Source organism: Leopardus geoffroyi, chromosome C1 (genome assembly GCF_018350155.1).
Source record: "Leopardus geoffroyi isolate Oge1 chromosome C1, O.geoffroyi_Oge1_pat1.0, whole genome shotgun sequence".
NCBI lineage: Eukaryota > Metazoa > Chordata > Mammalia > Carnivora > Felidae > Leopardus > Leopardus geoffroyi.
In genome coordinates, this window is record NC_059328.1 from 19,057,576 (window position 1) to 19,313,987 (window position 256,412).

At 52.2% G+C, this 256,412-nt stretch overlaps 4 protein-coding genes and 4 long non-coding RNA genes across 15 annotated transcripts; 4 read left to right on the plus strand and 4 right to left on the minus strand.

The window, feature by feature from the left end:
* Positions 1–6,512: 6,512 nt before the first annotated feature.
* LOC123597379 lies at positions 6,513–21,711 on the minus strand. The gene is made up of 5 exons (XM_045476121.1): positions 21,623–21,711; positions 18,992–19,068; positions 9,704–9,884; positions 7,455–7,597; positions 6,513–7,088 (listed from the first exon to the last, which is right to left on the minus strand). The coding sequence occupies exons 2-5, from the start codon at positions 19,045–19,047 to the stop codon at positions 6,710–6,712; spliced, it is 759 nt and encodes a 252-aa protein (XP_045332077.1). The 5' UTR covers positions 19,048–19,068; positions 21,623–21,711; the 3' UTR covers positions 6,513–6,709.
* Positions 21,712–21,755: 44 nt separating this feature from the next.
* On the plus strand, positions 21,756–45,957 carry LDLRAP1 (low density lipoprotein receptor adaptor protein 1). 4 transcript variants are annotated; one of them, XM_045476117.1, is made up of 9 exons: positions 21,756–21,955; positions 30,967–31,109; positions 31,952–32,064; positions 34,015–34,129; positions 39,590–39,662; positions 40,046–40,132; positions 40,677–40,807; positions 42,267–42,301; positions 43,895–45,957. In XM_045476117.1, exons 1-9 carry the CDS (start codon positions 21,868–21,870, stop codon positions 44,037–44,039), a joined length of 930 nt encoding a protein of 309 aa, XP_045332073.1. In that variant the 5' UTR covers positions 21,756–21,867; the 3' UTR covers positions 44,040–45,957. The 4 variants fall into 4 exon arrangements, with proteins under 4 accessions (XP_045332073.1, XP_045332074.1, XP_045332076.1 ...); XM_045476118.1 differs by having other exon boundaries at positions 21,766–21,955; positions 42,270–42,301; XM_045476120.1 differs by lacking the exon at positions 21,756–21,955 and adding an exon at positions 27,216–27,545.
* Positions 45,958–52,935: 6,978 nt separating this feature from the next.
* Positions 52,936–56,768, plus strand: LOC123597382. The gene is made up of 2 exons (XR_006712102.1): positions 52,936–54,596; positions 55,610–56,768. It is a non-coding gene; the product is annotated as an uncharacterized LOC123597382 (long non-coding RNA).
* On the minus strand, positions 54,917–56,666 carry LOC123597380. Of its 2 annotated transcripts, none has more exons than XR_006712101.1 (4): positions 56,552–56,666; positions 56,013–56,242; positions 55,472–55,598; positions 54,917–55,213 (listed from the first exon to the last, which is right to left on the minus strand). It is a non-coding gene; the product is annotated as an uncharacterized LOC123597380 (long non-coding RNA). The 2 variants fall into 2 exon arrangements; XR_006712100.1 differs by having other exon boundaries at positions 55,472–55,722.
* A 25,140-nt stretch (positions 56,769–81,908) lies between the features above and the next one.
* Positions 81,909–223,830, plus strand: MAN1C1 (mannosidase alpha class 1C member 1). Of its 2 annotated transcripts, none has more exons than XM_045476123.1 (12): positions 81,909–82,679; positions 137,361–137,457; positions 189,020–189,135; positions 191,035–191,115; positions 196,848–196,942; positions 203,349–203,472; positions 206,460–206,553; positions 212,007–212,122; positions 217,776–217,995; positions 220,569–220,741; positions 222,024–222,139; positions 223,052–223,830. In XM_045476123.1, exons 1-12 carry the CDS (start codon positions 82,140–82,142, stop codon positions 223,176–223,178), a joined length of 1,899 nt encoding a protein of 632 aa, XP_045332079.1. In that variant the 5' UTR covers positions 81,909–82,139; the 3' UTR covers positions 223,179–223,830. The 2 variants fall into 2 exon arrangements, with proteins under 2 accessions (XP_045332079.1, XP_045332078.1); XM_045476122.1 differs by having other exon boundaries at positions 81,911–82,679; positions 203,346–203,472.
* Positions 138,751–145,300, minus strand: LOC123597384. The gene is made up of 3 exons (XR_006712104.1): positions 144,930–145,300; positions 144,241–144,671; positions 138,751–142,677 (listed from the first exon to the last, which is right to left on the minus strand). It is a non-coding gene; the product is annotated as an uncharacterized LOC123597384 (long non-coding RNA).
* Positions 223,831–236,391: 12,561 nt separating the features above from the next.
* Positions 236,392–237,597, minus strand: LOC123597386. Its single transcript, XR_006712105.1, has 2 exons — positions 236,948–237,597; positions 236,392–236,853 (listed from the first exon to the last, which is right to left on the minus strand). It is a non-coding gene; the product is annotated as an uncharacterized LOC123597386 (long non-coding RNA).
* A 478-nt stretch (positions 237,598–238,075) lies between these two features.
* On the plus strand, positions 238,076–255,035 carry SELENON (selenoprotein N). 3 transcript variants are annotated; one of them, XM_045476125.1, is made up of 12 exons: positions 238,076–238,276; positions 239,046–239,163; positions 242,748–242,878; positions 245,835–246,047; positions 246,221–246,432; positions 247,005–247,142; positions 248,763–248,844; positions 249,234–249,422; positions 249,741–249,846; positions 251,101–251,213; positions 251,307–251,408; positions 252,699–255,035. In XM_045476125.1, exons 1-12 carry the CDS (start codon positions 238,091–238,093, stop codon positions 252,867–252,869), a joined length of 1,761 nt encoding a protein of 586 aa, XP_045332081.1. In that variant the 5' UTR covers positions 238,076–238,090; the 3' UTR covers positions 252,870–255,035. The 3 variants fall into 3 exon arrangements, with proteins under 3 accessions (XP_045332081.1, XP_045332082.1, XP_045332080.1); XM_045476126.1 differs by having other exon boundaries at positions 246,308–246,432; XM_045476124.1 differs by having other exon boundaries at positions 246,308–246,432; positions 251,101–251,408.
* The last annotated feature ends 1,377 nt before the right edge of the window (positions 255,036–256,412 follow it).

Below are 256,412 nucleotides of genomic sequence, written 5' to 3' on the forward strand. Positions count from 1 at the left end.
GCAATGTGACCAAATTTTTTAAGTGCTCAACGTGTTCCAGGCAAATTACCTCTCAGTGGAAGAGAAAAGAATGGGGCCTCAATCCCACACTTCAGTGGCCGGGGGAAGAAAAACGCAGGAACTCCCACGGGGCCCAAGCCTTTCTAAGGGAGAGGGCAAGGTGGGCACAGGGCTGTTGCAAGGCCAGAGCAGAGCTGCAGATGACATCCAGGCTTCTGAACGAGGGCCCGGCCAGAGAGCCAGACGCCTTGGGGTTCAGTCCCAGCTCCGGTCCCATCGTGTCTGTAGCCCGCCGCTGGTACCTTGACCTCTCTGGGCCTCCAGTAAACCTTTACCCGGCAGTCTCTCTCAAAGGCCCAATGAGATGAACGAGCCAGTGGGTTGTTGACCTCACTTGTTGGGGCTGGGGGTACAAAGGGGAGGCCCAAGGGGGTTTGCTTATCAGACCTTCAAGGCAGAGAGACTTGGGTTCAAATCCCACCTCTGCCACCTAGCAGCTGTGTGACCTTGGGCCAGTGACTTCACCCTTCTGAGCTCTGGCTTCCTTACCTGTAAGAGGAGGCCGAACAATAGTTCCTCTCCCTCGGCGTGACCGTGATTAAGATAATCCATGAGGGGCGCCTGGGTGGCTCGGTCGGTTGAGCGTCTGACTTCGGCTCAGGTCACGATCTCACGGCCCGTGTGTTCGAGCCCCGAGTCGGGCTCAGAGCCTGCAGCCTGTTTCAGATTCTGTGTCTCCCTCTCTCTCTGCCCCTCCCCCGTTCATGCTCTGTCTCTCTCTGTCTCAAAAATAAATAAACATTGAAAAAAAAAATTAAAAAAAAAAAAAAAAGATAATCCATGAACGGGCGCCTGGGGGGCTCAGTCGGTTAAGCGTCCGACTCTTGATCTTGGCTCAGGTCATGATCTCACGGTTCATGAGATTGGGCCCAACGTCGGGCTCTGCATGGACGACCAGAGCCTGCTTGGGATTCTCTCTCTCTCTCTCTCTCTCTCTCCCCCTCTCTCTCTCTGTCTCTCTGAACAATAGATAAACATTAAAACAAAAAGATAATCCATGTAATGTGCTCAGCACAGCCCCCTGGACACCGTAGGTGCTGATGTCATCATTGTTGCTGCCACTTTAATAAGGGTCCCATATGCCAGGCTCTGAGTTGAGCAAGTTTTACACGGGACCTATCATCAAATCCTCCCCCGTTCCTCTCGCGAGATGGCAGTTGCTACTAACCACAGTTCACAAGCGTGGAAACTAAGGTTAGCGAGGCGAGGAGGGGCTCAGACACACCTGACCCGGGTCTGCCTGCCTCCGGACATTCCGGACATTCTGCGGCCTGAGGATGACACGAGCCATGTGTCGAGTGCCCTCACTGGATAGTGAACCACCTTGTGTGCACCCTTGGGCACGTCCAAGTTTCATGTCACAGCCCCTGTATGGCCCTGGACTCCCATCTTCTGGGGTTTGGGATACTGGGATACTGGTGGACTGAGGCAGTGATGGGGAATTAGAGGCAGGACCCCCCCCCAAAAGGCCCCCCTTCAGGCCACCGCCCCAGGGGGTGTCGGTGGCCATCGGCATTACAATGGCTCTGCCTGTCCCTGGGCCCCTGGCTGCCCTCACACTGTGGGACGCAGATAGCCAGGAGCTGTCTCTGACCTCATCGGGCCCTAGCCACTCTGGCCTTGCATGGCCCTCACCTACCCTTTCCTGCTGGGTCAGCATCCCACCCCCCCACCCCCACCCTTGAAGCTGCCCCCAGGCAAAACTGGCTTTCCCAGGACAGAATGAGGTCAGTCCTGTAGGGTGATGGATGGATTTAATAACAGACCATGCCTACCGCCAGCCCATTTGCCCTTCACAGTCCCGGACCCGTGTAACGGCCAGAGTCAGCCCCATCTGTCAGGGGACAGGAGTCAGAGGGGGTAGAGACCATCCTCCCAGCCAGCTCAGGGCCCTCCAGGATCCCAGAGCAGGTCAAAGCCAAAACCCTGGGATATGGGCACCCTCGTTCTGACCCTTCTCCTTGACGGTGGTACGCCCTTGAGCAAATCACTGCTCTTCTCTGAGCCTCAGTGTCTCCATCTGCAAAATGGAATGGAGAACGCCCCGCTGCTTTGCCTCCTGGGGTTTCCGCAGGGACGGAGCCAGCGGCAGATGTGATCTCCATGCCCTTACAGAGGTGATCCTGGTCACTGCTCATCTTGGTTGGGTTCCCCCAGAAGCCGACCCTGAGATAAGGATGAGAGAAGTTCCTTTGGGCAGTGATCCTATGATAGGGAAAGAGAGGGTAAAACAGGCAGAGAGGGAAAGGTTAGGACGTGAGATCCCTGGGTGGGGAAAAACACATATTTTGAAACAAGGCTGGGAGCGTCTGACCACAGCAGTCTCCCGGGGGGCATAAGGTTCCTCTTAAGAATGTTACAGACACCGCCTGCTCCCCCTCAGGTTCCCCTCAGGAATTTGACCAAAGACCTGACTAAAAATAAGCAGTCGACCATAAAATGTATGACCCACGAGGAACGGTGTGGCCCTAGACCACCCCTCATACGATGGAAACCAGCCAATCAAAAAGGAATGACTAGGCATTTAGAGTTATCACGCCGATAAGGGTAAAACCAGAGAAGAAATGAGTGGGGGCGGAAGGGGGGGGGCGACCAAAACCTTATAAAACAAGGACCCTTGGGGCGCCTGGGTGGCGCAGTCGGTTAAGCGTCCGACTTCAGCCAGGTCACGATCTCGCGGTCCGTGAGTTCGAGCCCCGCGTCGGGCTCTGGGCTGATGGCTCAGAGCCTGGAGCCTGTTTCCGATTCTGTGTCTCCCTCTCTCTCTGCCCCTCCCCCGTTCATGCTCTGTCTCTCTCTGTCCCAAAAATAAATAAACGTTGAAAAAAAAAAAAATTTAAAAAAAAAAAAAAAAACAAGGACCCTTGCCTGTAGTCGCGGGCATTCACTCCCTTCTCTGGAAAGAGAGCTTTCCTACTATTCTTGCTTTCTGATCTTATACTCTAATAAACTTGCCGGCTGCTCATTTTATTCGGTGCCCTCCCCCCTTCATTCTTTGCGGCGAGACAACAAATCCTGGGCATTGAGGTTAAAAAAGCATCCTGCAACAATCCCGGGACGCGCCGGTAGGGAAAGGGGGAAACTGAGGCAGGGAAGGAAGAATCCCAGAGTCAGGATGCGCTGGTGAACGAGCCGCAGCGGGGACAGCCGAGGCTCCGCCCCTCTGGAGACTTTCAGGAGATGGGGTGGAATGGGCCTCACGTCTGTCCCAAGAAAGAGGGGAGAAGGCTGGGCTATTTCCCCACCCCCACCCCCTCTGTTCCCACCCGCCCTTGGCCGAGGTCTGCTCCCACAGACATCAAGGCCCCAGCACTCCCCCAGCCTGCCCGTGTGGGTGAGCAGCCCCTCCGGCCAGCGAAAGCCCTCAGAGGCTGTCCTGTGCACGGGAACGATGATCCTGAGGGGACGCAGGCAGGGCTCCACGTGCACGATCTCATTTCCTGTTGCCCGAGATCAGCCTGGCAGAGGAGGCAGGGTGATGCGCCCCATTCTGCGGATGAGGAACGTGAGACTCAAAGGGCTCAGAGCGGGCATGGTCTTTGGTCCTTGCACGGCCTCTCAGATGGGCAGGGTCCACTTGCTTGTGAGCTGTAAGCAGTAGCATGCTGATAACTGGATAACAATAGGAGGAAAGAGCCCTGGCTTAGAGTGTTTGCCGGTTGCCATGGCGTAAATACTCCCACCATGGCCGATTTCATGCCACCGCAGTGATGGCTGTCACTGAGCACCGAGTTGGGAAACGATGCTAACCATCGGCTGCGCGGAGCCGGGAAGGGCTGGATTCAGCACACCACTGGTTGGAGCCCAGGGCAGCCCTCAGTACCGATCACGCTGACTTTCTCTCCAGGGTGCAAACACATCGTCCTGTTCCGGCTCCCACCCCTTTGCTGCCCCCGTCCCTTCCCTCTGGGACGTCCCTTCCCGCCTGTCCACGTCGCCAAACCTCACTCGCCTTTTCAGAGGCTGCTCTGGTGCCGCTTCCTCCAGGCTGTATTAGGGGAAGCACCGCCAGCTGCTACGACGAACGTGACCCCGTAACCGCAGTCATTCAACAAACACAATGTAAGTTTACCGCTGCCTGTGGTGGTGGAGTGGGGGCGGTTCTGCTCCCCCTGGAACGCACCTTCCTTCCATCGCGGACGCCTCATGTCCAAGTTCACCCCAGGACGGGGAGAGAGAGAGAGAGCGAGCACAGGTTCCCCCGAGTTTTACGCATATCACTTCTACCCGCTTCGATGGCCAGGTCTGCCTCTCCTGACTGCAAGGGGGCCAGGAAGGGTAGTTTCACTGAGAACCGAGGAGAAAATGAAACCGTGAAAACGAACCAAAGCCAGGTTCTGCTTCTATTTCCCCCACACCCCAACTTCCACAGTCCAACCAATTTCCTTCTCTTCTAGATTCTTCCACGACATACCATCCAGAAACTGTTTTTCTTTGGTCTTTGGCTCAGACTGCCCAGCATGGTTACTGGGTTGGTCTTTTTTGCCTCCATAAACTCACAGAGGCTGAGCTATAGAAGGTTCCTAGAGGCTGGGTTCCCAGTGCTTTCTTTGGGTACGAATCATCTGTGAACTCAGGGTTCCCAGACCTGATAATGCGTATCTTGGGAAGGGCCCATCATTCAGTATCTTTAACCAGCTTAAGTAGTTCAGATGTCCAGCTAACACTGGAACTGTTGATTTAGTTAAAATGTCCCACTTAACGGATGCGAACACTGAGGCCCAGGGGTGGGGGGAGGAATTTGTCCTAAGCCATGGAATAAGCTAAAACTGGATCTGAAAGTTGAACCCAGGGCTCCTGACTTTTAACTCTGGGCTCTGTCTATATACTATGGTGTTATCTCCCGTAGAAGATCTGATGGTAAATTCCAGCACAAGACACTGGTAGATGCTGAGTTGGTCATGGGTCATCAAGATGACTTTCGTGGTCAAAAGATAGTGACTTGAATGTGAGCTCTAGAAGAAGGCCGACCTAGGTTCAAACTCTGCTATTTGCACCTACTTGTTTTGAGATCTTGGGCAAGACTTCTTACCTCTCTGAGCCTCAGTTTCCTCATCTGGAAAATGGGGGTGATAATAGTACCTATTAGGAGGTTAAAATATAGGAAAAGTGCTCAGTGCTGTATCTGGTAAATTCTCAGTATGTACTTATTGTTGACTCTGATTATCCGCCAAGGTGAGTGGTTGTTCTCAAGGAGCCTGAGAGGCATCTGGAAACAATCTCAAGGGTGAGCCTTATCCAGGATTGAGAGCCTCATCCGACTAAAGCTTCATCCACTGTGCAGACAGAATTTTCATGAAAATCAGCTCCACAAACATACAGGCCAAGCCTCTGGAAATTCAAGCCGCACTGCTTGACCTCAATTTTTATCCAATTTGGTGTATAACTCATTGTTTCGAAAATATACCCAAGCTATTTGTGTGTGTATAAGCAAGTCTGAGCGAGCATTGCTTCTGTGCACAGAGGCTGCTCGGGTCCCAGCCCATGGAAACGCCAGGTCAGTCGGGGAGGGCTGGGCTCTGCTGCAGAAACAGATGACCCCCACATCTCAGTGGCTATGGACAACAAAGGTTGCTCTCTCGGTCACTTGTCCCTGCCCTTCGTGGCTTGGTCGGAGCTCTGCCCGTGGTAGGCAATCTGGCACATAGGCTGAAGGAGAAACTATCAACTCAATTGTTGCTGTTCCTGTAGCCAAGGAAAAGAAGGCTCTGGAGGAGAGCTCAGGCAATAAAGTGCTATGGCCTGGAAGGGATTCACATCCTCACCAAGTCTCTCTCTTATCTTAACGTTTATTTATTTTTGAGAGAGACAGAAACAGAGCATGAGCAGGGGAGAGGCAGAGAGAGAGGGAGATACAGAATCCGAGGCAGGCTCCAGGCTCTGAGCTGTCAGCACAGAGCCCGACGCGGGGCTTGAACTCACGGACCGTGAGAGCATGACCTGAGCCGAAGTCGGAAGCTTAACCGACTGAGCCACCAAGTCTGAGTGCAGATACCACAGCACGGGGGCACATCCTGGAGCCCATCTCCTTCCTTGTCTGCGTAAAGTGGCGTAGAATAGTACCTACTTCACAGGACTGGTGCGAGGGGCTACCTGGTATAATGCTGAATAACTCTTGAAATAGCACCTGAGAGGGGCGCCTGGATGGCTCAGTCAGTTAAGCGTCCGACTTCGGCTCAGGTCACGATCTCACGGTCCGTGAGTTCGAGCCCCGCGTCCGGCTCTCGGCTGACAGCTCGGAGCCTGGAGCCTGCTTCCGATTCTGTGTCTCCCTCTCTCTCTGCCCCTCCCCTGTGCTCTCTCTCTCTCTCAAAAATAAATAAACATTAAACACATTTTTTTTTAAAAAGGTGAAATTTGTTGTATGAATTATATCTCAATATTACAAAAAAAATAGGATCTCAGTATTATTAAAAAATTAAAAAGATAATAATGCTGATAAATAATAAACAATGGGGAAATCCCCCTCCCCCTGCAGGGTTGTTCACCTTCACCCCAAAACTGCCAGCTCCCATTATAATCCTCCTCTCTGGGCTGTCATTTCTGTGGGCTGATGTGTCGCCCTGGCCGGGGTGCCCTTCAGCGTGTGACCTGTGCTCTCTTTCACTGTCAGCGACAGAACTATGCCCACACCACGTGCGTGTAGGGGTCACATCCTGCCACAGGACAACCTCCCTTCTCCAGTCTCCCCAGGCCCTCCTGCTGCCTGGGATCCTATGGGATGCCTGGGATAGAAAAGCCCTTGGCCATCAGCCATCCAGCCCCTTCCATTCAGTAATGAGGAAATCCAGGTCCGGGGCAGGGAGGGGGTGGGAGGGGGGGGAGGGATTTGCCTGATGTCACACAGTGAGATGGTGGCGGAGCTGGACCCAAAACCCAGGTGCCCCACGGTACACCCGGCGTCCCTCCTATGATGGTGGCGCGTCCGCAGGCAGGAGGCGGGGCTGGGCAACGGCTGGGAGACTCTCGGGGCCTCTCTGAGGTCCTCGTACCAGACAGGTGCATGAGGACAAGGAGGAGACAGCGGGCTGGCGGGATAGAGGAAAGCTGAAGTCAGACGAGGAAGGTCCCAGCCGCTTGCTACTTCCTGTTTTGCTCACGGCTTTAGTCGTGGGAAACAGTTGTCACCACAAAACTGCAACGCCAAACCCACTAGCTTCCCTTCGTGCATGCCCATTCCTCCCACTGGTCTCTGTCTGGGAGCACGTCCCCCCCTCTCTCTCGCCCCAGGCCCACAGAACCGGGGGCCCCTGCCACTCCCACCCCAACTACGAGAGGTAGCTCTGGCTGTCATATGTTCAGGACTCACTGGGAGCAGTGTTTGAGGAGAAGGGGACCCATTCATGAAATGGGGCCAGCGGGCACAGATGCCACATTAAAGGACACAGACTCACAGAGGGTGAAAAGGGTTCCATTTCTGACGTGAAAGTCTCAGTGGATGCTGTCTGTCTTTCCGACCTTTCTGACCTTTGCTAACCTCCCTTCGAACGCGAAGACCGGCCCTCAGATTGAGAACAGCCAGGGCGCTGGGATCCAGCTGGAATTTAAGGACACTACTCGATTACCATTGTACTCACACGATTGCTTCCCTTCTACTTGGGGCAATCACGCAAGTCCTCCGTTTACATAGTTTCCTTTGAAAATAAATTATTTAAGTAAAGACGAGGTGATTTTTCTAGAAACACTGAGTGGCCATCAGCACAGGCAGAAGGGAAAGTGGTTTGGAATGTCTAGGAGTCTGGGAAGCAGTCGGCGGAGGTTTTCCGCGTCTGGGAGGCCGGGCGGACTTAGTCCTGGCTTTCCCCTGCTGGAAGGACCCCCGCCCGGACCTGTCAAAACTGACTCTCGGTGGCCTGAGCCCTTGACTTGCAAAGCATCCAGATTCAGGCTCCCTGCCTGCAGAGCAACACCGGGCTGGGCACTGGAGGCCCTGAAGGCGGGCTCCTGGGTGGAGGCCACCCTCCCTCGGAGGCTGCCTCCTCCTGGGTGTGTGAGCTGCCTTGCCACCTGCGGCCCAGGACCCAGAACCGTCATCCTCCTCTCTTCCCTACCCCCCCTTCCCCACAGCTTTTCCTACAAACCCCTCAAATCACCAATTACTTAGGCCTCGCTCTCACTCCCTACCGTTGTAGGTGAAGTTGAGGTTCCCTGGCACCCTACTTCCTGGACCGTGGTTCACCTTCCCTGTGCTTCTTCTCCCAGGTGCAGTCCCCTCCCTGTCTCCCCACTGCCCAGGGAAGCTGCCCTCGAGTCTGATGTGGTTTTCTGGCACCTTCCTTTGAAACCCTACCACCACCACCACCACCACCACCACCCAGATCTGTGGGACCCCTGTAGAGCCAGGCCAGGACTTGGGTGAGGATAGTGAGGTGCCCAGGGTGCAAAATTTATGCAGACGTCCACTCTCAGTGGCCACCCCGACGGTGTCTCCTTCACTATGTGTCCAAGGTACCTCACTTGCCTCACCCTCGTCCCACACCTGTTGCAGAACACAGGAGAAAGAAAACCTGCTTGTGAAAGGATGTTCCGGGGATTACTGGGGTTCTGAGTAATGTTCATAGCAGTTACCCCTTTGGGATCCTACAACATCTCCCAGGACACAACACCAGGACCCGAGTTTCTTGAGTCTTCACTTCATCTGCCCTTTACATTTTACCGCTCAAGTACAATATGTTAGACGACTGAGTGCTCTGCACAGGCAGAGCTGAGTCTAAAGCAGATGTCCCTTTTATGCCCTTTCTTGCCTGCCCCTCCCCCGCCTTGCCAAGGCCGAGTTAATTCCCTCCACGTCTTTTCAAGCAGCTTGGGCTCGCCTCTAATCCCGTGTCTGTCCTCCCCACTGGACTGCGGATTCCTAGAGGGCAGAGACTGTGTCCCTCGGCCTCAGTCTCAGCACACGGCCTGGTAAATTCTAAGCGCGCTGGGCGTGCATCACCCACATTTCCTGGGACCCCTGGGGACCCAGGCTCGGTGCCACGAGGCCAGAGCACTTAATAAGACACAGACCATTAAGCAAAAGTAATTTAAAAATAATGCCAACTGTGACTTGTGTCCCTCTAATACCCTTACAGTCCTTTTCCCTCCGTGTCCCCGTCCCTTTCTCTCTCTCTTTTCCATTTCAGGCCCTCTCCACCTATTTTCTTGCTTCTGTGATACAAAACCTGGAAACCAGGCTGTCCAAGAGCCGGAGTCACATTCCAGAGGGAGGGCAGGTGTAGCGGATCAGCCGGTTGTCCTCCAACCCTGTCCCCCTCTTCCTCACTGGCACGTGGCTGCTCTGCTAGACGTGATGTTTCCCGGCCTCCCTGGCAGGAGTGGCCACGGGACTAAGTCCCGGCCGTCGGAACGTGAATGCAAGCGAGGGAGGCCACTTTGAGGCCGAGGCCTTAAGTCACCCGGTGCCTTCTTTTTCCTCTCTGCTTGGCTGCAGCCAGCCGTGGCGACAACCCCCAAAGGGGGCGATGAAGCTTATGGGATGGAAGAGTCCCACCGCGGAAGGGTCTCTGAGTGGCCAGGGCCTCCTGTATGAGAGACGGTGTCCTCGCACGGGGCCTGCTGTGCGAGAGGCCAGGACACTTCTATATTCCTTACGCTGTTCTCTGTTGGGGTGTCTTTGCCCCAGCGGAGAGCAGTGTAGGCTTACCCGTAAGTAAGAGAGCCAGGAAGGGGAGAGGCTGGCTGAGCAGTTACAACCAGAATCTTCTCCAGGAGAAAGGGCAAGCGGAGTCCGGGCCTCCCACACGACGGGCTCTGTCCCATCACACGCTTGGTGGAATGACGGAACGGCCAGGGGTGCTCCCAGCAGAAACGAATGATGACGGTTTCTTGTGTAACCAAAGGGGAAGGGGAAAGAATGGGGTCACCTGGCATCCGGGTTCAGCGCTGTCAGACCCTCAAAAGCAACAGAAACAACCTCCGTTCTATCCGCCACTGTTCTACAGGACTCTTACTTACCCTGCCGGCCTTCCCTGAGGGGAGGGCAACAGCAGGCCCCCTGCTTTCACAAGGGCCTCCCCAGAGGAGAGTGGGAGGCTTGCCCAAGGTCACCCCGGCTGTTAGAGGCGGAAGGGCCATGGAAACCCCAAGAAGGGATTCGGAGCCAAAAAGGCTTTGAACCTGGGAGCAGATGGGGAAACCAGCAAGGGAACCCTCCCCAGGTGGAAAGATTAACTCAAGAAGCTGTGGCCAAAGACAATGGATGGAAATGACCTAAGGAATTGCAGGAAGGAGAGAAGCATGCGGTCCAGGCACCTGGCGGGGTTCCTCACAGCCTGCTGAGCGGCCACCATTCAAACTGACGGTGGCGCTAGGGCTGGAGGAAGACGCCAAGGCTGAAACACTGAGGTCTGAAAAGGAAATGCAGGAACCACAAAGTTCTGCGAATTGTCTGAGCCAAAAGAGACAAAATGGCCTTGGGGAGGGCCTGGAGCCCAGACGGCCAGGGGGGGGGAGGAAAACCTGATGGGTCTCCAATCTTCCCAGGTAACGTCCTTTCTTTTCAACATTCCCTGAACGTTTATGGAGCACCTATAGTATACCGTGCACCTCTGTACCCTAGGGATACAGCCATGAACCAAACAGGAAAAACAAAACAAAACAAAACATCTTCCAGGGGCCCCACCTGCTAGTGGGGGAAGCAGACAGTAAAACACAACCACAAGAAATAAGTCAATTCTGTAGTGTCAAGATGCAGTAAGAACAAAAAACAAAAATAAAAACCAAAAACGATGGGACCAGGAGTGACGGAGATGAGACAGACTGCGTAATTTGCAGAGCCCAGCGCAGAACGAAAACATGGGGCCCTTGTTCCAAAGGCAGAGAAAAGAGCTGTTAAAGGTACACAGGAAATTTTCCCTTCTTTCTGCAGTCTCCTCTCTCCCTCTCTCTCTTTCTCTGTCTCTCAACTTGTCACTGTGTTTTTATTTGCTGTTTAATGTCATTCTAAGTAAAGACAAATCTTAAATTATCAGCATGGGTTTTACCACTCATCTTTATATTGTACAATGCCAGCTTTGAAATGAAAACATCAGAGCATTTAACTCGTACGTGGAGTCACAGAAATTACACAATTTGTATTTCATGGCTTGTCCCCAAGGGTGCCCCAAGCCTGCCAGAAGAGGCCAAACAGAAAGAACTGGAGAGAGGAAGAGCTGATCCACCCAGCTAGAGATTAAGTGAGCTCTTCTGGGAACAGAGATACCCTTGGGGTAAAAAGTCCCCTGGGTACCCGCGGGCCCTGCCACACTATGGTGGAGGCACCCACTCTCCAGAGCCTGACCGTTGCCAAGTTCCCCTTACCAAATTGTCCCTCCCCCCAGATGCAGGACTGATGGGTAGCACCCAGGTGAGGGTGGGGCCTACGGAACTCAAGCCTGGCCTCTCCTTCCCACGGGGCCACTCTTCCAACCCTTGGCAAATGGGTAACCCCCAAAGGTCTTTAAGCTTCCATTCCGGGCTGTGCTCAGGACCTGCATCAGGGTCTTGCCCCCACTGAGATGTGGCCTCTCTGGCCAGTCACCTACTGGACGCGCCCTGATGCTGCCAGTGCAGGGTGGGGATAGCCATGCCCTGTCCCAAGATTCTGTGGGGTGTGTGCACCTGACCTCCCCTCCCCTGTCCCGGGTCTGTGATCGGGGTCCTGCCAGCCACCAAAGACAGCCACAGTCTTCGAGCAGGGCCAGAGAGGGGAGGCGGAACGGGGCCGGAGGTGCTAATGGGCAGGGGGCCAGGTGGCACATGTGAGCTGAGGCCAAGTTCCTGGCGCATCTCCCCTTGTCCCATCAGACTTCACTTACAAAACACAAATTCAAAGATAAAATTATTGGGGGCGCCTGGGTGGCGCAGTCGGTTAAGCGTCCGACTTCAGCCAGGTCACGATCTCGCGGTCCGTGAGTTCGAGCCCCGCGTCGGGCTCTGGGCTGATGGCTCAGAGCCTGGAGCCTGTTTCCGATTCTGTGTCTCCCTCTCTCTCTGCCCCTCCCCCGTTCATGCTCTGTCTCTCTCTGTCCCAAAAATAAATAAACGTTGAAAAAAAAAATTAAAAAAAAAAAAAGATAAAATTATTAAGAATTTCGAGACAGTGATAGTGGAGCATAAAATGCAAAGTGTGGGACCCATCTGAGCATAGGGTCCTGAGTCAGGGTGCTGGCTGTGCTCCCAGAAGCCAGCCCTGGAGGGAGGAGAGGTTGTCACTCTGAACAAATGTTCCCGGAAGGCTTTGTTAAAAAGATGATGTCTGAGCAAAGACTTGAAGAATGAGAAGGAATGAACCACTCAGATTTCAGAGGGAAGGGTGTTACAGGCAGAGGGAACAGTATGTACGAAGGCCCTGGTTTGGGCACGTGCCTAATGTATCCAGGGGGCAGCCAAGAGGCCCATGCGGCTGGAGTGGAGGGGTTAGGGGCCAGTTGTGCAAGGCCCTGGGGGACAGTTGAGGGATTGGGGCTTTAGGTCTGAGAGAAAGGGGGAGCCAAGGAAGGGTTTTCTATAGAGGAGTGACATGATCAGATTTAGGTTTCCAAGGGGCTCCTGCTGGGTTAAGCCTAGACTGAAGGAAGCAGGGAAATGAGCCAAGGGCTACGGCAATAACCCGGGAGAGGGATGACGGTGGCTTGGACCACCAGCCTTTAAGGATGGGTGGTCAGAACCTGGGTATTTAGTAACATTCTAACATATTTATTCAGCCCCCGGTACACCACCTACGGCCAAGGCTCAGGGGGTTAATGAAGCAGGAGACACCAGGTTCCAGCTGTTGTGGAGCTTTCCAGTGAGGTAGAAACAGACGATAAACCAAAACAGAAGGGCCTCTCTGACATGTCATTTCAGCTGAAATCTGAGCGACATAAGGAGCCACCGTGAGATCGGGGAAAATCATTCCAAGTAGAGGACACAGCATGTGCTTTAGTCAGCTCAGGCTGCCATAACAGAATATTGCAGACTGGGTGGCTTAAACGGAAATTTATTATTATTTTTCCCCAGGTTTGAAGGATGGGAAGTCCAAGATCAAGGTGCCCGCCAATTCAGTTCCTGGTGAGTGCTCTCTTCCTGACTTGCAGACGGCCAACCTTTTTTGCTATGTCTTTGCATAGCCTTTCCACAGCACCTACAAGTGATCTCTTTCTTTCCTCTTCCTATTTTTAAAAAATGTTTAATTTTTTGAGAGAGAGAGCTAGAGCAGGGGATAGGCAGAGATGGAGGGGGCAGAGAATCCAAAGTGGATTCCACACTGGCAGCAGAGAGCCCGACATGGGGCTTGAACCCACGAACCTGTGAGATCACGACCTGAGCTGAAATCAAGAGTCAGACACTCAACTGACTGAGCCACCCAGATGCCCCTCTTTCCTCTTCTTATAAGGCCACCAATCCTATCAGATTAGTTCCCCACACTCTTGACTTCACTTAACCATCCTTGACCCCTAAAAGCCCTAGGTCCACATACAACCACATTGGGGGGCTTCAATAGGCTCAACTTATGAGTTGAGGTTGGGGAGAGACAGTTCAGTCCAAAGAACCCTGAGTTAGCAAATGAGCTTGGCCAATCCGAGGCAAGGCAAAGAGAAGGCCAGCGGGCACGGGGGGAGAATGTTTCAGACATAGGTGGGCAAGGCGGGCAACAGGCAGCTCACACAGCCTTACAAACTAGGCCGGGAAATCTGGATTCTACTCTAAGGGCTGACCATTTCTGAGTACTCCCTATGTGCCAGGCACATGCTAACGACCCTACGGGCATCATCTCATTTAACTGTCACAGTCCTCCTAAGAGGTAGATGTTCTCTCTGCCAATTTCACAGTAAGGAGACCGAAGCCCGAGCAGCAGTGTTCGCAGAAAGGAGGCGCCCTGTGCTTGCCTGTCGTGGTGCTCAGCCCCGCCAGGGGAGGAGTACAGAGCAGCCCTTAGCTGAGCCCCTGGAATGGGCCCTCCAGACTGGGTGGCCTCAGAAGCCACGTTGGATTCCATCCAACGGAGGCATATTGAGCATCTGATCCTGGTGAGGGGTTCCTCAGTGTGAATCAGCCACAGTCCGGGCGAGTTAGGACAGGGCTTCTCAAAGTGAGGTTCTCAGTCTTCTATATCCAAATGTCCTGGGGCACAGATTCCTGCCCCACCAGCAGCTAGTAGCTAGGAAAGCTCAGAGGGTGTTGCCAGGAGTTTGCATCTTAAACAGATGTCCCCACGGGAACCTCTGCTGCAGGGGGAGGGGCAGGCAGCTGGGCAAGCAGCTGGCGAAGGGGGCACAGGAGACAGGCATCAGCTGCACCTGCAGAGGGGCCTGGAGCCTTCTGCTGGTGAATGACTTCTTGAAGTAATGTTGCAGCCGGGCGTTGAAGGAGGTGGAAAGTGGGGAGGGAGGGAGAGGGCATTCCAAATGGAGGCACCTGCACAGGCAAAGACTTGGGGGCTGGGCACAACCAGAGGAAAAGGGGAGAGGGGGAGGGGGAGAGGAGGTTGTGCACCAGCTTTCTTCGCTCCCCACTGGGACCAAAGGACAAAGTGACCAAGGTTAGCTTCGTCAGCCTGCAACAGCTGTGGGGACAGCTTTATTGCAGAGGCCCCTGCTGGCTGCACAGGCAGAGCCCCCTTTGCCCAGGCCCCTGGAGAGTTCTTCCTGCTGAGGGAGGAGGTGGATGGGCGGATTTCACAGAGAACAAAGGGGCTGGAGGCTTGGGGGAGGGGATGAGCGAGGACCTCCGTGTGGAGCATGGTGACCCATGCCCTTCCCTGGGTGGCCTTCAATGGGTTGGCTGGGCAGAGGGGACAGGAGGCGGCCGGCTACGGGCCCCAGAGCAGTCACACCCAGAGGGGTGCTGGAGCTAGGTGCTGGAGCTGGCGGGCTCACAAGAGCAGACTGTGAAAATATTCAGGAACTTTGTAAGCTGGTTGTTAAATTTTGGTAACTTGAAATTGGCCTTGATGGGTGTTTATACAGCATGGAAATTGGCAAAAAATCAAGGATTTTTTTTTTTTTTTTTAATTCTTCCACGGAGCTGATTAATCAGCACTTCACTGACAAGGGAGCCACAGCCACTAGCATCATGGGGCGGGCGGTAGCCAGAGACCCTTATCCAAAAGGGTCCTGTGCAGGGCACAAGAAACAGCCAGGTACATCAGACACACTCAAGTGTCCCTGCTCTCAAGGAGCAACCGGTCTGTAGGGAGGCAGCAACAACAACAAAAAAACCACAACCTGGGATGTTCTCAACCAGGGAAATAATGCTAACAACAGCTGCTATATCTTGAGTCCCTCCCATGGGTCATGGTGCTGGGAACTTCTCCCCCATCACCTCCGCTCCTCCCAGCCGATCCCACTACACAGATGGGAAAAACGAAGCTCGACAAAGTCACCTGCCCGGGATCACACGGCTGGCAAAGTCACGTCCAAAAGCCACACCGTTCTCCCTCGAGCTTGTGTGAAGTTCCTTAACCGCTGCAGCGCCCTGCCTCCACACACCATGCTGCATGCCTGGGGCAGGTGCAGGGCTGGCAGTGGGAAAGGCTTCCCAAGAGTGGTGACATTCAGTCTGGGCTTTAAAGGATGAATAAGAATTTGCCGGTTTTAGGGCACCAAGAAAGGCATTCCAGATGGGAGGAGAAGCCCAGGAGAAGGCATGGAGGAGTAAGAGGGCATGGGAAGTTTGGGGGAAGAGAGAACATGGTTGGATTACAAGGCTACATCATGGGGAAGCAGGAAGATGGGCAGGTAGGTGGGACTTTAGTGAGAGGGGCCTTGAATGCCAGGCTAAGAGATGTGGTCTTTTATCCTAAAGGCCTGGGGGTCACGGAAGTGGAAGGTCCTGGGACCCATATCCGAGAACTATGTAAGTATTTCGGCGAGATTGCTACTATATCCGTTTTTACAAATTGCCCTGGAGCAAATGCTTCTCAAACCATCTGTGGAGAAGGACCATTTTTTTTAAAAATTTCTAGGGGCGCCTGGGTGGCGCAGTCGGTTAAGCGTCCGACTTCAGCCAGGTCACGATCTCGCGGTCCGTGAGTTCGAGCCCCGCGTCAGGCTCTGGGCTGATGGCTCGGAGCCTGGAGCCTGTTTCCGATTCTGTGTCTCCCTCTCTCTCTGCCCCTCCCCCGTTCATGCTCTGTCTCTCTCTGTCCCAAAAATAAATAAATGTTGAAAAAAAAAAAAAATTAAAAAAAAAAAAAAATTTCTAATCTGTCCCAGACCAATACTTTTGTAAAATACAAGGAAAAAATGAATTACTAGAAAAATAAAATGAAAAAAAAAAATACCAGCCATTTGTTTTTATTATGAGATTCAAGATCTACAATTACTCTATCGGATTGCGCTACAAGTTTTCAACCCTCGGTTTCTGCGTTCACTTTGATAGAAAAGAGCTGGTCCAGGCAGTCTCTGTTATAGGCACACATCTAGGACAAATAAGGGTTCTCCTCGTGAGAGTTAAGCACTGCCAAACAAATGCTATTTTGGAGATGAGGAATCTGTCGTCCAGAGAAGGTAAAGTGGCCTGCCCAAGATCACATAGCTGGTGAGAGGCAGGGCTAGGATTTAAACCCAGGGCTGTCTGCCTTATTGAGGCTGTCTGCCTCAATCCACCTGCCAGGTGCAGCCCAGACCCTGTCAGCAGAGCCCTCCGGCCTGGCCCTGTAGCCTTGTCCCTGCTCTTAACACAAGGTCAAGAGCCCTGCAGTGGGGGGAAATGGCACCATTGTAAGAAGGGAACTTCCTTGCCCAGGGTCCCACGCCCGAGGTTGGCGGAAGCAGCCAGCCTCCAGGTCTCCTGACACAAGTCTGTCCTCAGTGTCGCCACTCCGCCTGCTTCTGTGCCTGTGCGCTGACCTCTAGGCCAGACAGTGCCAAGGAGGGCAAGGGAGGGAGGGGCACGAGGAGGCAGGGGACTCACCAATTGCTGGCAGTTACACAGTGCTTTGTCATTCTTAATTAGCTCAGCGACTCCATAGGCAAAGACCTCCCCGTGGAAGCGGCTGGTGCTACCCAGGGGGGGCAGACTGGGTGGGTAGGGGTCCCCCAGGAGCACTTTCCCCAACGCGTTTAGGTGCTGCTGCTTCTCCAACTGCAGAGGGCCACCCACTTGCTGGGCACATGCTGAGCACCAGAAGAGAGAACTTAAGTCGAGTCCTTAGATGCGTACTGGCCACCGCCTCGGTGCCAGGCACTGGTCAGCTGCTCCAGGGAACCCTGGGGTGAATGATGATTTCCAGCCCCCAGGCTTGAGACATACCCCGCTGTTGGGGGAAGCAAACAGGTTCAGCCATAAAACATGAATGACAACCAGAGTTACCATTTACTAAGCACCTGCCACATGGCAGGCACTAGGCCAAGCGTTTCCCACATATTATCCAATAGAAGCCTTACAAAGCCCTCTAAAGTGGGTATTATTCCTGCTGTACGGATGAGGAAACTGAAGCCCGATAGCTAGGATTGCATATATATATATAGATATAGATATAGATATAGATGGAGAATTTGGTTTTAAAGTTTTTGTGTGTTTGATAGAGAGAGTGAGTGGGGGAGGGCCAGAGAGTAAGAGGGAGCGAGAGAATCTCTAAGCAAGCTTCTCAATCTTATCATGGAGCCTGACGCGGGGCTCAAACTCACGAACCGTGAGATCATGACCTGAGCTGAAACCAAGAGTCGGATGCTCAACTGACTGAGCCACCCAGGCGCCCCGGGAGGATTTGGTTCAGAGCCCAAGTATGTAGAACTCCAAGGTCAAACAGTTGACTAGGGGAGAGAGAGAGAGTGAGAGTGCGGGCGCACGAGAAGAGGAAGCTTGTGAGGGAAGACAAGTGTGTGGGTAGCTACGACTGGGTATTGGGGAGGAAGCCAACTAGACTTTCAGGGCAAAGGTGGGTAGGCTGGGAGAGTTGAGGAGGCAATCTGGCTGGATGTTTCTGGAAGAGGAAGCATCATGAGAAGGGTCTGAGGAGGGAAGGGTTCAGAACAAATTGGTTAGAGTTGCTGGATCAGTGGGACACAGGAGGCAGGTCAGGTGAAAAGTCAGAACCAAGTCTCAGGAAGAATGTCTGGGCTCCTGACTCATCAGTAACCCAAGTTCCCTCCGATTCCCGGGGAGAGTGCTGTTTCAGACTTGGGCCTGAGGTGGAGGGGGAAGTCCTACCTCTCCAGTCGGGAGAGGGGGTGGGGGCTCTGGGATGAGGCTGGACGACCCGCAGCTCGGACTGGGCCAGGTCCCAAACCCAAGAGGGCTCCCTTCCCTGGGGGCCAGTCAAGAACCATGATAAGAACAGTCATTCCACCTTTACTATTCAGCCAGTCAGGAGAGTGACTCCGATTTTATTAAAACACACAATATAGGGGCACCTGGGTGGCGCAGTCGGTTAAGCGTCCGACTTCAGCCAGGTCACGATCTCGCGGTCCGTGAGTTCGAGCCCCGCGTCGGGCCCTGGGCTGATGGCTCAGAGCCTGGAGCCTGTTTCCGATTCTGTGTCTCTCTCTCTCTCTGCCCCTCCCCCGTTCATGCTCTGTCTCTCTCTGTCCCAAAAATAAATAAAAACGTTGAAAAAAAAATAAATAAATAAAATAAATAAATAAAATACACAATATATATAGCACTCATTATAGGCCAGGCATAATTCTAAATACGTTCCAAACTTTAACTCTTTTTTTTTTTTTTTTAATGTTTTATTCATTTTTGAGACAGAGAGAGACAGAGCATGAACGGGGGAGGGGCAGAGAGAGGGAGACACAGAATTGGAAGCAGGCTCCAGGCTCTGAGCCATCAGCCCAGAGCCCGACGCGGGGCTCGAACTCACGGACTGCGAGATCGTGACCTGAGCCGAAGTCGGCCGCCCAACTGACTGAGCCACCCAGGCGCCCCCAAACTTTAACTCTTTTAATCCCTACACTAACCCATGAGGTATAATCCCCACTTTACAGATGAGGAAACTGAAGTCCGTGGAATTTAAGTGACTTACTTAAGGTCACGAAGTAAAGAAGCAGGGGAGACAGGATCCCGGGCTCCAGTATCCATGTGTTTAACTACTGTGCTCTGCTGGTGGGGGAAAGGAAAATACACTCTGCTGTAAAGACTCCCATTTTACAGATGGAAAAACTAAGGCCAAGCCAGGTAAAGGGACTGGCTCAGGCAAGGAGGGAGGACAGATCACTGGAGGAAATCGGAGCTCCTGACGTAGGCTAGGCTTCTGTCTTGGTCCCAGTGCAAGTCCGAGTGATAGCTGGAGAGAAGCTGAGAGCCCTCCCAACCCCTGGCACCCACGATCTCATCTGGGGTCCCAAAAGGGCCCAGGGCGGAGAAAACAGTAAGATTACAATCCTGGCACCCTTTTCCTAAAGACAAAAGCCAGTTATAACCACAGGTAGCTTCTCCCTCCCTTTTATTTATTTTCTTTCTCTCTTTTTTTTAAAGTTTATTTATTTATTTTGAGAGACAGAGAGTGACCAGGGAGGGGCAGAGGGAGATGGAGAGAAAATCCCAAGCAGGCGCTACACTGTCAGTGTGGAGACCTACTCAGGGCTTGAACCCAGGAATCGGGACATTGTGACCTGAGCTGAAATCAAGAGTCAGATGCTTAACCGACTGAGCCACCCAGGAGCTTCTACTTTTCTTTCTGATTGCTAAAGGCTATACGACCACTGCAAAAATTTTTACGAAGTTAGATCAGAGGAGCAAAAAGAAAAGAATAAAAAAAAATCACCTTAAAACCCCTCCTTGAATACCGGTATATTTTCAAGACTTCTCTGCTCCCTCTCGGTTTTTATAAGCATCCAAGCTGTGAAGCAAGAGACTTGGCTTCCGATGCTGGCTTGCTGTGTGTCCTTGGGCAAGTCCCTGCCCTTCCCTAGGCCTCAGGCTCCTTACCTGCGAAATGAGGGTTTGGACACGGTGACCTCAGAGGAGGCCCCTTGCCGCTCTGACCTTCTGTTTCTGCTTCTGTTCCTGGATTGGCAGAAGGGGCACGAGCCGGCTGCCCCTCTGCGGGGGATTCATGGCTGACAGCTCCCAGCAAGCCACCTCCGGGACGATGCGATGGCCCTGGAAACAGCCTTCACTGCAGTCTCAGCGTTCCCAGGCCCGCCTGCTCGCTAGGCCCATATGGTGCCCCCTGCCAGCTGGACACCACCAGCTGCCCTTCACCTGCCAGCCCTGGGTGACTGCTTTTCCTTCAGGCTCCAGGATGCTCTCTCTACTGCCCCGGAACCTAGCTGGCTCAGGGTAAGAGAGCTGGGGGCCTCTGCCCTGAGGACCTATCTACCCATCGCCACAGCCCTTTGGGGAGAAGACAGCCTCATACGGTAAAAAAGATAGAGGGAGGGAGGGAAGAAGACAGGAAGGAACACTGACTGTAATCCAACTCCATTTGGACCCCTTGCTAGGCATTCAGGAATGAATCCGAAAAACGCACTGCCCTTGAAGGATCCAGAGTCTAGTGGAGGCAACAAGAGTAGAAACAGGCAGCAGAAACACTTGCAATGCTGAGAGCTCAGGCCTGTGAGATCCCAAAGGGAGAAGCCTACTAGATAGCAGTCAGGGAAGGCTTTCTAGAGGAGGCAACTTCATAGGTCAGTTCTCAAGAACAGGTGTCTGCCTTTCCAACTCAAGTTTTTAATTCTTACTGGCAGCCCTGTGGAATAGGTGTTGTTGCCCCTTTTACAGATGATGCTCGGAAAGGTGAGTTCACAACCACCAAATGAAGAAAAGCCAGGTTCAAATTCCCATGAGCCTGGGACAGAATGAGACAGAATGGCTGAAAAAGCACTTGGTTTATACTCTGAGAGAGGAATGTCAGTGGGGCCTCACTACCCAGCTGGGGATAGCACAGCCCCATTTCCCCCTCAACACAGGAACAGGACTCCTGTCTTCTGTGCGAGGAGCAGTCCTAGAGGCTGAAGTTCACTTTGCTGAAGCATCCCCATCTAGAAGGAGCAAGGCTGTGGCATGAAGACAAGTGCTCTCTTTTGACTCCCTTCCGCAAAGCGTAACGGGAAGGCATAGGATCCTAGAGAGAATCCTAAATCCTGGCCTTAGAACATCTGTGCTTGAGGAATTCTAGAATCCACACTCCCCTCAAAATGCCTCCTAGTAACCATGGCAGGGTCTGGGTCAAGGTCATGCGGCACCTGGCCCTTCCAGGTTGGAAGGATGGCTAGAAATAGGATCCCATTTCCTTTGACAGATAAAGATGAAGACATAGTGGGGGGGGGGGGGGGGGGGAGAAATTGCCTAAGGTAACACAGCAAGTCAGTGTCAGAGCATAACACCCAGGTCGTATCACTACCTGGGGGGTGGGGTGGGACAGCCCAGATGCCCAGGTGGTGCCAGAGAGCATCCTGGGTGCTGTTGGAGGAGTAAAATCCCCAACTGGTCTTACCAAGGCAAACTTTTATAGTCCTGCGCAGTACTCAGCAAAGTTCTAATACCCCAACTCTCCTAAGCCTCGGACAAGACTCTTCTTTCCCACCCTAAGTCTACCCATCTGTAAAATGGCCCCCAACTACCTTTCAGCTGGGCTGCTTAGAAATCCTAGGAATAAGGGGATTGGAAGAGGGAAGAAAAGAGGGGGCGTCTTGGGCTTTAGGCTCCCTACCTCAATGGCGCCCTTCACCGGGACAGCCTCGGGGAGGAGAGAGCAGGAGCCGGGCCAGGCGTGTCGAGGCAGGGCCGTCGGGGGCGGGCCCAGGGGCGGGGCCTAGCCGACCATCGCCCCGCCCCGTCGGACGCCTGCGCGGCCCTCGCGCCGCGGGGGGAGGAGCGCGAAGCCCGCGCGCCGCGCGGCCCCGGCGGAAAGTTTTCCCTGACGGAGTTTTGGCGGCGGCGGCGGCCGGAGCGGCCATGGACGCGCTCAAGTCCGCGGGGCGGGCGCTGATCCGGAGCCCCAGCCTCGCCAAGCAGAGCTGGGGGGGCGGCGGCCGGCATCGGAGTGAGTGTGTGCGCGTCCGCCGGGCCGGGCGGGGGCCGGGGTGGCGGGGGGGCTCGGGCCGCGCGGACCGGCCTCCCGCGGGTGCCGGGGACAGAGGCGCTGCCTGCCCGGTGCCCTGAGGCCCTGCCGGGTCCTGCGGGGTGGGGGGGTCGCCCGGGGTCAAGTTGTGCTCCCACTCCTGTGCCCGCTCTGTGCGGCTGGGGAGGAGGGGCAGAAGCCGGGGGAGAGCGCGGAGCTCGGGATCCCCAGGTGCAAGCGGCAGTCGGAGGGGCCGCAGGTGAGACGAAGAGACCTGCGCGACCTCAGGCACCTGACCCCCTCGCCGCCCGGGGCAGCTGAGGGGAGACCGGACCTCAGCGTCGGTGCCTGGGGCAGGAGGAGTGGGCACCGGGGCTTAGGGGAGATGCCCGCACCCTGCGCCCCAGCCGCTCGGTGCGCGGCCGGCGGGCGGCCACGTGCCCCCTCCCCGCAGTCCAGCCCTTGAGGTCGTCTTTAGACGCCCAGAAACCGACTCAGGTGTGAGCGGGGGTTCGCAGGTACCTACTTGAGGTTGGGGGCGAGGCTCAGCCTGGGGTCTCAGGACGTAGCACACACCGAGCCTTCCAGACCCTTGCGTCCCCTCCTCTTCCCACGTTCTGGCTGATTTTGAAACCTGTTTTCTCTCACACTTTCCCTCTCGGGCCTCCGAAGTCCCGCGGCGCCCAGGCGAATGGCAGGCTCGCCGCCACCCTCTCTCGGGGGCGTCTGGGAGGCTGGGAGGCCGTCCCCCCTCCTCTCCTCGTCTCGAATTACTCTCAGGGAACCCGTCACCTGGCACCTTCCCCTGAGGCCTGAGAAACCCAGCCCGAGTCCTTCTTTTCTGTCCAGGAGAAAGAGCGTGGATTGTCTGGGGTCACACAGGCCTTCCTGGTAGATGTGGAGCCAAAGCAGGACTTCCGTACCCTCCCACCCTCCTGTCAAACACCTGGGCTTCTCCCTGCACCTAGAAACCACTGACAGTACAGTTGCACCCCACCCCGCTTCCTTTTCTTTCCAGGGCTCCGCCAGGGGAGCCCGAGTTCCCTCGAACCACGAGTGCCAGCGTGTCTGGGCCTAGAGAACCCGCCCTGCCCCCCCCCCCCTCTTGCCCCCACTCTGCTGTTCCAGTTGTGGCCACCCCCTAAACGGAGACTGGCGTTCAGAACTTGGGCTGGTGACTGCTGGTAAGGGTAGGGTCAGAGACCCATTAGGGCTGGTCCGGGCCAGGCCAGGGATGCACCCTCTCCCACCCTTATTGGCCTCCCAAACAGCCCCTTTAAATATTTGTGGGATTTGACTAGGACTTCTGAGAATAATGGTTTGTTTCAGCGGGGGAACCCTACAGTTTTTTTCCTGGGATGGGAGAGGGATGGGGTGCTGGGTAAGGGAAGAACACTTAGAGGCCTCTTTGATTCTGGGGAAAGGGGAGAGGTAGCCACCTTGGATGGTGGAAGAGAGTTTTTCCTGCTGCTCTGATCTTGGACAAGTCATTTTCCTTTCTGACTCTGTTTCCTCGCCTGCAAAATGGGGATGAAAATTCTAACCTGACAGGGGTGTTGAGAAAGTTATTGATAATGCTTCCTCCTGGCACCTAATTGGTGGTTTCCTTCTGTCCCACACTCGCCTTTCTTGTCCTGTGGACCCTCAACAGGACTGTTGCTCTGGTGGAATAAGTTTTGGGGGCTCAGAGCCCATCTACACCTGCAGAGGAAAGGAGAGGAGAACTCCTGTCCCCTGCAGACCCCCAGAGTGCTGTTCTGAGCCTTCTGGACCCAGAATGATCTGGGTGGGATCTTCACCTGTCCCCCGTTATTAAGTGTCAGTTTCCTTATCTGTAAATTGTCCATAACAGTAGTACCCAGCTGGAGTGTGTGTGTGTGTGTGTGTGTGTCTTAAATGAAATAGTGCTTGCCTGGAATGGCAAAAGAATTCAATAAAATAACAACAACTGCTTTTGTCACTTTATGTTTTACACAGTGTTTTTGCTTCTGTTATTTCATTTGCTCATGTCAGGTGATAGAGCAGGGATTCTTATCAGACATCCCCCGTCACCCCTGTCAGAGATTAAAAAAAAAAACCTGAGCCTCAGTCTCCAACACAGCTTCCTAGAAGCAGCCCTCCAAATTTCCCAGCCCAGGGGTCTTATCACTGTGCCTCCTGGGGCAGGTGCCACCCCAGGTTGTGCTGACAGTCTCTGAGAACAGTGGTGGCCACAGGATAGAGAGGGAGGCCGTGGGGTGTGTCTGGGGTGGAGGTGCTGGGGTAGCCTGGCCTGGGGTGGTGTTCCAGACAGGCCCTGGGCCCATCCCTCAAGGCCAGAGCCCTGTGGTTGACTTTTGGGACCAAACTGAAGCCAGTGGAGTTAAGGATAGGCTTGACACCTGCTATCAGCTGTGACTTGCTCCTGCCCCTCAAGATCCTCAGCTGGGATTAGCATGATCATTGTTTTATTTGTGGAGAAACTGAAGCCCAAAGAAGGGAGGCAGTTTGCTTGAGGTCACAGCAAGCTAAAACCCCAGGCTTTTTTTTTTTTTTTCTTCTTTTTTTTTTTTTTTTTGCTGTGAACCTCATGGCCCTCTGTCTCCCAACTAGTCCTGAGTTTGAAGGAGAACTCTCCTTCTCCCACACATGGCCTTTTTCCCATCTCTTCGGGAGCATTGAATATTTGATCTCAGTCCCTGGCCAGGGATTTTCCTTTCTTCCAGCTGCCTGGAAAGGTGGCTTATCCTGGCCACACAGTACCCTTTTTTCCAAGAGAGATCCTCTGACCCTCAGACTTGCTTCTTCATGGGTTGTGCCAGGCTGTCAGAGAACTCCAAACGCGGCACAGTTTCCAGTAAAGCTAGTTTATGGTAGTATGTGGGAGACAGAAGATCTGTTTGTACTTGCTTGTAATATTTACAATAAAAGATATTATAAATAACCCCCCTAGTCATATTACTTATTGGTCACAGACTATGTGTCATGCACTGGTAGGTACTGGGGAGTCTGGTGAATAAGCCAGTCTGTCGGCCCATTGTGCTGCCGTCTGTTGGAGGAGGCAGACAGAATGACCAGGGTGCAAACGAAAGGTATGGTCATAAGTAGTGAAGAAAGATCGAGGAACTGCGCTATGAACTCGGTGCTATGAAGAAAGATCGAGGAACTGCGGAAATGGGGACAGCTTCCGTAGACTGGTATGACCACTCTGCTTCTTCTAGAAAGCAGATGCCGAGAGAAGGATCTGAGTGTGAGCCATCTATCTGGGAAGAGATCTCAAGAAATACCTTTAGGAGAAGTGAGAAGAGAGTCCAAAAAGTGGATAAGTCACCAGCGTGAGTGACTGGAGTGCCATCCTGTGGAGAGCTTTGGGAGGCAGTGGAGAATGTGCTCTTCGGGAACTCCATCTGAGGGGCAGTTCCCGGCAGGGGTGGGCACAGGGTGCTGGGGCTGGAAGCCCTTCATGCCCCAGTCTGGGTGGGCATTGGCACCTCCAGGAGCCAGAGAGAGCCGTAGGCAGAGAGGTGGCACGTCGGGTGACATGTGTGGAAACGGCACCCAGGGAGGGGGTGGGGGGGGCCCTGACGGTGTTAGTGCAGACAGGGGTGGCCTCTCCAAGACGGTGACTTGGAGCACACATGAGAATACAGGAGGGAGGAATCTGGGAATAGCATTCCAGCCAGAGGGAACAGCAGGGGCAGGGGACATTTAACTGGAGGCTGGGGCCCTGCTTCTCACAGGTCTGGTGGCCGAGGGAGGGACGTGTGCCTTGCAGGAGTCAGGTCACCCCCACCCACCAAAGGGCACTCTGTCCAGGCAGCCGTGCAGGACACGATGCCTGCCCCTCTGACCTCTGCGTGGCCCGGGGAGGGGCTTGGTGGGCTGCAGGAGTGGGTGGACAGCACTGTGGGAGGCCAAGACCAGCTCTGTCAATTATGAGTCATGGCCAGACTCCTCTGAGCTGCTTTATCTGTGAAGTGGGAGTCCTGCATATCCTTGCTCTCCTCACAAAATACTGCAGGTGGCTATGTGCACATCCAAGCTCTTTGCACTTGACCCGTGGTGATGACAGTAGCTCACACTTCAGTGGCCCTCAGTGTGTACCAAGCATGATTCTAAGCCCACCTGGCATGTGAACTCATTTCACCCTCACAGCAACCCCACGGGGTGGACATGCTTCTTGTCCCAGTTTTTAAGTGAGGAAACTGAGGACCAGGGAGACGGTGTGACTGAAGCCCATAGCCCATCTCCAGACCGCATGGTTTTAACCTTGACAGCGTGCTTTTCTCTTACAGACTAAGGAGGTGCCTAGGAAGTGAGAGCTTGTGCCATTATCATTTAATAATTTTCTTTGGATAATCTTAACAACTTCTGAAATTTGCCTGGCACTTTTTACATGCTGAACCCGTTTCTGAATGATGCTCTTGAGGGACTGAACCCATTTGTCAGACAAGAAGGCTATGGCCTAGAGAAGCAACCGCATTCCAGGTCATGGCAGAGCTTGAGTCCCCTTCTGAGATGTCTACTCTGTGGCTTCTGAGGCCATCTCCCCACCAGGCTGGAGGAGGCTGGAGGCCAAGGCCCTTCGAGATTTCCCCATGGCCCCTGGGTTTGGCTGTAGCTCTGATGTTCCAGACACCAGCCAGGCTGGGTCTCCTGGGCAGCCCCCTCGCCCAGCTCTGAATCCTGGGCAGGGGACCTTGATGAGGAAAGAGCACACGTTTGCAGCCGCAAGTAAAACTGGGCATATGGTCCATCCCCAGCCAACTCTGACAGCAGGGTCATCTGTAAAATTGCTAAGTTAAAATAGCACAGTCATTACCCACCACAGGGCCAAAAATAACCAGGACCGGAACAGGGCTGTGGACTCAGGCCTGTATTTGCCCAGGGGCCTCTGGGAGTTCTTCCTGAAGTCCCAGGCTCTTCCTAGGGAGGAGCATGTGGCCTCTAGTCTCTGAATGGTGAGCAGGCATGAACTCTGTGTTTGTTTTATCCAGTGCTCTTACGTGTTGGTTTCTTCAGGGAGGGTGTGGGAGACCTTATATTGAAAAGATGAGTCATACCTAGAAGGACAGGAGCCTAGGGGGCGCCTGGGTGGCTCAGTGGGTTGAACGTCAGACTTCAGCTCAGGTCATGATCTCGTGGTTCATGAGTTCAAGCCCCGCATCGGGCTCTGTGCTGACAGCTCAGAGCCTGGAACCTGCTTCTGATTCTTTGTCTCCCTGTCTCACTGCCCCTTCCCCACTTTTGCTCTGTGTGTCTCTCTCTCAAAAATAAACATTCAAAAAAAAAAAAGAAGTACATGAGCCGAAGCAGGGTTCCCTCCTTAGAGGGGAAGGAGGATCTTGCAGGGCCTGGGAGGGCAGCATAACGGGAACGGGGACAAGGACGAAGCAGAGTAAGCAACATTAGCCAGGAGTTCACCGTTTCCAGTTGCTGAGGGAGACAGACATGACTGGAAGTCTTTCAAGAAGGCAGATGGAAGACAGCTGCTGGCTGTGGGTGATGTGGCTGTAGGAGGAGGAGAAGGAAGTCCACGCTCGAGAGAGGCACAGGCAACCCACTGACAGGAGGGATGAGGCCCCATCAGGAGGTATGACCATGGGCAGGCCCTCTGCTAAGCACATTACATTTAATAATTTCATTATTATTTCACCAGAGGGTGGAAACAGCAGCCCTGTGAGCTGGGGACTGTTGTTACCCCCATTGTATGGATGAGAGAACTGAGGCTCAGGGAAGGGAATTGATTCGTTCAAGATCACTCAATGTCAGAACTGGGATTCTAGGATTAAGGAAGGCCTTTGCCCTTAAGGAAGGCTTCCTGGATGAGGGTGGATGCAAGGGGTTTCAATCAAACGAAGGGAAAGGCATTTCTGGTAGAAGGAACTTGAGCAAAGGCGTAGGAGTGGGAAAGTAAATGGTACATCAGGAGGAAGAAGTTCTACATGGTTGGAGCTTCCGTGTGTGTGTTCTGTGTTGGGTGTGCATGTGCCTGTCTGTGCACGCAGGGGTATTGTGGGAGAGGAGACTGTGGGAGAGGAGACTGTCATTTCCCAGTAGTCATTGTGGGGATTGCCTGTAGTAGATTAGGAGCTTGGGGTGGGGGTGGGGGTGCAGGGGGAGAAAGCTCTGACTTGCTGTGTGATCTTGCACAAGTCCCATCCCTCTCTGGGCCTCAGCTTCATCATCTGTCATGTGAGGAGTTCTGGCAAAGGGTCTCCATGGCTGATGAGTGGCAACCAGTCTACTGGGGCCCTCCTCATGCAGGAGGCCATAGAATAGGGGAAGGGTCAGGCCAGGGAAGGAAGAATGCAGACTATGACAAACATTTCAGAGGTCAGGGAGGACTGGGGAATATTTTGACGGCAGAAAGGTCATCTGTGACCTTGGCAAGCTTTGGCCCTTTGGAATGGAAGGAGCGGAAGTGGCTTTGGAGAGGGGCCAGGAAAGGCTGAGCCTGAGGAAATGGGAGAGTAGGGACATAAGAATGGGGGGAGCAAGGATGTTTGCTGTAGAGCAGGGGTGGATAGGCAGATGAACAAGGCCACCCCTGATTGATTAGTGTTGCCTGCCTGGAGCCTTGTATTGAGAAACAGTCCAAAGCCTGTAAATCAGAGGGAATAGAGCTGCAATTGATTGGCAATGTCTGCCAAGGACACTAGTGATAGGCATGGCGACATGTAGTTTGCCGTTCTTGCTTAGATGCATGTTGGGTTGAAAGTGCTATTCTGAGTACCTACAGAGAGGAAGCCTAAGGAATTAGGAATTGTGGGAGGAAATATCTCTGGCTCTAGGAACTTCCTCCTAACCTTTTGCTAAAATGAAGGTAGTTTGCCTCATGGGAAGTTAGTATCGGCTAATGGTCAGGAGCTTGAACTTGAGAGTCAACCATTGTGACAAATTACTGGTCCTTTGAGCCTCCCTTTCCTCTGTGAAACTGGAATGAAAGAATGCCTGCTTGCAAGGCAGCTGTGAATGTTAGAAGTAATGGTAAGAGCTGCTTTGTTATTGTTGTCTGTGTTACTTGATAGTTCTGTTCTGCGCTGATGATGTGGTGGTTTTCTTGGTTTCTTTAAGAACAAGGCTCGGGTCTGAGTTGCTCCGGGGCCCCCGTCACCCAACGCAGGACTGAGACACCTCAGGGACTTTCTGATTCTTTTTTGGACGATCAAATGAAATAGGCCTCATGGTTGATACAGCAGAGGATAAGGTCACTTTGGGGGCTTCTCAGCAGGGACTGGGCCTCGTGTTGGGGTGGTGGCCCAAGTGCACAGGTTGGAGGGCAGTGGGCCAGGGCCCAGAGCTGAGGGTGGCCCTGCAGGCCTGAAAGAAGACTGGGAGTTGTCCAGGTCATTTCTTTGCTCAGCAAATACGGAGTGCCAGCTGCATGCCAGGCTCTGGATGACCAGTCGGCAAGTCCCTGCTCACCTGGGTCTCAAATAGGGGGACTGGGTATACCTGTACCCTCCCTCAACACACATGGATTCTTTTTCATGAGGAAGCAGTCTCGGAAAGGGACAGTGGCCTGCTCAAATCAAACCCAGAGAGATATGGGTATACAAGACTCCTTCTGGCTGGTGGAGAAGGAGGCAGAGCCCCTGGAGGACTAGAACTCCAGGACGGTTGTTGTAAGGAGCAGCATGGGCCCAGACAGGGTAGAGGACCCAGTGTTTCCAGCTGGGCCCAGTATCACAGGAACCCCGGAACCTGCTGTGCTTTGTAGGTGGGGCCCACTGCCCTGGCACCAGCGATGCCCAGTCCTGAGCTTTCTTCCTATGGCTCTTCCTTCAGAGCCACTGAGGGCCCCTGGAAGAGCGGGGAGGGCACAGGGTTGTCCTAGCTCCTCTCCCAAAAAGTAGTCCAGAGAAGCTGGCCCTGGCCATCTCTGTGGTGGACCCTGGAAACTGATTCCTATCTGGATCCTGCCCTGTCCTAGATTGTGTGTGAGCTGAAGCACTCACAGTTTTCTCATTTGTAAAATGGGTAAAATCATAATACCTCCTCCATTGCAGCATCAGAGATGCTGACTGACAGGATCGTGGAGTGTTCGTTTGTCCTGCTGATTGGGCTTGGAAGGATTCCTAGAAACCTCCTTCCTCTTCGGTCCTCATTACTTCCCTGCTGAGTGATCTGGTGCCTCTGGGCTGCTAAGGAAGAACCCTGGGGATGGTTCAAACCACTCATGAAGACCACACTTGCCCTCCTGTTCCTCTGTCTGACCAGGGTCCTCTCTCACATGAGTAGGGCTATGTAGGGGCTTTTCCAGTTCTCTCTCCCAGTCAGTTCCCCTACCCAGTGAGCTGGCCTCACCCCGGCCTTTTCCAACCTTCCTGACCTCAGTTGTGGGTAGAGTTTTCAGAGGACCCCTCCCATGTGCCCTGCTCTGGACTTGAACCCAGGTTTGCTGATTCAGGCAGCCTTCATACAATGTCATTTGAGAAATCACCCCTCCCCACCACAACCGCACCTCTCTTCCTCTCTACGGCTATGCAGAGCAGGCTGGGGCCATGGAACCACCCAGGTTTGAATTCTGTTCTGACTCCAGCCCTTTACTCACTGCACGTGGACTTTGTCTGATGACTTTGCCTCTCTGAGCCTCAGTTTCCTAATCTGTAAGGTGAGGATAGAATCCATCTCACAGGATTGTATGAAAGATTCAGGAAGAAAATAGCATAGTTTGCTCTCAGCAAGTTTGTGTTAAAGAGTTTGAACTTGAAAATACGGGTTCCGATTTTGGCTCTTGTACTTGCTGGCTCAGTGGACTTGGTTGGGTGATTTCACCTCCCTGGGCCTCAGTGTCTTTGTAAGTGGGTATGATAAAAGTGTCCTACCTCATAGGTTGTCCTAATGAGAATATTTTACGTAAGACTTCTTGCCATGGTGCTTGGTGGGTTATTCCTTTATTATAGATAAAAAGTAATGATAGATGGACAACCCCAGTGCGCCTTGCTAGGTCTTCCTAGGAAATGTGGGCCGGGAGGACAGGGTCTGAGGCCTGTCCCCGTCCTGCCCAGAGCTGCCAGAGAACTGGACGGACACTCGGGAGACACTGCTCGAGGGGATGCTCTTCAGCCTCAAGTACCTGGGCATGACGCTGGTGGAGCAGCCCAAGGGCGAGGAGCTGTCGGCTGCTGCCGTCAAGAGGATTGTGGCCACGGTGAGCCCCGATCAGGGTGGGGGAGCCGTGAGCCAAGGGCCAGCTTCTTCCTGGGGTGCCACTCATCCCCTGCTCATTCCCCTGATTGGATGCGTCTGAGCTGTTCTTGCCCTGAGTCCCCTTGCATCCGGCCTAGGGACTCTGGTAGACAGGAGCCACTGGGCTTGTGGGGTCAGGGTCAGTGTCCTCCTCTCCCGTTGTTGTGGCCATGGCCCCTCCTAGTCTCCCCTCCCCCCAACTCGGGTCCCCTGCCTAAGGGTTAGTGACTTAGTGCAAGGAGTAGTGGGGAGGTTGCTGTCACCCAACCACTTGCCCTGTGGCCTGAGGGACAGGGTAGCCCACCAGAGACCAGATCTCCCCACTCCCTTACTCCCCCTCCTGAGTAAACGTGGCCTAGAAATGCTCTTCCCTTGGTGGTCTCAGACCCCTCAGCTCAGACCCTCACAGGTGCAGTGGGTAGAGTGGAGAGTCCCCAGGAGTGATGCTGCTGGGTTGAGATAGCCCACTCAGCACTCAGAGCCTGAAGTCCCTCCTAGCTGTGTGTCCTTGGGCAGGTCCCTTGACCTCTCTGAGTTCATTTATTTCCTCCTCGGGAGGAGCTCTGTTGCCTATAAGATGACTCAAGTTCCAGTGTCTGGCAGACAGTGGGTACTTAATGAACAGCAGTTGTCCCTGTGTTTATTAGAAGAGAGCATTGTTGACTAATGTCTTCCCCGGTTTGTCTGCCATCTCTGAGACCTCACATGGGCCTCAGGTCTGGGACTTAGACCAGCTAGGTGTAGCCCATGAGAGCAGCTCCCAAGTGAGGCAGGCAGGCTTCTCTGACCCATGTCTGCCCCAAGGCAAAGGCCAGCGGGAAGAAGCTGCAGAAAGTGACTCTCAAGGTGTCACCACGGGGGATTATCCTGACCGACAACATCACCAACCAGCTCATTGAGAACGTGTCCATTTACAGGTATGCTCAGCATTGGCCACCCTCGCTCTGTCCCTTGGGGCGGTGGGTGGGGTGCCCTTCCTGAATCCATGCACCAGCACTTCCTGTCTGGGTGAACTTGGAGCCTCAGTTTCCTTGTGTGTATGTGGGGGAGGAGCCAGATCCCTCCTCCCAGTGCTGTTAGGAAGTGCTGAGTACACAGCCCCTGGCTCACAGTGGGTGCTTGGTTAAAAGGCAGCTGCTGCTGTCATTATTGCTAGTTGCAGCAGGCAGCTGAGGCCTAGTCAGGGCTAGGACCCTCCTCCCCACTCCCCTTCCGCAAGCATGCTGCTGAGTCAGGCTTGGAGCAGAGGGCTGCGGAGTCACTGCCTTTTCCTTCCGCTGTGAATATAGCAGCTCAGCTCTGGACATGTGGCCAGACATTCAGGGAGGCCTCAAGGCAGAGTCCCAAGGCCAGAGTGTAAATGGTATGGGGGCAGGGGGGGGTGGCCATTCTCAAGGAGACAGAGCCTAGCCCTTGGAACCTCAAGCTCTTCCCACTCCCTCTGTTGGCTGATCAGTTGTAGGATTTCAGCGCTGGAAGGGACAGTCCATTTTATAGATGGAGAAGCTGAGGCCCAGGGAATTGCCCAGGGCCCCACGGTGAGGTAGTAGCTGAGCTGGGAGCACCGAGGCTGGAGCTCTGTCCGGCAGGCACCCAGCTGCCAGGCATTCCTCCACCCTCTTGCTTTGTCTCCAAGCAGGTGGTTCCATCCGCTGGAGCATAAGCAGTGTTGGGGGCATTGAGGGTGGGGGTGTGTTGGAGGGTGTGGCTTTAGAGTTTCTGGCTGGTGTCTTCCTCTCACCTTTCTGACTCTGCCTGCCTCCTTTAACCAGGGGAGGCCTCAGCCCCTGCCCTCAAGGAGGGAATGGAGGGGAAGAAATAGGAGATTAGAGTGTTTCCCAAGAGGGCAGAGAAGAAGGGGCCTGTCTGAGGAAACCTGGGAAGGCCTCCCAGGGGAGGTGGCAGGAAGCTTGATCCCCTGAGATAAAGAAGAGGGAGCTGCTGGCCTGGGGGTCTTAATGGTGCTGATCCCCGTGTCCATGTCTGATTAAAGCTGGGGCCACACTGGGGAAAGAGTCTGCTGAGCTCCTGTCCCACCTCTGGGCTGCCAGTTCCTCTCAGATTGAGATTCTCAGGATGAGCAGCCAGCAGGGAGGCAGCAGACTGGGGGGGGGGGGGGGGGGGGACGGTGGGAGGGCAGGTTTTCCAAGAGGAGGGAGCTGTTCTGTGTTCCTCCTGGACCCAATGGGGCTCCTGGTCTGGCCGTCTTCACACACCCTCGTGCTACTCCCAGCTCCTCCGCCTCTGCTCACAGCTCTGGGAGAATTTGCCAGCAGTCTCAGTCACCCTGGGAGAGAGGACCTAGAACTCCTCCGACCTCTGGGCAGGAGAGGAGGCCTGGTGCAGGGCATCAGTGGGCGGGGAAGTGTCCAGCTTCCCCTTCCCTGTCTAGTCAGCGCAAGCCCTGAAGGATTCCAGCCTCTGGAATCCTCAGGTGAACGCACATCTCAGCTCTGCCACTAGCTTGGTGATCTGAGACCGTAAGCTTCAGTTTTCTCATCTGGAAAGTGGGAATAATGGAGCCCATCTCGGGCAGCTCTGAGAATTAAATGAAGTGATATCTAGAAAGAAGGGCTTAGCTATTACCATTTTGAGGTGTGGCTCAGTGGGGGGCAGCGGGGGGAGGTGCCCTCAGTCTTTCCTTCCGCTCCTTTGTGCCTAGCCTGGGTACCCGCCCCCCCCCCCCCCCCATGCCATCAATGACCCAGAATGCCAGGCCCAGAGATCAAGGCCACATCTCCTGAGTTTTACCTTCAGGGAGTAGGATAGGAGGCTCTGGGGGACTCAGAGGAGATGCCCTATGGGGCATCCCAGATGTGGTCAGGCCCCATGCCGGGGTTTGGTGACACTTCCCACTTGCCTTTCAGGATCTCCTACTGCACAGCAGACAAGATGCACGACAAAGTGTTTGCGTACATCGCACAGAGCCAGCACAACGAGAATCTCGAGTGCCATGCCTTCCTCTGCACCAAGCGGAAAATGGTCAGTGCGGAGAGGCTGGGCCTAGGCAGGCTTTAGCTCTGCCTTGGCAACCCTGCCCTTGGGGGCTCTGTGTGGTAGGGGAGGCAGGACCCAAAGATGGCATCACTTAACAGGAAGTGTGAAATCCCCGGGGACCCCAAGACGATGCTGAGAGCACTGAGTAAGGCCACAGCCCTGTCAGAGTGGGCTGCCCTAGGCGGTCAGCCTGGCCTGTGGGTGGTGACAGGCCCGTGTCCCCAGTGAGTGCCCTGGCACCTTCCTCTCTGTAACATGAGTGATTGGATTTGAGATTTGGATGGGGGCGGTCTGTAGTATGGTCTGGGGGTGCAGGGTCTTGTAGGAATTAGTCCTTGGGGAATGGTGATCAGAGGGTCCCGGGAATGGCAAAGGGACCTGGCTTGCTGTAGCCAGAGTGGGGAGGGAAATGGCTATTTTTCGCATCTACGATGTGTGTCTTTCAGTGGTAGGCTTTAAGGGCTCTTTTTGTTTAACCCTCTGTGAGGTGGTGGCTGTTACTGTCTTTGTTGTTTTTATCTTTAATGAGGAAGCAGACTCACAGAGGTCAGCTGTTGCTGAAGATGACACAGCCAGCTGGGCAGAGTGAGGGTTCAAACCCATGTTCTTCCCCTCCCGGCACGACCGTGAGGAGCCACAAGCTCCCTGCGCCAGTTTCTAGGCTACTCCCTGGCCGTGTCCGGCTGAGATGGGCCTCAGTGGTCTCTGGGCATTTGTCTTGAACTTTGGGACAAGCAGCCAGGCTGTGTCCACCTTTGGTGTTGGGGCTTTCGTCTTGGAGGCCCCTGAGGTCTGAGCATCTGCTCTGTGAGGAGGTTCCTGACATTTACTCGTTGAGTGTTGGCCTCCGTTGACCTCTGTGTACAGAGTCCAGAGCCCCAGTCCCCATGCCCAGTGGTCCTTGGATCCTCTCCCCTACCCCTCTCATCCAGGACTCGTCAAGGACATCACAGTCTTTAAGTGCCCCTCAGGCTTCCTGCTATGCATCAGGGCCTGCCTGAGATATAGTATTAGTTTCCTATTGCTGTTGTGAGAAATCACAAACTTAGTGGTTTAAAACAACCTGGATTTATTCTGCTACAGTTCTGGAGGTCAGAAGTCTTAAGTGGGTCAGCAGGGGTGTGTTCCTTTTGGAGGCTCTAGGGAAGAACACACTTTCTTGCCTTTTTTAGTCTCTAGAGGCCACCATTCCTTGGTTCCGGGCCCCTTCTCCAACCTGAGGCCAGCGGTGAAGCCCCTTCCAGTCTCCCTCCTGCTTCCATTGTCACATTGCTGTTTCTAGCTCTGACCCTCCTGCCTCCCTCTTACAAGGCCCCTTGCGATTGGGCCCTCTAGGGAATCCAGGATAATCCCCCTCCATCTCAAAATCCTCCACTCAGTCACACCTGTAAAGTCCCTTTTGTGGTGCCAGGTAGCACTCAGAAGTTCCAGGGATTAGACATGGACATCTTTTGGGGCTGTGATTCACAGGTCTCGTGTAGGCAGCACTATGGGACAAGACCAATTAGGGGTCTGATCCTGGCTGATGTGCTGTGTGACTGTGGATAAGACCCTGCCCTTCTGTGGGCTGCCCGCCCATCAGCAGAATGAAGAGGTCACCTCAGTGACCTCCAGGATTGTTCTGAAAGGCCCCTTTCTTTTGTGCACCTTGTTTCTTTCCTGCAGACTCAGTGTCGCCAGACACTCACCCAAGGCCTCGTGATGCCCCAGGTCCCTGAGCTACAGTGGCTTCTCCCATGACAGCCTTGTTGTCACAGTGACTCTTGGCTTTGTCTCTTATGAGGCCACACTGACTTAAAAATACAGGCTCATTACGTCTCCATTGTTTGTCTCTTCCTCTCCACTGACCAGAGCAGGCGCTGGGCTGGGGCAGCTGGCCCACGGCCACTGCTGCAGAATGTGGACCCTGGTGCGGAGGGGCTCTGAGCTGCAGAGGCTTCCTCTGGGAAGGGAAGGTCGGAGGCAAAAGAAAGCGGATGCTGGCCCAGCGGCTCAAGGGAGGCCTGCCCTCGGGCCAGAGGACTTTAGACAGGCCTGAACAAAATCACCCTGCCCCAGGCCAAGAGGTCAGTTATTGAGGAAAACAGCCTATCCGCTGCTTGGTGCTGACAACAGCGCCCTGATCCGGCAGAGGGAACGGCTCCTGCAGGCCGCCTGGGCCCAGGCTCTTCACTTTTCCCGGCACGTTGTCCTCTGTGCCAGGGGCTGACTGGCTCGATCACAGCATACCCAGCCTTCCCCAGCTGGCTTTCCCCCTTCAGGGAGCCTCGGGGAAGCCCCTCAGCCCGCCAGCCCAGGGCAGTGTACGGGCCACCTGATGCAGACGCGGTGTTCTTGTGCCCCTCCTAAGGCCCCAGCCGAGCGCAAGCTGGCAGGAGCCTGGCCACGTTGGAAATGCTGAGATTCTCAGGGCTTAGTGGACACATCTGAGGAGGAGGCAGAGGTGAAACGAGGGCCTCAGGTTCTGCAGCCCACCTGCTGACAAGTGTCACTTGTCACTCCACAGACGTCACTGCTGCCTGGCCCGGGGCTGAGCCCTGTGGTGGGCACTGGAGCCCCAGGGGATCGGCCATGGAGACACCAACAAGATGGTTGCCAGGGAAGAGCCAGGATTCAGTAACTGGGGGGCGTGGCTCTAGGGTGGAGGTTCTTAAGTCTCACTGGAGGTCCGAAAGACTTCCCAGAGCAGGAGACATTTTGAATCGAGCTTTGAGAGCTGAGGAATGAGTGGGAGTTTGCCGGCCAAGACAAAGGGGGTCCGGGTGGTGAAAGGCTGCGTGCACCCCAGCACAGGAAGCAGCATGTGCAAAGACAGGTGCAGAATTAAATGGTAGGATTGGTGGGTGAGGACTCCCATGTCACTGGAGCTGGGGTGTGGCAAAGCAGAGGCAGCCCGCCAGGGGGAACTTGAATTTGGATGCTGACATAGCCCTCATTGCTTTTGGCCGGCGGCCCACAGTCTCCACCTCCCCACTCTTTCTCGCCTGGCTGCCTGCATGAGTGAGAAGCTGTGGCCACCCGGGGTCGGGGGAAGGGGTTCCTTTCTGGGTCACCCACCGGTTCAGCTTAGCTCGGGCATCATGCCACCAGGCCTCCCTCTCCCGGTGACTGCTGTTAGGCACGGCCAGGATGAGTTTCTCTACAAGGAAATGTTTCCATCTGCCCAGCTGGGAGGCCTCGGCCAGCACTGCAGCCTGCCTCTGGGTTCTGAAGTGAAGGTGGGGTTAGGGCTTCAGTGGGGGACCCAGGAATACAGTGCAGGTGGACTGACAGCAAGCAAGGTGACACCCCCTGATTATACCCCAAGCAGGCGGGGGGCAGAGCTGCTCTCCCTCACGTGGGCACTGGTATTCCTCGGGTAATCCTTTTGTGCAGGATTTATGCTTCTGGGGCAGCAAGGCCATAAGGGACACGTGGCCCGACTTGGTGGGAGTACCAAGCTAGGATCTGGGATCCTGGGGGGTCCTGAGCTAGATAGACCTGGCCCCTTGAAGGAGCTAACAGCCTGGTCACTGGGAACGAGACAGGGACATGTAACACTGGGTGTTAGAACCCAGTCCTGGTGAGAAGAACGCCACAGGCCAGAGGCATTCTGAGGAGGGCTGGGCTCGCAGCCTGTGGAGTGAGGGAAGGCAGGCCTCCCAGGGGTTGGGGGGGTGGGCAGGCCCTAGCAGTCCTTTCTTGTAATGCTGCCCCAGAGAGCTGGGCCCACCCCGCTCCCAGTCCCTGCCCAGCCTGGGCTTGCAGCCACCTGCACACATGTGCATCTCGGGTTATATTTGGTTTACTTACAGCTCGGGATTTCGGGGCAAAAGGGCGGGGATGTATGCAAATGAACAAGTTGATTTATGCAAAAACAGTATCAGGTTTGTGCCCGCAGATATCCTGGAGGCAAAAATCCGCGATGTTTCCATCTCCCTGCCACCTTAGGTGACCAGCCCTTTCTTGGGTGTATAGTGATTTGACTCCGGCTGCTAATCAGCCCATATTTTTAGTTCATGGGCAATTCTCAATGGTAACTGTGTCTATTAAACTTGATTCAGACGTGACAGCTTAAATTGTAAACAGCTGTGAAGAGTTTCATACTTAATTACCATATTTAGGTTTTTGCCATAAAGCACCAGTACTTCCATCAAAAATGTAAATGACGGAGACATTCAAATGAGATTTTATACTTCGTGAAGTTTAATTGGCATGGATCAGTCAGCTTGTTTAAGGATTTTAAATTAAAAAAAAAAAAAAAAAAAAGCGTTTTGAAGGCAGTAGCCACAGCTTCATTTCTCAATTAAACCAAGTTGTCTGGTGGATGGTGTGAGAGTGGGTCTGAGACTGGTTAGGCCTGAACTTGTGCACTTGAAAGAATCTGGTGCTTTCTTCCCTAGGCCCAGGCTGTCAGACAGAAACTAGATGCCGCTTCCGGCTACAGCTGAGCTCTGGGACTCCCGCTCCCAGAAGCCGGATTGTGATTAACCCTGAACTGGAAGCAGAGAGAGGAAGGAGCTGAGACGAATGTGGGCTGGGGCAGGTCCTGGCCAAGCGAGGCCTCAGGAGGCCTGCCCCTTGGGCAGAAGGAGTGCAGCCAGCCTATTGCACCTCTGGAGGGCTTTGGCCTGCTCTGGGGATCAGGGGTGTTTAGACTAGATTCTTGCCTTTGGGCAGCGGCCCAGATAGGGTGACACGGGCATGTGAACTGGTGACACCTCCATATGCATGATGCCAGAGAAAGGTAGGTGGAGCTGTGGGGCACCAGTGCTGGTGACCTGAGAGAGCTGGTGACGTCTGAGTCGGGTTTGAAGGGGTGGATGGGAGTTCCTCGGGGGTGAAAGGCCAAGATGTGGCCCCCTCTTACAGGTATATGGCGCTGAATGGTTTTGGTACCCTGACACAGGTACACATTGACATTTTGCTCCTGTCAGGCAATGTACAAGCCTCCTCCTCCCTTTTTTGGGATCCAATTGTAAGTCCCTCCAACCCAGCATAGGGCTAACCAGAGTGTAACCTTTGCTTCTGACTGTGGCTCATTCAGGCAGTGACTGGGCCCTTTCCAGTTCTGGCTTTTCTGTTCTCTAATTTCAAGGACTCAGTTTCTGTGTGAAGTCCTCAGGTAATTAGGGAGGGCTCTTGGAGGAAGTAAGCCTCCTAGTTAATTGAATATAGGGAAGCCCAAAGGGAAGGGGAAAAGGTGGAGGTGAGCAGTCATTGCAAAGGTTGGGAATGGAATAGAGGTGGGAGCCGTGGCTGGGGCCCCCAGCTGCCTGGAGTGGTTCTGGCCTCATTACGCCCCAGGCTGCTTTGGTGGCCTGGGCGGGGCCAGGACTCTGCTTTTGCCTGTCTGGAAGTTCAGAGCCTTGAAGGAGCGGAGCCTCAGCCTCCGGGCCTACATTTCTCACTTGTTGTTACCTGCCTGACCTGTACCCATCCCCCACCCGGCTTCCTGTTTTTCAGGCCCAGGCTGTCACCCTCACAGTAGCCCAGGCCTTCAAAGTTGCCTTTGAGTTTTGGCAGGTGTCCAAGGAAGGTGAGCCTTGTTCAGGGACACTGTGGTGGGTGGGGGTGGAGCTGGGGAAGCTGACAGAGTAGAAAGGAGTTGGCGGGAGGGGGGGGAGGGGGTGGGGTGGGTGGTAGAGTCCCTGGAGTCCAGGCCTGACTCTCCACTTCATCAGCTGCCTGGTTGGTAACTTTGGACAGGTCCCTTCACCTCTGTGAGTCCCTGTTCCCCCTGTGAAGAAATGGGAACAGCTGTCCCCCCCGCCCCCAGGGTGATTGTGAGGATTAAGTCTACAGAGTTTCTCTCCTCTCTGCTGGAGATCTAATGCCTGCCCCCTGAGAGTGGCCGCAGACCTCCCCTGCCCAGCGAGTGCTGGGAGTGGGGCTCCAACGCCCTGTGCCTTGGTCCCACAGAGAAGGAGAAGAGGGAGAAAGCCAGCCAAGAAGGAGGGGACGCCCTGGGTGGGGGCCTCCGTGACAACACCCCATCGTTGAAGAGCTGTGAGTCCTGGGCAGGGGGTGGGGCCAGAATCAGCTGCATGTCTCTGGGTCTGCCCTTCATCCTGAGGGCCCCCCTCCCTCCTGGGCTGGGGCAAACCCTTGGTTTTTTATTTGTGTTTTATTGTTAAATAAATAATACATGTTCATTATAGATAAATTAGAACATGTGGTTAGAAGGGAAGATTGCTCATTTTGGTGCATGTTCTTGCAAATATGTTCCTGTGCAGCTATATAAATGTATGTATACATCTCTCTGTATACATTTAACATCTTATTATGTGATCGCTTAACAAAACTTAACACCTGTTGCGAATGTAAAAGTTTCAACCTAAAATGTTAGTTGGGTAGAGGTTCTCACCGTCCAGCTGCTTCGGGAGGTGCCCAGGTGGGGCTCTGGGTGGTCTGCTTGATAGGCCTGGGAAGGCCATGCCTGAGGAGAGAGTCAAGACCACAACAGCCCAGGAGGCTCCAGGATCGGGCTGGGAGATGGGGCTTGGAAACAGGCGGTTCCTCCCACTGACACACCTGACTGGACCCCTCATAGTGGTTGCCACTGGGAACCTGCTGGACTTGGAAGAGACGGCCAAGGCCCCGCTGTCCACAGTCAGCGCTAATACCACTAACATGGATGAGGCACCGAGGCCTCAAGCCTTGAACAATAGCAGCGTTGTCTGGGTGAGTGGTCATGTGGCCTGGGGACCCCATAGGGATCTCACAGCGAGCCTCAGCCTGATCCTGGTTGAGGCCTAAGGCTGCTCCAGGACCTGGGCCCTGGCACGCATGACTTCAGTCCTCTGGGAGGGCCAGACCCAGCCCAGCAGCGCCCAGGCCCAGGGTGGGGGGCAAACAATGTCCCCTTTGAACTCGGGGCTGCCTCCCCAGCAGGCTTGGCTCCCAGCACAGCTGTCTCCTCACAATGGCCAGCCTCTTGGTCTGAGCGTCCATAGTCGGCCCACCACAGGACCAGCTAAAGGCTCCCTTGTTCTTGGTGTGGGCACAGTTTGCTCCTGACACCCCTCCCCGCCCCACCATCTAAAGGAGGAGTCTGAGGCCTGGCGGTCAGCAGTTGGCCTCTGACTCGCTCTGTGACTCCAGGCAAGCCCCCTGACCTCTCTGTGTCTCAGCTTTTTCATCCCTTCAATAAAGATGATGACCTCTGCCTGCAGAGTCTCCCAGAGGAACCTGGGTTGGTTTTTTTTTTTTTTATCAAAAGTTAAAAATTTTTTTCATCTGAAAATAATTTTAGAACTACAAAAAAGTTGTAAAAACAGTACAAAACATTCCTGTTCACCCTTCATCCAAATTCTCCAAATGTCAGCATCTAACATCACTGCGTTACAGTGATCAAAATCATTAACATCAATCTGATACTGTTATGTAATCTACAGGCCATAGTCACATTTCTCCACGTGTCCCCCCCCCCCCCCGCCTCCCCGTGTCCTTTTCCTCGTCTAGAATCCATTGCAGAATCGTTATTTTGTCATGTCTGTTTAATTTTAAAGAATCTGGAATGTTGGCAGACTTGAAAACTCATATCCTGGTCCCTGTTGGGGGCCACCTGTAGGCACCATGAACCTGTTCTCTGCTGCCTGGGATCCACCCTTGGCACCCACCCATCCACTCAGGGAGGCTGCAGGGAGCCCTTGCCAGTGTTTTCCCACCTAGGCTCGGGATTCCTGCCATCATTTCATCCCTCATGAGCTTGGAATTCTGGCATGGCTCTTGGAAGTGGATGAAAGCAAGAACATTGTCTTCCCTACCCTCTTGCTCTTGGAACTTGAAAGCCATAGACCTCATCCAATCCAACCCACTCATTTTATGGAAGGAAAAGCTGAGTCCCAAAGAGGAGCTGCAACTTGCCCAAGGTGTCACTCGACTAGTGGCAGAGCTGGGAATTGTACCCACCCAATTGTGCTCTTTTTCCTGTTCCGCATCCCAGGTTTGAGTCCCTGGGTTGAGATGCACGTGGCAGTCGCCAGGTGGGGGGTCTGCCTGTGCCTCTTTCCCCAGGTACCCGCCAGACCCCTATGCTTGTGTCCAGAGTCCCTGTGGCTTATCCAGGGCTGGGACACCCTGGCTGTGAGCATGTGCTCCCCCACTGAGGGTTCATGTCTCCTGCTTTGTTTTCCCCAAGGAGCTGGATGACGGCCTGGATGAAGCATTTTCAAGGTAACGGTAGCTGGGCTCCTCGTGCTGGGGAAGGAGGTGTGGGCTGCTCTCCAGGGTCCTTTGCCTGTCTGAGAACATGAACTCTGATCTTCTCCAGAGCAAAAATCTCAACTCGGATACTTCCAGGGATGGGGAACTCACTATCCGGGGTTGCCCGTGTCTGCTAAAAAGCCCCTGCTATTGAATCAAAAGCTATTCCTTGTGGCTTCTCTACCACAGCCTGAGCTGAACTGAACACTCCGCAGCTCAGGCTGATTTCCTCGCCCTGCACCTGGTGTAGCCTTCAGAACCTGGCTTTTTGCAGGCTTTGTTCCCTCCAGAGGTTCTGCAGTTGTGGAAAGGGGCAGGGAGGGGGCAATGCTTAATTAAGCCCGTAGAGCGATACACAGAGGAGGGATGTCAGGCACAGCAAGGAGGTATTTTGGTCTTGCCTGAGGGTGGTGGCATTTCCCCATCTTCCCAGGGGCCCTCCCTGTAGCCATGACTACCTTCAGCTTGGGGACATGGCACTGAGAAGGCTGGGCTGAAGAGAGGCCTGGGCAGCTCAGGGTTCTGAGCACTGGGCCTGGGCAGTCAGGACCCTCTGTCTCCCTGGGGACCCTGGGCAGCTCCCTGCAGCCCTCTGCTTCCTCCCCAGCCCCTTCCTGCTGGAGCCTGGTAGATAACCCCTCAGCACAGCCCAGGGAAGGGGGGGGGGGGTCAGCATGGTTGGCCCTTTCGTGGAGGCAAAGACATTCTTTTCACTGTCCTCCCTGCTTCACTAACTTCACTAACTGACTGCAACCCCCTCATTTTAAGAAAATCTTCCGTTCGCTTTTTCCAGATTACTTAAGTATCATGTGCCCTTTATTAACAACTTCGAAAATCAGCAGAGCATTAAACAGGAAAGAACACCATCCTATAATCCCACAGCCCAGACTTTTGGGCTTAATTCACGCTAATCCTATACATATACACTTTTTTTTTCTTTTTCTTTTTTCTTTCTTTTTTTTTTTTTTTTTTTTTTTTTTGGCATTGATCAGCTCATGGTATTTGCATTTGGGGATCCCGATTTTCACCTAACATTGACATACCAGGAGTGTTTCCCCAGGCTGTTACCAACTCCTTGTAAACACCTCATTTGTTCACTGCTCCCTCACGTGCTTCTAAGGACCTGAGTCGTAATTTACTTAACTCCCCCCTGTTCTTTGGATGTTTGGGTTCTCTTCCTTTTTAAGTCTGTGTTTTGAACAGCACTGTATTGAACACAGTTCTAGCCAGTAGTCACCTAGTTGAACTGTCTCCGTCCCGCACATGCCCCTCACTGACCTCGCCAGCACGGCCCTTCCCTGCCCTTTCCTGGTGGAGCTGGGGGTGTGGAGCCCCTCTCTCTGTGGCGGGAATGCCACTGCCCCCCAGTGTTCTGAGCCGTTAGCCCTCAAGGGTAGACTCTGGTCAGAGGCTCCACCTCTCCTGACATCCTGGGGTTTCCCTTCTGGCCCCGGTGTCCTGGCCTTCTCCCATCCCTGCCCTCTCACTCTGACCCTGGACTGGCTGCTCAGGCTCCCGCCAGCCCCTTCGGGGACCCTCGGCTCACACAGCTCTGCCTTCCAGGCTTGCCCAGTCTCGGACGAACCCTCAGGTCCTGGACACTGGATTGACAGCACAGGACATCCATTACGCCCAGTGCCTCTCACCTGTCGACTGGGACAAGCCTGACAGCAGCGGCGCCGAGCAGGATGACCTCTTCAGCTTCTGAGGTCCCCGGGGCTGGCGGGACACGTGACAGACCAAAGCCTCTTGTGGCAGCGGTGGGGGGGGGGCGGCCAGCTCCAGGGCCCCCAACCACCCTCTTCCGGTTGGCAGCACCGTTGGCCTGCAAATCAAAGCCGCGTCCGGTCAAGCAGGGGGAAAGGAGAAGTTGGGTTTTTTTTTTTTTTGCCACACTCTTATCCTAAGAACTGAAGGATGCCTTGAATATTTATTCAGCGACTCCTGGTTCACCTCGGAAGCCAGTTTTGCATCAGGCACAAGTGCAGTGTTTTAACCAGCTTTTTGCCCTGTCCTGAGAAAGCTCTGCTCTGCTGTGGGTATCAGGACGGTGACCAAAGCATTTCTTGTCCCTTCTCTTTTTCTAAGGACCCAAATTTCCCTGGAGGCGTCCCCACACCTTATAGAAAGCTGTCATTTTTGAGCACAGGAGGGCCCTGTGGCTTCAGGGGAGCCCCGAGTCTTGTGCCAGGGCCCCAGCAGGTGTGGGCCTGAGCCCCTGGCCCTCCCCGGGCCCTGAGAGACAGAGGGGCAGCCCCTGACCAAAGACAACGCGTAGCTGGCACTTTAAAGCACACACGGCAGGTGTGGCCCCCGGGGGCTCCTCGATGGTGCTGTTGGCATAGAGCTTTCTGTCTGGCTGCCCGTAGGTTCCCAGGGTCTGACTGCAACAGTGGAAATCATCTCTGTGTGACTGCCCTGTCGGCGTCCCCCGCCCTGCCCCTCCCCCCATCGATGAGCGTGTGCCCACTCTCCTGTTTCGTCTGTGCGGGTGTCTCTGAGCCCCGAGTCCCCATGCTCCCTGGGACAATGCGTGGAGCCCAACACCTAGACTTGGTCAGGACTATCTGGTCGCCGTTTTACAGGCAAGGAAATGGGCCCCAAACGTGGAAGGGGTGGAGCGCACACTAGAACCAGATCCCATGCCAAAGTTGCCTTCTCACCCTCCGTTCTCCCAGCTTGCACCTCCTTTCTGGTTTTGTTGTCCTCCCAGGAACCAAAAACCCCAGCTATTTTCTGACCAAAATGTGTTTCATAACAAACCATCTGGTGCCTTTCCACACAGAACTGGCTTGAGCCTCCGTGCCCTGCTAGCTGTCTGGCTGCCGACTTCCGTGCAAATGGAAGTACTGATGCTAATTTGGAGGGTGAAACAAAACCAAACTCTGGAAGCGTCACCCTCTTCCTGACTCTCACCCCTGGGTCGGGACATGTCAGCAGCAGTCTGTCCTCAGTCTCCCTTCCTCCCCCCTCCCCCCCCATCACGTCACCCCTCGGGGCGCCCATCAGAGCTGCCAGAGTCTTCTCCACCCAGAGGTGCCTCCCAGGCCTGGGTTTGCTAAGCTCAAGTCACTGATCACAGTTCGAGCAGGTTTCACCAGCCCAGGAGACACACACACCATTTCTCAGAATCTGCTTGTCCAAGCACTTGAATCAGCACAAAGACAGAAGGGCCTGGGCAAGGAGTGGGGTGGCATTTGTAGAGTCTGTCAGAATATGGGGTCATTTCTTTCCCTGCCCAGCTCTTGCACCTTGCTGCCCACCCCAGACCTCCTTGGTATTGGCCCCTGGATTTGTTACGCGGCAGCATGTGTTGGGCCTGACAAGCTGTCCCTGGCAGAAGGATCTGGGAGCCCCAAGAGAGGCCATGCTTGAGTGTGTGTGTGTGTGTGTGTGTGTGTGTGTGTGTGTGTGTGTGTGTGTGTGTGAGAGAGAGAGAGAGAGAGACAGACAGACAGACAGACAGACAGACAGACTTGACCTTCACAGTGGTCTTTGGCTGATAAGCCTTTGGGTATGCTCCAGTGTGTCTGCAGATAAGTCTTATGCTTTACTTTGTGTTGCTGTTAAAGTTGTTCTAATGAGGAAAAGAATAAGTAATAAAGGTTCTCTTTTTGAAATACAAAGAGCACTTGCAGGGAGCGGCCTGGGGCCATGTGGGAGCGTGGTTGGTTTGGCAGTTCCTGGTTTTAGTGGTTATAACAGCAGTGACCACTGGCCGAGATGTGGTGGTGGGGAGTGCTCTGTGGTCCCCTGGTGGAAGCCCAGCTGGGAGCCCCTTTTCACCCAGCAGATGTGGGGTGTGGTGAGGTCGTCCCTGGATAGCTCAGAGAGGCCACACCAGTGATCCAGGGCCACAGAGACCTAGGTCAGGGCGTCCTGGTCAGGGGTCTATGAACCCATCAAATGTGCATATGATCACGTGTGTGTCCACATGTGCGCTTTTCTTGGGGAGGATGACCATCGTTTCCATCTCATTCTCACGTGGGTCCGTGACAATTCATTCATTCGATGGACTCTATTGCTAAACACAGACTGGGCTTGGGGCTCCGTGCTGGGGCTGGCAGTCCAGACAGGGTCCAGACGGACTCCAGAGGTGTGGCTTTGGTGTGACTAGGGACCAGGGTGGAGGACGGTGGAAAGTGTCTAGCTCAGGCGGTGACACTGGATCAGTCCCTTCTTTCCTGAGCCTCAGTTTCCCTGTTTGGGAAGAGGGTTCAACAAGCTCCATGCCCCCCACCCTCCCTGGGTTTTGTGAGACTCGAGACTTGGGGGGGAACCATTATGTCATTGTGGCTACTGAGACGGCTCAAAGCTCATTCAGAGCAAAAGGCATTTGGACCAAATACATTTAAGCAGGCTCCACACCCAATGTGGAGCTTGACCTGGGGCTTCAGCCCATGACCCAGAGATCAAGACTCGATGCAGGGCTTGAACTTGCAACCCTGAGGTCAAAGCCTGAGCTGACACCAAGAGTCGGAATCTGACTGAGCCACCCAGGTGCCCCTGGGCTAAGTACATTTAAGGAAGTCCAAGTAAAATTGATAGCAAAGGCACCTGCTGTTAACTGAGCTCTTACTATGTGCCTGGTGCTGTGCTAAACTTAATCTCATCTGAGCCCAGGTGCTTTTTAGCTCCTTTGCCGCAGGCACTAAGGCTGGGGAGAAAGTCAGTCATGTGCCCAGTACTTTGCAGAACCATAGGGCAGACTCAGTTTTGTCTGACCCTTGACCCCACCACATCCTGACCTCCCTGGAGCCACACCAGTAGTCCTGTTGCTCCTAGCCTCTTGTTAGCCCCACGGTGTCTGCCACAGAAAGGCCCCTCTCTTCAGGCTCCGGTGGGGGTGTCCAACATTTATCCCTTTGTCCCTTCCAAACAGTGATATTTAAAATGCCTGGAACCCAGAGGTGGTTCACAGGTCCCTGTGATGTCAGCCGGTCAGGCAGACTCACTGTGAATTCTGAGTGGATCATAGATGACTAAGAAATTCTCTCCTTTCTTCTTCTCCCATAATCTGAAAAGACACCCAACAAGTTCATCTTTCGGTTTAAATTTGGCCAGTGCCTTTAGTCTCCGGATGTCTCAAATTATGAATCCCGAGCACCCGCCGTCTGCTCTTTCATGCATAACGGATGAAGCCGGGAAGAACAGAGTCGCCTTTCAGATTTGATGTGACCTTCAGCTTCACCGGGTGGGTGTTGAGGTCTCCTCTCCCAGGAGGAGATACTATCCCAGTTAAACCTCTCCAAGGACTTCTCAACAAGCCCAGATAAGGAATTGGGGTGGATTCCGTGCCCTCAGTTATGGCTTGGGGTCTGGCCTTCCCCCACTGCCACCGCATGTATACAGATCACAGCAGGTGGCCCCTTTATCTGTTAGAGGACGTGAACCTTTCTCCAGTGTTGGATACCTGCCGGGCCCTGTTAGGTCCTTCACACCTAACGTTGGTGATACTGGTTGTAACAACCGTGCTAGGAGATGGGTGGTCGCGGTCCCGTTTTCAAGATGGGACAAGTTGAGGGTCAGGGAGGATAAATGAGTTGAGCAAAGTCTCACGGCCAGTAAGGAGCAGACCTGGATTCGCACCCCAGGGGGTGGCCCGACTGCAGTGCTTGTGTACTTACACGGCACTACCCACCCTGTGGAGTGAAGGGCAAGTCCAAGCTGAGCCGCCCGCACCCAGCAATGGGCAGCCTCTCCCAGGGGACAGATGAGAGCTGCCGGCCAGTGGGGGCATCCGCGGGCAGAGTGGCAGGGTCTGGGACAGGGGCCATCTTCCAGACTGGTCCGAACACATCCTGCCTGCCTGTAACCAGGTAGCTGCCCTGTGGGGCTGCTTCTCTGGACATGCCCAGTTGAACGCCTGGCAGCCGTGTCTCCTCACGTCAGCGCCAGGTAGTGCCTACCCCACCCCCCAGTGGGCATTGCCTAGCCTGTGGCGGGCAGGGAAGGGGTGGCCAGAGTGAGCTTGGGCGTCTCTGAGAGGAGGAAGGCTTCCTCTGACAGCAGACTGCACGCATTTCTGGTGGTGAAGGGCAGCCGCAGAGGAACCAGGAAGGGGAAAACAGCTCTGGAACACTGGTAGCACCTGCACACATCAGCTAGTTGAAGTGGCTACACAGTGACTGGGCTAGTAGGCGTTATACGCCCATTTTAGAGACCATGAAACTGAGGCTCGCTGAGCTTATGTGGCCTGCCAGCCTCCCACACGTGGTAAGAGGCAGGCCTGGGATTCAAAGCCTGTGTGTTCTCCACCGACCTGGAATGGCCCTGCCTCCTTGTGGGTCACTTGGAACGTTTGGACGATACCTTGCTTCCTTAGGAACATTCTGAGCCAGGCGCTCGGCACACAGATGCTGGATCAGGTTGGTGCTTCCAGCCCGGACAGATGTGAGCTGTGTCACAAGTCCTGGTTGCCAAGCAACAATTCTGACTGCACCTGCTGAGCCCCCGCGTGGGGTGGGGCCACCAGGGCCCGTCCTGATCTCTTCACAGTCTGGGGGTTGTGGGTCACGATGCCCCAGGGAGCTGGGCATGGGCCAGGTCTGCACCACACCAGGTGGACATTGGAAGTCAGAGCTGAGGAAGCCAGCAAGAACTTTGGAAGAGGGGAGCGTTCCTGCTGGGTCTTGAAGGGGGGGTACAAAGGTTGGAGACTGCCTTCGCTACCCTGAGCTCTGGGCGGCCAGAGCCCGTGTTTGAGACACCTGTGGGCCCAGTGTTCAGCATAGCACCTGGCACAGTGGCTGTCCAAAGGGGTACAGCCAACCTGGCTTCCTAATGAGGACCCTGAAGGGGGAGGCACCCTGGATCAGCAGGCAAGATCCGCCTCTGGGGTGCCATGGTCCATTTGGCAGGGTATCTGTTCTGGAGACAAACCCATCCTAGGACAGACTTCTCCAGGCGCCCCGGACTGGGTGCTCTTAGTCTCCACCACGCACGGCCCAGCCTGGTTTGGTAAAACATGTGTGGTCTGCTTTGCTGCCCTGACCAGACATCTTAGTTTTCCAAATGTCTTCAAAGCGGCATTCTAGAATGTTAGTGCCAGAAGAGCCCCTAATGGTCCTCCAGCCCACCCACTTTGCTTATAGCTGGGAAACTGAGGCCCACAGAGGGACTGGACTTCCCCAAGCTGTGCGGGAAGTTAAGCAGGGCTGATATTCCAGCCATAGTTTTTCTTTTTTTTTTTTTCCTGCTCAATCCTCCACCCCAGAGGGAGGAAAGAGAAGTCCCTTCCCCACATTCGCTGGGAAGGACCACGTGCTCGAGGCCCGGGGGCTTCTGGGAAAGTGGAAAAGATTAGAAGAAGGGCTGGAGAAAGGGCCTGGTGAATTCCCAGGCATGGAGTGGGTGTCAACTCATCACCTCTTCGGCCCCTCCTCGAGCCCCGAGGTCTCATCTGCAGCTCAAGCTGCCGGCTCACAAGCCCTGAAAGAGAGAACCAAGAGCTGTGGTTATGAGCACAGCCTCTAGAGCCAGCCTGGGCCCGAATCTCAGCTTTACCACTTCTTAGGCGCGTAAACGACTTCCTAGTCGGGCCTCGGTTTCCTGTCGGGGAAAGTAGGATGATAACAGTATTGTCCAAGCCAGGGCGTTTTGAGGAATGAATGAGTTAAGGACTAGTTGGTATCATAAGGTGCCGAAAACACCGTCCACTGGTGCTGTCCCTCTGTCCTTGTTGTGAGGGCGGCTCTGGGGGCGGGGCGAGGCAGGGGTGGGGAAGACCAACCTCACTCAGCCCAGGGGAGAGGCTCACCCCACCTTTCCCGGCGGCAGAGTGGAAGAGGAGATGAGTCGTGTCCCCCCACCTTCTACCCTGATGCCACTCGAGTGCTCAGTCCGGCTTGTCTCCACCATCAAAGTGTGCCCTCTGGGAAAACTTGAGAAACTTTCTTGTCCTTTCGGGATTCAGTCAAGAAACATTCTATGCTAGCAGTTTCAAGTAGGAAATACATCTCTTAATAAAGAGACTCCGCTGGCAGGGCTAGGGGCATGAAGGAGGCCCCAGCTAGGGCTCGGGGAGTCGGGGAAGGTTGGGGTCGAGGGAAGTGCTGTCAGGGATCTTGGCGCCCCCTCTCCTGCGGCTCTCATGTGATCCGGTCTCACAGGCGGAAGCTGCTTGGGGTCAGCTCACAAAGGGAGGTGGGAAAGTGGTTTGTAGGCCTCTAACCCTGAGATCCAACAGGGCACATAGAAGGGAGGTGGTGCTGGGCGCCTGGGGGGGCTCAGTCGGCCGAGCGTCCAGTTTCGGCTCAGGTCAGGATCTCACGGTTTGTGGGTTCGAGCCCCACATTGGGCTCTGGGCCGACAGGGCGGAGCCTGCTTGGGATTCTCTCTCTTCCCTCGTTCTGCCCCTCCCCTATGCTCTCTCTCTCTCTCTCTCTCTCAACATAAATAAACTTACGAAAAAAATTTAGAAGGGAAGTGGTGCCGAACAGCCACCAGACCACCTGGCACCCCTCCCACCCTGCACTCCGGGGGCTGGATAGTCCAGAGAAAACCTACCTGCCACAGTGACCCCCCCCCTCAGGTGCCGCACCAAGAGTCACACGGGATCGTTAATCCTCGTGACAGCCCTGTGAGAGCCAAGCCTCTGAGAGGCAAAGTGACCTGATAAATGACAGAACGAGGACCGCACCCCAGGGCTGTCTGCACGTGAGCCCGGCCTCTGCCCCTGGATGCTGGCTGGGCTCACTACTGATTGAGTACCCCCGTATGCCGGGCAGGGTTCTAGGTGGTTGGAACATGGCAGGAAATGGGAATTGACGTTTCACTATGGGGAGGGGACACCGAGCCCCCTCCCCTGCAAATATGAATCAGTCTCTGGTGCTCAGTCCTATGAAGATGCTCGCCTCAGGGCGAGGGGATGGGCGACAGGGTGGGCAGGGGACCTTGAGCAGAGACCTACAGGAAGCAAGGAGCCAAACTTGTGGCCGTATTTGAGGACGGGGCATCGTAGCAAGTGCAAAACCCCTGAGGCGGGCAGAAATGTGGAATGTGCCAGGGACAGAAAAAGGAGCAAGATCTGTGTGGCTGGAGAGGAAAGCTGGGAAGCGAGGTCCGAGAGCAGGTCAGGCGTGTGGGGCCTCCATGGCAGGGGCCTTCGACCGGCTTCTGAGCAAGCCAGTCATGAGGAAGTTCTGTGCGGGGAGAGATGAGAGTGCAGACAGGCCATACGCAAAGCTGGTGCAAGGGCCCCAGGGGTACCACGGTCATCCGAGGTCAGGCCCGTGCATACCCGAACATGAGCCTGGGAACACACGAGTCCAGCGGGGAGTGGGCGTGTGTATCCCTTTGTGCATATATGTGGGTCCCTGCTTGTCTCTAGGGGGCAGCAGTAGGGAATGTCTTTGATTTTGGCTCACTCGCTGTCCGGGCCCCCTGCTTGCCTGACATTTCCACAGAGCTCAGCTCTAGTTTTTATAGTGAATCAAAACAGATGGCCCGTAGGACCCGGCAGAGCTGGAGTGTGCTTCTTGGGGACTTGGGTCGAGGGTCTGCCCCCTGGGGGTCTCAGCTGAAGTAGGGAGGACTCCCAGCCATGTGCTGTAAACCCAGAGACGACCTCCTCCCCCCGGTGACCAGGTTGGATGAGGGCTCCCTCCACCCAGTCGGGAAGACTGATGTTTGATCCCTGCCAACCTTAAGTAATAGCCAGATTCCTAAACCCGAGGGCCTTCAGGAAAAGCCACGTACGTCTTCAGTACTAACTGTGGAAAGGACACAGAGCTAGGACTCAGAAGGACCGGAGATCAAATCCCATTTCTGCCACCTCCTACCTCATAACGTTGGTCGGATGACTGCTGCGTCCCCATCTGTGGAGTGGGGACCCACCTCAGGGTGTTATTGTGGGGTCCAAGTGAGCACTCCCTGTGTGCTAAGGGCTCTTCGTGAAGCCGCCGCATTTACTCCTCACCATAACCCTCTAAAATGGCTGCTGTCCCCATTTCACAGAAGAGGAAACCGAGGCCTGGGGAGGTGCAGTTACTGACCCCATCACTCAGCTGGGAGTGGGCAGAGTCTGGGTTTGGGCCAGGTAGTCCGGCTGTAAAAGCAGCAGTGTGAGACGAGAGAGGAGAAAGCAGGGTGCCTGACTCCTGGTCAGTGTTTGGTCAGTGGTGGTTGTTACTATTGAGGCCAAATCCTATTCAGGATCAAGCTCCTGACCCCAAAGGGTAGCTCGGGGCTCTCTTTTCTCGTTTTAAATTTAAAGAAGGTAGTGGAAAAGCACCAGGCGCAGGGGACAGAAGTTCAAACCCTGGCTCTGAGAGTCCCTCACTGTGTGACCTTGTGAGCCTCCACGTGTTCTCATCTTACACGAGGACACTCACACCGGCCTGCCTGTAAGGATCAAATGTGTACAAAAGGGCTTCGCATCCTGTCGTGAGTCAACTTGTGCCCTCCCAAAAAGATACGTGGAAATTCCAACCCCCGGTACTTCAGAATGTGGCCTTAGTTGATGTTTATTTGTTGGGAGAGAGAGAGAGAGAGAGAGAGAGAAACCAGGGGAGAGGCAGAGAGTGAGGGGGAACCGAGGACCCAAAGCAGGCTCCACGCAGAGCGCCTGACATGGGGCTCGATCTCACGAACTGTGAGATCGTGACCTGAGCCGAAGTCAGATGCTCAACCTGACTGAGCCACCCAGACGCCCCAGAATGTGGCCTTATTTGGAAATAGGGTCTTTACAGCAGTAACTGAGTTTAAACAAGGTCATTTGGGTGGGCCCTCATCCAATGTGACTGATACCCTTATCAAAGGGGGAATTTGGACAGGACGGACACACGCAGAGGAAAGACGGAGGAGACACAGGGAGAGCGCCATGTGAAGGCTGGAGCCTCGCTGCCGTGAGCCGGGGAACTCTAGGGCAGTCAGAGGCTGGCAGAGGCAAGGCGTGGTCCTTCCCCTGCAGGTGACAGACGGAGCACCGTCTTCTGGCCTCCACAACTGCGAGACGATACGTTTCTGTTGTTCTAAGCAACCCCGTTTGTGGTGCTTTGCCACAGCAGCCCCAGGAAGCTAATACACAGGCTGTGCCAGAACATCCAGAATGCCCTCTGTTTTTTCTGGGGATACAAACACCCCACCCCGCCCACAAACCCTGTGAAGAGACCCAGGCTCACAGAGGCGCCATCGGTGGCCGCATCACCCATCAAGCGGGTGCAGTGCCAGGACTCGAACCCAGGTCTGCCTGACTCCAAAGTCCGTGTTGCTCTGCCTGGCAGCAGAGGCCGAGGCTGGAGGCCAGGCGGCCGGGGGAGCCCGGAGCAGCCCAGGAACCGGGGCGCCGCTCTTCAGCTTTGCTCTGCGGCCTCTCCCCGTCCTCCTCCGCACCCCTGCCTGCCTCCGTGGCCGTTGGGTCTCACGGCCTGGGCCACAGGGCACTTGGAGGGGGAGATGGCGGTTAGTGGCTCACTGGTGTCAGAGCCAGAGCTCCCAGGTTCCAGTCCTGACTCCTGCTGCCCAGTTGTGTGACTTGAGCAAGTCACTGCCCCCTTTCTGAGCCTTGTCTTTGTGAAAAGGGACCAGGAAGGGATCTCTGCCTCGCGTGCAGGGAGGTTGTGAGGTCAGGTACAGGAACGAGTTCACAGGATGCTGTAACTGGGGCCGCTGCCCGGGCGGGATATAAAGTCGTGCCTGAGGCCACGAGGATGCTGTGTCCCACACTAGCTGATTGGTCTGGTCTCACCCAGGGTGGGAAGGCAGGTGGGTCAGATTTAGAAGATTCTGAAAGCTCTGAGATGGATCGGGATACTTCGTGGTCATAATGTATCAAGTGCTTTGTGCCTCATTTTTGTTTTCATGCAGTTTTCACAAGAGCTCTGCAGAGGAGGTGATGTTGGTCCCATTTTATAGATGCGGAAACTGAGGCTCAGAGAGATGAAGTTTGCCTCAGGTCACACAGGCGGGAAGGGCCAGGACCAGGGTATGAGGCCGGGCCTGACTCAACACACCCGTGCTCTTTCTGCTTCACAGAAGCTCCTTCATGCCAATACCAGCCTGATGGTTGGCGGACACTGGGCTGGGGCCCGGAGAAGGGAAGGAACTTGTCAGAGGCCACACTGAAGGGCCGGGGCCAGACTCAGGTCCAGGCTTTTCTTCTTCTTCAGACAGCAGGGCCGAAGGGCAGCTGCCCATGCACTTAGCAAACCTCGATCGGTCTAGAGCCTTCGGCCGCCCGTCCTGGTGTGGAGGAGGCAATGTGGGGCCATCGGGCAGAGGCATCGAGGCTGGCCTGAGACATAGACCAGAAGAGGGCCAGAAGGTGAGGTCCAGGCAGATCTCTGCCTACAGCGTGGTGCCCCGAGGTGGCTCTGTCAGGGGAGGCCTCAGCCGGGCTGGGGGTGCCAGGCCAGTGTTTCTGGCCCATGATGATGATGTCCCTGGGGCGTGGTGTCTGTCCCAGCCCTGCTGGGTCCCCCGGGGCAGTAAAGGCCCCATGCCTCCTCACTTGCACTGCCTCAGAGAGAGGGCAGGAGAGAGAGTGTCTTGAATGCTGCTTTATTGCAGTAAGTTTGTCGATTCAGCTCATTACATTTCATTAGAATTATTTAATTAGAATCTTAATAAAAGAGTAAAGCAGGAAGGAGGCAGAGGAGCGGAGGTGGGGAAATCCGTGCTGAGCGTGTGAAGTAGACCCAGCTGGGGAAGTGGGGCGGCAGGAGACGGGACTGGTCCCGCTGAGGACACCGGGCATGTGCAGAGGGGTCGGACCCATTTCCCGCCCTCACGGGAAACAGACAAGACGCCAGACAGTTACAAGGCTCAGCGCTGGGGACTCCAGTGGGGGAAGCAGAGATGACTGTGCCAGCCATAGAGGGGGCGTCTGGCCTGGCGTGGGGTTAGAAAGGCTTCCTACAACAGAGATGCCTTCGGTGACACCTGAATGTTGAGTTGGAGGTTGGAGTTTTACGAGGAGGGGAAGGGCTTGAAGCAGGTTTGGAGAGAAGGCAGTGACTTTGAGGTTCCTGGGGGGGGTGGGGGGGGGCAGGGCGGAGTGGAGTTCTGGAGCCAGGACCTGGAGCTGGGTAGCTGGGCTGGTTCCCCATCCCAGTGCCACCACTGGGGACTCTGGCAAGTTATGCCACCCCTCTGAGCCTCATTTTCCTCATCTGTGGAGGGGGCAACAGTGGCACCCACCTCGTAAGGGCTGTTCTGTGATTAGATGAGCTGATAGGTGGCCAACGCTGTGTGCATTAGCTGTTAGCATTATCACTCTTCTCCCTCCTCCTCCTCCTTCTTCTTCTTTAAATGTTTATTTATTTATCTTTGAGACAGAGAAAGAGAGAGAGAGGGAGCGATGAACAGAGGGAGGGAGAGCGAGAATCCCAAGCAGGCTCTGCACTGTCAGCACAGCGGGGCTGGGAGCCCATGAACGCAGAGATCATGACCTGAGCCGAAATCAAGAGTCAGATGGTTAACGGACAGAGCCACCCAAGTGCCCCAGGATTATCTTTCTTATTATCCAAGTGGAGATTTCTAGGGCTGGTCAGGTACGCGCGTCTGGGCGGGAACTTGGCTCTGGTAGTGAAGCCACGGGTTGTGGGTGGGCACCCTAAGACGGGGTGGCGGGTACAGGTGCCACCCATCATCTCCACTCCCTCTTTCCTCATTCCCTGAAGGCCCCATGTTGTTCAGAGACCCGCCCTCCACACAGCCCGTGCTCTTCAGGGCAGCTGACCTGACTCCAGCTCCAGAGCGGGATCTGGTGAGACTCCGCCAGTCGGGTCATGGCCCTCCCCCAGGTTCCGGTGCTCAGCGAGGCTGAAAAGCTGACCTGGTTCCGTGGTCGGGGGAGCGACCCCTCTCTGTCTTCAGGACACACCCCAAGAAGCACGTGGCCCCACTGCCACCCCTTAGGGAACCAGACCTAGCAAGAAGCCGGTCTGTGCTGGTATCCCGCCTTTCCAACTGAAAAAAAAAAAGGGAGAAAGGTGCCGATTTGTAGCGTTTGCTGATTTCCACGGTGTATATATCCCCTTCAGGGCCAATTGCAAGCTGCCAACAGGATGTCCCTGAACGCAGGGCCGTAGAGCACCTGCAAGCCCGCAGAAGCCAGCTCCAGCACGGCTGGATGAAGCCGACCCCGAGGCAGGCAGAACTGAGAGAGAAAAGCAGTGGTGCCCCAAGGGCTCTGGGAGCTGCTGGTGACTGTGCCCTGCCCAGGACCCTCCCTCCCCCCCTACCCTGAGCTTCCTCTTTCCCAGAGTGTTCAGTCACCTGCAGCCAAATGCATCCCGTGTGCTGCAGGGTGCGGAGCGAGAAGGGACCCGGGGACCAGCCTTGACCCGTGAACGTTAATGCAGCAGAGGAAGAGGAGGCTGTGAACCCAGCTGCCACTGTAGTTTGGCAATGCCAAAGGTCACGTTTGCATTCAGGTTTCCTCACACTTAAACCTGCTGCAGTAAAAGATAAGAGAATTTCCTAGCTCAGCTGTTAAAAAAAAAAAAAAAAAAAAAAGTTCCTAGGCTCCAGTCCACACCCAGAGCCAAGAATTTAGGGATGGAAGCTGTTATTCTTTTCATTGTCCAGTCTCATGGAAGCGGCCACCCGATCTTTAAGATCTCTGTGCCGTTCATGTGTTCAATGGCAGGAGCAATTCAGGCCCTCCAAGCTATGCCTTCAATGGCACTTTTTTCCAGATGGCCACAGGCCATAATGTAATTCATTAATTTAATTTAATTAGCTGTTTCACCACGACATACCACAGCCTGCTAGATTCTCGTCCCTGGATACTAACTGGATTTTTGCTACCTTCAGCCCCAGCTAGACCAGATAATTATCTTCCCCATTTCCCTGAGGGTGTGTTGTCTGAAACCCACCCCCTCGGACCAATTTCTAAACCAGTCAAGTTTTTTTAGGTGGAAACAACAGAAACTGATGCTCACTGATTTCAGCAGAGCAGGAATTTGCTGGAAGGGCACCAGCCGGGCTCGGGAAAGGGCAGGCGGTGGAGGAGGCTGGCAGCTTAGGACGCGTCAGGGGGCCCCTGGAGATGTCTGGTTTTGATGCTGCTGCCGGGGCCTCCATCGCTGGGTGTCACGGCCTGGGCGCAGCGGCTGTCCCCCACGAATGATCTCCGCTGCCCTCTGCAGCACCGTAGTCATCCCCGAATCCAGGACGGGCTCCTGACTGACGAGTCGGGTCACATGCCTGCTCCTGGCGGATGGGGCGAGAGGGTCAGCCTCGGCATTGGGACGACAGCCGCCGCCCTATAGGGTTCACCCCACGAGGTAGTCCCCCAAACAAGCAAAGGGTTTGGATGCCAAACAGGGAAGAAAGAACCCATAAAACAGCAAATGCTCCCCTTGGCGAGGCTCCGTGCTAACATTTTGCCTGCCTTACCTTTACTCTTTCTCAATTCTCTTTTGAAGGGTGTTACTTTTACCAACCTCATCTGACAGCTGGGGAGACAAGCTCTGGGTTTCTTCAGCATTAATAAACCTGGATTTTCAGGGGTGCTGTGAGGACCAGGCTGGACCATGGATGCTAGACGGCACAGAGCCAGGTTTCTAGAGCGGTTGTCCGAAATTTAGGCCAGCCTTGGGCTCTGGGCCTTGCATAGGCGGAAGGAGCCTATCCAGTCTGGGCACTTCCTTTTTTTTTTTTTTTTTTTTTTTTGATATTTATTTATTTTTGAGAGAGAGCAAGTGGGGGAGGGGCAGAGAGAGGAGGGGACAGAGGATCCAAGGCGGGCTCTGTGCTGACGGGCTGACAGCGGTGGCCTCCTGCGGGTGGCCCAGGTCTCCCCCAGCAGACTAGGAGTTCCTGAATCTGAGATGCTCTCCCTCTTAGACTGGGGGGAACCTTCCAGTGACGTGACACCTCTTCCAACAGGTCAGGAGGTTGTGTGCGCAGGGCTGTGTCTCCCCCCTCGGATTGGGGCATCTCAGGGTGGGATGTCTCTTCCCTCAAACCAGGCAGGGCTGAGTGTTCTCAGAGGTCAGTGTCCGCTGAGCCATGCAGATTGGGACTCACGGAACTGGATGGAGCTTGAGTACCTTGAAGGGGAAGTTGAGACCCAGGGAGGGGCAGGGACCTGCTGAGTTCATCCCCCCCTGGGAGCAGCAGACTACTCATCATCTCCAGGAGGATCCCAGGACTCCTGCCTCCCAGCCAGGAGGAATTCGGGTGACAGGGTGAGGTGTGGCCTCCGGAATGAAGCTCCCGGAGCCAGGCAGGAGGAGGCAGCCCTGTGGGGCCCCGGGCTTGGCCCTAAGCTGCCAACCCCGCCCATTGGAAGTGCCTCCTGTTGTTCTGGTCCTGTATGTCTGAGTCCTTGGCCAGGCTCCTGGGTGATTGCCTCATTCCACTGAGGCCAACAGATGTGCACAGCTGGAGGAGGGGCTGTCTGTGGAATCCAGCCCTGCCCGTCATGGGCCTGGGCCACAGGAGATGGAAATCTGGATTCTGGTCCTGGCCGCCATCTTTCCCTGGTTGTGCGGCCCCGGGCAGGGCCATGGCCTCCCTGGGCTTCAGTTTCTTTTCTGTCTAATGAAGGAGGCTCTTCGTCCGTACATCAGATGTTGACTGAGGACCCACGATGTGTCGGCTCTGTGCTGGGCCCTGGGCTCGAGCCAGACCCAGTGGTCCCTGCCTTCAAGGAGTCTATGCTCCAGGGGGAGCTGACATTGAGCATCTGTAGTCAGTTTAATGAGCAACCTGATTACAGGGGTATTAACAGCAAACAGTTCCATTTTTCTCCAGTCACTGGCCCCAACTGTTCAGTGGCAGATCCCAGGGTGTTGTGGTCACATTCAGTTATTACACGGCCATCTGTTTGAGATCCTAATCCCAGGGGCAATTCAAAGCTTTCCCTTCCTTTGTTTTCAGATAACAGACTTATGGGCTATGGAGTGTGTGTGTGTGTGTGTGTGTGTGTGTGTGTGAGTGTGCACGTGTGTGTGTGCAGCATGGGTGGGGAGGCAATGCGTTCTCCAGTACCTTAGAGGATTTGGGAGTACACAGTCTTGTTCTGGGATACTTCCCTCCCCTTCCATTTGTTTTTTCAAATTTAAAATTAAATTTTTATTTTTAAAAATTGAGGTAAAATATATGTAACATAAAACCTATTATTTTAGCCATCGTTAAGGGGACAGCTCAGTGACATTATGTACATTCATAGTGTTGAGCAGCCATCGCCCCCATCGATCTCCAGAACTTTTTTTATCACCCCCCAATAAACCCACCTCCATTTTGAAATAACAGCCGTATCGAGATACAATCCACACAGCATGCAATCCACCCGTTTAAAGCGTACACGTTAGTGGGTCTGTGGTATGGTCACAGCGTTGTGCAGTCAGCATTACAAACCGTTTTCGAGCATTTTCATCGCCCCCACAAGAAATCCCCTCTCCATCAGAAGCCCCCCACCCACCCGCCACTACGGGCTCCTCACCTTACCCAACTACCAGTCTACATTCTGCCTACGGTTTGCCTGTTCTGGGCATTTCATAGCTATGGAATCATACGCTATGTGGCCATTTCTGCCCAGCGTGGTGCTTCCAATGTCTGTCCGTGTTGTAGCACGTGTTGGCATTTCATTCCTCCCTCCCTGTGTTTAAGGCTTAGATGCAGGGACTGAGGGGATCAGGGCTCAAGAGGCAGGATCTCCATGTAATCTGCCATGACTGGGCTCCGCTCTGTGAACCCCTCCTGCTGGCTCCCGGTGCCCTCAGGTGGCACTGTGTGGCAGGTGTCTGAATGCTGGCTGTCCGCTGGGCGTGCACGTGTGCTCTTGGGTCCTAGGGAGTCCCAGCCTCCACAGCCCCCTGATGTGGGTGTCTGGCTCCCCCATAGCCTCCTCTCCCCAGCTCCCCCCTGCAGGGATCTGCCCCCGTGGATCCTGTCACGGGGCCCTTGTGTGGTGGGGTGCCTTCTTGGGCGGGTACCCAAGACCGCACAAGCCCAGCTCTCCTCTGCGATGCCTCAGCACATGGCAGGTGTGCAGGCTGCCCCATTTCCGGTCCTTTCCAGCCTGCCATTCCTCTCTGCTTCTCTCCTGCCCCACTCAGGTGGGCCCAGGTCAAGTCTGCCCCACCAGCAAATATTCCCAGGAGGGAGCTGCCACCCTGGCCTCCTAGCAGGGAGTTTCTTTTCTTACTTCCATAATAACGCGTGATGTTCTCGGTGCCTCGCCCACAGGCTTCTTTGGGAGGAGTCCCTGGGTGAAAAGGGGCACCCGGGCAGGGTGTCTGTGTCCTGTCCCCTGCCCATTCCCTCTCTGGTACTGCCTTTCCCTAGGAACCTGCAGGGGCTGGGACACGAGCAGGGTATTGGTCAGTCTCAGAGACAAAAGAGGCCAGGTTGGCAAGAGAAGGGTTTTGGTGCTGTAGCAGGCCTGGGTCCTGGTCCCCACACTGCCTCACTTGGCTATGTGACCCAGGATCAGTCCCTTCCCTCTTTGATTGTCAGTCTCCTTATTTATCAAATCCTCACCCTTCTTGATTTAATTTATTCCCGGGGCGCTTGGGTGGCTCAGTCGGTTAAGCATCCGACTTCAACTCAGGTCATGATCACGAATTTGGTGAGTCCGAGCTCTGCAGCAGACTCTATGCTGACAGCTCAGAGCCTGGAGCCTGCCTCAGATTCTATGTCTCCCCCCCTCTCTCTGCCCCTCCCCTGCTCATGCTCTGTCTCTGCTGAGAGCCCAGTATCCAGTCCAGGGCTCTTTATTCTACACCTGGTGATCCTCCTCCCAGGAGTCTAGGCAGGGCCTGTCCTAGGGGACTCCCGGTGGGCAGTTGGCACAGGGGCCCAGATTTCTGTAGGCTGGTGGCACTGGGCTCTCATGAGAGTCAAGCTGTGGGGAGTGCAGCCAGAGCCCCCTCCTGCTCGCTGCAGCCACCTTTGTGCCTTCCTGGGAGCTAAGTTTGATTTCCCTGGGGCCCCATCTGATCTGTGCAGACCATTCCCTGCAGACAGCAGACCTTAGCAGTGCCACAGCATTCCCAAGGGTCTCATACCTGGGTCCGTCCTTCCCACGTGTGTGTGTGTGTGTGTGTGTGTATGTGTCTGGAGCACAACACTGCTGCAGTGCGGGGAGCCTCAGCTGGGCTGACGGCAGGGTGTGTCTGTCCTCACAGAGTGTTTCCTGCCTACTCCCACCCTGGGCAGGGCTCAGGCTCCAGACCTGAGGGGCTGGGAAGCCAGAGGCCTGATAGTCTTCAATCCAGTCTCAGACGCAGATTCACGTCCCCGAGCCCCAGGCCCAAGGCTTAACCCTGGCTCTGTTTCCAGGCTAAGACCCAAACCTGCCCCTAGACTGAGCCTTGCCCCCACTTCCGTGCTAAGCCCTGATCATAGTCCCAGACTGAGCCCTGCTCCTCGTTCCAGACTGGGCCCCTGGCCTCATTCTAAAACTGAGCCCTGACCTTTTTTCCAGCCTGTTCTTTGACCCCAGTTCCGGGCTGAGCTCTGACCCAATTCCAGACCATTCCCTGACTCTGGTTCCAGGTTGAGTCCTTACTATAAATTAAGCTCTAAACCCGGCCCCCAACTAAATCTTGGGTCTGGCCAGAAATTCAATCATTATTCAGCCCTAATTTCAGTCCTGCCCTCTGTCCTTGGCCAAACCGTGACCGTGGCCACAGACTGATCTCAAATGTCCAAACAACAAATCAACCCTTGACCTAAAACCTAACCCAAGCGGGAGCCAGGATCCTTTCAAATGGCAGAGTCTGCTGGAGCTAGAGGGGACGTCAGTGTCTCGCTGGGCAGAGCTGCAGGGACCAGGCACAAAGCACAGAGGAGAGAACAGAGAATGACAGCGGCCATCTCAAAGAAGAGAAGAGTGACAAGGACTGGCATCCAGATTGAGAGTGGGGTACAGGAGGGCTCTGGATTCGGAATGCACAGCTCTGGTTCCAATCCAGGCTCTGTCGTTTGTTGTAACCTTATTTGGGGTGAGTCCACTGGCCTCAGTGAGGTTGTTTCTTCATCTTCAAAGGGACCCAGCTGCCTTCCTCCTGGGTTATGCAACTCCTGAGAGCACCATTTTCCATCTTGCCCTCAGGTTTTTACATACCGCCCCCTCTGCCTGAACCACTGTTCTTTCCTTGCTCGTCCCTACATCCCCAAGGCGAAATGCCTGTTCCTCCCTTGTGTCCTTGTGGTGGACATAAGATGCACCCTGCAGATCCTCCTTCAGCCCAAGACTCGGTGCCCTGGGTCTGGAGTGCTGCCCGCAGACAGCCTGCACCTTCAGCCTGCACTCATTCCGGGCTTCCTGCATCCGGTGACTGAGCGATGACCGAAGGCAGGGAGGAGAATCCGAGAACTCCTTCCAGCCATCCCAGCCAACTCAGGACAACTCTGAAGGGCTCTTCTCACTCCAGTGCTCCCCTAGGGTCAACTGAGGTTCTTGGGCCAGTACTGGGGGTCTCCCCGTTCCCCCCACCCGGTTTCCTGCCCCTCCCTTCCACAGGTGTTGATCTCAGAACCCTCCCTGATAAGCACCTACATGCTGACCTCCGGCTGAGCCTCTGCCTCCAGAGAACCCAGCCTGGGACACCCCTAGTCCAAGTCCTAAGTTACTCCCATGGTGCGTGGTCATAATAATAATTTGACACCAATAATTGACCAAATAACAATAATTTGGTCACACTCATAATAATTTAGGGTACTCGTTTCCTCTCTGCTTCCACTAAAGTTGCCATGCAGGGGGGACGTGGACACAAAGCCTTAGCACCGCTGGATGCAGGTAGAGATCTCCTGGGGGGAACAGAAAGGAAGAGAAATGGTGGAGTGTCCACAGCCCCTTGAACTCTGAACTTCCTTGGCATGGGTCCTCGACATGGTCAGTGTTCCAGCAGAGAGAGGCCAGCCGCAGCCGGGGGCGCTGGACGTGCGACCAACTCCAGGAGAAAGGACCAACCCCACGCTGTTGGGCTAAGAGGAAGGAGGGGACACGCAATTTCTCTAAGTAATAAGCAATAACATCAAAGGATGTCCGGACGTGAGCCGCACCCCAAGGACGCTGGGAGAGCCTCGAAGGTCTCGGCACCCAGGAACACCTCTATCTGCTAAAGCTGACGTCGCTGCTTCTGGTGGGCTTGCCTGGCATCTACCGGGTCCAGCCAAGCCGGCTCTCCGCCAAGATACACGCCTCATGAGGGTAGGAGCTGAGTCTGTCTTGTTCCCTGTTCGATAAATTGTATGCATGCCATATGGATAAATAAATGAACAGATCAATAAGTAAGGGATGGAAAAGCAATTTACAGACCTGAAAAATTATGCAAGGCAGAGGATCACGGGGGGAAGAGTGCTTCTTCCAGGAGTTATTCCTTAGGAAGGGGAAAAAAAAAAAAGTCTATTAATAGACCCGATTAATAAACATTCAGCCAAGGTAAATGTTAACAGGAAGTACCTCTGCAAATGTTGGCGGTCTCCCCGGCAGGGCTCAGGGTAGGCTGGCAGGCAGGCGAAGAAGGCATCCTCCCCTTCTGTTTGCCCAGGGCGGTATCCTTCCTAGGGGAGCCTCCTCCCCGAGTCCCAGAGTGTGGGCCGCAGCCCGGGCTTGCAGCTTCCTGGAAACTTACACTGCTCCCGCTACCCCGGCCCCTTAGATGTTCCCTTGAACACGCCAAGCTTGTTTGTACCTCATGGTCTTCCCCCTTGCCACTGTCCCTCTTCCCCTCACTCCCTTCAGGCTTCTGTAGAAATGTCACCTCCTCAGAGAGGAATTTCTTGACCCCAATCGAAAATAGCAGCCACTGTCCCCATCGCTGTTCCTCTCTCTCTCTCTCTCTCTCTTTGAAACATTTTTAAAAAGTTTTTCTTTATTTTGAGAGAGAGCCAGCCCGAGCTAGGGAGGGGCAGAGAGAGAGAGAGAATCAGAAGCAGGCTCCGCACAGTCAGCGTGGACCCTCTGTGGGGTTCCATCTCACAAACTGCAAGATCACGACCTGAGCTGAAAATCAAGAGTCCGCTGCTTAACCAACTGAGCCGCTAAGGTGCCCCCCTCTTTCTTTTTTAAATGTTTGCTTATTTTGAGAGAGGCAGAGACAGAGACAGAGACAGACAGACATTGAGACTCCCAAGCAGGCTCTGGGCTGTCAGTGCAGAACCCAACACGGGGCTCGATCCCACCAACTGTGAGATCAAACCAAGAGTCAGACACTTAACCAACTGAGCCACCCAGATGCCCCCCCCCCCCGCTCTTTTATTAAAATTCCCTAATTCTGTTTTCATTTATTGCAGGGACTCATGACAACCTGAAGTTGTAGACATAATTGATACGGTTTTTAAAAATAATTATATTTGTCCAACTCCCCTCTCTAGAATGAGGACAGGGCCTTTTTCTGTCCCGTTCACTGCTGTATTTGCTTGAGCAGTGCCTGGCCCTTGGGTAAGCGCTCAGTAAAACAAAGGAACAAATAAGTGAGTGGTGACCTGGAGAGTCCCTGTCCTCAGCCAGCTCCCCTTCCAGTAGGCAGCGAGCCAGGCAGTTTCTCCGCTGCAGGCTGGGTGACGTGACGGTTACAGTGGGGACAGCATACAACCCTGCTGGGAGGTTTCCCACACGAGGCCACATCTGACCAAGACCCGAGAATTCTCCAAGCGAGGGTGAGGAGGAGTGAGTTCCGGGCAGAGGGAAGCAAGGACAGGTTCAAAAGCCTGAAGGCGAGAGAACACCCGGCAAGTTGGGAGAAAGTAAAGAAATTTTGTGGGACTGGACCAGAGTGGGGAAGGGGAAGGGATACCGTAGAGACTGGGGGCTGGGCCAGGCAGGGGTCCCCTCATGAAGGATCTGGAGCAAACACTAAGCCTGGAACGACATGACCAGCTCATACTTCTGCACACCGCTCACAATTTTCAGGAATTGTGCCACACCCGGCATCTCTCGTCCCGGGGATCAGTACTGTTCGCGTGATATTTTCACTTTGCTCGTATACATTCACTTAAAAGGGAAGCCCTTTGTAACACCATCCTAATTTGTACCAAATATACAAAGTGACAGGAAAGTGAAACCTAAGGAAAATGAAATACCGTTCCGTTGCGTCGCCTGCCTGGGGCTCTGATTCCAAAGTCTACCTTCTCTTGTTAAAAAGGGAGATCAAAGTATCAGCAAGGTCCTGAAGACGCAGTAGCAACAGGCGGGCCTTTCTTCTTGACGTGATCATCAGAAAGAGGCTGCAAAGGGAATATCTCTCTTGCTTCGTGATTCAGTGTTACTTCAAGCTGTGTCTGGATTTCTTCTGAGATTATTGTATAGCTACATAAAATAATTTTATGCACGACCACTTGTACAATTTCCACACATTGAGAAACTCACTGTAAACCTTTCAGGTGTCTTCGGCTCAATGGGAGTAGAGTATGGAAGACGAAATGGGGTAAATGGCCAAGAAAACGGAACAAACCAATCAAATTTTATCCCCCAACTCTTTTTACATTAGAAAACCCACCGGGGCGTCTGGGTGGCTCAGTCGGTTGGGCGTCCGACTTCGGCTCAGGTCGTGATCTCGCCGCTCGTGAGTTCGAGCCCCGCGTTGGGCTCTGTGCTGATGGCTCGGAGCCTGGAGCCTGCTTCAGATTCTGTGTCTCCCTCTCTCTCTGCCCCAACCCACTCGCATTCTGTCTCTGTCTCTCTCAAAAATAAATAAACATTAAAAAAAAAAAGAAAAGAAAAGAAAACCCACCCACCCATCCAACTACCCGGGAGTCCACATGCCCGCGCCTATGCCCACCCACCTTTTTGCATGTCTGCTAGCCCACTCACAGATCCCATCTCCTCACCTGCCTTCTACCTACCTGAATATATGCACCTGTCTCATCTGCCAAATGTATGCACGCACACCCTCCACCCAAATATTCTACTGAACATTCCCCACCCATTCCTTTGTCTACCTATCTGTCTACTATCCATCCATCCATCCATCCACGCTCTACCCACCCACCCACCCACCCAACCTTCCATCTATCTATCATCCCACAAATTACATTTCACACACACTGTCTTAACTCCTGGTTCTGTTCTTCCTGAAATAGAAACTGTGGCCACACCACTTTTACTGAGTTCTGACTCAGGACTCATTACCTCTTACAAAGTTCAGTTCTCCCTGAGCTGCCCCTTGGGTTGTCCCTAAATGGAATCCCTGAAAATCACCTTATTTTTGCTGTCCCTGACCTCTTCCCCTTATACACTCCTCCCCACTGTGTGTCTTATTTTCCCATAAGCTTACCAGGTGGTGTTCTGGGTTGTCAAAACTGAAAGGGACTGCAGCGACCACTGAACCCAAAACTTTCAGCTTCTAGATGGGAAGGCCAAGGTCCAGAGTGGGCAAAGTCACAGGGTAAGCCAGTCACAGCATTAGGAAACTTTTCTTTCACAAGATAAATCCTTTGTCCCCACAAACTTCACATGGATTTCCAAAATGCCAGGGCTTGAAGCATCCTAAGACATCCTAAGAGTGGAAAGCCACTTGAGGACATGGGCTTCACAGAAGTGGGGGTTGTAAGTGGTCTCGTCTCTGAGTCCCTACATCCCTATTCAACTAGAGGACAAGACGATGTAAGATTTTGTTTTTGAACAAAGGGTTTTTCTGCTAAGAAACAAAGTTTAAATCCTTTGTTCTTATCCAATGCCCTCATTTTATGGACAAAGAAATAGGTTCAGAGAGGAGAAGGTTCTTGCCCAAAGTCATAGAGCAGGTAAGAGGCAGAACAGGTTTGCTAACCAAGGTTTCCTGATCTTGTCTTTTTCCTTCGCTGAGTATCTGCTGACTTTAGAGAGACTTGAGTTGTGGTTGCCTGGGGAAGAGGGAATGGCCATTCTTTTACCCCAAGAATTCCCACACCTAGGGAAGGCAAGCCAGCCCATTTGCTGCTTATGGGCTGAGGACGTATTACGTTAAAAAAAAAAAAAATCAAGTGTGGTCCTCTGGACTCCTGGGCTCCCTTCACTGGTCCCTGGTAGCCAAGGGGAGGCAGGCAGGGGTACCAACGATACCCTAAGCCCTTCATTTATGATGGTTCTCTCTCCTTAACAGCTGTCTCTTTGCTCTACAAAATTCTCCCTGTTAAAGTTATGAGAACTGAGCATACTTTGTTCACTGTGATTGTGGGTTTTGCCACCGAAATTGATAATCCCTCTTGGGAGAGACATGAGATGCTTTCCTCCCTCAATACACACTATGAATTGCTCTGTGCTCTCTGGGTAGCAATGTCAGGAGCCTGTGGACTCCTCTAGCTCAGCTGTATTTGAAACTCAGCCTACTGATGTTCTCTGGGAGCTGGGGCCAAGCTCCACGGCATTCGACCTTGTCCTGAGACCTCCCACCTGCGCTGCCTGTCACTCGCAGTTTTCTGGGCTTGTCAACATTTGCTGAAGCGTCATCCTTGTTTGTCTGTAGGTGGGGGCGGAGGTGGGGGGCGGGCTTTATGCCTTGCCCCTGGCCTTTTAACACAGGTTCACTGGTCTTTGCCTAACATCCTGCAGCTGTTAAGATCAGACTCTGGAGTCAGGCTGCCTGGGTTCAGGCTCCAGCTGCCCTGTTCACGGGCTGTGTGCCTTTGGGCAAATTACTTAGCCTCGTTGGGCCTCAGTTTCCTCATCCATAAAACGGAGATCTGAAATAATAGGAAAGTCAGAGAAGATCTATCTGACTGAGATCTGAAGGAAGAGGAGAAGGAGAGGAGAGGAAAGAGAATTGTGGGCAGGAGAGAAGAGTATGTACGAAGACGCGGTGGCAAGAGGAGGCAGAGCGATTACTAGGGACTGAGAGACTCAGGATGGTAGAGATACTGTAGCTTGGCTTGCTCAGCATCGTTTGTGGTACAGCCTTCCTGTCCTAGAGAGACTGAGGAGCTGGGCTTCTGAAGCCAAGCCCCCCGATGTGATTTAGGTTCTATCACTCAGACATACCGTGGACATTAACGCTGGAAGGCAGGGGCCTGTCTCTGAATCGCAGGCAAGGAGACTTAGGAGGGATTTGTTTTTCTGCAGCAGCCGTTGCAGAGAGCTCAGCATCTAGACCCTCATTTGCGATCGTCGAAGAGCTTGGGGCACCCATTTTCTTGGGGAGGGGATCAGGGCAGAGTTCAGCCCCCGGGGTCAGCAGTGCTGGTGCCAGCCTCCTGATTCCCCAGCTCGTTGATCAGAGCAGAGGCTGCGGTGATGATCTGGGGATCATTTCTGGAAGCTCAGCCTAGAGCCGGCCTCTCCAGCCCTCCCGACAGCGTTGTCGGCCCCTGCCCCCTGTGTTAAGCTCCTCTTGGCTTAAATGAACCGGAGCGGTTTCTGTGGTCAGAAGCTGAGACCGGCTGTGGTGGATGTGAATGTTTCTGCTTTTTACCTTCTGGAATGCTCACTTTTATTTTATTATTTACTTATTTATTTATTTATTAAATGTTTTTATTTTTAGTTTCGAGAGAGAGAGAGAGAGAGACAGAGAGACAGAGTGTGAGCAGGGGAGGAGCAGAAAGAGAGGGAGACACAGAATTGGAAGCAGGCTCCAGGCTCTGAGCTGTCAGCACAGAGCTGGATGCGGGGCTCGAACTCACGAACGGTGAGATCGTGACCTGAGGCGAAGTTGGACGCTTGAACAACCGAGCCACCCGGGTGCCCCTGGAAGGCTCACTTTTGAGACGCTCCAGCTGGCATGCTGGGTGAATCCCAGGCCATATGGAGACTTAGGAGGGATCCACGGCGCCAGTTGAACTCCCAGGCAACAGCCAGCATCAGTCACCAGATGTGAGCAAGCATCTCGGAGGCCCAGCCCAGTCACACCTCTAGATGATGTCAGTCCCAGAAGAACCGCACGGCTGAGCCTAGCCAAGCCCAAGAATCGTGAGAGATAATAAACCGTGGTGGTTTTAAGGCCCCACATCTTGGAGTGATTGGTGATGCGGCAACAGATAGCCAAATGCTGACTGATGCAGGCAATGGGAGTGATAGGAAGTTAGGCAGAAAGGTGACATATTCCCAGGTACCTTTCATGTGGATCCCCCTGCCTGCCGTGGGGAGAACAGACCGGAGAGGAGAGCCAGCCTGACCCACCTGTTGTTGGGCTGGGGGAGAGGGGAAGTAATTAAAGGGGAGCAAAGGGGGTGGCTCAGAGATGCTTAGGAGATAACATTGTAATGCTGGGTGATGGCTAGGGGACAGCTGGTCATCTGCGTGGGCTTTACCTGACCAGTTCCTGCTACTCTTGGGGCCCCTCTTCCTCATGCCTCGTACCCCTCCAGAGGCATAAAGGGGAAGGAACAAGGGCTTGGGTGTCAGATACATTGGGTGTTCATCCCAGATTCACCGCCTACCTTCTGTGTTACCTTGGGCAAATCAACTAACTGCTCTAGCCTTCACTTTCCCTCTTCAATCAAATGGGAGCAAGAAAAAGATAATTGTACAATTACATTGGTTTATTGAGCAGTGCCTGGTACACAGGAGGGGTATGCAAGAAATATTTGTTGAACGAATAATGAATGCAATGGGCTGGAACCAATGGGGTACAAGGAAGAAATGGCCTTAGTTTTCTTCTCCACCTGTAAACTTCCTCTGTCAAAGGCAGTTTGTCCTTCCTTGACTCCTGATGATAGTCAGGTAGATCCATGACTTTCTGGTTCCTTTTGATTAAAATAACAGTTGCATTTGGGGCTCATGGGTGGCTCAGTCGGTTGAGCATCCGACTTTGGCTCACGTCATGACCTCACAGCTTGTGAGTTCGAGCCCCACGTCGGGCTCCGTGCTGACGGCTTGGAGCCTGGAGCCTGCTTTGGATTCTGTGTCTCCCTCTCTCTCTGCCACTAACCCACTCACATCCTCTCTCTGCCTCTCTCAAAAATAAATAAACATTAAAAAAAAATTTTTTTAAATAACAGTTGCATTTGGTAACTAAAGCTCACTTCCAGTAATTAGAAAGTCCACTCTGAGTCAGTGAGATATGACATTGTGATTTCCCATCCGTCTCAAAGCTCAAACAAACCCCTTCTTTACTGAGGACCTACTATGTGCCGGACCCTGTGCTGGGGGCAGGTAGAGTTGCCAGAAAAAATATAGGAAGCCGCATTACATTTGAATTCCACACAAATTAGTGAAGAATCTGTTAGTATATATTGCATGGGCATACTTAGGGTAGAAATTATTTGTTACGGGTGTCTGGCTGGCTCAACTGGAGGAGTGTGTGGCTCTTGATCTCAGGGGTCATGAGTTCGAGCCCCACGTTGGGTGTAGAGATTACTCAAATAAATAAACTTTGAAAAAAGGCAAGTTATTTGTTGCTTATCTGAAATTCAAATGTCAGGGCGCCTGGGTGGCTCAGTTGGTTAAACACCAACTTCGGCTCAGGTCATGATCTCCCGGTTCGTGGGTTCGAGCCCCGCATCGGGCTCTGGGCCACCAGCTCAGAGCCTGGAGCCTGCTGCAGATTCTGTGTCTCCCTCTCTCTCTGCCTTTCTCCTGCTCGTGCTCTGTCTCTCTCTGTGTCTCAAAAATAAATAAACGTTAAACAAAAATTAAAAAGAAAACCCCAAATGTAACTGGCCTTCCTGTGTTTTTATTTGCTGTATCGTAGCCCCCATATGCCTTGCCGCATCTCGTGGGAGTGGGAGCCTTCTCTGCCTCGGCCAGAGGCATTTGGCCCTAGGTGAGCAGGCAGACAGGTGGGGGAATACCTTTCCCTCTGTATTCCCCATAGCCCATTTGATCATTTGACGTGAGCATGAGCATCTACGGTACAGTTTGACCACTGCTCCTTTGTCTACCCTATCGCCCCCATTGCCTAGGTTTCCACCATTAGAGCTACAATCCTTTGATCTTTGGGAAGCGTGTTTCTTTTCAGGCCGTTAGAAAGTGCATCTGCCTCTGGGAGGGTTGGAGCCTTATCAGCTAGTGCTTTCTGTGACCTCCGATTGGGAGTAGGAGTTTCTGAGAAAAGCATTCAGTGGTGATTTCCTGGAAGGGGTGGGGGCAGTGCTGCCAGGAGGGTGGGGAGTGACCTGATGGACGGGTGAGAGGGACCCAAAGTGCGGATCCTGGGCCCAGCTACTGGCCGGCCGGGATACTTCCGGCACTGATCTGAGCGGCAGGCTGAAGAGAAAGCATCTGGAAAGGGCCTGGAGGAGGCTGCTGTCTGCCCCAGTGAAGGGGAAGCACAGAGAGAGCTGGGGCTGGGGACAGGGACAGGCTTAAGAGTATAGGTTTGGGGCAAAATCCTTCCTCCTGGGCCTCGGAGCTCCTGCCTTAACGTGGGCAGTTGGGGCAGCCCGCTAGGCCCCCTGTCCCAGTCCTCTTTGCTCTTTATCTCTGACTCACCAGGGAAGGCTGGCCTGTCTGCTTGGTCCCGCGGAGTCTCTCTCCCAGGAGAGAATTTTCTTCATCCTCCTCCGCCACGGGCACCCAGGGCCTGGCACAAAGTGGGCTGCACGTGCCCATGGGAGCGACAGCCTTTCCCCCCATCTGTCCTTAGGCCCTGAGCCCGGTTTTCTATCCAGAAGCAGTGCAGGGGAAGGCAAGGAAGAGAAGGGACCGCTCTGCTGTCCTTAGCTCCTCCTTACCTTGGCCTCTGTAGGGAACCACTGAGCCTTCTGGGGGGTTCTACAGCATAAGTAGGGCTTCTTCCAGCTTTCCCCATTGGCAGTTTAGGGCGGAGGGTTCTTGGTGCCTCTGGGTTACAACCCACCGATCTGCTTTTCCGCCTTCCAAATTTTGTTAATGTTATCTCTTCTGTGCTAATTATCCTCGTGGTTTTACGCCTTTAAAAAAAAAATCCCTTTGCCTTCATGTTAGTGGAGCGTCAGGAGGGAGCAGAGGTGTGTGTGTGTGTGTGTGTGTGTGTGCACGCGTGCGTGTGCTCAATCTGTCTTATTTAACCAGAATTCATAGTCAGCCTAATGTAATCTTGACAACAGTACCAAGAGGCCAGTTATTACCCTGGCTTTCCCAATGAGGGAACTGAGGCTCAGCGATGACGTCCACAGAGCTAGTAAGTGGCAGGACGTGGTACCTCCCACAACCCTCTGTCTCCAACGCTCTTTTCATCTTACACAGCTCTCCCAGCAGTGCCCCGAGAAGGCCTTGCCCTCCCCACCACCCACAGAAGTCGGCCTGTTCTATGGTAAAAGCCCAGTTTGCCAGAAGGACACCTTGGGGTGACCATGCCTTCCTCTGTCTGCACGTGTCCTCTGTGCCTTCTGCAGGAGCCGAGCCACTATGAGAGCACTAAGCTATTGTCAAATGCAATTAACAATCGGAAATGACCTTAATGTCCAGCGATGGCAGATTGGGTAAATAAATTACAGCATACCCATTTAAAAAATACTATCCGGCTGTCAGAATGATGAGGTAGAAGAATATTTCATTTCATGGAAAAATGCTTTTGACATATTGGTAAATTGAAAAAGCATATTTTCCAGCAACCATAGCACATGCATATAATAACAAATTAATAAAAAGGCAATTAACACCGACCTGCAACCCTTGATCCTGGCGTATAAGTTCCAAGCCAACATCCAAAGTCAAAAGGAAGTCTCCCCACCCCAGGATATGAGATCAAGTTCTATTGCCTTAGTCCACCCATCTCCTGCCTCTGTCTCCCCTCCCTCACGATCCTGAAGCCTGCGGTTCACGTACCCTGGAGAAGAAAGTGCCTTGACTGTTCCCCCACCCCCACCTGGGGCTTAGTGAATCTCTACTCCTGGAATACTGCGGGTACTGAGAACATTGTAAATAGTCAAGTTTTCACTTTACCGTCAAGCTGGGCACTTGAAAACAACCCCCCCCCCTTTCTTTTTTTCTTCAAGGGAGAGTACAGGCGAGTGAATTAGCTAGAGGGAGGGAAATGGAAGGGAGTCATAATGATGCAGGGAGAACAGCCCCAGTGCACACTAAATGAGGAAAAATGTACCAGAGATCTAGCCACAGCCTATCTTATGAAACACCGAACTTCCTTTTCAAAAGATCCTCTGGACTAGAATCAAGGTTTGTTTATTCAGGATGCCTTAGAATAGTATGCGTCAAAGTGAGGGTCACCAGCCATTAGAGCTGTGCTGTCCAGTCTAGGAGCCACTAGGCACAAGGGGCTTAGGGCACACTGGAAATGTGCTGTAATGTAACACACACCAGCCCATGAAGACTTGCTATATAAAAAAGAATGTAACGGGGCGCCTGGGTGGCGCAGTCGGTTGGGCGTCCGACTTCAGCCAGGTCACGATCTCGCGGTCTGTGAGTTCGAGCCCCGCGTCAGGCTCTGGGCTGATGGCTCAGAGCCTGGAGCCTGTTTCCGATTCTGTGTCTCCCTCTCTCTCTGCCCCTCCCCCGTTCATGCTCTGTCTCTCTCTGTCCCAAAAATAAATAAACGTTGAAAAAAAAAATTAAAAAAAAAAAAAAGAATGTAACTTACCACCTAACTTATTAATAACATAAATGATAATATTTTAGATATATTGGATTAAGTCAAATATATTGTTACAGTTAATTTCGCCTTAAAACTCTTTTAAAGTTGAAAACCTTTTTTAAAGCCCTGTGGTCTCAGTGGCTCAACAGAACACATATTAATTTGTCATCTAAGTTCCATGCCAGAGCCGCCAGTGCAGATATACAGAAGGTTCTGCTCACCAGAATCTTGCAGGGACTCTGGCTGATGGAGCAGCTGCCATCTCGAGCCCTGTGAGTCACCTTGCTACCGGGAAAGCTGTAGCTCTGGAGGATATGGCTCTGGCCATTAAATGCTCTGGCCTGGAAGAGACACCTCCCATTTCTGCTGACAGCTCATTGGCCAGAATTAGTCACGTGGCTCCATTCCACCCAAAGGGGGTGGGACAATCCTACCATGTGCCCCAAAGGCACAGATCCAGAAACATTTGGCATTTGACATTCGGCATTTGGCATTTGACAGAAACTTGATTTCTGTCAGCTTTTTAATTTTTTTTTTAATACAGATAATAGAATAACAGAAAAAGTAGAACGGAACAGAATAAGAAATAGAGGGAATCGCACAGCCTTTAAATCATGGTTGAGGTTCAATAAATATTTGTGGACTGATGCAAACTCTTTTTGAAAAGGGACCGTAGCCACAACAAACATGTCTCTTGCTTTCTTACTAACAGAGTGCTTGGCAACTGGTTATCTCATATAGGGTATTATGGGTCCCGTTTATGGGTGAAGACATTGGTTCAGGGAGGTGAGTAATCTGCTCGGGTCACCTACTCAAATGGCAGAGCAAGGACTCGGGACAAGTAAGATAACTGGTGGGATTCTGTCTTCAAACCCCAGCCTTCCCTTTCTATCAACCGTGAATCCTAAACTTGCTATTTCCTGTTTCTTTTAATAATACAGACGTTTAACTGGGACTGGGTTTGGCAGTAACATCATAGCTATGTTGCAGCCAAGGATATTGAGGCTGAGCTAGATGAGGTGGCCTGCCCAAGTTACACAGTCATCAAGAGGCAGGACTGGGATTCGAGGAGATTCAAGGCTGTAACCACAATTCTTTTGCCACTCTGGCTTATTGACCTGGTTCTAGAAAACACCTGAATGGCATAATGGATAATGTTTAAGGATACTTCCCTTCCTACCATCCTAACACCATAGGAGCAGATACTTTGAGATCCTGCCTAGAATCGGGAGCCTCAATAACCCATGGACACTAGGAGACAAACAAACAAACAAACAAACCAACAAAAACTCCCTAATATTGGCAAGTGGAACCAGATGACTAAATTATGCCAGGGTTACATTTTAAGGATAATATTTCATTTCTGGCTCTATGGGGCTTGATGTAAGCTTTTGGAAATGTACTTTTATGTGATTCAAAGTTATTTATTTTACATGCTCTTTAAAAAGTGCCAGTACCATAAATAATAACTAACATTTGGTTCCTGCTATATGCCCGGCACACTGCTAAGGCATTAATGTGGATTATTTCATTGAATCCCCACAATGATAATAAGGTAAGTATAACCCTGGATTACAGGAGTGAGGAGAACCCTGATCACTTACTATGCCTGCCTCAGCCGGTATCTGCCTCCAACTACAAGTTACTTACATGCTTTGATCCTTAGATTCCACATCTGCAACATTCTACCACTGATCTGCTGGATCTAGAGACTCCTAGAGAGGAGGGGCTTCCTGAGTCATGCTCAGCACAATAGAACTTTCATCTTCTGAAATGAAAATCCATGTCTAATTCAATCTTCACTTGACAAAGGAGAATTCTCATAGAGACCAGGGACAAAGTGCTGGAAGTTGCTACAGTCCCTGGAAACTTTGTTACAAAGTTTCAGTTTGGGTTGCTAGCTGGCTTCCCATCAGGAAATGAGGCATCATGATTCTTTTTGTCTTTTACAGCATTGGTTCACACTGATCAAGTGCTCACTGTGTGCCAGACTCTGTGCTCAGACATTTACAAAGATTAGCTCCTGTAGTCCTCATATCCACCATATGTGGTGGGTACTGTGATCATGTCCATTTCACAGATGAGGAAACTGGGGCTTCAAGAGGTGGGCAATCTGCCCAAGGTCTCAGTGCTGGTAGGAGACTGAGTCCAGACTCAAAACTGGTACTCTGATTCCAGGGTTCTTGTTCTCACCACTCTGCTTTCCCTTCTCCAGCATACTGAGGACTTAGGTTTGGGAGGTAAATCAAGAATAAGTTCAGCTCAGCTCCTGCTCCTTTGGAAGATGAACCCAACATTTGCTTCTTTATAGTCACCTATCTCATTTAATTCTCACATCATCTTCCTGAGGTATGTATTACTATTGATTGCTTCCCCCGCCACCCCTTTGACAGATGGAGAAAGCGAGCCTCAGAGAGATCAGATGGGCTGCCCAAGCTCAAGCGGTCAATGTGTGGCAAAGCCAGGTCTCTCTGACTTCAAAGCCTTGGCATTACAGGGTTTCTCACCCTTGGCACTGTTGACATTTGTGGCTGGACAATTCTTTGTGGTAAGGGGCTGCCCTGTGCATTGTAAGATGTTTACTAGCATCCTTGACCTCTACCACTAGATGCCAGTAGCCCTCCTCCCCCAACTGTGACAGCCAAAACTATCTCCAGACTTTGCCAAATGTTCCCTGGGAGCAAAATTGCTCCCAGTTGAGAATTCTTGCTCCTGGCTGACCTCTGATGCAGGGCTGGGGGACTCAGGTAAGAAGAGGTGAAAGGAAACCTCCGTGACTTTCTTTTACGATCCATGAGGGCAGGTGTTCAGGGCTCTGTGACTCTGAAATCAGCCACCACTGCACAGCGAAGTATTGACTAAGTCCCGTAGCCGGCTGGAGTGAGCCCAGCTGTAGGGCCTTTTATCTCGAGACTGATGGGGTGTGCTCTCACTGGGCAGGCCCCCAGTCATCAGTGTCTCTCCTGCCCAGGGTTCAATTTATCTGGAGGCCATTAAGGAACCTGCCTGATGATTATCTCTTGGCTGCAACGTGGTTTTATCTCTAGGCTTCGATTCTAAATGGGACTAATGACCACTTGAGATTCAAATTCTGCACCACCCGCCCAGCACCTTCTTGATGAACAGAAGGGAAATCCCTCAGAGCTTGGTTCACTGCTCCCATCTCAGCAAATGCCCCCCCCCCCCAACTCCGGGGCAAGTTAGAGACCTGGGAATCAGGGCCGATGTCTCCCTCTGGATCAACGTCCTATTTCAAGTATTCACTGAGTCCTATCAATTTTGGATCCGAAATGTAATTTGGACCCTGCAGTCCTGGTGACTCCCACTTCCCCAGGCTAAGGCACATAGACTATTGCAATATCCTCTGAAACGCTCCCATTTTGTTCGCTCTTGCCTTCCATTCTGTTGCCCACACTGCAGCTAGAGTAGCCTTTTTAAAATGTTAATCTGAATCCACCCACCCACCTACGCCTACACACATTCCCACTCCTGCCCTGAATCATTCAGCGACACTTCCTGTCTTTCCCCATCACTCTCTCTACTTCAGACTTTTTCTGTTCTCAAAAGAACAGACTTTTTCTGTTCCCTCCACCCCAGGGCCTTTGCACATGTCATCCCCTCAGCCTTGTGTTCTCACTATCCCTTTTGGCTTCGGTAGCGCCATTCGGCCTTGGGGGAAGTCTTCCCTGACCACTTCTCATCCAACCTCAGTCTAGGTCTACATTATTCCACCTTTCTACAGCAGCATTTCTCTCTTTTCTCGCTCCCCTCTCAGCCCACATCCAGATTTGGGGATTGCTTGTTTGTTGAAACCCTTCTTCCCCGTGAGACTATAAGCACCACGGGTGGAAACAACGTGTCTATTTTGGCTCACCGTTACATCCCTAAAGCTTTGTATATTGCCTGGAGCATAGTAGGCACTTTATATGCACATGCTGAATGGCTGAATGAGCTCATACAATCCTCCCAACAAGCCTGTCCTCTGCCCTGACCCCTTACAGCACCTGATCTCATGGCGTTATAAGATAGAAAGCAGTAGACTTTGAAAGACATAAAGGGCTGTGGAGCCTGACTGATGGGACCAAATCCCCCCCTCTGCCACTTGCCAGATGTGGAACATTGGGCACATTCCTTAACATCTCGGTGCTTTTGTTTCCTCTTCTGTAAAATGTCTCATGGGATGGGTGTAAGGATCAAATAAGTGAGCTTCTATAACATGCTTTTATAAGAGCTTGGCACATAGCGAATGCCCCATTGATCTTAGTTATTATTAATATTATTAACACAAGGAGCATAGATTCTGGGAGCACATGAATCCGGTTTTCTCTTATATTTGCAAATCACTCCCTGTGTGACTCTGGACAAGTCGTGTCGTGCGCCTGAGCCTTGGTTTGTCTATCTGCTAAACTGGGATCTCAAGGCCTACTTCAGAGAGAGTTGTCACGAGGGCCTGATGGAATGAGATATGAAACACATAGACCAGTTCCCCGTGGCTCCCTTCCTGACGGGCTGGATCGGTCCCTGTTGCCTTTTAGACAAGAAGCTTCCTGAAGATAGGCTTCACACCTACTTTATTCACGGCTATTTTCTCCAGCCCCTCCGTCCCTGGTAATTGTAGGTGTTCAAGAAATAGTTCTTTACTGAATGACAGGAACCATGCTTTGTTCATCTTCGTGTCCAACCCGAGACTAGTGAAATACCTAGCATCTAATTTCAATAAATGTTTGTTGTCAGAATGGATTCTTTAAAGGGCTATTTAGCTCTGTTACCAGCCCCATTTGAGTTTCTACATTAAACTGAGAAAGATACTTGTTAACCTATCTTAACTCTCTCTAGCCTTAGTCTTCTTATCTATAAAATGAGGCTAGCAATAAAATGCACCACCTAAGCGTGTTCTGAAAAGTAAGTGAAGTAATATGCATTGAGAACACAGAGAATGTTAGTTCATTATTATTCCCTTCCCCGAGGCTCAGTTTCGTCCTCTGTGGAATGGGCATCCACTCACTCATTTATCCATTGGTTACTCAACAAACACAGCACACACATGCAAGGCATTGTAATTAAGACCTAGGGCAGTTAGAGAGGTGAACAAGCCATGGTCCCTGTCGTGAGGAAGTATCTGCTGTGCGACAGCATATCAATAGCAGAACCGAGTGACGAAATGACGAAAGAGTCATGATGTGTGTGAGGTCCACGGAGGCTGGGATGGGGACCTGCAGGGTTTCAGTGAGCTCTCTAGGGAGAGTGTAAAAGGTCTCCAACTCAGTGTAACCACCAACACGACATCAATCAGATGGAGTGGTCCTCTCTGTGCTCTGGGTTTTGTACCCTGGATCTGTGGAATGTGCTGGTTTTGTTGCAGCCCCACTTTCTACCCTGGCCCACCAACGTGTGAGAGGTGGAACCAGGTATCGCAATCCCACTGAGTATCCAGTTCAAACAGACATACCCTCCTAAGACTCAGCCTTGCTTCCCCTGACCCGTCCCCGCTGCCCCCTGCCTGCCCCTGGATTCTACCTCCTCAGGGGACTGAACAGTGATTCCCCTTACACTCTCAACGCTGGGCTCCTGGTTCTCCAAAGACAAGCCCGCTTCTTCCCGAGATGGGACCCAGTGAAGGGATGCTTGGGCACTGGAAATGGGAACAGGCCAGGCCAGGTGTCTGGGCTCCTGCATCTAAGTGGATCACATGTTTGTCTCTGATGCTCACAGCTGGTTCCAGGGAGCTGACTCCTGCCAGTCAAACTCATGAGGGATTGAAACATCCGAATTAGAATTTTACATTTAATCTAGGTATAACTTGTGGGATTTGGGTTGGGGGGACTATTCATCTCCAGTGACCAACATATATGCACCTGTTACCCAGAGCAGTCTTTTACTTTCAATGGAAAGAAATTTACATGCCGAGGGTATTTAAATATCAGGGGAGGGTCTGCTGTCAGTGGCCCGCCCGAGGTAGAAGGATGTCTGAGCCTCAGTGGCCCATCCTAGCAGGCCTCAGGGAAGAAGCAAGATTTACGAGGTGAGAGCCCGCCTGGACCGCTTCTTCCATCAGTAAAGGCCTCCCTGCAGTATTTTCTGTCTCGTCAATGCTGCATTTCATTTTAAATTGCAGCTGAAAGCAGATATTTTCCCTCTTGCCTATTACACCTCTTAATTTGTCTCTCCCTCTGCTGTTATTTGTCTCTATAAAGTGTTTTGCATGAAAGACCCACACAGCACAATGTTGCTTTGCCCTGGGTTGAGTTTATCAGGAAGGAAAGCACAGAGAGACTCAAGTCCAAGGAGGAAGGTGTGAGGGCCCTCGGGTCGAGACACACGTGTCTGGGAATATATGCCTGGCAGCGTGTACAGGTGCATGGTTTGGGGCCTGTCTGCTGTGAGTCAGTGGATATGTGTGTGCACACGTCAATATTAGTACTAATATGTATGGATGTCTATCTTTGCTCTGGTATAATCACTTGGTATTCATACCTAAATTAAATGTGTGCTTGTGTGCGAATACTCATAGGCAATCCCTGAGTGCATATGTATTTATGCGTAGGAGCACACATGTGCACATAAACACACGCAGGCATCTAGGTTCGCATGTCACATGATATGTGTGGTCTCTACACACGACCAGGGTTCTCCTCTGCGCTCCCATCGCATGTCTCCCTCCCCCAGCTAGGGGCCCCAGCCCTTGGGGCTCTGGGAAAAGGAAGGCAGAGCAGTGGTCTGCGGGGGGGGGGGGGGGGGGGGGGCAGTGGAAACGCTGCCTTAGGCTGGCCCCACCGCGGCCACAGCTCCCCGGCTTGGCCCCGGCCACCCCTTCCTCAGAGCCTGCCACAGCAGCACCACCAGGGCTCCTGCGGGAGCTCTGGGGACCCCTGGGCAGGCCCTCAGCTCCCTGTCAATCCTGGACTGGCACCGAGGGGCGAAAGCTGCTACCGAATGACGGCCAGAGCCCTTCAGCCTGGCCGGGTCTCCGGCCCCCACCCGCAGACCAACAACAGGAGCGGCGCGGGCGGGGGCGGCAAGTGGGGGGGGGGTCTCGGTCGCCCCCAGCCCAGCGAACGCTGGCCACTAACCAATGGGCGACTGCAGCCCAGCGGGGATCCCTCCGAGGCAGCCAATGACCTCGCTCCGCTCTCCACCCCCGCCCGCGCCAACTCCGCGCAGCTGGACCATTGGTGCTGGTGGGATGGGGGGAGTGTGCGCGGCGCTGGCCACTTGAGGGAGGGGGCGTGGCCTGGAGTCCCTTCGCCTCTCCCCACCCGCGCTTAGGCCCCGCGCTCCCTACCCCCAGACGCGAGGCCATTGGCCTGGCTGCGGCGCCGCGGCGGAGGTGGACCGCGGGGCGCGCGCAGTGGGCGTGGCCCGAGGGCGTGGCCCGGAGGGAGGCGGGGCCGCGGGCGCTGTCTCAGTGAAAGCCCGAGCTGCGGCGGCGGCGGAGGCGTCCGGGCGGGTGTGCGCGCGTGTGGGGCGCAGGCTCGGCGGCGGCGGCGGCGGCGGCGGCGGCTCAGCCTGCGGAGGCAGCGGCCCGTCTGGAGCGGCCGCTGCGAGGACGCCAGCTGCAGCGGGAGAGGTGCAACCGGGGCTGCGCGCTCCGCGGGGCCGGCGGGGGCCGGGAACAGGTGATCCCAGCGGGTCGCGGAGCCCCAGCGAGTTGGCGGGGCGGGAGTCCGCACTCCCGGGCGCAGCTGCAGCCGCCCCGCCGCGGCTGGTCGCGGACGGCGGACTGCGCCCGGCGCCGGACCGCGCGGCTCGGGTGTCCCTCTGCTCCCGGGGGCCCAGGAAGCCTCCTGCCCTGGGGGCTCAGAAGTGTCCGCTCCCGCTGCCCGGCGTCCGCTCCGCGGCGGAGCAAAGTTGTGGACGTGTCCCGATAGCCGAGCCGGGAGCTGTCACGACCCGGCCGGGTCGGCGCGCTCTCTCAGCGGCGCTGACACGCCAGCCCCGCCACCGCCTCGCCCCCTGAGCCGGCCCCTTCTGGAAACTGCTTCTGAGGCTGAAACTTTGGGCCGAGGGGCTGCGGGCGGCGCGGCGCGGGGACGAGGCCTGCGGGCGCCCCTCCGCGCGGACAGCCTAGGCGCCGAGGACGGCATGTGACGGCCCCGGCGGCGGCCGCAGCGCGGGAAGGAGCGGGCCCCGCGGGCTCCGGCCGCTGCAAGGAGGGGCTCCGCGGCGGCCGGAGCGAAAGCTGTGGCGCGCGGCCGACCCCTGCGGGCCCGGGCCCCGAGCCGTGCCGCCCGGCGCGCCCGGGCCCCGCCGAGGCCCTTGCGCCCCCGCCTCGGCGCGGGGGGACGCGCCCCCAAACTCCTTGAACTTCAGGGGCGGCCCCCGAAGCGGCGAAACTCTCAGGGACCCCCACCCCGGGCGGCGCCCCTCGACGCCCTCCCCGCGCCAAACCCCCTGCCGGCCAGTGCCTGCCCTCCGAGGGCCTCGGGGTAGGGGGGCCCGGCCGGAGCTGACCGGCCCCAGCCCCGCGCCAGGCCACGATGCTCATGAGGAAAGTGCCCGTCTTCGTCCCGGCCTCCCCGTGGGGGCTGCGGCTGCCGCAGAAGTTCCTCTTCCTTCTCTTCCTCTCGGGCCTCGTCACCCTGTGCTTCGGGGCGCTCTTCCTGCTGCCCAACTCCTCTCGCCTCAAGCGCCTCTTCCTGGCCCCCCGGACCCAGCAGCCCGGCCTGGAGGTGGTGGCCGAAGTCGCCGGCCACCCCCTGGCCCGCGAGCAGGAGTCGCCTCCCAACCCGGCCCCCGCCGTGCCAGCCCCGGGTGAGGACGACGCCAGCAGCCAAGCCAATGCCCGGCGCCGGAAAGGGTGGCTGCGGCGCACCCACCCCACCGGGACGCGCGAAATGGCCACGGCGGCCCGGAGCAGCGGCAGCGCGGCCCTCAGACCCCAGGAGCCGAGCATTCCGTTTAGCTTTGACTTCCACGCGTTCCAGAGCCGCCTCCGCCACCCGGTCCTGGGGACTAGGGCGGATGAGAGTAAGGAGCCCCAGAGCCTAGTTCGAGCCCAGCGGGAGAAAATCAAGGAGGTAAGGACTCCCCTTCTTCGGAAAAGGAAGACTCTCTGTGCTTCCATCCGTTTCCCCTGGCCCCAGTCACTTCTGGTCCCTGGACCACTCACTACTTTAGGCCCTCCTGGCACACTGCACCGTCCTCTCTCCTCCCAAACTTTCCACTTTCTCCTTAGTGGGCACTTTCCCACTGCTGGGTTCAGTTCATCCTCCCCATCCCTGACAGTAGCTGAAACGCTGGATAGACTCTGCTCTACTCCCAGACTCTGGTCCTTCCGGTCAAGTCCCCAGCCCAGGTGGGCTCTGTCCCTTTGTGGAGTTGCTAGTTAGGTTCGTTAATGGACACCCTCTCTGCTTGCACAGGGCCAAGAGCCACTTTCTTTCTCACTGTGTGTCCGTAAGTCCTGACTTTCCCTAAACCCCTGTAGGATCTGCTACCTGGAAATCCAGGATTTGGGGGTGTATCTGGTGTCCTGAAAGTATTTTGTAATCAAGCCGGAAAGTGTTGTGGATTCTTGCTAACTATTTCTGTTGAGCTTGGGAACAGTTGTACATAATAGCATGTGATGCAGGAAGGAATGATCAATAGGGTGGTGGTAATGTTACAGAAGCTCTGAGGTGATTGGCCTAATGAAGCGGGTCTTGGACTTGTTCCCTGTAGGGACTGTGGGAGGGAGGGGTTTAGAAGGATCACTTTGAGTGTGGTGAGTCTTGGTCTCAGCTTAAGAAACCAAAAGCAAACGCAGCCTGCAGCCTCGCTGTGGCTTGAAGATTGTTGCCAAGCCGCCACTGGTAACTAACACTCAGCTGTACCACTGTTACAGCTGCCTGCCTGAGGTTTTTGCCCAGCAATGCAGAGGGGGCTGCAGTGACACCCCCAGGCCACGAGGGGGCTATGGGCAAGCAGTGGGCCAGGGTCTCCTCCCTAGAAATGAGAGGATGCTTCCCCCACACCCCCGCCTTGGCCCTCCCCATGCCATGGATGGGCCCAGAAGGAAAGGACTGTTTCTGTCTGGACTTTTTGTTTGCTGCAAAGGAGTCAGCAGGTCTGATTTCCAGGGGGAGCCGGCAGCAAGGGTCAGGACCTGCCCTGCCGGGATCTGCTCAGAGCCAGCGGAGAGCTTAGCTGTCCCTTTCTCCGTGTCTGGACTGTCCTCCATCCCAGTGTCCACCTCTCCCACACTTCTTACCTCTGTTGGTACTCAGCCCTTCCAAGATAAGCCCCGTTTGGAGACTATCTTAACTAGCAGTCACAGGACATTTTATGACGTCAAGATAGAAAGCCACAAAGATGAGTCCTTGGTGTGTGTGTGTGTGTGTGTGTGTGTGCATGCGTGCGCGCGCGCTCTCAGTTTTCAAATTCTTGTTGAAATCTCAAATGTTAATTGAAGGCTGGAACTTGCAGGAGCTAAGGAAGGGACATCATTTCCCCCTTTTTGGTTAAGAAGTGTGCCGTTGACTACTTATGTGAACCACCCGCAGCTCCCTTTCTTGAAGCCAGCTCTGAGCACATTAGCCCTTTCTGCCTTTTTACACCTCCCTGGAGAGCAGTAACTCCCAGTGACATTACATATAAACTACATGCATGCAGCTTTTCGTGGGGGTGTCCCGTGCTGCCATCAGATTTTCAGAAGCCTCCCCCAAAGAATGAAGAATTAACTGCTGTCCTCATCAGAAGAGGTGCTTTCTGCATTTGCATCTAGATATGTGACCTATTTCTGAAAGCCTGGGGCCGGGAGCCATGGTAGGAAGGGGGTGCTGGCTAGTGGGGACTTGGTTCTGCCCCTCTACATACAGAGACAGCTTCCCTTGCCGGCAGAGGCTGCAGGCTGCAGCAGCTGGGGGGTGGTGGGAGGTGTGGAGACTCTGCTCTGCAGGTGGGTGTAAAATAACATGACGGGCGAAGGTTTGTGTTGGTTGCCAGATGTCTGGATCGTTCAGACTGGCATCTCTGAGCACCCCTGGTAGCAGCTGGAGGCCCACTTGCATGTACCTGCAGTTGGTGTTCAGTGAGCCCTCTCTTACTCTCCTGAAGACCTTAAGCTCCTCAGAACAGAGGAGGCTGAACCAGATATACTAGAATATGTTGAAGCCTGCTGTCTCTTCAGGCTTCTTGAGTTTGGACCCCCGCCCCTCCCAACGACCTGGAAAATGTGGGGCCGAGTCTTTGGGTTAGCTGTTAACACAGAGCTACCTTCCCCGGTGTCCTGCCTGATAGGGAATGCATAGGACTATGGCTGGAGGATGTCTTTATTTCCTTCTCATTTAAATTTCTATCTGTGCCATGCCCAGGGGTAGATCATTTTAGAAAGGTGCCTGTTTTCGTAAGAGGGACTGGTGCTTCCCTCTCTGGCTTGTTTATTTCCAGACATGGATTGATTAGACCCCAGGAGCAGAGGGGGAGCTAGTATCAGATAAAAAGGGCTCTGTTCTTATAAGACGAGGTTTTTAAAGTGAAAGTAAACGTCAAGAGAGACACAGAGAGGGTGATAAATGAGAGTGAATGAAGACTGGACACCCAGGCTCTAGATCAATGAAGTATATTTATAAACTTCTGGTTTGAGAGATGAACATGGCCATGAGGTCTGTGCTGATAAGATGGGTTGAAGCCACATGTTCTGGGTGTGTACGTACATCAGGAAGCAATCTGTCCATAGAACCAACTATTTTTCTTCACTCTGCAGCCATGGAACCTTGCGGGAGGCAATGTGGTGGAAAGGGGAGACCCAGAGAATGCGAATGACAGTTCAACTGTCAACATCTGACTTTGGGCAAGCTACCTGCTCTCATTCCTGGACCTTATTTTTCCTTCTGTAAAATGGAGTGAGGGAGTGTTGCATACACCCTTGCTTCCAGACGCCGTCCCTAAGTAGACTGCCAGTCTGGTCAGGGACTCCTTAGCAGTTGGGCTTTTCCCAGCTCTGTTTGCAATGTGCTAGTTAGTTCCATGAGGTGACAATGGCGTGCTGTTGTTGACGATTGTGGTGGTATTCACTGTTGCATCCCTGGCACTTAGTCAAGAATAGATAAAGCAAGCTCCCACGCTGGACTCGATCTCACAACCTATCAGATCGTGACAGCCCAAATCAAGAGTTGGACACCCCAGAGCCCCCAGATGGGACTTTAGAGATGGGATTGAACAGTGACAACTCCTCAGCCTGGGATCATGAAGAGTAAAGGAGTTGGCGAGAATGTAAAACAGCTTGCTAGCAGCCTTCTCTTCCAGATCTGAAGATGATATAGGAAATTATTGTCATAATCATTAATTATAGGGGAGCTTTGCCATTGGTGGATTCCTTACAGATTCGAGTTCAACAGATTTTCTCACTCATAACAAGCGCGGGGGGGTGTGTAGCTTGTCAGGGTTACATCTCAGTGAAAGGGTTCACACTCTCCTGGGTCCTGCTGCCGATGGTTGGTTGCCAGTCTGGGGAACCTCAGTTGTCCCTTCCAGTTTAGGGGGCTTTTGTTAAAGGGAACTGGGAAGTCTGAGACAGTGAGAATGTAGTATTGGAAGGGAGCTTCCCCTGGTCCATAGGCAGAACATGGGTTGAATTTCATCCCCATCCTCTCTGTCCAGTCCCCTTATGCACCACCGAATGTGGCGGTCCTGCTAAGAATCCAGCCTGGGTTCAAGACCTAGTCATGCCATCAACTCTGACCTCAAAGAAAAACTCCTGTCTATCACTGGACCTGTTTTCCTGGTAAAACAAAGGGACTGGCATTTAAGGGACCCTTGTCTTTCCCTCACTCCCGCCTGTTTACTGTTTTGTTTATGGATCTGCCCAAGCACCTAGAATAGGGTCTGAAGGGTCTGACACCTAGTTGGAACTCAGTTACTTAAATGAGTGGCTACAGCAGAGATCTATAAACTAACAGTTAAAGTTGCTGGTGGCAAAAGTTGGGTCTTCTTCCTGAGGGTACCTGCAATTCTAAGAGTGTCAGCGTAGGGGCCATGGCAAGGCTGGGGACTTAGCAGCTCCGTGACCCAAGAGGCCTTTTAGAAGTTGCAGTAATTTTCCAAGTGCAAGTAGTCTACCTTGAAGAGAGTGGGGAGGTGGCAGCCACGAATAAAGTCTTTTCATGCCTGGATAGCAGGCATCTGGAGGATGCCCGAGTTGCCCTGGAGTGCCTGAAACTTGGCAGGGAGGGCCCCAGCTCTTGCTCTCTATGCCTGCTGCGTTAAGCCTCCAGGATATCGCTGGTTATGATATGTGACTATGTCTGAATAAGTCATCTTGGCAAATGATCTTTGCTTGCCATTAATGGGCTGGTTCGTTAGTCATGTGTGGTTTCCCTGTATATCTGATTTATCACCACTAGGGCCATGGAGGGGTAGGAAAATTAAAGGGCTTTGTGTTCTTTGTAGCATGTGAATCTGAGCCTGTGAGATGTTCTGGGTAATTAATATTAGGAACACTCTTTCCTCTGAAGAGCTCTGTTTAAGTTGCAGATTCATTGAAGATCTTTTCTTCTCCCTGTCCTTCAGTTTCACTCTTGTCCTGCTCTATGATACATTTCATGTAGGTAGGAAGTCTGGCCCATAGTAACTGGACAGGTCCTTTGGGAGACCCTTACATCCTAAGCCCAGCCACGCCTCATCCTTCTTCCTTGGAATGGAGTACTGTGTGTAAAGCTTAGACCTTGTCCCCACCAGGTGGACAACTTCACACCCACAGGTTGGCTGGATCTCTTATTTTGCATTGCACTATCATTTGGGGGAATTAGGTGCAGACATTTCAGGAGCGGTTGTTTGTTGGGACTCACATCCTTACCTCTGTCGTTAGTGTTAGGTCTAGAAACAATGACTTTTAAAAGTCAGCTTCACACTGTAGTTAGCAGAGGGGTAAGAATATAGATTCCCCTGCGGTTTTTGGAGTGACTGATTTACATCCAAGCTCAAGAAATGCTTTTTCTCTAGCTTTCCCTGAAGACTGATCCATTACTCTACCAAAAATAAATATTGTGATATATATCAGGCATACTTTGCTCAAAGGGACTTACATCTTTTCTCTTACTGAAGAAAATAAATCAGGCTCACAAATTGGAAAGGAATTCCATTCAGGGAAGCGGTTTCGTAATCTCGGTGGGCAACCAGTCCTGTGGGTACCGCCTCTGGCCTTCCTGTATCCTGGGTTGAGTCTGTGTTACACAAAGGGAGGTGGTGGGAGAGCTTTAGGGAATTCTCTCCCTGCCTTGTTTTCATTGGCCAGGTCAGGAAAGCCTTAGCAAGGGAATGATGGACATGATTCAGGAGAGTAGCTGCCTCAGGTGAATTCATGGGTATTTATTACATTACTTTAAAAGAGGAGCCGTGCATGGAGCAGGGACGAGTGTCTTTGATCCAAGATGATGATGATGATGATGATTCCAGTTCTCTACACCTGTGGTCCAGAAAGACCAGGCTCATTCAGACAGTAAGCCCTGGTTCTTGACTTCCAACTACCCCAGGGCCAGGGCCTCACAGGCAAGTGTTTGCATGATTTGGGGAAACAAAACAAGACTTTCTTAGCTCTGCATCGTCATGGCAGATGATGACAAGACATCAAATTGGAGACCCCTCAAAAGAATACTGAGGACCCTAGGGCCTAAGTCCCTCTTCTTTCCCCCCACTTGTCTCTGGAGGCTAGTTAATAGCCAAAACAGCATAGTTTTGGTTCTCTTATGTATTACACTTTTAAAAAAATATTTATTTATTTTTGAGAGAGAGAGAGCATGAGTGGGGAAGAGCAGAGAGAGAGGGAGACACGGAATCTGAAGAAGGAATCTGAAGCTATGAGCTGTCAGCACAGAGCCCGGTGCGGGGCTTGAACTTGTGAACGTGAGATCATGACCTGAGCCGAAATTGGAAGCTTAACTGACTGAGCCACCCAAGCACCCCTATTTTTGATTTTTTAAAGTAGGCTCCACCCCGAGTGTGGGGCTTGAACTCAGGACTCTGAGATCAAGAATAATAACATGCTCTACCAACTGAGCCAGCCAGGTGCCCCAATTTGGGTTCTTTTATTAAAAAAAAAAAATTTTTTTTTTTTTTACATTTATTTATTTTTGATAGGCAGAGAGAGACAGAGCACAAGTGGGGGAGGGGCAGAGAGAGAAGGAGACACAGAATCTGAAGCAGGTTCCAGCTCCGAGCTGTCAGCACAGAGTCCGATGTGGGGCCTGAGCTCATAAACTGCGAGATCATGACCTGAGCCGAAGTCGAACACTCAACCGACCGAGCCACCCAGGCGCCCCCAATTTTGGTTCTTTTAAATGCAGAGTTGATGTGGCTGAGATCACTACAAGTCAGACCTCCACCGCCAAAGAGAGCAGAAACCATGGAGACCACAGCTATAGGTTTCAGGCTCAGTATGTGTGGTGGCCCAGGCGTAGGTGTTTTCTTCCCTGAAAAGGCTGTTTTCTAAGATTTGGGTTGAGAGCTCCCCAAACTTGGCAGGCAGGCAGGCAGGCAGTCAGAACAGCTCTTACTCACAAGGAGGCCTGAGTATGTCTCTTAACTCCGCCTTTTCATTAATTAAAGGCCAAGACCAGGGCAGTTGTCCATCTGTATTAGTGCAGAACCGCTAGTGGTAACTTTACAGAAGGAACTTTGGCAGACTGATTAGCGTTCTTTTTAATCGATGAGCAATAATTGTGCTTTTATCTGGCATGCTCGGGGTATCGCCTGCTCCACAGGTGAAACTTACAGGCAAACAGTGTTCACTAAATAACAACCATTTTCAGTGGTTGAATAGTAGATTTCTCCCCGCTCCTCCACCTCTGTCATGACTTGGTGGTCCAGAAAATCGACTGTGCAATACAGCATGTTCTGTAGGGCCTGCTGAGTTGTATAGGTGACTTTTGGCCTCTCAACACCTCTCCCTGTGTTTTTGTCCCCCTTTTTTTTTTTTTTAACAACAACACTGTGATGCAGGTACTACCTATTTATTTAAGTGTAGTTTACATATAGCAAAATGCACAGATCTTAAATATACAGTTTGCTGAATTTTGACAAATGCAGAAAACCACGTAAAGCACCCACGAAGGTGTGGAACTTTCCCATCGCCTCAGAAAGGTCCCTCTGTTCCTTCCCAGGCAATCCCCCATCACCCACCTCCCATCTCCTATTTCAGCATGTCACAAGAGATTTGTCTGGCCTGTTCTGGAACTTGAAATAAATGGAGTAATATAACATATGCCCTTTTGTGCAAGGCTTCCTTCACCAAGGATGTTTCTGAAATTCATCCCTGAACATATTCCATACTTCATTCCTTTTTATTGTTGAGATATGTTCTCTCGCATGAATATACTGCAGTTTGTTTATCCATCACCCGTTGTTGGACTTTTTGGTTGTTTCCAGTGTTTGGCTATTATGAATAAAGCTGCTGTGAATATTATATGTACAGGCTTTGTATAGGCATCGTTCCATTCCTTTTGTGTCAATACTTGGGAATAGAATTGCTGGTTCATAGAGTAGACATATGTTTAACTTTATAGGAAAACTGGAGATATTCTCCCTAAGTAGTTAAGGCCATTTTATTCTTCTGTCAGCAGTGTGTGAGAATTCTGCATCTTTGTCAACACTTGCTATTGTCCACCTTTTTAAGTTTAGCCATTCTATGTGATATGTAGTAATATTTCATTGTAGCTTTAATTTTTGATTCCTTGTTAACTATCGGTATTGAACATCTTTTCCTGTGTTTACTATTTATGTATCATCCTATAAGTGTCTATTCAAATCTTATGCCCTTTTTTAAATTAAAAAATTGGGCTGTTTATCATCTTATTGGCTATAGAAATACTTTATATATTCTGGATATAAGTCCTTTGTCAGATATACATACTATAAATATTCACTCCCGGTCTATTTTAAATATTAGCTCCCAAGGGTGCCTGGGTGGCTCAGTCGGTTTAGCATCTGACTTCAGCTCAGGTCATGATGTCATGGCTCGTGGGTTCGAGCCCTGCATCAGGCTCTGTGCTGACAGCTCAGAGCCTGGAGTCTGCTTCAGATTCTGTGTGTGTGTGTGTGTGTGTGTGTGTGTGTGTGTGTGTGTCTCTCTCTGCACCTCCCCAGCTCACACTCTCTCACTCTCAAAAATAACTGAACATACATACATACATATTAGCTCCCAGAATATTTCATTTTCTTAGTGCTCATTCAAAGAGCAGAAGTTTTTTTTAATGTTTATTCATTATTTGACACACACACACTTGCATGCGCGCGCACGCGCGCGCACACACACACACACACAGTGCAAGTGGTGGAGGGGCAGAGAGAGAGGGAGACACAGAATCTGAGGCAGGCTCCAGGCTCCGAGCTGTCAGCACAGAGCCCGACACGGGGCTTGAACTCACAGACCATGAGATCATGACCTGAGCCGAAGTTGGAAGCTCAACTGACTGAGCCACCCAGGTGCTCCAAAGAACAGAAGTTTTAAATTTTGATGAAGTCAGTGTATCAATATTTTCTTTTATGGTTAGTGCTTTCTGTGTCTACTTAGAAAAAAAAGAACAAAACCAAAAAGCCTTTCCCTTCCCCATGGTCATGAAAATAGTCTCCTTTTAATTCCAGAAGCGTGATCATTTTAGTTTTTACTTTTAGGTCTCCTGTCTACTTCTAACTAATTTTTGTATGTGTTATGAGGTAGGAGTTGAGAGTCATTATTTTACTTTTAGATGTCCAGTTGTTTACCACTTTTTGTTGAAAAGTCTCTCCTTTCCTCATTGAATTGCTTTGAATCCATGGTAGATTAATCGACCATATATACATGGTTCTGTTTCTGGACTCTTCTGTTCTACTGATTTATGTTTATGCTAATTCATACTATCTTGATGCTGTAGCTTTATAATAAGTTTTAAAAGCAGGTCCTCTATCTTTGAGCTTCCTTTTCAAAATTGCTTTGGTTATTGTAGATCCTTTGCATTTCTGCAAACATTTGAGAATGAGCTTGTCAGTTTCTGTGAAAATTCCTGCTGGGAGTGTGATTGGGTTTGCTTTGAATCTGTGAGTCAAATTGGGGAGAACCGATATCTTAACAATATTGGGTCTTTGATCCATGAATGTGGTATCTCTTTCCATTTATTTAGATTTTCTTTCTCTCAACGATGGTTTGTACTTTTTGATGTAGAGGACTTGAACGTCTTTTAGTACAACAGCCATTTGCTACTGTAAATAGTAATCTTTAAATTTTAAATTTTAAATTTTTGTTGCTAGTACACAGAAATACAATAGATTTTTGTATATTGATTTTGTGTCATGTGACCTTATTGAGTTCATTTATTAAATTTGTTCTTTGTAAATTCTTTAGGATCTGTTAGGTATACAATTATGTTGTCTATGAGTCAAGACGGTTTTACTTCTTCCTTTCCAATGTTTTATGCCTTTTATTTCTTTTTCTTCCTTCATTGCACTGGCTAGGACTTCTGGTTCAATGTGAGATAGAAGTGGTGAGAACTGACCTCTTTGCTTTGCTCTTGATCTCAAGGGAGAAGCATTCAGTCTTTTACATTAAGTATGATGTTAGGTATAGGTGTTGGTAGATGCCTTTTATCAGGTTGAAGTTACCATAACGTTCCTAGTTTGCTGAGAGTTTTTATCAGAAATGGAATTGAATTTTGTCAAATACTTTTTCTGCATCTCTGGAGATGGTCATATTTTCTCTTTAATTCTGTTAATATGGTAAGTCATATTGATTTTATCCTTTAAAAAAAATTTTTTTTTTGAGAGAGAGAGAGAGAGAGTGTGTGCAAATGGGGGAAGAGAGGAGGGGGGGTGGGCGGGAACAGAGGACTTAAAGTAGGCTTTGCAGGGCTCTGACAGGCAGACAGGCTGACAGCAGCTAGTCTGATGTGGGGCTCAAACTCATGAACTGAGAGATCATGACCTGAGCCGAAGTCTGATGGTCAACCAACTGAGCCACCCAGGTGCCCCCAAATCATATTGATTTTAAAAGAATGGTAAACTTGCATTTGATTTTCAAGTATTTTGTTAAGAATTTTTGCATCTGTGTTCATGAGGCATATTGCCCTATAGTTTTCCTGTAAGGGCTTTGTCTGGTTTTTGGTACAGCATTATGTTACTTCATAAAATGAGCTGAAAAATGTTCTCATATTTTCTGCACAAGTTTGTGGGACACTAATATTAGGTCTTCCTTAAATGTTTGATAGAATTTACCATTTACCACCACCAAAGCCATCCAGGCCTACAGGGTGTGTGTGTGTGTGTGTGTGTGTGTGTGTGTGTGTGTGTGTATGTGTGTGTGAGAGAGAGAGAGAGAGAGAGAGAGAGAGAGAGGTTTTAAATGATCATTTCAATTACTTTAACAGATATAAGGCTATTCAGAATTTGTCTCGTCAGTTTTGTCAGTTTTGCTTTCAACAAATTTGTCTATTTCATCCAAATTATAGAATTTATTAGAATAAAGTTGTTCCCAAGATTCTCATTTTCCTTTTAATATTTGTAGTACCTGTAGTGGTGCTCCCTCTTTCATTTTCCATATTGGTAATTGCTTTCTTTGTTGCATTCTTTAAAAATAGTGTAGCTAGGGGGCGCCTGGGTGGCTCAGTCAGTTGAGCGTCTGACTTCAGCTCAGGTCATGATCTCGCAGTCTGTGAGTTCGAGCCCCGCATCAGGCTCTGTGCTGACAGCTCGAAGCCTGGAGCCTGCTACGGATTCTGTGTCTCCCTCTCTCTCTGCCCCTCCCCCACTCATGCTCTGTCTCTCTCTCTCTCTCTCTCTCTCTGTCAAAAATAAAATAAAAACACTAAAAAAAAATTTGAAAAAATAGTGTAGCTAGTAGTTCATCAATTTTACTGATCTTTGGAACCAACTTTTGATCTTTTTAAAAACATTTTTTAATGTTTATTTATTTTTAAGAGAGACAGAGCATGAAGGGGGTGCACAGAGAAAGGGAGAAGCAGAACTTGAAGCAGGCTCCGGGCTCCGAGCACAGAGCCTGACATGGGGCTCAAACTCACAAACCATGAGATCATGACTTGAGCTGAAGTCGGACGCTTAACGGACTGAGCCACCCAAGCGCCCCTGATCTTTTTTTTCTAATGTTTATTTATTTATTTATTTTTTATTATTTTTTTTCAATGTTTATTTATTTTTGGGACAGAGAGAGACAGAGCATGAACGGGGGAGGGGCAGAGAGAGAGGGAGACACAGAATCGGAAACAGGCTCCAGGCTCTGAGCCATCAGCCCAGAGCCCGACGCGGGGCTGGAACTCACGGACCGCGAGATCGTGACCTGGCTGAAGTCGGACGCTTAACCGACTGCGCCACCCAGGCGCCCCTAATGTTTATATATTTTTGAAGGAGAGAGAGACAGAGTGTGAGCAGGTGAAGATCAGAAGAGAGGGAGACACAGAATCTGATGCAGGCTCTAGGCTGTCAGCACAGAGCCTGATGCAGGGCTCGAACTCATGAACTGTGAGATCATGACCTGAGCTGAAGTCAGACGCTTAACTGACTAAGCCACCCAGGTGCCCTAACCCCTGATCTTTTTTTAAAAATATCTATTTAAAAAAATTTTTTTTTAATACTTACATTTGCCTCTGTTTCCTTCCTTCTGCTTATTTTGGGCTTCATTCACTATCTTCTTATCACTTCTTTATCTAGTCTGACAATCTGCTTGTGTTACCCTCTTTTCAGTTTTCATTCTCATGTCATATATTTTGCTTCTACATATATAGTTCATAACACATTAGTAATTTTTTTTGCTTCAAACGGTTTTCTTGAATAAATGAATAAATTGGAGTCTTTTTATTCATCCACATACTTACCATTTATAGTGTCCTTCATTCCTTCTTGCATGTCTGAGTTCTGGTACCACTTTCCCATCAGCCTGAAAAACAACTCTTAATATTTCTTGTAGTATAGGTTTGCTGGTCACAGATCCTTGTAGCTTATGTTTACCTGAAAATATCTCTATTTTGCCTTCATTTTAAAAGGCTATTTTTGATGGGTATAAAATTTTATTTTTCTTTCATGAAAGACCCATTGTCTTGTAGCTTTCATTGTTTCTGATGAAAGGTTGGAGTATATTTCCCTGTATATATTTCCCCTCTCTTGGTATGCTACTTTTGCCTTTCATTTTCAGCAATTCAACTGTGATATGCCTAGATGTGGATGTCATTGGTTATTTTTCTTGGAGTTTGTTAAGTTTCTTATATCTGAAGATTGGTATTTTTTCATCAAGTTTGGAAAAATTTTTGCTTATATTTCTTCAATATTTTTTTTCTGCCCCATTCCATCTCCTATTACTTTTCTTCTTCCTTCCTCCTCCTCCTCCTTTTTTTTTTTTTTTTTTTAATTTTTTTTTTTCAACGTTTATTTTTGGGACAGAGAGAGACAGAGCATGAACGGGGGAGGGGCAGAGAGAGAGGGAGACACAGAATTGGAAACAGGCTCCAGGCTCTGAGCCATCAGCCCAGAGCCCGACGCGGGGCTCGAACTCACGGACCGCGAGATCGTGACCTGGCCGAAGTCGGACGCTTAACCGACTGCGCCACCCAGGCGCCCCCTCCTCCTCCTTTTTTAAAGTTTATTTATTTATTTTGAGAGAGAATGTGTGCCCAGGGGAGGGGGCGGGAGAGAGAGAGAGAATCCAAAGGAGGCTCTGCACTGTCAGCATGGAGCCCGATGCAGGGCTCGAACCCACGAACTGTGAGACCATGACCTGAGCCAAAGTTGAGAATCGGAGGCTTAACTGACTGAGCCATCCAGGCACCCCCATTTAGAACTCCAGTTACATAGAAGTTAGATTGCTTGATACTTTTTTACAGATAACCGAATCTCTTCATTTTCTTTTCAGCCTTTTTGTGTTTTGATGTAGATAATTTATATTAACATATCTTCAAGTTCACTGAACTTTTCCATTGGTTGTTAAGCCCACCCAGTGAATTTTTTATTTCAAGGATTTTTAAATTTTATTTTTTTTTACTTCTAGAATTACCATCTGGACCTTTTCCATTGTTTCTGTTTCTCTGATATTTCCCATTTGTTCATTTATTATTTCCATAGTTTTCTTTAAATTCCAAGGGGTATTTATAATAGTTTTTCAAATGGTGTTTTTTGCTGTTTCCAAAATCTTTGTCATCATTGAGTCTGTACTTACTGACTGTTTTTATCTCCTGGTTATGGGTCACTTTTTTGTACATTTTCATATGTCTACTCATTTTTTAAAAGATTCTGTGCTAAACATTGTGAATCCTACCTTTTAAAGATCCTAGCTTCATCTGCTTTTATGTGGTTTTTCTCCCCTCTTTCTGTTTCTTTTTTTTTTTTTCAACGTTTATTTATTTTTGGGACAGAGAGAGACAGAGCATGAACAGGGGAGGGGCAGAGAGAGAGGGAGACACAGAATCGGAAACAGGCTCCAGGCTCCGAGCCATCAGCCCAGTGCCTGACGCGGGGCTCGAACCGCAAGATCGTGACCTGGCTGAAGTCGGACGCTTAACCGACTGCGCCACCCAGGCGCCCCTCCCCTCTTTCTGTTAAGCTATCAGCTGTCACTTCTTGTAGTTGTCAGGATACCTGATCTGGCTGCTTTATTTTCTACTTTCCCAATTTTGTGATTTTCTAATCTGTACTTAGCCAAGAAACCATTCAATCTAGATTTGATAATTTAGCATCATATGTAAGTGCAAATGAACACTTTGAGTAGGTTTCTAAACGCTTCTGAATCAATGACGTGAACTTTATCAAGTACATATTTTAGTGTAATTTAGATACTTAAAGATTCTTATTTATTTTTAGAAATTGGTACTGGGTACGTGAAATATAATTTTGTACTGAACCTACATCCTAAATAAAGAGAACATCAAAGGGCTCCTAATTTTTGGTTGATGTGATTTTAAATTATTTGTGTATTTTTTTTTTTTTTTGCTCATCTGTTTTTAGATGTTAGAAGAAATATTTGTTGGTATATGTGATGTTCCAGAACCCTCCGTTAGTGTCACTTTCTTCCCAGGATTTTTTAACCTGTCAAATAACTTTTCTGGCCTCCTTACCTTAAGTCTGTTTACTACTTTTTAAACCTTGGTTTGTAAATTCTTTCATAAAAAAAAAGAAAGATGCTTATGTAGGCCAAATTGCTGAATTACTGATCAGAAGAAAGCTAAATACATGTGGCTCAGAATTTCCAAGGTGCGTTCTGTGAGATCTGATTATTTCCCCTTATTCAAGAAAGCTCAGTGTGGGGCGAAGGTAGTATCTTATGGCAAAGGCTCTCTTTAACTTCATTTGTGTCCTTTGGAATGGGTGGGGTGTTGAATAAAAGGTATAAGTCACTTATTTAAGATCCTTCTACCCCATTTTCACTCCTGGAATGAGCTTTTCAGAGATTAAGGCTAAACTTTGCCAAGTAGATGCTGATCTCCTGGGAAGACATTACAGAACCATTTTTGTTTTTTCTGTGCTTGTGTTCTTGACCTAAATCAGCAAATCTTCCTCCTTTCCAACTCTCCCAGAAGCCGTTCTCCAGGTCTACCGCATACCTTACAGAACTCTGGAGTAGTCTTGGTTTTTAATTATAAGAATCAATGGGGAAAGAAGACTTTAGTTTCTTGCTTTCAGGACTGGCCTAGAGAGCAGCCTCTAAAGTATGACCAATGTTGTTACTTTAGGGTATAAGGAAACCCTTTACAGAGAAACCTTAATGCTTAGACAGAAAAATAGCAGCTCAGTCTAGAGACTTCTCTAGCAGTTTCAGATATATGTCCTTTTGGATGTATAATTATGTAAGGGGCAGAGACTTCACACGGATGTGCTTTCAGAGGTAGTACTGTGGAATAGCCTTCTTATAATCATGCTAGGAGGTCCATCTGGTTATTGATCCTTGAGTAGCTAAGAATGCTACCAGAGTAGTGTCAGTCCAGATGGGGCTGAGGGAGACAATGTTAGACATTTCCTGTGATTAGACACGGAATTAGATTAAAGCATAATAAGATTCTCTGTACTCTGAGTAAAGTGCTCTTAAACTTGGCACCAGAATTCCAGATTCTCAGCCCTGGTATTTGAAGTCGTCTTGTATGTTATAAAAAGGGTTTCTGACTCTCTGGCCTCTGTACCACCCGCTGGCATTTAAATGCCCAGGGTGGATCTGCAGGGCATCTGATTTGGAGGGGAGTGGGGGTTGGGCTGGGACAATGCCCACTTCCTCCTGGGGAGCTGAGATAAACACTCCTTGTGTGTGTGGTATTTTTAGTAGAGCCCTAGCATCCCATTAAGAGTTTAGCTGATCCCCACAACAGCCTGTGACATACATGGATGGCATGGACTATAATCCCACTTTATAGCTGAGAGAATGAAGACACTGAAATGGCAGTGACCACCTCCAGGCCCTGCCAGATTAAACTGTGATACACTGATGTAAACCCCCTCTTCTGACGCTTTGGTTGACATTCATTCTATTACCTCATTTAAGGCTCATGGGTAATAATTTAGAGGAAGAGCTTTCACTTTGGGATGGATTAGAGTAGAATTGTCAGTCTTGGTAGGTATCAAAAGAACTGGTCTGTTGAATCTTCAGAACAGGGATTCTAGGGGTGCCTGGTTGGCTCAGTTGGTTAAGTGTCCAGCTTCAACTCAGGTGATGATCTCGTGGTTCATGACCTCAAGCCCCGTGTCCGGCTCTGTGCTGACAGCTTGGAGCCTGGGGCCTGCTTCAGATTCTGTGTCTCCTTCTCCCTCTGCTCCTCCCCTGCTCACACTCTGTCTCTCTCTCCCTCTCTCTCAAAAATAAACATTAAAAAAAAAAGAACAGGGATTCTAACCTTTATTACCCCCTGGAACCCCATGGAGGATTTTCGTAAACACTGACACTTGAGTTTCTCCTCCAGAGATTTTGACTTAATTGGGTGCAGTCTGAGCTTTGGGATTTTTAAAAACTTCCATGTGGTTCTAATGTGCAGCCATGCTTTAGAACGTACCTATGGCAGTCCTGTCTTCACGTAGGCTGTATCTCCTTCCTGGCTATATTTCCCTTTTACCCACTTATAGAAGAGTTGGGAAATTTTCTGTATTTATTCAGACTGAGACCAGGATCAGATAAGGAAAAAATGAGCTGGAGAAACGACTCAATTAAAACAGAGTTTTCTAGAGTTAAGAGCCTATACTGTTAACGTGATCAAGGGAAGCCATGAACTTATTAAAACTTTTAAGAAAAAGTGTTGAAAACACGAACTGTCTCTTGAGCCTCAGTTATGCCCTGAAGGCTATATGAGCTGAAGGAAAGGCAAAGATGAGTCTCTGGCTTTAAGGGATTTTATAGTGTGATATTATCGTGTGTCTGAGTCACTTCCCACCGCATACAGGTGCATAGAAGGAGGAAAACATTCGTTAGCTGCGTAATATTTGCCTGTCCCACCGAAATCCTTTCTGGAGGAAGCAGGTTAGGACATAAACATCTGGAATGAAAATATTTGCTTGTCCAGAAGTAGATCTCCCAAAAGACCATCGCCCTCCTGCCTATGGCTGCTCTGCCGCTTTCCGGTTAACAGAGCGGCCTTTTCACATTTCTGTTTGGGCCTTAAAATCGAGTACCAGATGCTCGGGAGAAAAGGAGATGCTGAAGAAGTGAAAAGCTGAACCCAGCTCCCAGCGTGTACACAGCAGGCAGCCAGGTCTGCAGTTTCACACGGTCTCTGCCTTGCCAGGTGCTAAATGTGACTTAACCTGAGAATTGCTGTCCTGGGTTATCGGATCAACTCTACCCAGGCCACGTCTGGTGGAAGTTCAGGAAGTGAGAATAGCTACAGATCAGTGTGAGTGTCGTCCCCGTGGCTTAGTGACAAGTCCTCTCGAGAGCTCTGTTTCCATGCAGGAATCTTCAATCTGTCCCAACTATTCCTAGCAAATTCTTTGGCTGCTGTGGCATCTAGAACAAGTCCTATTTGTCCCAAACTTATTTCATTCCAGCTCCAAGGGGTGGACATTTAGCGTAGGAGCATTAATGGAGACTCCGACTTCAGAGAAGACATTTCCTTCTGTTGTTAAATCTTATATTAAACCGTGCTTACTCAGAGGCCTCTGGCTGCTGGAAGTGGTGATGAGGATGGAACTTGGCAGATGGCTGTGGCTGCGGCTTCATGGAGGCCTGTGTGGGGACACGATTGTTTGTATATTGGTTTTCATTTATGTATTGGTCTTATTTTCATCTTCCTGAGGTACCCAGATGCTATGGTGATAGATTGGTTGGAAACGACTCATTTGTCAGGGTTCCGTGGGGGACGTAGGTTTCCTTCTCTTGTGCAGTGGAGTCTAAAATGTTTAATTAGATGCTGAGGCATTTCTGCATGGGTCCATCTCTGCCAGGTCTCCTGGGTGAATGCCATTCCTGGCTTGGAGAGGGACTGGGCATTTCTGGGCCCGACCTCCCCTCCCCTCTTGATGCAATTCTCAGCCCTCCCTTTCTATTAGCTGCTGGGCTTCTCCCCCTATCGTTTTTGTTCTAGAAACTGCCTTTATGTGACTGCCGGAATTTGCAGAGCTGATCCATGTTGGAAATCTAGTTGTCAAACAGGTCCAACCCAGACTTTATGAAATAATGTAGTTGCACTGATACGCAGTGAGAGGAATATTAACTACCCGCTGCTGGTCTGTTTTGTTCGGTGCAACTTTTTCGGAGAACTGACCTTGTTCTTCCTGCACACCAGGCAGTGCCTGAGATCCTGAGGGTGCAGAGATGAGACTTCTGCCCACAACGAGTAGAACATCTGGCCAGAGTGCGATAGACGTGTATAAAATTCTAGCACCGTGGAGGTGCCCAAATAAAGGGGTGACCAAAGGACTGGGGAGTCACATCAATTTGCTATGAGCTTGGGGGAAAGGACAGCATTTCAGGCAGATGTGGAGAGAGTACTAGAGGTAGTGGGCTTGCGGGATAGCATTCTGCTCCACGTGCTGGATCTGGGCAGGGGTCCTGGGTGTGCATGTGGGAGGTGAAATGTGGAATGCCCAGGTTTCTACTGGGGTAGATGGGGACATCGGGGAGTGGGAATAGTGAGAAATCCTGGGAGGGGAGATGAGTTGAACTCTAGGCAGGATAAAGTGACATGCTTGTGAGATCGAAGTGACACATCCAGTGGGTGGTTGGAAATACGGGTTTGGGACTGGGGGTGATGGCGTGGTAGAAGTCACAGTGTGGCGCAACGGGGGTCGAACGCTTGAGTGCAAAGCCATTCAAGGAAAGCTTCGGGAGCACCGGTGTTTAAAGAAGAAACAGATTTGGGGAGAAGGTAGAGTCAGGTGGCAGAGGGACCAAGAGAACTGCCTCCAGCCTCCTTTTCCCAACTGGTTCTGCCACACCTGGCCGCCCAGCTCCCAGACTCAGGCTTGCAGCGCTGTGTCCTCTCCTCTTCACCCCTGCTCTGCTTCGGAGGTCTGTCTGTACTGGCCGCAGACTCCTCGGCTTGCCTTCCTTGCTGACGTCAAGGATTAGAATCTGTTTCTCCCCTTTGTTTTCTGATGCGGATCAAGACTCACCTTCGGACCTTTGCTATGAGGAGCGAGTGTCCTGCGTGGTCTGCTTTTTGGCTTCTGATCGAGAGCCCACGAGCTAACCTGGCAACATGTGACTCTTGTCCTGGTCTGGTGCTGAGTGACCCCAGCCCGTGGCTTCCTTCTTGCCCCAGCAGAGCGTGCAGACCCGTGCCTCCACCTTCTTTCTGGAAATAGGATGGTGCGTCTCCGGCCTGGCCACGCTCTAAAGATTCGCAGGCCAGCTCCCTCATCAGTAGGAGGAGGCCACGCGTGGAGGGAGAGGGCATAGGTTAATCTTCATTGCTGTCGAGGAAAGGAAGAAGTGGTGGAGTAGTGAAGATACATTTTGTCTTTCCCCAGTGACCACAGGCAGGCAGTGGCCCCGCAGATACCACTGCATTCTTCTTAGCTTGTAGCCGGAATCCTCCATCCAGTGAAGGGTTCTCTTAAAACCGAGCTGCCGGCCACCCAGCGGGGAAGGTCACTTGGCAGAGTCCCTAAGGAAACCGCCATGTACAGAACGTCTGTGGGGCATTCTCACCCTGGACACCCTTCTGGATTTCCTCGTGATGTGTGAGCTGCAGAAGCTGGCCTCTGCTTTCTGGCCCCAGCCTGCGACCGGTGTCTGGAAGAAATCCCGAACGCCCCAGTGCCAGAGCTGTCTCTGTGTTGCGGCAACGAGGTAGTCTTGGCCTTTTCTGTCTTGCCCGAATTGCTCTAAGTTTCCCTGTAGTGGTTTGAGCATCTTGAAGTCTGAGTATTTAGGTCTGTTTGTCTTCCTGGGAAAACAGGTGAGCTGTGGCCAGTGCTCGTCAATTCCAGTTCATCACATCAGGACTGAAAAGCGGGTGGTGTCTTTCTCCCTTGTGTCACCGTATTTTCAACAACAGCCTGCGCTGGGTTGCTCAGCCTCCTCAAGAGAAGTGACAGAGGCTAAAATGAGTTCCTGTGCTTTCGTCCATGCTTGTCCTTACACAGGGTTTGTCGGTGCTGGTGGAGGACCTTGGAGCAGCCCCACCAGCTAAGTTGAAAAGCGTCCAACTTCCTGAGTCTCTTTATCTATGCAGTGCTACTCGCCCCCACCCCCATCCCCTCCCCAGACCTCCCACCACTGGGCCTGGACCTTCTGCCCCAAGCCAGCACCCCACCCCCGCCAGTCCTGGAGCTGGCACCCCCTTCTAGTCCCAGAGCCAGCACCCCACCCCCACCAATCCCAGAGCCAGCGCCCCCTTCCAGTCCTAGAACAAGCACCCCCACCATCTGGTCCCAGAAACAGCACCCCCCTCTCCAGTCCCCTTGTGCGAGTACGCCACATTTTGTTTATCCATTCACCTGTCGATGGATACTGGGATAGTTCTACCTTTTGGCTATTATGAATAATGCAGCCGTGAACATCTGTGTACATGGTTTTGGGTGGACATATGTTTTCAGTTCTTTTGGGTGTCTACCTAGGAGTAGAATTACTGGGTCACATGATAATTCTTCCACAAACTTCCACAGCGGCTGTGCTGTCTTACATTCTTATTAGCTATGTGAGGGGAGGCAGTGACTTTAGGAGCTCAGTGTGCCAACCCCTGTGACATAAACCAAAAATGTTATGTGGAGTCAGCCTCAGTGCAGGGCAGCAGGGACTGGTGGCATCACGAGTGGGCAGAGAGGAGACTCAGGGCCTGGGGAACTTGAACGGAGTTCATAAGCTTACTTGGGTAGCCTAGGATCCAACCTTCAGGGACTGGCTGAGCGTCTCTAGTTTGGTGGGAGTGTGACAGGAAGTGTAAGGAGCAGTGACTTGGGTAGGGAGGGGCCATGTGGTCGTCTCAGGAGGGCTCATCCAGGTGATGTTTGTGGGTGTGAGGTGTTAGACCCTGAGCCTGGGATGGTGGCAGAGGATGGCCTCACCCAAGGAAGCCTGGTACAGATCCAAGCCCAGCCCACCGATTAGGCTGATGGGGACGTGGGGGGAAGGAGAGTATGATGAGAGATGGGGGTACTTTACTGGGCTCCAGTATGGAGGGCCGTGTTTTACCCTGAAGCAATGCCCTTTTCCTGAGGCAGAGGCAGCTAGGTGATTACCCTCTACCTGGGGTTAGGATCTGAATCAAGCATGTGAAGTTAAAGTCAAACGTATCCTTGAAAATCTCTCATTGCCAGGACCCTTGCCCTTGGAAGCTCAAAAGCCAAAATTTAGCAGCTTCTTTTGTTTGCTATTCAGTGGTGGCTTCTCTTTTCTTGGGGGCACTGGATGCCAGGGTCTAGTTTGCTTGAGGAAAGAGTAATAGGGAAAATAAAGAGATTAGGGGAGGGAGTGGCAGACAGGTAGAATCGAATATGTGTGAGTTAAGTGTATATATGATGCAATGCCCAGACCCTCTGGCTGCTGTACTGAGTGGCTTAGGACCTACAGTAGGTGTGGGGGGACTTGGGAGGACCACAAGAGCCTACATCAGAGCCTCTGGGCTGTGGCGGGTGCTGCAGGACTGTTCTCTCACCGCTTGCTGGCTGTACCGGCTTCTGGAGAGACCGGGGAGTCACCATAAACCCACAGCAGCCCCAACTCAGCACAAGCAGGGTTGGGGTGGCCCCTTCACCATATCCAAGCTCTGGAAGCCCAGCCTGCATCTTGCAGAGGCCTCTTTTGGCATACGTGGGTCAAGTCAGTGCCACCTTATAAACAGTATTGTGATTTATCAGTGTTACAGTTTGATAGCGATGCTTCTCCATTCACTGCCTCCTTGACGCATCTGGTGATTCAGGAAGCTTATTCCCAGTTTACGGACTGAGGCTCAGGAAAAGAATGGCTTTCCGAGTTCCACGATTGGGAAGAGATGGAACTAGAACACACACCTGGGACTCCTGGCTGTGGATTCAGCATTCTTTTCCTTGTGTTCCCCTTCTTGGGGGAACTGTCTGATATCAGTGCTAGTCTTTTCCAGTGTTCTCTTTGTTGGAACAGATGACAGTCTTGGGGTCACGGGGTGCCAAGAACCTGGGAAAGGATCAGGGTCACGTCTGATTCTTAACACACATAGCTTTCTTTCTCCCCAGGCTCTGGCCAAACGTGACATAGATCTGCTTCCCTGTCTCTGCCAAGGCCATCTTGGCCCCCTGGTTGCGCCCCCATCTGTCTAAGCCCCTTTCTGGGCAGCAGCCTCCCGAAGAGACAGCCCTCAGCTCAAGTCAGCTGAGATATTTGGGTCGAGCCTCAATTCTGATGAGGCAGAGTTAGCATCTCCCTGCTGCAGCCCCAGCTTTCAGCAAATGGTAAACTCGACTTGAGGGCAACATTCAATTATGAAAATCTATTTCTCTTGCCACATTCAAAAAGTCTCCTAATGTGCCTTTGTGCACATACAAATTTAGTGACACATCACTAAATGTGTATGAGGTTGCCATGGAAATGTCTCTCTTCTAACATGGCACTCCAAAAGCAAAGAGAAGGGAAGTTTTCTTTGTAAAGAGAAGCAGAGCAGAACTTGGCTAATTGTCATCACATGAATCCCCAAACTGTCATTCTTCCCTGACTACCTGTCTCCTACTTCCTGTCAACAACATAATGGTGGAAGCCAAATCAGCATGCCACATTTCCTCAGGACTTCCACAGGCATTGTCCTTCACCTCTATGCCAGGCGCGTCCCGGGAAGGATGCCGGGACTCCTGATTTGAGTTGTCACCTAGCTTAGAAAGTGCACCTTCCCGGACCGTCTGGCACTTGCCACTCAGGAACACTGGAGTCCCAGAAGAGCTCTTGGCCCCAGTTTCTTTGTAGAAGTTGCAGGCTGAGTAGGTCTTCTGAGGATGCTCTGCGTTTTCCACCAGAGACATGGGGCTTTGGTTGTCTCTGTGACAAATGCATGATGTGACAGCATACAGAGCGTGCTGATACTAAGGCACCTTTTGAATGTCAGCAATCCCAAATATTTTCCTAGTGGTGGTGTGAATTCCTGGAGTGTGGGGAAAGACGAAGAGGGACCTCAGAGACTTAAGTTTGACTGAATGCCTTCCTTCCTGTCTCTGGCTCACCTTGCCCTGTTTTCACCTCTGTCCGGTTGACTTTCTTCATTGATCTTGTCTGTGAACAAAGAAGTCCGTGTATTTCTGCAACTTCTGAGGTAATCCTTTTCTATATTGGCTAATCCTTTGATTAGGTCATTGAGTTCATTGGCTTTCCCAGTTTTGGAGCTGGGTAGCTGTCCTTATTGGTTCTCAAGTTGAAGCTGATGGGTCTTTTTGCAACTGTAGTTCACTAGTGGCAAGTTCTGAGGTTGGGGACCTTAGCGTCTTGCCCTGCACACTGCCCTAGGAGCCTGTCCTTCCTGTCGTCTGTTGTTCTGGATCTCTCTGCAAGCCCCTTTGGCCTATGAGGCTTCGCTGTCATTTCACGGGTAAGTGATGGTTTCAGGGCTCAGAGGCCAGTTCACCCATATGCATGTTTCTCTTCCTGGGTTACCCAACACACGTGTGGCTGTTGGGCTGGAGGCTCCCAGAATGCTGGACTCCCTGTCCCCGAGGGGACTTCTTGGTTCCTTGGGTCCTGAGAGCCTATTTGTTGCTCTTATCCAGCTGCCCTGCATCTGTTGGAAGCATCTGGTTCCTATCTAACATCAGAGGGTGAACTCCAGAGGTCGAGTGTACTCCAGTCTTGTTGCTTTTAATGTTGAAAATCCTAGGATGCCCCACCTTGCCCGTGGCTGCGCTGGCTCCCAAGAGGACCTTCTGCCACTAACCGAGCCAAGGTGCCCAAGCGGTAGGACAGAAACAGCTTCTGATTCGAAAAGCAGAGGATATTGTGCTGTGAGCCCCTGAGGATACAGATCTGCATTCCCGACGGGATCCTACTGGGTCTCCCCTTAACCTTGGCCGGGCAGTAGGTCTTTCCTGCCACGAGACAGATTGTTCTTGCTTTTACAAACCAGGTTCTCAGCATCGTTTTCTTACCCAACATTTATTTCTCCTGCTGTCAAGGGATAGGTGAGGAGTCACTTGGCTCATTGCTGACTGTGACCTTGTTGATCATATGTAAGTCTGACCAAGAGCTGAGAGGGGGGGGATCCCAACCAGAAACCCTGTTGTTACCAAGTCAGTGCCCAGAGCTCACCACGCTGGGGCCTCTAAGAAACCCGTCCGCCTCTGCAGGCAACCACTGCTCCAGGCCTCTGTGGATGCTTCTGAGTTTGTTATGAGCTTATATTGGGACCTGTGTTGGGAGCTTGTGACCTCCCCCTAGAGAGACCAGGTCAGACATTGCCTGCTTGGCTCTGTGACCTAACCACATCTCCCCTCCAGCAAGGGGCAGTGTTTTTTAACGGTAGAAAACTCTGTTTGGGACAATATAGAACTTATCTCTGACATACAACATTCTGAATTCTTTTTCTGCCATTTTCGACTCTGGTAAATCTGCCACACTTGAATGTGTAAATACCTTAGAGGAGAGCCGGCTGCCCTTTTTTGCTCTTGGCTCGTGCCAATAAATACCAATTTAGTTCTTACAGAAGAAAACCAAAGGAGACTTGGTTGTCTCTCTAATCCACAAACCCTGTAATTCTCACCTGGAATATCTGGCTCTCCTATCTCAAATCAGTTCTAATGGCAAAGGCTAAAGGGAGGCTTTATTGCTCTTATCCAAGCTTATTTCTAAACTTATTTTCCAACTTGTTTGTCTAGTAAATGAGAACCCCTCAAAAGAGAACTGGAGGGGATTGGCGTAGGAGAAAGGGAGAAAGGCACTAATGACCACAGAAAGAGTTAGGGAGGGAAGCTTGCTTCTGGAGAGATTCCTGCCTACTGGACACTCAGAGTGGAGTCCACCAACTAATAAGCAAACATTCTAGAAGTCAATGGATGCCAAGAACCAGGGGGCCGGCTGCTGCTGAGTTTTCTAGAGTGCCAGCTGGAAATCCTCTCCTGTACTTTCTTCTGTCCCAGAGGAAAGTGCAGACTTGCGCTTGCCAGAGACTTCTATTGGGCACTGGGCCAGAAAGACAAACTGCCCAGCTGGAGAGGTGAGAGGGCTCTTGGTTCTTCTAGGCCGACCTTGAGCTTGCTTGGCTCTTCAGCTGTACTTTAAACCTCTCTCCAAGCTCACTGCCTTGCTGGGGCCAGGAGGGTTGCTGTTCATTACCCTACAAGTCGTTTGAGTTGGACAGATCCCTGTTCTGCCCTTGTCATTTGTGAGCAACCTTCCAGCAGCTGGAAAGGGCAGCCCGTGTCCAGCACTGTGGATACGACCCCTGAAGGCAGTGTCCAACCCTTCTGTGTCTGTGGGGCTGTGACGCAAGGCGAAACTCCATGACTTCAAGTAAGATGCTGTCTGCAGGGAGAGACTAATGTGCGTTCCTCTGGCTCTCGTCACTGAGCAGGTTGCCCGGAATTAACACGCTCACCCTTTAACCACAAGCCGATCCTTCTGGCCTGGTAGAGTGCATTCTAATTCCCATGCCGGCTGGGGCCTGAGGTCACCTGTCAGAAAAAGAAAGATGTTCCCCACTGGGAAAATCCGTGCATTGGGGGTTATATCAGGTTTATTCCGGGCGTTTCCTTAGACTGCTGGATTGTGGGATTTAGAAAAGCGATGAAGTCCCGTTCAATCTGAGGCACGCTAGCCGCACGATCCCACGTCAGTGCTATGCGTCAGTCCTGGGGGGAGGGAGGACACTGCTGCCTGCCTGCTGTGGCCTGAGACTGGCCTGAGGAGGGATTGCTGAGGAGTTTGGGGCCCCGGAAGGCCTGTCCTGCTTCGCAGCATTGCCCACCCAAAGTCGAGTGCTTGATCTTTCCGATTTGCTGCTCCAGCAGCTCCGACTCCTGAGTCCGAGTGGCCGGCCCCAAGGCCTCCGGGCACTTCCCCAGGACGTTGGGAGAGAGGAGCTGGAGCCAAGGAGCCTTTGCCCCGCGTGTCGGGGCTGGAAGGCCGTGTGGCCCCTGGCAAGAGGTTCCGGCAGCACCAGAGACTCCTGCTGCAGGACAGCTGCCTCCTTCCTGGTGGCCGTTGGGAAACAAATGGCTTCTCTAAGTGACACCGGGACTCTGGCGAGTACTAGTCGCTGCCAACGAAGTCTGTTCAGCGCGGCGGAGTCGTGCTCTCCTGGGAAGTGAGACTCTGCTAATGTGTTCTCAAGTTCTGTTCCAGCTGGCGCCGGCCCTTCCCCCCCAGCACCCGCTCGGGCGCAGGGCTGACTTGCCCGTGGCACTTGGCGCGTGGCTGCTCGGCAAAGACCGAAGCTGCTGCCGGCCTCGAGCCCCGCCGTCTTTCCCCTGCCTCGGTGGGTCTTGCGATCTGGGGCCAGAGCCTCGTGAGGCACCGTCGTGAAGCAGAGCTTGGGCGTCCTCTCACGCGGGGGCAACGGGCCGCCTCAAGCAAGCCTCAAGCAAGTTATTTAGCTGCTGCCTCAGTTTCCTTTTCTATGCAATGAGCGATGGTGGAACCATCCTCGAGGTAGGGATATGCATAAAGCGTTTAGCCGAGTGCCTGGCACATAGTAGGTGTTTATTCAGTATTAAGTTTCTGCTGACACCCCTGAAAATTTCCCAGCACTGCTGGCCATGGCCCAGCTCTCTAAGAGGCCTTTATAGGAAACCATCTTTTCGTGTAGTAATGTGACCACTGTATGCCCTTCCTTCTAATTAGATGTCCTATCACCCTGCCCCGGATACTGTCCTCTGGCTTCTAAGCGGGGAGCTCCACAGACGCCCTGATTTTTGTGAACTCTCTAAGACCCAACAGCTGTCAGTGGCCTGGGCTAGGGGCCACACTGGAGAGGGTATTGGTGCTAAGCTGCTTTCTCCAGAACTAGGCTGCTGTGGCTGGCCTCAGTTTCCCTCAAGTCTGGCTCCAAGAGGAAACTTGCTGAGTGGCCCAGCTCTTACCTGGGGGGTAAGGGATGAGGCATGTTTGGGAGGACAGTGTGGGGACTGCACCCTGAAACTCACTTATCTATTCCAGCGGTTCTCAGCTGGGATGATGTTGTACCATGTGTCTCCTCCCCCCCCACCACAGGTGACATTCGGCAATGTCTGGAGATACTTTTCATTGTCACAACTGGGCATGCCTTTGCAGTAGGTAGAGGCCAGGAATACTGCTAACCATTGACAAGGCACAGGACAGCCCCCCACAATGAAAAATTATCCAGCCCAAAATGTCAATATTGCCGAGGTTGAGAAACCCTGATCTATTCCCAGCTGGATGGGGTGACAAGTCTGGGAACTCTAAGGATTGTAGGAGCAGCGTCACCCAGAGAGATCAGCCCGAGTCCTTTATCCCTTCCTGTCCCCTAGCCCAAAAACCTAGGATCTCTTCTCCCTTTCTGATATGCTGTGAAACTGTGGGCAAATGAGCCCCTCTGAGCCTTAGTGTTCATTCCTTATACTCGGGGATCCTAGAGATTGCCTTTCCAGCTGAGGACCTATCCAAGGCCTCCAGGTCTAATGCTGAGACCGTTATCCTAGGGGATCCCAGGCTGTTACATTGATTCATGAGGCACCCTGCTCCTTCTAGAGGGTAAGGCTTTGTAAAAAGAAAACAGCTCTGACTTCTTTTCTGAGGGGACTGTTGAGCTGGGTCTAGACCCTGTGTTAAGGAAGCTCTATCCCGCAGGGTGGGTCGATACTTACCCCCAAGTCCTCCCAAGTCCCAGGATCTAGCTGCTGCTGAAGCAGCCTTTCCCCATCTCAAGTAATTGCCGTTTCTTTATGCGTAGCGAGCTTTTAATCTGTGTGTGGCCGCGTTGGGAAGCCTGACTTTATGGCAGATGCTGTGGAACGTAATCTGCTCACGTTTAGGCTGTAAATTTTCTGTGGTTCCAAAGTGCTGCAGAGTTCACCAGAACACATGCTGTCCTCTGATAATTGAAGTGGCTTAAAACAAAGCAAGGCCTTCTTGGTTTGAAATAAACCATTTTGTGAGCTAGGCCGTTTTAAAACAAAAACAAAACTTGGAGCATGTCTCAGACTGAGGACTCCAGTTTACTTCATCCCCACAGGTCGTGGATTAAGGAATTAATTCACTCTGTGATCTTGGGCAAGTATTTTAACCTCCCTGGTCTAGATTCCTCTATAAAATGTGGGGCCAAGGCTAGATCCCCATGTCCCCCTCCTGCTGTGGCCTCTTGCCCAGCTCCTGGGTTTTGTGGAATTTAGGGAGGGGACCTTATGCTGCTCTTCTAGGGTGAAAATCACCGCTTCTGAAAGGTGTGGGCGAGCTGAAGAAATGACCCTCTCCTCCTCTCCATAATTACGCTTCTCAGATGCTCTCAAAATACCAAATGACTAGTTTAGTTACAAGGAGCTGGCTGACACTTGTAGTTTAAATCTCTTTCCTTGGCTTCAAGGGAGTGAGCGGAGTTTGACAAATACAAATGGAAGACTATTCTCCGGCTGTTTCCTCTGACCCTTGGGAACAGAAGATGATCGATGTGTGGGGCAGAGCATAGCTGGTTGAAAAGGGGGCTCTCCTTCCCACATCCCTCTTCAACTCCTGGTTTGTCTCCTGGGGTCTATTGTTGGCCTCCTATCAGGGGCACTGACTTCCACATCTATTGGTTGAAATCTTTCCCTTTTTAAAACCCTCTGGAAAATGCCAATTTTCCCTCAGAGACTTGTGCCAGGGGTTAATAGGACAATGGAAAGAAATTCACTCTTACCCGGGGACCCCCATTTCTCCTGTTGTGGTTTGACTTAAAGAAAAAAAATCTTGTCCTTGAGTCTGACAGTATGGAATAGCTCCCCCGGAGCTGGGGGTTGGAGGGAGCCCAGGGCCTGGACTGGGGGTCCTCATGAGCTGCTTCCTCCTCCGGAGGGGAGGAGGTGGTGAGGTATGTCTCTGAAGGATTGTCTACAAAGCCGATGGAGGTCTTAGGTTGGGATTCACATGTCCTTTTTAAAAAAAAAAAAAAATTTTTTAATGTTTATTTTTTTTGAGAGAGACAGAGACAGAATGCGAGTGGGCTAGGGGCAGAGAGGGGGGAGACACAGAATCTGAAGCAGGCTCCAGGCTGTAAGCTGTCAGCACAGAGCCCGACGCGGGGCTCGAACCCACGAGCTGTGAGGTCATGACCTGAGCCGAAGTCGGACACTCCACTGACTGAGCCACCCAGGCTCCCCTCACATGTCCTTCTAAAAGATATCATTTCATCACACAGCTACGGGTACCAGGTCTAGAGACTCACCAGTTTGGTCGTGCTTCGCTGAAGTGTTAGCTGAAATAGGTTCCTCGGTTTTATAGGGTCAGCTTCGTATTTGGAATACATAAACCTGAGCGTTAAATTCCTTCTGGGTCTTTGCCTTCTGCAGGTAATTCCATGTATGTTTCCCTGCTGTATTCAGGCTGTGCTTATGTCCGCTTAACTGCAGTGGGTCACGTGAAGGTGCTGTTAGAAGAACAAACTGAAAGGACAAGACACTGGTTTGGTCTTGCCCATGCCGGCGTCTTGCTCTTCAGGTTCATTGATCAGGAAGGAGTCAAAGAGGAGAGACGGGGAGCGGATCGAGAGGCCCACTTGGCTGGTAGCCAAGCAGAGGAACGGTCTTATGCGTGGATCTGGGTGGAAAATGGATCCCAGGGCCTTCAGCCTTCTAAGTGAGAGCCCGACGTGATCTAGTTTCTCATTACCCAGCCGGACAGTTCTGTGTCCTAAAATCCTTTTCTAGGAGTGAAGGAACATTCAGACTGAGAATGCCACCCTCCACCTGAAGCTTCTTCCAGAGGCTGGGGAGAAGGAGGGGCAACAGTTACAAGGACAGGGGTCAGGATGGGTGGGGAGTGCTTGAAGTAGAGGAACAAAGCAATGAAGCCAAGCCCCGAGGCTTAAAGTGGTGACGCCTGCCATTGGTGGTTGGAGGTGCTTACCTTCTAGTGAATCATCGACACACACACAGCCATTTATTGTCTTTATTATTCTTTAGCAAGAAATGATTTCCTACTCCTCTGTCGGTTTAAGACCAAGGGCCTTACACTACGAGTGCTGAGAATATAGTGGCTCGTTGTGCCTCAGTTCTGTTCATGTCCCGTTTGGGACATAAGGTGCTCCCCCTTTGACAAACACAGAAAAGAGATTGATGCAGCCAGAGCCGTAGAAAAACAAGAAGGCGGGACCAGGGAGCTTGGTGACCTCAGGTCAGGCCCTGTTACCCACAGGGGCTTTGGCCTCCGTGAGTGATCACCAGCTACCACTTTGATACGTCATTCTTCCCAGAACAAAAACACCTATGTAACTTGCAGGGCGAATCACCCATCCTGTGGTGTGATCAGGGAAAGGAGTTCCAGGCTGTGGATGACCACACGTGGAGCCTGACCCACCACTGGACACCTGCCCACTTTGAGGGCTCACCCACTTACGGAGCATTTACAGTGAGGCCCCTGTTGTGTTCTTCACTGTTTTCTGTGCCCACTTCCCTGCACCACCCCCCCCCCCCAACTCCCTAGCCTTGAATGGTCTAAGCAAGACACTCCCCTGCTCTCTAAGAACGCCCGGTCTCCCTCTGGGTGGCCTGGCTGGTGTTAGTTATCCAAAGCCAGAACTCGGTGACCACTACTCAGTGACCTTTCCCATAGGTTATTCATTTTCACGGTGGTTCTAGGAGACAGAGAGGATCGTTCTCCTTGTGTCACAGCCGAGGAAGCTGAGGCTCAGAGATGTTAAGCAACATGCCCAGAGTTACACAGCCAGAAAGTGGCAGAGCCAGAGTGGGAATCTAGAGTGGGACCCTTGGTTATCCCTCTTGCCCTTAATCCTAGGACGCACAAACTGTAGGCTATAAGGGCTGTGTGAGTGGGGAGGGGACTGGAGGTTTCGTGGCAGTGAAGGAGGCTGGCCCAGGGGTGGGAGTGAGCCTGGTAAGGAGACAGCCTGCTGTTCCTCCAGACCTGCCTCCTAAAATTCTTTCTCTTCTCTGAGAACCCTCCCATCTACTCAGCCCATTACAGCTTCTGAAACCCCTTTTCTTCCTTTCCTTTGATCTTTGAAATGGTTCTTACAAGCAGCCGTCTTTTCTGGATGAGGAAATGGCAGCTCATGAGGAGGGCTTGCCTGGGATGGCGTGGTGAACACAAGAGTTAGCCAGACTTTGGGTCCTGAGTTGTGCTCTCTATTTCCTATGCCAGCCCCAGCCCTGCCCTCCCTGCCTACCCCCCCCCCCCCAACCAGTGTTTCCTAAACCCCAGGTATGACTGTTGCTTGGGAAGGACTCTGGGCCGGACCCTGGGATAACCAAGCTGGCTCACCGCATACCTGCTTTTCCTCCAGGCCCTCTGAGCCCCTCCCCAGACCCCCCCTACAGCCCCTCTCAGCCCCTCATTTCCCTGGTGCATCCCCAGTCTACCTGCTCCATTAGACTGAGTCTCCACAGACCATGAAGAAGCTGAGAGAGGTTGCCCTGTTTCCACGTGTCTTCTGCAGTCTGAATCTTCCAGGCCAGGCCAACAGCATCACCGACAATGCTGGCCCTGCCTGCCTCTCCCCTGCATGCTCTACGTAGTTTCTGAGCCCACTGCCTCAGGGAGGAAGAGCAGGAAGCCACAGCAGGGCTGAGGGTGCTCGTCCCCAGCCCCTGACAAAGGACATGAGCTGTGAAGTCACCCGCTTGCCTAGATGGCCCCTGGTTTCACCACAGCCGCTATCAGCTGGAGCTCGGATGTGACTCAGGAAGTTGGGGTTGAGGACTTTCTTGTTGCCTTAGGCAGCCTTCAAAGTCTGGGCCATTTTGTTCTAGATCCCTTGTCTTCTGGGACCTTTCCCCACCCCCCCACCCCCCCCCATCGAGTCAACAAAGCTCATGGTTCTACTTGTTCAGCATGCCAAACTCTGTCTTCCCACCACTGCCTCAGACCTAGAATGACCTCTCCTCTGACTGACCTGCCAGGGCCTCCACTTGACCCTCGGGCCACAGTTTCCTATGATATGTGCTTCACTGCCTAAAAAGCACAGTACTGGCTCTGTCTTTTTTGAGCCCTTCAAGAGGCAGCACCCTTCCCTCCGGGGAACAGAGCAAGTGTAGGGTGGGGCTGCAGCATAGTTTTTGGAAACCCTAAATCCAGGCAGATTAGCAGGCCCAAAATATAATTCAAAAGAATACCTTCTTTCTCTTTTCTCTTTAATGACAAAACTTACATGTTGTGCACACATGATCACACAGTCCTGGGTGAGTCCATTGAAGCTGGGATCCTATGGTCCCAAGGCAGGGTTCGGTCTGCCTGTGGGATGCACCCAGTGACGTGCCAGAGCGGAATTGGTGAATTTTCAGAAATTTGGGGAGCCAATTGTCAAAAACAGCCATTACTTAAAAATTAATTATGTAAATTTACGATTAAATTATATTAAAAGCAAAGGTAGCCAGTATTTAAACCTCATCACTTCCTAATTAATTTACTGCATTATTATTTATCTCTGCTCTTGAGGTTGGATGCCTCCACTGGTATCTATATATAATGCTGTTCTGCACATCTCTTCCTAACATTATGTCGGTAGCTTGAAATAGGCAGTGGTAGGAATGTTGACACCACAGAAACTAGCAAATGCTATAAATCAGGATTTGATTTATTGTTCTGATGATTATCTAGACTTAGGAAAGTGGTGGAGAAAATGTTAATAACACGGACTAGGCTTAACGCATATCATTGTAAATAGCGCAAAAAATTGAAAATAACATCTTTCCAGTTTTCAAAAACTGCCATCAAATTCAGCAAAGAATCTGCTACTGTCGTAGACGAACAAATGGAATTCTGGTATGTTTTTTGTTATTTCATTTTTGCCTTACTTTTCAAGGTAAACGAAAATATCAACCAGAGCTCCCGTGGGAAGGAGACATTTGCCAGCACACCGTTGGTATAGCTTTGCCACATGTCCCGTGTATTTTGCCACCTGCCTATCTTTGACGGGCACGGCCAAGTCCCCTTTCACTCACTGGCTCATTTAGCAAATAAATATTGAGTGTGTACTATGTGCCAGCCGTGAACAAAACAGACAATAACCAAAATAAATGTCCACCCCGTAGTATGCATTTTCAAACTCTTCCCTCCTTTGAGACACAAGCCCCCCTCCTCTGTGTCCTGATCTTCCCTACGGAGAGTGAGCTCTGCGTTTTCAACCTTTTGCTGACGGGAATGAGCCTCAGCTCCAGGACAGAGTCTGAGCAGAGTCATGTGTGAATAGCTTGGAACTTGAATGAAGGCCCAGATTTGAATATTGAAGTAGCTTTGTGGGAGAAAGCCAGTAAGAGGGAAGCGAAATCCATTTCTTGGGAGTTTGTGAAATGGGATGAGTTCTCTGAGTTTGATGATTTTCTAGTTGTTCTCTGTGCTGTGGTCTTGAAAGAGATCTCAAATGAGACCCATGCACCTGAAAAGGCTGAAAAATATGTCATATAAAAAATAGGACAGGATAACCTGCAGATTCACTCATCTATTTGTTCAGCAAATACGTGTGGTACCCAGCGCCAGGTGCTTGCAGGCTCTGTGAGCTGCCAAGCCAAATGATCCGTGGTCTCTCCCCTTGAGGATGTTCAAACTTGTGGGGCAGTTTATAATCCAGCTTGCTGGCCAGTGAGCACAGAAGCCTTGCTCATCTCTCTGTAGTCAGGCTCCCACAGGCAGCCATTCTCCTCCTTCTCTGCTCTCCCCCTACTTAGCATTGATCTCAGTGTGTAATTATTTATGTCTGTCTGATTGATATCTGTCTTTCTTACAAGAATGCCAGCTCGAGGAGGGCAGGGACCTGTGTCTGTCTTGCTCATAGGGCCCAGCGTAAGTACGCGCTCTGGGAAAAACTTGTTAAGTGGATGAGGGGAGGAACAAGCATGGAGGAGGGAGATTGGTGTGGGTGAGGGGCCCAGAGGGCATCTGGAGGAAGAGGCTTGAGCTGGAAGGATGCAGCCTTCATTCTTTGACTCCAGGCAGGCAAAGCCAAACCCTTGCATTGGCCAAGACCTTGCCCAAACATCACCTCCACTGCATAGCCTTTCCTTACCCCTTCTCTGTGGGTGGATGTTGGTGATAGAACACAGCTAACGTTTCTTGAGTCACAGATCCCTATGTTTATCTGATAAAAAGTATAAACTGTCCTCTCCCAGAATAATGCTCATGGTATAAACCACCCAGTTTTATGTACAGTTTCATGGGGTTCACAGGTTCCAATCCCATCCATAAACCCCAAATTAAGAACCTGCTTTAAAAAATAATTCCCCACATAGGTGCACATCTTGTTCCTCTGAACCAATGTCTAGCATGGTTCTTGGTGTATAGACAGTATTTGATGTGGAATATTGGGTGGGTGAATGAGTATGTTAAAAAGTGTCCTGATTTGCCATGACCTGTTTAGAGTCGAGCTAACAATTCCACTGACGTCATCAAGGGAGAGGGGTCAGTCAGCTTGAGCAGAGAACGGTAGCACTCTTTATACCCCTGGTCTGTCCTGGCCCTAGGATTATGGTTCAGCCCACACCCAGAGGCCCACCAATTCCATGATGCCATTGTCCAAACAAAAACTTAAAACGTGGTGTCTGACACATAGTCTGATAATGGGGCAGAATATTTGAAATTGGGCTTGTCTCAAAGAATCAGAGATTTTGTGATTCTAAAGGAACAGAACCTAATCCTAAGGCTGATTGGGTTGTTCTTGGAGCTGCTTTCACTCTCAGAAAGGGGTGATTAGGGACTGGACTGCACTTCCCATAGAGTCTAAGTTAGTCCTCCGGTTCTGGGTAGAGGGGCCCAGCCTGGCAGGCTATCTATCCTCTATATTCTTCTCCATAGTCACCTGTGCTGAGTAGGTGATTGCTAGGTACCTCCAAAGACAGCCCATCTTCTACTTATTACTGTCTCCCCCCACCTACTCACCCACCCACGCAGAAGGTGACGTGAATCCCTGGCTTTTAAAATATTCAACTCTGGAGGCTTAGTTTTTTTGTTTTTTGTTTTTTGTTTTTTGTTTTTGTTTTGTTTTGTTTTGTTTTGTTTTTTTTGCTTCTGTTTTGATCCCTGTTTTTCACATTAGGACATTTGACAATGTTGATTTTCAGACACTAGAATATTTCAAAACCATGGGGAAAAAAAACTCTACAGTACTAACATTTGCTTGGAAAACAGTTGTCAAGGAAATAGATTTTGCAAAACACTTCCTCCCAGGAGAGCTCTCTCTTTCCATGTATCTCCACATTGAACATTATTCTCCTGTGCAGTGGTGGTAGGCAAGGTACCATTGGCAGGTAATTTGTCTAGCCAACATCTAATTATGAATTAAAGCCCTTGCTGGCAAGTTCTCAGGTCGGCAGCCGATGGTGGACGAAGTTCAAGTTCAGTTTATAGTGCATCTGAAATGTTCTTGGACTTACAGGAATGACGGAAGATTTCTTGGCTCTGGCTATAGACTGGGGAATAGGATTCTGTAAACTCTATTAGCAGACAATGGAAGCGCCTGATAGATGAAGCTGAAATTGCAAAACGTTGTTCGATTAAAAGAAAAGGTGAAGGCTCTTGGGGCAGGGGCTGTGACTCAAGGCACTCACATAAGGAGATACTTATCTCATGATTAGAGTGCTAGCAGCCCAGGCACCAGCCAGTGATTCTCGGAGAATCCATCACTGTTAGACATGCCAACGTATGTATGTAGTGCTCAGTTGTGATCAGACCTCACAAGCAAGGCTGGCGGGTTTAATTATCACTTGTGAGAACTTAGGGAAGAAAGTGCTGGCCCGGTTAGAGTTATGGCCACCGACACTGGCAGATGGTTAATTACAGACTTCGTCCGTCCAGCGTAGGGTCCGCGTGTAGACAGGAAGACGGTTGCTGACAAAGAGGCAGAGAGATGGCTGTGTCTCCATTATTCCCATTTGTGTTAGACTCCATTGTACTTGCAGTAATCTTTAATTATAAAAACTATTACGATGGGATTGATTATCAATGTTATTCATTTCTGTCACGTTGCCTGGTAACGTCCCTTTGTGCCCAAGACACACATGTTTCTGTAGTTACAGGTTGAAGAAGTGAAACCTTCCTCTCTCTTGGCCACTTTGCCGTCACAATATTATAAAAAGCTATTTTGAGAGACTAGTGGAGCCCAGTCCGCGTCATGAAAAATGGACCTGGTCTGACGACAGCCTGAATCTTCAACAAGACTCCATTTTAACGAGAGCCACCCTTCACGATGCAGCATTCCCCAGTAGCAAGACAGAAAAACATTTCTAAATGGCTGCGTTCTGTTCTCCTCTTCCGGATAATGTTCTGTCCCATTACAGACCAATCTCTACTGCGGGACCCATTTTGCACGTCCCTACGGACTGCGTGAGGCGTGAGAAGTTGTGAGTCTTTAGGTTTTTGACGATTTCCAACCTAAGAAATGATCACTGATGGGGAAAATAGGGCATTAGATATTGCAGGTGGTCCGTTTGCACCTCTGTTCCAAACTCAGGTTATCTCCATCACCCTGCTGGTTTTGAAAATGCCCCATTAGTGGAAGAAATGGTGGCAGAGTTATCACCAGAAGTACTCAAAATCCTTCTCTTTAAAGGTCACAGTGGTGGAATTTTCAGATAACACTTGGCATTGCTGTATTTTTTTTAAGTGGAAAAGAAGCTGCTCCGGGCTCGAGGAGAGGTCATCTGTTGGGTTTCAGATCTCTAGTGAAGGCTGTAACCCCACAAAAGTGGTTATCGCTTAAAGATAATTACATTCCACATTGTTTCTGCTAAACTCTTGAGATGGACTGATTGGCATATTTAAATCTCATCTCCCAGGCATTTGCTAATTATCATAGCCTCATTGGGGGAAAAAAAAAAACCTAATCAAATAGCTGTTTAGAGATGCTCTGCATTTTAATTTTGCTGGGTTTATCATAAGAAGAGGAGAAATGTGCCTCTGACTTTCCTCTGGTTCTTTCCCTGACCTCAAGAGGGTTTAAACTTCTAATGGCTTAAATAGCCACAGCTAATCACTCAAGAAGCATTTTTGCATTTACATTCTCTGTCTCTTTTGAGTCGTTTCCATCCCTGACCCCCTTTCATCACCCTCGAATGTAGCTTCCTCACTTAGTGACTTCTTATCCAGGAGGGGGCCGCTGGAATCCAAATAATGAGGCTCATCCTTTTTATTCATTTTAAGCGGTACCAGCCAGGCCTGGCTGGAGTCAGATCTGAGAGCGATCGGTTATTCACATCTTTCTCAGGTGCATAAATAGAACACCAAGTCCACAGTGAAAATAAGAGGAATTTCTTCCTCTTGACCAGAAAGAGACACAAAATGAGCAGCTTCTCGGGTCAGCAGGTTGAGTAGAAGCCACCTTAAAGGCACCTAAGACTTGGTGTTATTCTATTAACAGCAGCTGGAAAAGACCCCCCACCCCACCCCCATGCCCCTGCCTGCTGAACTGATCTCATTTTAGGCAACGTTTTTTTGTTTTGTTTTGTTTTTTGTTTTTTCTAGACACTGTGCTCAGAATTGGGAAAACATGATGGTTTTTCCTTTATACAGAATACATGGCTGTCAGTGACAGAAATCTCACCAAGGCTTTTCTTTTGTAGGGAATGTCTGAAAGGGCCTGTCTTTGAGATTTACGAAAGAGCGCCAGTGAGCCACCATCACCCAGAGTTGTACCTCCAAAGCAAATCCAGGGAAGAGGAATTTTGTGAAGGTTCCATCAAATCACCTGTCACGGGCCATCAGTCTGCTTGTCTCCCTCCTGTGAAAGGGTCTGTTTTGCCCGCCCGGCGGGAGCTGCCACCTTCCTGCAGCAGGTTTACAGGCCCCAGCAGGAAGCCCAGATCTGGAGGCAGCTTAGGAGAGAGAGAATCCTGGTCCTCTTAGAAGCCAGAGCAGCGGAGTGGGGGCAGGTGCATCCAGTTATCTGGGATGCGTGGATTTGAGGGAGGAGGGGAGGAGAGAGCTACAAATCCAGCCAGCCTGAGGCCTGCTTGAGCTTTGATTCGATCACTCACACAATTCAAGAATCTGAAACTCAACAGATCTGAGTTCTCTCTCTCTCCTAGTCTGTCCCATTAGCTCATCAAGGTTAGCATCTTTTGGTTTTCATAGTTAATTATTCTTTGGTATTCTATTTCAGGGTTTTGAAATCAAATTGCTTGAAATCAAATCACTCCCGTGTGATTAGGTTATCTTTCATAATAGGGCTGCAATAATCCTTTCAAGAACACTGCCTTTTAGATCAGCACTGTCAAGGAAAATGTCCTGTGTCCCATGAAATTCAGTCTTGTAGGAGTGAGAAAACACCACCAGCCCCTTATTATGCATCCAGAAGTGTGCCACCCCACGTGATCCATCATCACAGACCTAGAGAAATAAAAAGAAAACCTGTGTTGAGCTGTCTGATTAATGCAAACTCCAAGAGAGCTTATGGGGTGGCAGATACTTGGCTTGGTAGGGTGACTGAGCTCCAAGACCCGAGTCATTTTATCTGGTGTTCAAAAGGCTGAGCGGATCTGTTTACGGCTTTGGAATTCTCTCTCCTGGTGTGAACAGGTAACCTTATCAGTGGGTTTTGCAAGCCTTGCTAGCCAAAAAAAGAAACTATGCACTTTGGAATCTCTGCTGATGGAGACCTGGGAGGAATAAAGAGAAAAGTCAAATGCATTTCTCAGGCTGCACATGGAAAACAGGAGGAGCTTTGTTTTTCAGATACTAATTAAGGTCTCAGCTCAGTTACCATCTTGGGGGCCTTCCTCTGCCATCCCCACCCGCTTAGTCATCCTCTACCCCCTCACCTTGCTCCGTTTTTCTTCGTAGTGCTTATCAGCATTCAGAATTACCCTGCTTGCTTGTTTCCCTCTCGTTGTCTGATGCCCCACACGGGTGTATGAGCCATGACAGCAGGAACTTTTGCCTGTCTTGTTTATCGCTGTAGGTACCAGAACTCAGGGTACATAGTAGGGGCTCAGTACAGACTTTCTAAATGGTTGTCAGGTGAGGGGAGGTTGAGGAAAGAACAGGAAGAGGCAAAGGTTGGAATTAGACCTGGGTTTGAATCCAAACCTTCCACTTATTGGCTTTGTACCCTTGGAGTAATTACTGAGCCTCAGTTTCCTTGTCTATAAAATGGATATAATACCTGCTTCCCAGAGTAGCAATAGAGGACTAAATAAGATAAAGTATGCGATAACATCTGGTGCAGGGGCTGGTACATGGAGGTGGGCAGTAAATACTGGCTCAGTATCCAAGCCTTGATTGAAACCGTTTTACTGGACATTCACTGCCCGTGAGTGCCAGTGGTTCTCAGGCCTCCTTCTTGAGTCCAGGACTGGGACCTCCAAGGAGAAGAGTCCTGATCCTTTTTGGGCACCAAGGAGAATCACCCGGGAATGCAGAAGGCTCCACATGGTTCTACATGGATGAGTTAAAAAGGGGGCCTGACGGATTGTATACCCAAAGCTCATTCTCAAGAGATGGCATCACCCAACTAGAAGAGAAGACTCCTGTCCTCTGGGAGCTATTGTCACTCTCCTCGGCCAAAGGCCTCCCTGTGAGTCCCGAAGGCCCTGAAACAGGTCACTTAGGCTCCTTGCTGTCACTGAGGTGCCACTAGCAGTCTTTAGGTTATCAAGGATGAACTGCCAGATTTCAGATAGCATCACCTCCCTAGGAGACCCGGATTACTCTTCTCCATGCTCTAGTCAAGATCTCTGCAGTGCTCACTTTGATATTTTCCTTGTTTTCACTTAAATCTGTTTTAAAAAGATTTAAAACAAAACAAAAAACAAAAAAGCTCTAACATTTAGGCAAAAGAAATCGTTCTGCCTGTTTGATGTTTCCAAAGGCTCTAGCCTCTGCTGGGGCAGCTTTAAAGCAGGCCATCCATTCCTTCCAGCAGCCTGAGCCTTCGGGAACTGGGAATGTGGACGTTTCTTGTTTTCAAAGAGAAACAGACCTCAGGATGGGCCATTCGGTGCAGGCAGCAGGCAGTAGGCCGGTCCTCGTTTTGATTCTCTGCATGCCACATGCTGTCCAGAGGTGCCGGGTTGATGTTTTGTTCATTCAGTCATCAGACAGTGGAGCAGCCTGGTGGGATGGAAGGGACACACAGCCTTTTGAATCAGCCAGACCCCAGCTTCAAACACCAGCCCTGCCACTCTGCATAGCTCCAAATGTTGGGAAAGGGAGCCGCTGGTCTCACCTAGAAGGGTTGTTGGGTGGGAAGCACTGTGCTGTTGTGATGAAGAGTGCAGGCTTCCAAGTTGTCTTCTTGCTTCCTGGCTCTGCCACTGTTCGTTCTGTGTCCGTAAGCGACTTAGCTAACCCTCCAGGACTCGACTGTATCCTCCTGTAAAATAGGGGCAATAATGGTAGCCCACCTTGCAGGGTTGGTGTAGGATGAAATGCTTCTTTTTTTTTTTTTTTTTTTTTTAATCTTTATTTATTTTTGAGAGAGAGACAGAGTGTGAGCAGAGAAGGAACAGAGAGAGAGGGAGACACAGAATCCAAAGCAGGCTCCGGGCCCTGAGCTGTCAGCACAGAGCTCGACCCGGGGCTCGACTTCACAAACCATGAGATCGTGACCTGAGCCGAAGTCAGACGCTCAACCGACTGAGCCACCCAGGCGCCCCTAGGATGAAATGCTTCTTAAGGGCTTAGCCTGGCACTCGGCACACAGTAAGTACTCAGCAGGTGTCTGTTACTGGATATCAGAGAGGACGTGTCTAGCCATTGTTATTACTAATGTGCTATATTGACTTCCTCTGCTTGGCCAGCCTCGGTACTAGGGGTTGGGAATGTTTTGATGAATAGGTCACAGAGCTTAAAGGCAGGGTAGACAGACTTGAAAGACATTATTGCCCTGCTGAAGTGTCAAGTATTGTCATTGATGGATGGCAAGGGGCTGCAGGAGAATAGTGAATTCCAGAATGTTGGTACCCATGCTCCAGAATATCAGAATTCCTAATGCAGAAAGAAGGCTGTGGAGGAGTGGGATGTGCATTGGGAGATTTGGTGGTTTATTCATTCAGTTTTTCATTGGGAAGTGCAAAGGTCCTGCGGTAGTGCATTATTTTCCTATGTAGTACCAAACAGTGACTTGAAACAACACAAATTTATTCTCTTACACTTCTGGAGGTCAGAAGTTCAAAATGTGTCTCACCGGGCTGAAATCAAGGTATTGGTCAGGCTGCATATCTTTATGGAGGCTGTGGGGGAGAATCCATTCCCTTGCCTTTTCCAGCTTCTGAAGGTGCCTGCCTTCCATAGCTCATGGCACCTCCCCCATCTTCAAAGCCAGCAAAGGCCAGTGGAGTCTTTTTCACATTTCGCCACCTGGACACTGACCCTCCTGCCTCCCTCCTTTACTTCTCAGGACCCTTGTGAGTACATTGGCCCACCTGGATAATCTAGGATGATCTCCCCCATCTCAAGGTCGGCTGATTAGCAACCTTAATTTCATCTGAAACCTTAATTCGATGTTACCCTACATACTCGCAGGTTCTGGGGATTAAGACATAGGCACCCCTGGGTGCCATTACCTGCCTTCCCCAGACAGGAAGGGGGCTGTATGCACTTGAAGTGTTGTCCAGAGGTCCCTGGCGTGGACCCCCAGAGAGTGAGAAGGGGCTTGGGGACTGCCCATAGCAGGCCCTTCGGGAATGGAGTCTTGGGAGTCTCTCGGAGGCACTTCACATGGAAGAATGGCATTTAACGGTTAACATTTGTAACCCTCTGGCAGTTGGAGAAAGGATGGGGGTGAAGTGGGGCAAGAGAGGAGGCGGGGAGACTGGCTGAGGTTCAGAGGCAGTGGCCTGGGAGGGGAGGAGTGACAGCCTTGCTGGAGGGTGGATGTGCCGTGTGGAGGAGACTCCACGGTTTCAGGAGGACGGCGGTCCTGTTTCCTGATGTAGGAAAGTGATGCACGTGGAACCCAAGAAGGGCAGCCACGAGCGCTGGTGCTCACCACGAATTTTCTGTGTGCCTGGCCGTGCGCTGAGTGCCTCGTGTGGTATTTCATCCACTGGGCGGCACCCACTGGAGGCCGTTACGCGGTTGCTCCATTCTGTGAGAGGCGATGGGGCCTCTACAGCCGAGAGCGTAGACTGCCTGGGTTAGAATCCTGGTTCTGCCGCTGACTTGCTGTGACACTTGGGCATGTGCCTCAGTTTCCTTATGTGAGAATGGGAGTGATAATATAGTAACAAGGTTAACGTGAAGATCGAATGCATTAATATACATGTAAATCACTGGTGACTTGTGGAAACCCCTGGAGAAGCCTAACAGTATCATTATTTTTAGACAGATGGATAATAGAGGCACAGAGAGGTTAAGTACCTTGTCTAAGGACACACAGGTGGGGAGAGCTGGGATCCAAACCCAGGCTCTTAGCTCCTGTGCCTTGCTTCTTCCTTGAAAGTGCCTTTCAGAGCCGTGGTGAAAACTGTACGTGCTAATACATACAGAAGCCCTTATCATGCTTGGTACGTGGTCATGTTCCGTAAACGTATGTATGTCGAAGTGCAGTTTCTTTTTCTGTAAAATGAGGGTGATGACACCCATCCTGCCACACTCACAGGTGACCGTCAGGCTCTAATGAGAAAGGGAAAGCACTTTGGAAAGGGTAGAGCTACCTGCACATAGGTGCATTTGCACTAAAATCCTTCAGAGGGCCTTGTTGAACAGTTTCCCCCTGGAATTTCACTCACAGATGAGCTGAGGTCTTCCCCGCTGTCATTTATCTTTGTTCACGCCCCATCTCCCTGTCCTTCCCCCCCACACCCAGTCTGTGATAAAGTAGAGGAGTGGGGGGGACGCTTCACTTTGCAGGTGGGGAACCATTCTCGATGCCCTGGTAGAGCTCAGATCTCCTTGTGATCTTCTCCCTCAGTTCCTTTTGTCCGGCTGCAGACTCTGTGTCAAGATCATAAAGGTATCCATAGGAAAGAGTCTCGCTCATTCTTGCTATCCCTTGTGGCCTCCCAGTTGGAGCTTTTCTTGTTGGGCCTTTGGTAAATCCTTGCTGAGTCAAAGCCACTGGGCAGTCCCGGCATTGCCCTTACTCCATGGTCCTCATGACATGCACCACCCAGGGGGATTCCCCCTGTGTTGTCACCATCCTTAGATGTTGATTTCAACATGTATTCAGGGAAGGCCTCTGTGTGTTGAGCACTCTGCTGGGGGCTGGGGAGCAATAGTGATCAATGGTGGGGGGAAATAGATACTAATTAATCAGTCACACAATTAATACAAAATTCTGACTTTGATGATCTTCTCTAATAGGGGAATTTGACCTGATCCAGGCGGCTAGGCTTCTATAGGACTGAGGTCTGAGAGATGAGTGGAATTTGTCAGGCATAAAGAAGAGAGGGGAGTGGTCCAAGGAATGGTGCTATCATGTGCAAAGGCCCTGTGTCAGGAAGAGGCGTGGTTCTTCAAGGAACTGAAAAGGAAAGCTGATATGGCTAGGGCAGGGATAGGGAAGATAAGCCGAGGCTGGAGGCGTGAGTGGATGGGACTCTATAGGGCTTGATGGGCAATATTGAGTTTGATCTTTATTCCTGATGGAAGTGTTTTAGTACGTTTTGAGGGTGGGGTAGATAGTAGCGTATTTGCATTTTGAATAATCACCCTGGCTACAGTGTGGAGAGCAGTGTAGGAGGTGGGAGAGGACTCCTGAAGGCCAGTTAGGAAGCTGCCACATGAGTCCCACGGAGAGGTGGGAGCACCCCGGATCAGAGTCTTGGGGCAGAGAGAAAAGAATGGAAGGATGCTTCATGGGTAAATTAACAGGGCAGCTGTGGTCCTGTGGCTGTTCTTTATTGAGCACGTGTTATGTACCAGCTACTGTGCCACACACTTTACATATGTTATTTACCTTCAGGGTTATTATAAGGATTAAATATTCCTGTCCTTATTTTACTGATGAGGAAACTGAGACTCAGAGAGGTTAAGTCACTCACTCCAGGCCACACAGCCAGTTCATGGCAGAGCCCTATAGCAGCTTCTCAAACTTCAGTGTGCATTTGTATCACCTGGGGATCTTGTTAAAATGCTGGGTTAGATTCAGCAGGTCTGGGGTGGGGCCCGGGATGCTGCATTCCTAACCTGTTCCCTGGGTATGCCCAGCTTCTGGTCCCTGGACCGCACTTGAGCGGCAGGGTCTATCTGCCGCCAGGGCTCACATTCTCAACCATGGCGCCTTAGAACAGCTATAGATGAAGTAAGATTTCTTACACTGTCAAATCTGAATCCCCACGGGCATGATGTGGGAGAGCTGTCTGGACCTCAGATAGGTAGGGAGTGATAGGACATTTTCACTTCCTACATTTGCCTTTCACCCTCTCAAGCGAACCCCAAAGTGAAAAAAAGGTTGGAGGCAGCACTTCCCCCTTCTATTCCGCATCCCACCCCTTCACCCCTCAGCACAACCCAATCCCACCTGTATCCAGCTTCTGAACTAGACCAGGGGTTACGTGTACCCACGGATGTCTCTTCAACAGCCACCAATCAGATCACACTGTGGGGCACTGATAGATGGGGTTAGACTGAGGAATCTGATATGGATGGTTTCTCAGTACCAAGCTGTCGGCTGTTTCCCTGGACCGTACTGAAAGGGAAGGGAAAAAAAAAAATCAACCCAATATTCCAATCTCTTTAACTGTATGGTCATTAGATCCCAGGATCATTAGAGACCAAATCTTCTCCCGGCTCAGCCCCTGCAGATGGGGCCAGGTGTCACTGCTGGGAGATGCCAATAAGGCTGTGAGTCATGGTGTGCGCACTTGTCTTTAATGACTGGGAAAATCCAGTTCCCTTCTTGGCAGCTTTGAGACGTTGCAACTGTGGTTCTGGGTCACTGCCAGGCCTGATGCTGTCTGTGTGCGGGTTTTCTTTAAAAAGGGGAATGTCGGCGCCTGGGTGGCGCAGTCGGTTAAGCGTCCGACTTTAGCCAGGTCACGATCTTGCGGTCCGTGAGTTCGAGCCCCGCGTCGGGCTCTGGGCTGATGGCTCGGAGCCTGGAGCCTGTTTCCGATTCTGTGTCTCCCTCTCTCTCTGCCCCTCCCCCGTTCATGCTCTGTCTCTCTCTGTCCCAAAAATAAATAAACGTTAAAAAAAAAAAAATTTAAAAAGGGGAATGTCTCACCATTTCATTGACCACTCCTTCCTCCCCAGTTGCCCCAAGGAACTTTGCAACACAACCTTCCTCTTAGTTTTCCACTCTAGCAGCAGGCTGCCAGTCATTCCGATGTCCTCCCTTCCTCGAACGCATCCTTTCTCTCTTGGTTCCATCGTTCTGGGGCTCCTGAGCCAGACCGAGCATCTGTGTCGGGTGACATGGTGGATGCTGGTCGCTTTTCTCAGGAGAGAATTCTAGAGCTCGGAGACAGGTAGAAAGGACATCTTAAACAAAATAATTATGTCTGCATCAGACTATGAAATAGTTTTCATTTTAAGATTTCATGTCATTGCAATTCGTTCAGGTGGACAAGAACGTCTTTTGTTTGACAGAGAACTGAAGGGATGTCTTAGGATTCAGCTCCCATCGCTCTGCCTGTGTCTCTCTCTCATTGGAGCTTTGTTTCTGCCTTTGCAGGACTTGGCCAAAGGAAGGCTTTGTGGTCTATTGTTAGGTGTTCTTTGGAATCTATAAATCACAGACTGCTGGGAGGGAGGGGCTTCTCGAGCTCATCGAGAGCTGCCTTCTGTCTCCAGCACGGACGTGCATGGATGCACACGCAAACGATGACTGCCTGTTGAGTATTTCTGGAACCCAGTGGGGGCAGAGGTATACTTTCTCTTGGCATTTAGTTCTCATGTCTCTTGATTCTTAATGTCACGTTCTCGAGTCCATCCCAAATTCCTCTTGCTGTGGCTCAGGCTGCCCCTGCCCTAGTCAGCTGCGCTACCGTCCTGGCCCACGTTCTTGGAGATCGCACCATCCCGGTGCAGTTATGGGTGTGTCCTGTCCACTGCGAGTCACTTCCCTAGTCTGAGCCTCACGTGGTTCTTGTAAAATGTGGCTTTGGGAATAGACTGTGTCTCTGGCACTCAGATTCTGTTTGACTTTGAGATGCAGGCTCTGTGCTTCTGTTGTTTCTCTTGCTGGTTGGCCTTGTCTCTGACTCCCAGCTATAAAGGTCTTCTCTTCTGTCAAGCCCGCTGCCATCCTATCCACCCTATGGCTACCCGCCTACCCAAGCACTCCCTCTAGACTTGTGAGTAGCAGCATATCGTTTCTTCCTTATGTTTTTCATCCTAACAACCTTTAGCTTGTACGTTACAAACATTCCTGGATATTCATTATAGAAAATCCAGAAAGAATAGTTCAATAAGAAGAAAAAAAACTAACAACCAGTGAACTTCTCACTATCAGACATAAGCACTGTCGGCACTTTGGTGTATTTCCTTCCTTTTTTTTTCCCCCCTTAAAATACTTATACATGGTCCAGTAAATTTCACATTATATAATTTGATACCCTGCTTTTTCACTGAATATTCTATAATTAGCATTTCTGTGTATCACTACACACACTTAGAAACAATTTTTATTATCTGTTTAATACTTTATATCTCATCCTTTATCGAGCTCTTGCATGATTATATGAATACCTATCCTGTCAAGCCTCTGAACTACCCAGATCAAAATGGATGAAATGTACGGGGCGCCTGGGTGGCGCAGTCGGTTAAGCGTCCGACTTCAGCCAGGTCACGATCTCGCGGTCCGTGAGTTCGAGCCCCGCGTCGGGCTCTGGGCTGATGGCTCAGAGCCTGGAGCCTGTTTCCGATTCTGTGTCTCCCTCTCTCTCTGCCCCTCCCCCGTTCATGCTCTGTCTCTCTCTGTCCCAAAAATAAATAAACGTTGAAAAAAAAAATTAAAAAAAAAAAAAATGGATGAAATGTGCAAAGAGCTACACAAATATAAATGACTGTAAGTTTTATGTCCCTAAGTGAACTACATTACTGAATTGTCACAAACTTGTCATATATTTTTCTGTCACCAGGTTTTGCACATCAGTGGGCACAACAAGCCGTCTGGATTTGCTCTTTAAAGGGGAACATACGTATTAATAAATTCTGATTTTTTCCCCCCAGCAATTTCTTAGAGCCTCTGGCCTAAGGAGCTCACTCGAAGTGCAGAAAAAGGAATGTGCACAGAGATGTTCGTTAGGGCATTATTTACAATAGTCGCAAAGTAAAAGTCCCTGACACATCTGATTATATGGGAGGAGGGCTGAGTAAATGACGCTGAACCGACTTGCTAGCCTATTGTATAGCTATCGAAAATGATGTTTGCAAAGCCGTTGTAATAAAATGGGCCTTGTTTCTGTCATCATCCCTGGAAGAAGCAAAGGTGAATGGAAAAGAGAGGAAAGAAAAGTACCCAAGTGGGAATGGTGGTTATAGTATTCAAATAGTGGGTGGTGGTTTTCTTTTGCTTATCTACAGTGAGCATGTACGTGTTGGATACATTAAGAGATGGATGGACGGATGGATGGATGGATGGATAGAAGGAAGGATAGATAGGGTTAGCAACTTTATTCTTTAAAAGTACCATAAAGAATGTGTACAGAAGAGGGAGGTAGGGGGACCAGAGCTGAGCTCAAGTGTGGGGAGCGACCTGGATGTGGAGAACGAGAATGGGGGCTGAACCTGGACCGAGCTGAGACTTCTGGAAAATGCTCAGAACCACAAAAGGGGACTATTTATTTTTGGAATGGGAAGAACAGAGTACGGATGGGCATCTCATTTGAACATAGTATCATCATTATAAAAGGAAAAACCCAAACTGCTAGTTCCTCATTTGCTCCTACTTTTGACTAGAGCTGGCAGGACAGGCCTTGCAGAGAGTCTGGCAACGGGCGCGTTCTGTCATAGTTTATAAAAGTGGAGGTAAACAGCGGGCACCTGGGTGGCTCAGTTGGTTAACCGCCCGGTTCTTTTTTTTAAAAATTTTTTTAAAACATTTATTTATTTTTGAGACAGAGAGAGAGCATGAACGGGGGAGGGTCAGAGAGAGAGAGGGAGACACAGAATCGGAAACAGGCTCCAGGCTCTGAGCTGTCAGCACAGAGCCCGACGCGGAGCTCAAACTCACGAACTGTGAGATCATAACCTGAGCTGAAGTTGGACGCTTAACTGACTGAGCCACCCAGGCACCTCTCTAGCCCCCCTTTTTTAAGTAGGCTCTATGCCCAATATGGGGCTCAAACTCATAACCCTGAGAATAAGCAGTGTATGCTCTACCCACTGAGCCAGTCAGGTGCCCCCCCCGAATGTTTTTTTTTTTTTTAAATCTCAGACTTGTAGAAAAGTTGCAAAAATATAAAAAAGATATCACATTTACCCTTCACTCAGATTCCTCAAATATTACCCTGTTTTCTCTTTTCTCTTGCTACACACACATAACAGTTTTCTGAACCATTTGAGAGTAAGTCGCAAGCATGATGCCCCTAACCCTTAAATACTGCATTGTGTATTTCCAAAACCTTCATGCCACTTTTCTACATAACCACAGTAAAACTGTTAAAATAGGAAATTGAGGGGTGCCTGGGTGGTTCAGTTGGCTAAGCATCTGACTCTTGATTTGGGCTCAGGTCATGATCTCATGGTTCGTGAGACTGAACCCCGTGCCGACAGCATGGGATTCTCTCTCTGCCCCTCTACTGCTCGCACTCTCTCAAAATAAATTGAAAGGATGGGAGGAAAAGAAAGAAAGAAGGAAAGAAAGAAAGGAAGGAAGAAATTTGACACTGATATGATACTGCCACCTAATTCTTACACCCCATTCAGATTTTGTCAGTTCTGTTGAAGGTTGTCTTTATAGAAATAATAATAATCGCTGCTCTGGGATTACATTCAAGTTCACATACAGCATTTAGGTCATGTCTCTCTGGTCTCCTTGAGTCTATAACAGTCCCTCTGTCTTTCCTTTTCTTTCATGACCTTAATGTCTTTGAAGAGTGAAGGTCATTTATGTTGTACATTGTCCCCAGATTTCGGTTTGTGTTTTGGGTGGGAATGCCACTGAAATGATGGTGGTGTATCCTCAGTGTGTCATATCACGTGGTGTATGACATCTAATTGTCCCTACTAATAGTTTTAAAAAATATAAATAACTTGGGGCGCCTGGGTGGCTCAGTCGGTTAAGCATCTGAATTCAGCTCAGGTCATGGCCTCACGGTTCGCGAGTTCGAGCCCCGCATCAGGCTCTGTGCTGACATCTCAGAGCCTGGAGCCTGCTTCGGATTCTGTGTCCCTCTCTGTCTCTGCCTGTCCCCCACTTGTACTCTGTCTCTCTATCTCTCAAAGATAAATAAACATTAAAATAATTTTTTAATAAAATAAAATAAAAAATATAAATATTGAGATATAATTCGCATACCATAAAAATCACCTGTTTTGAAAGTATAAAATTCAGTGGTTTTTAGTAATTCACATAGCTGTACAGTCCTCATCCACCAACTATAGAACATTTTCATCACCCCAAAAAGGTGTCATACCCACTAGTCGTCATTCTCCATGTCTTCCTTTCCCCAGCCCCTGGTGACCACTAATCTACTTCCCGTCTGCATGGATTGGCCTGTTCTGGACATTTCATAGACATGGAAGCCTACATTCCGTGGCCTTTTGTGTCTGGCTTTCCCTTAGCACAGTGTTTTCAAGGTCCCTCCCTGCTCTGGTGTATATTGTACTTCCTTTCTGTTTATGGCTAAGTACTACTCCATTCCATATGTATTCTACATTTTGTTGATTCATTCATCAGTCAGTGGACATTTGAGTTGTTTTCACCTTTGCCCTATTAAAAGTAGCGCTGCTGTGCACATTTGTATACAAGCTTTTGAGCAGACTCGTGTTTTTTTTATTTTCCAGGGGACGTGTCAGGGGACCCCTAGGTTCAGTGATTCGCCAGGAGGGCTCACAAGCTTCAGCACTTAGCCCTACTCCCGGCTGAGATTTTTACTGTAGCGACAGGACGCAGAGAGAAATCAGCAGAGGGAGAAAGTGCATGCAGGGAAGCCCAGAGGAAACCAGGCACCGCTTCCAAGAGTCCTGTCCCGGTGGAATCACGCAGGAGATGCTGAGTTCTTCTAGCACGGAATTGTGACAGCACGCATGAGGTGTTATTTATCAGGGAAGCTCATTAGAGACTCAGTGCCTGAGGTTTTTACTGGGGTATGGTCACATAGGTACTATTTTATTTTATCTTATTTTATTTTATTTTTGATTTTTTTAACGTTCATATTTGAGAGAGAGAGAGAGAGAGACAGAGTGCAAGTTAGGAAGGGGCAGGACGAGAGGGAGACACAGAATCCGAAGCAGGCTCCAGGCTCTGAACTGTCAGCATGGAGCCCGATAGGGGGCTTGAACCCGTGAACCATGAGATCATGACCTGAGCCGAAGTCAGACACAACCGACTGAGCCACCCAGGTGCCCCACATAGGTACCATTTTAGCATGTACCAAAACCCTAGACTCCCTGAAGGAAAGCGGGTGTTCAGCATAAGGTCAGGAAACTACCCTCACTACTTAGGATGGTGGGAACATTCGTGAAATCCACGTTCCCAACCTTGCAGGCAGGCCTTTCCAGGGACAGAAGCCTGGGGCCAGCTGTTGGCTCTTTTCTACACAGGTCCACACCTAAAAGTGCAGTTGCTGGGACTATTTAACCAAAATTCTCTCCAACACCAAACTTCTCTCCAATGTGACTACACCATTTTCATTCCCATCAGCAATGCACGAGGGTTCCAATTTCTCCCCGTTGTGGCCAACACTCGCTGTTGTCCGTCTTTTTGATTATAGCCTCCTAAGAGACAGTAATAGGTTTTTAAGTTAGTGATTTGCAAGCATTTAGAACAAAAAATGCTGATTTGGAGGAGCCAAAATGGGTTCTCTAAGAACAAATCGTGCCAGTCTAACCCCTGATTTTGCTTTAAAAAAAAAAAAAAAGCAGCAATTTATTTTTTCTGTACAAGCTATGCTAGGGGACTGTTTTGTGTTTCACCCCTGTCCTTCAAATATCTCCATGTCCAAAAATGGAGACACGGGGCTTGTAGTGATTGGTGGGCTCCTCACTTGCTGACAGATGACACTCAAAAATGCTACATCCAGGAGAAAGTCCCCTGCTACTGTTCCCCGACGCCGTTCTCAGCCCCCCTGTTTAATGTTTCTGTCCAAAACTCAGGGGGAGACACAGATGGCAGTCCTATCAAGTTTGCAGATTACCCAAAGCAGACAGACACATGCACACTGAATTATAAGATCTGGTTCCAGAAAGATCCTGACAGCACAGAATGGTAGGCAGAGTCCTACAAGATGAAATTATTAGGGACAAGTGGCAAGTCCCCGCCCACAGGATCTGGTCCAGATGAGAGTAGGGAGAGTCTGCACTTTGGTTTTCGGCTCATTAACAAAAGTATAGCCAGCCATAACGAATGGGCAACGAAGTCTCGGGGCATCTTGGAAAAACGTTACGACGTGTGGGTCTGCCGTTTCAGGGGACTCAGGGCTCTGCCGTGAGGGGTGCTGTTGAAGGAGCTGGGCACTCAGTTGGCCAACAGACAGCCTGAGGTGACTGGTGAGTTGACCTACCTGTCGGAAGGTCTCTGCTATGAAAACAGTATGAACTGTCTTCCCCATGGCCCATGGGGAAAACAGATTTGGACTGATTAAGGAAGAACTTTGTGAAACTACAGTCAGATGGGCTGCCTGGTAAGGTGGTGAGCACCCCGTCACTGGGGGTGTTCAAAGAGACATGGCATGATCTTTTATTAAAGAACTTGCATGAGGCAAGAGGGAGACTTGATGACCTTTGAGGTCTTAGAATTGCCTAACATGAAGCCAGGGACTATCTACCTCTCAAGCCCAATCCGAGGGTCACCCAAGGCATGTATCACCAGCTGCAGAGTGAGATTAGCCTTTCTGTGGGTCATCCTCAGCTTGTGCCCCTCACAGTCCTGTGTGTCCGTCAGCACACTTGGGGATCCACTTGAGACACACACACTCGCCCTCTTCTGAGTGCCTCTGTTGTGCAGAAGCCCTGCCCCTCTGACCCATTACCTACCTTGCCTATGATATGTGTGGTCTGCCAGTCTGCCAACCATGTGTTAAACTCTACAGCCATTTTCTTGTTCTTACAGTCATTCAGCAAATATTTAGTGAGCCACCTATTATGTGCCAGTCCCTGGATGAGTTGCCAGGCATGTGGCAATGAATAGGGGTTTAGGGGACTTACCCCATAATCCAAGTATAAAACTTGACTGCGGGCTGCTGCAGGGCGTGACATCAGGAATGCAGGGGAAGGAGCGGGGGGAGGGGGGGGGCAGGTCTGACTTAGGCCTCCTGCCCTGCAAATTGCCCTGCACACTATTTCTACTGGGATCTGAAGGAAGATAAGCAGTTGACAGGAAGTAGAGGGTGGGGTCAGGGGAGCATCCCCACTGTGGCTGTGGCCCGAACTGCAGCTGAGCACAGGACAGGACACCTGGTCGGTGCTTGCTTGCGGGGCTTGAGGAAGAGAAGTAAGGACTACCTGGCTGGGGGTCTTTTCCCGTCCCCTGCTCATCCAGTGCCCAGGTTGAGCCACTTGTGACCCAAGATGGAAGACGTCTTGTGTGTGTGTGTGTGTGTGTGTGTGTGTGTGTGTGTGTGTGTGTGTGTGTGTGTATGAGAGAGAGAGAGACTGAGAGCCACTCTGGTTGCTTCCTGAATCTAGTCCCAAGTGGCGCAGGGATTATTTGTGCCTCCGTTCCCCTCCACTGATGTGGATGACTGAGAACGCGGGCCCTGTTCCAAACGTCTCCACAGTGGCAGCTCCTCTGAGAACACGTAGATACCTACGATTCTCCTAATTACTCTGGTACACCCACTTCTCTCTCTTTCTCTTAAGCAGGGGGGATTGGAGGGGAGGGTGCGGTCCTCCCCCTCCAGACCTCTGCTGCTGCTTCCCTGCTGTCATTTATGTTTTACCAGCCTCCTGCCGCTCTCCCACCCTCCCCTCCCCCCCTCACAATGGCTAAACTGAGGGGGCCTCCAGATAAGAGAGACTGAGGGAGGAGGCCAGTCTCCCTTAAGCACTCATACCCGGCAATTAGTTTCTGTTATTGCCAATTCAGGATAAGTAGAAAATAACAGAGGAATAGAACTAGGACTCAAAGCCTGTGCCAAGTGCCTGGCATGCGTTACCATGACATTTTCATGTATGTCACATGGGAAGCCACATATCAGGCCAGGCATGGGGATGGGCTTGGCCGGTGTGGGAGTCGAAAGAGCTGGATTCCAGCCCTGCTGGCTGTGCTTCCCTGATCACTTCCATCTCGGAGCCTCGGCTTGAACGTCTACGAAATGGAGAGGTGCTGCTAGATTATTCTGCCATTTCACAGGGAATGCGGGACCTAGGCTTGTCACGTCTGCCCCCCTGGTCTGTGTGTTTGGGCCACAGTGGCAAACACAGCAGAAGTTTTGGTCCAGATGTGTCTGGAAGGGACTGCTTCTAAGCCTTGGTACCCGGAGTGGCAGAACATAGAGGATGAAGGTAGAGACGTCCAGAGAGAGGGAGCTGAGACAGGAAGGTAGGCTGGGAGATAGGGAGAGAAAAGTAGGAGGGTGCCGGACAGCGTCTGGAGGTGAGGTTGGAAATAGAAAGAAACACATCACCAGATCTGTCGTTTTCAGGGGTGGCCCATGGACCAGCAGCATCACGCGGGAACTCAGTAGAAAGGCAAATTCTTGGCCCCACCCCCCCAGACCTGCTGAATCAGAAACTCAAGGATGGGGCTGATAGTCAGATTCAGCAAACTTTCCAGGTGATTCTAATGCACACAGAGTTTGAGAGCTAAGGGTGACTTGAAGGAGGGTGGTGGCTGAGGCTTGGGGGACCGGATGGGAATTTTAGAGGCTGAGGAGGCTTGTCAATCACGTGCAGGTCGGAAACCAGGCATTTCCAGCTACTTTCTTTCATGCAAACCTTTCAGGATTGGGGATTAAACCTTTCAGCAAAGTAGCCCTTGCTGTTCCCATTTCAAAGAGATGTCCACTGAGGCTCCGAGACTTGCCAAAGTCAAAGCAGAGATGAGATGAGAACCCAGGCCGCTCTGGCCCTAAAGCCTGAGTCCTTTCCACCACACCAGCTGCCTCCTCGCCCACCTGTCCGTCAGCTGTGCCTCTGCCGCCTGCCCCTGCTCCCTCCTCTGCTCCGCTGTCACCCAGGCAGCCCACCATACAGAGGCAAAAAGGCAGCATCCTTGAGGCAAATAAGGGGGACCCTGGGGGACAAGGGAGCAGGGCTGAGGGTAAATTGTTAGCCTGGCTTCCTCCAGCCTCCAGTGCTAAGTGCGGCTGGAGGACCAAGGTGGTTGCACGATGTTCCTACAGGCCAACATAGTTGCCTTAATGTAGTAAGAACTGCACGGCCTGGGTGCCAAAGTCAATAAATATTCATTGCTGCCTACATGTACCAAGCCCTGTGCTGGGTGCTGTGGGAGAAACTGAGGCAAGCATAGTTTCTGGCTTCAAGGAGCTTATGGTTCAGAGCCAGGGAAACAAAAACTGACAGTGACTAGCTGGGGTGCTAGGGAGCCTGGGATGGCCAGGGTACGTCAACACGTGTTGGAAAAGTTCAGAGAGACTCATGTGGTGACTTTAGGGGACAAAACAAGGACTTTGGGGGACAGGCCTACGGCTTTGGGCTGCAGGGTACCGGTTCCATTCCCAGCACTCTCATTGACTCTGGGTAACCTTGGACAAGTGACCTCATGTCTTTGCCCTGTGTCCTTATCTACGGAATGGAGTCAACAGTGCCTCACTAGGGGATTGCTTTATTAGATTACACCTGGCACCACTCAGCGAGTTATTTCCTTCCTTTCAGAGGATCAGTTTAGGCCAGAGCAAAACAGGAAGGCTTCATGGAAGAGGTAGCTTTTCTCTTTGGCACTGAAGGGTGGCTAGAATATATTTGGTGCTTTCTGTGTCTTCTCTAAGGAATCTGTGGGTAGACTCTGGACTCATGGGGTCGTCTGAGGAGAACGGCCTTTCAGGCAGCTGTGGAGAGGGGCAGAGAGAGAGACACACACACACAGAATGTGAAGCAGGTTCCAGACTCCCAGCTGTCAGCACAGAGCCCGATGTGAGGCTCGAACTCACTAACCGCAGGATCATGACCTGAGCCGACGTCGGACGCTTAACCGAGACTGAGCCACTCAGGCGCCCCTGGAAGGTTATTTTTTCAATGTGGTTTCAGATCCTATTGCAGAGGGCAAAGCCAGGTGGCCGGTACAGGTTGTTGGGAACGGCCGTGCTCAGGTTCCGTTTCCTGCTTTTTCTTGTAGATGATGCAGTTCGCCTGGCAGAGCTACAAGCGTTACGCGATGGGGAAAAACGAGCTCCGGCCACTCACGAAAGACGGCTACGAGGGCAGCATGTTCGGTGAGTTGGTGTCCGGCAGACCCACTGCCCCCCCGCTGCGGACCGAGTGGGGTGCGGTTTTGACTTTCACCCCCTGAGTTGTGTTCCTATTTCCCCAGACCTGGGGGATCCCAAGGCTGACTTCCTTCTGGGCTGTTCAGGCTTCTGAGCTTTCTAGATTTGGGGGAAGCCCACACGCTTCCGTCTCACTTCACACTCGTCTTTGTATGTACTTAGTGTGTGTTTTCGAGCAAACACACTCGGACGTGTGGCCGGGGACAGTGAGGAATGGAGACCTGCTTCCAAGGAGTAGGTTTGGAGCTCTGAAGGACACAGATGCGGAGGGGCTTTAAATCCACTCCTCCAGGCGTAGCTGTAAAATGATCTCGGGTGATTTCATAGAGAAACAGAAGAGGTTTCTGATGACGTGAGCACGGGCACTGCCTCCAGGGTCCTACAGATGCGCCTCGCACGCTGATTTGGTGGACGGACAGGACTGTAGCCCGGCAGGGAGCGGCATGGGTGCTACCTCGTGTCACCAGCTCGTGTGTGACCTGCAGCCTCACTTGCCCATGTCTCTTCCCTCTCCAGCCACGGTTCTCCTAACTCGAAAGCCTCTCTCAGCTGGAGAGACTGCAGAGTGCCTTATTGTGGGCATGACCTCACGTTCCAAATTTAACACCCTTCCAAGTCGCCAGCTCTCCTCTCTGTAGGCCTTTCACAAGAAAAGCCTCCCGGCTTGCTTCTTCCTTGAGAGACGGGAGCTGTCTGGGGCTGGAGACAAAAATTCACCTGCTGTGTTCCTTACTCCTTAGAGACACAGGCTCCTGAGGTCCAGACCCAAAGAACCAAGTCAGTTGAAAAGTCCCAGGAAAACCTTTTTAATATTTATTTATTTTGAGAGAGAGAGAGAGGGCAGGCGAGAGGGGCAGAGGGAGCGAGAGAGAGAGAGAATCCCAGGCATGCTGCATGCTCAGTGTGGAGCCTGACTCAGGGCTTGATCTCACGACCGCAAGATCACGACCTGAGCCGATATCAGGAGTCGGCCACTTAACCAACTGAGCCACCCAGGCTCCCCTCCCAGGAAAACCTTGAAGACAAATTTAAAGGAATGGCCCCTGTGTGTATGGTCTTATTAGAAGCATTTGTGTTGCAGGAAAAGAGACACAGGACCTGCTTTCCTCCCTGTAACCAGTCAGCATCACATCCTTTCTGGACGTTCAGATAATTCACTCAGGGTGTGCGCGCGCGTGTGTGTGTCTCGGGGGCGGGGGGGGGGGAGGGTGTGGAAAAGGAAGAGAGAGAAAGAAAGAATTTGGGTAGCTGCTTTTATTTCTCTGATTATCACAGGAATGTAGGAGAAAATAAAAAGTATCAAAAGGTGTAAAACAGAAAACAAACAACTCGTTCTGCCACCCGGATGCAGCCTGTGTTGATATCTTGGTTCACTTCCTTCCAGTCTTCTCTGTACTTTTTTTCCCTCTCTGTATGCAATTCCATGTCCTCTTTCTCTCTCCGTCTCTCTCTGTTTTGGCTTAATGTTACATTCATAGGTATTTCCCTAACTTATTCAAATTTTTTTCATAAAGAATGGTTTTAATGGTTGCAATTAATGCATGGATGTGCCATAGTTCATTTAACTATCCTGCTAACGTTGGACAGAAGCCGTTTCCATTTTTTTTGCTATTAAAAACAATTCAGCAGTTACCATCTTTGTGCATAAAATGTTGTCTTAGCATAGATTGCTACAGAGGACTCTTGAGTCAGAGGAGAAGAAGACAGATGTTTCCTTAACCTTAAATATGAAATGTACAGATTTCTGTTGAGGAGCCTGGTTGTCCTCCCTGCCTTAGAACAGACCTTCCCCAACATCAGCCCGGGGGAAAGGCAGCTGGCGTGAGTCTTCTCAGAGTTGTTGGACCTTTGGCTCCTGGTGTACATCGGGGCTGGAAGCACGGAGGCAGTGTGCGAATTTTCAGGGAATTGGTGGAAGTCAGGGGAGGCTGATTTCTGAAACTGCGCAGCAGGGACATAGCTGTTGCTCAGACCATCCGTGGGGACAGAGGGAGCACCATGGGGAGCACTCCAGGGAGGATCGGGCTAAGCCACCTCCCCTTGTGTAAACATTCCTCAAGGCTGCCATTTGCATCTCAACTCTTCAGCCCCTCTTCAGTCACCAGACCTGATGGAGAGTGGGCAGCTGGAATGGTGGAAAGAAACTTGGACCTGGGTACAGGTCCTCACTCTGCCCTGCGCTGTGTGGCCAGGTCCAAGTCACTTCGCCTCTCTGGGCCCCTGCTCGTCCGTCCTTCACACTGGACTTCTGTGTGAGCACGTATGACCACGCAGAGGGCCAAGCATGTACGAGTGATTTACAATTTACAGCATAACAAATGCAGTCGGCAGTTGCCCAGGTGAGGCCATGGGAGGTCCTGAGGTCCCCCGGGCATCTGTCTCCCAGAGCAGCCTTAGCAGGACCCCCGGTGCCGCATTGTCCAGTGTTCACAACAGTCCTGGCAGTGACGCAGCGTCTTTCTTCTGCCGCCAGCAGAGAAGTGGCAGTGGGCGGCTGGCTCCTGGGAGAGGAGGGTGGGCAGGGGCCCGGGTACTGGGTAGGAGAGCTGGTCTCAGTTTACTCTTTCACTCAACAAGTGTATATTTACCAGCTCCTGGTTGTGTGAGCTTAGGCAAGTCATCTCTCTACGATCCTGAGTTTTTCTGCACAGCGGAGCTAAAGAAGACCTCAGAGCCCCAGCCCAGGGCCTACCTGACACGGAAAACCTGTCAGATGGGTAGTAGCTATGACCGTGGCGACCGCATGTGTGTCTTATGAGACAGAGGCTTATGGGAATGCAGAGGAAGAGGTTCTAGTTTGGACTGGATCCATGAGGGGCTTTGAAGCCAGACTGTTCCCGAAGACAGGAGGTGAACTGGCCTGAATTCAGCTGCTTGTCACCCTGCCACTTCTTTTTCTGGACTCACGTGGGCCGCTGGGTGGCCTCGTTGCTGGACTCTGGCCGCTGCCGTCTTCCGTGACTTCGCCATAAACTGAGCCCCGCCGAGAAGGTCGGGTGGGAGCAGTGCCCACCCTGCCCCACCCGGCCGAGTCGTTTGGACGCGGGCTCTTGCAGTCCTCTCTTCCTGGCCTGCAAGGCCAAGGGGGCTGCATGCGGGGAGGAGTGATGGGTTCACACTGGCGCCTGGCTCTGCAGGGAGAACATCAGATGCCGAGCGTGGTGTCCTGTGCGGCCCTCTTCCGCATTTCACCACGTTGGTTCCCCTCTCAGCTGCCCGTGCACCCCTCCCTGAATCTGTTCTCACTCTGAGAGCAAGACCACTGAGCGAGGTGTCTCTCAAGCCAGTGTTCGTGTCCTAAGCAATTCAGTATCAAAGTGGCTTCCTTTTTACTAACATCCGGCTCAGCAGGCCCTGTCCGAAATTGTTCCCAAGACCCCGGGGCTGTGGGTAAGGACACAGCCTGCTCCTTGCCTTGTGGCCCAGGCCACGGCAGGTATCTGCTTCTTTCCCTGTCCTCTGAGATGTCACCGGAACGTCCCTGTTAGTGTCCAGCCAGGTGGTGGAAAGAGCGTGGACTTTGGGTCTAAGCCTGCCTGAGCAGGGCCTCTGTGTTGCCACTTGGTAGCTGTGTGGCCTCAGACTGTGGAGTGGGGCAGAGGCCCCTGCCTCCTGGGCCTGTGGTGACAGACTGGAGACAAAGGCCTAGCCCCGAGCCAGACCCAGAGCAGGCACTCGATGGCAGTGCTCTTATCGCTGGTAACTCTCAGAGGCTCGGTGCACAGAGGCCCAGCTTCCTTACCTATGCAAAGGGCTGCTGCTAGGAGTTGGAGGACATCAAATGAGCTAGCTGAGGAGCATGGGACTCAGGGGCCACACGGCTTGCATTTGCATGCTGCTCCACACTGATTAGCTGTGTGATCGTGGGCAAGTTTAACCTTTCTGGGCCTCAGTGTCACAGCTATAAGTTGGGACAACAGTACTAGCTACTCACAGGATTGGTTTGAGAGCTAAAGGAGCTGAGACACAGAAGCGCTCATATGCATGCCTGGCGTTCAAGTCAGCTGATGTGAGGATGATGTGAGTCCCTTAGGACAGTGTGTGCCCCTCCTGTTTTGACTGGAGCATGCCCAAGACCCCTGGGCTCAGGGGGCCACCTGAGGGCTCCAGGGCTTTCCAAGCCTGCCCTGTTTTCCCAGCCCTTGAGTACCCATGGCAGAGATCATGGGTGGGCAGCCCACTGGTGGACAGCATCCCGTTTGCTTCTTCATTGAAGCAGCTGACAGAGGAATTTTTAACAGGGAAGAGGCAGGGGAAGGTTAAGGTTCAAGGCCACGGAATAAATCAGCCTCCTGCCAGGATAAGAATTTCCGGGCAGGTAGTAAGTGACACCTTGCATCGGTGCCAGCTGCCAGGCTTGAAGCACTTAACGAGCATTAATCCTCCCAAGAAGTCCGAGTGAGCCATGATAACTTCATCTTGCCTTGGCAGAAGGGAAAATCAGCACGAGCGCAGTCTTGGGAGGGTGCCACCAGTGGGACTCTTTGAAGGCAAGTCCTACTTCTTCATCTGAGTGTGGGGGAAACCAAGCTCAGAGAGGGGAAGGGACTTTCGGGGTGACACAGCCTATTAATTGCAGGACGGAGGCTCAGACTCTCGTCATGAGTCCCAGCCCAGGGCTCTTTGCACCACCCACTCTGAGGTTAGCTAAATTGACCAAGGCCGGATTGTCAAAATGCAGACCTACGGTCATGGCCAGATCACCACCAGGAGCTAGGAGTTTGTGGAGCTTTAGCAGGAGGACACTGTCAGGGCGTGTATGATTTGGGGGTTCCCTGCACATGCATTCTCTTATGTCTTCCTCATAGCCCTTGGAAGGAATAAACTACCCATTTTATCCCTATTTCACAGATAAGGAAACTGAGACTAGGTGAGTTTTAGGACTTGCTTAGTCACACAGTTATCAAGCAGAGACTTCATGACAAGGCTGTCAAACTCCAAAAACCAACCCATAAACCACTGTGCTGCCCTGTCCCCCAGTGACCACTTACGGTGGCCACAGAGAAGGAAACAGGGCAGAAGGATGGTTTCGGGGCTGGTGGTGCTGTATCTTCTACTCCAGTGTCCTCATGGAAGCTGGAGAAGACATGTACTTCATGGCCAGAGTCTGCTGCAGCCCATCTCCAGGCATCAGTTTCTAGTGGACATCAGCTGAGTATTCAGGGCCTGGAAAAAAGATTCAGATTTTCCTCTGTTCTCCCAGCATAGGAAGATATTTTATCCCTGCCCAATAACCTGAAAACACATGATTGCAAAACACTCCACTGGCCGTCAACATAATGAGCTAAGAGAGGTATGGATTTGAGAACCTCACCTGCCTGAGTTCGAATCCTGGCTCTGCCACTTACTAGTCATGTGACCATGGGCAAGTTTCTTTCTTTCTTTCTTTTTAAATGCTTATTTATTTTTGAGAGAGATAACGAGTGAGCAGGGGAGGGGCAGAGAGAGAAGAGGACAGAGGATCTGAAGGGGGCTCTGTGCTGACAGCAGCCAGCCCAGTGTGGGGCTCGAACTCACAAACTGTGAGATCATGACCTGAGCTGAAGTCAGACACTTAACCAACTGAGCCACCCGGGTGCCCCAGGTTTCTTAATCTCTCTGCACCTCGGTTTCTCCATCTGTACAATGAGGATAATACCTACTTCACCCAGCAGCTGTAAAGATCAGATAAAGCCGATGTGTGTGAAACACCTGCCGAGTACACTCATTAACTGTAAGCTGCCTCCACTGTTTTTCTATTTGTTAAAAGATGATTGTGAAAATAATTCTATTCCAAGGAAAGAAACAGTGCCTGGCACATCACAGGCAGTAGGCTCTTAATCAATATTTTGGAATGAATGAATCGCCCACCTCAGTCTCTGCCTGCCCTGTTTTCCCCTAGCCCCTCGTCCTGGGTTTGGCTGGGGAAGGGCTGGATCCTGCTGTGCTCTCTGTTCCTCTCTCTCCAGTTGCCTTGACCTCCTCCTTTGTCACAAAGTGCACTTGGAATCCGCAAACTAACCCAGGAGAGCAACGGCCCTGCTTAGTCAGGAGATCTGCCTCTCGGGCGTCTTCTCCGTGGAGCATGGAGGCACTTGTGTGGCCAAAAGCAATGCTGCCCTGCTCCCAGCCGGCTCAGGATGACCGTGAGAGCCCCAAATTGGATTCCTCCTCTGCCCTGTGAATCCCCGATAGAACTGCCAACCAAATCCCCATTTCGAGGGATGATTTATGGCCTTGGGTGAGTTAAGAGGCAAAATGAACACAGCATGATTTTCAGATCACAGGCTGGGAATGTTCGGCCTTGGCAGAGAGAAAAATCATCTTTGCCTTGTAAACGGAGCAAATATGATGTTGAAGAGGGAATAAATCCAGGTCCCAAGATGTCATTTTTACAATTGCTTTCTGGCGTGTGACTCAGTAGTGCCTCCTGCAAAATGCTCACAGTCTCCCCCCCACCACACACACACGCACCCCAGTCTTACTGGATCTTTTTGTGGGGGTGAGAGTTACTCTACCAGTATGGCTACCTAGGGAACTGCACACTTTGCCAGAGAGACAGTCTGCGAAAGCCACCTGCTTCTGTGGTTTTCCACAGAACTCCATGTTGTTCCCGCAGATCTCTGAGCTTGTTTCTGGGAGGCAGCCTTTTGACTTTGGAGGTACGCCTGAGTTCACGTCCTCATTAGCGTTTACCAAGCAAATGAAACTGGGCAAGTCGTGGAATTCTCTGAACCTCAGTTTACTCACCTGTGACGGCGAGGGGGGCAGGCCTAGGTTGCCCCAGTACCCTGCCTGGCGTGCACACGTCCCCTTCCTGGGGCCCTTTCCCTCCTCCCCTGCTATTGGGTAACAGAGCACGTTGACTTCTCTGGCTGAAAACACCCTATCTACTTTGTGGACGGTTTCTTTTTTCTGAAAAACAAAACCAAAACACCAAGGATCCCATAGTTCTTGGGAAAATCAGTGTCAGGCCATGTTGTCACTGATTTTTAGCAGGCTGTGGTGCACATTCCTGACCCAGGCTTTGAGTTTGTTTTGAGAAAGAGCTGTCATCTTCCTTGGAAGTGGCGATGTCGCAATCGCTTGGATGGAACGGGTCAGGCGTAAGGGCAGCGAGCAAACCTTCCGGGCAGTCACATGTTTGGGGAGCCGTGGCCGCTCCATCCGGACGCTGGAGGCTGTCAAAGTGCAGAGGAAATGGATTAGAAATGCTGGTCACTGGCAGATGGGCTTTTAGCACAAGGAGGGTGATGGGATGGAAATATTAACCCCGCACGTGAAGGACGGGCAGAACTGGCTGTTGCTGGTCGGATGCTACGGCCTCGTGGGGGCCTCCCTGTGGCCTTGAGTGACACCTCTGTGATTTCCCGGCCACCTCCTGAAGACCAGAAAGCCCCTCGGGTCACACCAGATAATTACCAGAGCAACGCGCTCACCTCTAAATTAGCCTGCTGGGTTCTCACACTCTGATGCTGCTGACCGTTCGTGGCACGGTGCTGTGTACCCGCCTCCCGCGAAGATTTTTTTTTCCCAAGCGCTTTCTAATTAAGATGCATCTTGGCCGTTTCCTTTTTTCTTTTTGTTTAAAAGGCTTCCCACCAGCACGGAGCATAATTTATTTCTCTAAAAAATATAGTAGCAGGTTGTTGTACAAAGAAAACCCGAGGTCAGAAGCCTTGGGTCCCCGTCCCAGCCCTGGCGCCAGTTGCCGTGTGAGCCGGCGGCTTCTTCTGGGCCTCGTCCGGTCTTCTGTACAAAGATGCCCATCCCCTCTGTGATTCTTCGTTGGTTACTAGGCTGATTTCTTTCTTTCTTTTTCTTTCTTTCTCCCCCCCCCCCCCCAACCTCTGAGAGGCTATTTGGGCTGTGCTGGTTCTCTTGACATCTGAAATTTTAGTAGCAAGACTTGTTCCTGTCAGGGAGAAGTGAGTCAGGGTATCTATTCCCAGAGCAAGCTGTTGGATGCCTAAGATGATTCATATTGAAAGCGACATTCCCTCCTGGAGGCGGGGTGTTCCCACCCACTTTCCAAAGACCTTGCCTTCCTTGGAAACGAGGCTGAGCCCACGGCAGACAACCAGCCCCCTTTTCTCCGCACCACATTGATTCGAGTTTGGCATTTGCCAAATTTCCCAACAAACTCAGGGACAAATAGGTATGTGAATTCGCAGAATCTCAGACTGCCGGTGCCAGCTGGATCCTTTGAAACCATCTGGTCTGATGTCTGGAGGATGGGGAAGGAGGCGCCCGGAGGGAGGGACAGAAACGCTCACAAAGACCTGATAGCCAGGACTTGTGCCCTGGTCTATTCACTTGGGCCCCTCTCTCTCTCTCTCTCTCTCTCTCTCTCTCATTTTTTTAATTAGTTTTTAAAAATGGAGATGTAACTTATAGCTTACATGCAGTAAAATGCACACATCTTTTAAGTGCACATCCCAATGAATTTTACGTACAGGTACATCCTATAACTACCCTGCAGATCGAGGTAGCATTTCCCTTACCCACAGGCCCCACCCAGTCAGTAGCCCCCACAAGTCACCACTATTCTGACTTCTGTCATCTTAGATCAGTGTTGTCTGTTTGCTGCTCTTTACTCATAATTACATCATAAACAGTAGTTCATTCCTTTTCAAGTTTATCTACCCATTCTCTTGTTGTTAGACATTTTTGTTTCCAGTTTGTGGCAATTACAAGTAAACCCCATACCCCTCAGCAGTCTCTCCAACCCTCCCTCCCCTGCCAGCCCCAGGCAGCCATGAATCTACTTTCTGTCCCTACATAGATTTGCCAATGCTGAACGTGTCATATAAAAGGGGTCATATAATATCTGGTCTCTAGTGAATGGCTTCTTTCAGTGGACCTAGTTTTTTGAGGTTCATCTACCCTGTAGCATATACTTCACTTCCCTTGTTGCCAAATAATATCCCGTTGTGTGAGTATACCACATTTTGTTTGTCTTTTTAGCAGTGGGTGGACGTTGGATTGTGCCTACTTTTTAATTCATTTGTCTATTACGAATCCTACTGCTATGAACATTCACATCCAAGTTTTTGGGTGGATGTGGGTTTTCATTTCTCTTGGGTGTTCGTGTAGGAGTGGAGTTGCTGGGTCATATGGCAACTCTGTGTAAACTTCTAAGGAGCTGCCAGACTGTTTGCCACGGTGGCCGTACCATTTTACGTTCCCGTTGAGGGTTACAAACACTTCTGTACGTGCTTTTTGGTGGAAACAAGCAGCCACTTATGTTGGGATCTGCCCAGGGTTCGAATCGCTGGGTCATGCCGTGTTCGGATGTTGAACTTTAGTTGGATGCTGCCAGTTTTGCAAAGTAGATAAACTAATCAGTAGTCCCACCAGCCACGTATGCTTGTCAGTGTGCTTAATCGTGGCCTCCTACTGAACCATACTTCCCTCTTAATCAAGACGCCCCCTCCCTTGTTGAAAGCCCAAGCTTGCCAGTTATGTGCTCCCTAGAGCGTAGCTGCCCTGTATTGTGTCTTCAGCCCTGGTCTAGAAGGGTCCCTGTTCTTCCTGCCTTAACCTAGGGAGGAACTGGGGCTCTCAGGCTGGCTGCCTCAAGTGCAAACGGTCAGCAAAGTCTTCCTTCATTACTCCCTGCCCACGCCGTCTCTCAGTGCCGTGGGGTGACCTCTTTACTCCCCAGCCCATCCCAGCTGTGACACACAGGTCCAAAATGGCATGACCTGGACCTTCTTTCGTTCAGTTACCATGTGGGAAGGGGAAGGGTCTTAATAAAGAAAATGTTGATGTTGGGTCAGAAGACTTGGATTCTCCAAATCCTGCCTCTGCCAACTCACTTGGCAGGGGTCACGTTTGTTTTTGAGCCTCAGTTTTCTCTCCTGTGGAATAGGGAGGTTGACACCTTCTCACAGGATTCTCACTGGGATCCCATTAGACCATGTCTTCATCTATGATTGTTCAGTGCCTGGAATGTGCCGGAAACTCTTCTAGACACGGGGAAGTAGCGGGAGGCAAGAGTGATAGATACCCATGTACACCTCGCAGGCTAGTGGGGAGACAAATACACGAATTTATAGTTTCAGTTAAGGTAGTATGAGTACACCAAAGGCTCTTTGACTCATTCTTGGAGGGATGGGCTTCAAAAAGCCTTCCTGGAGGAGATGGCCTCTACACTGAGACCTGAAGCATGAACAAGGAAGCATAAGAGAGGGGGTCATGGGCACAGAAGGACAAGTGCAACAGCCTGGAGGGGAGATTGAGACCATGACCCTTGAGGTCTAAAAGATGTTCAGTGTGGCTGGAGCAGGTCGAGCAGCGCTGAATATAAGTGGGGTCCCACGAATGTAGCTCCCAATGTTTTCTCCCTATCCTGAACCTCAGGAGCCAGGAGACCTGGCTTCTAAGCACCAATCTGCCCTGTGACCCAGACAAGGCCCATTCTCTCCGTGAGCTCATTTCTCCATCATACAGTGTGGGCGTCTGGCATATGGACTCTCCTGTTGCTTCCAGGTCCTAAAATAGTAGGTGACTGGGCTACTTTGGGGTGGTTTCACCCTGGCTGATGAAAGCCTGGTGCGGCCGGGTGGGCGGTGAGTTCAGCGGTGGGGGCGGAGGTGCGGCACGGGACGCTGGTCCCGAGTGAGGCCCCGGGACCGGCCACTTCTCTGGGCAGTGGGAGCCAGGGCTTCCCTTCCCCCACCCCTCCGCGCCTCTCAGGCAGGCGGATCCATCCGTTCCCTGCTCCACTGTGGGCTGCCCTCCCCAGGCATGAGAACCAGGCAGGGATCGATAGGAGTTGCTGAGAACTTCTGAAGAGAGCACGGGGGAGGACAAAGAGACCCGGAAGTGTGTTGTCAGCACAATTTAGGGCTAATACTCAAGTTTGTTTTTCTTCTCATCAAATCTGAAAAGCGGTTTGAAATCCACTGCTCTTGTTTTGTTTTGTTTTTTAATGACTGGATAAAAGCACAATTGCATTTTCTCCCCCAATAACTTTGAATTCTGGGAATAGACCGTGTGGGGATAATTGCCGTTGTCTAATCCTGCCGATGGCCAAGCAAATGATTAGGAAGGGGAGGAAGGGAGCCTCGGTGGCGGAGGCCCTCTGCCTGCTTCTTGTCCAGCCAGCAGGGCTCTCAGCTCCCCAAATAACACTGTTCCTGAAATAGCAGTTGCCCAGAAATGCATCTGGATGTTGTTTTGCAACAAGTAACTGGTCGCACTGGGGGGACATGGAGAGTTCCAGTTATTTAAGTTTTAATTCAATTCCACAACTTCGTATTGAGTGCCTACTGTGTGCCAGGCTCAGAGCTAGGGATGGAGCAGGGAGGGTGCAAAGTGGACAAGATACCATGAGCTCATCGGACAGAAGCATAAAGTTCCCCGTATTTCAACGAGAGGGTGCATCTGAGAGGCGTCGTATGGGAGGGGGCAGATATTTGGGTGCCAGGGTTGCTTAGCGGGTAGATTTTGACAGACATCAATGAAATCTCTGTTACAGGTGGGGGGACAGCACAGGCCAAGCCTGGGAGGTCATGCTGGGGAGAGTATTGGTGCTAATACGGAGAAGGGTGTGGTTGGGGGGGTGGGAGAAGCAGCTTTGGAGGGAGGAGACCTAGTCCTGGCATCCAGCACCCAGCCGGGCACCCAAGATGCCTCTGCACAGGGCTGACTTCTTCATTAGACACAGCGCCCAGGGCTCACAGAAGTATTTTAATTTTACTTTCCTTTAAAATCCGAAGACAAAAATGAATATAATAACGGATCCAGCCTGGATTATATTCATTTTCATACAAATGCAATTGTAAAAGATCATATTTAAGATATGTTTTTAATGGCGGTAGGGGGCCCATGGAAGTTGTAATGCAGCCCCGCTTCTGTGTCTGTGTCTTCCTTGCCAGGTAAGGGTCCTAAAAGCCTGCACCCTCCCTGATTTTGTAGGAAGGATTCCTTCCTTCTCACTGTTGTCGGGAAAGCTGGTGCATAAACCACTCCAGTTCCTTGTCTCCGTTAGTGCGGGGAGGGAAGGGTGTATGCCCAGGTGCCCACCCGCTTGCCCAGCTACCTTCTGGTGAGTTTCATTTACTCCCCACGGCCCCTCTTTGAAGTAGGTGTTGTTATGACGAGGAAACCGAGACTCTGAGAGAAGGAACTTGCCCAAGCCTGCAAAGAGGCAGAGCGGCAGTTCAGACCCAGGCTTGTCTACCTCCAAAGCCCGCACGTCCGTCCGGTTTCCTCTGCCTCTGGAACTGGGAACCCCCCACGGGCCAGGACTTCCCGCATAACCTGCCTGGTGCATCCCTAGGATGGCATCAGGCCCGGATGGTGCTTCTGGGGTACCTAGATGGTGCCTTTGGTGAATGGCAAAGAAGGGTCCGTGTGTGTTCATTGATGAAAAGGAGGCTGTGACATTCTTCTTCTGCCCACACTCCTCAGTCTTTGTCCATTACATCCCTCTTTCCTAATTTATTTTTATTTCTTTTTATTTATTTTTTTTTAACGTTTATTTATTTTTGAGACAGAGAGAGACAGAGCATGAACAGGGGAGGAGCAGAGAGAGAGGGAGACACAGAATCTGAAACAGGCTCCAGGCTCTGAGCTGTCAACACAGAGCCCGACGCGGGGCTCGAACTCACGGACCGTGAGATCATGACCTGAGCCGAAGTCGGACGCTTAACCGACCAAGCCACCCAGGCGCCCCAACTCTTTCCTAATTTAAAAGGAAAGCCAAGGGGGCACCTGGAGGGCTCAGTCAGTTGGGCATCCAACTTCGTCTCAGGTCATGATCTCATGGTTCATGGGTTTGAGCTTCCCATCAGGCTCTGTGCTGACAGCTCAGAGCTTGGAGCCTGCTTCAGATTCTGTGTCTCCCTCTCTCTCTGCTCTTCCCCTGCTCACTTGCTCTCTCTCTCTCTCTCTCTCTCTCTAAAAAAAAAAAAAAAAAGTAAAGCCAAAGATGTTACTTACCTTCCCCCAACTAAGGAGGACAAAATCCCAGACACCCCAGACACCCCATGAGGCTATTACATGACACTCCCCTTCTAAGAGGGTGTCACAAGGGTCTGGCTGGACTGGAAAAAAAAATGCCTCTCCTGATATTTCTCACATCCAGCAGTGGGATCATTCTTCCCACAGCCAGCATGGCTTCATCTGAAGGGCCCTGAGCCATGCCCAGGCCAGGGGACACGTGCAAAAGCAGGTCCCTCAGCAAATGAAATGTGCCCTCTGGGCTCCCTCAGCCTCGAGGTCAGGATGCAAAGCTGGGCAGAGACCATTCCCCCAGAAACATCCCAGAGCCTGCAGCTCAACCCATGGACTGGGGAGGAGGCAAAATCCCTGAGGCAGGGTCCTGGTGATTTGAGAAAGTTGTGCCCTGGATAGGGGCATCGGCTTTGGCTCCATTGCTGTGTGACCTTGGGCAAATGAATTAATCTTTCTGTGCCACAGTTTCCTCTCCTGGAAAAATAGTACCTATTTCATAGACTGGTTGTGAGAATTCAATTAGTTAATACACGTGAGGGTAAATAGTAGCTGCCCCCACCACCACCATCATCATCGTCATCACCATTAATATTGTCACAGCTTTCCCGAGAAGCGATGATTGTCTTGTGACCTTGGACAAATACGTTTTTCCCACCCCTCCCTGGGATAGTCTCACCATCAATGGAACGAGCAACTTGGGCCAATTTATGGCTCTTAACCAGGGGAAAACACCAGAACTCCCTACCTGACTTTTGCAAACATGGATTTCCAGGTTCCATCTCTAAGAAATGCGGGTTCAGTAGAGTCTAGCTGGCACAGGGATCTGTGTTGGTGGATCTGATGCACAGCCTGGGTTAGAAACCACAGGATCCTCTTGGGTCTAAAGTCCATCATTCCTGAAGTGATTCCACCCCCCTCCCCCATAGCCCTGTGAGTCGAGGTAATGCCTTTGGCAAAGGCGAGCCCCCTTGGGTGCTGAGTCTGCCGGTGAGCTCCCACACTATTGGATGTGACAGGCCCCCCGGTCATCAGGAAGGCTGCGGGGGCCTGAGTCACTGTGTGAGTGAGTCCAACATGTCTAGGGGCTTCCATTCAGCAGATATTTGATGAACATGGCATTTGCAAATGGCAGGCAGAACGGTTGTTTAAAGAGGGTACCTTCCATTCATGTGGGAGCTAATCCTACCCTGAGGTAACAGGATATTCTTGGCGTGGCTCTGAGCTGTTTCTGAAGTGTGGTTGAGAAAGGGCTGGGAAGGTGGGTGTGTCAGCCCCAGATTCCTGCATAGCCAGGGAGAGGATTTTGGATGCTTTCGATTAAAAAAAAAAGCCTCAGAGGAGCTTTGTTATCACGAATAGCCCATCTTCTTGGGCACTGGCGGGCCCCAAATTCCCTCCTTCCCCTGCTGGAGCTCACTGTATGGCCCAGCCCACCTGCAGCCCCCACCTGGCACACTGACCTTGCTCCTTACACTTCAACATATCCCCGCTCCCTTCTCTGACCAGTAGGATCTGGCCAGGAAAGTAGGAAACCTCGGCCCCTTTCTCTCTCCCACAGCTGAGGGGCAGAACAGACTCTCTATCCATCCCTCCCCTTTATCTTTCTCCCAGCGTCCAATCCCCCACATTCCCTTTGCGAGGTAAATTGGATTTGTGTTCTTCTCTTTGAAAAACACGCCCTGCGGTAGAAAGTGCTTCCTGAAGGCAGGCATGGCTTCGGACTGACCCTCATATCCAATGTTGGCACTGGCCGCGGCGCCGATGCTGGAAATGGGTGGGCAAATAAATCAATCCGGCTCCTGTCGTGAGACCCCATCCCAGGGCGGCGGGGCTGTGCAGCCCTCCGTGTGGGGAGCAGAGGCAGCGGGCGGCCGGACACGAGCTCGCTAAAGCATCTCAGTAGTTATTATAGCTTTCGCGTCTAACTACGTCAATTTGGCATGTGTCTTGAGGTGCTGGGTAAGCATCTTGTCAACTTCAGTACAGCTGACAAAGTTATGACATGAAGAATGTTTAGACTTTGCAGTTTTCCCCGACCTCCAGCTGATCCTGTGAAAGTGTCCCTCCTCCTTCCGGAGAGCTGATTTGTGCCCCACATTTCCTCCTCTCAGCGGGAAGGGTCTCTTGGCAAGGTAAAATAGAAATTTGTTGTCATTCTGATACCCTGATTTCCTGTTCCCCGAGAGGAAGTCCTGTTTCACATCTGATTTGTTGCTGACGGTCAAGGTTGGTGTCCCACAGGATGGAGCGATGGGGAAGGACGGCTGGAGACACTTGAATTTTCAAGCTACTCTTCTCAGACACTAAACCTTGAAACACGGGGTTTTCCCTCTTCTTACGGCTGCCGTTCCTTGTGTCTCTTCTCAGTTGGAGAGTGATGAAAGTTGAACAAATCCTTTTATCCATGCTGGAATTATCTGAGTGTGAAAATCCTTTTCTACCCTTAAAATTACTCCATCTATTTCCCCCCCCCCTTTTTTTTTTGAGAAAATGATAAATGTGATACATGCCCATTGTAGAGAAATGGGAAACTACAAATAAGAACCAGAAAGAAAAGTTCCTGAAGTCTCACCACCCAGAGATGACTCCTAGTCTCATGGGCATCTCCAGAGAGGTCTCCATGAAAATGAATAGATAGAAGTATTATTATTTTTTTAATGTTTATTTTTGAAAGAGAGAGAGAGAGTACAAGCAGGGGAGGAGCAGAGAGAGGAGACATAGAATCTGAAGCAGGCTCCAGGCTCTGAGCTGTCAGCACAGAGCCTGACCGTGGGGCTTGAACTCATGAACCGCAAGATCATGATCTGAGCCAAAGTTGGACACTCAACCGACTGAGCCCCCCAGGCACCCCGATATAAATATTATTTTTACATAACTAGAATCATACAATTAAATACTGGCCTGTAATCTTCACTCAGTATTTTGTGATTGCCTTTTCAAGCTGTTAAACACTAAACACCTATATTGTCCTATTTCATGGCTATGTGGAATTCTGTTGTATGGTAGTCACACACATTGTATATACACACACGCATTGTGCAGAATTTTTTCTTATTCCTCTTACAGGACATTTAGGCTCTTTCTGATTTTTTGCCATTCTAAGCAATAGTAAAATGAATTTCCTAATCCAGCCCACTAATCTTCACATATTTGTCCTACTGTTTTCTTAGGATACGTGTTTAGAACTGGACTGGCTGACATGTTCAAGCATTTGCCACAAGCCGCTCTGCTGAGCACGTTCAACATACTATTTATTGAATCTCACAAATGATTCTGTACGGAAACATCTTCATTTTTACAGATGAGGACACTGAAGCCAAGAGAGAGAGGTTCTATACCTTGGTCAGGATCACACGGTGGGCAGACTGCAAAGCCAGGATTGGAACCCAAGCTCCCTGACCCCAGAAGTCGCTGGTACAAAATGTTAGGTCTGCTTGGCTGCCCCCTGTGTGGTGCCCTCCCCCAGCTCCGTGAATGCCTTGCCTGAGGCCCGGCCTCTCGGATGTCCCTCACGCCCACAGTCACACAATGGGAACAGGAAAGGAAGACCTGGAGGAGGTTCACTGTGACCTAGATGTGGCTCTCAGGCCCCGGGAGGTGCCTTCTAGGGAACCATCCAGGGCCGGGCAGTTGAGGCGACTGGAGGCCTGTGTTAGGGGGGCAGGGAGTATCTCTGCACAACTCAGCAGGCTTGGCTGGCCTGCGGGCTGAGCTGAGCTCTTTCTAGAGCAGGTTTCTCGCAGGAGTTGGGCTCTGGCCGGGGGAATCCTCACAGGCCGCTCTGAGGACAGTTGGGCACATGCGAGGCATCCTGAGCCCTCGGGAGGGAGTGCACCAGGAGAAGAAGGGTGTGAGTAAGGCAGATTCCAGGATGGGGGCCATGGAGGTTCGCTGCTTGACTGGGCAAGTCCAATGCCAGAGCCCAGAAGGTGGGGCCTGTTTTGCAGGACTCACCAGTGAACACTAGGACAGGTTTATGGCCCTGAGGTGAGAGCGGGGTGCGCTTCTCGTGACCCTCACTCTGCCTGACTCATCCCTTTGGGGATAACCGGATTCTGGCTGCCTCGGACTTCAAAGCTCTGCCCTGGTCGTGGTATGTAGGCAGATCAAGGCAAAGCACCTCCAAGGAGCAGAGACTCAAGGATTGCTGCCCTGGCCTCCTTGCAGAGAAAGCATGTCTTGGCCCAGCAGAAGAGCCAGCTGGGGAGGGCCTGCCCTCCACTCGCCCAGCTAGCTCTTCCTGATTTATCCATAGATTGAGCTTGATGATCCAGACTCCTATTCATTCAAATAATCACATGAGTTATTTCTGCAATTTAGGTCTTCGAATAAGTGTACTTGGTTGCTGAATATGTGATCAGCCACAGATTTCTCATTCTTTAAAACCCAAGGAGCGGAAATGCCAATATAGAAAGCCATCCTACAACAGCAGAGATTTCCAAAGCACTGAAATCAGGCCGCTCTAAGCTCTGGACCCCGAGCCTCCCCTCCCGCTGCCACTTGGCCCACCAGTGCTCCTTGCAGAGCCCAGATTGGGGGGCTTTCTCTGTAAAAGCCCTGGGGGGTGGATGACGATCACCGGTTGATCTGCTCACATTCTTTTTCCTTAACCAGAGAATTGGTTTGCCTCTGAAGTAACGTGATCTGGAGGAGACAATGCAGTTGAGATCTTCAAAAAGGTGTGGGTCGACTGGGAAAAGCCCCTGCAGGCTTTGAGGTTGAAAAAGGTCAGCGTCTGTTCTCGCTGCCCAGAACTTCACTCTAACCTTGAACAGTTTCACCTCTTCCTCCTTACCGTCGTCATCGGCACGGTCGTCCCCATCAGGGCCCCTGGAGCAGGGAAGCAGTCACTGGACAGGACTCCTCATTCATTCACGCTTTCACTTGCGGATTGCCCGAGCCCGAGCCGTTGTTGAAGTCCTGCAGAGTTCCCACTATTGGATTAGACACGGAGATTTCAGAGAGAAAGCAGACCTGGGCCCCGACCTTCCTTTCACGGGGAAGGCAGCTGCAAACAGTTCAGATGCGGGTGTGGGGAAACGGGGGCCTGCGGGGTCTCTCCCCATTGTAGGCACTGGTGTCTGCTTCCGCTGGCAGGTGATTGGGATAGACTGCGTCAGCAGTCTCGAACCGGCTACTGACAGGAGGCTGTTCTGTTCGTTTCTCTGTGAGCCGCTCAGAAGCTGTAACCTGCAGCGGCCAGAGCTTGGTTAGTGGAAAAGGTGTCCCAGGAACGGGTGACAGCTACAGCGTGTACCTCAGTTGAGTTCTTCCAGTCTCCCCGGGGCCAGTAACACTAACTCGTACCCCAAAGCACAGAGGGGGTGAAGTTCTCCAGCCAAAATAAGTATTTGGGGGCAGAACCCAAAAGTGTGGCCTGGGACAGTAAGACATATTAGAGCCTTCCTTCCAGGACAGACTTGCATCCTTCTAGAACGATAGTCTCATCTTATTTGACCTCAAAATTTATGTGGTTAAAAACAAGAATCCGACCAAAACCCACTGGAAGAACATAAATGGCCCTCTTTCAGGGTGGCTCTTGTGAGAAGCTAGCTCACGTTCCCGAAGCTGCCCGGCCTCAGGCAGCTCTAGCCTCCCGTGCGACAGCGGCTTTCTGGAGTCAGTGCCGCAACCATGCGTTATTATGTCCTACTGATTTGTTGTCATTCACCAGACTGGGACCCCAGTAAACTCTGATTTTAGGAAGTAGGTCTCTGTCTGCTGCTGTGGAGATTCAAAACACGGGTTTGAATTTTGCTTCGCCATTTGTTATTATCGTTACACGGGCATTTTACTCGGCTTCCCTGGATTTGTTTCCTCATCTGTAAAATGGGTGCAGCGCTGTCTCACCTGGTTGTGGGCACACAAAAGCTCCCACGACCCCTTATTTATGAGAGGATTTGAGGTATATAGTAGAAAGAGCACAGGATTGAGTCAGGCAGGAGGCCTATGTGAGCCTAGGCCAGGAATTCACCTCTCAGACCTCAGTTTCCTCATCTGGAAGATGGGCAGACTGTTTCCTAAGTCTGGCTAGCCTCAAAGGATTAGAGTTAGAAGGATTAAATAAGAAGAATCACATGACAGTATTTTTTACTTTTAAGTAGGCTCTGCGTCCATCGCAGGGCTTGAACTCAAAACCCTGAGATCAAGAGTTGTATGCTCCACCGACTGAGCCAGCCAGGCACCCCTAACAGTATTTTTTAAATGTAAAACATTGGACAACTGCTGACGTGATCTTAGAACCTGAGACTGTGGGAGTTCAGTCTCAAGTCAGTACCAGAGGGCCACTACTGTCTTGGAAAGGATCTGAGAAAGTCGCAGGTGAATTTCGTGTTCGGCTCCCACTGGGGCTTGGGCTCGTGCATTTTCCTGAACCCAGGGGAGCGGGAATCCATAGATCTGCCCAGCTGAAACACAGCCAGTGTCCAACGGACTGAGTCACCCCAGGTCACTAAGCAAGGGAGGGCTGGACCAGATGGAAGATCATCTTGCCCCCACCAAATAGCACCCCTCTGGGGCTCTGCTGTAACAAAACTACCACAGGGACTGGCTGAAAGAACAAACATTTATTTCTCACCGTTCTGGAGGCTGAGAAGTCTAAGATGAAGGCACCAGCAGATTAGTTGCTCAACGGTTGGCTTCCCGGTTCATAACCATCTGTTTTCTCTCTGTCCTCACATGGTAGAAGGGGCGAGAGAGCTCTCTGGGGTCACTTTTATTAAGGCCCCAAGCCCGCTCATGATGGCCCTAAGACCTCACGATCTAATCACCTCCAAAAGGCCTCACCTCTTAACACCATCACATTGGGGGTTAGGATTTCAACAGATGAACGGGGGGGGGGGGGGGTTCAGGGCGGGGCACATTCAGTCCATTGATGTACCTTTCAATCGGGAAAATCCCTAGGCTTCCATGTTCCAGGGAGGGAACAGCCTTTCCCACTTGAGAAACAAAAGTCAGTGTTTCTGGCAGTGCCTGGTGCTTTGATTATTCCGAGATGGTGAGGCTTGGCTGGGAAATGACATTTCCTGCTCTCAGAGAGAGGGGACACTTGGGGACCTGGTGAAGCCTACAGAGGAAGTGACCAAAGACCAGGCAGGCTGGTTGAGTTTAGAAAAATCCAGTTGGGCCACCCACTTATATTGCAGTCATAACAGCGACAGCACTGGAGTGTCAATGCCAGCATAGAGTAGGGGGCTCCTTGAGGTCTGTAGAAACAGTCAGTGAGTCCTCCAGAAAGTAACAGTGCCGGATCACATTAGTGTTCTAGAGTGTTCACCAGTATTTCTTATTCATTCCACCCCATGCTTACTACCACAGCTCTGTAAGGCCTCTTCAGTTGTGTTCATCAATCAGGCACGGTTGCTGCCCTGCCCTCTTGGTCACAGCAAATGTCCTTTCAAGCCCAAGAGCACGGGATCTGGTGAGGGGGTGGCAGTTGGGGGAGACGGTGCGTGAGAGTTCCAGTTGCTCCACATCCTTACTAACGCTTAATATTTTCGGTCTTTTAAACGTCAGCCCTTCTGACAGGGATGGTGGGGGAGCGAAGAAACTCTATACTCTCTGAACCTCTTGGAATTTAAGTGTTTATTAATTCTGCAGTTTTGTTCAATCCCCACTCTAGGCTAAGCACTAGAGAGAACAGAGATGAGTAATCATGGTCTGTGCTCCCACAGGCTTGCGGCAGACAGCTGGGGTGTGACTCCTCCCCCACCACTTCTCAACTTTACTAACCTTGGGCAAGTTCATCCCACTAAGCCTCAGTTTCCTCATCTGTAAGATGGGGTTGGTACCTCAAAGAAACTTTGTGAAGATTAACCACAGCGATGTATGTAAAAGGCCTGGCCTCCACAGGCACTCAATAAATGTTAGTGCTGCCTGCTGGTTGACAAATGACAGGCACCAAAGGGTCAGAAAGATTTGTGAGAAGTGAACTTAATAATAACAGCTCACACTTATTGAACATTTACTGTGTGTCAAATGCTGTCCTAAGTGCCTTTTAGAGATTACTTTTAATATTTAAAATCCTACTGATTTCGGGGCGCCTGCGTGGCTCAGTCGGTTAAGCCTCCGACTTTGGCTCAGGTCATGATCTCACGGTCTGTGAGTTCGAGCCTCGCGTCGGGCTCTGTGCTGACGTCTCAGAGCCTGCAGCCTGCTTCGGATTCTGTGTCTCCCTCTCTCTCTGCCCCTCCCCTGCTCATGCTCTCTGTCTCAAAAATTAATAAAAACATTTTAAAAAATAAGTAAATAAAATCCTACTGATTTCTACAGTTTTTTGCAGATTGAGAAAAGAGCCTTGTGGTTTGATTTTCATGGCAGAACACATGGTTACAACGTGTGGGAACCCAGTGGCTTTTGGGGTGGATGATTCTAGAACCTCAGAGGTAGCAAGCGAGGAGCTAACGACATCTACTTTGTATGGCTGGTGATGACTTTCATGTGGCTCCTCCTGCCCTTTGTTCAGATCCTGAGGGTTAATGACTTAGATGAAATAAATGGATACTTGAAGAAAGATCAGTGTTCGGTACAGTCGAAAGGCCCTGGGTGAGTGGTTCCCATACCTGGATTCTTGTCACTGGCAGATGTGGTTTTAGGAAAGCTCCCTCCCTTCTCTGGCCCTCAGGGTACCCACCTGTTTGGAATGTTGAGCTCAGTGTATCAGTTAGCTATGGCTGTATAATGAGCCATCGCACAGAACATTTATTATTTATGTTTATTCACTTTTGTCGCATTATGTTGGTCAAGCAAGTTAGAAGTCCAGGCTAGATACGGGGGGGAGGGGGGGGCAGGAAATAGACTCCCATCTCTTGATGGGAGCAGCTGTTAGGTCACGTGGCCGAAGGCATGGATCTGGGGAAGGTTGGAGAATCAGGAACGCTTTTGCAACCCACCACGCTTGGATTCCTTCCTACTCTGACACCTCTAAAGTCAAACAGCTCCTGGATCACTGTGGGAGAAAAACGTAGGATTCCTGTCACCTCAGGCCCAGGCTGGATGTGCCTTTCCTGTATTGGGGATAAATTGACCAGGCACCCAGTCACTGTTGGTGCGGAGCTCAGAGCCAAACGGACAGAATTAAAGACGTGTGTTTACTCAGCAACCCATTCTGCATGTACTGAGTACCACTTGTGTGCCAGCTACTCAGCTAAGCCCCAAAGAGAGAGAGTAGCCCTGCTCTGAAGACACCCTCAGGCCTTTAGCATAGCAAACACATAAGGCATTATAATGTAGCAGCCCCAGGTGTTTATGGAGGCACAGAGAAGGCACCCCTGGACTTGGCTTAACGCAGCACCGGAGAGCTCCCTACACTTTCGGCTTCCTTCGGCCCAGTTCTGAGGCAGATTCATAGGCCTCCTTTTAGACCACATACAAGTCAGGGAGCCTTAGGGCCCGACAGTTCCATTTAAACTCCGTGGCTCTGGACTTAGACAGCCCCATCCAAACCCCTCCGGTCGTGGGCAGCCAGGAAATGGAAAAATAGAACGAGGTGTCCAGAGCCAGCGTGTGAATTTGATTAGTCTCCTCCTGTGCTCTATAGGACTGTCTGTGTCTGCTATTTGCAGCCGCGAACCAAGGCTACAGGTTACTCAGTGCTTGCAAGCAACTGGGCTTCAGATGCAGTTATATAAACCTTTGCATTTCCTGAAGCCCCTCCTCAAATATATACCCAGCTGGCATTTCGCCTTAAATATCACTCATTTTTTAAAATGGGAAAAAATGTTGATGGCACTGAAATAGATCCCACTTTAAAATGCAGAGTAGAAGAGAGTCCGTTCAAATTATTCTCTTAATAGAGTTCTTCAGAGGGAGGAAGTGATGGGGGAACATAATCACTTCTTTTGTCGTTGGAGCAAAATCTAAGGACTGCAATCCATTTGTCTGCAAATGTGTCTCTTCAGTACAAATTGCAGCAAGCAATCCATTCCCAGGGTAAATGGTCTTTAATTAAAGTCAGTCAGTTGTCTCGGGTGGTTGGGGGGAAAGAGGGTTGCTTGAGACCCAAACCAATATAAATCTCCTTCCCTTTAAAAATACAAAAGAATATATATTTTTTAAATTACATTTCCCCCCTGATTTGATAATTAGGGAGAAGCTTTGTTTATAAGTAAAACTATTCTGGCTCTATTCATGAATAAAAATTTTGATAGTAAGGCCTCAGAAAAGCTGTATAAGAATTTTTGTATCAATCCTGGTAGAAACACATCCTGAAGCATTGATTTTTGTAGCTGAAGTGCATTATGTGTTTTGCATGAGCTTTTGAAAGCTTAGATAAATGAGGTGGCTCAGAAAGCAGATAAAAAAAATGGGAGGAAATTATACTGATCCAAAAGAAGATAAATGTCCACTAATTCCCAGATTAACATTTCAGACTCCTGTGTTTTTATAGGGGAATTTTTGCAATGCTGATAACGTGAGATTGGTTTACAATGTCACATACCAGGTAGAATCAACAAGACCTTGTTTGAGTTCTCAGAGTCAGCTACACTCAGAAGGAAGTAGAGTTCATGCAATGACCTGGTGGTGCCCTGGTACCAGTATTAGATGGCAACACTATCCCCAAATGATGTATTTTAGGGGTGACATTGACCCTGAAGGTCAACTGTGTTCGTGTGTACTCTCTGAGTTGCCAAAAAACAAAGACTCAAGCCCGTTTGGTTTAAGCCCAGAGGAATTTACTAGACCATTTGATTGAAATCACTAGGATTGGACTTCAGGCACAGCTTGATCCAGGCATCAGATGAAGTCACTAAGACTTGGTTTCTCTTTCTCTCTCTCGGTCATCATCTACTTTCTCTGAGTTGCCTTCATGCTCAGACTGGCTCTTCTTTGATAATAACAATTTGGCTACAGCTACTTTAGCTTCCTGTGTGGTATAAAAGTGCCATTTTCTTAATTGTTTCGGTGAAATCCCAAGATTAGCTCTGATAAGCTTTAGTTGGACCCATGGCTCTGTATGTCCCTATTCCTTATTTCCAGAGAAATGAAAGGTATGGATTGGCTGAGTCTGGATCACGTGATCATCATTGCTTAGGGTCTGGACAATCCCACCCCAAGAAGGACATGGACTGGAAGTGAGGGAGGAGAGGCAGTACCCAGAAGGCATCTTGAAGAAGGATGTTTAGATGGGCTGTGACCTTCGAAACCTCAGACTTCTGCTGCATCAGCTTCTCGTTCTTCCCTTCAACAAACACCTGAGATCCCACAGCACATCTGGAGCTAGGTACAAGGTTTACGGTGGTGAACAGGGAGATCCGGGCCCCTGCTCGCAGAGCGCAAGCTCAATGTGTCTTGTGCATGTTAGTTAATTCGGGCTGCTGTAACAGCATACGACGGGTGGCTTAAACGGGAGAAATGTATTTTTCACAGTTCTGGAGGCTAGAAGTCCAAGATCAAGGTGCCAGCAACATGTGCTTCATTCTGACACCTCTTCTCTTGGCTTGTAGGCAGCTGCCATCACACTGTGCTCTCACATCTCACACAACTTCTTTGTGTACATGTCGGGAAGGAGAGAGAGAGAGACAGAAGGACCGCGTGCTTTCTGGCGTCCCTTCTTATAGGGACACTAATCCCATCAGAGGGCCCACCTTCATGGCCTGTCTAACCCTAGTTATCTCCCAAGGGCTTCATCTCCGAATGCCATCCCTTTAAGGGTTAGGGTTTCAACACATGAATTTTAGGGAGACACATTCAGTCTATAACATCATGCTCGAACTTGAATCATGGTCTTCCAGCCAACTCGATGTTTTCCCCGCACACCTGCCGTGTGCCAGCCCTGGAAACAGAAATAAGAGGGACCCCAGGGCCCTGCCCCCAAGCAGTGTAGTCACAGACTGCCGGTGGGTGTCTGGGAGAGCCTACAGCACTGTCTGTTATGCACTTCTCTGTTATGCCTTTGCTCATTTCATTACTTAGGATGGGATTCTACTGGAACTAAAAACCCAAAACAGCAGTGGCTTCAACAGAATAGAAGTTTCTTTCTCTCTTACAAGTCTGGGTAGTCAGTCTAGGACTGGTATGATAGCTCCATTCTCAACAGGAACCCAGGTTTGTCCATTCATCCTTAGTGGTGCCTTCTACCTTGTGATCCAAGGTGGCTGCTCCAGCCCTCGTCATCACATCCACATCCCAGCCAGCAGGAAGGGAAAACAAGGGAGAGAATAATATTGCTGCCCTTCAAACATACTCTCCAGAGGCCACACCCACCACTGCCACTTATATCCCATTGACCAAAACTTGCCTGCACCTAGCCGCAAGGGAGGCTGAAGATACACCCTTTATTCTCATGGCCATGTGCTCAGCCAAATCTTTGGCTTCTGTTTCTCTGGAAATCAAGGGAGAGTGGATATTAGGGAGCAACTAACAGACTCGATCACACTTGTTTGTGCTGCTTGACAGGCCCCTTGCCCTTTCTTCTGTAGGTCTCTCAAATTCATTTTTATTTCACTTTATTTTATTTTATTTTTTAAGTAGGCCCCACGCTGGGCGTGGAACCCAGCGTGGGACCTGAACTCACAACCCTGAGATCAAGACCTGAGCTGAGATCAAGAGTCGGACACTCAACTGTGACTGAGCCACCCAGGCACCCCTCAAATTCATTTTTAAAAATCAAGCTTACACACCACCTCCTCCATGATGTCTCCTTGGTTTTAACCCCAATTAAATAGCTCTATCCTTGTTTTTTTTTTTTTTTCGCTTACTAATCAATTACATTGAGGTATAATTTCATATAGTAAAATGTACCCATTTTAAGTGCACAGTTCAGTGCATTTTGACAGATGGTTTTAACTACCCCCCAAAATCAAGATACAGAACATTCTTATCTTGGAAAGTTCCCTCATGTTCCCTTGTGGTTCATATTTTCCTTAACCTCTGGCTTGGGCAGTCACTAATCTGCTTCCTGTCAACCTAGATTACTTTGAATCTTCTAGAACTTCTTCTAAAAAACCATAATATAATAATAATAAGTGTAGTAAAATCAGCATGTACTCTTGTGTCTTGCTTTTTCATTTAACGTTCTTCCATTCACCACCTGTTGGACATGTGGGTTGTTTCCACTTTGGGGTTATTATAAATAATGCTGCTTCGCCTCTTCGCATACAAGTTTTTATGCAGATGTGTATTTTCATTTCTCTCGTGTCTATACCCAGCAGCAGGATTGTTGGGTCATATATTAAGTGCATGTTTAACTTTGTAAGAAACTGCCAAACCATCTTTTTCAAAGTAGCTGCACCATTTTCCATCCTCACCAGTTCCAATTCCAGTTCACCCACCCTTGGTATTATCAGCCTTTTTTCGATTTCATTTTGGCTATCCTAGCAGATATGTATTGCTATCTCATTGTAGCTTTATTTACTTTATGCACACATCTCTCTCCCTCTCCCTCTCTTTATCTCCTTGTCTCTGTCTCTCTCCCTCTCTCTCTCTCACACACACACTTCCCATTCTCTATTCCTTCTGTTACAAAATATTTTTTTAAGTTTATTTATTTTGAGAGAGAGAGAGAGAGAGAGAGAGAGCGAGAGCGCGCACAAGTTGGGGAGGGGCAGAGAGAGGGAGAGACAAAATCCCAAGAAGGCTCTGCACCATCAGTGCAGAGCCCCATGCGGGGCTGGAACTCACAAACTGTGAGATTGTGAGATGGCTGTGCCACCCAGGCGCCTCCCTTCTATTACAAAATATTAACAAAATATTGATTATCCAGTGTTTAACATCATCATGGCAGCTCTTCATGACTGATCCTGGTAGAGTATGACTTCCTCCTCTTTCCTACCTAGCTGTTTTCCCTGCAGTTTGTAAATGTCCCGCATTTGCTACTTAGTTTGTTACATTTATCACCCCTGTCTTTACTTACATTCGCCCTGCAGTGTAAATTCCTCTCCGTGTGTTCAAGTGCATTAGGTGTGGTATCGATTTCATCCTCTTGAAGAGGTCTCTCCTTGAGCCTCTGACCTGCTCCATTCCGGAGACTTGACCTCTAGACCTGCTGCACAGCTGCGCTCTCTGGGGATCTTTGCACCTTTCTTATTTTTATTTTTTAATAGTTAACGTGGACCTATAAGTTACATGCCGTAAAACTCACCCATTTTTAAGTGTGCAATTCAGTGAATTTTAGTATGTATACAGAGCTGTATAAACAGCACCACAATCTAATTTTACAATATTTTTATCGCCTAAAAAGAAACCTTGTGCCCATTCCCACCCCCAGCCATAGACAACTACCAGTTTATCCTCAGTCTCTGAACATTTGCCTTTTTTGGACATTTCATAAAAAGGGAACCATACAGTCTGTGGACTTCTGTGCCTGGCTGCCTTCACTGAGCATCATGTTTTCAAGGTTCATCCCTACTGGAGCATGCATCACTTCATTTCTATTTATTGCTGAATGATATTTCATTGCAGACCTACTGCACTTTATGCATCCATTCATCAGTTGATGGACATTTGAGTCGTTTCCACCATAGTTGTTTCCACTGCTATGAATAATGCTGCTGTGAACATTCATGGACAGTTTTGTGTCAACGAATGTCTTTATGTCTTTCGGGCATGGATGCCTAGGAGCGGACCTGCTGGGTCATGTGAGACCTCTATGTTGAACTTTTTGAGAAACGACCAAATTGTTTTCTAAAGAAGCTGTGCCATTTTACATTCCCACTAGCAGCTTACAAAGGTTCCGTTTTCTCCACGTCCTGGCCAGCACCTGTTACAGTCTGTCATCCTTTTCATTATAGTCATCCCAGGTATGAAGTAATCTCATAATGGTTTTGTTTTGTTTTGTTTTGTTTTGTTTTTTTAACGTGTATTTATTTTTGAGAGAGAGAGACAGAGACCAAGTAGAGCGGGGGAGGGTCAGAGAGAGAGGAAGACGCAGAATGTGAAGCAGGCTCCGGGCTCCGAGCTATAAGCACAGAGCCCGACACGGGGCTGGAATCCACGAACTGTGAGATCACGACCTGAGCCGAAGTTGGACTCTTAACCGACTAAGCCACCCAGCCGCCCCATTGGTTTACATTCCCCTAACAACTAATGATGTCGAGCATCTTTTTTTGTGTGCTTATTGACCATTTGTATATCTTCTTTGGAGAGATGTATATTCCAATCCTTTGCCCATATTGTAATTGGGTAATTTATCTTTTTTTTACTGTTGAGTTGTAAGAGTTCTTTCTATATTCCAGATACTAGTCCCTTTTGGACACGTAATTTGCAAATGTTTCCTTCCATTTTGTGGGTTGTCTTTCACTTTCTTGGTGGTATAGTTTTCAATAAAAGTTTTTAATTTGATGTAGTCCAATTATCTGTTTTTTCCTTTGGTTACTTGTACTTTTGAGGTGTCGTATCTAAGAAACCATTGCCTAACCCAGTGTCATGAAACTCCTGTGTTTTCTTCTAAAAATGTTTTAGCCCTTACATTTAGAACTGTGATCTAGGGGCGCCTGGGTGGCGCAGTCGGTGGGGCGACCGACTTCAGCCAGGTCACGATCTCGCGGTCCGTGAGTTCGAGCCCCGCGTCGGGCTCTGGGCTGATGGCTCAGAGCCTGGAGCCTGTTTCCGATTCTGTGCCTCCCTCTCTCTCTGCCCCTCCCCCGTTCATGCTCTCTCTCTGTCCCCAAAAAAAATAAATACACGTTGAAAAAAAAATTAAAAAAAAAAAAAAAAAAAGAACTGTGATCTATTTTGAGTTGCCTTTTGTGTATGGTGTGAGATAGGAGTCCAACTTCATTCTTTTACACGTGGATGTCCGGTTGTCCCAGCACTATTTTTTGAAAAGACTATTCTTTCCCCATGGGGTGGTCTTAGCATCCTTGTTGAAAGTCAACTGACTTTGTGGAAGATTTTATTTCTGGACTGTCAGTTCTGTTGTACTGATCTCCAGGCCTGTCCTTATGCCGGTATCGCACTGTCTTGATTATTATGGCTTTGTAGTTTTTAAAACAGGAAATGTGAGTCTTCCAACTTTGTTTTTCTTATTCAAGATTGTTCTGGCTAATGTTTGGCTATTCCTTGTATGAGCGCCTGTACTTCCATATGAGTTTCAAGATCAGCTTGTCAACTTACGCAAGACAAACCAAAACAAAAAAAAAAGCACTGGGATTTTGATAGGCGTTACATTGAATTAATTTGGGGAGCATTGCCATCTTGACATGATTAAAGTCTTCTAATTCACAAATACGGAACATCTTTCCATTTATTTAGGTCTTCTTTCATTTCTTTCAAAAATGTTTTCTAGTCTTCAGCGTACAGGTCTTGAAATTCTTTCATTAAACATGTACGTAGGGGGGCGCCTGGGTGGCTCAGTCGGTTGAGCATCCGACTTCGGCTCAGGTCATGATCTCACAGTCTGTGAGTTCGAGCCCTGCGTCAGGCTCTGTGCCGACAGCTCAGAGCCTGGAGCCTGTTTCGGATTCTGTGTCTCCCTCTCTCTGACCCTCCCCCATTCATGCTCTGTTTCTCTCTGTCTCAAAAAAATAAAGGTTTAAAAAAAATTAAAAAAATATATATATAGCTAGGTATTTTGTTCTCTTTGGTAGAATTGTAAATGGAATTATTTTCTTAATTTCATTTTTTGGATGTTCATTGCTAGTTTATAAAAATAGTTGATCTTTGTGTATTAATGTATCCTACAACCTTGCTGAACTGGTTTATTAACTCTAATAGTGATTTAGGGTCTTTTAATTTTTAGGATTTTAAAATTCCTTAGGGATTTTTATGTGTAAGATGATGCTCCCTGCAAACAGATAGGTTTTGTGTGTGTGTGTGTGTGTGTGTGTGTGTGTGTGTGTGTGTGTGTGTGTGTTTTAAGTAGGCTTTGTGCCCAGCATGGAGCCCAATATGGGGCTTGAACTCACAACCCTGAGATCAAGACCTGAGCTGAGATCAAGAGTCAGATGCTCAACTGCCTGAGCCAGCCAGGTGCCCCTGTAAACAGATAGTTTTACTCCTTCTTTTCCAGTGTGGAAGCCTTTTGTTTCTCTCTCTTGCCTAACTGCCCTGTCTGGAACCTTTAGTACAGTGTTAAGCACAGCAGACATCCTTATTTGTTCCTGAATCTAAGGAACAGGATCTCCTCCTAGGGGAGGAGACTTTCAGCCTTTCACTGTTAAGTATGATGTTAGCTGTGAGTCCCTCTTGTTTTATTTTATTTTTTTAATTTTTTTTCTTAACATTTATTTATTATTGAGAGACAGAGAGAGACTAAGCATGAGCAGGGGAGGAGCAGAGAGAGAGGGAGACACAGAATCTGAAGCAGGCTCCAGGCTCTGAGCTGTCAGCACAGAGCCCGATGTGGGGCTCCAACTCACAGACCGCGAGATCATGACCTGAGCCGAAGTCAGACGCTCAACCGACTGAGCCACCCAGGCGCCCCGAGTCCCTCTTGTTTTAAAGCCTAACTTTTCTGAATCCCATGTCTTTCTCAGTTTACCCCATCCATGAGTTTCTGGGAAAAGAGTACACTGGGAAGAATTGAGGGTTAAAATATTTGAAACTTTTAAAATCAGAAAATCTCTCTATTCCAATCTCACTCTTAATTACTAATGGGCTAAATAAAGAACTTTAAGATGACAGTCATTTTTACTCAGAATTTTGAAATTGGTTCATTGTTTCTAGCTTCTGGCATTCCTCATGAGAAGCCTGATGCCATTCTGATGCCTGATCATTTGTACGTGACCTGTGTCTTTTCTCTGGAAGCTTATAGGATCTAATCTTTGTTGTCGATATTCTGAAATTTCATGATGATGTGTCTTAGTGTGAATCTCTTTTTAGCCATTGCGCTGGGAAATCAGGGGACCTTCTCAGTATGCAAATGTATGTCCTTCAGTTCTGGGAAGTTTTCTTGAATTATTTCTTTGATTAGTTTCTTCCCTTCATTTTCTCCATTTCTGAAATTCGTACAGTTTGAATGTTAGACTTCCTGAGCCTGGTCCTCTAAATCTCTTATTCTTCTATTTTCTCTCTTCCTCCCTCCTGCTTAAAACAATATATTTTTTGGTTCTGCTCTGAGAAATTTCCTCAAGTTTATATTCCAGCTCTTCAGTTGAGGTTTCTTTTTATTTCAATTATCAAACTGTGTATTAATTCCCAAGAGTTCTGTTTTATTTTGTGAATGTTCTATTTTGAGCATCCCTTCTTATCTTGTGGATGCAACATGTCTCTTTGAGGATATTATCCTGTGTAGTTTCCTTCCCCCTGCAGAGCCTCTGTGTCCTCTAAATTTACTTTCCCTATTTATTTGTGTGTATGTATGTCTAATTCATGTGTTATTTTTTCCACAAATGTTTAGGGATCCTTGATTGTGTGCTCATGTTAAATATGGGGCAGAAAACAAGATGGTTGGGGCTCCAGTGTGGTGACTGGGCTTTGTTGGCTAATGCCTCACTGTCGGGTGACCTGGCAGGGGACTTGTTGATATAGGTTCTTACTTCCTAGGACTGGTCAGATTCTATAGAGAGGGTGTTTCCATTCTTCGACCTAGAGGGTGGACTCCTGGCTCCAACCTGAGAACCAGGTGGGTAGGAGGGCTAGGGGAGCAAGTGGGATATCCCAGAAACCTTTGCCCAGCCCTCATGCTGTCAGGATGGTGCTCTGTGCCTCTCCCAGGAATCCCACAGTCCAGAGGACCTCTGTCTTACTCCCTTCCATGATTCAAGCTCTACTTGTCTGCTGGAGTGGGAAAGGGACGTGTTCTTAGCTGAGTAGGGGTAGGGAGGAGATCCAGGGGTCTTACTGCCTTTAAGCTGACTTGGAACAAATCCTTCTGTTGTTCTACTTCCAGAGATGCCTGGTATTCTCACCAATTCCAGAGCCATTGGAGTCGTGGATGGAGACCTGGTGTTGGTTTGCTTTCGGCGTCATGGCTTAGATCCTGCTTTCTCGGCTTTGCTAAGTCGGTGTTACACATCTGTCTCCTTGCCCAAGCTGCCAGAACTTTGTTGCTGTTGTCTTTTCCTCTGTGTGCTTTGTCCTTGTGGATTAGTGCCTTTTAGAAAAATTCTCACGCCGTTGCTTTCGTGGAGTTTCAGGGGAGAAATAGAGGTTAACGCATTTACCCAACCTGCTCTCTTGAACCACAATCTCTTGCACTTACAATCAATCGTTGGGTTCCCTGAGCCTCAACATCATCAACCATATCAGTGACGTATTGCCACAGCGATGCTGCCTAACAAACGCCCACAAACCTCACTGGCATGCAACAAAAAGTGTTTACGGAGCGTGAGGGTCTTCACGGTTCAGCTGCTCCTTGCTGGGTCAGCTAAGTGACTCTGCTGATCTTGAATGGGCTCACCCTCCTGTCTGGGGGCGGCCGAGGGTGGGCTGATCTAGGAGACCCTGGGCCAAGACAACTGGGCAACTCTGCTGTGCTCCACATGTCTTCCATTGTCGGCAGGCCAGTCCAGGAATGTTCTCATGGCAAAGGGGCAAGAGAGCAAGGGGAAACACGCAGTGCTTTGCTGTCATTGGTTAAAGTTAGCCACACGGCTGAGCCCAGAGTAAGAGGACAGAGCCAGACACCCCACTTGGAGTGGCAAAAGGCGTGGGTGCAGGGAGGGGTGAGTTGCCGGGGGCCACTGATGGAGCCGGATGCCCAGGCTTGGCTCTGGAGCAGAGTATCCCTCCCCACCGTCGAGTTTTCTTCTACTAAACCAGGAACCTGGGGTCCTGCCACCCTGATCTATATTCAGTTGACAGAGTCACTCCTTTGCTTACTGCTTGGAGCTGTCCGTCTCTAAAACAATCAGAAATGATCTCTCCGATAGAGAAATGTACTCCCCAAGCACAGGCTGGGGCTGTAGATCACAGGCAACCGATTTAATCTGCTTAATTATTTGATTCAATCAGAAGTTGGCTTAATTATTTTCTTGCTTCTCACCTCTTTTTAATCCATTCTGGAAACTGATTATGTCTTTAACACCAACCCAGAGATAAGCGTTTTCAATTGGGAAATGTAATTAGCCAAGGAAAATGAACGGTGGGCACTGCCTTTTGTTAAAGCACCATTGAAACCTAAGTCTGGTCAATACCCATGTGGTGTGAAGACGAGATGCGCCACTTGTGCCTGGAGAGGGGAGGCCCACAGGTGAGGAATTAGGCCACTTGGCATCGTAGCAAAACAGGCTCATTCATTAATTCATCCATGAGGCATTTCTAGGCCAGTTCCAGGCCCGCTGCTAGAGATGCAGAGGTAAACTGGCCATGTCCGGCGCCCCCAGAGTGTCTGGGGGGAAGGATCTACACATAATCATGATGTACAAAGTGTGGGGCACACAAAGGAAGGAGCCCCTGATTCTACCTCTGGAGCTGCACAGAGCCGGTAACATCAAGCTGGGCCTTGAGGGATGAGCTAGGGCATCCCCGGCAGAGAAGAGTAAAATGGCATTCTGGGTCGAAGGCACAGCATGTGCAAGGGTGTGGCGGTGAGAGAGCTCAAGAGCGGGTGCAGAGGCAGACTAGAGCAAGGCCGCCGTGCTAGGGCCTCTGAGAGCACAGATGCGCGCTGTGTCCTTGGGCCATCTCACTTTTCGGTTCCTCTCTCCCCCTGCTAAGAGTACCAGGGTTCTCCTAAAGTGTGTTAGTAGAAGTTTAAGATATATGACTTTTGAGGGAGACTGAATAATCTTAAACCTGGCAGATGGATTCAGGGCAATTGAGAACCACAGATGTGCGTTCTAGAGCTTAAGAATCGGAGGGCAGATGTTAAAAAATTAAAAAAAAAAAAAAGTTGGGGGTGGGGGGAGAGCGCCTGGGTGGCCCGGTCACTTAAGCGTCCAACTTTAGCTCGGGTCATGATCTCATGGTTCATGAGTTTGAGCCCCACGTCAGGCTCTGTGCTGACAGCTCGGAGCCTGGAGCGTGCTTCAGATTGTGCATTTCCTTCTCTCTCTCTACCCCTACCCTACCCCGCTCGTGCTCTGTCTCTATTTCAAAAAATAAACATTAAAAAATTAAAAAAAAAAAAAAAAGAAGAAGAAGAATAGGAAGGCAGGGGAAGGGAAGGCATTCTGGGCAGAAGGTACAACCTGAGCAAAGCCTTGGTGATACGGCACACTGAACTGAGTATGACTACAGCATGGAATGAAACGTGGGCGATGAGCCACCCAGGTGGGCAGGACTGGGTCCACGAAGGGTCCTTTAGAGAGCAATTGGAGGCCAGCTCCTTGGTCTCAGCATCTACAACAGGGGAACTGCAGACACGGGGGCCTCCCTAACGCTGCTCGGGCGATAGCTGCCGCTTCGGGCCCCCTCCCATGAGTCTTTACTTTCTCAGAAGCTCTAAGTGCTCGGATCAGTGGTCGCTGATCAGATTTGCTTGGATCTCTGCCCAAGACTGAAACTTGTCTGGAATGTGGTGAGGTGGAGAGGTTACCTGGCCAGGTGGCTCCTGCACCTGCAGAAAGAGAAGGAAGGCCCCCTGCCACCAGGGCCACCACACCTGCGCCTACCTGGTTCCTATTTACCTTAACCTTCAGCCGTCCTTCCAGAGGAAAATTCAGCCAAGGGAGACCGTGAGCTAACAGAAGTTGCCAGGCCTCGCCTCACTCAGAGGCACACACCCACTGTCTACCGGATCCCACCCCATCGGATCCGTGCCCACTCAGGTGTTGAATGCAATGGTGACCAACACGTGGATAAAAGCAATTTTATATCCTGCTTTGTTGCTTGATAGGCTCTTGCAGCCTCTTTCCCTGCCTTCCCCAGGTGGGACCCTCCTCACTGGGGGACAACTGGCATAGGGAGAGCACGCCCACGCTGCAGGCGTGAAGGCCGTGGTTCCCGCTTACTTGCTGTGTGACCTTGGACAAATTGCTTAACCTCACTGAGCCTCAGTTTTGTCATCTGGCAACGGAGATAACGTAACCACCTGTGCTGTAGAGTTCAATGGCATGTAGGATGTCCTGAGCAGGGGACTGTGGCTGTTGTGGGGCCTGTAGGACCCAGCTCAGATTACTGCCCAGGGGACTAGCTGGGTGGCCTTGGGCGCTGGCTGTTTTATCTCTGTGAGCCTAAGTTTCCTCCTCGATGAAGTAGTGGTGATGGCACCCTCCGGATGTACGGATCAAACAGGTGCATTACTGTGTGTGAAAAGACTTTGGAAATGGATGCTTTTTGTCTTTGTTGTTTCTTCTCTGTCTTTCCATAGAGCCTAGTCCGGGGCGCGGATGGTTTTTACTCTGTCAGGTGATTTGAGAGCTCCTCAGAGTCCCCAGCCAAAGCCAGGGAGCAGGCGGGGGGAGAAGGTCAAGAGTCTGTACCCGCTAGCCTGAGAGCAAGGCAGCAGGTCCCCTGACTCCAGGCCCCTGTGGTTGGGGGACAGGCACTCTCCACCCCCGCCCCCAGGCTACAGGGGAAGAAACCCCCTCGGCAAAAAGACATGTAGTAACCAGGGTCCCGTTAAAGTCACTGACAGCCAGGTCCAGCTCATCACATCACACACCACTCAGGCCTTTCTCCTCTCTTCCTGTAAGTCTCGGCATCAGTCCTGGGCTGGGAGTGTGGGACTGCTCAGGAGCAGGGTGCGGGGGGAGCCTCAGCCACTGATGGGGGCTCCTGAGCCCCGGCTCCCAGCCAGACTGGCTGGCGGAACATAGCCACACAAGGTTCTCGGATCTTCAAAGGCAGCAAGCGTGTGGCCTGAGCACAGAGACTGGCAGGAGGACACCAGAGCCGGAGAAGGGGGTGGGGGTGGGGGTGGGGGCTGTGCTGAGACATGATGACAGTGTTTTGATAACAGTGCCTACCTGGCATGTCTGAAAACTCAGGCGTGCATCTTCCTGGCAGGGCATGCAGCTTCCTGCTAATGAGTCTTGAGAGGCTGAAGTCATCAGAAGGCTGGGCTGACTCCTTCCCAGGGGAGCTGCCGGGGATGGAAGCCAGGCGCCAGCCCCCTCCCCCAGGGGGCTCAGCTATTTGGGGGGGCATCTCTGTTGAGGGACAGAACTAAAACCTGGAGTGAGGTCAGGATCTGCGGGTGGACCCTAGCCCTTGCCCAGAGCTTCTCCAAGGCCCTGGCTGCAGTGCTCCCTCCTCGGCAGGGTCTGTGCAGAGCCCCCTCTCCTTCAGGACTTGGAGAGACGGAAGCCAATGACACCAGCAACGAATGCCACCTCTGTAGTACTTCCTGCTTGCAAAGCAGCCCTCACGTTTGCCGTCTTATTGGGCCTTCGTAACAGTCTGCATGAGAGAAACTGAGGCTCAGAGAGGCAAAATAGCATGCCCAAGGTCGCTCCATTTAGTGGGTGTATTTACGTAAGGTAACGCTAGCTGCTGTAACAGGTAAACCCAGAGAGCTCAGTGGATGGGGACAGCAGACATTTATTTCTTGCTCATATAAAGTCAAACTGACAGGAGGAGGAAGGGGCTCTGTTCCTCACGATCACTTAGGCACCCGAGGTGCTGGAGGCTTTATCGTCTTCAGATTGTGACACCCAAGGTCACCTTGGTCTTGGAACATCCCACAGGTGAATCTGGCCTCAAAGTGGTGTGTGTAACTCCTGCCCACATGCCATTGGCCAGAACTTGGTCATATGGCCCACCTAAATGCAAAGGGGGTGGGACATGAAGTTCCAGACTGGGCAGCAGTTTCCCCACAATGGCTCTGCCCTAGCCACGGGGAGTGTGTGAGATTTGCTGGGCATAGGACACAATGTTTTCCTGGAACAGAGGCTGGGGACACTGGATCAGAGTTTGATGGCGGGGGGCCACTTAGAAGTCAACAAGTGCCCAATGTGGACTGAGACCTGGAAGAAGACACAGGATGTTCCTGACCCTGTGAGGAGCCTGGATCACATGTTGCCCCAGCCTTTTCCACGGCCTCCCTGTGGCCCCTTCAGTTAGCTTTGAATCCGCACCTCCGTGGTTCCCCACAGCCCTCCTGACAGAGTCCAAACCCTTAGCCTGGCATTCACAGACCTTCCTGGGAGGACTCCAAGTTAGCTTGTAGCACAACTCCCTTTATCCCCCCTCCCCACATATGCTCTGCTCCTCCCTGACCAGCTTCTCACCGTGTGGGGCTTTTGCCCATGCTGTGCCCTCTGCCTGGAAAGTCTTTCTTCTAGTTCTTCACCTTGCAGACTTCTGCTCGTCCTTCCTGATCTAAATCAAAAGCCATCTATGAGGCTCCCTTCAGCAGAGTTAGCTGCTCAGCCAGCTCTGAGACTGACAGTTTACTGTATACCGGGCACTGCTTGAAAGGCTTTATAGGGATTAACTCTTTCACAGCCTTCCAAGCCTAGAAGATGGGGAGCCACGCCTCTGAGAGAGACGGGAACCTGGGTGAGGTCACTCAGCTAGCGAGTGGCAGACGGAGTCCAAGCCCAGGTATGCATGCTCACAGCTGAGACTTACCACTGCCTAAACTCCTGTCTTTTATTAGCCCCTGTCACAATACATCATAATTACTCATGTACTTAATAGTTTGCCATCGAACTTGCCGTCTTTCTGAGACAGCAGCTGCAGACTTCCTGCGGGCAGAAGTCATCGCCCATCCATCCTGGAGTCTCCCTCACCGCTGTCCCCACCACCATCAGGCCAAGGTCTGGGTGGAGATTTTCTCTCAAATAAATCCCTCGCCTGCCGAGAACCAGAACCAGAAATTCCTCAAGTTATCGTCTGTCATAATCCCTTCCCTGCTTGCCTGTCAGTTTTTGAAAGTTAACCTGAAACCATTTGAAAATGATCTGAGAGGCATAGACCAGCCTTCTCTTTGCATGATTAAGTACGATGGCTTTTTAATGATTTGAGCTGTGCCTTCTGTGGTTTGACAAAAATGGATTACCATATATTTCTGAAAAACGTGCCTCTGAAATCAGATTTTTTCCATTTTCTCGGCCATCCTCACAAACCTTTGCTGAGAATGACAAATACTCTGGGCTTTAATTGTTCAGCTGCACGACGGTGGCACCTCCCAAGTTCCAAGAACTGCTCTCTTCGGGGAAAGCCTTGAAAGGCTCCTGGGGTTCGATCTTTAGGAAATTGAACTGTGTGTTTTCTCTGAAGCAGGAAGAGCTGTCTTCTGGGCTTGGCATATTTGCTGCATTTGTGAATTGCTTTGGCCCCGAGATCCAAAACAGAAGCAGGTTCTCCCCCACCCCCCAGGAAGCACACTCAGGGTTGTCACACCAGGCATGTGGTGTGGGTGGGCATGGGCAAGTGGGGTAAGGGGCCTCTCCCTGGGCAGCCCAGGCACAGACCTTCCTGCTCCCCCTTTCTACCTAACTCTACCTTATCCAAGATGCCCACACCTTCAGAGGGGGTATTATCAGTCCGTTTGGACAGATACAGACTCGTGGCTCAGAGAGGTTAAGTAACTTGGTTAGGGCCACACAGCTGGTAATATACAGAGCCAAGTCTCAAACATTTTGACCAGAAGCCTAGGCTTTTTCCACTATCACTACTGCCTCTAAAAAAAAAAACACAAATCAAATGAAAGGTGACTCACAGGCACCCCCTGCAGTCCTTTTACATTTAAAGAAAAAAACCTCACTCTACACCGACTAGCGCCAGTCTCTCTAGTAATATGCATTATCTGACATGATCCCCATTTCACAGATGGGGATGTTGAGGCTCACGTGGGTGAAGTAGCTAATGAGAGGTCACACAGCTAGGAATAGCCAAGGTAAGATTTGATTCTCTGCCTACCTTACTCCAAAATAGCTTCCTCTCCCCATCCTTTGTAGGAAATAAAAATCTGTCCCCCTCACCTCGGTCAGGTGGTTAACATAGATTAGTCTGGCAATGAGAAGGCTGCATGACTTTCGGTGTGAAATGTGTGCAAGTATCTTTTCAGCTAAGGAGGGGTGTGTGTGTGTGTGTGTGTGTGTGTGTGTGTGTGTGTGTCCTGTTAGATTCTAGAAGGGGCCTAAGGACTGAAGAAAGGGAAGGTCCCTGGTCAATAGAGTGAGGTGAGTCAGTCCTCTCATCTTCACTGGATGCTGGGAGTGCAGCAGGGGGCCCATCAAGGGCTCAATGGCCATCTGGTCATGCCTGCTCTGGCCCCTGCTCAGCTCTGAAGGTGAATTCAGCACATATTTACTCAGAAAGTCCTGAGTGCCCAGCATTCTACTGGGCTCTTTGCTGACTCCACAGACGAAGATGACCAGCCTCTCTGCCTTCTGGAGCTTCGGCCTGTCAGAGAGACAGACCCACCCAGAGCCTTCTGTGAGTCAGCCTGGGCCAGGTGACTAGCATGACCAGCCCGCATCCCCCCTGGAGGGGATCCGAGGAGGCTTCGTGGAAGCAGGGGTGCCAGGCTGGTCTGTGTGTCACAGTGGGGCTCCTGCGGGGAGAGGCGCCCAGCTTTTCTCACGCAGGCAACGTCTACACCGGAGGGCCGTTGCCCCAGCCCGCAGGCAAGGGGATGGTCTGGAGGTCGTGTGGCTGTGGGCACCTGCCTGGGACCCTCTCGGACCCTCTGAGCTAGCCAGGGTGGCAAGGAAATGCAGACAGCTGAGTTGAATCCTGATTCCACCCTTCGTCCACCTCGGGAGATTTTCATGGCCACTCTAAGTGCCAGAATCCCCATCCGTGGAATGGGGACACGAAATGTGCCCTCCCCATGGGGCTGTTGGAGGCTCGAGAGAGGCACTGCCCACAGGTGCTCAGCAGCAGGGTATCCGCCTCCACAACGGCTGGTGGCTGTTGCTCTGTCTCTGCTGAGGCCCGTGTGAGCGGCTGTGCATCCAGCCTTTTACATGCGCGGTGTGATCCCTCGCCCTCGAGACGGTTCTGCAAGGTGGAGTTCTTGTTGGTGCGGTTATACAGATGAGGAAACGGAGGCAGCTAGTGAGTGTGGCTCCCAGCTCAACCCTTCTAGCCCCTTCCCGGCAGCTCGGCCATCCCAGCGACTGGAAGGACCCTCCCCTGGGCCCAGCTCCGTACCAGGCTGTCTCCGCATTCAGTCTGCTATGTGTCTGTTTCTTGGGAGTGAATAGGGCCCCTTTGATTGCCTTTCTTTTCCCCTTTCCAAAAATCATCATCTTGTTATCAGAGGCACACATCTGCGTCTCTTGGCTCTGACCCACAGGCTGTGTTTGCCGCGATCAATGCGTAGCTCTGTGTGGCCATGATGTATATCCAAGATGGCACTGTGACCCTGAACCTGTGGGCCAGGGAGGGCAGCGGGAGGCCCCCCTGATGGGGCTGAGGCAAGGCAGCTGGCTGACACTGCCCTGCGCTCAGGGCTAATTCTTCTTGTTCCGGGACTGGGGAACAGCTGCCCCCCAGCTTGGGGGCATCCCTAGCTGCCTCAGAGCCTGGGCCCAGGTACTCCCTGCCACTCTCCCGGTGGGCACTCGCCAACCAAGATGGATGGCTCCCTGAATTACTCCACGAGGGGTCCCCGCTGGGTCCTCTCCCAGCCACTCTCCACACCACAGCCAGAGGAGCAGCCGGAAGCCATCCATTTCTCTCCCTGAGTCCTGTAGCATGGCCCCGCCCCCTCACCCCAGCCACCGTCCTCCTCCCTCACTGTGTGTAGTGACCTCCTCTCTGCTCCACAGATATGTCAAGACTCCCCTCAACTTGGTCTGTTGTCTCTGCTGTGCATTCTGCCTGGCCTGTACCCACCCCTCCTTCTGTCCTCCGCTTCCTTCAGGCCTCGGCTCAAATGCCCCCCCTCTCCTGGCCTCAGGCCCTGCTCTCCCCTCCTTTACGACAGGCATTACTTTGTAACTGGATGTTGTCTGTGTGACGCCTGGTTGCTGTCATTCTTCCCCACCAGACCTGCAGCTTTTGGAGGCTGGAGATCAGGACCATCCGCTCCCCTCTGTGTTTCCTGAGCACTCAGAAATGTGCTTTTGGGTGAATAAATCAGTCTCGAGCAAGCGACTTAATTCCTTGAAGCTTCAATCTTCATCTGTAAAAGAGGGACAATAATAGAATTGTCACAAGGTTTAAAAAAGACGTGTGTGAAACATATGGCCCAACGCCTGGCACAAAGCAAGTGCTGGGTCAGGGCTGAGTGTGGTTATTTTTATTAACCCCTGGTGAGGAAGGGGTTGGTGGTTGGCATCGAGGAGAACTCCACATTCCACAGGCAAACCTTTGTGGGGTGCTGGCCCTTGGCAAAGATCTCGGGGTGTCATGGGATTGGTCTCTGCCCCCCCACCCCCACCCCCAGTGCCTCACACCACACATCAGCCGCCTCTGGCAAGGGGCGCTTTGTCAGGGAGGCTTTCTCATCCGGGAATGAGGCCGTGGGAGGAGGGCATCCGATCCTTCAATCGGCAAGTCCCAGCGACGCCTTGACTTGGCTTCGATTAACCAGGCTGAGATTCAGCCCCGAAGACACTCACTGCCCAGGATGGACTGGAAAAAAAGGACACAGGTGACACGGATTGCCATAATGACAGTTGAAAGAAGTTCTTTTGATAAAAGTGTTCCGAGGAAGAAGACCCCAGATCCAGGTGGAGGAATCAAGGATATCTTCATGGAAGCAGCAGCATTTTCTCTAGGACTTAAAGTAGACATTGGACTGGGGAGTGTGCAGAGACATTTGGGGTGAGAGGAGGGCATTCCAAGCAGAGGTAGAGCTTGAGTAAAGGGCTGGGAGCCTAGAAAGAGGGGACCACACAGTGTAGCTGGAGTATGGAAAGATATTAAGAAATAAGGCTGGGGGCACCTGGGTGGCTCAGTCGGTTAAGCGTCCGGCTCAGGTTATGATCTCACGGTTTCGTGAGTTCAAGCCCCACATCGGGCTCTGCGCTGGCATCTTGCTTGAGATCCTCTCTCTCTGTCTCTCTGCCCCTCCCCTACTCACACTGTCTCTGTCTGTCTCAAATAAATAAACTGAAAGAAAAAGAGAAGAGAAGAGAAGAGAAAGAGGGTACTGTATCAGTCAGTCTCTTCCAAAATAATGCTGGGGAACAATTATTCTACAATGAGTGGCAGACAAGGAGTGTTTTGTTTTGTTTTGCTTTGTTTTGTTTTGTTTTTTTAAATTTTTTTTTTCAACGTTTATTTATTTTTGGGACAGAGAGAGACAGAGCATGAACGGGGGAGGGGCAGAGAGAGAGGGAGACACAGAATCGGAAACAGGCTCCAGGCTCTGAGCCATCAGCCCAGAGCCTGACGCGGGGCTCGAACTCATGGACCGTGAGATCGTGACCTGGCTGAAGTCGGACACTTAACCGACTGCGCCACCCAGGCGCCCCTTGTTTTGTTTTTTTAAAGGTTTATTCATTTTTTCAGAGACAGAGCATGAGGAGGGAGGGGCAGAGAGAGAAGGAGACACAGAAACCGAAGCAGAGAGCCTGATGCGGGGCTCAAACTCACGAACCATGAGATCATGACCTGAGCTGAAGTTGGACGCTTGACCAACAGAGCCACTCAGGCGCCCCTAGGAAGCGTTTATTTCTTATTCATATAGTTGCAGATAGGCTATCTGGGCTGTGCTCAGCTGGGTCCAGTCTGTTCCATCTGTCTCTCAGCCTTCTTGGACCAGTGGCTGTTTGAGATTTGTTCTTCTCACTGTGAAAGGTAGGAGTGCAAGAGGGCAGGCCCAACCATGCAAGCTTATTTCAAACTTCTATTCAAGTCATGTTCACTAATCCCATTGACAAGTCTCACAGCCGAGCCTAAAGTCAAGGGCACAGTTTAATTCCCCACTCACCATGACGCCAAAGCAAATTACATGGGCAAGACCAAGGTTGATGGGCCGGGGATGTTTGCTTCTCCCATGGAGGTGAAGGGAGGGTACGGAGCAATCTTCTAACTTAACAGGTGAAAGCCAGGTAGAAGCCAGTGTGTATGGAGGGACTCAGCAGCTGCCCAGAGCTGCGGCTGGACTTTAATGTCTCTCGGGGTGAGCAGCAGAAGGCTCCGTCTTTTCCTTTCCCGCCAGTGAGCATTAAGTGTGTTGAAAATGCCACAGTGCCTGCCCAGCTCCTATCCTGCCTTCCTGAGGGCTCATGCCTCCTCCCTGCCTGGCATGAAAGCCATGCTAGTCTTTCCTGCTGGGCCAAGGAGGTCAAGGATCTGCAAGGGATCCTAGCTTTGCCAGCCCCGAGGTGGCTTCCTCTGCTGGAACTGAGCCTTACGATAGCAGGCCCACGCACTGAGCGCCTAGGTGTGGTGCGCCGGGTATATAAAATTCTCTTGGATTGAATGCCTGCTGAATGCTCTTTGTGTGCATTTCTCTGAACTGGCCACACCCTTCTAAGAAGGAGACTTTATTCCCATTTTCCTGAGGTCAAGTTAGTTGCCCAGGACCCCACAGCTGGGAAGGAACTAAGCTAGGATTAGAACGGAGCCTACAAGGGTGTATGGTCTGGAAGGTGGTACCTGGTCACAGCTCTGCCCTGAGCTACTGAGCCACTGTGTGACTTTGGAGACACCACTGTAGCATCCTGGGCTCCAATTCCTCTGTCTGCCTTTTCTTCTCTCCGAGATGTCCTGAGATAAAAGCAGCTCCAAATTCGACCCTCAGCACTGTCACAGGGAGTTTTAAAAGACAAGTTTCCCGATCGGGCAGCACCCTCAGCTCTTACTTAAAAACAAACTAATACGACATTAACGTCTTTACAACACGCCCTGTTTTCCAGTGAGGAGCCCTGTCCAGTAGACTAGTTCAGTGAACCATGTCTGGTCATCCGTCACATTGACCCTCATTCAGCAGTCGGCCGCAGCAAACGTCCTCCGGCCTGTTACGGCAGCAAAGCGTGACATCTGTTTGGGAAGGCTGGAGGAAGCCATTAGTTCCACCAGGGCCGTGATGTCTGCACGTCCCCATTTTGTCCCCGCGACAGTGTTTTCCTTGAATGGCTGGCCACTGCTGTGTATGGTGTGTTTTCTCCGAGGCCAAGAGCCCTTTTAAAGTGTCCGAGGATCTCCAGGAAGGCGCTGTCAGTGTTTCCACTAGCCGTGCATTCATTCAACAGCCGTCTGCTCTCACCTTCTCTGCGCCTGGCCTGGGGATGGATGCCCGGGCCACTGGGAAGAGTCAGATCCAGCCAGTGGCCCCTGGGATTCACAGGCACGTACGATGTGGTGGGAGCAGTGCCGTGACCAAGGGGCCTGCGGCAAAGTGGGGCAGGCTTGCACAGGAGGGAGTGGGCAGGTCTGCTTGGTGGCTCAGGAATTCCTGAGAGAAGACTCCACGCTCCAGCCAAGGCCAGGACAGAGAGTAGGTGTTCACCAGGCCAACTCGGAAAAGGAAGGTATCCCGGGCATAGGGACTCATGTCAGCAGAAACCCCATGGCCTTCGGGGAGCTCCTGATGACATCATGTGGGTAGAGCATCACGTGCACAGAGAGCAGCGGAGAGGCTGGTGAGGCTGCCAAGGCCTGGACCACGAGCACCCAGTGCACTGTGCCCAGGGACTTTGAATGTGATTAGGGCATCGAGGGCCTAAGAAAGGCAGTGGCATCATCAGATCTGATCATCTTTTATTGATTCACTCCTAGCAAGAGCGTCCTGTTGAGTGCCAGGAATAGTTCCTAAAAAATATCTTTAGTCCTTCCAGAGGCTCCAGGAAACCTCTGCCTGGAAACACACATCCTCTGAACACAATTTTATGTGATCCAGGAAATAGCCATCGTGGGAAGATTCAAGAAAAGTATTATTCCTGAAGGAAAAAGAACCCTCCCAGACCTGACAGAAATGCAGAGGTCCTAATCCCTAAAAGGATTTCATGCAGCCAGAAGACGTCACCATCCAAGATGCTGTGATATCATGCACTTTGGGGTAGCGGGGATATCATTTCCATCATCCCCGACACCCACAAAGCAGAACGTTCCAGTCGCTACTGCTGTATAACAAATTACTCCAAAATTTGGTGGCTTAAGACAATTCTTTTATTATGCTCACAGATTCAGTGGGTCAGGAATTCATAAAGGGCACAGTGGGTACAGCTTATCTCTTTACCACTGTGTATGCGCCCTCAGCTGGAAAGGCTTGAAGGGTAACTTGACAGGTGGAGCCCACGCGTGTGGGATTGGTGCTGGCAGTTCAGAAGGGGCTGTCACTCAGAAAGCATATACATGGCCTCCCCGTGCGTTCTCTCCTTGTGGGCTCCATTGTCCTTCCTCACAGTATGGTGGCTTGTTCTAAGCACCAGCGTTCCAGGAGACAAGAAGTGGAAACTGCCAGTTTCTTAAGGTCTGGGCCTAGAAACTAACACATTGCCCCTTCTGCTTTATTCTTTTGCTCCCGGTAGTCACAGAGGTCGACCCAGATTCAAGGGGAGGATCCTTGGGAGGAGTCCTTCTCATGGGGTGGGGTGCACTGAGGCAGCCATGTTTGGGAAATACAACCTGCCCGACAGCCACACTGAGAAACTGAGAAAGCTTGGAAGCTGAGAAAGAAACACTTGTGTTGTTTCTTTACAGATGAAGAAAAGTCTCTGTGGATTATGTCATCAAATTAAATGCAACCATTAGAGTATGGCTCTGGGGATAGTGCAGTAATAGGCTATGCTTTGGGTGATTTTTTTTCCTTCTGAGTGTTCTTCCTGGAGCTTATGTTGCCCGGCCTGACCCATTTCTCTTTGCTAATACAACATCACATAAAAACCTCGTGGTCATTAAGACAGCAGAGTCAGGAGAGGGGATACAAACCCTGTCTAGCAGCCCAGGGTTCCTGCCCAGGCAGCCCTGGGGGGTGGGGGAGGGAGGAGGTGACAGGAGCCGGGGGCCAGTCCCTTACAGAAACTGACCCACGCACAACAAATAGCTTCGCACAGGACAATGGTGTGGACACACACAGCCACCCTGGCTGATCTGGCCACAGCCTGGTGGTGGGGTCTGCTCTGTCTCTTGGCACCCGCCCCTGGAATAGATAGCTAACCTGCCCCGGGCGTGGTCACCACGGACACCTGCATGGTGGGCTCAGTCTATTCAAACCAACACATGTACCTTTACCTCTGGGTGCCAGACCAGAGCCAGGCACTGCAAAACGTGAATGAGCCACAGCCCCTGCAAACCCTCCCCACCCAGAGTGACGGGCCTTTTATTCTCAAATACTTAGCAGGCACCTGTGATGGGCTGGAAAGTGTCCTGGGCAATGGAGGACAGCAGTGAACAAAACAGGGCTGTCCCCTCCTATGTTCCCTTACGAGAAGACAGTAAACGGGGAAGCAGATCCACACATGACGTCTCTGGGATAAAGGTGCTGAGGAAGAATAGAGAGGCAAGGGAAAAGCGACAGAGGTGTTGTTGTTGTGGCAGTGTGATGGAAACTGCCAAGGCCTAACAGGGAGCAGGCTTGGAGGGCCGCAAGAACAACATGCGATAAGGGTGGAGTGAGAGAAATAGGGAGGGGGAGTGGGCGATGAGGCCGAGAGGAAGCCGGGGCCAGGTCACAGGGCCTCAGAGTCCAATGGGAGCCATGGGAGGGTTGTGAGCAGAAGAGTAGCACAGAAGGACTGGCATTTTCAAAGGATCTTTCTGGCCGCCACGTTGAGGATAGATGGGTGGAGGTGTGGGGGTGGGGGACGCAAGGGTAGAAGCCCAGGGGCCAGTTAGAAGGCTCTTGGAATAAATCCAAGAGAGAGAAGAAGGTGGCTGGACCCAGGGGGCAGCACAGAGGAGGGGACAAGTAGGTGGAGTCTGGAAATCGTGCAGAAAGCCACCAGGATTTGCTGCGGGATAGGATGGAGAGAAGAGAGCTGCAGAATCAAGGGCTGGGGCACTGCTCTTGGGAGGAGGGGCTTGGCGTTAACCACTGTGGTTGAGGAGTAGGTTAAAGATGAGACGCCTATGGTCTCCCGGGGGGGGGGGGGGTGGGAAACAAGGTCCTGGCTGGGAGTTGACATTGGGGAGTCCTCAGCATGTAGGTGGTTATTGAACTAAGGGAATGAGGGAGGGCAGAGAAGAGAAAAGGCCCAGTGATGACGGAGCCCATCCATAGTGGTCTGGCGAAGAGGAGGAACCAGCAGAGGAGACTGGGAAAGTGCAGATACAGGGTTAGAAAAAGAGTGGCGTCCCAAAGGCCACGGTCCGCTCAGAGCAAGCACGATGCCAGGGAGGGTAAGTGCATCCGTCAGAGATGGACCATCCTGGCTCCCTGCCTTTCCCACTTCCACTGGGAAGCTATTTCTTGAGCCGGAGATGAGTCTTCTGCACCCCGGAGCCCTGCTCTTCTGGAAGGGCAGAGACACATAGCTTAGCAATTCTTTGTGGTGCACCGAGAGTGGGGCAGCTCTTGTGGTGGAGATGGGGGTGCCCAGAATGGGGGCAGACAGTGTGGGCCTGGAGGAGCTGCTGAAGGTTTTCTCAGGGGAGGAGGGTCCAGGGAGGGCAGGACCTCACGTAGACCATGGAATGACGTTCACAGTGGCTTCCTGAGGGTGGGCTCTAGATCTCTCCAGGTGAAGGTAGGGTGGGGAGGCCGTTCCTAGCAGTCTGCGGAAGAGTCACAGAGGTAGGGACATCTAAAGAGGCCACAGGGAATGGTGGGAGGCCTACTTGGGCTGGGGACTCTGACCTTTGGGGCTGCTTGGAGACAAGGTGCAGAATTGGTGCAGAGAGGCAGCGGGAACCCTTGACCCCAAGGAGCTCGCAGTCAGTTAGAAGGTGAGCAGAGCCCCAAGGTTCAGCACAAGGGTGGTAGACACACCAGTGGAAGCTCTCTCCGCAGGAGGAGCTTGGCTGGATGGAATCAGGGAAGGCTGCCAGTGGGAGGTAGAGCTTGGAGAGCGTGTGGGCTTTGAGTGTGGCCAGATGCACAGAACGGCTTCCTGGCAGAGAAGAGCGCGCGTGCCAAGGTATGGAGGCAGGAGTGTGCAGCACGTGTCCAGGAAGCAGAGCTTGATGGGAGAGGAGATTAGCCGGATCCTTTGGAGTCAGACCCAAAAGGCTTCACCCCCACCGCCCCCCACCCCAACCTTATTGCATGGGCACTGGGAAGCCGTTGCAGTTTCCTGAGCTGAGGAGGGACACAGCTGGGTCTCATTTTAGGAAGACAGGTCAGGCAACAATGTACAAGGTGAATTTGAGGGGAAGGGGAGGGGTCCTGGAGGTAGGAAGACCCTTTTAGAGGCAGGTGCCCACCCAGATCGGGGATGTTAACGGCCTCAGCAGCAGACACAGGTAGGACCAATGTGACACTTTTCCTTTAAGTTGGGCCAAAGGTTTTGTAAGCTGCAGCCTCATGCCGCACTGCCCTGTGGGGCAGGGAGGGGCTGGTAACACAGGAGCACCACAAGGCCTCGGTGACCCCAGAAGACTGTGGAGGGGCTGCCCAGGGCCAGTTGAGGCCAAGGAGGGCCACGCTTCTGTGTGTTGGGTGAAGCTCACATGTACCTAACACTGTGCCAGCACCTTTCCATCCACTGCCCCGCTTAGCCCTCCCGGCATCCTTAGGAAGTAGGTCCTACTGTCGTCCCCATTTTGAAGATGAAGGACACAAGACTCAGAAAGGTACAGTGACTTGCCTTGGCACACAGATAGTATGTGATGGAACCAGGATTTGAACCCACATCTCCGTGACCAGGCCAGTGTTTCAGGATGAGCTACTGGACCCAGGAAATAAGAACAATGAACTAATTTGTCAAGCACTTAACTCTGCCCCAGGCATACACAGGTGTCTTTATGAGAAAGGCCAGGCACTTATATGATGCATTTATCTCAGCTTAGGAACCTGCAGTGGCTCCCCAGTATCTAGCCCACTGGCCTTACCTCACTTTACAGAGGAGGACTTTGATATTTGGAACAGATGTGTGGCTGGCCCCAAGCTGGGGTTTGAACCCAGGGCTGTGTTCTTTTAACACACCTCACTGCCTCCTGCCTGGCAGGTGGAGGGGTGGGGGTGGGGTTGGGGGGTAGGGGGAGGTGTCGTTTGTGCACAATGAGCATTCAGAGCTAGAAGTGGGAGAGTGAACCAATCTGGAACCTGCCTCAGGGCCAAGGCCAGTGGAACTTTCAAGCTGGCTGCCTGCCTTTTTGTCCCCCTTCGGCTCTGTGCGTCTAAATCGAATGCCTATTCTCTGAATAGGGTTGTGTGTTTTCCCCTGGGGAGCTGCCCCAGGCCAGCTGCAGGTACAGATAGAGTTGAATTCGGGATTGGGCCTTCTCTCTGGCCCAGCCTGGCCGCTGGGTAACCTCTGGCTGGGAATGAAAGGCTTTCCAATAAGTGCCTTGCTGGCCCGCAGCCCGGCTGTGTGGTAGGTGGGGGCCTGGGTGAGAGGTCAACTGAGGAAGGATACAGGAACCTGAGAGCCGGGCAGAACTTTGCCAAAAGCTCGCTTAGCGAGCTACCTTCTCAGCCGGGGCCTCCGGAGCATTTGGGAAGGAGAGCTGGTCACGAGGAGCCCTGGCTGCCCTTCTGGCCCAGCCTAGACCCTTGGGCTTCTGAGCTCAGGCTCAGCCCAGGGAAGGAAGGTCCCTGGGGTAAAAACACTGGGCAGCTCAGGGCAGGATTCAGAAATCAGACACCCTGGGTCTGGTCCCCTTGACCTTGGGCTTCTCTTCAAGCCCTCCCTGGTCAGAGCGGCCTCCTGTCCCTTGGAGGGATAGGGCAGGGTTATCAATCAGATCCAACTGTTTTCACAAGGAATTGAGAGAAGTTGGGTTCTGCTCTGCCTTTGATCTAATCCTGGGTTATGTCCCAACTCCTCTCTGGGGGCCCTCTATGAAATTTAGGGGCTGGGCAGTGGGATCTTAAAAATCCCTTCTGGCCCTTAAAAAATCCGGTGTGAGGCCCTGTGGTGTAACAGGAGGGGGCCGTAGCTTCAGAGCCAAGAGGATGGACACCAGCTGGTGCTCCATGGCCGGGCGTGTCTCAGCATCTGTGCATCTCGGGCCCATGGATGTTCCCATGCCCCACTGCCTCTTCATCTGACAGTAAAGCGTCCCTGTGAACCGGGTTTGGCCATTGACAACCACAGGGGAAGCAGCCAGCATAAACCAGGAAAGATCAACTTTGTTTGGCTTGGGTGTTTTCCTACCTATCCTTCAGTGTAGGAGGAGTTGACGTTCTAGAAATTCACTTCATCCCCAATACCAAAACCATCTTGGGATGCCTGACTCTGGATTGGGGAGCCCTTGCTTCTGGAAGCAGATTCTAAAGCCTCCAGCTTTACCCTTCTCCCAGTTTCTCCTGATCTCCCTCTCATCCTTTTCCAGGCCTAGGAAGGTGGTGGTTTGAGTTTCAGGAGTCTCTGCCTGCAAAATCAACACAAGTGAGTAGTTAGAGAAGCGCTAATTAAGGAGATTAGAGGCTGACTCTGAATGCAGGTGTGCCCGCAAAGCCCGAGCTTGTGCTTCAGACTCAAGTGGGGCTCAGCCCTGTGCGCTCCAAAGCTCCTCCAGGGGGGAGGTGGAGCCTGCGGTCCTCACTGAGCCTCTTCAAGGCGGAACCGTCAGTCCTCCTGAGCTACATGCCAGTATCTAAAGGATTTGCTGCTACTTTACTTTAAAGGAGGCAGCTGTCTCTTACAGGAAGCCCTCCAGATGGCCCCAGGCACATCGCTTTCTCCCTCCTTTCTTCCTTCATGGGACTCTACACTCAGGCTCTGGTTGTGCCACGTGGGGAGGCCTTCCACATCACTCTCCTGCCCAGCCCGTGGTCTGGAGAGCTGCGATATTTTGCACCATTATCTCAGCCCTTACTCCCCAGGATAAGAATCTAAGGCCCAGTAGCAGGGGCCAGGCCTCAGAACTTGCGCTTTCTGGACTGACCATCCTAGAGTGGCCACAAAACCTTTGGTTTGTGCATTTGTTTGGTTTCTTTGCCCAAACATCCCCCCCCCCTTTTTTTTCCCAAATGGAAGTAGGTTTCTGGTTATAAAAATAATCCATGAGCCAAAGAAGTCAAAAGGCACCTGTAATCCCAGCACTCGGGAGGTAACTATTGAATCACATCTTGCCAGACTTAGTTCTGTGTAAGCTCATCCACATTTGGCATACAATAAAGAAATTATATTGTGTTTGGTTTTTTGTTGGGTTTTTTTTTTGCAACCTACATTTTATAACTTAACAGATCCCATGGATATCTCCCCAATAAACACAGGCCTACCTCACCTGCATGGATGGCTCCATAGTCCTATTTTATGTTTGAGCCACAATTTATATAACTAATCCCCTATTGTTGGATTTGGAGTTTTTTCCCAACTTTTCCCCATTGTATATGGTACTGCAACAATAAATACCTTCCCAGATAAATATCTGTGAACATTTTTTTTTTCTTTCCTTAGAATAAAACAAGGAATAGAATTGAAAAGTCAGAGGACTGGCATATTAAGGTTTTGTAAATGAAATGCCAGTTCACCCTCTCCCCAGTGTCACAGAAAAGTGGTGGGTGCCTGACTGGCACTGATGGTTGGCTTGCTGGCGGATATGGGTGGACTGAGATCTGGGAAGTGGTTCGGCCTGTGAACTTGGTGTCCCAGGCGGCTGGTCCCCGGCCACTGCCCCGAGGAGGAAGCAGCCTGGGGTGGGCGGAGGGGGGACGCTTGCTCCTGGACTCCCCTTCAAAGGCTGGTGGTATTGGAGCCTCCCTGGATCGTGCCTGGGCCAGCCTTGGCCTCAGAACCTGCCTAGGTGTTTAGAGGGGGCGTGGAGAATGGTAGTTTGTGTGGCTGGGGATGGCAAGGACAGGAATGAGCCCGGGTCATGCCTCCGATCTCTGTGCCTACAGGAGGCCTCAGCGGGGCAACCATCATTGACTCCCTAGACACCCTCTACCTCATGGAGCTTCAGGACGAGTTCCAGGAGGCCAAGGCTTGGGTTGAAGAGAACTTCCACCTGAACGTGGTGAGTCAGACACCCTTGGGGTGTTGGAGCCAAAAGGGGTCCGGAAGGGCAGTGGCCAGCTCCACCCGGTCACTTCTGAGACCCAGAGACTCTGGCCCCAAGCTGCACAGCAGAGCAGTCCTGGAACTGGGGCTCTGCCCTCTCTGCTGAGCCCCCTCTCCTAAGACCAGCCTCAAGGTGGCGTTGAGCTCTGGCCGACCCAGGAGTATTTACCAGCCTGTTGTCCCCTGGGAGGGAAGACAGCCAACGACCCTTCCTTCCCCTCCGTGGGAGGTGGCAGGCACCCAGGAAGTCCCTTCTAGGGTTGAATCTGTCACACAGAACAGTAGCAACAGGAGGGGAGAAGTGGTGTATCTGCTCTGAGCCGCTCTAACCTGGAGCCCCCAGCTCACTCCATGCCGCCCTCTAGAGATAGGTGAGAGGCTGAGGAGCCATCCGGATGATGGTAACAATGACAGTGACTAGTTCATGGGCTTGTTGTGAGAGTTAACTACCATGGAGAGTTACAACAAGCATTATAACACGGTCAAGTCTGATATGGATGTGAGGGGGTGTCCTCCTCCTTCTCGTCATCATCAAGGTTATTTTGAGGCATGTTATGCCTTCTGGTAGTCTGCGTGAGAAGGTCAGAATCTTCCCATTTCCCACCGTATGGAATGGGAGAAGGTGGCAGAAGGAAGGGGTATCTTCATAGGCCCACCTTGTCCCTGTGCAGATAGTGGATAGAGAATGGGCATCAGGCAGCTGCCTATGGTGCCAGGTGCTGGCAGGTTCGGGGAGCCTGGGGACATTCAAACAGGCGGGGTCCTTGGAAGAAAGCAAGATGGGGTCACATCCCCTCTCTGAGCCTTGGCTTTCTCACCTGGAAAACTGGAACGGAAACCTCGCGGAGCCCTGTAAGGCTGAAAGAGAGAAGAGCTTTGCAGGTGCTGTGTCAGTGGAAAAGCTCTCCCAGATAAAGGGACAGTCATCATTGTTGTCGGCAGTAAAGGACAGTGATGTGGAAAGCGCTGGGGGGGGGGGGGGCAGGGATGGTAATAGCAGACCCCTTTAGGGAGCCACGCCAGGCATCACGTGTGCGCCGGGCGGACATCTCACCTGTACCACTCAGCGCCCCGTTGCCACCTGCTCAGGATGAAGAACCTCGGGCAGAGAAAAGCTAAATATCTTGCCCGAAGTCCCAAAGCCAAGTAAGAGGCTGAGGTGGGATTTTAACCTAGATCTGGTTCTTGGCATGGTGCCCCAACACCCCTGATTCGCAATCCAGACCTAAGAAAGAAAACAATGATTGAGGCAAGTGTGGACATGCCTTGAGGGCTACAGAGCTGAGGCTGAGGATTGCTGATTACCTACAAGTACCTTTCTGGCACCCCTCCCTCTCAGCCTCGGCTTTGTCCCATTTGCCCCAAAACCTCCTGGGAGAACCTTCCCCTCCCCCTGCCGCCCCAAGGAATGTGGCCACCCTACCGTCCAGCTAGGCCAGGAGTTCCCTCAGGAAGGGGAGGTGGCTGGACTAGAGAATCTGCCTCCCCTCAGGCTAATCTTCAGCCCACAGCTCCCCACCAAGTTCTCCAGCTCCTTGGAGAACAGCCAGGCAGAACTTTGCTCTGATGGCCTCCGGCAAGGGCTGGGGAAGAAAGCCAAACCTGGTGTTTATTTGCAATGCTGTCAACGAGCTGTGGTGGCCTGCCAAGCAGGTGTCGATGCCTCTCAACTTTTGCTCCGAAAACCACCACCCAGCGAGGCCCCGGAGCCCAGCACAAGTATGGCCAGATCAAGGGGGGGTGGGGGGCTGCGGCCAGAGTGACCTGTCTCGAGGATCTGGCTGTCCCTGGGAGCCCTGCAGGCACCTCACAAGTGTCCCCCGCCCCTGCCCTCCCCTTTCCCGCTGCCCTGCAGAGTGGAGAAGCATCCTTGTTTGAGGTGAACATCCGGTACATCGGGGGACTCCTCTCAGCCTTCTACCTGACGGGAGAAGAGGTAAGTTGGCCCTTGGAGGACCCTGGACCATTCAGGTGGGAAAAAGCTTTAGAGAACATCCAGTCTCGCTCCCTCATGTCACCAGTGAGGAAGCAGGGATTCAGGGGGATTTGCCTGGGGCTGCCCATGTCCGCCCAGCCTCCATGGTGCCGCCTGCAGGCTCTCTCTCTCATGTTTCATCTGATGTTTCCCTTCTCTTGCCCAGGTGAGCCCCGCTGGCTCCCACAGTTGCTAGTAAATTCTCCAAGGACGATGACTAGTCTACTCACACCAGCCCTGTAGCTCCTAGCACAGCACCCAGCAGTCTGGGCTCAGCACTGGCTTATAGAGCTGCTGGACTGGTTTTTGCAGGTGCTAGTTTTCAGCATTGAGAAAGCTAAGACCATTGTTTCGCCATTTCCACCCCTGGGGCCCCTCAGCCTTGTCCTGCTCCACAGCCACTCCTCCGCTCCCCCTCCCCTTCCGGGTGCCAGCCACCGGCCAGAGGTCAGCTGCAGGTCTCAAGGGGCAACAGGGAGATGGGGCAGCCACTGGGGCTGGTCTCGTGTCCGAAGTGCAAGGCCTCAGCCCCAGGCAAGCTGTGTTGGCTTCCAGAGGGTGGACTGTGCAGTGTGGGGAGAAGACAGAGCCCTGAGCAGGGAGGGAGTCAGAAAACCTGGGTCTCATCCCCACACCACACCTGCCTGTGATCTTGAGCAAGTCCTCCCCCACCCCTGGGCCTCGCTTCCTTCCCCACCATGGGGATGGACTCACAGAGCTCTTGTGAGATGGATCGGGAGGGATAGGAGTTGACCCTGAGCTGACCAGCTCCAAAGCCCATATTCTCCGTGCTACAAGAGAATTTTGAAAACCACAGAGCTCTGTAGAAATAGGAGGCTCTTCCTCCCTTCGAGAAGTCCCGTGAAAGTACAGCCCAAGTATCGGGGGGTGAGGCTGGCCAAGTCCCCAGCCATGGGTCATCATCGATCAGTTGTGTCCCTGTTACCCAGAGGGGTCACACTGCTCAGCACAACCGCTGCTCTGGGGTTAGATGCCTTGGCCTTGGCCCTTTCCCTTCCCTGCCCTTCTTCCTGCTCTGTCCACCCTGAGACAATATCATCCCTGCCCCTGCCGCAGGGAGAGCCGCCAAAAAATCCCTGCTAACTTCCAGTGGTGGTGTCTGAGGAAGTCAGCTGCAACCAAGAGTTCAGAGGCAACAGGTACACTCTACTTCCTGTCACCTCGGGCCTCTCCATCAAGCCTGATCTCCTCAGCAGAGATTACCACTTGTACCAATTTGTCTCCAAACTAGTGTGGTTGGGATCCCTTGGCTTTGAGCCACACGAAACCTGAATCGTATTTGAAAACCCTAGGATAGGAAAATGACATGGAACAGAAAAGGCACCCTGTTCTTCCAGGCACTTGCCCAGCCTCCCTGCCACTCATGGCTGTGGAAGGTGGCCATAGCGTATAGATAGGGACAGGGGAGGGAGCCATGCAGCTCAGGGCTCTCAGGGGTCAGTTTGAGGGGCCAGCGATTGAGGGAGGAGCTGGTGCCCCTCAGTCCTGATGCTTGACCCACCCTCCACCCTCCTCATAGGGTATCCTGATTCTGAAAACCTATCTGAGGCCTTGGCTCCCTAGTGATGTAGTCTGGCTGGGTCTGAGGACCCAAAGGAGGGGAGGTGCCCCAGGACCAGCCAAAAGGGTCCTTGGCTTCATGCAGGGTAGAAATCAAACACAAGCCAAGAGGAAGTGAGAGCAGAAGACTGAGGGCGAGTATAGGTACAGACAGAGCATCTGGGAGACTTGGGAAGGAAAAGGAGTCTTGTCTTTGCTTGGGGTCTGGGTTTTTACTGAGGATTGTGGTCTGATGTACATGCCCTCTCAGATACCCAGGAACTGGTCAGAGCAAGGACAAGGAGCCAGGTGTCCTCCATAAGTCACTTACTCCTTGGAGTCGGGGGTCTTGGCATTGAGATGTCTAGCGTCAGTGTCTGGAATATGCACAGGACAGCCTCACCCGGTCATTCTTGCCTGGTCATTCGCTTGATGCTATCTGTCATGCTGGAAGACTTCAACGAAATCGTTAACTCCTTGACCCTTGCAAGAAGGGCTACATTATTTGTACTATGAGGCATGTGTAAGGCAGGTGCAGGTCCTGGCAAGAATAGAAGCAGGAAAAGGAGCATAAAAAGCAGTCCCCCCCCTTCGTGGCGTTGCCTCAGTTTCCCCATCTCACTTTAAGGATCATCAGTCTGACTCTCCAGGATGCAGACTGGACAGTGGGGTGTGGACAGGAGTGCCTGTGACTTAGAAATAGTTCCCAAAGCCCAGGGAGCCCCATGTGGCTCAGAATCCTGAATAGACAGGCTCCTGAGGTTATGTGCACAGCCCCTGTCCTCTAGCCATGCCCTGCTGATCCCTCTCTGTTCCCAGAGACTGTGCCACATGAGCCCAGTCTCACTGGTCCCCAAATACCCCATGAGGTGGGGGTCTTCATCTGTTTACAGATGTAGGAACTGAGACTTAGAAGGAATGTGCTCAGGTCGCAGTCCCTGAGGGCTGTGCTGGGTCAGCTCGTGACCGCGTGGCCTTTCTACCACAGGCCTGAGTTGTAGCCCCCACGCAGCCTGGCCCAGTGTCACTCCTTGTGACCAGGGCTCAGCCACACCGGACTGGGGCCTCCCTCCTCTCTGTCCTTGGTCTCACACATAGTGGGTGCCTGTGAAGTGGGGCTTTCCATTCTTCAAATATCCCAGGAGTATTTGTGGAATGGTGCCGGAGACCGCAGCTCCTTCCTGGGCTGCGGCCTTTCCTTGCTGCAGAGGAAACCTGGGGGAGGAGAGTCCCCTTCTGGGTAACCAGCCCCGCAAGACCCACAGGAGAATAGCAAGCCTGCTGACAGCCACTCCAGGTGATGTTTACACGGCTCTTCAAGTTCACATGGCCCATTCACTTACATACATCCTCTCGTTTGAGTTCCGGAGGAACCCTGTGAAACAGCCGGGGCACATGTACAGTTAGTTCCGTTGCACACAGTTATAGTGCTCAGAGATAGTAAGTGGCTCACCTAAGGTCACAAAGCTGCTAAGTGGGAAGATCCAAACCTGGGCTCTCACTCCCAGCCCAGACACCTTTCCACTCTACAGAATGTAATTCTTGCTGGCCTCTCTCACCTCTGTTCTGGAACCTCTGGGCCCTGCCTGTTGCTTACCATGGCTGTCTGCAGCCGTATAGCTCTGTGTTCTCTCTGTGTGTTGGAAAGGCAGCTTGGTATCAGTAGCTCCACAACCTTGGGCAAATTGCTTCTCTGAGACTCAGTTTTGTCATCCTCAAAGTGGTCAACATCTTCCCCACAAGGCGGTTGCAAGGATTAAAGGTCATGTAGAGACACTGACACATCGATGTATTGTGCTTTATAATAAGTAATATATATTTTTGGTCTGCATCCTGCTTCTGGCAGAGCTCCTAAAACCGTTGGAATTTCCTAAGTGATGAGAGCAATAAATATGTCTTTTGTTGTGTTAATTGGGTGGCTTTTGGACCCCACCAAAGGATAGAGGCTGGTTGCTAGGAAAACCTTGTACTTAGAGGGTAGTTATTTTCAGTCCCACCACCCTGACTTCCGGGGACAGGAGAGGGGCTGGATGCTGAATCGGTAGCCAGTTGGCAGTGGTTTAATTGGCCCTGCTCATGTGATGAAACCTCCATAAAAACGCAAAAGGACTGGGTCGCAGAGCTTCTGGTTGGCTGAGCACCAGGAGATTTGGGGAGAGCGCCACACCTGGAGAAAGCATGGAAACTCCCTGCCCTTTTCCCCATACCTTAACCCTCTGCATCACTTCCATCTGACTCTGCCTGACTTCTGTTCTTTTATAATAAACCAGTAATCCAGTGAGTAAAATGTTTCCTGAGTTCCGCGAACCACTCTAGCAAATTAATCAAGCCCACAGAGGGGTTTGTGATAACGTGCTCCTAAGAGCACTTAAGAAGAAATCTTCTAGGAGTCCTCAGGGCAGAAGACAGCCAGTCGGCTGCCTGGAGCCTCAGCCTCGGGTTCAGGTTCTGGAGGGTTCCTTTGTGCCTCAGTGCTCAGCCTCCCAGGGGTCAAGTGATGATGTCAGGAGCCTCGAAGGAGAGCCCTTTGTTGTTGCTGAACCCGTGGCTTCTGGGGCAGAGGGCTTTGGAATCCGGGTCCTAGACAAGCTCCTCGGGGATTGTGGTGTGGCTGGCCCCTGTGCCCACTTCTGGGACCCTCTGTCTGGCACTGGACACTATCCTCTTCTGTCCCCATCACTGCCAGGCCCCACATGCGACTCTTCCCTTCCCACCCCCTCCTCTCCCCAGCAACAACCACACCTGCCCTCCGAGGCCTCTCTGCCACATCCCAGCCGGATCCGGCAAAAACTGCCCCACAGCCATCCCTCCACAGCTGCCTCAGCCCATATATTGTGCATATTGGGGTTGGGAACTCAAGATGACTTTGTTTTGCAACACTCAGGAGGTCCAGCTCCGGAAATGAAAGGAAACGTGTGTTGTTCCACCCGGAATAGTCACGTTTTAAAAAATAAATACTACTTACTGTGGGCTTGTTTTTATTATGAAAAAAAGCACAAAAATAGAGATACGCCAAATGAAGAAAGCAAAATTCCTCCACGAGCCTACCCCCTACCCCTAGGAGACCATTGTTAATATTTTAGTGTATTTCCTGCCCAACCTTTTCTCACGCATCCGTTTGCATGTAATTTTTACTAACTTTGAATTACACTGTTTCAAAGTATATTTTTCTTTTAATGAACTGGAACCCCTTTCTTTGCTATTAAATAATCTGCATCATGCCAGCGGCTGCACGGTATTCTATTGCCTGGACAAGCCATAATTTAACCACTTCCCTATTGTTTGATATTTAGAATATTCTCATGTTTCCCATGTTTCTCTTGAAATAAAGTTAAATCTTTACAACATCCTTCATTACTTATTTAGTTAGAATAAATTCCTAAGAGGGAAACTGCGGCGTCAGAAAGTCACAGGTGCTTTTGAATTAGAACAGTTTGAAGGGGTCAGAGCCTCCCGCAGAGCCCTGAGGCCTGGGACCCCCATTCACCTTTTCCGTTCATTCCCATCTAAAAAATGGGAACCGTGGGCAGATTCAGAATGTCAAGGGGGAAAGGCCCCACCCCCCACCCCTGGTGTTACACGTGGGACGGCAGTGCTTTGCTGGGAAGCACACAGCAGCCAAATTGGGAGGCAGGGATTGAACCTGGGGCGGGGCAGGACTCCTAATCCAGTGCTCTTCACACCCTGTCCAAACGTACTTCCCCCGCACCCAGCCCGTGATGTCCTGGTCCATTGGTGACGGTGGCCCTGGCTACTTCATCCTCCCGGCGGCCACCCGGAGCACAGCTGGAATCACTGAGCCTTCAGAGTCCCGACACTGCCGTGAGGACTTTACAACTATTACCTAATCTTCATTCCTCCCAACAGCCTCTGAGGAAGGCGATAGTGGCCTTGTGTTATGAGTGAGAAAGGAAACCGAGGCTCGGAGAGAGGTGCCTCGACTAAGGCCATGTCACCAGGAATTCGAGGAGCCGGGTTCATAGCCAAGGCTGTCTGACTCCAGAGCCCAACACAGCGTCACCTCCCACTCCGGGCCAGCAGCTCCTGGGTTCATCCGCCGGCGGGAGCAGCTTCTCGAAGTGATGGCGCCCACCCAGCCCCGTTCACGATGCCCCATGCTTCTTCCTTTACAGGTGTTCCGAATCAAGGCCATCAAGCTGGGAGAGAAACTCCTGCCCGCCTTCAACACCCCCACGGGAATCCCAAAAGGTGTTGTGAACTTCAAAAGGTAGGACATCTTCTGGTTTCCCACTTCTGGCTTTGGCTGCTTCCGTGTGGAAACTGAGGCACAGGGAGAGGACAGTACCCGCCTTGGGAATCACAGCGAGCCAGTGGCACAGTGGAGGTTAGCCTTAGCCAAGGACTCTCCAGGGCCGGTGTTTGTCACCACACCTGGGGCTTAGGTTTCATAAGACCTGATCTTCCTGAGGTGTGGAGGGGCAGCTGTTCTGTGATCGTCCCCCAACACTGCCTTGACTCACCGCCCTACGGGTGTACCCCATTCACTTCCCTCCCCAGCTAGGGTCAGCAGCCAATAGGCACATCACACCCTCCTGCCATGAGGAGGTGCCCCAAACTGCTAGGGAGTCTCGAGACTCTGAGCAGAGGGACCCCTGGTCTGCCGACTGCCACCCTTGGCCCCAGCAGGGCTGGGTCTCAGGAACCCAGTGTCAGAACCCAGAAGGGCTTCTGGGGGGCATCAAGGTCACAGAAGCTCAGACTCCAAGGATTGAAGACCCTGGCCAAGGTCACATAAGCCAGTAACCGCCTGACCATTCCAGGACACAAACCCAGGACTTCCAACTCCATTTTTGATCATTCTTATTGGAACATCCCCCTCTTTAGAAATAATAACTTCTCATTGCAGATAATGTGGATTATACCAAAAGTGTTAGATAAGAGCAGAAAACTCCCATGTGGTTCCACTAGTCACAGAAAGCACCGGTAATGCTTCTGTTCTACTGGCTCGGTATTAAAACGTTGATTCTTATTGGCTGCTTCCATGACTTTGCTTCCTGATCTGTTGCTTAATTCAGTGTGTGAACCTGAGACTTTCTGGGTAGTCACTAAGTCACAGAATGCCCGAGTGGAGGGGACCTTGAGTGGTCCAGTTAGAGAAGAGCAGAGCAGGGGCTGCAGCTGGGTCCAGCTCCAGAGCCCGTGGGGTGCCTACCTGCCCCCCTCCGCGCTGCTACCCTTCCCTTTCGTGGGGACGGGAGCGTGTTTATATCCACTCACTTTCCAGGTGTGGCGACTGAGACCCAAAGAGGGGAAAGGACAGGGTCAGAGTCCAGAGGACTAATGGCGAGCCAGCTTCATGATGTGTGAATCTTCACGAGCATGAGTCTGGCTCCTGGAGACCCCCGTGTGCCCCGTTGCCTTTGCTCACTCTGTTCCTCCACCGGTTGCCCTCCGCTCCCAGCTTCCCTGGCCAGCAAAGCCTGGCTCACATGCCACCTGTGCCATTAAGCCAGGAGCGTTTCAGCCTCTCCTGGCCTCTAGGAACTTCGTTTGCTTCTTTATGGCCTCGTCGCATGCCTCTTCCTGTTCCCTGCTGGCCTGGGAGCTTCTTGAAGGCAGGATCTTGAGGCACGTATTTATCTTGAGGGCAGATATTTATATGACCCCATTATTCACACAGAGTCTCAGAGAGGAAAAGTAACTTGCCCAAAGTCTTACAGCTAATAGGTAACTGGGGCTAAGATTCCAACCCATTTTGTTACAGACTGAAAGCTCTGCTCTGAACACCTGCCTGGCCCTCCCTCAGACAGGACCCATGCTGCCCTGCCGCGCTGCAGGAGCAGACCCCTGGGAGATGTTGTAGGAGGCACCCAGGAGCTCCCTGGGGCCGTTCGCGAGGTTCTCCAAGAACCCCGAGTCCACCTCACCAGACTTCCTGTTCCCTCTCCTGAAGCGATGTCTTTTTTTTTAACTGAAAGATTTTTTTTTAAGTTTATTTATTTTGAGAGAGAGAGAGAGCAGGGGAGGGACAGAGAGAGAGGGAAAGAGAGAGACTCCCAAGCAGGCTCTGCACCATCAGCACAGAGCCTGATGTGGGGCTCGAACTCATGAGCCCTGAGATCATGACCTGAACCAAAACCAAGAGCCGGGCAGTTAACTGACTGAGCCACCCAGGTGCCCCCTGAAGTGACGTCTTACCTCAGGACTCTCAATCCAGCAGTGGCTCCAGCCAGCTGCCCGGGAGGGAAGGAGGGCGCCTCACCGGAGGCAGGGGCTCTGGGCTCTGGTGGCATGTCGGCTTCCTCTCTGTCCCGGGGAGGTCCCACTCTTCTGGTCCGCCTGCCCGGGGCCTCACAAAAGAGAGGGGACACATACACTGCTTTGCCACTTCACTTACTGTCTGATCGGAAAACATTCCTGGGGTGTGACATCACGTAAATCCCAGCAGAGGCCACAGAGGGGCCCTCAGGGCCAACCGAATCCCGTCCTCAGTGCCGGGGCTGATGTCTCAGAGCCGGGCCCTTGGAGCTCTGCTCAGATCCCTTTCCCACAAACACCGATCCTGGAGAAACGCAGCCAGCCATCAGGGAGGAGACACAAACACAGTATCTTTGCGGCTCTCTCTCCCAGGGCTAGCTCCCCGGCCTCGCTGCCTGAGTCTGGGATAGGACCTTAGCTTCACCGTCCTTCCCTCCTCTGTGCGTGGCACTGCGCGCCCCCAAGCCCTGCAACCACAGCCCTGCAGGGCTGTCTGCCTTACCCCTGTCCCTCAGAGCCGGGACCGGATGCGACACAGATCCTGACATTTCTGATTAAGAAAACGCATTTAGTTTTAGGCTATTTGCATGCTGTCAGTGCTGTATACATATGTATGTATATGCATATTTCCTGGCAACTCCTCCCTTTCATTTTCTGGGTAAGAGAGTCTGTTGCTAAAAATGCATCCCTGTTCCACCCCGGGGGAATGTCAGGGATGAGTACGGCCTGGCCCGCGTGGCGCTGAGTTTGCGCTTTGGAGAGGGCCAGCTGGTGGGAGCTGGGGCACATGCTGCTGTCCCTGCCCCGGGCAGGGCTCGCTGTGGGCAGCTCTATGAGGAAGGGCCAGACGGGGTCCCAGCAGGAGGGGTGCGTAACTAGGCCCTGCCCGAAGTGAGCGTGACTGCTCCTCCTGCCTGGGAGGCAGAGGCAGGGACAGCTGTGACCTGTGGCCTGCGGGCACCACTGAACCCTCTGAGTGGCAGTGGCCAGTCCAAGGACTAATCTCTGTGCCACACTCGACTGCCGCCCCCCCCAAATCATACAGGCGGAGATACGCAACTTCGCCTGTCACCCTCTCTAGCGTCCCTACACTCACAAACCCTTCCATTCGCACACCCCTGCCACACACACACATACACACCTTAATAAGTGCTAGTGTTTAGTGAGCATGTCACTGTGTGCTACACGCAGTGTGAACACATGATATGCATTCTCTCTTTTCAACCTCACGGACCCCATTTCACCAGTGGAGAAACCGAGGCTGAGAGAGGTGAGGTCACTTACCCAAGGTCACACAGCAGTAGAGTGAAGTTGGAATCCGGGTCTGTCTGGCTCCAAAGTGAACAATTATACCAGACCCGTGAGCGCGCACACAGACACGCACAGACACGCGGGAGTTTCTGCCATGCTGGGGAGGGGCATTGATGAGCAACCCTTCCCCCAGGGGGGAGAACACAGGCTGCACACGCACCTGCAGGCTTCAGAGACCGGGACGGGGCAGAGGGCAGACCTTCCGTGAGCCCGTGGCCTCGCAGGGCTGATCCACATGGCTTCTGGTCTCTGGATGCTGCCTAGAATACATGCAGCTGGGGCACACGGTAGCTAGGATTTGGATTTGGATTCGGATTCAACGCTACCATTTCTGTCACTTACTCTGTGACCTTGGAGAAGTGTCTCTCCCTCTCTGAGTCTGAAATAAGAATCACAGGATCTACCTCTGAAGTTGGCTGTGAAGATAAGATAAGGTGCTAGAGCTGCCTGGCACCCATCAGGAACTCAATCACTCAAACGAGCAATAATTTTAATAAACTACAAACACATAATTTATATGTGCGTAATTGCATAATGTTAAAAATGACGGCAATTACATGCCTAATTTATAACTCACAATAACTCTATGAGGTGTGGGTACTGTCATTTAACAGATGAGGAAACTGAGGTCTAGAGAGATCAACCGACCAGCCCGAAGTCGCCTGGCCGGGTGCTGAGGGATCTGGCATTGAAGGCAGGCAGGGGAGAGGGAAGGCGACCGCCCACTGCCCGCCTCTGCCCGGCACTTGTGTGCCTGTCTGCCAGGCTGGTTCCGCTGCAGGAAGCCCACTTGGGAGGGTAATTGTAATTGTTGGGAGGGAGGGGAGAGGAAGGAGAGGCTCATGTGAAGGCAAATAATAACAAAAGACGGCGGGGGGGGGGGGGGTGACTGGCGGCTTTTTTGACCTTGAATTTCTCTGCGAGGGCAGGAAACATCCATTATTCAAGAATCCCTCTGTGGGTACCCACGGCTCCCACTAAGAAAGCTGGAAAGAGAAGTCTCACTTAGCCTGAAGGAAAAGGGACAGAGAAGGGACACTTTCCCCTTCCCTCTGGGTCGATGTGGGGTCATCTGGGTGGGAGACCGTTAGGGGATGTGCAGAGCCCAGTCTGAATCCCGCCTCCACCACCTCCCGGCTCCAACCTTCCAGTAACTTACTTCCCTCTCTGAGCCTCAGTTTCCTCTTTGCATATTGGGAATAATGGTATTTTACCTTGTGGGGTTTAAATGAAGTAAAGATGCAAACAGCTTGACCCAGGGCCCGGTATCTTTAGTGGCTCAATAAACAGAAGCTGTTTTATTTATTATCCAAGAGTGAGTCTCCCCTCTCTATGCAACCCATCCCTCCCGATCTGCCTCCTGCCTCCAAATCAGGGAAATACCAAGGAGGCGGAGACAGGAAAAAGGGACCAGTGGTCATCTCTTTATGGAGGCCACTGGAGTCCTCCATTTGTTTCTGGAAGTTGAGACTGATGAATTTGACTTCAGAAACTATATCCAGGCTGGATAATGGAGTTTAGAGAGGAGAGGGGCTGCCTCAGAAAAGCCCCAGCCCACCCCAGGAAAAGGAGTGTCCCTCAGATGGCAAACCATGATCTCCTAAACCCATCTTCTCCCACGCCTGCCTCCCTAGGTCCTGTCCTGGGGAGACAGAGAGACAGAGCCCAGTTCTTGGGGAGGCACAGCTATCCCAGCAAGGAAGCAGAGGGGCTTCCGGAGGCCAGGGCAGAGCCAGCCCCCCTCAGCCTGTACCTTGTAGCCCCTACAAATAGGGGGCACTCACTCCACGCTGCTCTGTCCCACAGGAAAGATCATCATGATACATTATGAGGAAACTGAGGCACAGGGAGAAGCAGCAGCTTGCCCAAGGCCACTCCCACCCTGCACTTTTCTCCTCCCTCTTCACCCCACAAAAGACCTAGGAACAGAGACCGGGACCAATTACTCTTGCCCAGCTTGATGATGCAGGAACTAAGGTGCATAAGGAGGGGATGATTTGCCCAAAGCCGCTTAGCTAGCAAACTTGACCCTGGCCCCCTGGCTACAGGTGCCAGGGAGATTTAAGTGAAAGCACCTGGAAAGGCAGCAGCCTTACTTATTATCATATAATTTAAAGAGAGGCAGCCCACACGATGGTTAGGACAAGCTCTGTCATCAGGCCAGCCTTGGGCCCCGGGTGCTCCACCTAACTGTGATCGAGAATGGGTGACATCACCATCCCAGGCCTTGTTGTCCTCATCTGTGAAAGGGGCAGATGGGAGGGTTACCTGAGACTCTGCACAGTTCCTCCTTAGAAGCACCCAGGTCCTGGAAACGGTTAGTCGACAGCCTTCTCCAGCGAGGTCACAGGGCCAGGCTAGGATCTCTCTAAGATGTTCGTGAGACAGGCCTGATCAACAGCTGAGGAAACCTTTGCTCCGAGAGCCCCTGTTTCTTTTGTTCCTAACCTCGGGATCCAGCAGCTCGAGGCGTGTGGGCACGCCAGAGACACCTGCCTGATGGGTATGGGTTCCACAGAATTCCAGGCAGGGGCCATTGTGTGCCCTTGGGCAGCACTGACAGTGTGGGGAGAGAGGGGGAAAGGGCCAGGAGGGGTTCCTGCTTTTCATCTGCCCCCATTGTGACCCAGCCACAGCCATGTACTCTCCACAGGCAGCACCACTGACTGTGAAGCGGTTGGCTTGCCTTCCGAGGACAGAACGTGTTCTGTGGGGTCTTTGTGATCGATCTCACCTGTAAATTGGGCATGACTTGGGGGCCAGGTCAAGACCTGGTGGCCAAGGCCACCGAGACAGCTCTGCTGCCGTCTTTGGGCCCAGAGGCCTCACAGGGGCTGCTTGACGATGGAAACGAAGAGTCGTGCAGGCAGACGGGTCTGGCTTCAAATCACCTGCAGCAAGTCAGTTCGCTGGCCTCCGTGTCCTCATCCACAAAACGGGGCCATTGGCAATACTGACCCCCCGGGGAGGAGCATCCGAGAGCAGATGGCCTGACGCTAGTGGGTGATCGATGGATCCCCCACTAAGCAATCCCTGTCCCTCCCAGCATGGGAGCCAGCCTCACAAACAGTGGGGTGACAGGTGCTTCTGTCTTTTCACAGCAGCTCCAACAGGAGCTGGGGCTGGGCCATGGCAGGGAGCAGCAGCATCCTGGCGGAGTTCGGGTCCTTGCACTTGGAGTTCTTACACCTCACCGAGCTCTCTGGCAACCAGGTGTTCGCAGAAAAGGCAAGTCTTCTCCCAGCTCCTCCCTGTTCTCCATACCGGGAGCGCCACAGGAAAATGGGTCAGCGATGAGCAGGGTGGCCGGTGGGGACCTGGAAGGCGTCCAACCACCGCTGAGATGGCCCGTGGCTGCTCGTGGAAGCCGTGCGTGTGCCCAAAGCCAGGTGGCACGGAAGGTGAGCACAGGGAGTAATCAGGGCCCTGCCAGGGCAGGGAAGAGGTGAGGCTGCCGGAAGGTTTTCACTGGTGCCGTCAGACCCAGAGAAAGTTCGGCAACGGAAATCCAGGCACCAGCTCGCCTTGGCAGGAATTGGCCACCGGCTGCAAAAGTCCCCTTTCCAGAGACAGTTAACTTTTTCGTGGGAGATCTGCCTGCCTTTCCCTTCCAGATGCCCGCCTAGCTCGTGCTGTCAGCAGGCTGGCAAAGCGGTCTCACTCCGCAGCTGAGGCGCACGTCTGTTCTCCCTCGCTGGTGCCAGGCTGGCTGAGGCCACGGGGGTGCTGAGAGCTACAGCATCCAGGCTATCATCCAGTCTGACAGCTGTCCGCTCCTGCCCCTCCGCGAAGCCCTCCGGAAGATGCAGTTCCTCCACGTTACAGCCCGTGGCAGTCCCACCACCTGCAGGTGTCTCGCCGGGTCTGACCCCAAACCGGAGGAGGGGAAGCGTATACATACCACGCTCAGATGGCGGTTGGCCCCAAGGCAATTGTCCCTTCCTGAGTCCCACCCAGGGAGATGAGGCCCCGCCTCCAAGGAGAACCCTTTGGAGGCCCCCACCCCCAAAGCCTTCCCTGCTCTGAATATTAGCCTCTTGGAGTTCTAGGAGCACGGGGAGAGCAAAGATTCACGCCCCCCCCCCCGGTGGCTCCCAGTCTCGAGTCCACCATCCAGCCTCAGAGCATCACCCTGCACTCCTGTGAGGAAACACATCTCTGGGATTCCCCCCAGGCCGGGAATCTGCATTTTCAATAAACACCCGTGTGTCTTTTGATGCCACGTGTAGGAGAAGCGCTCATTCAGTGTGGGAATCCCTCTGAGCATTCTCGGGGAGCTCAAGAGCTTTTCAGCCCCTTGATCACTTCCTCTGTGTTGGGGCTCACTACCCGCCTCCCGTAAATGGCCTGTCATGTCAGACCTGCACTTCAGAAGCTTTTCCCTTGTATGGGGAGGACTCTGCCACCCTGGGACCCCACCTTGAAAGTTCATGGAGTAAGTTGAATCCCACTTCCTGATCAGTCTTATTTTCCTATCCTTTTTTCCCTACCTCCAAGCCCTGCCTCCCCCAGCCTCCGTGTTTCCTTTGCCATGGAGCCAAATTCCTCCGGGAAGGTTGTGACTGGCTTACGATGGAGAGGGACAGGGAGCTCACTCTAGTCCCTGGCTAGTCTGGACACACTAGCTACCACTGCCTGAGCACCTACTATGTGCTGGGTGCCTTATAGTATCCCTAATCACCCCTCCAAACCCTGAGGTGAGTCCCCTTGTTGTCCCCTTTTTATAGAGGAGGAAACTGAGACTCAGAGGTTAAGTCACTTGTCCTGGGTCATCCAGCTGGTAAGTGAGAAAGCCAGGATTCAAGCCCAGGACTTCCTGACTCTGAAGCCCACGTTCTTTCAAGACCAGATTAGTATAGCAGGCTTCAGGCTTTCCCCCCTCAAGTCCATCTGCTTGTCTCTCTGTCTCTCTCTACATTTACATTCTCTGGCTATTTTCATCCCCCAATCATGCCTCCCACAGAGGCGATTATTGGCAGTCAACAAATTGGCCCAAATTCTAGAAGCACCCGCACCCTCCAGGGGAGCTAATTTAGCCTGCTTCACTGCTCACCACCAGGACAGTCGAGAATAACTCAGGTACAAGCACATCCCTGTCCCCCATAATGGACTCCGCTAACATAAATGGATATGAAATCTCATGTGGTAGAGCAAAGTGCTGTCCCCTGGAAAGAAAGGTCTGACAGCTAAAAGGCTGCTGCTGTCCCTGCTCCTCGTCTTGTAGATAAATCTGTGAGCATGATATAGTACCGTCCCTGAGGGCCTTTCTGTTCTGCTGGATTCTGTGCTGGAAGGATTTCCTGTGCTGCCAGAGAGCAGACCCCAAGGGATGAATGAAGCCTTCCTGCTTCTCGCCCTTTGTAGCCCCGAAGGTGGCAAATCGCGCCTCTTCTCACTCCAGCTGGGGCAGCTTCTGCTACACGCGCTGCACGGTCCCTGCCCTGATCCGTGTTGGACACAGGGGCGACTCTGTGTGGTCAGCCAAGACGTGACTCATGTCCTGGCTCTGCCACTTGATGAGCTGAGTGGCCACGGGCAAGTCGCCGAAACTCTGGGGCCCAGGTTTGTCATCTGTTAAACAGAGATAATACCACAAAGGTTATTCTCAGGGTTGGAGGTAATGTGTTTATAATGGGCCTGGCTCAGAAGAACTGAGAAATGTTACCAGCTGTTGTAGTGTTGTCGTGAAAACCCTGAGATGCCTCTTAGGGCAGGGGGGTGTTGAGGGGCCCAGGTCCTTCCTCTGGAATGGTTCCTGTGGTGTCAGAGAAAATAACATATTCCTAGGCTGAACCATATGAAAGAGCCAGTGTCTGACCATTTCTGACCCACGAAAAAGGCAGTTTTACCTACTAGCACTTACACATGAGCTGCTATCACTTATAGGAACCACCCCCCCTTCAGAAAAGGCCCATCCCCCAGAGTGATGCACAGTGAGGAAGGGGCGAAGTGAGGGGGGCGTGGGAGCCTAGCAGGGCCCCAGGCAGAGTGGTCCGTGCAGAGGCAGCGGCCAGGCCCCACAGTGGCCGTCTCCTGCCGTGCCCCGTCTTGCCACCTCCGGGCCGCGGCCTGCTGTTGGTTACGAAGCTCTCCCTCCTGCCTTCTCGGAGTGGTTTCCTCTGTGGATCCAAACAAGCTGTCTCCGTTCTCATCGGCTGAAAGTCACTGGCTCCTTCCAGAAAGTGAAGGGGCGTCTGGCGTTTGTATCTTGGCAGGTCAGGAACATCCGGAAGGTCCTCAGGAAGATTGACAAGCCCTTCGGCCTCTACCCCAACTTCCTCAGCCCAGTGAGCGGAAACTGGATGCAACGTGAGTACAGAGATGCCACTACCCGCCCCCCGCCCCCCTGACGCACACACCGCCTTCAACTGATTGCCGCCAGCATCCGGTGCAAGGCACCTGGGCCGAGTGATGAGGGACACATTCATCAGAGCCGAATGCCAGCAAGGCTTTTGCTCTGTGCTCCCAGACACCACCTGTCCTGCCAGGCACTGTGGGGAGGCTTCACTGTTGTCATTGCTCTTGTGAGGGGTGTGATGGCCGCCACCTAGTGAGGCCTGCCCTGTGCGTCCCCCACACGCTCGCTGTCTCCAGCCTTCCGTCTCTCAGGATGCTGCTGAAGCCTCCCTCGTCATCCCCCAAACTTGTGGGAGTGTTCCACGTAGACCCATCTACTCCAGAAGTGGCCCCAAGAAAGACCATACATCCTCTCCCAGCCCCTTTGATCTGGTGCCCCACCTCCAACTCTAATCTTTTTTTTTTTTTTTTTTTTTTTTTTAATTCTTAAGTGGACTAACTATACAGCAGTACAAAGATCATGCATTCACCTCTGTATCTTACACCTACAAGAATTGGTCCTGGGATTTCCTGCTGTTCTCTACTCAGAGGCTTGTTCCTCAACCAGACACGTGTGGGTCACCCATGGAGCCTCATTTTCAGCCCCCAGCTCCACCCACTGAAACGGAATGGGGTTTGGGGGGGGGGGCGGGATGTGTAGGCTGGAGAGTGTTGAAAAGTCTCCCAGGACCCTGGGATTGTTCCCTTGTCAAGAGGCCTTGATTATGAGGCCATAGCATGAATTGGGGGCGGCAGGTTCCTCGGGCCCTGCTTCTAGGGGCTTCCCAGAGCACCCCAACCCTCACCTCCGCCATTTCTGCTCAAAGACCCGTTTCCCTTTCCCTGCCTCCAGCTCCAGTTGTTATGACATCAGCAAGGGCTCAGGGGCAAAGTAGATATGAGTCTAATTACTGCACGGCTGTGGGGAATTCACTTTATCTCTCTGAGCCTTGGTTTCCTCTCCTACACATGGAGGAGAGCTAGAGTTATGTTCTTTGTGCACCATGGAGGGGTGTGGGAGTAACGGTCAGATGGGGCAGGAAACAGATTTCAGTTCATCTTCCAAAGATGATACGTGTTATTCTAAAAGATGATGAATACCCATCAGTAAAAGTATACAGTCAGGGCCCGGAGGGCTGGCCAGCCGGCGGGGACACCACGGAAAAGCTGCAGAGGCATCGTTCTTCCACCCCCGAGTCTCTGTGATTACAGGTCCAGAAGGCCCAGAAGATTTGACCCAGGAATTTTCCCTGATGATGACCTCACTCCCAAGTGGCCTCCTGCAAAAGCCACTTACAGAAATGCAAAGTATTTTTAACCAAAACACACCGCCAAATCCAAAAGTGCAGGGAGAAAATGAAGGTTTGAATTACAGATTATGGCCACGGGAAGAGACAGTTCAATAACTGTTACTGCTTTTAATTGCAAGGCCTGACTGGGTAAAGAGATAAACTGCCCCCCTGCTGGCCTTAGCTGCTCCAGCAAAAGCCATAAAGAGAGGGAGAGGGGCGTGGCTTCCCAGGCCCAACAGCTACCTTGGCAAATTACAGGGAGCCCCCCACCCACCCCACTGAGAAACATAACTTTCTTTTCAGGCTGCGCCAGGGGTCACAAGACTGAGCAAAGTCGGTCACATACGGAAAATTGTTTCATATTAATAAAATATGAATCCGGGGCGCCTGGGTGGCTCAGTCGGTTAAGCGTCCGACTATGGCTCAGGTCATGATCTTGCAGTTCATGAGTTCGAGCCCCGCTTCAGGCTCTGTGCCGACAGCTCAGAGCCTGGAGCCTGCTTCAGATTCTGTCTCCCTCTCTCTCTGCCCCTCCCCTGCTCATGCTCTGTCTCTCAAAAATAAATAAACATGAAAAAAATTAATAGAATAAAATATGAATCTGAGGCCTGCTAGAGAACAGAGGGAAGGCTATCAAGCCCTCCTCACCCGGGCACCTGCCTTCCTCCTCCCATGGGTTTGGCACCTGGACTCATCTCAGGTTTTCTGTGGTTTTTGCTGCGACTTTTTGGTAATTGTGTATTCTCCCAACAGATGAGAACATTCCCAACTTGCATAAGCTAAGTGTGTTCGCTTTCTTTTCCTTCCTTGAATCCTCTGGATTCAAAGCGTGTTTGCAACCACAGCAATTGCAGCTTGGAGAGAAGGAGTTAGGTCTGTGTCCGGGTCCCAGGCCCCCGCTGCTCCCGCTGGAAACTGAGCTGCAGGGTAACAGGGGAGGCCAAGACCCTCCTGCCACTGGGACTTCACAGCCAAGACAAGTTCACCAGCCTCCTGCTGGTACCAAGCACAGATGAGACCGAGCCTCACAGAGCCACTCAGAGCTCAGAGAGCTGCCCGCCCTTCAGCTTGGCCCCTGGAGTGGCTTGTCTGGTCCACTGCCTGAATCCCACACCTTCCTCGATGAGAAGGTGTGGCAAATCTAGATTCTCCCCAGTGGGTATGTAGCGTGAGCAGCCCACTGGCCCCAGTTTGGCAGCCTCCCCCAGGTTCACGGTACTTTCCTGAGAGCCAGTGTAGGGTGGCGGCCTCCCCCTGCCAAGTGTGATGACACGATCAGGAAGCAGCAAAGCCCATCTCTGTTCAGGCTCATGCACACCAACTCGTGCTCCTGTTTTGTATTTTATTGATCAAAAGATTGAGGCCCAGCGGGGAAGATGGCTTGCCCTGAGCTAATGGCAGATCTTCGCCTTCTGATTCCCACCCCTGGGCTCTCTGTGTGCCAAATGACAATTGTTCACTTTGGTAGAGGCCCCTGAGAAGCTCTGCGCGTGTCCCCAAGAGGGTGTCCTGTCCCAAACTCCCATGGCACTCCTGGGGGCCTGGCTCCCGTCTCCTGCACGTACCTGCCAGAAGACGCCCTCAACCACGTCATACACACGCTGCAATCGCATGATGAAGTCCAAACTCTTTGGCTTGGCGTTCGAAGCCCTTCCCAACACAGCTCAAACCTACCTTATTTTCTTTCGTTCAGGACTTCCTGGACATCCACTGGGTGCCATATAGGCGCTGGGCATAAAGTGAGAATCCTATGCGGTTCCTCCCCATAAAGAGCCCACAGCCTGGTGGGGGAGGTGGACCCATAAGCAGATACTTACACCACAGCTTTGGGGGCAGCCAGCGGCAAGGACACCCCAGTAAGAGTAGGACCTGCTACCACTGAGTGCTTGCCACATGAGGGCCGGATTTGCGTGTGCGTTATCTCACTTCTCATGGTCACCCTGCAGGGAAGGACTGTGAGCAGGTTTATGAGGACACAGAAAAGCCTTTCTGAGGAGGGGATGCCCGAGCTGGGGTGTAGCAGGGAGGAAGTGTTAGCCGGGCAAGGCGGGGGAAGGGGGTTTCTGGCAGAGGGGTCACCACAGGTGAGAGTGAGTGTGGGGAGGCAAGGGGCTAGGAGTGTCTGGGGTGGTGGAGAAAACGGTGACAGGAAGCAGGCCCAGGGGAGCCTGGCGGTGACCGTGCCCTCGGCTGTGTGCCCGTGTGCCTCTTCTGTGGGCTGTGAGCTGTGGGAGGGCCCTGAGTGGAGGCAGACCCGATTTAACTTCCGGCCTTCCTCAGCCCCCTGCTCGGCATGGACCTGCTCCAGCCATGGACACGCCATGGACATGCTGGGCCTGGCATGCCCCACGCCTCCCTTTGTGCTGCGTCCCGAGCTGCGTCCTCCATGTAGCAGTGGGGGATGGGGGGTGTGCTGCTGAGTCCCCCTTCACAGAGCAAGGTTCAGCCCACACTCACCCCTCCCGTGGCTCCCCAAGGCACAGGATTTCTCTGATCTGTTCCAGTTTTTGCTGAGCCCCTGCTGGGCCATGATTTGTTTATGGGGCCAGAAGGAGCCAGAAGGGCTGGTTTGCTGTGGGTTCTCCTCTCAGCCCACTTGCCTGGTCCCCACCTGTCTTTACCCTCTGACTTTAGGTCCGTCTCTCTCCACGCTGTCCTTTCTGACTCCAGGCACCTTTATTTTCATCCTCTGGTTGACTGTCAGGCTGCAGAAAGTGAGGGCTCTGCCACCTTGGTGGCCCTGGAGTCACTATGTAGGCCCACTCACAGTTTTCCCATCTGGGAAAGGGGTTGACAACGCTTACCTACAGGCTTCTTGGGAGGTTGTTACAGACAATACAGTAAAGTTCCTGGCCCACAGTAGACCCTGGAGAAATGGTAGCTTTTGACAGATTTTCTGTTTCCTTTTCTCTCCCCGCCCCCCCCCCCCCACTTCCCCTCCCTTCTGTCTTCCTGTCCCTGCTTTGTCCAGAGGAGCTAGAAATAACTTCCCCATCGCCCCTTTCCTGCCTGAATCTGTCCCCCCTATTTTCCTTCTTCTCTTTTTCTGCTTAAATGAATCTTAACAGGGAACTGAAGTTTCCTCTTTGTTTCTCTATTAAATGCCTTTCTGTTTCCCTGTTGTTAATTTTTAAAGCATGTGAGCGAAGTGATTTCTGTGTCTTGCCGCTCGGGTTAAGCGCTCACGGTTGACCCGTCTTTCTCCCGGGACAGCCCTGAGCGGAGTCACCTCCTCATTCAGCCACAGCCTCACGGTCCTGCTCTGTGGCCAACTCCAGGCTGATGCCACCCAGGGCAAAGAGGGGCTCTTCAAAACCCAATTCTTCCCTCCCCCTGCTCCTTGGAAACTCCATTTATCCTAACCTGCTCCATTTAAGCTTGGTTTTTCCAAGTGGTTCTGTACTGTGACTAAATTAAGGCTCCCGTTCCTCCTTTCCATGGCCTTTTATGAACCTGCCCAGCATTAATTACCATGTTTGTCACCGGGTAATAAAAATCTCTGAACTCCCTGCCACCAGATTATCTTTTTAAAGAAATGCAACTCATTTACAGTTAATAACCAGAGGCCCTGCCATCCTCGGTCTGCTAAAGCGACATGATTTATATACCCGGGTGAGCCTGTGCACTTGCATGCCGCATGATCATGCTCAAGGTGGCCCTGGTTCCTCGAGTCACAGCCTGTGCCTTCCTTTCAGCCCCTGTTCTCTCAGGGCTCAGAGGCTGCTGATCAAACACTTGCTCCCCATCGGCACCCAGCACTGGGGGGACCACAGAGGCCAGCGCGTGAGACTCGCCACCCAATGAGTCCCTCGGTGAGACCTGCCTGGTGGCCTCAGCAGCTAAAAATAATGTTCCCTCGGGCGCCTGGGTGGCTCAGTCGGTTGAGCGTCCGGTCCTGACCTGAGCGTCCGGCTCAGGTCATAATCACACGGTCCGTGAGTTCGAGCCCCGCGCCGGGTTCTGTGCTGACAGCTCAGAGCCTGGAGCCTGCTTCGGTTCTGTGTCTCCCTCTCTCTCTGCCCCTCCCCTGCTCATGCTCTGTCTCTCTCTCTCTCTCTCAAAAATAATAAACATCAAAAAAAATTTTTTTTTAATACTTTAAAAATAATGTTCCTGTCCTCTTTCCCCTCACAGACCACGTCTCGGTTGGAGGACTCGGGGACAGCTTTTATGAATATTTGATCAAATCCTGGTTGATGTCGGCCAAGACAGATGTGGAGGCTAAAGATATGTACTATGAAGCCTTGGAGGTAAGACAGGTGCCGGATTCTTCACCGGTGGTTGGTCCTTCACCACCGGGTCTGGCCCAGGCCCCTAAGTGCTCACCACCACCACCCCCACTGTGGTGTGCTAGCCAGAAGAACAAGACAGTCTCCTCCCCAGCCAGTTGCTTTGCACACCCAGTTTGTGACTCTTCTCGAACACCTTGAAATTAGGGCCATGTTAGCATCCTCGTGTTACAGATGCAAAACCCAGGCTCAAGGAGGGAAAGTCATTTGTCCAAGGTCTCACAGGAAGTGGCAGTCAGTCTGCTTCAGAAACCCTGGTGTGTGGGCTTCAGTCAATGTGTCAGAGCCCACAGCATAGTCAGATGGTGGCCTGGGAGCCCCCAAAAGAGGCTGCCAAAGCAAGATCCTCAGCCCTCTTCCTGGTGGAGCAGAGGTGATGTAATTAGCGTGTCCAAATGGGGAGGGGCCTCCCTCAGTGGAGCATCCAGTTCTGCTCCTTCTCTCTATGTGGATGGAAATCAAGGCCCAGAGAGGGGAAGGCACTGCTCAAAGGCACACAGCACAGCGCTGGCCGAGCCGGAGCTAAAGCCAGATCTTCTCAGCCAGCCCCAGTGTTTCCCCCATGGCCCCTCACCAACGCTGGCCTGGCTATAGGGTGTGAACTGGACAAGAGACGGTAGGCTGGGGTGGTGACTGCAAGGAAGGGGACACCTCAGGATGGAAGAGGGAGTTGGTTAGCCTGCACTATTGGAAAGGAGGTTATAGACTCCCATTGGCCCATCAATAGGTGCTTCTGAGCCCAAGTAAGGAAAAGGCCCTGGGTAGACTCCAGGCCTCGGTTTCCTCATAAAGTGAGTTGAGCAAGTCGGATTTACTCTGCTGCCGTGTTGGTCTGAGGTCTTATGTCTCCTCAACTAGACTTCTTGGTCTTCTGCCCTTCTAAGTCGGCTCTCCACACAGCAGCCAGAAGAACTAGCTCCTTCACATTTGGAATAAACTAGACTCCTCACCTTTGCCCACCTGATTTAGACCTACCAGTCACCTTGAACTCCTTCCCCTTTGCTGTCAGGTGTGGTCCCCAGCCTCCTGCAGACGCACCAGACTCAATCCCACCTTGGGGCTTTTGTATTTGCTGTTGTCTCTGTGTGGAATATCATTCGAGTGGCTGTGGCCCATTTATTGGTCAACTCAAATACCACTAGGAATTGGCCTTTTGCCACCTCTCTCTGTCACAAACCCAGACTTACTCTCTTCTTTGCTTTCATGGGCACTGAAAATTATCATGTGCCCGTATTTGTTTACTCATTCATTGTCTTTCCCAAATAGAATGTGAGCTATCAAGGAGCAAAGATCTTGTCCAGTCATTCACTGTGTCTGCCTCACTCCTAAAACAGTGCCCGGTACATAGCAAGCACACAATAACTGTTTTGTGAACAAATAAACATATGATTGCTGAAGGGATGGATGGATGGATGGATGGATGGATGGATGGATGGATGGATGGGTGGATGGATGGACAGACGAGTGAATGGGTGGATCAGTGGGTGGGTGGAAGGATGGGTGGATGGATGGAGGGAGGGATGGGTGGATGTGTGGGTGGAAGGATGAATGGGTGAGCGGATATAGTGGATGAATGGGTATGAACAGTTGGACAGATGGATGAGTGATCTCTAACTACCCTGATTGCATAAGTCTGACCAGAAACAGTAGTGCTTAAAGGAAGTGCATTGAAACAGGCCTCCACAGCCATGGACCTTTTAAACTGTGGGCTTGGTGAGGAGTTTTCCCCGCCCAGCTCCCCAGCACCAAGACCTTGGTCATGAAGCAGCTACTGGGACTGCAGTCCCATCTCAGTCTGAGTCTCAGCCCCAGATTTAGCTCCAGCTGAGCTTAGACCACAGCCAGTGTCTCCTATCTGAGGATCTGTGTTCAGCCTGCACAGGAGATGCTGCCTGGAAAGGCCTTTCTACATTTCTGTCATTCCTTGCAGGGTAAACATGAAGTTAGTGAACAGCCTGGTTCCCTGCCCTCAGGGCACACTGTAGTTGAGGCTTCAAGGGAAGAAATGGTCATGAATTATTTAAGCAAACGGGAGCTTTATGGAAAGCACTTGATTGAACAGGAGAGAACTTGGCTTTGCTCCCTGAATTTGATATCCCTAGTGAAGAGCCTGGAGTATCTCTGACCCTGGGTAAAGACTGGGCCTCTGGCAAGTTTGGGGCTTTGAAGAATATTCTGGTAGTTCTCAACCTTGTCCACACGTTAAAAATCACCAGGGGAGCTATAAAATCCCATTGCTCAGGCTGCACCCTGGCAAGGTACATCAAGAACCTCTGGGCTGAGGCCCAGGAAACAGCCTTGAAAGCTGCCTGGGGCAGGGGGTGGGGCGGGGCGGGGTAGGGGGGCTGGGTTTCCAGTGTATAAGTTAGAACAATGTCCAGCACAGGCGGGCGTGGACGATTCAGACACGCAGACTGGGCACACCCCTGGAGGGTCCCAGGAGGAGAAGAGGAGCCAAAAGAAGGACAGGGAGAGTATCTGTCACTGTGGCCTCCTCCAGGCAGGTGCATTGACTGCCTTGTCTTATTTAACCCCATTTTACAGACGAGAAACTGAGGCTCAGAACGGCCCGAGGTCACACAGCAGCCAGTGTCAAAGCCAGGGTGCAAACACTGACTCCAGATAGAGTGCTCCTGCCAACCACAAAGGAGCCTGGCTTGCCTGAAGTCCCTCTCGGGAATGTACAGATGGGGTCCCCTCCAGGAGGGCCAAAGGAAGCAGAGGCTTTGCATAACCTCACAGCCATCCCAGGAATTATTCCCAGTTTACAAATGAGGAGAAGGAGTCTTCAGAAAAGTGAAATAAATTTGCCCAGAATCACCCAATTCTCAAATTGCAGAGCTGGGATTCCAACCCAGGCCTCTGTATCCCGCTCGGCTCTGCTCTGTCTCCTGCTATGATTGAAGCCTAACCAGTCAGTTGGCAGCCTGTGTTGTCTCGTGTTTGGCTTAGGGTTTTAGAAAGCCTTGATTTTTTTTTTTTAATTTTTTTTTTTCAACGTTTATTTATTTTTGGGACAGAGAGAGACAGAGCATGAACGGGGGAGGGGCAGAGAGAGAGGGAGACACAGAATCGGAAACAGGCTCCAGGCTCTGAGCCATCAGCCCAGAGCCCGACGCGGGGCTCGAACTCACGGACCGCGAGATCGTGACCTGGCTGAAGTCGGACGCTTAACCGACTGCGCCACCCAGGCGCCCCAGAAAGCCTTGATTTTTAATCTCTGCACCTATCTGCTTGTCTCAGTAGTGTCCTCACAGAGAGACTGGTCTGTCATTTCGTCTTTACCACAATTACTTAGCCTGGCATTAACCCAGAATGGAAATAACCCACGGGAGTCAGTCTGGAAGGGGCAGTTTTTGCACTGCGGTTGAGGCTTCATGGGATCGCCCCCAGATGTCTCTGTTCTCCCCCAAGTGTCGACAGTGGGTAACTGAACCAGATTTCTGCAGCCTGGGTTAGCCTGCCACCCCTCCTCCACACCCGCGTGGACCCAGCTCTACCCAGGAGCCAGGGCCCAGCCCAGAGCAGACCCAACCCAGTAGTGAGCGGCTCCCCAGGCGCCCCCCTCAGTGCTCCTCCCCACGTGGCACAGGTGCCCTGGGCACGTCACGTCATCAGAGCCTCCCCATCTGCTATTCAGTGAGGGTCCTGCAGCCAGCCCCCCAGCCGGGACCCTGCAGGAGCAGGAAAAGAAACAAACCGATCCAAGAGCCAAGGTGTTGGAGTGCCTTCTGTATGTCAGCCCCTGGCCGGAGGTTGGTGGTGGCGGCTTCTGCTCTCACGCAGCCCTCAGAGTCCCGGGAGAGAGACAGACGTGCCACAGACACACACACACACAGATACGGACGCACAAAGTGGGGACGGCACCACGTAGAAAGGCGACAGGGGAAGAGCGGACCGGGGCAGCCGGGGTTTGGGCCAGGGCGCCGTTTCCAGGGAAGCGCATCGTGGAGGATGCCCAGAGACAAGCCGGAGTGGCGCAGTTGGGGTGGAGCATGTTTCTTGTAAAATGCCGACCACAAATCCTAATTTGTGCGTGTATTTGATTTTGTGGGGAAGTCTCTGACTAGCAGCTCCACCCCACGCCCCGCCCCACCCCCTGCCCCAGGCAGCTTTCAAGGCTGTTTCTTGGGCCTAGGTGAGCCCCCGCCTCCACCCCAGGCAGGGCCCAGGCTTCGTGTCTTCAAGGGCTATATACCCTGCCCGAACCGCTGCTGGCCCCAAGGAGGCGCTCACGGAATGCACTCGAATACTGGATGGGAGGAGAGGGTGGGAATGAAAAGAGGCTGGGGGGGTGGGGGGGCGGGCTGGAGAGGAGCTGGAACAACCCACGGGCACTGAGGACTCTCACTGCGCCAGGAAGTATGCTGAGGGCTGCACATACATGTCACCCGGTCCTCACAACCCTATGAGGTGGTTTATGGTCATCTCCCCATTTCATACACTCGGAGATCGAGGCACTCGGAGAGCACATAGAACCTGCCCAGTGTCACACAGCTTGGAACTGACGGAGGTGGCATTTGAACCCAAGGAATCTGCTTCTAGGAGCCATGTCTGTGGCATCAGGTTAAACTGGTGCATTATTTACAGAGAGCAGAGACCCCCGGAGAATATATTGGGCAAGAATGCAGGGAGAGGTCTGGCCAGGGCCCCAGAGGCCTAGCGCTGGACTAGGACCCACGGGCACTGCCATTACCTCTGACTCCTGGGCTCCCAGGGAGTAACGGCAGGGAGCGGGGGGTACAACGGCCTGACACCCACACCCTCCAACCTCCCGGGAGTCTTTACCAGAAGGAGTGGCCATCAGGTAGAGGAAGAGCGGTCTGGACGTCTGGTCCTTGGCTTAATCCTGGCGTGGCTGGGACCTGGGACAAGCCACTCAACCCCTTTGTCTGTAGAGGGCACTGCAGCCATGTGCCTGGCTCGTCGTGGGCATTAAATGAGAAGGTGTGTGATAAGGGCTTGTAGAGAGAAGCTCTTAACTTTCTGTGGGTCCTTTTTAAGACTCAGATAAAATATCTAGACCCTCTTCCCATGAAAATGCACATACACAAAAGTGTCACACACAATTTGACGGGCCTTCTGGACCCCCTGGAGCCCACCTACAGGCCAGCTGGGCTTCAGGTTAAGACTCCTAACAGAGAATACAGTGGAGGATGGATAGGAATTTTTAAAGATTTTTTAAAAGATCTTTGTGCACAGAAGATTTAAAAGTCTACATAAGAGGGGCACCTGGCTGGCTCAGTCAGTAGAACATGCAACTCTTGATCTCGGGGTCATGAGTTCAAGCCCCACGTTGGATGCAGAGACCACCTAAAAGTAATTTTTTTTTTTAAAGTCTAAATGAGAGACTCACCCTAGGGAGCTGCCTCGTATGCAAGACCCCCGCAGGCACCAGGCTTCAGCCAGGCGAGTGGCAGAAGGTGCCACTGGCCCCATCAGGGACCACCACCAGCCAAGGTCAAGGGCCTCCTTTGCCTGGGATGGAGGGCCCAGCAGAGCTGCGTTCACTGCTGTCTGCAAAATGTTCATTTTCCGTCCTCTCCCCCTCCCTCCCTTCTCTGTCCCGCCCCCCATGCCCCTTCCCCCTGCCCAACTCCCACCTTGCTCCCAGGCAATAGAGACCCACCTGCTGAATGTCTCTCCTGGGGGGCTGACCTACATTGCCGAGTGGCGAGGGGGGATTCTGGACCACAAGATGGGGCACCTGGCCTGTTTCTCCGGGGGCATGATCGCCCTCGGCGCTGAGGATGCCAAGGAAGAAAAGAGGGCCCGCTACCGAGAGCTCGCAGCCCAGATCACCAAGACGTGCCACGAATCGTACGCCCGCTCAGGTAACCGTGCGAGGGGAAGGGCAGCAGGAGAGACTGAGGCTAGACACGAGGAAGAACTAGACAAGCCAGCGGAGCGACAGTGAGTGAAGGGAACACAGTTTCCCCTTGGAAGTTACATAGAATTTGTATGAGGGATGTGCTGTCTGTGCACTGAGATTGTACCCGAAGTTCAAAGGAAAATAGGGGTGATGTATCGAGCACCTGGCCAAGGATTGTTCCACATCATGGCCAAGCCTCACAACACAGATATGCTGAGGCCCAGAGAAGACTTGGCCAAGGGACACAGAGCGGAAGGTCCTCCAGGCTCCCTGAGCCTAGAGACTCCCTTCTCCCTGAACCCTCACCCCTGAATGTACCTCTCTTTTTCCTCCCCACCACCCCTCCATTTAGGGGATCTTACCGCCCCTGGCACCACCCTGTTTATCCCCCTCTTTGTTCCCAGATCACCGGAAAGCTTGAGAGCTCCTTGACCATCCCCTGCTAACACTCCACGCAGAATTGTCAAATGCTAGAATCAGAAGTCACTTTAGAGAACATGAACCCAACTCCCTGTTTTACACATGGGGAAACTGAGTCAGCCCAAAGTGAGGCAGTGACTTCACCAAAGTCACCCTGCGTGTGAGTAGCTAAGCCGGGGCTAGAACCCAGGTCTTCTGATACCCAGCTCCTTCTTATGTGCTGCCTCTCTAGTGCCCCTCAGAAAAATCCCTCCTCCAGGGCCCTGAGAGGTGCCCACTGCCCCGAACTTAATCCCAGGCTTGGTTGGAGGAGAGGACCTAAGATTTGCCATAAATATTCGTGGCTCAAGTGCTGCTCTGCCACTCACCAGCTGGGTGGCCTCTATTTTCCTACCTGCTCAATGGAAACAATAACACAGGCCTCCCAGGGTGAGATAGAGGGTCCCATAGAGAGCACATTGCCAGCCGCCTTCGGCCACAGCACGGAGGAGTTTATTAGCCTGACATGTGTCCTTGACCCCTCCAGTTGAGTCCAGATCTCCGGGAGCTGTTTTCATGAAGCCAGTGATTTGCAGTGGGTCCTTACAACAGGTCTGCAATTTCATTCAAAGAGCCAGGACCATAAACAAACGGGAAATCTCAGGAATAATAAAAAGCTCGCTGTTTGTCTGGGACAATCAGCCCAGACCATAAAAGACATGCACTTAATAGAGCATGCTGTTCCAGCCAGCCCGCTTGTCCACGGACGACCACGGCGGTCGCTCCTGCCCTCACCCCATTAGCCGCTTGGCAGAATGACTGTTTGCTGATGGTCAAGAGCAGCTGTAGCATTTGAGCAATCGAAAGGGCCAGGGTCTGGGGGGGTCCCGTTTCCGTGAAGTCTTCCATGGGAGAGTAGGATGTCCTGCAAAGCTCCAGTTGTTTCTTGAGGAAAAACAACCCAGGGCCTCTCAGGGTCCTGACCCAATGGGAAGAAGGAAGGGGACACCTGAGGACCAGAGCTGGGCACTCCGCTGACCCAGATGTGATGTACAGGTGTTAAAGGAAGGAGGCCTAGAGTCTCAGACCCAGGAGGAAAAGAGAGAGAGCACAGTCCAGGGAAAGGGCATCAGACAGATCGAGGGTCACATCCCAGCTCAGTCACAGCTCGCTGTGTTACCTTGGACAAATTACTTAGCCTCTCTGACCCTCAGTTTCCATGTGCCTGGGAGAGGGACAATAACATCTACCTTAGCAAAGAAAACCATTTTTTAAGGATTGAAATAATGTATGGAAAGCACCCAGCACAGCCCTTGAAATCATAGGTGGTGGCTGTAGTTGTGGTTATAATTATGGTCCTCCAGAAAACAGGGACAGCACCAAATTGTCCAAAAACAAACAAGCCAAACAATGATAACAAAATGAAACTCAGAACTCATCAGGCCCTCTTTATCTAGCTGCCTCTGCCTGAGTATGTGCCTCTGGGCAGGCCCCCTCCTTCCCCCCCGCCCCCCCCCCCCCCCCCCCCCCCCCCCCCCCCCCCCCCCCCCCCCCCCCCCCCCCCCCCGTCTCCACCTCGGCATTATCCCAGCATGTCAGCTCTGGAAGGCTGGTTCTGGGAGGTGTGAAATAGAGATGCCCTAAGAAAGGGGTGTGTGAAGAAGCATCACTGCATATCAGCATGTTAAAGGATCTGATAAGTCCTGCAGATGGGAGACTCACTTTATCTGTTCCTTATTCACTATTTCACTGTTCACTTGTTCACTATTCACTGTTCCTTAAATGTATTTAAACCTGAAATCCTTTCTTGGCTGAGCTCCGGTTCACATCTTGCAGAGCTAACATCTCAAAATACACAGCTGGGGAACATCGCCCAAACCTTTGTCTCCCCCAACTGCTAGATAGTTCATTTGGACTCTCAGATTCTAAAACTGCAAAATGCTCGAGGGAAGCTGTGCTTTTGCCGGGCTCAGCTCTGGCTGGCGGTATAGGCAGGGCCCAGCTGGTATCAGTCCATCACCAGCCCTCCCCCTGCCACTGCTTCCAGGCCACTGAGCTCTCTCCTGGGGCAGCCAGGTCCTGAAAAGTAGGAGGTGCGAGGTCTGACCTAGACCCTCTGGTTGGTCATCCCCACAGATACCAAACTGGGGCCCGAGGCCTTCTGGTTTAACTCCGGCAGAGAGGCAGTGGCCACACAGCTGAGCGAGAGCTACTACATCCTGCGGCCTGAGGTGGTGGAGAGTTACATGTACCTGTGGCGACAGACCCACGACCCCATCTACAGGGAGTGGGGCTGGGAAGTGGTGACGGTGAGTGGGCTGGTTGGGGGGAGGGGGGACTGGGTGACAGGTGCCCTGAGAATTCAACCAGGGTCCAAAACACCCTAGCACAGGCTTTGAGAAGAGGGTCAGACCAGGCTGACATCCGGCCGAGGTTCTGAATGCAAAGGGTCAAGGTGAGGTTGCACAGCTAAGTGTCCCCAGCTGGGCAGAAGCAGGCGGAGAAACGAGTGCCCACAGCCTTTGGGGCCTGGACTCTAGGACCAGCAAACTTAAGAGGGCCAAAGGCAGGGCAGCAGCCAGAGGGGCCCAGAGCACATAGGGTCACTGCTCTCCGACCTTGAAGCCTGAGCAGATGGCTTTAGATTTCTCCTGTCAAGCAGGAATCGGCTGCCAAGCCAGCAGATCACCTCCCTGCTCTGCCCAGAGCCAGCCCAGCCCTGGGCAGCCCCTACCTTTCTCTGGGCTCTGCTCCCCACCGCCCATGTCCCCTCCACCTGCCCTCTTGTCCCCAACTACCTGGCAGGAAACCTCATGCCCTTCTCTGGGGTAGAGCCAAAGGCAGGTATGGGGAGTCCAGAAGGATGTCTCTTGATGGATGCTAAGCCTTCTCTGTGCCCCCCTCTTCCCAACTTCTCCTAGGGCCCACAGCTCTGAGGCACAGGCTGTCCTAGGGAGAGCCACACCCAGAGCTTAGACTTGGGCAGGGCACGAGGGCACACTCAGGTTCACTGACATGGTTCATTGGCCAGAAACCCCCTGTTTCCCTGAAGGCCCTGGTTCTTGACCAGTAAAAGTCAAGTGTTTTGTGCTCCTGAGCCCAGCCCACAGACCCCTCTGTGGGTAAAAATTGCATTTATTAAAAAAAAAAAAAGCAGTCAGCCCATGGCCCACCCACTGGTGGAACAGGGACCACATCTGCACAGGGAGTTCCCTGGGGTGTGCCGAGTCCCGTCCCCACATCCCGGCCCTCCACTGCCTTCCTCTGTGGGTGAGTCTGTTGGACCAGCCTATCCCCCTGGAAGGCCAAGAGAACATGCCCTGAGTCCAGACCCAGAGCAAAGCTCGAGCAAGCAGTCTGTTGGGACAGAGTGCTCAGCGGTGGGCCCAGGGTGTGTGTCCCCACCAGCCTGGCAGCAGGTCAGCTGAGCCCTGAACAAACCATTCGGCCTTCTGCTTCCGCAAATGCCAGCAGCCCCTAGCCAAGTGGTCAGGGGCCTGCCCATCCATGAACTGGGCAGGCACGAGAACTGGGCAGGGTCCTCTCCTCTCCCCTCCCCCCGCCCCCCAAAGCTGCCTCCCTTCTCCTCAGGCCCTGGAGAAATACTGTCGAACAGAAGCCGGTTTCTCCGGGATCCAAGATGTGTACAGTAGCATTCCCAACCACGACAACAAACAGCAGACCTTCTTTCTAGCGGAGACACTAAAGTGAGTTGGGGCCCGGCCGGTGTTCTTGCCAGAGGAAACTGGGCTTTCCTAGGGTTGAAGGGCGGGGGTGGGCGAGGGATGGGGTCAGCAGTCCCTCCCTTCACCAACAGTCAGGTTCTGCCATCACAGGGGGGCCCAAGAGGGGCTGGAGGGGCGGGGAAGGGGGGCGCTGGGCTCTCCGGGTCACACCCCCAGGGTGCGCCTCTGGCCAGGCCCGGGCGGGACTCCATCCCCTATAAGTGTTAGCCGTGTGGTAAGTTAACTCCTTTAACTAGTCTCCTTGGGTTACTTAGTTCTCTGAAACTACGTCCTCTTCTGTAAAATGGGGAGAATGACAGTGATGGGGGTCACTGCTGCGAACCTTCCCTGTGCAGTTTTGCTGCTGCCCCGGCCCCTCGCTTTCTTGGGGTGGAAGTCCTCGATGTTCCCCAAAGCATCCCCCTTGTGCTCAACTCTCTGAAATGGATTAGAATGGTCTGTTCTGCCACCAGAACGGCACATCAGGGAGCCGCCTAAGAGTTTGGACTGGTGCAGTACTCAGGCCACCGTGAAACGAAAGAAGACTCTAGACCTTAAGCGGTCCTAGCAGGCTTCTCACATAAGGTCCTCCTACAAGTGGGGAAGAACCTGGGTGAAGCCAGATGGGTATGAGTTAAACAGAGTGAGGGCAGGGGTGAGCCAGCATTCAACCAGGTGGGACCGCCCCAAGTCTCAGTGCCCTCCTTGGCATCCACAGCTCCTTCCCTGGGACCAGCCCTCCTAGTGGATTTGGGATCTCAGACCTCCCTGCACCCTTAGCCACAGGCCCGTTGTCGCAGTGGCCTCTGAGATTTGTTCCCAGCGGGGGGGCCTGTTCCCCAAAGCGCGCTGACGGGCTGTGTTTTGCTTCCCTCCCGGCCCCCCGGGGCGCAGGTATCTCTATCTTCTGTTCTCTGAAGACGATGTGCTCTCCCTGGAAGACTGGGTGTTCAACACGGAGGCCCACCCCCTCCCCGTGAACCACTCGGACAGCCCCGGCAGGGGCGGGGGCCAACTCTGACCCCACCTCCCTGCCGCTCCCGGGGCCCGGAGGGTCGCCTTGCCTTTTCAGGACTTGGGACTGTTCTCAAAGGGATTGGGAACGTAGGCCCCATTCTGGGCAGACCCAGGGCACAGGTGTCGGACCAGCAACTTCCTTTCCTCTGTGAGGAGACAGGACTTGGAGACGCAGCAAATGTCGCACCAGGCCCAGACTTTCCTTCCTATGGAGAATTTCTATGAAACCCACTCACTTGCCATCCCAGGGCCCAATGACTGGAGGTCTGCCTATTGTCGCCATGTATTTGGGTCACTTCCGTTCGTGTGGGGAGGGTTTTTTTTAATTTGTTTTGCTTGATTTTGCCTTTTCTCTGCAGTTGTGTTTTATCACAAATTATATGCTTTCAAAATCATGTGCTTTCACACGCAGTATCATCTTGATGAACTAAACCTTAAAGTGTTTGCAGACACAAACCTTGACCCTGTTTTCTATATTTTAAATGCCTTTTGCCCAACATGTACTATACGTTCAACTATGTGGCATTTACCTTATAATTTGAGGAGGCGCTGCCTTTTGATTTGGGCCTAAATGTTAACGAATCACTAGTGCTATTTTCATTATTGTAATGGAAAAATCTGTAAACTTACAATAAAAGAGTTTATTGAATAAGAAATACGATTGGGTTCATTGCACATCAGTGACTCTTGGGAAAACCATTGCAATGCTATCAGAAAAAATAACCAGCAGTTGATTTAACGTGCAATTTAGTAAAGACTTCTATTGCCTTTCCTTAACTCGGTCTTAAAAATTCAGGAAGGGTGAAGCCAATCCTTTAAATGGAGTTGGATGTTTATACTTAGGCCAAAGCTTCGAAGAGGCCCAGAGAGGGCCAGCAACTTGCCTGAAGTCATACAGCCAGTAGAGGCAGAGGGGTGAGCCCAGCCCCTCTTACACTCCCCTCCCACCCCCAGTTATGTGTTCATCTTCTCTCGTTCAGCAGATACATGGTGAGTGCCCGTAGGGGACCAGACACTGGGCTGGACACCAAGGATACAGCCATAAATGAAACAGTCCTAAGTTCTGTCCTCAGGGAGCGAACGGTCAAGGAGGGGGAAAGACAGACCGGGAAGTAAACTGACAGGTAAGTAACATGACTGCAAGTTGTATAAAATACTACAAAGGAGTCATGTGGGGCCGGGGTACTAATGGCCAGGACCGATCTGCGGGCATGACTTTCAAGGCCTAGAAGATAAGGAGCAGCCGGACGGGCATCCCACGATCCCACTCTCCCCAGTGACGTCACCTGCCTCCCCCGCAGGGAGGCCTAGAACCTTGAGGCATTACGCAGAGCAAGGCGTCCAGGCAGGGGTGAAGGGGCAGAGCTCTCCCTCCGCTTGGCAGCTTGTCCACACAGCTGACCTCACAGGATAATTCTAAGCCCTGCCGCACGCCCAGTCACTTCATTCTGGCTACTTGAGTAGCCCCAGGACGCCTGGCTGGCTCCGTCAGAAGAGCATGTGGTCTTGATCTCGGGGTCGTGAGTTCAAGCCCCATGTTGGGTGTGGAGATTAATAAACTTGAGTAGCCCCTGGGGTGTTGGAGCCCTGGGCCAAGTCACCCGCCTTTAAGTCCCCACTATGAGAGCCTGGGCAGGTCACCTCACCTCTCCGGTCCCTCTTCCGTCAAACAGGGAGAAACCTCTGTCTCCCAAGGTCGCTGTGACAATGAGTGGGATGCACAGGTGCCCTGGCAAAGTGGGCAGGGCTTATTCTTTGTCCTGGAGACGCAGATGCCTCCTGCATCTACGTAAGCAGTAGTCAGAGCTCTGGGTGAGCAGTCCCCATGGCAGGGACCCTGGAGTTTTGTGACTAAGTCCCTCCCTGCACCCAGGAAATCACTTCACTTTAGACAGGCATCAAGAAAGTGTGACTCTGGTGACCCGCCTGTGTCCACTTTTTTTAAAAAGCAAAACAGGGGCACCTGGGTGGCTCATTCGGTTAAGTGTCTGGCTCTTGATTTCGGCTCAGGTCACCATCTCACGGTTCGTGGGATTGAGCCCTGCGTCGAGCTCTCTGCTGACAGCGCAGAGCCTGTTTGAGGTTCTCTCTCTCCCTCTCTCTCTCTCTCTCTCTCTCTGCCTCCCCTCTGCTCGCATGCTCACTCTCTTTCTCTCAAAAATAAACATTTCATAAACTTGAAAAAATAAATAAGGCAAAACAGAAAACCCCACTGCCAAGCATTGTGGGAAGGTTAGGAGTATCTTTATGCTGAGCAGAAAGAGAAGCCACATACAAACCATCCTACCCTTCGGAATGAAGACCATTATATTTTCTTCTAGATCTTTTTTCTGTGAACGTACAGAATATATTTTGCAAACATGGAATCACATTATGTCTACTGTTTTACTATAATCTGCTTTTGCTCTTAACTATATACTGTGAAGTTCTTTCCATGTCAACAAATACACACTTACTACCGCACCTGGTTGTAGAATGTTCCATTGTGTACTCTATCGTGCTTTCTGGATCCAAGCCTCTGTGGCTGGGCATTTGGGTTTGTGACAGTTTGGGCCCTCAGTTACAAATAATAGAAACCAACTCTGTCTAACTTAAGCAGACATAACAAAACGAACAAAAAAAAAAAAAAAGAAAAAAGAAAAAAACACGTATTGAAATGCCCTGGGGTGACTCATGGGCTCTCAAGAGAGGCATCAGTCAGCCCACAAGAAGGACTAGGAAGAGGAAGTGGCCAGGGACGGGATCTAGGCTGGAAGAACCAAGGGGGTAGTCTCCCCAGCACCTCCGTCAGGCCGGGTGACTCCAAATGGGTCCGGATCCTACCGGCTCCCCTCAAGGAAGTAGGCTTCCAATTGGCCTAACCTGGGTCATGTGCTCCCCAGCCAGGTGCATCTTGAGTGACAGGCAAGGACCCCATGCGATAGGGGATGGTTTGGTCCCTGGAGAAAAAAAGGAGGTTTGCTACCAAAATAACGAAGCCACCTGCTGGTGGGGCAGAAACCGCAGGACTGTTCACAGGTTTTGCTTTGATTTTTTTCAGTATTAGAAAGAGAGTTAGGAAAGCCTACTTGGCTATTCCTCTTCTTTCCTCTCCTCCGGCCCCTTAGAGCCAACTCCTGGAATGTCTCTCCGTGGCAAAGTCACTTGGCGGTTCCCCAAGGCCCCGTTCCCTCCCCCCTCCCCCGTTGGGCCCATGTTGCTGTCCAAGTCTCCTGCCACCTGCATTCTTGTCTTCTGCATTATGGCTGGGAGCAAGCTGTAAAAATGAGCATTTTAAAATTCATCCTCCAGGAGGGCCCTTGCAGGTGGAGAAATATCACCCGTTTGGCAACTTAACGCCATTCCGGGGATAAAAATAAGTAAGACCCAAGGTAGGCTGCGAGGAGAGAGACATTAAGGGATGAGTCATCTTCATCGAAGGAGGAGCCACAGAAGCCCGGTTCTGGAGCCACTCCCGGGGGCAGACCCTCCTTTCCTGGCAAGGGTCAGCGTGCTGCCGGTCTCTTTTGCAGCCTCGTCTGATGGACCTTTTGCACCTGTTTTCTTCACAGATGGGCTTGATGCTGGTTCCTGCCCGGAAAGCTTCATTAGCACCTGGCTCCAGGCACTGAGGTCTGCAGAGCACCGCACTGCTGAGAAGCGGGACATTTCCTCCTCCAGATGCTTCCTTTTAGATGACTGCATCTGTTTAGACGCTTTGTGCATCCCGTTGTGTCTTTGGCGATTTGCAAAGTTCAAAAACCAAATGCACTGGAAAGAAAAGCAAAAACAGAAAATCCAATTTAAAGGCGGCAAAGCAAAAAGAGAAAATCCGATTTAAAGGCGGTATCCTTGAGACCCACAATGTGAATCTCAGCTCTGTCCCCTCTGCTTTGGGGAGGGGACCGAAGGGGAGATGGGGAAGAGCCAGCTCCTCCCTGCTACCCCACTGGGGCTCTGTCCTTGGAAATATGCTCGTTGATTATGTAGCACAGAGACGCTCAGCCCTCTGTGACTAAAGCTTAATCACATGGTAATGGGGGGGGGGGGCGGGTGCTGATGCTGGTTTTTTGTATCTAAAAATATCTGGTTGGTTCCCTATACTTGGAACAATATTTTGATCCTGCTCCTCCTGTCTCTTAAGACAGAGCTTTTTAAACTTGAATGTGCACCTGAATCACCTGGGGATCTTGTTAAAATGCAGATTCATATTCAGCGGCTCAGGCGCGGAGCCCAAGATACTGCGCTTCTAACAAGGCCCCAGGAGATGCTGTCCTGAGACCACACCGAGCAGCAAAGTCTCCCCTAATGGCCGCTCTTTTGGTTTCTGCCCTTTATCTGCATCCATGGAGTTGTAACCTCTCCAGAGTAGAAGGGCTCAGGTGTTGGGATGGCTTCGAGAGGTACCTTGGCTACAGAGGAAGCTATCACCTGCATCCGTGGCTCCCCGCCCCCTCCAGGACGGTCTGGACAACACCAGAGCCGGCTTGCTTGTGGCTTAGGACAATGCTGTCCAGTAGAACTTGCTACGATGTTGGAAACCTTCCAGATCTGTGCTGCCCAACAGGGTGGCCACATGTGGGTATTGAGCACTTAAAATGGGCCAAGTGCAACCGAGGAGCTAAGATTTTAAATTGTATTTCATTTTATTTTATTTTTTAATGTTTATTTCTTTTTGAGAGAGAGAGAGACAGACAGAGTGTGAGCAGGGGAGGGGCAGAGAGAGAGGGAGACAGAAGATCCAAAACAGGCTCTGTGCTGACAGCAGACAGCCTGACGCGGGGCTCGAACTCACAAACCGTGAGATCAAGACCTGAGCTGAGGTCACTTCACCGACTGAGCCACCCAGGTGCCTCCAACTTTTATTTCATTTTAATTAAAGTTAAGTAGGGGCGCCTGGGTGGCGCAGTCGGTTAAGCGTCCGACTTCAGCCAGGTCACGATCTCGCGGTCCGTGAGTTCGAGCCCCGCGTCAGGCTCTGGGCTGATGGCTCGGAGCCTGGAGCCTGTTTCCGATTCTGTGTCTCCCTCTCTCTCTGCCCCTCCCCCGTTCATGCTCTGTCTCTCTCTGTCCCAAAAATAAATAAACGTTGAAAAAAAAAATTTTTTTTAATAAAAAATAAAAAAAAAATAAAGTTAAGTAGCCATTTGTAGTACTGAGCGCCATTTTGAACAGTGCAGTCCTAGAACTTAGAAAGCCAGTCCTCTGTTCACTGACTCCCTGCCCCACTGGACCCTCCACCACCTGCATCATTACAAAAATAGTCTTAGCACAAAAGATATTGTTTGGGGAGTTAGGGTTCCCTTGGACATACTTGGTTATTTTTATATTCATTCCGGCCTCTGTTTTCTACAAGAGCCTCTGTTTCTTGTTTTGTTCTGTTTTGTTCTCACCCACTGGTGTATCTGCAGATCCGTGTACATTAGATCAAGTTGAAGATAAGCAAGGCAGAACGGGAGAGAGCGAGCAGAGACGGAAACAGAGGACCTGGGTTCAGCTGTACCCTGCCCTTTCCCTGGGCTGTATGACCTTGGGCAAGCCCCTTAACTCTCTGAGCCTCCGCCTGCCTCTATGGAAAGGGAGGGTGATTACGAGGGTTAATCGAGCTCCCCAGTGTAGTAACTCAATACATAGAGTGATGATCGTTGCTGCTATTATGTGAAGGCTCTCTGTAAACTAGAAAACGCTGCTGTCAAAAATTCTCCTTTTTAAACAAAATGCTCTGAAACTTGGAGGGAACTGCATCAACCAGGCCCAGGAGACAAACCAAAATCTCAAAGCAATAAATCTGAACATTTTCCACTTTCGCATTGAGCAAGCATTTTGCCGTTAGCCCTGAAGTACGAAATTAGGAAACTGGGAGAAAGATCCAAGGGCTTCCAGGAGCCGGCCTGATGGTGTGGGTGCTCAGGCAGGGGCAGAGGGCTGAGGGAAGATGCTGGGAGCTTGCCCAGAATCTGGCAGAGGCCCTCGGCTTCGGAGGCGAGGCTGGGGTCCTGTTCGCCTTTCCTCTTCAGGACACCCCTGACCAATCCTTCCTACCGTGTGGGGAGGGGGGCACGGCAGGCAGAGACCCACAGAGTGGGAACCTGAGGTGCGGGGAGGCCTGCTTGGGTCCCACAGCTGTCCCTGGCCTCTGGTCACCCCTACAGACACCCACAGTGCTCTCCCTGCCACGCCCACACCCTGCGTCTCCCTTCCTCTCTCAAATGACCCCAAATCTAGGGTGGCCCTCGCCCTGCTCTTGCGATTTGCTCATGACAGTTTAGCTTCCAAACCTGTTGTTCCAGCACGTTCATTCCCGATGCCCCCTTTGCTCTCAAAAGTGTCCCAATTTGAACAACAAATGATGTGGCTTCCCTGGTGTAAGTGAAAAGAATGGTGACTGAGATCTGTCTCCCGGAAGCCTTCGGTGCTTCAGGGAATGGTAAAACCCAACCCGGAGAAGCATGCAAGTAGCCCAGAGATTCTTTCCTTTGGAAACCGATCTGGAACTGCGCATGATCTCACAGCCTCCACACGTTTCCATCCCTGTGCCTCTCGCCCGGATTGTCCTCCACCCCCCAGGTATGCCTACTAAACTCCTCTTCATTCCTCAAGGCTGCCCTTGAGGCCACCTCCTCCAGGAAGCCTTCCTGGACCCCTTCCTGCCCTTCCCTTGAAACAGGCTTAAAACCTCCTTGTCCTGGGCCCCCACCATACTTGGGGCAGACCAGGTTTGCATGAGCCTCTCCCCGGTAGATCCCAGGGACCTTATCCTCATCTTTGGAACCCCAACACGCTGTAGGCAGCAACAAATGTTCGTGTTGATGGTTTAGGGATTAATCACCCACCTGCCTCCCACAAATTCCAGCTGACTGAGAATGGGGTGGGGGGTGATGATGAGTTTCATTACAAGGCCTCTGGGAGCTGTCTGGGCTGTGGGCTGACTGCAGATTCCAGAAAGTGTGTGGGAAGGGAGAACGGGGGCTCTTCCCACCATGGGACAGGAAGGTCCCAGAAAGGTGGAGTATGAGCTCATAGGCCCAGTGGCCCTCTGGGCAGTGCGGTGACCCCTTCCCCAGGTAAAGTGATGAGACTGCCGGGGTTCACCCAGTTCACCCCTCATCCCATGGAGACAGAGGGGAGTCAGGCCATTCTCCAAGTAGGGACATCCCCAGTCTAGGGGCTGAGTAGACAAAAGGCTTCTCACACACATGCGTAGGCACGTGCACATACCTCAACTTCCCTCTCCCAAGGCTTTGGATTTATTGGCCAGCCTGTAGTCTCCCTGTGGGGAGACCCCTGGACCCTCCTGCCCTGACCTGCAGGAGTCCCTCGCCCCAGTCACCAGTCCCTCGGGAGTTCTCCTGCCACCTAGGGTGGGAGGCTCTGCTCCGGCCCACAGAATGATCCAGCACTGGCCAATCAGGAGATCAGTGGTTCCCAGAGTATGGAAGCCAGGTCTGAGGCACGAGCAGCACCTGGGAGCTTGTTAGGAATGCAGGTTCTCAGGCCCCACCCCCAGACCTTCATAGGTTATGGGGTTCATGGCTGCCGCCCAGGCCACCGTTCCAGAACCCTCTAGGCTTCGTAATCCCACAAGTGACCATTAACCTTCTCTGCCGGGCGATGGGCAAGGTGCTGTAACTGCAGCTGTAACACGACAGAGAAGGTTTCTGCCCCCGTGGGGCTCCCAGGCCAGTGGCGGAGTGGGGCCGGGACGGATGTGTAAACAGGTCAGTGAGGCGGCTACAGACGGAGGTAAATGCTTGGGAGGCCACAGGCAGGGCACATATGAGAGTGACAGAGGGACACTGGAGATGGGGAGATCAGGGATGCCCCCGGGGAACGGACCTGTGTGACAGACCATTCCAGGCAGCGGAACAGAGAACGCAAAAGCTCAGAGGTAGGAGGTAGTGACACATCTGAGGAGGGGGAAGGCCGCAGGTGAACGAGGGGCACCGTCCGTGAGTCAAAGGAAGTCGGAGGGACAGGGCTCCATCCTGTAGGGCCTCCAGGGCCAGGGCAGAGGCTGATTTGAATCCGAGCAACAAGAAGCCGGGAAGAGGTTAAAGCAGGGCCATGAGATGACCTACTTTGTATTTTGAAAGTTTCCTCTGACTTCTGAGGGGAGAGGCCTCGGGAGGCCTCGGGATTCATCTTGCCCTTACGTCTGTCTCAGTGGAAACTATTCTCGGGTTCCTAAGCAGAAGCTTCTGAAGCCGGTGCCCCTAGAAGCACGGAGAGAAGCAGGGGCCTCCCGCCAGGGGGCAGCCTCTGCTGGGCCCTGGGCCCCGGGCCCCTGACCCTCTGGAGCGCACAGGAGGCTTCAAGGCACTGGGGCTCCTCCTCTGACCTTTGTTCCTGCAGCCTCCACTCCCCTCCGTCCCCCACTCCTGTCCAGCTGTGCTTCTGGATATTTAAGCTGCTTCCTAAGATGGCCCTTCTCCTTTGCTAGCATGTGTGGAACCAAGGCTGTTTTCCGGCTCTGGGGGCCCTCTCTTTTCTCTTCGGAATCTGCTGGATCTGTGACAGGTAGGATGCCTGGGAGTTCTGGGTCCCGAACATCATTTCCTGTCCACCTTCACCCCTACCCCATGGGTAATTCACACCAGGAGACGGCCTCCCACGGAGCGTCCTGCGCAGGCCTGGATCTACCCGTGTCTCCTGGTTGCACGCCCCATCCTTTGCCATTGTCACCTTCCCAGCCCTCGCCATAGGGCGCTGACTCCACACCATTCCCCCGGCATGAGGTTCCCCACCAACAGTCACCATGAGACCTCTACGCTTTGCCTGCCCAAGGCTCACCCGATCCCCAAGGAGGCCACCCTGACTGCTGGCACCCACTGTGGCTTTAGGGGCCCTCCCGGTGGGGCCCGAGGTTCCTGCTCCTTGGAGAAACCATCTGACCTGCGCTCTGAGGTCCTGCCTCTGTCTCTCTGTCCCCTTTCCTTTTTTTTTTTTTTTTTAAAGAACTCTTTGAGCCATAGTGTAGACACATGTATAAACGTCATTAATCTTAAGCGTAAAGCTCCGGGAATGTTCACCTGTGTACACGGTCATGTAGCCTTCCCGCCATCAAGATAGAGAACATTCCAGCCCTCGAAGAGCCCCACTCCCACCCTTCCACCCCCCGCTGCTATCAATACTTGCCATCCTTAGAGCAAACTCGGCTGGTCTCTTCCACCACTGGCTGATTTCAGGCACACATAGCCTTTGAATTCCCTCTGTCTTTTTTTTTTAATGTTTATTTGTTTTTGAGAGAGAGAGAGAGAGAGAGAGAGAAAGTGTGGGGGAGGGACAGAGAGTGAGGGAGACGGAGAATCTGAAGCAGGCTCTGCACTGTCAGCACAGAGCCAGATGCAGGGCTCGAACCCACGAACCGGGAGATCACGACCTGAGCCAAAGTCGGACGCTTAACCAACCGAGCCACCCCGTGCCCCTGAGGAAGGGTGTTTTTATAAAACGGAACAATTCTTCTGGATTTGGCATTCACTGCTCAGCTCTCCAAAACACCCACCCAGGAAAACTCGGCTAGCACCGGCCCCAGCCCAGGGATACTCAACCCTGACGGTGCACTGGGCTGACAAGCCACTCTAGTGGCAGCCAGGCTAGACGACTCAGGGTCCCCAGGCCCATGGTGCTGAGAATAAAGCTGTCCGTGTGAACAGAGCCCTGGGGGCCTTTCTTGACCCCAGGAAATCAATCTCCCTGCTTGGACTGGATGAGAGCCTGGCCCAAGCCTAGCCAAAGGCTGTTGTGAGCCTCCTCCCCTCCCCCCCCACCACCAATTAATCTATTTTCTGGCTAATTCCCGTCCTGTGCCTGTGGATCCGGCCAAAGCCACGCAGCACTCCAAGGCACGGCCACATCTGTGGCCACATACCCAGCCGTTCAGGCCGTGCAAACCAAAGGCCTCTCTCTTCTCTCTCCTCAATGATCTCATCGAGTCCTGTGACTTTAGTGTCATCTGTAGGCTGGCGACTTACGAGGCTATGGTCCTATAAACTGCACGCACTGCCTCTCTGACACCTCCCCGTGGCACTCCACGTGGCGGCTCAGGGTCATGTCCACACGGCAGCCGGGGCCTCTCAGGCTTTCTCACCTCGGGAATGACACCACCATCCACCTGACACGGGCTGCGTGGCCCGCCCGGCCCAGGACCCCAACGTCTTTGGGCTGGGAGACCGAACCCACCTCCTCACTCCCTCAGTCTATTCTCTACCCAGAATCCAGAAAGGTCTTAAAAAAACAAAAACCAAAAAACTCCAGCTTTATTGGGATATGATTTACATGCCACAAAATTCGCACACTTAAAGTGTACAATTTGTGTTTTTGTAAATAGGGTTGCACAACCATCACTGTAATCTAATGGCAGAAGCTTTATACTCCAGGGCGCCCGGGGGCTCAGTCGGTTAAGTATCTGACTTTGGCTCAGGTCATGATCTCGGAGTTCGTGAGTTCGAGTCCTGCATCGGGCTCTGTGCTGACAGCTCAGGGTCTGGAGCCTGCTTCGGATTCTGTGTCTCCCTCTCTCTCTGCCCCTCCCCCGCTCGTGCTCTGTCTTTCTCTCTCTCTCTCTCAGAAATAAACATTAAAAAAACAAAATAGAATAAAAAAGAACATTTATGCTCCAGGGTGCTCAGGGGGCTCAGTCAGTTAAATGTCCAACTCTTGATTTCAGCTCAGGTCGTGATCTCATGGTTCATGGGATCGAGCCCCGCATCGGGCTCTGTGCAGAGCCTGCTTGGGATTCTCTCTCTCCCTCTCGCTGCCCCTCTCCTGTTTGCTTGCACTCTTTCTCAAATACATAAGCATTAAAAAAAAAAACCCAAGAAACCCCGCAAAGAACATTTCTACTCCAAAAAGAAGCCTTGTGCCCATTAGCAGACACTCACTACCCTCACTCCATTCCCAGGCACATGCTAACCTCCCTTCTGTGTCTGTGGATTGGGCTTTCCGGACATTGCACGTAAATGGAATCCTACCATGTGTGTGCAGTCTTTGTGTCTGGCTTCTTTCTGTTAGTATAATGTTCTCGAGGTTTATCCGTGTTGTAGCACGTATCAGTACCTCTTTATTGCCCCAAAATATCCATTGTGTGGGTCTGCCACGTTTTGGTCATCCATTCATCAGTGGAAACTTGGGTTGTTTCTCCTTTCTGGCTGTTAGAAAGGTCTTCTTTTTTTTAATTTTTTTAAACGTTTATTTATTTTTGAGAGAGACAGACAGAGAGTGAGTGGAGGAGGGGCAGAGAGAGAGGGAGACACCGAATATGAAGCAGGTTCCAGGCTCTGAACTGTCAGCACAGAGCCCGACGTGGGGCTCGAACTCACGAACTGCAAGATCATGACCTAAAGTCAGGTGCTTAATCGACGGGGCCACCCAGACGCCCCTAGAAAGTCTTTTTAAAGACAAATCAGGTAACTGTACAGGAATTAAAATAAAAAGCTTAATAAAACAAAGAAAAAGAAAAGGAGCTCACATGTCACCCACACCCCTCCCCCGCTTAAACCCCTGCGATGGTTTCCCATCATATCTAAATGCAGCTTGTTACTTTGGCCTGCAAGGTTCTCGGACACTCGGCCCCGCCTCTGTCACCAGCCCTTCCTGCCCTTACTCCACTGGGCCTGTTCTGCCTTCTCCAGGTTTCCTGAACACGCCAAGTTTGTTTCCCACGCAGGGGCCTCCCTGCTCGCACCCCCGCCCGGGATGCCCTTCCTTCATGCTCCGGGAGCCGGCCTCTTTCCACTCAGGCTGCCGTGTAAATGCCACCTCCCGGGGAAGCGGCCTGACCCCTGCACATGCCACTCTGTCTTACCCCTTCCTGGTTACCATTGTCCGAAATTATCTTCTCTGTGTGTTTATCGCCTCTCGCCTCCTGCTAGAATATTTAGCTCCAGGAGAGGAAGTACCTCATCTGTCTTCACTTCCGTGCTCCAGGAGGCTAGAACAGTTCCTGACACATAGTAGGCACTTAGTTTGTTGAGAGGCCCACGGGGTCCAGGCAGGCAAAGCTACTGCTACGGTGACACCAGAAGCCTCCGTTTCCTCAAGTGACAACCCCAGTTTGATCTCCTGGAGGGAGAGAGGCTCCTCCCTGGAGAGTTTGCCCCAGTGAAACGCAAGCAGAAGAGAAGTGTGTGTGTGTGTGTATGTGTGTGGGGGGGGGGGGAGGGGGGGAGCAGGGCAGGGTGTGAGGCAGTGACTCCCCTCCTGCCTACAGGCAAGGCCAAGCCCTGCCTCCCCTGCCAGTGGGGGGGATGGATGGAGGGGGGGAGGCACCCTCCCTCAGTAGCCTGAAGGTGCCTCCATGGCCGAATGTGCCGCTCCTCCGATGACTGGTGTCTCTTGAGGATAAAGTCCAAGCTCGGAGCCCCAGCCTGTCTTTCCTGCCTCCTCTCCCTTCACACTCCCTCGTGTCCCCCTGATCAAACTCGCTGGACTGTGTCCTCATAATGCCGTAGACAGGCCGTTGATTTTCATGCCACCAGGCCTTTCTTTTGTCTCTGCTGGAATGATCTTCCCCTGGTGCTCTGACTGGAAACCTCCTGAACTCGGGCCTGGCCGGACTTCCACTCTGTGAAGCTTCTCCTGGCGCCTCTTGATAGTCACGGGGGCCCTCCTCTGCATACATCCCTCTCTCAGATCATTCACCTCTGAGGAAGGGGGGTGGGGTGGGGTGGTCATTGTATCCACTGACTTGTCTAGAAGAGCAGGGACTTGGCTTTTCTTCTCTGATGGATCCCCAATGCCCAGAACCAAGCATCGAAGACCCTCAATAAATATTTGTTGAATAGGTGTGATTTCCCTGCTAGCCTGGGAACCACTTATTTTGATGTACCCCATCTGCTGCTACAACCAAATACCACCCAGGCCCACTCATGGCCAGAAACAAGGTGCCAAAAAAGCCCCTGCAGCACCGCCCCTGACCAGAACCACCCTGCTGGCCCAGACTCTCCAGGCCTTGCCTTGCCCGGGTCCTTGGTTTCGAGACAAGCCTCCTGGGAAGGGTGCCACCAGCAGGATGCCCAGTCCTGCTCCGTTGCCAAGGCCCAGAGCCTTCTTCCCAGGGCTGGGGCCCAAGATCGGTCCTTTTCCCAGAGGCTCACTGACCTAAGTCAAGTCTCGCACACCCGCCCCTCACCCCAGCGCCCTCCCAACCCCAGCAGCTCATCTCCCCAGCCCTGGGCCGCAGAGACCAGTGGGGTGTCTGTGTCTTTAACAAAAAGCAAGTGTAATAAATAAAAGTCATCTGGCAAAGAAAACTTCTCTCATTTATTTTCCAGGGGCCTTGGCTCATCAATCTTCCCTTCCTAACCTGCTTTGTGCTCTGTTAGTTTTGCTTCCTCATAGAGCAGAATTTGGTTTTCTAATAGCATCTGTCGTATGCAGGGTGTCCCCAAACATTAGCGGTAATGAGTTGGAAGTGGCACATTTGAAAGCCTTCAGAAGCCAACGGCAGATGTCAGGCTCTCGGTGGGTCCCCCCGGGCTCTGGGGCCAGAGTACTGGGCAAAAGCTGGGTCCACGGCCTACAAGTCTCGGTCCCTGCGAGTCATTCATGCAAAAGACATTGGGGTGCCAGCACGTGTCAGGTCCTGTGGGGGCTCCGGGAAGATGAGCCCCGCCCTCAGGGCACTGTCATAGCTGGTTATCCACGAAGGGCGGATGTGGCGGTAGAAGAAAGTCCCCATCCCCAGTCTGCTGGGCCGTCCCCTGCAAGGCAACCGGATAGGAGATCTGGACTCAGATAGACCTGGGTGCCTGAGCTCAGGCTCCTTAATTTAAAAACGAGGCAAACAATCCTCACCTCACTGGGTTGCCTGAGAACAACTAAGCATAAAACACCCAGCACCAAGTCCAGCACAGCGGTGCTCGGTACCTGTTAGATCACTCCAACATCTCAGACCTGACAGGTGCGTGTGCACTGGGGCTGGCAGTGATCTTCCAAGGTGGTGCTGCTGTTCTCCGCAGCCAGGGTTCTTGTCTAGAGGCTTCGGCAGTTTCTGCCCTCTCCTGGGAAAGAGACAGCCATCCGGGGGCTCCTGGAGACCTTGAAATGATGGAAGAGGGCCCCAGGGGAAAGAGGCTCCTGGAGACAGGAACCAAAAGCATTGACGGATCCAAAAGTGTTTTCTTCAAACTCCATCGGCCTCCATTCCCAGGGTCCTCCTCCAAGCATGCCAAGAGTTGTTCCCTAGAAAAATCACTCCTGTGGCCATGCCACCGTCCAGCAGAGGAGAGAGTAGCTGGCAAGTCACAGTCCGGCCTTGCCGGCGCCAAGAGGCCGCCAGCCCCACCAGCCCAGGTATTTCTTCCGCACCACAACCTGCAGGGAGGGTCTCTTCTGACTCGTCCTGACAGGTGAGGACATTCTAGCCCCAGCAGGTGAGGGTCTCAGGGCAGCACCGCCTGTGTGTGGCCTGGAAGTAGAGCCCCCTCCCCCCACCCCCGCAAACGTGCAGCGATGGCCTTCCAGCTGGACCATGCAGGGGATGGAATACGGCCTGGACTTCGTAGTGTTTTATTCTTTTCCATGACTGAGGACGTTTTAGAAAGCAGGCGGGATAAGGGGTACCCTCCTCCGGCCAACAGAAGGGGACGCGAGGCCTGGCGGCCCACGAGTGCCCTCCCCGGCGACCCCCCGCCCCGCCCCGCCGCCTCCCTGGCCTCCGCCGGGCGGGACGCCGAGGCCGCTTTCTCTGCGGGAGCCCAAGCGCAGGGAGGAGGTTCGGCGACGGCGGGGCCGGGCTGGCAGGCGGGTGGCGAGGAGTCCCGGCGCCCCTCCGCTGACTCGCTCGGCTCGCCGGGACGCTGCAGAGCCGGCACCCGGCGCGGGGCCCGCGCCCGCCCCCCACGGCCCCGCCCCTCCCCTCCCCTCCCCGCCCCGCCGCTGCCGCCCAGCCGCCGCCGCCGCCGCCGCCGTCGCGAGTCCGCCAGCCCCGCCGCCGCCATGGGCCGGGTCCGGCCGGGCGAGCGCGGGCCTCCCGGCCCCGGCCCCGGCCCCGCCGCTCCACCGCCCGCGCCCCGCCGCGCCCGCGCCCTGGCGCTGCTCGGGGCCCTGGTCGCCGCCGCCGCCGCCGTTGCCGCCGCCCGGGCCTATGCCCGCCACGCCGAGGCCCAGGCGGCCGCGCGGCAGGTCTGGCCCGCGGGGAAGGGCGCGCGCGGGGCTCACCGAAGGCCTGGGCTCGGGGGTCCGGGGGAGGGGGGCTCGGAGGGCGGGGGGAGCCTCGGAGGAGGCGAGGGGAGGGGCTCGGAGGGCGGGGCTCGGAGCGGGCGGCAGCGGCGGCGGCGGGGGGGGGGGTGGTGTCCGGGGTGCAGAGGGAGGTGTGGAGTGGGCGGGGGAGGGGATGGGGAGGCACGGGTTGGGGTTGGGGCAGGGTGAAAGGTCAGGACCGGTGGGCCGGGGACGGTGGCCTGAAAGGGAGGGAAAAGGGGTGGGGAGGGTGGGGTCGGGCAGACTTGGGCAGACTGCTGCGGGGAGGCGGGAGCATCGGCCCAGTGTGCGGCAGAGCCTGGGACAGACTGGAGGGGCTGTCCAGAGAGGTGACCTGGACAGAGGGAGCGAAGCTGTGACCTGGAGAGCCTGGTGGGGACCTGGGGAGTGCTGGGACAGTGCTGGGGGACAGGAGAGGACACTGGCGAAAGAGTATGAAATGGAGACGGGGCCAGATGGAAGACTAGGGCAGCCTTGGGGGGTAATGGATGGTGGATGAAGGAGCAGAGTGAAGCAGGGACCCGGCCGGGGACTGGGGCTCTGGGGTGGTGCAGAGGTGACATCTGAATGGGTGGACTGGAAGCGTCCTCAGAACTCAGGAAGGAGGTGGTGGGAGCTGCCCCCTCTGCCGCTTTGGGACCCCAGCTGGGTATTCACGTGGTGCTCAGCGGAGCCCCTTCCTCCCAAGCAGGAGTCAGCACTGAAGTCCCTGGGGACAGAAGGCCTCTTTCTCTTTTCCTCCTTGGACACAGACCGGGATTTGTACATCAGCCCGGAGGAGTTCAAGCCCATTGCTGAGAAGCTGACAGGTACCAGGAGAGGCTGGGGACTGGGGTGGGGAGCACCGAGGCATGGCCCTCAGCTTCTTGGCCACTGTGTTTGCTCTGAGCAGGAAGGCCACCTGGAGAGGGAGATGATGGGTCCTGACGGCCCTGGGATTCTCCCTGCCCTGACACTTTCTAGTTGGCGGTTTGGGCGAGCTCTTCTGGCACCGCCTGAGCCTGTTCTCAAGTGCAAATACTAGTTAAGGTTGCCTGACCCCTTCCAGACATGACTTGAAGCACTTCATCTGCGTTCTCTCTTTCATTTGCACGGTGTCCCGTGAGGTAGCCGCTGTCCTAATTCTCGCGTTTATAGTTGGGGAGACTGAGGCGCAGAGCCAGGATTAGAACCGGGGCCATCTGGCTCCAGGTCCCGCACCTGTTCACAGGTTTGAGGGTTAGAGACAGTACCTGCAGAGTATACAGTAGCTAGCTTTCAATAGGAGTTCTCACTAGTATTACTCAGTATTAAACTCTGCTTAGGTGCTGTCAGATTCCTAGCCCGTTCTAGCAATCTATTTTTACCTAATTGTAATCAGTTATTATTATTATTTTTTTTTATAAAGATGAGGGCCTGAATCATTCTAATGAATTGGTAAATGCCTCTCATTGTCTTACCCTTGCCCCAACCGCTGTGTCCATTTCTCTCCCATTTCTTGAACTTGGGATCTTGTTATCCAAATTGGTGGGTGTAAGTTGGTCAGTAGATGGCAAAGGCAAGGGAGAGATGCCGGCCGCTCTCGGGCGAGTAAGCACCAAGCACGTGATGGGCTTTCCGTGTCTCAGGCTGGGTCAGGGAGGTTGGCCACTTGCCGGCCCAGTGACCACAGTCCCCGCCAGAGGAGGAGGGTCAGTTGAAAAGTGTGAATTTGCTGGAGCAGACGTGTTTCAGTGTCTCTCAGTGACATTCAGCTCTGTCGTGAAAGCAGATGGTCAGGTAAACGGGTCAGCCTCGTGCGGATTTGCTTTGACCTTTTCTATCTGCAGACACTTCCCTGAGCATCCACACAGCCTCCTCCTTGTCCTTTTTTATGGACAGCGAGAGTGGGTTCCCTCATAATGACAAGCTCTCTGGGCTTGAGGGCACTTTTAATTTTTTTCGCATTTATTTATTTTTGAGAGACAGAGACAGCGTGAGCAGGGGAGGGGTAGAGAGAGAAGGAGACAGAATCCAAAGCAGGCTCCAGGCTCTGAGCAGGCTGTCAGCACAGAACCCGACACGGGGCTTGAACCCATGAACCTGAGCTGAAGTCGGATGCTCAACTGACTGAGCCACCCAGGAGCCCCCCCGCTTTTTTTTTTTTTCTCATAAATCTTTTTCTCCATCAGGGGAAAATAATCCCTCTCTCCATTACCTCGTAGGCCACTACGAGGGCAAAACTGAACCAAGTTTCAGGAAAACAAAAACTAAAATAATTCAAAGCCAAAAATATCAAATCTATGCAGGAAACAGAAACAGGCTGTCTAGTTGGTACAGTTATGAGTGTGTTTAATTTTCTTTATATCTTAAAGGTTTTACGAATTGTCTGTATTGAGTCACTTGTAAGGAAATAAAACTTTTTATGAAAAAAAGCAGAAGGCCATAAGATACTGGACACTGTTATTAATAATTATCTCTGATAACAGTAAAAGAATTGAAAAAACCAGGCAGGCCTAATAAGCTTACACATTCCTATTGTTCCCGTCCTCCAAGGTTTCCTGATTGCTCTTTGGAAAGTTTTGCTGCAATGGCTTACAAATGCAGAAATAACAATGGTTCTTTAGAACAGGGGTTTGCATCAGGAGCTGCTGGGGAGTGCTGATTAAAAGGGCAGCTTCCTAGGGGCGCCTGGGTGGCTCAGTCGGTTAAGCGTCTGACTTCGGCTCAGGCCATGATCTCGTGGCTCGTGAGTTCGAGCCCCGCGCAGCTCAGAGCCTGGAGCCTGCTTCGGATTCTGTGTCTCTGCCCCTCCCATGCTCAAGCTCTGTCCCTCTCTGTCTCTGGATAATAAATAAATGTTAAAAAAATTAAAAAAAAAAAGGGGGGGGCAGCTTCCTCATTCTAGCCCCTTAGGATTCTGGCTCAGTAGGTTTGAGGAGGATACGGGGCATCTGTAGTTTAAAAAGGCATCCTGAGTGATTCTGATGATTCCTGGTTAAGAACTGCTCCGCATGCACCCAGTTGGTCTGTCAGTAGGTTCATCAGCAGATGCCAAGCATCATCTCTGTACCACGAACCTGCCCGGGGACAGCAGCCATGACAAGACCTTCCACTCACTGTCTTTTTCCTTAGAGGTGTCCAGGGCCCCTCCCTCCTGTTAGTCACCCCTTCTGAAATAGGCTTCATTTCTCCCTAAACCTCCATCATGACTTCGTCCACACTTGAAGAGCTTGGACTTGGCTTGCCTCGGGCAGGAAAAGATCTAAGAGATCAAGTTCAGCCACTGCCACTGCAGCCCCTCCTTTTACGGACGGGGAAACAAGGCCACCCAGGAAACCAGGGAGAAGCAAGCATTCTCTCTTCCAAACTGGCATTCTTGAGGGCGTTGTGGCCGCAGAGCTTATGACACCAAAGACAGTGTCAAAGGTGGTTTGTTTCTCACTTTCATTCCTTGTTCTGATCGAGTCTCTGACAAGCGTTCGTTTCCTCACGAGGCCCCCATGCAGGGCAGCACGGTGTCGATTCCCCATGTGGGAAAACCAGAGGGGCTGAGGGATTTGCCCCAGATCACCCAGGAGATGGAACCGACCTCAGCCTAGGGCCCGCGTGCTCTCTTCTCCAAGCCCCAGACAGTAGCTTCTCTTTGGTGCTAGGATCCCGGCTGCCAGGAGAGGCAGCTGCCTGCCCAGATGTTGCCTTTGGTGGGCCCAACACCAAGTTCATCTCGGACTCAGTTTGCAGAACAAGGGAGGGGGGACGAGAGTGGCCTTTCTGCAGCCAGCTTGGCCTGGTAGAGCACGGGATGGAGTCAGAAGAATTTGGTTTGAGCTCTAGCTCCGTGGCAACCCGACCCTGAAACCTCTGGTAGGAGTAATATAGGTCAAGTTTATTATGGGTTCACTCTGTACCAAACCTGGTGCTACTGCTACATGAATTCTCTCATCCCGTCCTCATAACAAGCCACTGGCCAGACATCATACGGCTGCTAAGGGGCGGGATTCGAACCCACCTCACCTGGTGCCTGAGCCTTTAAGGAAACTGAGTCTTTGAGATCACAATGCCCTCAGAAGAGGGTCATGGTTGATTGTGGGTTTAGAGTAAAACAAGTCTGGGTTTGAATCCTGACTCCTCCCACTACCTAGCTGTGTGACCTTTGGGAAGTGACTTCACCTCTCTGAACCTCTGCTTTCTCATGTGTGAGATAGAGTTGGCAATGATGGTATTCTCTGCTTCTCAGAGCTCCAGGGAAACAAAAATGTGATACTTACTTGTCGTTACTTCGGTCCGTTAACTGTTACTCCAGCTCCAAGCCTGGCTGTCTCACTCACCTGCTACTCACCTGTCTCTTACGGCTTCCCCTTCCCGAGAAGAGAGGCCCTGAAGCCTGAGAGCAGGGCCCCTCTCCGGGGACCTCACTGACCGTGTCTCATAGGCTCAGCTCCTGCTGCCAGCTATGAGGAGGAGCTGCCCCTTGACCCCAGCGAGGAGACGCTCACCATAGAAGCCCGATTCCAGCCTCTGATCCCGGAGTCCATGACCAAGAGCAAAGATGGGTTCCTGGGGGTGAGTCTGGGGGGGGGGGGCAGTGGAGGCTGCTCACAGGTGGGACCACAGATACAGAATCATCTGTGCACACGCACCTTCACCTCCTGAGAATCGGTCTGTGCCCTGCTTTTCTTTCCTTCTTTCCTTTCCTTTTTCTTTTTTAAATTTGTCTTTATTTTTTAGAGAGCGACAGAGAGAGAGAGCACGCAAGTGGGGGAGAGGGGCAGAGGGAGAGAGAGAGAGAGAGAGAGAGAGAGAGAGAATCTTGAGCAGGCTCCACACTCAGAGCCCCATACCGGGCTCGATCTCACCACCCTGGGATCATGACCGGAGTTGAAACCAAGAGTTGGACGCTCAACCGGCTGAGCCACCCGGGCACCCCCTTTCCTTCCTTCCTTTATTAACTGCCCTCTGTGCCCCCAGTGTGCCAGGCCCTGGGGGGTCCACAAGTGGGTGTGGTGCTGACCCTGTTGTCTAGGACACAGTCTGGTGCAGGAGGGATAAGCATGAGCCCCTGACCCAGATGGGATCTGGGCTGGCTTCCTGGAGGAAGAATCTGATAGAGACTGCAGGAGAAGGGGGCTCAGCCAGGGGAGGCAGGGGGAGAAGGGCCTGGGCAGAGGAAGCAGCAAGAGCACTGGAGACTGTGGAGGCAGGCGCCTCACGAAGGCTCGTTACTTTCTGTAACTCGGTCTTTCCCAAGGCTGTGCGTTTCTCAAGGGCAAGGGCTGTGACCTGAACCTGTATGCATCCTCAGGCCCCTAGCCCCATGCCTGGCACCTGACAGCCACTCTGCTGAACTCTGCTGAACCAGACCTGAGGTTCTGTCCCTGGCAGGGGGTCATAGGGTGGGGAGGGCACCTGACAAATGCTCTCCTGAGCAACCCCGCCCCGACCTGAGGCCTCACGGCCAAGGTCTCAAGCCCACCATGGCACTGGGGCATCCCCACACCCTGCCGGCCTTCCCAGACCTCCCCCCACCGGCTTGCTCTGTTCCAGCCGCTCCAGATGTCGAGGCTTTGTTCCAGCTGTGAGCCTTCTCGTATGCTGTTCCCTCTGCCAGGAGAGGCTTTTCCTCTTTGCCCAGCCCACACCTACTCAGCCTTTCTCCTGAAATGCCACTTCAGCATGAACAAAGGTCTGAAGGCAGAAAGTGCCAGGCCAGTCACCTGAGGACAGGGAGCTGGTGCAGCTGGACCCAGAGCACAGGGGACACATGCAAGGGCATCCTGGTCAGTGGGGCTAGAAAAGAAGTCACCAGACTACGGAGGGCCTTGGTTGCCTGACTTTGGCCTTCATTCTGTAGCAGCAAGTTACCACAGCAGACTTGGAAATGGGAAGGTTCCCTCATCAGATGCTCGGCAGGCCGGCAGCTGGGGAAAAATAGGAGACGAGAAGACCAGTTCTCGGGAAGGAAGAGGAGGTGGGGGTGGGGAAGCAGTGATGATCGAGAGGAAGGAAAGTGGGGGTTGGGGCTGGAGGGGTGGCTCAGGCTTCTGGCTGGTGACCAAGTACAGGGTGGGCCCTTGGCCCCATGGGACCCAGAGCAGGGAGTGGGTCTGGTGGGGAGGGCATGAGGTCAGTCTGGACGCACTGAAGTCATGGTGCCTGGGGACATCCAGGGGGACAGTCCAATAAGTGGTTGCAAACACAGGTTTGACCTTCTGCAGAAGATCTGGGTGGGCAAGGTTGGCAGTGATAGTTGGTTGAAGCTGTCCGAGCAGATCAGTCCCCGGCAGAGCAGTGAGGATGGGGTGGGACTGGCAGGGTGCCTGGGCACAGCTGCTCTTATAGGAAAGATGGGTCAGGAGCAGTGCCCCACAGAGCGCAGCCCCCCCCCCCTTGGTGGACAGCTCCCCCTGCAGGGGTGGCCAGCCCGTGGGCAGGACCCAGCAGCAGGCAGCTCAGCCTGGCCCTGCACAGCGGGCCCTGCTTGGAGAACCTGCCTGCTCGGTCCTCTTGGGGATAGCTCTGAGAACCCCCCTCCTCCCTCCTCGTGATGAGCCTGGCCCCCCACCACTACAGAGGCGCGGAAGGGAGAGGGAGCCTGCTACTGTTGAAGACCTGGCAGCTCCCTGGTGGCCAAGTGCCACCCCCGGCCCCCCACAAGGTGCCAGGCACTTGCTGTCCTGGTGGCCACCACCTCCATGCGACTCCTGCCTGGAGCGCAGAGGGCAGGGAGGGGCTACAGAAGGTGGAAGCTGCAGGTGTTATTGGAGGATGCCTTCCAGATCCTGCCTCAGTGTTCTAGATGTGCAGATAGTCAGGCCTGCACAGTCTGACCCTCGTCCCATCCTGCACAGCAGCTCACCAGACGGAGAGGGCACCTTACCGAAGTGACAGGAGGTGGCTGAGGGACCCCAGGCATGCCAGGTGCCCAGCCACCGGGGTGCTGGCCACAGGGGAAGTGGGCACTCCCTGGGGATTGCCTTCCTGCCCCTTCTCTGTGGTCACATCCTGCTCTTTGCCCCAGAGATTTCCCCCAAAGTGGTCACCACCTTTCTCCTCAGACCTCCCCCCAAACCCTCTGCCCCCTCGGCAGGACATTATCCTGGGGAGGAGACTTGATGAGAAGAAGGGGAGGGAGAAGGCAAGGCTGGCAGAAGGCATGGCAAGCAGGGGCAGTTGGGGTCACCAGCTGGTGCAAAGGAGGGAAGCAGGACCATGTGCCAGTGAGGCCTGGGACCGGGGCCGTGTGACTGGGCTTAACCAGGGAGAGAAGAGGCAGGCAGAACCCCTGCACAGAGCACCCCCACCCCCCACCCCTGTACTAGCCCCGGGTGGCCCTGCTTGCCTGGGGCCTGGGCTAGGCCTGAGCAGGCCATGGGGGTGCCGCTTCCTGGGCTGGGGGCTGGTGGAGGATGGTGGGGTGAGGTGAGCCTCGGCTCCAGGGAGACCTCCACCCACTCATGGAATGGGGACCCCCACATCGTGGTTCTCAGCGCCCCAGGGCTTCTGCTTTCCGCTGCCCCAGGTCTCCCGCCTGGCCCTGTCCGGCCTCCGCAACTGGACGACTGCGGCCTTGCCGAGCGCGGTGTTTGCTGCCCGACACTTCCGGCCTTTCCTTCCTCCTCGGGGCCAAGTGGAGCTGGGGGAGCCGTGGTGGATCATCCCCAGTGAGCTGAGCGTCTTCACCGGCTATTTATCCAACAACCGCTTCTACCCACCACCGCCCAAGGGCAAAGAGGTGAGGGTTGCCTGTAGTGACCCTGGGGCCCTCCACCCAGCCCACCCCTGCCCCCGTCCCCGCCCAGCCACGGCCCCCTCTGCACCTGCTCTCCACCTGCTGCACACCTGGACCCCCAGTGCCAGGACCACCCCGCCTTCTCTCCTGCCTCCCCCTCCTCACCCCCACCCCAGGCCCAGGCCTGCAGGTCCAGAGCGGAAACTCACCTAGGGGATCAGGACCCAACAAGCCGGCACGGGTCTCCACTGCCCTCCCCTCAGGTCATCATCCACCGGCTCCTGAGCATGTTCCACCCTCGGCCCTTCGTGAAAACCCGCTTTGCCCCTCAGGGGGCTGTCGCCTGCCTGACCGCCATCAGCGACTTCTACTACACCGTCATGTTCCGGTGTGTAGTCCTCAGAGACCCCTCCTGGTCTCTCTGCCCGGCTGGGGACCCGGGGGAAGCACGGAAGGGCACAGCGCCGCGAGGGCAGGGCCTGCCTGGTGGCCCCCAGTGCCACCGCGTACCACCTTCTGGTCTTGGGCGAGCGGTGTTGGCTCTCTGGGCCTCGGTTTCTTCATCTGTGGCTGGGGGTGGTGGTGACTTCCTCCTAGGAACAAGGGGAAAGCGTGGTGCTTGCGTAGCATGAAGCCGGTGGCTGTGATTGTCGCCCGCCCAGAGGGGAGTGTCGAAGAGCTGTGACACCGGGTCACACCCCTGCAGAAGCTGTGAGGGCTCAGAGGACAGTTGGTCACACGTGGCCTCCAGTGAAGGCGGTGTGTGAACCGGGCCCTGAGGACAGGCAGTGCTTCTAGGGCCTCGGGGCTTCTCCCTCCCCAGCCCTGTTCTCCACACAAGAATCTGGCCAAGGGTTCCCCAGCTTTGGCAAAAGAGCCACAGTGTGGTGGCGGTGGGGGTGGGGGGGAGGGCTCCAGCTCAGCAGGGGGCTGGTCCCAGCCAGGCTCCTCTCCCCCCAGGATCCATGCCGAGTTCCAGCTCAGCGAGCCACCTGACTTCCCTTTCTGGTTCTCGCCGGGCCAGTTCACTGGCCACATCATCCTCTCCAAAGATGCCACCCATGTCCGAGACTTCCGGCTCTTCGTGCCCAACCACAGGTGGGAGCCTGGGCCCCGGGCCAGCCCTGCACCCCACCACAGTTTGCCCCGCTCCCCCCACCCAGCTCCAGGAGCTCAGGTGCAGGGGCCCCGAGGCCCCCTCAGTCGCTGCCCCTCCTTCACTCCCCAGAGCCACTTCTCTTGGGGGAGGCCTGGAGCTGACCCAGGAGGAGGCAACTTGAGGTGAGCTGAGGTGGGTCATTCCATCACCTGGCAACCATGGCCCAGTTGGCCCGGACTGCCAACTCTGTGCCTGGGACCCAGGGCAGCAGCCAACAGACCCTCCCCAAAGCTGGAGCCCAGTGCCCTCATACTGCTCACAGACCTCCAACAGACCTGTAACCACAGCTTGCTCATGTCCCCCTTGGGGAGGGCTGGCAGGTGGGCAGGGATCTGCCTGGTCAGGGTCCAGGAAGCCTTCCCAGGGGAAGAGACATCTAAGCAGAGACCTGGGGGGTTAGGAGGGTTTAGCCAGGCAGAGGGAGCAGCACGTGTAAAGGCCCGGGGGCAGGCCCTCCACCACCTGTACTTGCTACCTCAGGCCCTGGGGGGTAGAGGGCAGGGGGCTTCTGGGAGAATTCCATGCCAGCTTTCCTGTGTGCCCAACCTGCTCAGGATCAGCCTCTTGTCAAGAGCATGGGACCCAGAGGGCCTGGCTTCAAGTCTTTCCAGATTCCTCCCTGACAGCAAGAGGCTGCTTAGTAGTTCTGAGTGACCCAGGACAGGGACAAGACCTTGGCTGGGAGGCCCATAGTAAGTCTCCACCCTGGCACCAGTGGGTTGCATGGCTGTGGGCAAGGCCCCGACCCTCTCTGGGCCTCAGTTTCCTCATCTGCTAAATGAAGGGATAGCTCCAGGGCAAGAGTGATAATTGGGATAGCCTGGGAACAGAAAGTTGTCCCCAGGAGCCAGAGTGGTTTTGTCTCCTTCCCCTCAGCTGTAGAGGCTCAGCCCAGGGCACACCTACCTCCCCACCCCACTCCCGGCCCCCCAGAGTTGGAGGTGGGGGTCCCGGATTGGATGAAACAGGGCAGGGGCAAACGACCAGCCCCAGGATCTCCTGAACCTGTGTCTCAGGAGCTGGCCACAGGGCTGGCTGCCCACCTCCTCCAGCCAGCTCCCCCAGCCCAAGGTGGGTAGTTGTCGGTGCTGGGCTGCCCTCGTGTGGCAGATCTGCAGATGGCTTGTGGTGGGGCCAGACTTCCTGTGGGAGAGGGCACGCAGGGGAGGCCAGCTCCTGGAGGCCGGTGCCAGGGTTTCGCCCCTGCCCCTCTCTGTGTCCTAGGGGAGGCACTGATGATCTTTCTACCTCAGAGTCTTGAGCAGCACTGGAGACATGACCTGGAGATGTGAAAGCCCTTTGTGAACTATAAGGGGCAGAGCCAGTGGAGTGTTGTGTGGTTGCAGTGCCTTAGGCAGAGGCAGCCCAGGGACAGAAAAGGGCCCAGCCTCGGCTGTCAAAACCCCAGTGGCCCCGAGACCACTTGGGTTCACCTTGCCGGGCCTCAGTGTCCTCATCTGTAACACAGGGAGAGTTGTGTACTTCAAAGTCTGACATACGGTTAATGGGCCTTGGTGGTGGGGGTATTCGACCCTGGCCACCCTCTCACCTGTCCCCAGGTCTCTGAATGTGGACATGGAGTGGCTGTATGGGGCCAGTGAGAACAGCAATATGGAGGTGGACATTGGCTATATCCCCCAGGTGAGCACACAAGTGGTCCCGACCCAGGTAAGGAGACAGGATTCAGCTGCAGGGCTAGGTGTCTCAGGCGGTCCAGGGTGAAGGAGAGAGCCCCTGGCAGGCCGAGGCCAACTGTCCCCGAAGCGGGATTCTGGGAAACCACCAGACCCTGCACAGAAAACCCACCAGCTGTCTTCGGCCCCCAGGTGGCTTCACATAGTAGAAGGAGCCCCTGATGGACACTGGCTCTGTCCCAGACTCACTGCAGCCTTGACCAGGCCCTGCCCTTCCCAGAGCCTCAGTTTCTCCACCTTTGCAATGAGTGGGATATCTTTGGGGGTCTCTTAAGGATTCTTGCCCATCTCTGAGACACCCTCACTGATGTCAACCCCCACTGACCTCTGGGCCAGATGGAACTGGAGGCCGTGGGCCCGTCGGTGCCTTCTGTGATCCTGGATGAGGATGGCAACATGATCGACAGCCGCCCACCCTCAGGGGAGCCCCTCCAGTTTGTCTTTGAGGAGATCCAGTGGCAGCAGGAGCTGAGCTGGGAGGAGGCTGCCCGGCGCCTAGAAGTGGCCATGTACCCCTTCAAGAAGGTGTGCAGGAGTGAGGGCAAGGGGCGGGCTCTATGCGGCCAGGGCTGGGGGAGCAGCAGGTGGGTGCTAGTCTCCAGGCTGGGTACAAGGCCTGCTGCTGAGGCCACCTCCCTGCAGGGCCTGGCCAGGGGCTTCTCTTTCCTCTCTTTGGCCATTCAGAACTTGGAGGAGGCATTCCCGTGGCTCAACAATACCCTTTCTCACACACACACTCACACACACACACACACACACACACACACACACACACTACACAGAGCTCCTGAACAGGACCCTAGCCTCACACAGTAGCTTCTCTCTGTCTCCACTTGGCCCCAGGTCGCCTATCTGCCATTCACCGAGGCCTTCGACCAAGCCAAGGCCAAGAACAAGCTGGTGCACTCAATTCTGCTGTGGGGGGCCCTGGATGACCAGTCCTGCTGAGGTGAGGGAGACCCTGCCAGTCTGGGGGAGATATCATACCTCATGGGGTACAGGTGGCTCTGAGACCAGCAGGACTGTCCTGTTGGAACATAACGGGGCAGGGGGCGGGGGAGACTTGGGGACTACACAGTAAGCAGGGGCGTGGGAGAAGGGGTTGTGTGCCGAGCTCAGAAGAAGCTGCTGTTCGCAGTGAAAGGGGCCCAGCTCGGTCATTTTCAGTGTGGAGACCTTGGCCAAATGACTTCCCCTCCTTTTTTTTTTTCCAATGAAAGGGAAACTTTATTGAGGCCCCAGGGCCTTGCGGCTCTGGCAGGAGGCCGCCCTGCTGGCAAAGGAAGAGCCGTTGGAGAGGCCTTATTTGATCTTCTTCACCGTCAGGTTCACGTTATGGTCTGAGACTCCCCTCCTTAAGCCTTCGCTTTCTCCACAGTGAAGGAGGGGTAACATACTGACTCCCAGAGTTGTGAAGATGGATGTAAAAGTGCCTGGGCTCTGTGAAGTGTTGCACACAAGCGAGAGAGAAAAATAGTGCCAGAGGCTGGCCAGGCATTCACTTATTCAGAAGATTCACCCAAGGCCTACTAGACACAAAGATTCTGGGTGTCCGACAATGGGCCCAAAGATGAGTAAAACGGTGCCCCTGCCCTCATTCAGTCAATCGACAAACCTCCTGGGCACCTCCTGCACCAAGGCGTTGGCCTGGTGCTGAGAGTCTTCTAATAAGGAAGTCAGAAGTGGTCCCTGTCCTTGGGGAGCACGGTGTGTGCAGAAGGCAGACGTTGAGTGAATAAGTTCAAGCGTGGGGTGGGGAGCATCACCCAGGGGAAGATCCAGAGTGTGACGGGGGGCTCAGGGAAGGCTTCTTAGAGATCGTGGTTTTAAGCTGAGACCTGAAGGATGAGTAGGAATTTATCAAGTGACAGGAGGAAAAAGTGTTTTAGGTACAACAATCCGTGCAAAGGCCCTGGGCCACAGAGTTTAAGTGGATTTAAGAAGCTGCCACTGTCTGCAAGTCCCTGGCTGAACCCCCCCCCCCCACCCCCGCCACAGATCTCCGCCCAGGATGCCAGTATATTATTGACTGCAATGGCAGCTACCCAGTATTCGGCACCTACTCTGTGGCAGGCTCTTTGAATCTGTTATCTCACCAGCGTGCACAGACCATTCTACAGCCCACGAGGTTTATTACCCAGAGAAAAGCTAGTAGGACATGGGAGCGGGCCTCACTCATCTCGCCATGCTGTTCCCTGAACAGGTTCAGGGCGGACTCTCCGGGAGACTGTCCTGGAAAGTTCGCCCATCCTCGCCCTCCTTAATGAGAGCTTCATCAGCACTTGGTCCCTGGTGAGGGAGTTGGAAGACATGCAGGTGAGTGGCAGGCGGACGGGAACAGCCCCGTGGGAGGCCCTGGGAGAGTGCTGGAGACTGAGGCATCAGGAGCGCGCCCAACTGTCCCCACAGAACAACCAGGAGAACCCGTCCCACAAGAAGCTCGCAGACTTGCACCTGGAGAAGTATAGCTTCCCCGTGGAGATGATGATCTGCCTGCCCAATGGCACCGTGGTAGGCAGCCCCCAGTACCTGCACCCAGCCCGGGCCAGGCGCCGCGGGGCGGAGGAAGCAGAAAGCAAGGGCACGGACTTACAGATCGCCTCAGGCTTCAGGGCTGGCTCCACTACTTCCTGCTGGTCTCCCAGCAGCCTGAGCCTCACTTGTCCCCATCTGTAAAGTGGGAACTGTCCTGCCCGCCCTGCCTGCCCCACCAGGTGCTGGGACCCTCCCGTGAGAAGGAGGACCTCAGTAGCACTTTGGGGATGGGGCAGCCGTGAGCACGGGCCGGCGGCAGAGTGGACGGGAAGGGCAAGCTCACCCTGGACCGTTGTGGCCAGCTCTGGGATGGAAGGAGGAAGCAGGGGCCAGGCCTTGTGACAAGCAGAGAGGACCAGGGGGCCCCAGGCCGAGCCAAGCTGCAAGACCCTACCTCTCCTCAGGGGTCCCTGCGAGCACTCACACACTCGACACTCTCATCAGGGTCTCAAACGGCTTTGGGAGATGGACAGTCACGAGTGCCCATTTTGCAAACATGGACACTAAGGCTCAAAAAGGTGCAGAGACTTGGCGAAAGTTGCACGGTTAAGAGATGCAGCTGGTTTTGAAACCAGGCCTGCCTGTGAGCCTCAGAATCTCCTGCCCCTTACCCTTTGAGTCCTGAGGGATGGTTAGTGTGGGACTGCGGGCCGTGGGAGGGTGGCCAGCTTCCCCAGGCTTGCAGGCCGGGGAGCAGTGGGGGAGCCAGAGCCGAGGCCTGCCTGGAAGAGGGCCACCGCTCAGCCCAGCAGAGCCTGGCCGTGGCAGGGGCCTGGCCTCACAGAGCTGGGCAGACAAAACTTGGCCTGGGGACCGTGCTCTCCTGCTTGCTTGACCTTGTGTTTCTTGGCTCCTGTACTGGGCACCTGCCCTTAAGGAGCTGACTAGCCAGTGTGAGAGGCAGAGGGAGAAGCAGGCACACAGAGTGGGTCGGCATTTTGGCCCAAGGGAGTGTGGGGTTCATGGGTCACAGGAACGGGGGGCGGGGGGAAGAGGGGCCATGGGGGGTGGGGGCGAGGAAAAGGCGGAGAGGCAGGAGGTCCCCGCCCGGCAGGTGGGGTGTGGGAGAGGTCTGCCGGCAGAGGGCCCTGTGTGCGCAGAGGTGGGCAAGGGGAACAGCCTCTGGTTGGCGTCTGCCCTGCGTGTTTGCCATCTGCCTCGGAGCGAGGACAGTCAAGGCCTGAGCATCCCCTTTTCCTAAGAGAGCGGGAGCAGACAGGGAGCAAGAGGGGCCCCCTCGCTCTCCTCACCCAGACCCTCTCCCAGGTCCACCACATCAATGCCAACTACTTCTTGGACATCACCTCCATGAAGCCTGAGGATATTGAGAACAACGTCTTCAGCTTCTCGTCCACCTTTGAAGACCCGTCCACGGCCACCTACATGCAGTTCCTGAAGGAAGGCCTTCGGCGCGGCCTGCCCCTCCTCCAGCCCTAGTGTGGCCTCAGACCATGAGAGGCCAGGCTGGACGGGGTGGGGGGGAGCTGAGGTGAAGGCCTCCAACACTGAAGACAGGCCCCTCGGGCTCAGAGCCAGTGGTCCTGGCACATTTCAAACTTCGGGCACCCCCACCCCGCCACTCCCAGGCTGCCTGTGCGGTCGGAGGTCAGTGAAGGGTCAGACAAGGGGGTGCCTGGGGTGACCGGACGGATGAACCTCTGACTCCAGCTGCCACCATTAGCCCTTTACCACCCACATGGTTCCAGAAGCTGCTCAGGACACCAGAAACGGGACCTCAGGTCATCTCCCTGGACCTCACCCACTCAGGCACAAAGCCCAGGTCCTTGTGGGGTGAAGATCCGGGAGGCGTGGTGCCAGGAAGACAGGGCGCCCCTCTCTCCTTACATTCACTGCCCCCCTCCCCCGAAAGAAACATTAAGAAGGCCCGGACTGGGGGCTGGGGAGAGGTTGCCAGGGAAGCACTCTTGTTTGTCTGGAGCCTTCTTCCTGGCTGCCCTCCTATGCCTGGTGTCCCCAGGGGAGTCAGTTTTAGCTGGAGACAGCCTTCTGGAGGCTCAGGGAAAAACCCTCCAGAAGAAGTCACTGTACCCCAGACCTCAGCTCTCCAGACCACTCAATCCAACCTAATGATAGGACCCCAACCCCTGATTTGGGACTTGCTGGAAGCCAGCTGTCTGGGGAGGTTCACTGTGAAGTAGGCTTCTGCTCTTAGCAAGGGAGTCCACTGAGGAGTTTCCGAGGCCCAGGGCCAAGGCACCCCCACCTCCTACCCAGCAAGGGTCACAGTAGGACTACTGGAGCCAGCCCCCTGCCCCTCAGGCCCCAGCTCCACAGAAGTGTAGCTCAGCCAAAGAACACAGCCTCCCCCAGAGCTGTCAGGGCAGCCCAGACCCGCGTGCCCCCCACCGAATGGCCGTTGGCCTTGCTTGGCCTCTCTTAAGGCCTTGGTCTATGTCCCAAGCCACTGACTACAGCCAGTCTTTTTTATACCTGCAGAAAAGTGTTTTTACGTGAAGTTTCTCACAGTTTGTAGATATTTTTGATAACCCCGACACTGAGGAAAAAGAAGGGGCGGTGTCTTCCCCCAGCAGCAGCCCCATGATGGCTGGATCTGAAATCCTAGATGGGCCCAGCTTGATGTCTTTGCAGCTGCACCTATGGGAAGAAGTATTCCTCTCTTCCTTTTCTTCCAGCTTTTTAAAAAAGAAAGTCACTGTACCCCCAACCCTATCCTTGTCCTCCACTCAGGCCCATGAGGGTCCCTAGGCTTTCATTAAAGCCTTGGAGCCAAACCTCCCCAAACCCTGCCCCACAGGGGCTCACTCTTAAGCCTGGAAGAGGAAGGCAGACACTTGCTCGGACCACTCCCGGGCCTCCCATATGCTGAGTACCCCTGCCTGCCATTGAAGTATCCATACCGAGCCTTCTCTCTCGGGCACTCTGTTAACTTTACTTCTATTTTCTCATTTAATCCTCACAACCTGTGAGGAGATATTAATCGATCCCATTTTGCAGATGAAGAAACTGAGTCTCAGGGAAGTGAAGTGACTTGCCCAAGGTCACTGAGTGGTAGAGTTGAGATTCAGCCTGTGTCTTGATTTTGGTGTTTTCGTTTTGCACTGCACCCCCACCTCTCTCCCCTGCCCATTTTCACTGAGGCGAAAAGGTTCAAACCAAAATGTCTCAGCCCCCTCTGATCTCCAGACAAAATGAGGCATGAGCCAGCAAGCTCAGCCAAGTTCTTTGTGTCCTTTCTGGGAGGCAGTGCTTCCATGCCCCTTAAAGGGAGGGAGGGCACCGAAGTCTGTCTCCGTGCTTCCCGGGGTGGGTGGTAGTAGCCAGTCCCATGAGCCACCCAGTGTCAGCAGAGACTCGACCTCCCTACCCCACCTGGCAGGCTCTTCCCCTCCATGATGGTCCGGGAGGCCCACCCCACGCTGAGCAATCCTTGTCCCTTGTAAGGCGCTGGTTGCTTGGGCTTTCTGATCTTCATCTCATGCCTTTTCCTGACCGCCCGCCCCCCCCCCCCCGCCAACTGTGCCTTGAAGCTCATGGTGGGGGAGAGCCCCAGCTGCCCTCTTGTCACCCCTCTGCCACTTCTCTCCCCTGTCCACATGTCTTATAATAAAATTGGAGAGACTAGGGTGGTTCTAAGTGCCTTTCCTTTTTTTTTTTTTAATTTTTTTTTTTTCAACGTTTATTTTATTTTTGGGACAGAGACAGAGCATGAACAGGGGAGGGGCAGAGAGAGAGGGAGACACAGAATCGGAAACAGGCTCCAGGCTCTGAGCCATCAGGCCAGAGCCTGACGCGGGGCTCAAACTCACGGACCGCGAGATCGTGACCTGGCTGAAGTCGGACGCTTAACCGACTGTGCCACCCAGGCGCCCCAAGTGCCTTTCCTTTAAGTAGGATATTGGTCAGTTCTATCCTTGGTCTGACTCCTCTTGTGAGATTGGCTTGGCAGATGGGCAAGGGAGCATGGCTGGAATGCCTTTAGGGACTCAATTTTCTGTCACCAGAGGGCTCGAGTGATTTTTTTTTTTTTTTTTTTTTTTGAGAGAGTGAGAGAGCATGAAACTGAGGGGACAGGGGGAGAGTTAGGTGGGGACAGAGAGAGAGTCCCAAGCAGGCTCTACACCCAGCTCAGGGCTCGATCCCGAGACTCTGGGATTATGACCTGAGCCGGAATCAAGAGTCAGATGTTCAAATGACATCCAGGCGGCCTTCAAGTGATGTTCTTAAAGTAAGTTTGTGATAGACCTAGTTAGTAGAACTTACTACTATTTTTAGAATCTGATGTTCTGTGTTGAGATTCTAAAGTTAATTACACATTGTCTTAGAAGCAGAGCCTGAGACAGGCATTAGACAATTTTTTTGAAGGATTACACTTCAGGAAAAACCTGTATAAGGAGTCAAGAAAGGGTGCCTGGCTGGCTCAGTTGGAGGAGCATGGGACCCTTGATCTCGGGTTATGAGTCTGAGTCCCATGCTGGGTGTAGAGATTACTTTAAATTATTAAAAAAAAAAAAAAAATTAACATTTTTTTTTTTTTAATTAAAAGAAGGAATGACAATGGGGAAAAGAAAAATGTTAAGCAAGGATAGAATCTCCAATCCGAGCCCTAGAATGATCACAGGCGAAAGGTTCTGGAACACAAGCCACACCACAGAGTAGAACCTGCCTTTTGTACCCTGTGTTAGTTGTTGATTTGGAGGATGAAATAACTTTGCAGGTTAGAGCCTCTGTTCTCCCTCTTATAAGTGCAATTTTCCAGAGAAGGGGGCAGCTGTGTGCAGCCAACACAGCAGCTGGAGGATGGATTCATTGGTAGGGTAGAGGAGATCTGGGTCAAGCACCAAGACATCTGCCACCCCTAGAAGAGACAACTGGGGTGAAACTGCAAGATCTGCAATTGACCAGGAGAGAGAATCAATGATTAATTTGCCATCCTGGAAAGAGGGCTGGACCTGGAAGTCAACCTTCATCATTTGAAACATGATAAGGATCAGGGTGGAC

Bases quoted from the DNA above. Each gene is read 5' to 3' on its own strand.
- MAN1C1 (XM_045476122.1), top strand. From the start codon at position 82,140: ATGCTCATGAGGAAAGTGCCCGTCTTCGTCCCGGCCTCCCCGTGGGGG. The intron at 191,116-196,847 runs GTAAGTTGGCCC...CTTCCTTTACAG, and splicing joins TCTACCTGACGGGAGAAGAG to GTGTTCCGAATCAAGGCCAT. The intron at 203,473-206,459 runs GCAAGTCTTCTC...GTATCTTGGCAG, and splicing joins ACCAGGTGTTCGCAGAAAAG to GTCAGGAACATCCGGAAGGT.
- LDLRAP1 (XM_045476117.1), top strand. From the start codon at position 21,868: ATGGACGCGCTCAAGTCCGCGGGGCGGGCGCTGATCCGGAGCCCCAGC. The intron at 34,130-39,589 runs GTCAGTGCGGAG...CCTGTTTTTCAG, and splicing joins TCTGCACCAAGCGGAAAATG to GCCCAGGCTGTCACCCTCAC. The intron at 40,808-42,266 runs GTGAGTGGTCAT...GTTTTCCCCAAG, and splicing joins ACAATAGCAGCGTTGTCTGG to GAGCTGGATGACGGCCTGGA.
- LOC123597379 (XM_045476121.1), bottom strand. From the start codon at position 19,047: ATGGATACTGGAGCCCGGGATCCTGTCTCCCCTGCTTCTTTACTTCGT. The intron at 9,885-18,991 runs GTAAGTCACTTA...TGGTTACACAAG, and splicing joins TCTTTACTTCGTGACCTTAA to AAACCGTCATCATTCGTTTC. The intron at 7,089-7,454 runs GTGAGTCTGTGT...CTATCCCGCCAG, and splicing joins TGGAACCCTTTTCACCCTCT to CCCGCTGTCTCCTCCTTGTC.